At 40.9% G+C, this 288,358-nt stretch overlaps 2 protein-coding genes and 1 long non-coding RNA gene across 10 annotated transcripts in view; 1 reads left to right on the forward strand and 2 right to left on the reverse strand.

Annotated features, from left to right (window-relative positions):
• Window positions 1–14,387: 14,387 nt before the first annotated feature.
• MPPED2 (metallophosphoesterase domain containing 2) lies at window positions 14,388–136,976 on the reverse strand. 5 transcript variants are annotated; one of them, XM_053389810.1, is made up of 8 exons: window positions 136,534–136,976; window positions 128,369–128,612; window positions 95,602–95,783; window positions 68,004–68,229; window positions 22,297–22,412; window positions 20,807–20,920; window positions 15,426–16,411; window positions 14,388–15,020 (listed from the first exon to the last, which is right to left on the reverse strand). In XM_053389810.1, exons 2-7 carry the CDS (start codon window positions 128,494–128,496, stop codon window positions 16,293–16,295), a joined length of 885 nt encoding a protein of 294 aa, XP_053245785.1. In that variant the 5' UTR covers window positions 128,497–128,612; window positions 136,534–136,976; the 3' UTR covers window positions 14,388–15,020; window positions 15,426–16,292. The 5 variants fall into 5 exon arrangements, with proteins under 5 accessions (XP_053245785.1, XP_053245803.1, XP_053245812.1 ...); XM_053389828.1 differs by lacking the exon at window positions 136,534–136,976 and adding an exon at window positions 135,996–136,019; XM_053389837.1 differs by lacking the exon at window positions 136,534–136,976 and adding an exon at window positions 135,898–135,921.
• A 34,539-nt stretch (window positions 136,977–171,515) lies between these two features.
• On the forward strand, window positions 171,516–174,610 carry LOC128402546 (uncharacterized). The gene is made up of 3 exons (XR_008327738.1): window positions 171,516–171,571; window positions 173,613–173,686; window positions 174,358–174,610. It is a non-coding gene; the product is annotated as an uncharacterized LOC128402546 (long non-coding RNA).
• Window positions 174,611–263,841: 89,231 nt separating this feature from the next.
• Window positions 263,842–288,358, reverse strand: part of DCDC1 (doublecortin domain containing 1) — a 262,066-nt gene continuing 237,549 nt past the window's right edge. The window contains exons 31-40 of one of the 4 annotated variants that reach the window (XM_053389861.1): window positions 286,464–286,667; window positions 284,770–284,977; window positions 279,470–279,625; window positions 278,443–278,544; window positions 276,771–276,907; window positions 275,242–275,421; window positions 274,309–274,459; window positions 272,821–272,930; window positions 267,597–267,659; window positions 263,842–266,015 (exon numbers count right to left, since the gene is read on the reverse strand). In XM_053389861.1, the coding sequence (XP_053245836.1) occupies window positions 267,597–267,659; window positions 272,821–272,930; window positions 274,309–274,459; window positions 275,242–275,421; window positions 276,771–276,907; window positions 278,443–278,544; window positions 279,470–279,625; window positions 284,770–284,977; window positions 286,464–286,667 (1,311 nt within the window). In that variant the 3' untranslated portion in view covers window positions 263,842–266,015. Of the gene's footprint in view, window positions 266,016–267,596; window positions 267,660–272,820; window positions 272,931–274,308; window positions 274,460–275,241; window positions 275,422–276,770; window positions 276,908–278,442; window positions 278,545–279,469; window positions 279,626–284,769; window positions 284,978–286,463; window positions 286,668–288,358 lie in introns of those variants that run through there. The other 3 variants (XM_053389869.1, XM_053389854.1, XM_053389878.1) reach the window with 3 other exon arrangements.

Raw genomic sequence — 288,358 nt, forward strand, 5'->3', positions numbered from 1 at the left:
GGCAGTTATGGAACACTTGGGACTTGCCATTTATTGCATTCTTAAAGTGCTTCTGCAGATGTAAAGTAAGCAGAGGAGATGCTATACCATGATTCAATGTTATCCCCTTGATAAAAGAGACTGTCTTTTCTACAGCTATAGGAATGTGGTGCATTCCCTAGTTAAGGCTTGGGGAATGAACTAGATTCTTTAGAAATTGATAGTACATGTCAGGAGCCACCAAAATTCACAAGGGTGGGTGTGAATTCATATCAGGGGGATCAGGGCCAGCTCCTGGTTTCTTGGGGGACTCATCCCTCCCTTTCCTCCTCAAGTTACACTCCTCCTTCCTCTTCGCCCCAGCCCTTTACAGTAAAATAGACATTGACTGTTACGTCAACCGCTTATTGTCAAAGAAAACTAATCTAAACTTTAGAATTTCATTCAGTGATTGCCTTTTTATTTATTTATTTTCTTGAACAATATGGAGGTATAACTTAATTTGCAGTAATATGCAATATTATACCTAGGATTAACTCTCATGGAAGTTAACTTCTGAGTAGACATGTAATTTGTTGGAATTATTCACTTCCACAATGGCAGAAGTAATTTCTCTTATATCTAACCCTTTCACCTGGATTTTAAATTGATACACAACTACTCCCCCCGTTTCCCCCCAGAATTCTGCTCACAAATAAACGAAGGCCAAAGAAAGTTTGAGGATGTCAACTCATAGTAGAAGCATCCTGCACACTCATTTGAACAGTGAAATGTGTGTGTGACAGTGTCATTTATCTACAAAGCACAAGGATGAAATCTCTTCAGAGCTATAAATTATTAAACTGATAATCAGGCATACAGTATACAGGCACTGGATGAGAGATATACGTAACATTTCATGCAGCAAGATTTTCCTTTAAATGATTATTATTATCCTGGGATGCTAGCAGAAAAACAGAACTCTCCAGTGGGCAAAACAGCATAAGGAACTTCACCTTCCTCAATTCCCCTTCATAGAGGAGGAAATAAAATTTTGATAGTTCTCAAGCTAACCAAAACACACCACTTAGCAAGTAACGCTCCACAGTGCAGGTAGAGACATTCCTGGTCTTGGATCATCAAGAAGGGGTAACTTGGATAGGGAGTCTCTTCAAAGAAGCCTCCATCTTGCTGTATTCTGATTACTTTAACCGGAGAGTCCCACAACTTCTGGAAACATTCTTGAGATTGCTGAGGTGTTCTTTCCATCTCAGAAGCAGAGGCTGGGGTGGTTTTGCTGCAGTTCTCAGACTTCTTATTGAGTAAATGACTCGGGTTGTCCAGCCACTTAATACCCCAGCCTGCCAGTTCTGCTCATCTCTTTTGTCTGGCCTTGTCTGGCCCACCTTGGCTCCTCAAACACTAACCAGCTTTGTTTGGGGGGGGGATTTAGTTTGGGAAACCAGGGCAGGGTGAAAGTTGCTTTTGAGAAAATGCGGGACGATCTGATGACAAATCTTCCATATAATATGTCTCTTAGGGCCCTAAGAGACAACCTTTGTATGGTAGAGCAGCCCTTGGCTCGGCTAAAATTGAAGGAGCTTGTTCCAATGAAGCAGGAAGTTTGGAGTTTTAGTTCTGAGCACTTAAAAAAAGAAATTAGCCGCTGCCTGGAAACCATTAGTGATATCTTTCTATCTACATTTCAGTCTGATCCCACTCCCTTTGAAGTTAATAGAAAACTCTTCATTGTCCCACCATTGTCTCCAGTAAGATCAGGGTCATGCCCCCTAGCTCGTAGTTCCCTAACAGCAGTTCCAAAAGCTTTGGAGTCTCATATATATATACATATATATAAAAAACCTCCCCTCTACAATTTCTTAAATTTATCTTGTAAGTGTGCAACTATGTCACAGGAATTCTCGTGTTACAATTCTCTTTGTCTTCGTGCATATCCTACACAGGAAGGAAGAAACTTATTTGACACTGGTAAAGTTGCAAGAAAAAGAAACGCACGTTCTAGGGTTTTTAAGGTGACACAACATCTTACTCTTTCTTGTTGCTACAGACTCCTGTAACTGCCATCTGCATAGAGAAATTATACAAGAGAAACCCTGGACTTCTGAGCACATTCCACATCAAAGCATGGATGGAGTATTTAGAGGGCAAAAGTATGGGCATGGTTTATGAAAATAAACCTGGGTTAAGGCCCAGATATCTCCAAGTAGGGTTGCTCTGTCTGAAACCCTGGAGAGCTGATGGGTGGATCAGTTATCTGATGAGCAGGATGGGAGTACTAAATTGCTCCGTCCGCCACCACTTTTTCCTCCGCAACATCTTCCTGACAGCCACTTTCCTAACAAATTCATCTTGAAACTCTGTCTGGAAGTAGAAGTTGTCAGTAGGTTATTATTTTATTATTAAATTTATATAGCCACCCAGCAATAGATATTTGCTTTGGTAGTGTGCAACGTAACAATGTTACAATACCATTATATAATAAATAAAGCACCGGTATAGACTATAAAAAATGTCTCTATAGAAGAGACCAACAGTACTTCATCTGGACTGAAACTCAGTTTATTTATCCGCATCCAGTCCATTGTTACAACCAAGTCCCTATTCAGGACATCCACAACCTCTGATGAGAAAGGGAGAAAGGGATGCATGTCATCTGCATACCAGGGCCATCTCAGCCAAAATCTCCAGATGACCTCTCCCAACTGTTTAAGTGTAGATATTGTTATGAGTTGGGTGCAGGTGTAGGCTGTATGCCTGGATCCAGCATGGATTCATTTCCTGGAAAAGCCAGGCTAGCTTCCTGGCGATGTAATAGTCCTCCAAGTATGAGCCATTAAGGTAACAAAGGATGTAGCTCTGTGCCAGATAACAAATGCGTGAATCCCCCTCCTTCAACTCATTGGTAGTTAGAAAGACAAAGGCCAGGATTGAGTTATGTGAGCTAGATGACGATAATGATGATTATCAATCATCATCATCCACTTATATGCCTCAAGGAAATATACACAATATAATATACACAATATAATAAAGCAACTTAAAAGCAGAAAATAACAGCAAATGAATTTTTAAAAAGACACAAAGTAGACACCCATGACAGAGACCTATTCATTCAGCTGGGAAAGGTTGTTGGAATCATGAATCCAGCCAAGTGTTCATTTAGACCCTATTTACAGACTTGACTGTTTTCCCACCCACTTGTCCACATTCAGTTGCATTCAGCTGCCCCTGATGGTATTTCATTGTTTGTGTCGGGCAGCTCTCTTCCTTTCAGCCGGCCAACCTTGTATTCATCAGAGGATCTGTTTTGTGTAACCCTCACTTCATACTCAATCTTCAAACACCTTAGAGGAGCAACTAATTTCTCTCGCTGGGTTAAAGCCAAAATTAAGATGAACTCACTTTGCAATGCATGCTTTCCAAGAATCCTTGCAAGTTGGAAGGGTTGAATATGAAAAATAACGCTGATGGAACAGTACAGATCTTTTGTGGCACTCTTCGTATTTGGGACAAGTGTCTAGGGGAAAAATATGGGCGTTCTACAGTCTCTCTCTCCTACTTTGGTTGATATTGGTTTGTATTGATTTGTTTTCCCCGTGTACTTTTCTTCTGTGCCTGCCATTGGTTTAAACGATAAATCTGAAAACTCTCAGCTCTCTGCAGCGGAATAATGTTTATGGGCTTAGAACATGGCTGGGCTGGCATGAAATAAATTTGAAGCAGCGGCTATCACATTATTTATCATTTCTATAGCTCTTCTAACACTATAAAGTGCTCTTCTATTCTTACCTTGCTTGTACTCTCAAGAAACCTGTAAACTAGGTTGGAGTGAAAGATAAGCCCTTTTTAGGTATTAGAATCTCCCGCACAAGTAACGTTGTGTGGGAGAGAGTGGAGATGAGCTCTGCTGCCCAATCCCCATCAATCTCTATGAGTTGGAAGGCTCATGGCCATGGTACCTCAAGGACTGCCTCTCTCCATACGAACCAATGGGGACCCTGCGATAATCATGAGGCCCTTCTTTATGTGCCTCCTCTACAAGAGCTCCAGAGACTGGAACATGAGAACATGGTTCCTCATTTGTGGAAGGCTGTCCTCAGGGAAGCTCGCCTGGTGCCTTCATGACATATCTTTAGGCACCAGGCTTCTCTTCAACCAGGTCTTTGGCTGATTAACATTCTGTGGCCTTTTAAATGTGTTTGTGCTAGTGGGTTATTGGTTTGCTTTTGTTTTATTGTGTATTTTATGTTCTCACTTTGTATTCTTATGCTGTGAACCACCTTGTGATCTTCAGATAAAAGGCAGTATGCAAATTTAAATTATAAAAAATAAAAACTTCTCTAGAAGGGAGACTTTTACATTCAGGGAAGCTCCCCACATGATTTAATAGCAGAAGCAACAACTGCAGGCAGGATGGAGCTAGCATGTTTGTCCTTGCTCTCTGGGGGTAGAAGGGGCTTCTTAAACCAACACAGATGTAGAATGCTGAAATAGGGCTATAGAAACTTGTTCATGGCCACAGTGGTGATTACTGGTTTGAACCTGGTAAACTAAGTTTGAACAGGAAAACTAACTTTACTTTTTATGGACTCCTTTAATGACACACTTGTGCTTGTTTGGCATCGGTTAATTTATTTATGTTGGGATGAGCTGAAGAAACACCCAGCAGCAGGTCATTCTCCACAGATAGTTTGTTTCATTGCTTTGTTTTGATTGCAGCCATTGATGAGATTCCCAGCTCCTTAAGCATGCTGTTGCAATGGGATTAAAATTCCAAGGCTTTGGTTACAATTTGGGGTATTTGTGTGTCTGTGCTATAACATGCATGCATTGTCTCACAGGAATTAACACTGTAGAACCTCCTTTCTACCTAGCATGTACAGAGACATTCTGCCCAGCAACTTCCTGCTTCCCAGATATGGGGCACAGGCAATACTGAGAACATTAGAGCAGTGGTTCACTAGGTTTGCTAGGGTTCCCAGGATACATTCCTTCTGGATTCATTTCCAGAAGGACACTAGTGTCTCTGTTCCTCAGGGCTTGCAAAACTGTGAACAGCCCTCTCAGTAGAAACCTGATAGTCAAGTCAGGCAATGTATAAGAAGCAGATTCCTCCAACATTCTTCAGCTTTGGTTCAAGCCCAGTTTCACTCTGTAAATGACCAATAAGTTTACCAGTCAAGGACCGGTCCAAGTAGTCATTTTTGTACCCCATCCCTCCCAGCTATCTCTTTCTCCCTTCCTCCCATCTGAGGTAGAGGCTGGTCTTTTAGGGCAAATGGGGTGCTGCCCCACCAACTTCAGACAGCACCCACATGAATTACAACCAGTCCAGGTGGTGGTACTGCCTGCCAACTTCGTCCTCCAGAGGGCTGATCCACCCTTGCTGGCAAAACCCTGAATTGTGCTGTTTGGTGGGTTCATACTTGTGCCCTTTCTAGATTTGCCCTGGGACCCTCTCCAGAAAACCCATGTTTCTTTGTCCACTATTGGGTTGTTCTTAGTCCAATTTTGTGCATCTGCCTTGCTTTGACCTTTGTGTGTGCTGGGGCTCAGAGCGGCTGTTCCTAAGACAAGTTGCTAATGATGCTCTAGCTTCCCAGGGCACAGACAGCTGCCCTGTGGGGGCTCAATGGAGTGGCAGGGCCACTGCTGCATCCACAGCCCAGCTGAACGTGCCAACCTGAGCGAAAGGTGGAGGCAGGCAGTTCGCTGTGTCAACCTGGAGCTGGCACAGTGATCTGCCCCCTCTGTCTTTGTGTCACTCTGCAGGTAGAGGCAACGAAGGCTGGCAGGGCTGCACAGTGGGACATCTCCACCCAGTTCAGCACTCCCCATTCCAGTCTGGAGCAAAGGGGGGTTTGGATTGCTCTGCTAGTCAACATTATAAAAAGATACATTTGCAAAATTCCATACCTATTGTTAAATGGAATACCATGCCATTTGCATCTGACAGATCACGTTGCATAAAATTATTAAATTTTCTTTTGGTGACAGCATCGTTCCTCTATAAAACAATCTACCCCCAAACTATAATGTCATATTTATTGTCTTATTTTTGTTGCTCATAGAGTCTATTCAGGAGAATTTACTTGAAGTTATTCAGGCAAAAATAATCTTAGGTAACCTATCCTCAGATAAACATTGAAGCTTAATTCAATAATCAAATGGGTTCAGGGGAGCTTTCCTTCATAATGCCCTTTTCAGCTCTTAATAGAACCACGGTTAGTATTGTGCAGTGCTTAAGATCCTGCACTGGATATTTTAAAGCTGAACACAGCCTGGGTAGCCTTAGGCAAGCAACTACCTCTCAGCACCCATCTGTAATAGGAGGAAACTTAATTTTGTTGATTTATTTAAGAGATTTCTAGGCCACCTTTTTGTAAAAATGATCAGGGCAGCTTGCTGCAGAAATGACAAAACAGCAACACATAAAAGTGCAATTAAAACCAAACAAAGAACAAATTAAGGCAGTAGTAAAGAAAAAATATCAGAAAAACAGATAAAGCCAATGTTAGAACCTGATCACTCTACATTATGGAAAGCCTGGGTGAACAGAAGTGGCTTCACTTGCTGTCAGAATGATATCACATGTATGCTGTAGATGGGCTGCCATGACTGAAAAAATCTTCACCTAAGGACCACCTCATTACAGGTAGTGGAGAGATCTAGAGGAAAGCCTCAGATGATGAATGCAATGTCTGAGCAGATGCAAATGATAGAAGGTGGTCCTTAAAGTATCCAGATTTCAGTCTGTTTTAGAGTTTCAAAGGTTATGAGATGTTGGTTCACTGTGCAGACCAGTTTTAAAGACTGCCGAGATCATTTATGTGAAGCACTTTGAGCGCATTGTCAATGGCCAACTTAAAGTGGGTCATATTATGGGATTCCACCAACATTTCTCCCCCTCCCCATTTCTTTGTAAGAGGAGGAGAACAACAGGGGGAGAAATAAGGAGACACAGGAAAAAAGGCAGGAAATGGACATATACAGTTAGAACATTTAAAGTGGGTTTTGCTCTGAACAAAATGAGCTCTCTTCCTGCACCTGCAAATAGTATAGACAGCATCATTTAACGTTGCTATATTTAAGATGAAAATAACAATAAACCAGACTACCTCAGTGGGGTGATGAGATTATTGTAATTTAAGTTAATGAGGAAGCTAGTGGGGAAGAGGAGCAAGAAGGCAGCTAAGACTGCAAAGCAGGAAAGAAATAGTAGCCATGTTTTTTTAGCAGCAATAGGTGTTACCATTAATGGCTACGTGGAATTAAATTTATAACCAGGATTGAAACCCTCTCATGGAAAAAGCAGAGTTGTGTTGCATGTCCCTTTAAGAGCGACTGTTCTGGCTGCTCAGCAATTCATGCCATTAATACCAAGTACTGTAAGTTTCCAGTATTACTGAACTCTCGGTGACCTTCACAGACAATAATTGCTTTAGCATAGGATGGACAATAACAGCAACAAACTCCCCCAAAATAAGCACAGGCTTAAAATACATTTAACCCTAGAGACCTAAGCATGTAAAGAATACATTGTCTCTCTCCTGTGTTGCTCCATGATTAATAATATAGGCTGGGACAGTTGGGGAGGGGAGAGAGAAAAGGTTGTTTCCCCCCTGAAAAGGATTTTTAGATGTCTCGTGTTCCAGTCTGTCAGCTGGCAAGGAGCCAAGCAACTACTGTGAATAGACTGTCCTGCACAGAGATTCTGTTCTCCATTGTGCTGCTCTCCACTGTGGGCACATCTTAGCAGGAAGTTCTCCTGGGCATCAGAATGAATGGGAGCTGCTCAATTACTCTGTGCTTTTATATCTCCAGCTCATTTCAGTAGGGTTTGTACAGAAAACACTGGAAAGAATAAACCCACTGAAGTAACATTTGGGGCTCTGAGACGATTTATGTGGGGACTATTCTTCTGCCTTCCTCCAGAATGAATCTCCCTAAAGCTATGGGATCAGAACAGGCTCTATGATGAAGCAGAGTGAGGCAGCTGCCTCAGGTGGCAGATGCTGAGGTGTGGGGAGTGGACAGAGCTGTAAGTGCCATGTGACCTACCTTGCACCCCCTAAGCTAACCTGCTGCCCTCAGATGCAGCGGAGGATAATGCCTTTCACCAGTATTGGAGGAAGATTCAACTACCAGTCTGATTAGCTTCTGTAGGTGCCTTGGAGGCGGCTGCCATCTTGTCCTTCACCTCAGGCAGCAAAATGTCTTGAGTTGGCCCTATATGGGATTTACCCAGAGTTCTCTGACCTGGGTTTCCCCCTACCTTGGGAGATACCATTGCTTTCCCTGTAGACATGGTTTATGCTCCAGTAGTATCCATGTTTGATTGCTGAGACAGCTGGTGGAGCCCAAGCACCAGGTCTCCTCATTATAGGATGTTCTTCCCCAGAGGCTTCCTGCATATTTTAAAGCTTACACTATCAACAGTGAAATACACAAAGCCCTTAAATGTTTCCACATCAATACAGCACTTCCGTGATGACTCAGAAACTCTTCCACAAATGCTAAAACACTTGCATAGACACAACTAGGGGATCTAGCGCTTGCCCTCAAAAGCAAAGGGACAAAGATAAAATCCGATACAAAAATCCGACATATCAGACCCTGCGCAGATCTCCAAAATGCTTAATACACACAGCCACAAAACATAACACCCTCTTTCCAAGTCCCTGTGGGCGTTGCAGTGCCTCAAATTATTGGGCCTGTATAATTTGCATTTGAAATAACTTTGCTGGATTTGTTTATTAAAAGTGTTTCATAAAGAAAAGGAATGTAATTTTAAGTAGCCAAAACATTCCAGCTTTCTTAACGCTAGATAAGAAGAGATGCTCTCAAGTGGCTGAGAGGAAACTCACTTTTTCCAATCCAATGAAAGCTACAGTATTTAGAAACTGGGGAATAAATGCTGTAGTTTGGCAGCTTTGTCAGACATAATGTGCTATTATAGAACAGCATTTCCTCCAGCTCCAATCGGAAACAGCTAAAGACGAAGAATTCTAAATATGGATAGTGAAGCCTGCAAGAGAGTATAGCTGTTTTTCATTAAAAACATCTCTAATATCTCTATAAAAAACGCAATCGTTATTAGTTTGAAACTTGTCCTCTTTAAATAAATAAGGTTTTTTTAACCCTAAAGGAATGATCATTCCCATTTCAAAACTTGTGGTTTTGAAAAATGGACACATTCTTGCCTCTATAACAGCCACTTTGTTTGCTCCTTATATCCACATGTATGATCACTGCCAAATTAATTGAGTGAAGGTTTCGTAATGATTAATGGGGATTACAAAGCTATTGGCACTGTTAGCCCTGCGTATAGCAGTCTTGAGATTTTTTCCTAAACTAGCCACCTCCACAAGTAGGAAGAAGTAGTGGAATATTTCTACAAGGCCAGATGTAAGCCATATGGTGATCTACTGTTATAGGCATTAGCAATATGTCTTGGCTGAATCATGTTGGATAAAGTGCCCCTGTGGAAAGGATATCATTGAGTCATTAGTGTATGACCAGAGGTTTCCAGAGTCTAATCCTTTAGAAGGGGATACTGTGCCCATAAATTTCACCCAATTCTGCCAAAAATGTTATAGCCCCTATTTGTTGATTTTCTATTTCTAGTTAATGGAGAGGCACTCGAAGCTTTGGAAAGTAAAGCAAGTCTTCACTTCTTATGCTGAGCAAGGCATGTCTTGTCCGAAGTGAAGTGGCTCCCTACCCGGAAATCAAAGTAGGTTCCAAAGCTTCCCCACCCTTTACTTTTCTGTGCACATCTCTGTTGGAAACCTTTATGTTAATGATGTTTCCCACCAGAGAACTGAATATAGTTGTACCTTGGATCCCAAATGCCTTGGTATTCAGACATTTTGGCTCCCGAACGCCGCAAACCCGGAAGTGAGTGTTCTGGTTTGCAAATGTTCTTTGGAACCCGTATGTCCGAAGGGGCTTCCGCAGCTTCCGATTGGCTGCAGGAGCTTCCTGCTGCCAATCAGACGCCGTGCTTTGGTTTTCGAATGTTTTGGAAGTCAAACGGACTTCTGGAACGGATTCCGTTTGACTTTCAAGCTACGACTGTACCTGTTTCCTTCTCTTTCTTTTCTCCTCTTGGGGCACAATGCTTGGTCTGAGATTGAACAGATTAATTAAACACAGAAAACTGAACATGGACACAGATTACTAGACCTCATTTCCAATAGATTGTACATATCCAAATTATACACATTGTATGGAGTTTTTGTGTTCCTTATAGTTTATGGAACAGGCTTACACCTAACTTTTGCAAGTACACATCTTACTTTATTTATTGTTAATCCAGAAGTAGACAGTGTGGTATACTTTGGGGAGGTACTAGGCTGAATACAGACTTTCAGATGAATGGAAGATAGATATTGGTTGTGACCTCCACAGGAAGGAATGCTTCTCTAGCTTCCCTTGCACATATGTAAATATTCATACCAGCAAAAATGTAATATTGCTGAATGCACACAGCTCCAGTTTTGGTTCTCTGTATATTGTTATGGCTGTTGAGATATATAACTCATTCTCCTGGAAAAGTCTGTTTTCATAGTAATCTAGTTACTAAGCAATCTCTCAGGTGCCACTGTGGTGGGAAAGCACATCCCAGACAGATTGTAATGACTGCTGACATCAGGCCAGCTTTCCCCCTCGTTCCATATAAAAAGCTAGCAAATCCTAAATCATCAGTGAAGCCACGGTGCTTACTTGCCCTCATCATTCAAGCATGTCTTTGCATTGGGGACTAAATCCATCATGACACAGTTTAAGCAAGAAATTTATTACATGGTGTCTAAAAGCCGTTCTGAGTGGGTCTGAAAAATTAAAAGTAGGATTAGGCTTTTAGCACAACGCATGTGCATCCCAAGAAAATACTGCTGAATAAATAACACTGCTTGCTTAAAATTAACAAAAGATACCACTAGGATAGATATTTATATCCGTCCTACACTTTATGTTTCAAGAGCACATAGTCGAAATGGCGCCTTTGTACCATTTGGATGTTAATGTCAGAAAAGAGAAATGCATTTGAGTAATGAAAAGTTGACAGGGTATAATCCCAATTTATCAAAATCCATTTAAATATCCCCCCCATTGTTCTCTATGAGCTCTAGGCAGCATCCTCTGCTTGTAAAATAAATAAATAAATGCCAGGCTATGTTCTGGGAGTTGATATTGGTTTGGCAAAACTGACCTTATTAGCAGATTTGGCTGGGCTGTGTTATTTATATGCAGGACAAATGATGAGCTTTACTTTCTCATAACTGTTTTGAAAATGCTCTGAGAACGCATCCTTTTATTTTCAGCAGACAAATCCTTGTGGATGGTTGCAACATTGTTGTGCCAGATGTAGTCCTTATATCCAAGCATAAAAGATGTGTAGTATATTTGTAACAATTCTACCAACTATGGACAGTGGGGGGGAATCATAGGAGAACCCCAATCCAGCACCATCATATGGCTTCTTCAAAATTCAGTCCCATCTCACTGACCTTTTAGAGGTATGTTTTTAGTGGTTCTTATTTTTAATCTTTCAGCTGCCTTGCATCCTGTAAGGGAAAAGTGAGTTATAATAATAATAACAACAGTGAGCATATGGATGGGGTAGACATTACCTACTTAAGACTTAAGGTTTTTCATAAAGTCCCTCACCAAAGATTCCCAAGTATAGCAGACATACAGGTGAACACTTTAAGAACAGCTAAGGAAAGGACTAAGGATAAAGGCACAGGCATATCTCAAACTCAAATAAAAGACTGGGGGAAAGGACATGTAGGTTGCAATGCACTACATCAGACAGCAGAGCAACCCAAAAAGAAATAGTCCATGACAGCAACCAGTAGTAACCTACCAGCTTTGTTTCTAAGATGTATTCCAGGTACCCATAATTCATGCATTCTCTGATTACAGCTAGCTTGCAAGGAATGTGAGAGAAAGCAATGTAGACAAAACATAACTGCAAGTGAATTCTGCTGTTGACAGAAGAAATGACCAACCTATGGATTGGTCTAAGAGAACAGCTAATGACTCAAGAATTTGTCAAGATTAAATCATAATGAAATCTTTAACAGGTTTCTAATTGTGTAACGGGTGGACTTAACTACAGAGCAGGGATTGCGCCCAGAAAAGTTGTTGTTATGGATGAAGATTCCAAATGCATATTAAGAGAGATTCAAAACAAGTGTCTTGGTGTTAATCGTTGAAAAATGGCTGTATTTTATGAGAGTGCCTGGAAGGATAAATACAAGGGCTATGGCAGAACACACACTTTGCATGAAAAAATACCCCATGTCCAGTGCCTTGCATACCCCATGTCCAGTTCCTCGCATCTCCAGGTAGGGTTGGGAAAGATTCCTGGCAGAAACTGTGGAAAGTCACTACCAGTCAGTGTACAAGGTAAAGGACCCCTGTAGGGTTAAATCCAGTCAAATACTACATTAGATGGACCAGTATAATATAGTTTCTAATGTTTTTAGATACTTATTCCAAGTATCCATGTTTGTCATAATAGATACATAATTGTTCAAAGAGATATGGTACATAGAAATGGATTGTGAAGAGTAATGAATGGTGTTGCGCATCACCTAAACTGATGTCAAGGATGTTATTGTAGTTTCATTGTCCATTGCAATGAAACACTGTAAGACTAATAACGACTTGGTAAGTAGGTTATACCCAGAAAGGATTTGATGTCCCCTATATAGAAGTTTTGTGTCATAGCTGTTATTTACTCAGTGCTTACCTGCATAATATATATTGTAATAAGGAATCTTCCTTTAGCCCTAGTAACTTCAAATTTAATGAAATGAGCTACAAGCAGGAGTTAGTTATTTCATCAACTTGTCTTTTAGACACTGTTTTGGCATAATCCTGGTAGAATTTGCCTGGAGTAGAGCAGATTGATCTGAAAGTCTCTTACTCTAATAAATGCTTGACCTCGAGGTCTGCTGAATTCACTAGACACAGAAAACTGGGGAACCAATTGCCTTGGTGGAACATCCTATTCTGCAGCCCTCATTTGATAAAGGCCTTGACTGCTTTCAACCTTTTCAAGATGACTAGATGAAAGCTGCTGTCTCAGAGTGGAAAGGTTAATCGACTACTGTGTTGTTAATCAATCACTTGAAAAGACTGAGCACTGGTAACTCCTTCCAGCCACAGGTTCTTGCATAGTCATCTGGGACCTTCTCATTCAGCTTAAAGGGAAAACAGGCAAAAATGTAGCTCATTTAAGACCCTGGATGCTGGTTCCTGACCATGGTGAGGTAGTGGTAACTTTATACAGGGCTCTAAAGGTTTGAGAGGTGAAGATAGTAACAAATACCTGTTAAAAGATGTACGTGCTTTGCCAAACTTTATTGGACTAAGATTCATAATCTTTATATTCTTTTTTCATACACTGTGCAGTTTTACTTATAATACACAGTTTTATTTCATTTTATTTAGTTGTTACAAAGTCTCATTTTAATGTTACTGTATTTTTACATGAATCTGATAGTTTTTTGTATGTAAGCTGATTGTGTGTGTGTGTATTCTATAAAGAAATTCCAGATGGTCCAAAATAGAGTAATTTGCAATGGCTTCCCATCTGGGCACTAACGATTATATACTAACCCTTAAAGCCTTAAATGGCTTGGGCCATGTTATTGGAAGATCTCTCAATCTTCACTAAAGGTCCTTCTTCAGGTTTCCCGGCCTAAAAAATATTAGGTGGGTGGCCAATAAGAATAGGGTCCTTTTAGTGATGGTTTCCTCCCCAGTGAGAGTCACTTGGAGCTTATGTTAAGATATTTTCAGCAGAAAATGGTCTTATGCTTACACACCTTCTTGAAACATTTAGACCTTAAAACAAATTATATTTAGCTTGGTTTTATATGCTGTTTTGCAAATTATTTTTAGGCTGCTTGCCCAAGTTTTTTTATCTGGATATTGTGCTGAACAGGAAACACAAGAAGCTCTTTATATGGAGTCAGACTATTGGTCCATCTTGTTCAGTGTTTCTCGTCTACACTGACTGGCAGTGGCTTGCCAAGGTTTCAGGCAGGGAAGATTCCCAGCTGTACCAAGACGCTGGGGATTGAATCTGGGACCTTCTGTATGCCAAGCATGTGCCAAACTTTGTTGAATTATTTCTTTACATGTTCTGTGAACCATCCAGAAGATATTGTTAATGGGCAGACAATATGTGTCACAATAAATAAAAAATAAATGCACTATTCTTAGGTGGAACATGGCCAACTAAGGCTTAAACGTTGTTAAGAAATTCAAATATATTTAGATGGGATACAATTTCATGACATTGGAAGGACAATACATTAAATATAAGGAATTAACAAAGTCCGTAAGCTATCCAGAACAACAACAAGAAAGAGTATCTCAACAGGAAGTATTTAAAAATCTTGCAATTTTATTTGCATATAAAGGCCGCTAGATATATAATATCGCAATAAATTTAAAGAAACAACTGTTTTCCTAAATTCCATTAAGATAACATAAACAGAATAAAGCTCAATAGCATTTACAGTGGTAGAACAGAAATAACTATTTGCAACAATATTTTGTGCTAGCAAGATTGCATTTACACACAGTGCAAAATAAGGGAAAAAGAAATGGAAAGACAATTCAAGAATATTTTAAATATAAAGGACAACAAAGCCTTATTTTAGTTAGGCTTGATTGTATTCATTTGATTCTATACATGCCTGAAACTGCACAAAGATTTTAAACTCAAGCTCTTGAAGGCCTCGAGCGCTTGGAGAGAGAAAAATGTGTCACATCCTTCATAATTTAGATGTGCTGTACAGCATAAATTTGCAGATGCTATACTGGCAACATTAAATGCCTAGCTTAGTTATAATGCACAAAAAATATATATAAAAATCCATATTTAAAAGGAGTCCGCATTTACATGTTTTTACTGCATGGAACACCTGCTCATTGCAGTTTTCATCCCCGTATTTTTAAAGCTAAAATAATTTAAGAAACTCACCCAAACAGTGACAATTTAGATACAGTGGTGCCTCGCAAGACGAAATTAATTCGTTCCGCAAGTTTTTTCTTCTTGCAAGTTTTTCGTCTTGCGAAGCACGGTTTCCCATAGGAATGCATTGAAAATCAATCAATGCGTTCCTATGGAGACCGTCCGGGGACAGAGGGGACCTGTTTTAAAGCAAGGGAAGGGGCAGCAGGGAGAATCGCTTCTCCCCGTTGCCGCCCCTTGGTTCAAAAGGGGTCCGGGGAGAGAGGGGAAGTCGCTGCGCTTCCCCGCTATCCCCGGAGCTTGCAGGGCAAGCTTCGTTTTGCGAAGCAAGCCCATAGGGAAATGCGTCTTGCGAAGCGGCTAAGAAAACGAAAAACTCCTTCGTCTAGTGAGTTTTTCGTCTTCCGAGGCGTTCGTCTTGCGGGGTACCACTGTAATCACATACAAGATGCTGCTATCTTATTGTTCATTAAAGCAGGCAGAGACAAACTAATCCTAGAAGGCTATTTTCCTCTCACTGATTGATAGGCAAGAGTTTACAGTATGCATATATATCAGTGGACAAATAGACTATCATGTGATCTGTTGTGAGCACAGGAGCTCTGATGGGCTAAGTTTCCCAATGGATTCTCCATACTCTTCAATGGAGGAACCTGGAACCATACACTTAAAGTGTAGATCAGCAACCCGTTGAAATGAATGGGAACTCAGTCTCCTGTGCAACAGCTCCTTGACAATGATCTAGCACAGCATTAGGCACACTTCAGCCCATTTATCTCAACAGGCACAAGCACATCTTACTCTGTGTTGGATTGTGGTCTATAATTGCAAAGGAGCATTCACAAAACCCGGGTCACAAAACATAGTGTGATAATAAAAACAAAAGAAGAGGAGAGGGTGGCATTTTATCATTAGAAATGTTTATTTTTTTTAAAAAAGCAAACAATAACAGTTGTGCAAATTTGGGTGTTTGTTTTTTTTAAACACTGCCTTTTAAATTTTTATTTAATATTATTAAAATAAGGTGTCTCACTCATTAAAAGAAAGCTTGGCTGTCCTTTTGAGAACACTAACAATTTACAATGGCAAGTTAATTAAGAAAACATAAAACTTCATTTTACAAATTCACAATGATGTATCAATTTCAAATGGATGCTGCATTTTGCTGCACAACTTCTATCTCTTTTTTTCCTTTTGTACCAACAATTTACAAAAAAAAGCCCCACATCATTTGTAAAGAAACATGTTAAGAGAATGGATGTTTAATTAGAAAAATGGCAGTTTATAGACTTTCCCCCACTCCAGTGGTGCTTCATGATCCTTGCGGGGTTGGAAGGTCAAATATAATTGGTGGGTTGGTTGGTTGAAAGCTGACTGTACATGTTGAGGCATTTATGTATGTTGTGTAACCGTCTGTCATAATGCCGTAACCTGTAGGGAAAATGTGTCACACTTACTGTAATGTAAACAAACAATGCTGACCTAGTACAGTGCCTCAGGCTGGAGAAAAGAAAAAGCTTCTTGAAAGCAGGCCTTTTGAATTGAGCTCAGCTAAGCCTTTCAAACTGTTCTGAGCACTCCAAAGCCAGCACATCATTTCCATTTTTAAAAATGCAATAGGCTTTTGCTTTAATAAGAACCACCTGTTTTTGTTTTTTGTTTCTTCCAAATGGAGCAAAGAAAAAACGGGGGGAAAGCCTGTTTTACAACAGAACTGAACACAAAAGAGGGTGTTAGTTTATTTTCCATAGCTCCTTGGATCTTTTGTAACCTGGAATTTTTCAAGCGTAATAATATGAAAAGTGTATTTTCCACTGAGACCTGTTCCCCTGTTCCTTTCAGACACTCTTTACCGTGAATTCCATTTTGTTGAATGGACCTTATTCTCAAGTAACTGTGCATAAGATTAGATTCTTCCTATTCAGTGACAATGATCCTGCTAAACAATACATTATCCTAAATCTATTATTATTGCTGGTCTTAGGCATTTCTTTTACATCCAATTCAGCAGGAACACATCCCACTAGGGATAGTGAAATTGTACTTTAAAAAAATAAAAACAGGAGGATGTCTTACAGCAGGGGGTCTGCAACCCGCAGGCCACTGGGGTCATTTAAACGGCCCCCCCCGCCGCCCCCGAACTGAGTCGCCCACTCAGCAAGTCCCTGCGTGCTGCGCTAAACCGGCACAGAGCGGGGACTAGCTTCTGCAGCGCCGGAAATTGCGTCTGCACAGACGCCGGAAATCGCGTCTGCGCAGACATGATCCAGCCCAAGGAGTGAACTGGCCCAGGCAAGGTAAACCTTGCTGACCCATGTCTTACAGGAAAGCCCCATGTTGAAATCATGCACCAGGTTATGAGTCATAAAAACTTTGTACAGTGCTACCTCTACTTACGGATGCAATCCGTTCCAGGGTGTTGTTCGCACCCCAAAAAGTCTGTAAGTAGAGCACCGCTTCTGCTCATGACGCAATAGAGTGCTCGTGCTCCTGCTCCTGCTCCTCCGCAAAGCGTGCAGAACACTTCTGTACGTGCGGCAAAACCTGGAAGTATATACTTCTGGGTTTGCCGCATTCGCAACCCGAAAATCCGCAACGTGAACCTAATGCAGCTGGAGGCATGACTGTAATTGTAGTCATCGCCAGATCTGCACGAAGGAAAGACCGGGGACCCATCATTCTCTGAAGATCTGAGTCATGCATGGGCTGTGGGACAGGATGTGCATTGAATGCACACTCCATCTCCTCAAAACGTATGCATGGGCCATCAGAGTTCATGTTCACAATAGATCTTGGAGGGAAACCATACATATAAGCCATTATGCCAGAAATTGAGTAGTTTGGATAGAATGCAATGAGTACTACGCTGGCTTAATGCTGTGTTGTGCTAGCAAATTCGCACTGTGCAATAGGCTGAGTGAGGATGGAACAACTGCCTCCACTGGTACAGCTTTATATGGCACTGGAAAGAGGAGGGAAGCTTGCTGGAATGGAACCGGGGGGGGGGGGGCAAATATCTGCGCTACACATGAGAACAACCATTTCACAATTCTTGTGTGGCCTCTTTTTGGTGTTTTCTTTCACCTGGGCCTGGCTGCTGGGCCCAAGTTGAGGGGGCAGAAGAGCCACATGTGCAGTATCAGTTTGTGGGCATTATCTGCTTCTAGCAAGGAATGTGTGTATAGGAACCTCCTTTTGAATGTATTGTGGGCAAGGGCAGAGTGGAATGAGACGTTTAAAAATTTAAATACTAAAAAATATTAGGCTCAATCTTATTCCCTTTATTGCAATGAGTGGTTTCTTGATGGAGCAACTCATATTAATCAAATTTGTATAATCTAAGTACTCTTGAACACTCATTAAATTTGCTTAATACTTACAGCATGTAGTACCAACCAAGTTGCAGACTTAAAATGGTACAATCCTATGCCTCACAGTGGTGTTTCATAAGGCCCACACTAAGAGGGCTCTGCCCAATACCACTGGAAGTTTGATTACTTTCAATTTGCAGTGCAACTAAAAAAGCTGCAGGCACTTTGCATGTTGCAGTTAAGACTTTTTTGCCTTCTGGTATTCACATAGCACTGATATGCTCGCATTAATATTTACTTTAAAATGGTCAATCATTTCCTAGATGTACAGGAGCACTGCATGGATACTGCTGTGGTTAAGGCTCTGCTAATGGTTTTTTTCATTAATAAGTATATAGTCCAGGCATAAAAACTAATTTGCTTCAAACTCATAGGGGCGGGCGTATAGGCGAAAATAAACAATATCAAGCAAGTGAGCCATCTTCTCTTCTACAAAGTTCTCAAAATTTTTAAGCCTATAGTTAGAGACAGCAGAGAATCCTGGGGAGTGAATTTAATACAAAGCATTTTAATGTGTAACTTTTAGCTCTCCGGTCACAAAGCCTTGCTCTCTTTCCCACAGCACTTTTAGTATTTATCTCACTAGGATGCAACAGCTACCTAGGTTCGTTAAATATTTAAAAACAATGTATTTTAAGCAATCTCTCAGTACTTATGTTCGATTAAGGAAGCTTTCTGCACCTAGAAATTTGCCTGATTTGAAATTAGCATGGGGGCTCAATGTTTTGAAAAGCTCATCTGAAATATCAACAAGCTATTTATTAAAAATCCCGTATGAAATTTAATCCAGAATATTCTCGTTAAAAACTCCTTTTTACTTGAGCTTTTATTTTTCCATCTGCTGTAGTATTTGGGTTATGCTGTTCACATCTTGAATGTTCTATAAGAAACATATGCAAAATGAAGCCACTTGCTGCATATAAAATAATTATAGATGGTCTCTTTTATTTGACTGGCTCTAAATTGTTTAAAGATGTCCTCCACATTGGCAGATCATACAGGATTCTTGGTGGGCAGACAAAAATGAAATAAAATGGATTTCCCCCTTATCTGCTAAGCCTTAGGATGCATCAAAATGGTGTTTTGAGGGCCAGGGGCTGCAAAATTATGAAGACAGTTTTCTTTTGGGATACATTCTACTCTCTGCCAGGAAGATTATACTTTTAGCATTGTGTTTCATCTGCTGTATTTTCTTTGAAAACATTGTTCTATAATCTGTGATTTTTCAAGTGTTGTAAACCACCCTGAGTAAAGAATGCCTTGGCATTGGAGAGGCTGGATAGAAATGTTTATATTTAAAAATTACATAAAAATAAATGGAAGTCCAACAATCCCTTGTTCCTGTGACTTCCAAGTGGCTGAGCAAACAGAGATGGCACCAGGGACAGTGGAGCCACCACTCTGTGCTCTGCATCACCTTAGTGGTGACACTGGTACACACTCAGCTTTTCTAAAGTCAACTCCCCCTCTTCCAGTATTGCAGTAAGCAATGGTCCTGAAGTATCAGAGGTCAGGGTGTTAGGTTCAACCCAAAGTTCCCCCTTTAAAAAAGCATTCCAACAGGTTTGCTTTGACAAAACTTGGTTGATACTGGAAAAGAATTTGTTCAGGTGCTGGTTGACAACAGTATTTGAGCTGAAAAAGAAATAACCCACCAGGTAAACACTCTTCACTGTTTTGGGATTAAACTTTTCAAAGGCCTCTCCCTCCTTGTCACACTTAGTCCCATTTTAAGCAGTAGCCAATCCAGCGCTGGCGAAGGCATTTTGAGACCTGAAGCAGAGCCCAATTGCACTCCTCCTAGGGCCAGCATTATAAGAAGGCTTGACACACCATTCGGTGCCCATCTCCCTCCTGCCACCCAAAGGCTGCTCTGCTGTGTGGTGGGGGCCCTGACTCAACCCCTCCTTTGCAGGGCTCCTAGCACCAGCTATGCATGCTTACCCAGAACTAAATCCACTAGGATTTACCCCCAGGTAAGCTTGTATAAGATCCCAGTGTAAATTAGCAAAGAAATATGAAAAGACTATTCATTCCCCATTTGTGACTGCTGTTACTGATAGCAAACTTTATTCTGGACTATAAGGATCAATATGTGGATATGTGGAGTCTAGATAAATGCATGTCCTTTTACTAGAGAGTTAGAGCACAGCGCTTTTGGGGTCTCTTTCCATTCCATGATTTCAATCACTGCCCACCATTTTGCCCCAGGTTTACTACTTTTTCCTCTCAAAAATATCATTTGTTGATATGATTATAATGGTTTGTATGGCCACCTGGGGAAAAAAACCTCAAATATATAAAAGCCCTGACTGAGCACCAAACAATTTGCTTTATAACTGAGTCAATTTTATGTTTGTGGGTTGTCTGAAAATCTCCTTCTAATGTAGAATAGCACACCATTTAACTCTGGTATTATCTTAGTAAACATCCTCATATTTAGCATATTTCTTACCTTCATGGATTCCACCAAAGACATGGAGTTTGGGCCTTACTCGCCTTTGTACTGTGTTTAACAGTTCCACACAGCCAACTCTTTGAAGCTCCTTTGGAACCCAGTCTCGAAAACCTAAAAGCAAAATGTAATCAATGTTCTTAATTTTCTCTATTCAGGTAAGGTTTCATGCAGACTTTCAGGAAGCCATAACTCACTGAAGGTTTATTGCATTATCTGTAACCCTAACATCTCCATTAAAGCATACAATGGCTTTTAAGAAACTTTTCATTGTCACTTTGTCTCTTTTAGGTTCCAAGGGATTCTTTTTTCTTATTTGATGTCTGCCCCCTCCTTCCCAGTTAACATTTTTCTCCACATAATTTGATTTATTAAACTACAGGTATAGATTCTTCCACATAGCGTGAGGCTCTATGACATTTATTCCCGGCAGCGGTGCATCTTCCTGCTCTCTCCCCTGCTCTTTCCATAATGGTCTTTGCCAAAATGGTCAGGTGATGACTGCTTGTCAGACACTGCAATCCTGCGCACAGTTATACAGAAGTAAGCCCCACTAAGTTCAGTGGGACTTATTCACAAGTGAATTTGTATAAGATTGCAGCTGTAGCTACTTTCTGCATGGGCTGGTCAGTATCAACTTTAGTACCTTATCTATCCCAACTCTTCAAAATACAAACAGCGCAGCGTAAATCTCACAGTATCCCTATGAAAACTAACGTGATCCTGCTCTGTTCTACTCAAGAGTCAGCACATGAAAATGTAACTGTGTGCATAAAGCGTTCCCCAAAACTGAAGAGAAAAGGGTAGTTCCTCCTTGTGTATAGTCCCATGTATATCTTTATTTTGAATATATGGATTGGAAAATGTGCCCATTTGCAAATGTGATTTTCTGCTGAAGAGAACTGGGCAGTCCCAAGACAATAACCTTCCATGACTTCGAGAAGAATGAGGTCTGCCAATACCCATTTATTCCTGAGACCTGGCCATGAAGAAGGCAATACAGGGCAATGCTGAAAAGACTCTCAGCAAGTTAGTATTAATTGACTGCTTTAAAAGAAAAAGCCACTAAGTTCTACAGATAATGCAGAAAATCCATAAAGTCTGACATCAATTATTACAAAAGTCTGCGGTCTGAAATAATGCATTCATAAAGATCAGAAGAGTGGAAAGATCCAAGAGGGGCAAGAGCTATATCTAATATGAATGGAGGTTGCACATTCCTCCTTAGTGTTGCTTAATCAACTTGAAAGGTGTTACACCAGGGACAAATTTGGCTAATGCTATTTCAGCACCACAGGACATTCGTTCAGCTGGTTCATTTCTTATGAACATAGGAAGCTGCCTTAATATCAAGACAAATGGAAAGTATTTAGTGATACTTTGAAGGCATAGTTCTACACCGCAGAACGGAAAGGTGACCAACTTCTCCCCCCCTCTCCTTAATGCCCCTTAGCTCAAGATAGCTGTTTGTTGGCTTTTGTGTCACTTACCAAGAGGAGGTCCATGAGTCATTAATATATCAATACCTTCGGGAATAAGATTCCACTTGTCCAACAGTGATTGACCTCTGGGTAGGTTAAAGCCCCATCCATTAAACCATGGTGTCCTTTGAAGGAAAGAAGATATATTGTGTCAATGTGGAAGAGTAATGTTTTTTGTTTTTTAATTGTGCATAGAGCAGATTATTTGTAGATAGCGCTTCTTCACGATTACCTACAGGCAAAAGGGTTGAGAAACAGACCTGTATTTCAATATAACAGTGTAAGTCCATCGTCACAGTGAACCCACACAACTGGCCACAGTCTCCAAGAGAGAAAAAATGGCATGTTAAAACATCTTTTTCTCACATAGGTTTGAGAAAGAAAAGCTATAATTTGCTACATTAATTATACAAATGATGATTGCAGGATTGATTCTTCGGAATAATTACTTCCTTGTGGGGCACCGGTGGCTGCCAAAGGTTATTCTTCAAAAACTGACGTTTCACTGAGCAAAAATAATGTTCTGAAATGACTTCTCTTAAGGCAGTAAAAGGTTTCACAGTTTAATTTACATTCAAGATTTGAGTTTTGCCATGGTGTAGCCGTGACCTAACAATGGAACATGTGACACAATAAAACAAAACAAACAACAACAACAAAACAGAATCCCCACATGCAACTATGGCTCAGAGAAACTCTAGTGCTAGAGGAGGCAATGTCATTGGTAAATTGTGTTAATCTCACAAACACTTCTGAGTGACAGGAGAGAGGATTTTAAGTCACTGTGAGAACCCATTGAGAATAACTAAAAGAAAAAACTTCCCCCTTTGTCCACCCCATTTATAGTATGCTTGTTAACTTTCCCCTACAATTGGCAGTTGTGCCCATTGTACTTCTGTCAGTTAGCAACTACCATGGTATCAACATTGAGCTTCTTTTTAGTTCTCCAGTCTATTTTGCTCCACATATGCAAGTTCTAACTTGCTAAACAGCATACATAGCCTCACTATTCACCTAATGATGACCACCCCACATGCTACCATAATTAGCTACAGTGGCTTCAAACAGTAGCACTCAACACTACATCTAGACACTGAAGACTGTCATCTGGGCCACCAGTTACTAATCATAAGTTATTTACTCTTCTGCTAAACTCTCCTCACTACCACTACCTTCTTAAGCACCTTGCCCCAAAAGGGAGTGTTTGCCACAGGGTGTTCATGGAAGATCTTACGCAGCTATGAGTGATCACCAAAGAAGTAGTAGTAGTTTAACAGGAAGTTTTACAGTTGTTTAACAGGTCCAGGGAGAGGTTTTTTTAAAAAAGGGGATGTAGCACTACCTTCTTCAAGACAGCATCCTTCCCTACTGATCCTGTCAGATGCTAACATCAACAGAAGGGGCCCTGTTGGTTCAGCTACTCTCATAAACTGGGGGGTGGACAGCCTGGAAGAGGGCATTTCTGTGGCAGCCCCTAAGTTACGGCATTCCATGCCCATAGGGGTGCATCGGGCTTTTGGCAAGTTTTAATTGTTGTAATAGGACGCGGGTGGCGCTGTGGGTTAAACCACAGAACCTAGGACTTGCCGATCAGAAGGTCGGCGGTTTGAATCCCCGTGACGGGGTGAGCTCCCGTTGCTCGGTCCCTGCTCCTGCCAACCTAGCAGTTCGAAAGCATGTCAAAGTGCAAGTAGATAAATAGGTACTGCTCCGGCGGGAAGGTAAACGGCATTTCCGTGCACTGCTCTGGTTCGCCAGAAGCGGCTTAGTCATGCTGGCCACATGACCCGGAAGCTGTACGCCGGCTCCCTCGGCCAATAAAGCGAGATGAGCGCCACAACCCCAGAGTCGGCCACGACTGGACCTAACGGTCAGGGGTCCCTTTACCTAATTGTTGTAAGCTTCCCTGGATCCCTAGAGCTAAGGGCAAGTACTTAATAATAATATAGATGTTTGCTAAAAAGCAGAGTAAAACCAGCAGCAACAACATCACCAAGAATTAGTCCATCCTCAGGGACAAATTTCAGTTTTGAAACCCTATGCATATTCACCTATTTATATGGCTGTAGAAACCTTTTTTATGTAAAGTATAGTCCTGTTTTTTAAAACAACAACAAAGCAAACCACAAATGTAGCATATACAGACCTCTGGGTGAAACAGTCTTTTCCCCTTAATACAATAAACGAATAGCTTGGGAACAAAATTTTCAAAAAATATTCTTTTCATAGCCTACATGTACCTCGAATCCATCTCAAAAGGAAACGCTCTCAAGTAATAGCAGTAATGAAAGCCTTTTTTATTTCTGCTGGCACTCAAAGTAAAATGCACAAACACCCATGATTACTAGGGAGGAAGATCATTCCATTTGCAGTACAAAAATTATAGGACAGGGCATTAAATATGCATTCACAGAATTGTTCAATTACAGGACTGCCCTGTAAATATGGCCTGAGAGTATCTATTTCAGTTTTACATTTGGGTTGTAATAATAGAGAATGTCCTGAACTGAACGAACTGAAAAGAGAACAGGTGACCTTTTTGCAAAATAAAGAAGAGCCTTTCAATAAAACATAAGAGTGCACAAATATTTGCATGCATCTGTGCCCTTTCTCCATTTAATGAAGTGAGTGGAAAGGAGCATGTTCGTAACACAGAAAATTATTGCAAAGGCTGAACCTGTAAACACAAAACCATAGAAAGCAGAAAATACATTAAACAGAAACCTTTATTTTATTTTTTAAACATTTCTTTCTGTAGATATCCAGGAGCCACTTATAATGTTTAAGTTAAGCAATAGCTGCCCATGCTCTTGTTGCTATTTGGTTCTTTTAGAATTTATAAGGACACAGAGACGGGCACCTAATCAGCATTGTGGTTTAGCAACCTATGAAGATTAAAATAAAACTACTTTTTCATTATATTTAGGGTAACAGTCATTAGGGTATTCAGGACTCATAGCTTAGTAACATAGCTCTTGTATTGCATGTATGAAGTCCTTTGTATCCATGGTTTTTAAAATTTGGACCAAAGGCTTTCCACCTCTAGCTTTTTATCCAGATGAGCCAACAGATAACAGGCTAAGATCATCTACCTCGTTCCACAAAACCAATGACAAACTTTTGCATTCATTCACCAGTCACACTTGTTTCCCACCTGTCCTTCAGAGAGCTAAAAGCAGCACACATTGGGGTTCATACTTTACTCACACAACAATCCTGTACAGTAGTCTGGCTAAGATTTGAGGCCAAACTACTTTTTATGTCTACACCAAGATGGAAGAAAGATGTCATCTATCTAAATGTAGGGATCAATCAAACAAACAAACCATGTAACATGCAGCCACATCTCTTATTTTTCTTTAGTTGACAATAGCTACCACCACCCCAGTTGTTATAGGGATGTCATAGCCTTGAAAATCCACCCCCCATGGCTATGAAATCCACTGGTGTCGATGATAAGGTTTTTTTAAACTAAGTCTCATAGATGTGCAACCGGGCTGACATTTTTGTGAGGTCATGGCTCGGATCCTGTGATTCCAACAACAATTTCCCCAAAACCGCAATTAAGAAAAACAAAAGCAGTAGCTACTATTAAACTAAGTGTAATATGTAGTTTTACCCTTAAATTAAGTGTAATATGTATTAAATTAAGTGTAATATGTAGTTTTACCCTTAGTTTTTGTTTTACTTAAAGTGGCGTCTGTACTGTTCATTGCCATACCTAAAAATGGTTAGTAAACCAATAACATATTAATCAAATGGTAGTGCCTAGAATCACCTTCCATATTTGGTGGCAGCTTTAGTGGGATGAAAGAGGATATTTTATAAATGGTGGCAGCAAGTCAGGATAATAAGAGATAGTAATAAGTATACACCTTCCCCATCAACAGATAAGATGAAAGACAAACTCTTCTTCACAGCATCTATGGCTGAAAAGGGAATAATAATAATAATAATAATAATAATACAGTTACATGCCCACAATTGTGATAGGAGATGTATGAATAGGCCATGAAAGTCTGCTTTGTATTATAGATTCCTTCTAGGCCTTAAACAAAGAGAATGACCATTGTTTGTTTTCAAAGGAATATTCGGTTATTTTGATTATGGGGCGGGGGGGGGAGGGGGGAGGGAATAAAAACCCAAGGGAAGCATCCTGGCCTCCTCACCACAGGAGTGTAGAACAGGGAAAACCCATTCTTCAGTGCTGAATTGGAGCAAAGGTAAATGGGGTTTTCCACAGATTCACATTGGCTTCAATTTAGTGCTAAAGAATGGGTTTTCCTGAGAAAGTGATGGGACAAGTGGAAAACCACTTGGACGTGTGCTTTCTAGGCATGGGAGAAGCCCAGATAATTTGGATCCATTAAACTAAAAAAAATTATATAGCTACTGAATTCAATGGGAACTAAATCCTTTTAAATCCAAGACTTTCAACGTAAGCAGGTGATATATTGGGCTGGTTGTTAGTAGTGACTAGAATCTGTCACGCAAGGTTCATTCCCCCTCATATCCTCTCATAAGGGTCATGTGTTGCAGATGTTTTGTTTGCTTGTTTGTTTCCTTTGGTGCAAAGGGATTTTCAGGCTGTTAAGAATTTATATTAGCAAAAGAAAGGTCAAAGAAGGGCACTTTGTACTTGGAACAGAAGGGAACAATGCTCAAGATGGTTTTTCATTTTCACAGAAGTGTGTATGAACTCTTGAACTGGCTACTGAAACAGCTCCTGCCTCTCTCTCTTTCATGCAGCCAATTTACCACTGGAAAGCATTTGTTCCATTGTATTCAAGAATCAACAGTATCTCAAGGTTTAAGGAGGGTGTTTAATTTATATATGGGGAGGAATTCAACATCACACTAAGGCGATTGTTCTGTCAGGTCAAGCATTTCAGCATTAGAAGACAGCAACTTCAGTGTAAGAAGAATCTGCTGGATCAGGCCAATTCCTCATCTAGTCCAACATCCTGTTCTCATAGTGGCCAACCAGATGCCTACAGGAAGCCCACAAGCAAGAGCTGTGGGCAAGAGGACCCCCAAGGTTGTTTCCAGCAACTAGTATTCAGAAGCACTTCCCCCTTCAACTGTGGAGGTAAAGCATAGCCATCTCTAACTTTGGTAACTTTTACCAACTTTAAGAGGATTGGACAAATTGATGGAGGATAATTTGTCCAATCCTTTTAAAGTTGGTGGCCATCAGTGTCTCCTGTGGGCATGAGTTTCTTAGCTTTACTATGTGCTGCATGAAGAAGTACTTTTCTTATATATGTCCTGAATTTTCCAACATTCAGCTTCATTCCATGAATTCTAGTGTTATGAGAGAGGGAGAAACACTTTTCTCTATCCACTCTTCCCTTGCCACACAAAATTTTTATAAACTTCTTGTTAGAATTCCTGCTCCATGATTGCAGCCATGGGATTGTTGTCTATCACATGACGGTATATGTTTGACTCCACAGAGTGGGAAGTGACGGAGACAGGATGTTTGTGTTACTGTGTTCCGTGAAGTGGGACTATTGTCCTTTGTTCTTTTTCTCTTTGCTGTCTGATGCTAGAGAGAGAGGGAGCCATGTTGCAGTGCTCCGTGTGTGTTTATATGTAAATAAAGTAGATTAGCCAAAATGCTGAGTTGCTGAGGTCTGTCACGCATGATGCGCAAACTCTGCGGATCCCTAAGTGTGCCTGTGTCAGTTGGCATCGGTCGCTGTGATGTTCGGGCTGAAGAAAGCTTATGAAGCTCCCGATCGACCAGGAGGGAGGGAACATGCCAGTCGGGCATGTGTCTCTGCCAGGGTCCTACTCGAGTGTAGGCTGAACTCCTGACACTTCTGTCATGTTACTTCTTACCTCTCCTATTCTCTAAACTAAAAAAAGTCCAAACCCTGCAATGGTTCCTCATAGGTGAGTCGCTCCACACGTTTGAATATTTTGATTGCCCTTATCTGAACCTTTTATACCATTGCAATATTCTTTTTGAGATGAGGCGACTTGAATGATTCTCCCCTCCCCCTGCATGCAGTTCTTGGGGGTACTCTCAACCCCGTTTCCCAAGCAAATTCTAGGGGGCATGAGGGATGTGTGGTGAGAGGGGGAAAGCCCCATTGATTGAGTGGAAGTCATTATGTAGGGCTTCTGCTGACAGGACTCATTAGTCCACCGGCACCTGAGTATCATATGAAACTGACTGATATACTGAGATAAGTTCAGATAAACAACAGATGGAATATGATTAAGTTTGTGCTCCAGAGGCAGTACCCTTGCAAGACTGTAGATTCCTCTAAAGCACTTACAAAACCACGGCAAAACTAAGAAAAGCTTCTCATATGGCAAAGATGTAAGGGAAGCAGAAAGCACAAATGACTTGTGCTTCCATTTACTCTATTATTTTCCAAAACAGAATTGCTGCCTCTGGTTGGAAGATGTGCAAGCTTGCATTTCTACGTTTTGTTCCTGTGCAAACATTTCAACAGCTGACTTTTCACACTATAATTTCTTAACACACCTGATCAATACTTGAAATTCCCACAAAACACTAGAGAAAGGAGGTCTGTAATTCAGTATTGTAAAATATAGAGTATCTGCAAGAAAAATCCAAATTCTGCTATTTGGTGATAGTACACAATTAGGCAAGTGTATGCAAAATACCCAACTTTTCCACCTTCAGCCAACAAACAGTATTTCTTAAGAGGTGTTGAAGAAAATGAAACCCTTTCAAGTTTGGTCTTAAGGTAAACTCTATATAATGATTTTAACTTTCAGATACTAGTTGGGAAACAACAAACCCTTCAGCCCTTCTGAGGTACTCCAGACCCTAATTACACTGCAAACTAGTTAATGAGCTATGGGGTGTATTTGAATATTGCAAAATCACAAAAATAATCTCTGTCTTGACTAGGGCAAATGTCAGCTCACTTAAGAGTAAACACAAAGATGCAGTGTGTTTACGTTTTATGTGCTGACAGATTTGAATTTCCACAGATCTTTTTATAACCCTCTCATGTGACACAGTACAAATGCACTCACATTATGTTATATCTTTCAAAACAATGGAAGGCTTCCACAAAATAACTTCCGAAAAGCACTTCTTCCGTTTTGAGAACGGAGAACACCCAGTCAAAACGCAGCAGAGAAGTGAAAGGGGGAAAAGGAATGGTGAGTTGCAGGCAACTGTGGCTTAATAGCAGGGTCCAAGGCAAAGGCACGCCTGTGATGCTGCTGTGAGAGGCACATGAAGCCCTCTCCTTGCATAACTTTCAGTAATTTGTACATGATGCAGGAGTAAACCTGTGTGACAATAGGAAGCATACTGACAATAAAATTAATATATATGCTGAGTAAATGTTGTTATGGGAAGGTAAATGTAGCTTTCTGCAATCTATTTGAAGGAGTCAATTGGTGTTCCAGTCTAGATTATCCACATCTGTGGATTCCACATCTAGATTATCCAAAAGTGTTATGATGTTGTGTCTTATCAAATGTCCCGTGGGTTCTTTTTATTGTTAAAAAAAAATCTTATTTATTTATTCATACCCCGGCTTTTTCCCTGATGGGACTTAAGGCAGTATAGAGAGAAAAACTAATCACTAAAAACACAGAAAAAAACATCATTTAAAAAGAATTGAGCATTGATAAAATTAAAACAATTAGAAGCAGGTATCTGTGTGTACCTGGATGATGAATCATGTGCGTATGGTACCTAGTTCCTGAGCCCTGCTGCACATACTAATCAGCCAATGAGTGTTTAGAAATGTTTTTCTACCCCTCTGACAGTGCACCCCTATGTTTGGGTGGGTACTGAAACCCAACAATAGCTGCTGTGCCCCCTGCCCCACTTCATCTGCTTCTTCTGCCCCTCTGCTGTTCACTGGCATTTTCAAAACTGTTGCAGCATTTTCAAAGAAGAGGGACCAGTGAGCTACAACAGTATGTGTGAGCCCAGCAAGAATATTAGAGCTATCTGCATTGGTCTCGTGAATCAAATTGCATTGCCCACTTGAGGAGACCTGTAGTTGCTTCAGTTAAAGGTAGCATAAATTGCATTAACTCATATTTGCTGCTGCTATTCTAATGATAACCAGAGAAAAGATTGAACGTGCCACTTCCTACTTGCTGTATTTACAGTTGTAAGTATTCAGTTATAATTATTCTCTATCTGCAAAACTGTTCTACCAATTTTGGTAGCAAAAATTGTCAGCAAGGTTTTTAATCTTCTGCTGTAAAAGTGGGTGGGAGGAAAAAGGCCTAGGGGGTGGAGGAGAGAAGCTTTTTACAAAAATGACTTCAAAACAGTATGAAAAATAAGTGCCTTGGGGCAACTCTATTAATGATTAAAATAAATGTACAATTTAAAATTTAAATGTAACTGTCAAAGTATTTTGTTTTAATTATGTCTGTTAGGAATGTGCTTCCCTCTCATTCCAAACTCTAAAAATAGCTACAGCCTTTTGCAAAAGGCTCTAAAGATTCATCTCTGGAATAAGCTGATTACAGTGAATGAAATGGCAACAAAGATGCTATTGTCTCGGTGGTTGGATTTTGATAATTGGAAACTATGGTTTCCCACTATGAGAATCCACTGCAAGCTTTGGGCTTGTGTGGTCCCCCTTCCTTCTCCTTTCACAAGCCAGAAGAAGATAGCAAAAGCTTCCACTTTCTATTTTAAACAAACCACAGTTCCTAGTGGCACCCAGACTTGGTAATGTTGGAAAGTTATAGTCTCAATTTGTACAAATCAATACGGACTTTTAAAACCATGATATGCACAAATGCCATGTTATGATTAATGGCTTCCAAACAGCCCAAATCTACAAGCCGAAGTTCATTTCCAAATTCTGGCTTGATTGAAAGTTTATACACTTGAACACACTTTACAGCGCTATTAGAACCCAACATTTCTATCTTACAATTTTAAAGTTTATGGACAACTGAATCGGAATTTATATTTTACAGAACCTGACTTATGGGACATTTTATTTGCATGTGGGTACAGTATGAAGTCTAGAGGCTCACATTATTGTGGATGTATCCTTTCTAAGATAAAGTACAATACACACAACACAAACACAACATGTGCGCTAGCATTTACAGTTCTCTCTCTCTATATATATATATACAGTGTGTATGTGTGTGTGAAGCAGTGCTTCTCCATCAGCATAGCAGCAAAGAAGTAATTAACAGAAGGGGCTGGGCAATGAAGATGTTTAAGATGAAAAAGAAACAACTGGGAAGAACAGTTCTGGGCTGCAAAAACACTGAGTTAAGGGGAGGGTTTGTATGGTAATTAGAAAAAAAAATCGGTGTAAATGTGGGTCATTCATTTCTTTCAATGCATTCCTATGGAGACCGCCTTCCCCTCTGTCCCCGGACCTGTTTTAAAGCAAGGGGCGGCGGGGAGAAGATTGCTTCTCCCCGTTGCCTGTCCCCGGACCTGTTTTAAAGCAAGGGAAGGGGCAGCGGGGAGAATCGCTTCTCCCCGTTGCCGCCCCTTGGTTCAAGCAAGGGGCGGAGGGGAAAAGATCGCTTCTCCCCGTTGCTGCCCCTTGGTTCAAAAGGGGTCCGGGGACAGAGGGGAAGGCGCGTGCGCCTTCCCCTCTGTCCCCGGAGATTGCGGGGCTGGCAACGGGGAGAAGCGATCTTCTCCCCGCCGCCCCTTGCTTCAAAAGAGGTCCGGGGACAGCGGGGAAGACGCGCCGCGCTTCCCCGCTATCCCCGGAGCTTGCGGGGCAAGCTTCGTTTTGCGAAGCAAGCCCATAGGGAAATGCGTCTTGCGAAGTGGCTAAGAAAACGAAAAACTCCTTCGTCTAGCGAGTTCTTCGTCTTCCGAGGCGTTCGTCTTGCGGGGTACCACTGTACTTACAACCCCACCAAGCACTGCTATGATAGCAACGCTTTCCAATGTTGGTCTAGTGAGGACCTCTGCAAGAGACGACCTTTCCCTCTCCACAGTGGACCTCTGCCTGTCTGCAGAAGTGGAGATCTGCAGTACCCTATGTTCCCCGAGATGCCCCCCAGAGACCACAGAATGGCACCCACCTTCTTTTTTCCTTTTTCACCTCTAATTAACCATTTGTTAATCAAGTTAGAAAAAAATTCCATTTGTAGTTTGTCAACATTAAAATGCTGTGTGTTTATAATTGCTGTAACTATACCTGCATGCTTTCAAATAATAAATACAGTTGTACCTCGGAAGTCGAACAGAATCCATTCTGGAAGTTTGTTCGACTTCTGAAATGTTCGACTTCCAAAGCGCGGCTTCTGATTGGCAGTCAATCGGAAGCCGTGTCGGATGTTCAGCTTCCAAAAGAACGTTTGAAAACTGGAACACTCACTTCCGGTTTTCGATCGTTCGGGAGCCAAAACACTGGACTCCCAAGGCGTTCGGGAGCCAAGGTACGACTGCAAATCAAATTCAAAAAATAGCATCAAAATCAGAAGCAGCTATAATTACTTACGGTACAATACTGGTTCCCCACACCCCACATTTATTCTGCCAAATATCACTAAATAGAACTAAGCATGTTCTGCTTAGTGCTAATAGGTAGTGTTGACTTACATGGCAAATGATTACCAAACTTAATCGATATACAAGCTGTCCACAGTACTGTAATTCACCGCACAATCGCCACATTTTTAATGCCAATTTTTCTTTCCCAAAAAGGGGTGTGTGAACATTATGGAGTGAGCTATGGCAAGGTGGCTGGAAGCAAGCTTCACCAATTATCCTTATTTCAATCCTTGTATGGCATAAAATTTACACATTTGTGTCTTAAAATGGTTACATGGGCTAAAAAATGAAGGTCTGTGGGCTTTCCATAACAAAATTGAGACTGTAATTTTTTACATACATCATCTCTTGAGCTACCGACTCTACCTTTCTGTTATAGAGTGACATTTAACTACAGGGATATTTTAAAACAGTGCCTATAGACGACTGCATGCCCACAGAGTTGCATGCTATATTTTTTTTCAATTTTAAAAAAATGGAAGCCAAAAGGCCATTTTATCTGGTAATGTAAAAAGGAAATACATTTGTATTGTGAGCTCATGACAGTACAAACAAAGCATATTTTTCATGAAAGAGCACAGCCATGCTGGATATTTGTTTTTCTTTAATAGCTATGTTTTGTTTTTAAGTTCTTGAACCATGTTGTAAAGCTTTGTAGTTCAAAACTCGACAGCTGTGGAGTATAGATTTTATACTCTAGGTTCCCGGCCCCAGACAGTCTGATCTGATAAAACTCTTGAAACTTACAGTAGCCCATTATATGGACAAACTATTCATTTTATATTCACCTCCTTGTCATGTCAGTGCAGAGGTCATCTAAAGAGAGGAGCTAATTAATCAAGCTGTCAGAGCCAATGAGGAGGAGCATGTTAATAGGACTTTTATTTCACCCAGGAAAGCAGCAGTGTGACAGGAACCAGGAAATATAGCCTTGGTGTTGCTGTTTATTAGCAATGCTGAAATCAGTAGTAATAGGAGCCAAGCAGCTTATGCTTGACAAAGTGCTGGGTGTCAGGAGCCGGCAGCAACTTGAAATTAGACTGACAAGAAGCAAGAGTCTTATAATATAGATAGCTGATAAATAGAAGTCAAGGTCTAAATATGCATCCAGATCAAAAGCATATTGCAAGCCACAGCTGCTATAAAGGCAAGAAGAGAAAAATAACACAAGGCCACTAAATGTTCCTTCCCAAACACACGTCCAATTTTTCTTCTTCTAGGTTGCAATCATTTATTTATTTTTTTAAATCATCCTTTCCAGGGTTGGAGAACTGGAGCTCAGTTGTGCGGATCCTGACTTCCTGGGTGTATGTGGGTCACCTTTGTGGAGCTCAAAGTTTGGGAATAAAGCACAGGGCATTGCTGCACCTCATAGTACTGGCCGAAGGGGCTAAAGCAGGCTGTGTGGTAGAGAGATAGGAAGCAGCTAGAATACATATTCAAAGGTGGGGGAAAGCAAGACACACAGAGAGAGAGAGAAATGGGGGGGGGCAGAGAGAGAGATCTGGGACTGAGTTATATCTACCTGCCTTGCCCCACGTCTCAGGTCCGGGAGCTTTCAATAGGAAGCTGTTTCTGGAAGGTACTGCAGGAGAAAAGAGACATTCTGACTGCCATCAAAAAGATGGCAAAAGTGTCGCCCCATTTAGTCATGAATGCCCCTGTGTGGCGGTGGCAGGGAATGTATGGTGCTATTACAATTTGTTGGGAAAGAATATGTAAGGAAAACAATAAAAATTCACTTGGGACAATATAACGAAGTGTGATGGTGGGTTCTATTCACTTGACATAGAAAAGTGAATCTGAGGACAGCCAGTGATTTCAAAAGTATGCCTAGAACTTTTATAGCAATCCTGAACCAAAGCTTCTAATTTATCTGCAGTTATCTGCAGTTATTTTGTAACGATTTTTGTCTCTGTACCTCAAATGTTCTGGACGCTAAACAGAACAAATTATTTTTGCTATTAAATGTACAGCTATGATTGCAATGAAGTTAGATGAACGGACGATATATCTAAAACAGCAAATTTATCATGCCCTTGTGACTGTGCATTTTATACTTCAAGCCACAGTAGTTTTTTTTAATTATCACTTTCTAGAGCCTTTTAAAGTTATTTTATTAAGCCATAATTTCCAAATGAGTACAGTGAGGTGCCCTCTATTAACTTCCCTCACAACACTGAATCATGCTGATGAATATTGGTGCTAGAAAAGAGTCTTCCCTTTGGCATGGGTTAAGTTGGGAAGTGTTTCTTATACTGTTGCCATTATTTATATAGTTCCATCAATTATATTGTGCTTTAAAATATTAAGTAAAACAGGGCCCTGCTAAAAAGCTTTACACCTAAAAGTAGGCAAAATAATGTCAGTGAGAAGTATGAGAGAAGCAGAAGAAAAAGAGGGGGAAAGTGATAAGAAATGTCTTATACACATAATTATTAGGCCCTGAAAATAAAATGCAGGATGTGAGCAGGGCTTACAGTAGAAGCATATGCATGTTTAATCAAAATTTTCAATTGGGCTTACTTCTAAATATGTGTGCATGGGATTGCAGCACAAATGTATAATAATAACAAAAGTTCTGAGGGAAAAAATCAAAATTCCGTGCTATGGAGTATCAAATTCTGCGCTCAGAATGCATTAGGTCCACTATGATTTCACAAACAGTTCTGCAGTTACAACACATTAAAGTGTTTCACATGCACTGCAACCACAGGCCACTTTAAATCTGACAAACTTTTGAACTTGGCTCACTCTGTCCTTCCAAGACCCAATAATTTCTCATAGAAATATGCCAAAAGGTAATATTAGAAAGTCATTTTGTGGCTGGAAAATGATTGTCTGACCCATTCGCATGCTTGAAAACTTCCAGCAACTGTTGTAACAAACAGAATATATTAAAAAGAAATGCCCTGAAAAAGAACATTTAAGGTTTGTAAGATTAAATCATAGACTAACATTGGCAGAAGGCCATAAGTAAGCGTCAGTGTATTTATGCTGAATTCAAAGACATTCAATGGAAAGCCTTTAAGAGCACACTTGTTTTGTCATCAAAATGATGGGCATGATAAATGCACTTAGCAGAAAGAAACAAAGGGGCTGAGATATAGCAAAGGCAAGCCAGAGAAGTTGATTAGAGTAATCATAATGAGACGGAACAAGATCGTCAACCAGGATTTGGGCTGTAAAAGAAGAGAGGAAAGGGAATATTTTAGAAATGTTATGAGGGGGGTGGGAATCAAATGGGAGGAAAAGAAAGAGGGATGATCTAAGATAGTTCCAATGGTACATGTCACCTAGTCAAGCAAAAGTAAAAGGAAACAACACATTCCCATTGCAACATTTTAATTGGCATCATCAACAAGCCATCTATTCTTAACAGAAAAAGAAAATTGAACATGCGTGCTGAAATATCAAGACAACTATGAAAGAGATCAGTATACAGAGGCGTTTGTCACCGTTGCAAGAATAAAAGGTTTTAGCAGGCAACCCAGAGAAAAGGTTAAAATAAGGAAAGAAAAACAGGTCTTTGATCAGAAGACATCACGAAAGCTGAGAGAAAGCAGAGGAGGAGCTGAGCAGAAGATATGATTAAACAATTCAACAAGCAGGGGGGCAAACAGTAATGAAGAGACCTCAAATCTCATAAAGAATTGAAAGATGCAAGTGCTCAAGGAAGGCATAAAGATTCAGAAAGATAGGACTATACAAGAAAGGTATGTGAAGAGGGCAAACCTTAGCATATGAAAAGAGGCTTTCAAATGATTGAAATAGCTCTAGGTCAGTGAAGGAGGGTCTGTGGTTTATGGTTGTTACAATGCTTTTTAAAATATTCATTCTTCTGATAACCTGTGAATTGTGCTTACGAATCTTCCATTTAGTAAGTTATCAAGATTTGAATTCAAACACTCTAAAAATGAATTTCATGGCTATTTATCAGTTTGGTCCGGAGGTCTTTCAACAGAAGAGCCATTTTGTATCAAACACCGATAAACACAAATATCCCCCTCTTTGCACTGAGATGTGCAATAGGCATCAATACACTGATGTTGTCAACTGGTTTAAAAACTGACAGGATGCTGCTGGTCTGAGATAATATTCTGTTTTGGAGGTGTGTTATTTTAACGTTTAAAAGGACAGCCAAATCTACAACCCCATGCACACTCAAGATTGCACACAGAGCTCATATGTAGACACAATTCCCCATTCACACAAAAGGTATGTGTGCAATGGAGGCCTTACATCCACAGGGGATTTCTAGGCTGATAATTGCCTTATTTTTAAAATCACGGTAAACTGAAATTGTTAAAATTAAATTTTAAATTATTTTAGCTCAAATTGCTCCTCCTTTTTTGATACCTGAGAAAATCTCTGGTGATTACCATGCAGTAAAGTTAGCCATTGCAGTGGCACCTTGGATCCCAAACGGCTTAGTAGTCAAACAAATCGGCTCCTGAACACTGCTAACCTGGAAGTGTTCCAGTTTGCAAACATTTTTTTGAATCCGAACGTCCAACATGGCTTACGCAGCTTCCAATTGCATGCAGGAAGCTCCTGCAGCCAATCAGAAGCCGTGCCTTGGTTTTCGGTTTAGGGAGTCGAACAGATGGGAGCAGATGGGCACTGTCCCTACTGAGTTTTTGATTCCTTCCAGTTTCTGAGATTCCACAGAAGCAAGGTAACTTGACGTGCAGACATAGTCCTGAATTCAATAACCTCTTTCCATCAAGTACTTTTTTCTGAATGTTTTCTGAAATCCTCCAAAATGCAGGATGTAAATAGCTTACTATGTAGCTTCGTTGGCAAGTGAAACATATAGCAGACCATATGTCTCATTCAACATTCATTTTGCAGTACTGTCTATGTCTGTACCGCTCCCTACAAAAGCACCGCTCCCTACAAAAACACTGCCAGAATTGTTTTTCGGAATTGTTTCATTACCTCTGCAAGAGGTGTTGCTATCTTAATTCAGAAGGGAGCCTACACCTTAACCTAATGGCATTGCTATAGGAACCTTATTTACAGTATGATAAAAGAAATTCTTTCTTTCTTACAGCCCCATTAAATCTAAGCCTCATTTAACTAGCAGGACATTTTTACAATGGGTTTGCTGACATACTGTGATAAATGGCTGTGTAACATCTTTCAACAATAGCTGTGGCCATAGTCCTCACTATAATGTATATAAACACAGCATCTTTTTAAACAATGCACAATCCTCAATAGCAGGAAGTGAAGTAACTCTGCACACAAATACTTTTACTAAGATTTTTTTTGAGTGTGTGGAAAAGAAGAAACGTCCACTGAAAACTATGAGAATTAAAAGTTTCTGAATAGTACAGAGTAGTCTTTGAAACTGTGGCGCAGGGAGAATGATTTCCGGAAACCTGATGCTTTAAAGATAAAAGAGTTGGCAATAGGATGAAAGCTGCCCCCCCCCTTTATTTTACATGTCAGAGAAATGAATGGAATGGCTTATGAATACATGCAGCCTGCTCATTCAGGAGCCACACTGGTGCCTATTTGTCCTGAAATATTGGTGTTAGGTTACTGTGGAAATCTAAATAATCATTAGCTAGCATGAACTTGATCTGCAAGAAAAATGTGGGCAGGAGATGGCTTTGCTGAAGAGGCTTAACAAACCTTCAGAACTCCACTGTGATCAAGGCATTGTAGGGCTTCCTTTGAGTGCTTGAGCTTTTACAACGCTAGGCACCTTTTAAAATTTGTTATACATTACAAACGGCAGTGATATGGAGGGGATGCAGGTCTTGCTAAATGGTAGGCTAAATGGAAGTTTATTCAACAAGCGCAATGGTCTTCCTGCTCATAGCTAGACTCTGATATAATTTTACATAAAATGATATCATAAAGCTGGACATGGTAAAGCTACAGTATTTACACTGGAGACTAGGGTCTGACATTCTGTCTAAATAAAATTTCCCAGTTGTCCCAAACACTTTTTATCTTGTTTCCATGCTAGCAGTTAGAAATGTCACTACATATTGCCACTGTGACAGATGAGGAAAAGCACAAGAAAGCAACCTCTCTTAACTCTGCAGAATGGCAAATGTGGAGAAGCATTTAGTATTATGTTCCACAGAGGTCCAGGACTTGGGGCTCTCTTATTCTCTGAACTCCAGTTCACTCAGTTAAACATGGATTCACACACTGTGCAGGGACATTGCCATTTGATAAACCCTATAAAGCCTGGAAAGTCTGAAACCTCCAAGCAGAATATAACCCACTAAGCGTGATAAACTTCCTGTTTTTATTTCCTGCTAATTTCAATACCATATGCCATGTGTTTCACCACTAACTTGTGATCCTCATATAATTACAGCGGATTATTTCTACCCACTAGGCAGACCTAGCATCAGCACATGACATGTTGAAGCAAGTGCCAGGGCCCACAGGGTGTATCAATGAAGGATCCTGCATAATTTTAAAAAGAAACAACAATTTTTAAGGGGCTAGCACTGAGAGGAAAAGCACAAGGGCGGGCAACCACAAAAGTGACCTTATTTCCCTTCCCTAGGAATGCAAACCTTTATAGGAAAGCATTGGCTTATAACCAGTAATTTAACTGCAGGATATAGTGGATTCAGGTACATGCCCCCCGCCGCCGCCGCCAATATCACATTATGGCTTTTGCAATTATCATACAAAAGCATCTATATAAGTCTATAAAAAATAATGTACTAATAGTGCAATCCTATATATCTACTCACATGTAAGACTCACTGAGTTCAGTGAGACTTACTCAGAGGTAAGTGTGTAAAACACCTGACTACCTAGCTACTTTGGCAAATAGGCTCTATGAAGAAAGAACCAAGCTTTTACCTGATTTACGAAGTTTGTCTGCTTGATCACCTCAAGGCTATTCTAACTTGCCACACACAACTCAACAAGTGGCTTTTTACAAGTCTGCATAGCAGGAACGTGGGGAAACTTGGCTCTCTGGGGGAATGTAGTGTGCAACTGACTTTGTACCTACTACACCAGGCATGGCCAAACTCGGCCCTCCAAATGTTTTGGGACTACAACTCCCATCACAAGGAGAAGGGGACGACAGAGGACGAGATGGTTGGACAGTGTTCTTGAAGCTACTAACATGAGTTTGACCAAACTGCGGGAGGCAGTGGAAGACAGGAGTGCCTGGCGTGCTCTGGTCCATGGGGTCACAAAGAGTTGGACACGACTAAACAACAACAACTATGTGAACTCCCACTCTCTGCTAAAGCCTTTGAATGGCTAGTGTTTACATAGGAGAGAGCTCTTAACCCACTTCCCATGGTTTGCACTAAAGAGCAAGAATCCCATACACTTGTGTTGGAAGTTCAGGGCATAATCAAAAGTTCAGTTACTAAAAAATAAAAATAAAAAGATTTGACTATTTACTTGCACCATCTATACTTACAGTGAAATTCTGAAGATAGTGGAGAACAATTAATTTAAAAGATATTACTATTATAATTATCATACAATTCTGAAGATAGTGGAGAACAATTAATTTAAGAGATATTACTATTATAATTATCATACAAAATATGATTACTGGTTTTTTTAATCTCCCTTAGAATACAAATTCTCCAGAATTTTAAGATTATGACTTCTTTTTTTATACTGAAAATGTGCCACACTTATAAAAAGGAGCTCATGATATTGCTTTTAGGCCACATTTTATGAAGATTTTTTGACAAGCTTCTCATACAATATTTAATATTGCTACTTTCGAGTTCACAAGGTTTAACTTAAAAAGCTCTCAGATGTCAGTGCAAGTCCATGCTATAGCCTGGGTTAACATAAAGGTTGAATGTGGGTCACATGCAATCTTTCTACTGTGCCATCAAAAAGTGCAAGGAGGTGAGATTTTATCATGTAGAGCTAAATCAAAGTTTTTGTGTTTTTAGGAGTCAACAGTAAAAGTCATTTGGACCACTTTTTAGTAAACACCCTCTTTAACTATTTCAAATGGATGTTAGGTGCTTCTGAGCTACAGAAGAAGAAGCTACCTTCTGTTGAGCTGTTGTCTGTTAATAAAAGAGAATGCATGCATTTGAATTTTACAGACTTCTCCATTGTTCTCATTCTATCAATTCAAATTAGTCTAATCAAATAGTTATCACCTTGACCTTTTTATCACTTTCAAGTTGATGGGATTTTCCAGTTCACCTACATTCCTGTCATAGAAAAGCAACATTTAATCTTCAGCTAAAACAGCTTAATACAAAAGTAAGGTATCTTTAAAAAAAAAAAAAATTGTTAACTGGCCAATCACATCAAATTAAATCACATCCCATAAATTCTGAATTACAAAGCCAAATTTTGAATTTTGTTGGGGGGACCCATACTTCCAAGATCCGAGTAAGGTATCAAACAGATTGCAGTTCACCATTACGTGCATATTTTTATTTTTTTATTTCTGTGAGTCCTGGAAGACCTGCTCCTTGCCTTGCAGGCCTTTTCCCACCTGCCCTGGGAAGGTGGGGCCCTGACACCAGCTACAGAAGCTGAGGCTGCTAAACAGACTCTCGGCCAGGGGTATTGTTTAGTGGGGGTTGTTTGGGAGTGGGTATGTTGCAGCTATTGATATTCATTTTTGTATCTTTATTTTAGATCTTATGATTTATGTGGAAATAGTTTAATTTGTATGTGTACTTTTTGACATTTTATTTATTGTTTATGACCACTTTTGATGTTTGCAACATATGTACTTTTTTCATGTGGTAAGTTGCCTTGAGCATGGTTTGAACGATGGAAAAAGTGGAATACGTATTTCATGAAATTTATATACTGCTTGGTTGTTTAAAAACAAACCTCAAAGTGACTTTTAACTACATTAAGTTCGTAACTAGAGGTACCACGGTATTTCAAATGGATGTGTATGATACTTTCTCACAAGATTGTGCTCAAGGCTCCTCACAATGATTGTGTTATGAGTACGGAAGATAAGAAAAGATAAGAAAAAAGGAATGCAAAACAATCCAAACCAATCTACTAATGATTTATAGATTTTAAAAAAGTTCGCAACTGGGAGCATCTACTTCTGGGTTAGCGGAGCTCGTAACCCGAAGCGTTCGCAAGGAGGACAGTACGTAATACAACGTTCCACTGTATACATTACCAGACTATCTCTTGATTTCTATCTTTACATATTCTATTCTGCCTGCTGCATTATAGTAACATTTTTCAGAGAAGGCAGAACCTGCAAGAGAACAGGAAATTCTCTTCTGCTCTGGTATAGCAATAATATGAATATATCTGGAAAGAATTAAAAGACTGTAATTTGGGGGCTTTCCCCCTTTGCTTTCCTCAAGAGAGTCTACTACACCATAGGCTGCTGACTTCAAACCTGTATAACTAAGCTCAGCAAACTCAATGCAGTTTCACTGCTTGCTAAGATCCCAAGCTGGGGAATCACAGTCCTTGAAATATAATTTCCATGAAGTTATGCAAGTTTGAACAGCAGATCTTCTATACTGAATAGTTATTCTGAATATATCCTGAGGGAGTCATAGCATAGTAAAATTAGATTTAGTGCTTGAAGCTAAGGTTTTTCAGTTACCCTCAGGGTTATTGTTTTTAAGAATTGCCATGCTCACTGAAGAACATTGTCCTGGGAATGCAAAGCAGGAAATCAAAAATTGCCATAAATTATTAAACCGGCTCCAACAAAGCAAAAGTTATTCAGATGAAATACTGTCAACTGAAGAGGAACTTTTTTTTTGTAATTACATATTACACCCTGTAACAAGCAGGATAAATAGCATTTATGGCTTCAATCCTATTCCCACTTACCTGGGAGAATCCCCACTGAATTTGACAGGTCTAAGTATAAGACCATGGCGTAAGTTGTACAGAAATGTGTGTATTCATGTAATTAAAAATGAATTCATGTCATTAAAAACAAACAAATAAACGGCTGAAAGAGATACGGTCAAACTGATCAGGCCAAATAAACAAATTGTTCAACTTGCTGCCTCAGGAATTCCACATATGTTGGATGAAGCTCAGCATTGTATTGAAACCAGGGCCATCTTACCCATAGGTGCTAGGGGTGCAGGGCACCAGGCTCTCACGGGCGCTAGGCCAAGAGTCCGGGGCCCAAGAGTTGAGTCCGGGGAAGAGCCCGCCTGCCGGTCAGAGCACCGCAGTGGGCTCTTCTGCTGTGGGTGGCTTTGCGCAGCGAGTTTGGGGGCAAGCGAGTCAGCAAGGTGCTGAGGTGGCCGGCTGGTGCACGCCTGGGAGTAGTGTAGGGCTCTGGAGAGGCCCACATGCTTAAGACAGCCCTGATTGAAACTATAGGGTACCCAGTTTTACAGAGCTCACAACTGAATAAAACTAACTCCTTTTTCATATCTGCTTTTACTTATTTGTCCTAGATTAAAGTTAATGGGCCTGCCCATAAAATGAAAGTCTACAGTGAGGGACTAGGGTGATGTCCTCTGCTTCCAGGAACTCTTCTCATTGTAGGCCTTTTGAGGGTGACCTTTGAGTTTGTTTGGGCTCTAGCTGAGATCTCAGAGGCTAAGAGTGAGGGTGTGTGAGAAAGAAAATGAACTGATATTGATTTTTTTTATATATTAGTATTAATAACTTCCTATTTATGTAATGTTTGAAAATGTAACTATGTATTTTTTGTAGTATTTTGTTTAAGCTGCCTGTTGCAGCTTCAGTTTTTTGAACAACGCTTAGAGATATTTTTAATATATTAAGCAGCATAGAAATTAAGAATAAATCCGTCAATGGTCGGTTGCACAGATTTTCCATTTCCAGTGTAAAATGTGAAATAGATAAGACAATGTTTAGGGTAGCATTCAAAGGGGTATAAACCCAACACATTTTAGATTTCAGCTTCTTCAGCAGAAAGTACTCCTATTCCTAGCTTAGTGTATCATGGCAATCCACTTGCAAAATGGAGTTTCCAAAGCAGCTAATGATGGGAGCAGGCTGTGCAAAAAAGGAGTCAGAAATTCTACACAAGCCCTTTGTATGAGACAATGAGTGAAATAAACCTCAACTGAAAGAAAGGTGAAATGCCAAGATGCCTCCATCTTATTTTTCACACCATTTTCCGCCCTTCACACATACACACTCCAAACAATACACAGTAGATCTTGTGTGGACAGAGCCACTAGGGCACCCTTAAGGAGACATTTCTGGAGAACTGTGGGGACTAACATGGAGGGGAAAGGACAGCAAAGTTAGGTTCTGTCTACCCTCCTCCACGGGGATCTCCAGAATAGAATCCTAGAATTGTTGAGTTAGAAGGGACAGCAAAGGTCATCTAGTCCAACCCCCTGCAATGCAGGAATCTCAGCTAAAGTATCCATGACAGAGGGGCCATCCAACCTCTGCTTAAAAACCTCCAAGGAAGGAGAGTCCACCATCTTCCAAGGGAGCCAGTCCCACTGTCGAACAGTTCTTACTGTCAGAGAGTTCTTCCTGATGTTCAGTCGGAATCTCCTTTCTTTTAACTTGAAGCCATTGGTTTGAATCCTACCCTCCAGGGCAAGAGAAAACAAGCTCGCTCCATCTTTAGGTTGTCTTAAATAATGTGATTGCAAAATGCACAGCTGTACTGACCATAAGCAAATGCATTTAATTTTAAACTACTAAATGAGAATGTTAACATTTATTATGAATTAGCAGTACATTATTTGCTGTCTTCTACGCAGTCTGGCCACTGTATCTCTCACTGATATGTGCCACCTATGCCTTGCACTGCATGCCCTCTTTCTACACCTTGCCATTGCTTGTCTCCATTATCAGTTCAGGAAGAAATTTCAACAAAACTCTTCCTCTGGTCACTGATATCTCTGGGAACCGAATCCATCAAGATATTTCTGACCCCTGTTCATGCTACTTTAACTGTCTGGTGAACAGGAAGGAACTGATAAAAATAGAATTACAATGCCCTTACAGATGAACTAGCAAGAGACTTGATTGTGATTGATGCCTGAATAAACATACAATAGCAGGCCATACATCTCAACAAGGCTTTGATAGAAGTAGAAAAAGAGTGTAGGTTTTCATTGCTTAGACTACTGCGTTCTTTTCTCAATGAAACATTTGGGAAAGAAACAATTCACTACAAAACCCCCACAAGGGTATTCTGGCATGTTTCTTTCATTAAAAGTAAACCAGAGAAACAAATTCTACAAGCTTGCTATTTATATGACTCCGTATGGTAACTGTGAATGCACAAAAATGAATGAGACTATTTTGCTCCAAATAGCTCTGAATTACAAGCCTGAATGGAGGCAAGTTTAGCAATACACTACTGTTGCTGTAGGAAACACTGTTGTTCCCCATATGAAACATGTAAAATGGGTGCACATCTTTAAACAACTGTGCATGTGAAACTGGGAAACCTTTTAGCATGTCTAAAGACATGAAGCACCCATGTTTTTCATATTTATTTCTTAAACTATTCCTACCAGGGCCAATTTTTTTAAATACTTAATTTTAAAAATTGCTTTTCAGAATTTTGTGAATATAGGCCAGTTATCAAGGTGTAAATTTGGCATACTTTTTTTTAACGCTGTGGTAGCCTTCTCTCTATAAGATATTTACTTAACTTTCATCAGCAAAAAGAGCGCATGAAGATTATTAGTCAGAATATGTCAAAATGCTGGGTCAAATTGGGTGGATAATGGGCATGCTTAAATCCCCCTGAAATTGTTGCAGAAAATTTGGTAGCCCAAACTGCTAATGCAGTCTTCACCAACCTGCTGCCCTCCAGATGTTTAGAACAACTTCCACCATCTCCAGCCAATCCAAAGCATCTGGATGGCAGCAGAATAGTGAAACCTCTGCTAAGGCCTCAAAAACAAGAAAGCAAATGAAAATTAGATCAAACTTGGGGGGGGGGACCCTGTCTCAACATACATTCACATGTCAGAAGAAGAACCCTGATGGATCAGGCCAAAGGTCCATCTAGCACAGTATTCTGGTCTCATAGAAGCCAATCAGATGCTTACAGTAAGCCTACAAGATGCCTACAGTAAGCCTACAAACAAGACAAAGTGCGACAGCAGTCTCCCTAATTTTGTTTCACAGCAGTTGGAATTGAGAGGCATATTGGCGATATGATGTTGGTGATAATATACAGTCGTCATGACGAGTAGCTGTTATCATTATTAGCCTTATCCTCAGTGAATTTGTCTCATCCCCTTTTAAAGCTGTCCAAATTGGTAGTCTCATCACTGCATTCTGTGTCTGAGAATTCTACAGTTTAACTATGTGCAGTGTGAAGAAGAACTTCCTTTTAATTTATTCTCTCCTATTTATTTATTCTGCCTCTCTCCTAAATATTTTTTAAAGGTACCTTTTTCTAGGGATGCTTGAAGAATGTAATCTTTGTGAATTCCAGTACTAACTGAGCTGTTCCAAATTTCTCAAAATAACGTGTGGAGCAAAATGTAGCTATCCATCTGATTTCACACTTCTCTGAATGCTGTGGCATTAAAAAAAAAAATCAAAATGTATTTTAAGATGCATATTCTTAGAAAAATGCTTAAAATACGCATCTAAATTCATATTTAATTGCAGATTTCCATGTAAATCTCACAAAAAATCTGTAATTAAAATGAAAACAGGACAGTGTTTCTCATTTGAAAGTTCTAATTTCAGTGAAATAATATTCTACAGTAGTAAGTTTAGTAAGTGTAGTTTGATGTCTACCATGTTCACGAAACCATATATCCAAATTATGTACATCACACACAACTAAAATTAGCCACAAGCTCCAATTTGATGTATTTCAGCATTGCTCTTGGCACTCAATCTGGTGGCCATCATAGATTACGCCAGGTTACAGCCAAACTATAGGAAATAGTTTGTTCGGATGCAAAAAGCAAAACATTTTATTTAAAGCCAAAACATTCCAAGGCAGCTTTATTTAAGTAATCTTGACACAACTGGCTTGACAAAGCAATTTTTCTGTGAAAATGCTTTTAGTATAATATGCAAAGCCATCGACAAAAGGTATTTGTTATGAGAATTCAAGATATAAACATATAGTTATTCTGTCCTAATCCAACACGCATAATTTAAGGATGACCTTGCTTTTTATGTTACAGTGATTATTCTGACAAACACTTGCTCATGTCTGAAAAAATGGCACGCATGGTTAGAAGCAGTATGCACCTGAATACCAGCTGCTGGAAATTACAGAGGTGAGTGCCCTTACACTCAGGGCCTGCTTGTGGGCTTCCTAAGGGCATCTGTTGGCAACTGTGAGAACAGGATGCTGGGCTAGATCGGCAACTGGTCTGATCCAGTGTGTGTGTGTTATTGTTTTGTTTCTTATTATGTGATTTTTTTGTGCTTTTACACTGTCAACTGCCCTGTGAGCCTCAGATGAAGAGTGGTTTTTATTTTTATTTTTAAATATTCTTAAGCCCCTCTTTGCACATGGAGTTTAGTGTGTGAGCCTTTATATTTAGGCCTTGTTACAGTACATACTTGGCAGTCAGCTTGAATTAGTTTCAACAAAAGCTATTTATAATTTGCACTAATATTGGGTCATCATAACTAAATCTTGCCCTCAGGAGTCAGCTTATCTGCATTTAAGTACCTGCTAATAAGTGATGAAATTGAATATACAATTTAGATGGCATTTTCCCACTCGACACATGATTTTTAAAAACTTCAGTGTAGGTGTGCAAGTTTATTTGCAACTCGCTTTGGATAATACCAGTTGTCCTGGGCACACAAAATAGCCTAAGCCCTGTTTTCCCCATCTGTGAGAATACTTTAACAGTTGCAAACACAGACTGTAACCATTGGCCATGCTTGCTGAAAAAGTGGGACCATGGGTGTGGTATGTACAACGTGCATGGCCCATGCTTCTGCACATGAGAGGGTTTCCTTTCTAGGCGTAACACTGAAGTCTGATGCAAATCCATTTGAGTCTTCTCCAGGGCAGGCAAATCATTATCAATTAATGTCATGACTCAACTATTGTTTGAAAGCCCTACATCTCCTCAGTCCGTATATTAGCTGCTTCATTGGGTTGTGCTTTGTCCATGCTGACCTTTCATGTCTTTTGGAACACAGTTAAATAGCAATCTTATACCAACATCCCTCTGTTTGACACAGTCCAGACATAATTCCTGTGAAGAACGCTGTAATAGGATCTGCTGTTCAATAACTCCTATACAACACATAGTCTTGACTTCGTAGCAACTGGGGTGGCTTCTTCAAAGCTTATTTGGGGAGCCTGGAACGCTGAGCCCCCCGGTTGGGGGGGGGGTAGCAGGATGGGGAGAACAAGGCATTACTGTTCAGATTCATAATTCATAATATTATTTCTTTCCATTGCACTACTTAAGGAAAAGTCATATATTTCCTCTGCAGCCCATGTTTTTGTTTAGCTTCTGCTGGTGCACTGTAAATCTGAAGTAACCGCAGTAATTGACATGCCAATGGATAGGAAACAGATGAGGGAGTTACATTCTGAGGTTTTAAAAACTGTATATATGTATGTATATGAAGCAAAATATAAGCTGTACATTGTTAATATATTTCAGCCTACTTAGACTTATTTTATCATTCTACAGCTTAATGAGCAACTGGAATACAGTTTTCCCACATAATGCTCTTATTTAGAATTTGAGCCCCCCCCCCCGGTTAGTCATTTCCTTTTGGGTTGCTTTCCTACAGATTCTTCTTTCTATTCTTTCCTTCAGTTATCAGAGAAATCATCCTTCATGTATTGATTCATTTCGACCTATGTCTGGAAGGCAAAGGGAATCAAATTAACTAATATTTTACTTTTGCATGAGATTAATGCTAATGCTTACAAAGAGGGAAATACATTCCCGTGATTTAATTTTCATTCTCTGGTTGATTCTCAGTGATTTAATTTTGCAGAGGGTTGTCTCTCTGCTTATTGTCTTTTGAGCTCATATTGGGGTATTAGAGATAGAAAACTCCTATTATGCTGTCTTCCAAGTGCCAAATTGTTCTCAGTACTATCATCTTGAGTGCTTGTCCATTCTAATTTTAAATAACTCAAGCAATGAGGCTCTGTAATTTCCTCCTGCAGACTGTTGCTCAGTGTAATCAATGTTACTGACAGAAATTTTACATGATGTACAGCCTAGAATTCCTGGCCTTTAATTGGAGCCAGCCTAGAGCCAGCCTTGACCAGGATATGGCCTCCAAACTGCAGTTTATGATGTTCTCTCTTGAAGAGGGTGATGGCTATCCAAATCCAGCAGCAATATTTTCATGCCTCAGTCAGAGATCCTCAGAGTGATCTGCGGATGCTTATGGAACTTAGCACCATAAATCCAGAGATGCTCAGCCCCCAATTATCGAGTACTGTATTTCACAGTGTAATGGTCACCTCCTCCAGCTACCTCTGCTTGGGTGTGCAGTGGGGCTTCTTGGCCAGGTCCAAGCCAAGGCCAGGACATGCAGAAAGAGCCAATAGAGCCAGTTTAAAACAAGAACCCTGCAGCCAACCTGTCTCCTTGCCTCTCGACTCAAAGCCGGGCCTGGCTTTGCCTTGCTGCCTCCTCTAGCTACCGTACATCCGCTCGAGGCTGGCAATGAGGGCCCAAACTCCCACCCTCAGCCCCACAGGAGCCCCCATGCCCGACCCCTAGCTTGCCTCAGAATTACCCCCAAGACCATTATGCAGGGAATGCTCTGGGACTGATTTTAGGGTCCAAAGAAGCAGAGGTGGTGACCAGTATGTGGTGAAATTTAACGAAATTCTTTCATTGCTTGCAGTAATTTCTTTTCCTACATGATGCTCATACCCATTTGAGGCTCAATATACCCCTTAGTTGTGCCAGAAATGTTGGCATATTGGTAGTGATGCTTTTTCCTCATCTTTTCTCTGCATTGTATAGGGCCATATTAGATATGTAGAAATCTAGAACTGCTTGGCTTCTGGAATATTTTCAGATACTTTTTAGGAAGGTTCACTATCCTACATGTCCATATATTCCATATAGAATAATAGAATTGAAGAATTAGAAGGGACCCCAAGAATCACCCCCTGCAATGCAGGAATCTCAACGAAAGCATATATGACAAATGGTCATTCAACCTCTGCTTTAAAAACCTCCAATGAGGGAGAGTCCAAACCTCCCAAGGGAGTCTCTTCTTGTTCAGTTTGACTGCTCTTGCTGTCAGAAAGTTCTTCCTGATGTTTAGTTGAAATCTTGTCTAATCTATTAAAAAAAAAGGTAAAGGATCCCTGACAGTTAAGTCCAGTCGCAGACGACTCTGGGGTTGCGGTGCTCATCTTGCTTTACGGGCCGAGGGAACCGGCGTTTGTCCGCAGATAGTTTTTCCAGGTCATGTGGCCAGCATGACTAAGCTGCTTCTGGCACAACGCAACACTGAAACCAGAGAAGCGTACAGAAACGCCATTTACCTTCCCGCCGGAGTGGTACCTATTTATCTACTTGCACTTTTTTTTGCATGCTTTCGAACTGCTAGGTGGGCAGGAGCAGGGACCGAGCAACGGGAGCTCACCCCATTGTGGGGATTCGAACCGCCGACCTGCTGACTGGCAAGCCCAAGAGGCTCAGTGGTTTAGACCACAGCGCCACCCGCACCCCCTGTCTAATCTATAGTCTTGTCTAATAAGTATTGGTTGAAGAATACCTCCTGCCAGAGCCAGACTTCAGTGGGTCCCTGCCCATTGCTTCTGAAACAATTACTGAAGTTGGGACCCCTGCCTGATGCTGCTCCTGTCACCACCACCACCCCCTGCCATCATGGCTCCTGTCCAGTACTGGTAATGCTTGCTGTTGATGCCAGTCACTCACTCTCCACCTCACCCTGCATCCTGTTGAGCTGGTAATATATTTGAATGGGAGATAGCGAAACTACTACGTGGACATGCTTTGTGACAAGTGGCAATGTTTAGATTTCCTGAGATGCAATGCTTGGCAATGGAGGAAATGCTTGCCCATTGTAGAACAGAGCTAAGTAGCATCTTAGTCGCCTCCCATCCTTAATTGTGGCCTGTTAGCTAAAGAACCATGGCAAGAGGGGGTGACTGGTGGCAGCATCAGGTAGGGCCCCTGTTGGAAATAGGCCCTTCTGGTGCCCAGCTATACTTAGATGAACAAAGGTCTTGCTCCTGAAACATGCCATTACAACTGCACTTCTTGCTCACTCTGCCAGCACATGTATTGATTTGTATATATCTGATTGTTTAACTTTAGATTATTCAATATTTTATTGCAATATATTTTATTTGGAAACCACACACAGGATGGGCAGTTAATAAATAAATGTCTAAATAAATAAAATGTGGCTGGGTTAAATGCTAAACATTAAGCCAAACTAATCTTCATGGCAGGCAGGGCAGGTCAGTCTGATAGCTCAGCCCTGTTATGGATTCTCTCTCCCTTACTTTCGCTAAACCAATGCCACTTAAAGGATAAGAAGAGCTTATAGAAGTACTGATAACTGAACAGTAGTATCTTAAACAGGAGCTGCTCAAACAATACTATTTCCAAAATGAAATGTAGGCTCAAAATGGAGTACCAGTCCTTGGCCCTAAGCATCTCCTTCCTGATAGATGCATCAGGCTACAGATGCCTTTTTAGGAGATACTAGCTGAGTTTCAGTTAACTCTTTTTTACTATATTTCTCCCCCATATTTTGTTAAATATCCCAATCCTTATAATTCTTAAATATAATTTAAAAAACATTTTTCAATAAATGAATGCCAAGAACAATACAGGATATGAATTACAGGGGAAACAAGAGCACTGACAAGAACAACACACACAAACAGACACCAAGTTTAGAAAAAAATCGAAGGTACAAAGGAAAAAATGCACACACACGGAAGTTGATAGGTATGACAGAGTTACATTGTTGCTTTATATGCTATCTTAATATTGTCTTGTTTCCTGGCTAGAGTGAATTGGGGGGGGGGGGGATTCTATAAAAACAAGAATTCACCACCGCAAAAACCAAAAGTGAGAAATGGCCATGAACTGCACAGAAAATCAGACCAAGTATATTCAATAGTTTAGTTTATTTATTTATTTTACCTTGGGCTGTTCTAATTTTGGGGCTTAATTTTTATAATAAAGTAACTTACTTTACTTTGAAATACCATAGCTCTAAATCTAGAATGACTCTGGCTGCTGACAACTTTTTCATACAGAATTATAAGTTTTTCATTTGATCAGGGGTGACTCTTTCCCCATATTTTTATGCATGCCCTCTCTGTCTCTCCCTCTCCCCGCCCCCCTGCCCCACAGAGGATTGTTGACTAGATCCTTTGGCAGAATTGGTCTGTTTTGCTTTCATACCTCTCAGCTTATCCTGTAAAAGTAATGAATGCTGTATGTAACTCTTTTTCCAGATCACTAAAATAAATCCGGAGGGAATTTAACGATTGTTTACTTAATGATGGCAGCCACAGCAAATGACATTTAGCCATGTATTATTTCATACAGGTCATATGTATGACATTAAACATGACACTGGGGCATGCAGAACCCTGCATCTTGTTAAATAAATAAAACTTGATCCAGTACCAGCTTTCCTGAGAGTACAATGCACACATCCATCCCATTATTTAACTGCATCTCCTGTCTATTCATGTGGCATTTCACCTATCAAGCCAATCTGAGGCAACTATTAGATGGATTTTATTCAAAGTACGACAAAAGAAGCTTCGTTAAAGCAAATACAAAATAAAATCTACTCCACTTCCTTTATTCATTGATTTCATAATATGATCTTAAAACTAACTAGATTGTGTTGTCTATAATCATGCATAACTAGATTGTGTTGTCTATAATCATGCATATGTCAAATGAATCTAAATTCCTCTTTGTGTGTGTCTTCTTTATGGATAATTATGCACTAGTTTTGTTGGAGCATTATTACTTTATTCATTGGTGAATAATTCCTTATTTCTGAATTCCTTTTTTATATATATATAAAATTTTTATTGGCTTTTCAACATATATTATAAGACACTACAAACAACAAACACAAACAAACAAACAAACATAAAAACATGTATAATTTCATAATTTTTTTCATGTACCCAATTTCAACGACTTCCCCATGCCTCCCTTTTCTGAATTCCTTCCCTAGAGAAACTAGGCTGGCTCCCTCCTTGTTGTCCTTCCGCAGGCAGGTGAATATTTTCTTTTTCCAACAGGCTTGGAGCTGACGGCTTTTAATGAAAGGGCCAGAGCTGTGCAGCTTTTAGTGTAATTATTTGTATAATTTAAGTAGTTTAAGCGGCTTAGTCATGCTGGCCACACGACCCGGAAGCTGTACGCCGGTTCCCTGGGCCAGTAAAGCGAGATGAGCAACCCCAGAGTCGTCTGCGACTGGACCTAATGGTCAGGGTCCCTTTATAGTTTTAATTTTATCAATGTTTAATTGTTTCTTAATTATTGCGTTTCTCATATTTATCTGTGAGCTGCTTTGAGTTCTGTCAGGGGAAAAGGTGGGGAATAATAATACTGAACTTACATGTTCTGTGTTGCCAAATTAATAATAGTCAGGATCACCCAATCATCCTGTGTTTGGTTGGGGGGGGGTTTGCATTGAATATCCATATAGGATAAGTATCTCACATCTTATGCAGGGGTTATGTTCCAGGGATGGGCATATCTGCAAAAACCCATATACTCAAACCATCCCTTTGGAACTGCTGTCAAGGTGAGCAATCTTACCTGCTGGAACCATTGCACTGAATAGGTCTTACCCGGCTCCTCAAGCAAGTCAGAAAGGATTGAAGCTCTCTGCCTTGCTTGCCGGGCTTTGGCAGACTCACACACAGGCTCTAGTGAGATCTCATGCAACTGTCTGAGTTCCCACGAGATCTTGTGTGATCCTCCCAGAGTCTGGTAAGCAAGGAAGCTTAAAAGCTATTCCCAAGTAGGAAAAACCCTATACCAAAAGTGCTTTTAAGCTCTTTGGCTTCTGTGCATTTAATTTATGTGATTTCAATCAGCCAGCCTTCAAACGCATGAAGTTGAAAATCACACATGCTAAAAGCATGTCAGTTGTGAGTTACCTGTATTACATTTTTTGTCACAAAGCCTTTTTCACTTTTATATCTCTAGATCACAGGAATCATTAAGGCCACTCCTGTCTAAAGAAACAAAGGCAAGACTATTGCATGCTCTCTCTTGATTCTTCTGCATACATAATTGTCACAATGAATAGGATATATGCATAAAATATTGCTATGTTATCAGTTCTGTTTCTGTGGAGTTAAATTCTTCGGAAGAAGGCTGATCTGCTGGTGTTAATCACTGTAAGCATACTAGCAATATTTTCTAAGAAATAATTTCTACCGCTATGGATGGTATTCAGTGCTAGTCCTACGCAGAGGAGACCCACTGATAATGTATACGACTTACTTTATTCATTTAAAAGAGTCTGCCCTGTGGGCAGGATTCAACTAATGAGTCCTGTCTGCTAAAGCCCACACAAGGACTTCTGCTTGAGCTATGGGGCTTCTCATCCTTCTCTGGCCCACCCTCCTTACACCTCCTGAATTTAGCTTGGGTGAGTCAGGAGAACCTGAAAAAACAACAAACCAGCATGCAGAGGGAGAGGGTGGATCATTCCATCTGGGAAGCCGAAACGCTTGCACTGACAGAGCAATCAGAAAAGCACAACATTGAATCCTCCCTATATTCTTCCATGGCAAATTTTATTTTTCTGAAAATGTGGTGTTTCATAAAATTGCTTTGTAGCAACATAAATAGGTGCACTAACAGTTAAGTTGGGTTCTTTCAAAGTTGTAATTAACTTCTGAAAAGGCTTTATTTTATAATATAACATATGTATAAATTCTCACTGGTTAGTGGATGGAGAAAGGAGAATTCAAACCAAGTTATACATAATTCATGTATGATAAATATTAAATTTCACTAGACTCTGTTATTGGCATTATTTTTTGTTTTGTTTTGCTAATTATGTAGTGCTCTAGTAAGGTACAAAGAAATTATTTCATATATGGTAACTGCTGCCAGGATGTTACCGGCAGGGAAATAGAGATTATCAACAATATAATCAATCTATTAAAGAACAGAGAGATGAAACATGGGACTTTGCCTATGTAGCAGAACTGACTCATTAGCTTAGATTTAAAGAAAAAAGATAGCAAGATAAATGTGTAATAATACACTGAAGCCCTTTTATTGAATACGGAAAGAAAAATGTTTTTTTAATCACATCTAAATAATGGCTTTGCACTGTTTTGAATGCATTCAACTTCAACATTTTCTTTATTATATATACTATTTTGTTTGACTCACTTCAAATGGCTGCCTCCAAGAGAAGAGCTACACCTTTTTCTGGCAAGGAGAGCATCCTGAAGAATTATGTATTCCTATTGTAGGCTTCGCAGTGCGGAACTCCCTTCTGTCTGCAACAGAACACCTCTCAACCACCACCTGACAGCAGGCCAGTTGTCAACACTGTCTGCAACCTGTTATTTATTTTGCATTTATATTTTCATCAGCAAACTTGCAAACCTTCCTACTCACCCCTGACTTTTTATCGTTTACAAACAAGTGAAAAACCACAGGGGCACCACCAGAGGCAAAAACTAGGGCTTGAAGTTACTCCATGCTAAATTAATTTTCATTCCAAAATGATGATCAGTTTATATGTTTTGGGATTGTCAGTCTGTGCTTTGCAAATTTAAAAGGAAGGGAAAACAGTGTGAAATGTCATGACTGTTTGCTATTTGCTTCAGCCATATTTCTGTTCAACTGGCACCTGCTAAAAAAAAATAATGCATTTCCTGATTGCTGCAGGCATTTCCAAGCTCCACTACTCCTTAGTCATCAGTAATGAGCATATGTGATATAAGTGACCACACATGATTTGTGAAAGTGACAAGTGTGACACCAACTGTGTGGGAGTCTTAACAGAAGAATGAGATTAATGGCATAAGTTACTGTAACACAGAAGCACAATTCTGAAACCAGATGCAGTCCTCCTAGGCCAGGGGTCAGCAAACTTTTTCAGCAAGGGGCCAGTCCACTGTCCCTCAGACATTGTCAGGGGCCAGACTATATTTTGAAAAGAAGAAGAAGAACGAATTCCTATCCCCCACAAATAACCCAGAGATGCATTTTAAATAAAAGCACACATTCTACTCATGTAAAAACACACTGATTCCCGGACAGTCCGTGGGCCAGATTTAGAAGGTGATTGGGCCAGATCCGGCCCCCAGGCCTTAGTTTGCCTAACCTTGTCCAAGCTCTTCATTTCAGTTATTAAAACTGCAATCCTATAAGCACTTACCTGCAGTAAGTGCCACTGAACTTAAAAGTACTTACTTCTGAGTAGACACATGTACAGGCTTTCACTGTAAAACTGTTCTTCCTGATAACAAGGTTCACCAGGATGAAAAGCCAACTGTTTTTGTTTTGCCAAATATGACTATGGTATAAGACTGGGTGGGAGTCTTATGTTAGGCATCAATAAACTGGAAATGGCAATGAACAGGTAATACAAAGAATAGCTAAAGGCAGCTGGGGAGGGAGTATGATGGGAACGAAAGGCTACCATCTCTGAACAACAAACAAGGGAGACAGGAGCTTCCGTGTCTTAACTGGTAGCTATTGTGTAATGGGTCCTTTTCCCGTTGGTGGCTTCTCAGAGAAGGCAGACAGTATCCACTTTATCAATGGCTATTTTTGGTTGCAGGACATTTGGGTTAGATAAAAATTTGAGGAGAATGGAATTCAGGGAAGCACGATAATTAAAAGCTTGGTAATCGCAACAGAAACGTCAATACAGATTACCAGAAGGGTAGCAATTTAGTCCACTGCAGCAGCAAGAGAGAGAGAGAGAGAGAGAGAGAGAGAGAGAGAGAGAGAGAGAGAGAGATTTGTGGCATTTTATGATTTGTGGCAAATTTATTATAGCAGAAGCTTTTGTGGGCTAAACTTCATCAAATGCATACTGGTATATTATACACATGGGTCGGGAGGTGGGGGAGTTCTAAACAGTGAAATGAGAGAGAAATGAAACGCAGAAAAGTACTAACAGTGATAATGAAGTAATGGATTGCTGCCAGTTTCTTGTATTTTACAGGGAGGAGGTACACACAAAGAAAATAAGAGCGATCCCTCAAAGCAGGTCTGACTCACACCTTGAGAAACAGAACGTTATTCTCATTAAGAAGGGATGCTTGAATTTGGCATGAAATATAATTAACTTCCTAATCACAGTTGGCTTTATTTTGCTCATTCCAAATGGAGAGCGTTCAGTACATAAAATGAGCTAATGCGGTGATTACTGACGAATGCAGCAGGCCTTGCAACTCTGCAAGCACCGGCATTTTAAATGTATGTATTAGGATGCCAACCTCAAAATCAGTATGAAAATCAGGGCTGGTTTCATTTGTCTTTTGTTTTAGACAGTGGTGCAGCTACAGTCTTGTGCTTTTCTCTATAAAAGTGACAAATCAAAATACACTTGCCAAGTGTCAAATCCTAAAACCCAAAAAAAGTTTGGGACTTTTAAGTAAAAAATACAAAGCAAATACTTTTTGTATTTTCATGCTTTTTACAACCAGAAGCATTGCCAAAAACCAGAATACACCTGTACCAATAGATCCCAAACTCTACCAGTCCCCAACCATGGAACACTTGAAAAATGTTAAGGATCCTGGCGAACGTGATTTTTTCCTGTCTGTGGTATAATGTGCTGACCTCGGTGCTGTATTATTTTTAAGTGCATTTTCAAAATGTATCTTTATTTCTTATATATTGCTTTTATGGTATCACAATATAAATTCCATAGTATTCAAATCTGGGTACAGTAAAATACAATAAAAGTAATAAAAAGGCAATAAAAGGCAGAGTGAGTATTTAATGCAATGGATGTCTTCCATCTCCAACAACAAATCCACAGACACACCATAAACTGCCTGAATGTAGCTCATAGGACCAGTGGTGTGTCTAAAAATATTTGCTTGCAATAAAATAATGCAGTATTCCGTCCTCCCCTGCCCAGTATATGTTGGTTATGCATAACACACACACAATTTCTTCCCCAATAATTGGTACTAGGAATGGATTTTGCTTGTGGATACATTCCCATGCATCATAGTAATAACTTTGCAGGACAGAGCCAAAAGAAAGACGCAGACGCAACACTTTTGAAATTAAACCATCCACAGTTTTAGTTTGGACTTTACAGGACTTTAAAAGATAGATAAAGGTAAAGGGACCCCTGACCATTAGGTCCAGTCGTGGACGACTCTGGGGTTGCGGCGCTCATCTTGCTTTACTGGCTGAGGGAGCCGGCGTACAGCTTCTGGGTCATGTGGCCAGCATGACTAAGCCGCTTCTGGCGAACCAGAGCAGCGCACGGAAACGCCATTTACCTTCCCACCGGAGCGGTACCCATTTACCTACTTGCACTTCGTGCTTTCGTACTGCTAGGTTGGCAGGAGCAGGGACAGAGCAACGGGAGCTCACCCCGTCACGGGGATTTGAACTGCCGACCTTCTGATCGGCAAGTCCTAGGCTCTGTGGTTTAACCCACAGCGCCACCCACGTCCCTATAAAAGGTAGGTAGCTGCAGTTTATAGGATAAAGAGCAGTAACAGTTAAATAGCCAACACATTCCACCCAAATAGCTGTCTAAATACAGTGGAACCTCAGTAGTCGAACGTTTCGGCTTTCGAACACTGAAAACCTAGAAGTGAATGCTTCCGTTTCTGAACGTGCCTTGGAAGTCGAATGGCTTCTGAGGTGCATTTCTCCATTTTTTCAATGGATTTTGCCGACCAGCAATTGCGCCTCGGTTGTTGAACGGTCTTCCGGAACAGATTATGTTCAACAAGCGAGGTTCCACTGTATATTAAAACCACGACAAAAAATGTGATTTTTAGAGAGAACATAGATCATACACCTACCAGTCTATCCTCAACCACCTGTTTTGCAGGGACATGCATACTGACACTAGTGCACAGCAATGCACAGCAGCCCACATCTATTCAGCAGGTACATGCAGAATAAAAGAAATAGGGCCATACCCCACCAAAAAGGGAAGAAGAGGGATAAACAATTCAAAACCAGAGAAAACCAAGTTTATTGGGGTTTCTGTTGTAAGAATCCAACCTTTTCTTCAGATATATTTTTCTTATATAAGTCAATATTTATGCTAGTACTGTTCGCAACAATTTTAAAAATATTGTCTCAAGTCATCTTGTGATGGCCATCTCAAGCAGATATTCCAATGCTTTTATTTTTTCTCTCTCTGCTGGTAGAGCCCCAACCAAACACATAGTTCTCTAACAAAAAAAGTCAGCACACAGAGTACCATACTTACTGACAATCACCTCAATGTGGCAGTTTGCACCAGGCATACAATGCTGCTATTTGCACGGGCTTCAACACACACACCATTATTGCCAATACAAGAAGAAAATGCAGACACGCATTTCTTTGCACACATGGATCTCTCTTTGAACCTTCAACTGAAATGGAGCAATGCATGTGCTCAGGAAGTCCATGTGTACACTAGAGAGCACAAATAACTCTGGATCAAGGTGAATTACCTTTTTTTAAAAGACATCTTTATAATTTCTATTTTCTTTTCATTTTCAAATAAACAGAAGGACTGTTGAATTTCAAGTCAACTGATCTCAGCAAGATTTAAAAGGAGTCAGTGACATTCCCAGAGAGGAAAAAAACGTCAACAAACCCTAGTAATTTTAGACCTGAGGGAATAACATTCTTCAATTTTATAATGAGACGGCTGAAGGACAAATGCCAAGAAAAATGAAATAAGAGCCTGTGCCTTTAAAACATAACTATGTTATGTTATGTAGTGTATGTGTATTTGTTTAACACTGAGACACAAGACCTTATTCTTCCCAATATTTTCCCCCCTAAACTGCTGATTTCTACTAAAGAATGCCAGAGTTCCTGACAGAGTTGCACAGAACCAACATTATTTTCTTCCCCCAGTACTAACTGGCATGTAAAACTTTATTGCTGAACATGGTGGTTTCTGTTCCTTTTTTAAAAGGCCTCAGTTAATTACCAAATAAGACTATGAAAATAAAAGAAATGAGACCCATTCTCTCCATCACTGTATCTGAAGCCTATCATGTGAGTTGCCAATTGGTTTTTCTAATTCTACCAACTCAATATCTGCTGTTAATTTGCTTGCTATTTCAAGAACATGAAGACTGTCAGCAAAATCCATGATGCATTACACAACTTATAATTGGAAAAAAAATCTGATGGTTTACTGACAGTGTAAAGGGAAAGTATAAAAAGCAATGGAAAGCAGTAACAACTTCATGGCTATTTGTACTAAAATATAATTGTAAATGCAGTAGAAAAAAACAGAACCTCCATCTCAGCTCCTAGGGCAAGAAACAGTATGCAGAATTATGACAAATGACTGAATGAAATCAACTATTTTAGACCACGTTACAAAGCAGGGATGGAGAACTTGTAGCCCTTCAGTTGTTTCTGATATATGGGTAAGATATGTGCGTTAGAGGGAGAGAGCACATGCACAAAGTGTGAGTGATTTAATGGATTGTTACAAGATCAGCATACTTCCACTAGATAGATAGATAGATAGATAGATAGATAGATAGATATAGATAGATAACGGTAAAGGACCGCTGACAGTTAAGTCCAGTCGTGAACGACTCTGGGGTTGAGGCGCTCATCTTGCTTTACTGGCTGAGGGAGCTGCCATTTGTCCGTAGACAGTTTTTCCGAAACCAGAGCAGCGCACAGAAACACCATTTACCTTCCCGTGGAGCGGTACCTATTAATCAACTTGCACTTTGACGTGCTTTTGAACTGCTAGGTTCACAGGAGCTGAGACTGAGCAACGGGCGTTCACCCCGTCCCAGGGATTCGAACTGCCAACCTTCTGATCGGCAAGCCCAAGGTTCAGTGGTTTAGACCGCAGTGCCACCCACATCCCTAGATAGATAGATAGATAGATAGATAGATAGATAGATATAGATAGATGATATAAAACCCTCATAGCAAAGAGTGCTTGCATTATCAAGAGCCATAGAACAGTAAAATGTACACCAGAGGGATCCAACAAGGCCCCAAGGTACCATGTTTGGTGTGCCAAAGCAGCGCATTGCATGTACTTTATGTGAAGAGTCTTGAATCCGCCCCAAGCTGCACCTGAAGACAGCACAAAAGCTTCTGCTGGTTCAAAATGTGGATTTTGTTCAGAGCCAAAAGGTAAGATTGTATTTCACTAATCACTACTGAGCTACAATGGATACTATTGACTCAGCTACACTGGTTACCAATTTCTTTCCACGCTCAAGTCAACATGTCCTGGGACCAGACTATATCTCAAGAATTTCCCCTCCGCATACAAGAAGGCTGTTTTCCTTCTGGGGGCCCTCAGGTCATTCAGCTAGGGCCTTTTCAGATGAGATGCCTAAGATTTTGAATAATCTCCCATGAGGTTTTCCTGCATTGCAGCTTGCTTTTAGGTGGCGCTGATCTGAAACATTTGTCTGACCACATTTCAGTCACTGGGGTAGGGTATGCAATATAAAGTACCCCTGAAGAAGGTGGGAGAATTTCATTTGGGGGGGGTCCAGTTTTAAAAACTAAGAATTTGATGACACCGCAGTTTCCTTCATGCATTACATGCTTGAGGGAAGACCACACATTGAATATGGACATTGGAAGAAGAGTCATGCACGTTAAATTTTGGTGTGCTAAATCTCTTGTATCCTATTGCTGATACTTGTTTTATTCTTTGATTCTTTTCTGCTGGGTTTGGATTGAGTGTTGAATTGACTGTGATTTGTTGTGTTTATATGCCAATGAAGTAGTATTTCACTTTGGGGAGATTAAATACTCTTATAGTTCCTTCTGCCCACCCTTGCCTGTCTTTGAGACGTGTCCAGCACAGTTAGTGAGCCCTTCTGCCACATTAGGCAGCCCAACTAAACACTGACAGAGGTTCTAGTATCACTTCTCACTACAAAACCCCTTAGCACTTCACAGTGGAGATGAGCAGCTTAAAATCACATGTAGTCTATCATAAAGCGATGTTTATGTCTGGGCCAAGTTTACACTAATAATGTATGTGCATTTATGGACATAATCACATTAAATTATCACCTCTTGATTCTATAACTGTATTCTTTCTGGTGCCAGGGGGAAAAAAATATTAATTTGCCCAGTCATTTTAAATTATGGTACTTTCAAAGGGACCCTGAGGGTCATCTAGTCCAAACTATGTTGGCTTGTGTTGCAATATTCTGTAATTTAATAAGTTTCTGTGTACCACTCTGAAATCCATTTTTGGATGAAGGGTGGTTTATAAATTTTAAAAATAAAAAATTAAACATAATTTAAAGAGGGCAGGGAAAAATCAGGCCATGTATCAATTCTATAGAGATTCTTACTTTTTGTCAGGGGCTATATTTTCATTTTCAGAAATGAAACTCTGCATCTAATGGCTTTAAATACTACCAGGCCCATCAGACAAAGCTCAATTTTTCTACACACTAGAGACTATAAATATGCACTGCTGCTCACTCCAATTGCAAATGCACATGAATGCTCCTGTGTTTTGTAAGTTATTTTCCACATACACATTCTATTAAATTGTAAGTTAGGAGGCACTACTTGAATTCTCTTAGGTCTGTAAAAAGCTTTCAGATGTACCGTGAGAAATCACCTGTAATGAATACAGACTGATATTTCTTTGCTATAGCTGCACTGAGTTGGCAATTTACATTTTCTAAATATATGGGTTATATTCAGTTTTCCCAATTTGATGGCAATTACTCTTTAGAAACCTCTTGACAGGCTAAAAACTCTAAGAGCTGCAGCTGTTATTCGTGGTTTGATCCCTCTCATGAAATGAAAACCACTAACTATACCAGTGAGTGAGGACCCCTCCCCCAAATTCCAAATGAACTTGTCAGCATGTCTCATTTTAGGGCCCAATAATCTTTTCAGCCACTGCAGCTGCACCACCTCCTCCTCAATAAGATTCAAGATATCCATAAATAGGTGCAACATAGGTGCACATAAAAAATAAAACTTTAGAAAAAAGATCTGTCATAAACTCTCACACTCAGCATCAGGTTTTGTCTGATCCAGTATGAAATCTGTGCATGTGTATAATATCGTAAGTCTGTTCAATAAGAAACTTTCCTGCAGAATGCCATACATATGCACATCCATCCATATACAATTTTATTTATTTTTAATACTTCTAAGCTTCCTTTCATCCTGGTGATTTCCACAATCAAGCAAGACGCTTAACCAGTATTTCTCAACATGTTAAACCCATGCCCCCTTTTAGCTAACATAAAAATGCCTCTTTCAAACCTAGCTCCCCTAATTATTTCATTTGAATTTCTAAATGTATTTTAATTGTGTGACTTAATTTTTTATTTACATTGCACACATTTTTGGACACGCACAAGATCTTCAGATGCTTGAGAAACACTGCTGTTAACAATAATACTGGCAAGTCACAACTTACAAAACTAAAAAGTTAGACAGGCAATAAAGCCAGTTTAAAATGCTTGGGCAAATAAAAATATTTTGACCTGGCACCAAAAAGACTGGCCTGTCAGCACCAGTCAAACGTCCAGGGGAGGATATCACCAACTGATGGTACTCAAGAGAAGGGCCTCATCCGAAAATCCTAATACATGAGCACACTGTTATGGGAGGAGCCATTCTTCATTTTATTTGGTTCCAAGTCATTTAGGTCTTTAAAGGTAAACACTAGTACCCTGATTGTAGAAGGGGTTTAACTGAGCTGAGAGGATGCCCTAGAGAACAGGCTGGATTAAACTTCTTCTGGGTACACAAGTTGTTCATAAAAACAGGTGAATCATGGCCTTTAAGTTTGGTACAATTTCTTCTTTTTTAAAAAAATAATAATAATTCATGGTCAAGAATTTAATTCTGACAAACAAAGTTGGGGATCAGTAGTTAGCAATAAGCAGTTGCCTCGTTTCTATTTTTTCTTTTCTTTTTTTGCTGTTTTATTTTAATGGATTTTGTATTGTTTAATATGTTGGTGTTCGGTGAAATACTTTTTAATATAAAATTAATACATAAAATGTTAAGCCATGTAACCATGTGGTGAGACTATTTTCAGTGGGGGGGGGGTGCATCTGGGAAGAGATAAAGCTCTCCTTCCTTCCCCACCTTGTGATCCTGTTTCCATCTGAACAATACGTATACTCCCACCCAGCTGTTTCAGAGCTAAAAACTGACATCAAGATGTGTTACATGCCTCCAAACGGAAGGTGAATTGTTAGTTGGAGGGGAGTTCAAAGACATTACATTTTCAGTGTGTCAAGGCAGACAATGAATCCCAGGGTTTTCAACATCTTGGTGAATCGCCAAACATCACAATTTGGTGATAAACCGTGATGTTTGGCTGATGATAAACGGTGATGTTGTAAAAAGCTGCATTGGCCCCAGCTAGCGAGGTGCTGGGTGAAACTGCCACAGCTTTCACGATGGGAGCTACGGCTCTTTCAGCTCGGTGCCTTGCGGGCTGTAACCAATACAGCTGGCCCCAGCCTGCTGCTCAGCTGGTGGGCGGAAAGGCTCCTCCCCCCCAGCTGAGTGAGCCCCAAGTTCCCTGCCACTTGCACGCAACCAGCAAGAACCTTGGGGTTCCTTGGCCAGGCTGCCTCCACCTTCGCTGGCATGGGGAGCAGGCGAACTGCCTTGCCTGCTTGCCCCCCACTCTTCAAAGATAGACCAGGCGGCAGCAGCCAAGCACACTGAGCCTGTCAGGTTCCGTGCGATAAGACTGCCTTAGCCTGTGCAGGTGTGCTGCCTCTTTCGTCCGTGGGTCTTTCACCCCAGGAGAAGATGTGGCCCACCCTTCCGGGCAAAGTCCACAAGACACGGGGTGCAAAGCCACCCTATCCGCGCCTTGAGAAGAGGGGCTGCTGGCAAGCGCTGGGCCTGCCAGCAGCGTCAAAGAGCCCCTACACCACCTGGCTGCCTTCCATCAGGAGGGTGGGCTCCATCTTTCTGGGATGAAAGGCACAGCACACCCTCTTAGACAAAGTTAGCCAGGCGGTAGACAAGCAAGGCTGCAGCCCCGATCGTGCTCCTACTCTCATGTAAGCGGGGTCAGGGTCGGGCTCTCTTAGCAGGGGAGGGGGAGCACTTTAATGGAGCCCCCATCCCGCCACTGGCTCCTGCGAGCCGATGGCAGGTCTGGGGCTCCGTAAAACTGCTTTGCTGAGGGAAGGGCAGCAGCACGCTCCTCAGCCAAGCCATTTTAAGCAGCAAGGGGGGAACAAGCTGTATTGGCTTGTTTCTCCTTCTGACAGGGCAGAGTGCAATGGCAGTTTCACCAGAGGTATATCACTGGTGAAACTGCTGCTCCCAGCTGGTTTGTTTCTTCCTCAGTGCGCTGGGTGCTGGAGGCAGAGGGACTCAAGAGATTTGACGGTTTCACCAGCGATATATCGCTAAGTGAAGCTGTCATCACGGTCTCTTCCCCGCCATACTGTTCCTGGGCAATAGATTGATATACCACCCAGTGCTATTCTGCATCTCATGTTATTGTTTCCCTTTTCGGCTTGAGCCATAGAGAGATGGTTTGGATGTTAAATCTGGATTTCATTTTTGCCCTTGTTGTTTAGTCGTGTCCGACTCTTCGTGACCCCATGGACCAGAGCACGCCAGGCACTCATTTTTGCCCTAGAACTGACCTAAAAGAATTGAAAGCTGCCGTGAGAGTCTCAGCGTGAAGCATTTCCCAAACATGCTCACCAGTCTCCTTAACCTATAGGACTTGATGAATTAAAAATCACTTCTCAATTTCCCTACCACCAGTTGCTCTGAACATAAATTTACTGCAATTCATAATAGTTTTACACAAATTTCCTGGAAGTTCAACCCAAATTAAGAGCATGGAAGGGAAACCGTCATCCTGTGAGAGAAAACAGAGTCCACAGAGAAAATAGTAAGGCTCAACTGGTGTTACTAAATATATGTATCTGCTTCCTTTTACTGTTTGTGTACACATGAAATTGTGTCCCCACTTCTGGTCTAGCTCCATCTACTACCGTAATGCAGTGATGAGCAACTTTCCAGCAAGTCAATACAGCCCCAAAATCACAAAACGGTTGCTTTCTGCAGTGCAATCCCTGCCATTTAGAGGTTCTGCTCTAGGTAATCCAAATATGAATGGGTAGAATCCATTATGAGACAGAGTTAAGAGTTCAACTGCTTCTGCTGAAAGAAGGTGGTCATTCTGAGGCCATTTTCAATGCTCACAGTCTCTGGTTAGGAAACATATTTCGCAATTTTCTGTCACTTAAGATTTTATAACTTTAAGATGTTACTTTCATGCATGCAGAATATAAAAGCTTCCGAATACAGGTTTTTAAAAAGTAGGTTCCAAGTCTCAGAAAGCAGTAAGCATTCTGTTTACAAATTATTTTCTTTTATAAAGGAGAAACGTAATATTCAAACAGGTTGCCATCAAATTTTTCACTTTGTTCACTGCTCCAAACAGGAATTATGTAAGGGAATGTGAAACTCCATACTTGCATTTTAAAACAAATCCCACCTAAATTTAGGTAGGTGCTCTCTCTCTCTCTCTCTCTCTCTCTCTCTCTCTCTCTCTCTCTCTCCATACACACACACACACACACACACACACACACACACACACACAGTGGTATCTCGGTTTAAGAACAGCCCTGTTTACAAACTATTTGGTTTATGAACTCCACAAAACTGGAAGTAGTGTCCCGGTTTGCAAACTTTACCTCGGTCTAAAAACGGAATCTGAACGGTGGAAGGGCACTGGCAGCGGGATGCCTCATTAGGGAAAGCACGCCTCAGTTTAAGAATGGTTTCGGTTTAAGAATGGGCTTCCGGAAAGGATTAAGTTCATAAACCGAGGTACCACTGTACGTTAGTAGTTGGCAACTAGTACACCCGTGGGTTGTATGGCCAGTGGATGACTTTTTTCTGGTCCATCACTAGATGATGGCCTCCTCATAGCCAGTTACAATGAAAGGTTCAGACAATCCATATGAGTGATGGGAGGAAGAAATATAAGAACTGTAGAAAACGAGCAAAGGCAACTTGTTTTATTCAAATGCTCCACACATAAGTACGTGAGAATACTAAGTTGATGAGTATACTTTCTGCAAGGAAGAGATGACATAGGGAATTGGCTCAGACACAGTACTTGGCCATGGAAACATGCTAATAGCAAGAAAAACAGTATATGGTATAAGTCATATCTGAGCCGCTGACAAATGCTAGTCTGGGTTTCTTGGTATACAATGGTGCCATTACCCACAGACAGCCCCACTCTGTCCTCTGCAGAGATCTGCACTGCGTCTTATGGCACCCCAACTTCCTACTCTCTGCTCTGCCCAAGGAAGAAAGCATTTGATTTCAGTTCACATTCAGTTAAATGAGGAAGACCTCAGTTATAATCAGCAGAGACATAGATGGTGGAACAAAGAACTCAAAAACACGCAGTATCTAATCAGCAAATTACCCACAAAAGTGTTGGGAGAACAAGCAGGCATACAATAGCCTTCAATATCAGTCTCTTTCAGAAAGCATCACACTAAACCAGGTGGCCTTGGGGTAGTTTTACAGAAACAATTTGCAGTGTTGGTATAAACAACAGTGCTCCTTTTCTAACATCATTTACTCAGTGTCAAACAAACGCAGTCTTTACTATAGTCACTAAAACAAGACTGTCCCAGTTTTTATAGTTGCTCATGTTTTGTCTGATTTTATTTTAGTTTTATATCCCACCATTAGCATGCTGGCCTTAAGCTGATTTACAATATTCAACCATTTTCTCCATAATACCAGTGTATTACTCTCTCCTCCAAATCTTGGACTATCAATCTAAAGATATATAAAACAAGAATTTTAGGATCCAAAGTCTGAAAATTGTCAGCTAAAAATACTAAAACCAAAACACAAAAATTTTGGTAACTTTCCCGTATCAAATACAAATTATTCTAGCATTTATCATGTAAATCTGGGGTTCTAATAATTTATAAAAAAACAAGAAAGCAAGCCAACAAGCAAATATTGAGAAGATCATAGGAACAACTATTGAAAACCATTTTCAACACTTTTACAGCAGAATCAACAGAATTTGTCAGTGTAGGAATTTTTGCATATTGCTGAACTAATCACATACACAAGCAAAGAAAGTTTAAACTGAGACTTACCAAGGAGCACCATATATTCGGAATCCTTTGACTGTTACTTCAGAGTCTTGCAAGTAAATACTGTTTGTCAGAAGTGACTGAACATTGTCAAAGTCCTCTGGTTTCAATTTGGACACAGAGGGAAAGCGGTAGTAATCCTGTTTAACAAGGTCTGCCATGAATTCTTTATCAAATGTCAGTTCATGATTCCCAGCAATCACTATTTTATATTCATATGGCAAATTTCCTGAAACAACAAAAAAGCATTTAATAAGCATACCTGTGCCCAGGTTTTGTATTTTTTTTTATGCGCAATTAAAGACACAATGGATATATTTGCATTCCTGTGAGAAACAAAAGCTATTACGGCTATTCTGTGCAATCATATATTATCACTTATGTAAAATATACCAAGAAAACGCATATGTATGTGTGTATAGATGCATGTATTCAAAGTCTAAGAAAATGATCCTCTAGATAACTTGATGTGCCTAATTTACTTAGGCTGCAATGCTATGCATAATTCTCTGGGAGTAGCCACTATTCATAGGACTGACTTCTGAGAAGACATGCATAAAATTCTTCATAGGATTAAGGAGTGGTAAAAGAGGGAATATCTTCCACTCTGTTGCATGTTTTCCCACTAGAGACTGTGGCCATGGCCATACAGAATGGCAAACAGGATGATGAATTAACATGGCCAGTGGGTGGATTGGTGTGTGTTCTATTCTTTTCACTCACTAGGGATCTAGTTGTATGTCCATTTCCACAAGACTGAAAGAAATATAAACATATTTCAGTCACATCTCTCTTGTGAACTTTATTAGAAACTATGAAACACATTTTACCTATATTATTATTTCTGTTTAAAGGGTCCTCCAACCCTCTTTGACCTGCTTTTCTGGAGAAGCCGTGGCCTCAGGGAGAAGAGGAATTGGCAGTGTTTGTCTCCTTGCCCCCTTCCTCCAGCACCAGAACAACTCTGGAACCAACCCACTGTATTTTCCTCATAATTCTTGATGGACGAACTTCATTCTGCCTATAATAATTCATGGGACTTAGCATGTTCTAAATGCTTAAGTGCTTTCATAATACTGCATGGGCCTGGAAGGAAGAGCTGACTTGACACTCTAGTTTCACAATTTCTTTTTCTGGTAAAGGAAACAGAAAATAAGTGTTTCTTCTTTATTAAAGAAGAAACAGTCAAACAACCAATATACTTCTTTCCAAAGCCAGCTCTTGTAAAAACTGGAGTGGGGGCTGGGGTTGAAGGAAGGCTTTGTTCATTGAGCCTCACTCCTTTTTCATGCCTCTAGCGCTAGTTGCAAGAACAAAGTGCAGGCAATCAAATTACAGAATATATGGATCACATTCATATCAACACCTCCTGAAACTGAAAGAGGTCAGAATAGGGTAAGTTCATTCTCTGATTCATTTACAAAATAAGCTGGTATGCAACCTTGTTGGCACTAATGTGCTTTTACAAGGCTGACTTTGTATTGACAAGGGGTTGCATTCACCAGGTAAAAAACTATTTTAACTACCTCTGCACACTGCATTTAAAACTGGTTTCTTAAGGTACAGTGTTGTTCTTGCACATTTTTAGTGACAATCAGTTTAGAGATCAATTAAAGATAGAGCTAACGGAAAGTAAATCGACTGTGGGTACAATACTAAGGAAGACATTTATCATATAAAATGTGAATATACATAGCTTTTGTTTTGATATATTTAAAAGCAAATTGTACTGAAAAATGAATGACATATAGAATCTGATAAAGAAAAGACCCACTAGAAAGCAGGATGATACACCCATGAGTTGCAAGACTCAGTCACAAAGTATGGCACTCCGGCAATGTTGCATCCTTTAGAATGATGACCCTGCGCTCTGCAGTTTCACCTCTGAACTTATGCATCTGTCTAAATGCCTGGCTCTTCCAGGAGTTTCCAATAAACTCTTAGGCAGAGAGAAACAAACCTGAGTGCCCCCTGAGCATAGGTAGAAGGTATTGGGGCCCTCTGCCACCTCCTAAGATTTGTTGTTAGAATCAAATAATTGTAGAGTTGGAAGGGACCCCAAGGGTCATCTAGTCCAACCCTCTACAATGCAGGAAACTCAACACAGAATCAAGTTTCGAGTTGATTTGAAACTAGCTGCACTGCTCCAACTTGTGCTTATACAGTGGTACCTCTGGATACGAACGGGATCCATTCCGGAGCCCCGTTCGCATCCTGAAGCGAATGCAACCCACGTCTGCTTGTGCACGGGTTTTTATATTATTTCATTTTATTGGGAAAGATGATCTCTAAACCTTGAGCTATTTCACCTTGTATGTGCCCCCCCATGCACATGGCAATAAGATTTATCTTAATATATTTGGAAGAAATGTTTTTTAACCTGCTTTTATAACCACTATGGCAACATAGTGGACATGTTATGAGGATCATTTCCCAGGGCAGTGTTTCCCAAAATTCATCCCACTCACATGGACCACTTGAGCATTACTGAGTGACTTTATCTAACACTTGATGATTGTTCTGTCTGCTGTAGCATAAGGTCCTGTGATAAATGCTGTATTCAAATTGTGTATTTGCACCATGGACCACATGAATGAAGCTCGTAGACCACTGGTGTTTAGGGACCTTTGCCCTAGAGTGATTTCCGGAAAGGTCACAGAGCACACCTAGTGCTGTTACATTCCCTGAGAATATGAGGCTTTTCAAAAGTTCACTCAAGCTTTTGAGCAAGTAGTTGACAACAAGTAAAAAAAGATATAAACAGTCCAGGCTCAAACTAAATCAGACAGCAATCATGGATAGAGTCCATACTTAAAAATGTATAACCCACCCCACCCCAATTATTTCTGTGAATATCTTTGAGACACCAAAAAAGGTGTTTTGTTATGTTTGTCAGGGACATGTTTTTGTTTTCAGTTATCGGGCACTCAATGTAATATTAAGCATTTTTTACAAAGTAACAAAAAATACATATATAATATTTTTGAGGATAGGGTTTTCTGAATAGCAAGTTCACCCCCCCTCCCAGTTCTTAGCTAAAGCATAATAGACTGCTCAGCCTGCTGTAATGCCAATGTTCAAACTATTGCTCAACAGAGTACCTCACTCAGATACCTGACTAAGCTGATTCATACATATGACAATATTGTCAAATTTCCTACTGGTGAACATCCTTGGCTCACGCTTTTGCATTTTCATAGAAGGAACCACTTCCTCCTTGGAAAAGCAGATAGTGAAAGGTATTAAAATGCAGGAAATTCAGCCACTATCATTGTCTGTAAACTAGGGCTAAGATTTCCAATAACCAAACAAAAATTAATTATTATTTGCAGGTGGAATAAAAAAGCAACAGAAGTGATTATGTTAATACAGGTAACTTTAAAAAAAAGAAGCAGCAGAAAAGCCTCTAGAAAAAAGATGAGCTCACAGGTTTCCATGAACCAATTGCCACAGATTCATTTCCATGAAAGAGTCAACCCTCCCTTTGTGCACATTGATATTACTCTCAACAACAGCTCCATATGTGCATTAGAGCAACTGCTAGGAATGGAACATTTAATCTCTTTAACCAAAGTACTATGACTTGTTCCTGCTGCTTTCTTCTCAAGATCTGTAGCTCTTAATATATTTTACGATGAACGCAGTCAACGATTCTAACATGTAACAAGATCCACCTCTCAAACTACCTTGCCAAATCAACAACTATATTAGCCAAACTGTCCAAATATAATTATCACCTTTCTTTCATAATCCGACAGAAGAATCTTTAGCAGCACAACAGGGATGAGATGCTAACTTTCTACACAGAGAGAGTGGTGCCAGACGACAAGCATTCCTCAAAACTAATAAGCAAATATTTGTGGGGGGGGGGAATCTCATAAGCACTACATTTTAATCACAAATTTTACCTTTCACAAAATAAAAATCCTTCAAAAGTGATATGTGAATTAGGCAGAGGCTGAAAGAACATTCAAGAAGCATATGGAAAATCCATCAAGGCAGACAGAAGAGCGAACAGCCAAACTGTTTTGGTTTTATGCAAGGAAAACACCAGGCTACAGCACAGGGAAAAGCAAAGGCCGAGACCTACCGAGTCCTGCGATAAATCTAAGGCTCACACATAAAAGCTCTCCTTTGTTGAAAATGTTGTTAGACACAACAAAACACAAATGTTACGTAAGAGCAAGCTCTGCCTCTGACCTTTCACTCTGTAACCGTCAGGCTTCATTAATTTTCACAAGGCCTGACAGCTCTAGCGTTAATACTCACGCTTGCTGATCGAGCCACACAGCAGGTTCAGACTGCTACCTTCTCCTCTGAAACTCATGCATTAGGGTTCCTTCCATGCTGGCAATGGAAAACCAAGTCTAAGAAACATTAAACACAAAAAACTACGTTACAATAATGCCAGGGTTGAGCCATAAACCCATCAAGCAGGGAGAGTAACGGGAGCCCCACCTAGTCTAAATCTCTGAGTGGGCAAGAGCACATATGGATCTCCATTAGAGTCCACAATACTGGGATACATTAAATAAGTGTATTCCCAAACCAACAAGAGTTGAAATCTATTGGTGATCCTCTGCTGGCAAAAGGCATCCTTTGGTGGAAAGGGGTGGGGGACACTTTTTCTGATTCCCTCTCGCTTGCACCCTCTTCCCCCTCATAACCTGCTCAGACACACTCCAGAACAATTGAGGGGGTGGGATATGGAGAGCTGCAGGATGCAAAGGAATAGCTGGAAATTATCTACCTCCCTGATGGATCCTTCTGTTACCACAGGGATGCCACCCTTCGCCATTCCCCAATTAGTGGCTTAAAACAGTATACAGTGGTACCTCGGTTTTTGAACGTAATCCGTTTCGGAAGACCGTTTGACCATTCGAAAACCGAGGTGCAAAGAGCAGTCTACAGAAAACTGAAAAAAAATAGCATGTACACGCAGCAGAAGCCATTTGACTTCCAAGGCGAGTTCAAAAATGGAAGCATTTACTTCCAGGTTTTCGGTGTTCGAAAACAGAAACATTAGGCTTCCGAGACGTTCGAAAACCGAAGTACCACTGTACATGCCTGTCTAATGGCAGGTTCCTTAGAAAACTTAGTATCCCCGACTGGAATAGGTGACTTTAAAGGGGGCTATTTATGTGGGGGCCAATTAAAAATTTCCACAGCAGTTAATGAAAATACTTGCTTCTACAAATTTATGTCTCAACCATAACATTATTCTAATGTAACTGTTTGTGATTGGTACCCTTTTTTAAATAAACTTCATTAAGCAAAAGGAGGGAGGGGGAAAGAAATGTTCCGTATAAGTTAAACATTATTTTGTTCCAACAATTATTTGGTTTCTGTTTATATCATGGTTCTTTAATAATATATAGCAGTTGCTAAGGCTGCAATCTTAAACACACTTGCTAAAGAGTAAGCCTTGGTGAATATAGTAGGATTTACTTCTGAGTAGACATGGATATGATTGCACTGTAGAATGGTTAATATGACTCTTCAATATATTCCAGCAACAAGTTCCCACTAGAATTTACCAACGAGGGCTCATTATTTCTTTGTCTTAAAATTATGGCCCAATTAAGCACTTATATCCCATTTTGGGGCTAGGACGGGGGCAGATCAGTGTACAGTTCAAAGCACTGTAGCCTTAGATACTTTCTGGAAACAAAAATAGTACTCCAGCAAGTATTTAGGATTGTATTGTCAGTCATTTTGTTTTTATTTAGATTTTGAATTTTATAATGTAAAACAAACAGAAAATACCGAAAAAAGCAATATCTCTTACATTACACTGCAGAATTTCATAAATCTAAATAAATGTGAAGATACAAAAAGGTCTTATCAGTGTATAGATTATCAAAACCATATATTATGATAGACTAGAGGGACAGGGTGGCTGCGTTCCAGTTTGTTCACGTAAAATAATAACACTAAAGCAGACAGCAAAACGAATTGTCTTAGTGTTTTTTCCTCTGGCTACCATTAATTTGTGTGATCTTTTTCCCAAATAAGCCAACTGCCACAGTTTACTATACCAATAGTCAAGTTTGCTTAAATAAAAAGTTTTGCTTCTTATGATGGCTTGAGCTGCCATAAGAAAGGGAGTGTTTAGTTCTTTATTTTTAACGTTTGTCTTTATTTTAAAAGAGATACAAAAACACTCCACACTGTGGAGAGGGTGAAGTAAGTTGGGTGGTAATAAGGGCAATTTCAGGAAAACCTTAAAGGAATATCATATTGTAGTCTCCAAAGTCACTTGTTTTTTGCTATCATTATCCATTATGATAAGAATTGTCTCTCAGCTGGCATGCATCATAATGTAAACAAAGGTTTGGAACCACCAGCCCCCAAGTTACAAGGGTTGGTATAGCAAAGCCCTTCTTAAACATGGATACTTAGATCAAAAGACACATGCATTTGTTTTTTCTGCTGAAAACTTTACTGTACTGCCTGAATTTCCACTGGTTATGTCTGGAACACAAACCTAAGATGTGGCAACGCCATCATTTTAATACCTGTTAATTTGTCCACTGTAGACAAATTAAGCTTGTAATTACTTATCATCTTACATACATTGCCATAGGTGGACTACATATAACCTACTTAAAATGCTCATTGCTTGAATGCCCAGGCATCTGAATTTATGTGATTTCAAAATGTGTGATAATGTTGAAAATTCTGCTTGGATTTTAGGGGCAGCACTGAAAAAACAGTCATCAATGTTTTGTATTGTTTAGCACCTCATATCTGAAAACATCAAAACAATCATGACTGAGATATGTGTATTTTTAAAATGTTTACTACAGCAAGATAAATACATCACAGATACATTCCTAGCCCAGCCTTTACACAAGAGTGGATTTTGACGTATCTCATACTATACAAAAGTTTGTATCTGTTAGAAGTATGCAACATGAGTTAAACTGCTTGTATTCACTTTTGTAACTGTGGAAAACATTAAAGATTCTCAGATAAAAATATAGCTGATTTTTAAAAAGAAGACACACAACTCAGGTGCTAACTACACTGTATCTCTATTGTACTTTTTGTAAATCATTTTACTGTAACTTTCATACATCTTCATTGTTGGACAATAAATTGAATTCTGAATCTACTGCAATGATAAAATTACATGAAATTGAACTATCCTGAAATAGCCCAATAGTCTGCAAGCAGATGGCAGAAAAAATGTAATATGGAGAATAAATGTAGGTTGAGTTTTGGCACTCATTCCTTATTTGCACAAGAATAATTTAGAATTAGCTGCACAGAACCTAGTCAGAAAGCTATAGGACTTCAGCACTGTTTGCTTCTTCTGTAACCAGTATATTCAAGATCATTTTCTATTTATGATCAGACACTATAAAGACTGATTTATTATGGCAAAAGCTTTCATGGATTATAGTTCACATAATCAGATACACAAAATGTTATTCTCATTGGAGACAGACAGGCAGGCAGACATAAAGGTGACAAACACATAGTGGGCACAAATGTCAATGAAATGCAAAAGGTACATTCTGTGACAATATATAATAAGCACAATCACCATTCACATTAGCAGTAGCCGGTGATAAAAATCTTTCTAGCTTAACTATGCTACCTAGCAACTACAAATGGGAAATAAAACTGTACATATTTAGGCCTCAACAGGAACCAAGTGGTTGAAAAATTCTAGGTCAGCATTTTTACACTGGAATCTCCCTTTGAAGTACTTTTGATGAAGAATAGTGACTTTCAGGTCAACAGCAGTATGTCCTGGGAGACTCTCATTGGTTTCTGGTTGTTGCCTTTATTAATGTTAGCTTTGTGTTCATTTATACTTTGACAATGCATCTAATCTGATTGCCCTATGTAGACAGCAGAAGGACATTGCTGGCAGGTAGCGGCTTATATTAGTTGGAGAATGATCCAGGGAATGAACCCCAGATGGTTTGGCATCATTAAGTCCTGTAATAGTGCTGTCTGAGCGCCAAACGACATACATGCTGCTATTTGTATCAGGAAGAAGCTTCAATTGGGACCAATGCAAACTTCCCTTCCATTACAAGTAATTGCTCTGGAGGTGTAAAACCTACAGGAACAGCAGCAGCGGCAAACACTTCCTCCTTGTTCACAGCAGTCCCGATCATGATTCAGGACCCAAACATCTGCTTTTTCATGTCTTTAAAAGTTAAATATGATGTTGAACCACATATTTAATGCCATGTGTAATTTGGTCGTACTGTATGTGTGTATTATGGCAGAGTTGGCAGCTATATTTGTTGATAATTGAAACTCACTCTATGGTGCAACTGTGTGTGTGTGTGTGTGTCCTCTAAGTTCCACTGCCCACAAAAGCTTCTGCATTCACTTCATTGGGGTGGGAGTGGGGGGCAGAAAAATATGAGTGTACCCAGCCACAGCTTCCACATGGGTAAAAAGGAAAGACTAAATGTCCATAATCTTAATATATACACCATAGCACTCATGACTTGGATTCAAGCTTTGTTTTGTTTTGAACAGAGCCTATCCGTTTTTCTTTTGGAATTTTGTAAATTATAACATACTAGGGATCACAAATCGTACTCCAAGTCTCTTACTTTAAGTCTCTTACTGTGATTTTAAATGGTTTTACTATGACTGCACCGTATATACCATGAAAATAATTTTACCCTTCATACTGCCAGTGGGCCTAAACAGAAATGGGTGTCTTGAATTTGATTAAAGGCAAATTGAAAAAGAACATTTTTGGCTAATATTACATTAGGCTAAAATATAGAAATGAATCCTCATACTATCTAAATCTAATAAGAAAATGCCATCTCAATTTCAAAACTTTCAAAGCCTTTTCTAGAAGTGCATCACAGATCAATTTACATGGTACCTTTGCTGCTAAGCAAAACCAAATCACAGGTTTCAATTGGCTTAACTTATATTGGAAAGTGAGAGAGTAAATGCTTGAAAATGCAATTACTGCAAACAAACTCCATTTTCTCCTCTCAGAAGGGAATTTCGGTGGACATTTTATTGCCATCAAATAATATTTCTAAAGGCATCAATACACAAATCTATTTCTTTGTAGAATCTTCATTCACTAGCTAACCTAATCTCCAGATTTTGAACAAATTCTTCAGAAGTGGATATTACCTTGTACAAAGACATAAGAGTCAATTTTAATCATTTGTACTGAACCAAAACAAAGAACCTAAAGCAAACATCCCTGGAAATGCTTCTAACATCATCTGCCTCTATTTCTGCAATTTACAATTGTAATTAAGGGGTTCCTTTTTCTTAATAAAAAGGAAGTAGAATACTTGTACAAAGAGGAAAGAAGGTCATCTTGTGAAATACTTTTCTGCCTGTAATTAAACTAATTATCAACTTCATGTTGGTGCTGGAGGATGATCCTGGGTTTTTTCATTTATAAATACTTTTTTCTTTTCAAACACCATGAGAATGCTGCTATTTAGAATTTTAAAACAGTAGGGCTTAGAAAGAAACACATGAAAGGACTCCGACTGCATATCTTGCTCAAGCAAAATTTGAAAACAATTAGACTTTTGGAGTGGATCAATTGAAAAACAGATGGCATGATCCAGCCAACGGTAAGCACTTCTATGTCCTACTGCTGTTGGTGAGAGCCAAGAATGTGCTTAACTCTTCCACCGAAATCTATGAGAGTTTCAAGTGATTAGCTTGTGCTGGATAAAGGCCAGAAACAGCTCAAACACAATCCTGGCTGTTTTCATAAAAGAAAGACTGGACCAACACTTATAAAGATTTATTGAGCTATTTCAGGAAATTGGATAACAGACTTCCAACCTTTGCCAAAATATTTAAAATAAAAATGAATTGGAAGACACTACCAAATAAATCAACTGATATTTTTCTTCATTTCATTCTGTTTTGATGATTTATAAAACCGGAGAAATACATAATAATAAAACAGTGTTGAAATTGCCTTGTAAGGTAAAACACTTTTGAAAAACAAAATCACAAGCTTTGATGGCGAAACAGACTAATAAACCCTTCCCTCAAAAACTCAAAAGTTTACTGAACACAGGTGAAATAGTAATGTCTTCTCACTTAAATGTACACCGTTTGGTAAAACAAACTTCTGAAGAGCTACTGCTTGTCTTTATTTGTGTATTGACGATACACATTTATTAAATGTCATTTACTAATTACATTTGCATTGTCTTTGAAACATTTCACCCTGTGCATACTTAAACTATGAAATTCACTGCCTCAAGAGCCATAGCCTCTGCTCATTTAAAAAAGGGATTGAACAAACTTGTGGATGCCAAGAAGATCAATGGATACTGCTCATGACAGCTATATGCTACTCATCATTGTAAGAGACAGCAGGCCTATGAAGAACAGTTGCTGTGGAGCCTTCATGTTCTGTTTGAGGGGTTCCCAGAGGCATCTAGCTGACCTCTGCATGCAACACGACACTGGACTAGATATGCCTTAAGTCTGATCCAAGAGGGCTCTTTATTCTCATGCTTATTATGTTATAGTTATTTGTTCGTTTATGAAGCTCCTTACAAAAAGCCTGAAAGCTCAGATAACTACATCACTATCAGCGAGTCAGTATGAATTAGACAGCACTGCCCTGCTTAATATAATTCAAAAGAAAACCTTGGGGCTTTTTCCTAGCACATGTTTCCCAAAAGGTAGTTAAATGAATAGCTCAACTGCCACTTGAACAAGGGTGAATTAAGAGCACAAGGTGCTTGAATCCTAATGATAACAATTCACCATTACTGATAATTATATATTGAAATATATTGATGTTTTTAAGAACAGCCTAATTTCAACATTCTAGTTAGCCTGCCATAACACAAATCAATCTGTAATTTCTTAAATTGCTCACATGTGACAGAAGAATTGCTTCAAAAGTGTTTTATTACTCCAGTGTTAGATATAATGTTATCCAGAATTTTGGCTTATTGTTCCTAAGAATTTAGGAATGTTCAACAAAATCACAAGGCGCTATTCTTCCTAGGTTGTTCTATGTCTGGTTGCAGTCTGGGAGTGTGTGCGGATTTCTAAAACTTGTCCTGTGTTTAAAAGCAACACTTTCAACATGTATAAAATTAACACAGCAGGCAGATGCACACACTAAAACCAATCAACTCAGTGATGATCAACTTCTTCTACAGCCTAATGTGGACATAGTGTTTCAAATTGTTCTTTGGCTTCCCTAGTTTCAAATGCAGTCTTAAATCTGCATCAGCACTGATCACAGTTAGATTGCGCTCCAAACCAGAGGTTGAAATCCGGGTTTGATGGCTAAGAAGAGTGCAATACAGATTCAGTGGGTTCTAGGAGTTGGTTCTACAGTGGTACCTCGGGTTAAGTACTTAATTCGTTCCAGAGGTACTATTTCTGGGTTAGCGGAGTCTGTAACCTGAAGCGTATGTAACCTGAGGTACCACTGTATCAGCTTCTGGCTCTTATGAATGATCCTCCTGGAATCCTCAGCATCCAGCAGTAGCAAGGGGAGTGAGGAAGACCCTCACCAGTGCTGCTGCTGCCACCACTACTCCAGCTTTTAATATATAGGTATGAAAGAAAGGGATGGGTGGTAGTGTGTATTGGCACTCACTGAGTCAAAGGTTGCTTGTGATGAATGCCAAGAGGGCATGGAAAATTCTAGGAATATTTTGGAAAGTAATTTTGGGGCTAGAGGGCAGACAATAATTTGGAGCCAAATTCTCCAGACTCCCTGAGTACAATTATAAGCCAGAAAATTGAAGCAAGAGGCATAGAAAAATAGTGCACAACTTTGTGGAAGCAGTTATAATAATAGTGGTGCATTAGAAAATACTTCCCCATATATACATATACGTGTGTGTGTGTGTGTGTGTGTGTGTACACACACACACACACACATACATAGTGATATATATATGTATATATATCACTATCTATGATGGTGATATAAAACTTGTTTTAATTCTTGTAAGGGACAGTTTCCCTATCAGTACCCATGAAATAATATGATACCAAAGACCAATGTTTTAGGAGAGATTGTAGCTCACCTAAGATACTCCCCAGAAAGTATATATACAAGTAATGATGCGAAAATGCCACCACTGCTATTCTTTACCCCTGAAAACATTTGATCATTCACACGTGGCTCTGTTAAGAGTTGCTAAAGCACAAGATTAGAAAAGTAGATTCCCTTCTTCTAATATTGGCCATGCCAGGACTTTTATCCTGAGTAATTATATAATTTTTAGTAAATTATAAAATGAAATTATAAGTTGCTTTTGTAGAGGCAAAAGTTGCTGTATTGTGTCAGAAGATTCTTGTATGAAGAGCCTTTGTGTTTTTGTTTGTGCATTCAAATCTTTTGTGAAATATATACTTTGGCAACTATAGCAAGTCAAGAGCAGACAGCCTTCTTCACAGTTAGCCAACAATGTATTCCTTGATTTCCTATCACCTCAAGTTCTAGGATTCTGTTCAAACAAACACACTCAAGTTACAGGGTGTTGTTTGAAAATCTCAAGCACCATGACATAAAAAGACAAGTACACTTCACCAGAACTAGTAATTAGCAGTGAAAGTTAACATAATTCTCACTTCAGTCACTTAAGAAGCTTTAACAATTTGCATCTTATTTACATTCCCCACCAGTAAGGTTTTACCACCTTCATCTCAAAGTCTGGCATGACTGTTTTTACAGCTGCACTTACGGATGCACTTGTTTATTAATAGCCCTATGCTTCCAATACAGCTGTAATGGTTTGTCTTCTCTAGTCAGTCAGATTCTGGAAATCATTTAAACATATCTAGGTGAAGAAGACATTTGTCAAAGTAAGGACTCCCCAGACGTACGTTCCTGTTTCTAGATGTTCTATACTCTTCACAGCTGTTCTCCACTCTTAGGCAAGAAGTTTGAGAAGGAAGGAAACAATACTCTACTGCTGATAGATCCCCCTTCCAAAAAACCACAATACACAGTACTAATGCTTCCAAATAATTACTTTGCATTCATTTATACAAAGGGTGAAAAATTCCTTTATTCGAAATGTAATTCCAACAAACTTATCCACCAGTACCAGATAGTCTATATAGAGCACGGGTGTCAAACACAAGGCCCGCGGGCCGAATCCGGCCTGCCAGACCTCGTCATGTGGCCCGTGTAGCTGCCGTTCTCGCTGCTGTTCTCGCCCGTCCAGTGCACCATCGCCTGGTTGTGCGCTGCGTCGCCTTTCAGCACGAAGGAGGTGGTGAGCAGAGAGGCTGCCTCTGGAGGTCCCCCGCCGGCGCGACCCCGCCGGCCGCCCGCCTCGTCCCGCGGGCTGCCGCGTCTCTGGTGGTCACTCCGGTCCGGCGGGCGCGCCGCCCAGGAGGCGCCCAGCGCGAGCAGCAGCAGCAAGCGGAGCGGAGCTGCCCGGCCGGATGCTCCTCCGCGGGCCCTGCAGCCGCTGCTGGCGCCATGCTCGGCCTCTGCTGCGCCTGCGCCACCGGGCAGGGATGCGAGTCTGGCAGGCGAGGCGCGGAGGCGGAGGACGGGAGGGAGCGAGCCGAGATGGAGGCGGGAGCGTAGCGCGGACGCACGGCGTGGGAAACAACGTGCCAGCAGGGCTTCCACACCCAGGCGAAGCGCAGCGCTGCCCTCTGCCGGCGGGCCCCACCGAGCCCCGGAGCCCGGCCGGCCGCCTTCCCCGACGGCTGCTGGCAGCAGGGCTGCAGCAGGCACGCCGGAGCAAGTGGACGGGAGCCCAGCGCCTGGGCAAGTGAACGTGGATCCACAGGGGCTGCTCGGCCCGTCGTGGAAATGTGCTTCCTCCACCAGCGCCAGATTTGGGGCCGTGCGGGCGCCTCACCCGCCCTGAGCCAAGGGAGCACAAAATAATGATAACGATGCCTATTTATTCTATTGGGGGGGCACCAAATTTTGTCCTCACTCAGGGTGGGTGCCATATTACCAAAGTCCGCCCCTGCCCCCCCCTCAATGGGATTTGAAATCCAGGGATTTGAAATCCAATAAATTCCTAGGAGTGCCCCTGTCCGTACTGAGTAAGCCCCTCAGCCCCTAAAAGCAGACGATACCAACTTGTCAACATTGTGATAGTGATGTTGTGATACGGTAGCGATATATTGCAGTGTTGAAAAGCAGAGGGAGGAACAAGCAGCATTGGCCCCCGTCAGAAACTGGGGTGCAACCGGCACATCTTTCCCCCCCACCAGCGCCTGGCACAGGGAGGAGGCAGCAACAGGCGGAGAAGGAAGAGAAGGCGCAGACAAGCCCCAGCCACAAGACGCAGTCCGGTAAAGGTGTCCTCAGACTGGGCCTGCACAATGTTATGATACATCACCACAGGGGCAGACTTTAGTAATCTTTCATATCGGGTGTCAGCCTGAATAAAATTTTGAGGGGGGCAGGTAGGCCCCACCTCACATCACCATCATCACCATCATCATCATTTATTACTGGTCAAAGACCAGCTCAAACCTCACATAATTTATCACATGCCACACACACCCCATTTAAATGTCAAAGCCCATCAACTTCGGGGGTCTCAGCCTGCTCAAATATTTTAGGCCGATACAACTGGCCCTTTGAGGGTGACCAAACTGCTGATGCGGCCCCCGATGAATTTGAGTTTGACACCCCTGATATAGAGAATGAAAAGTATTTAACGTATCCCCCAAGAGAAAAGAGCAATGGATCTTTCTTATACAAATCTGATTGTACAGTAAAAAAAAAACTACCGGTATTCTGAAACACCATCCATTTAGAAGTATTAATCAGGGTATGCCCATGGTTTCTAATGGCTCTGATCTCATCTGAAGCTGCTGTTTACATTGGAAAGAGATGCCCATTCACACCAATGAGGATTTCCTGTCAACTACAAAGAGCACCCTCAGATGAGAGGTTGTTTTCAGGACCACAGCAGGGAAGAATCATAGAACTGTAGAGTTGGAAGGTACACTTGGGTCATCTAGTCCAACCCCTGCGATGCAGGAATCTTGCCCACAGCCGTCCCTGGGTGACTTGAATCACAAACTTTCTGGTTATCAAGTTAAGCCATCCAAGTTGGTGGCCATCATTGCCTATTATTATTATTATTATTATTATTATTATTATTATTATTATTATGCCCCACCCACATTCCATAGTTTAACTACATGCTGTGTGAAGAAGTGCTTTTTTTGCCCACATTGTGGATAATTCTCATTTTGCACACACACCCTTTCAACTTGAAACATTCAACTTAAACTTCCAACTTCAGCCTTTTTAAATTGAATGGTTGCTATATTTCGGTTTTGCAATTTTACTCAGTGGTCCAGCCAGGTATTTGTAAACCTCAAACCTGTCTGCAGCATGTACTAGTGGGGCAGCTAGATTAGTTTCTTTCAGCAAACACAACAAAGAGGTTTGTGGTACTTTAAAAATGAACAGATTAATAAGCTCAACAACTTTGGCTCCCTAAAAAAAGCCAGTTCTTTTATACTGTGAGTAGATCACAGTCTCTTGGGAGTTGGACGTTCTTGATATATGCTTTTGTGGACCAGAGTCAAGTGTGTATCTTGCAAGAAGGGTACATATACACAAGGGTGTAAGAGGGGAAATGAGGTAAAATGGCAATGAAATGCAAATACTACTGTTGGTAAGAATTCAATTAAAGCATAAATATACGCTAAATTAGCAGTCACTGCCAATAACATCAGTTAAATTAATGATCATCTATAGTGGGACAGTCATAGTCTCTATTCATCCCTAAACAAATTAGAATCAAGCCTCTTGATGAAAGGTGTGAATTTATCAGTTTACAGACTGTACTCTCTGTATTTCACTGTCATTCAGCAACACTCCTTTTTTTTTTGCTCTATACTCATTTACATATATGCATACACAATGCCTACTAAGGACGCTTTATGCATCTAAAAAGTTTATGTCATCATAAAAACCTCTTAAGTCCTTAAGATTCCAATTTGTTGTTTCAGTCTTCTCCATGAAATGCAGCTGGTATTGTTTCACAGCATTTTACTTTGTTCTGTTATTGAACCAACCCCCTTCTCTCTCTGTACCTGACCTTACAGATATTTTCTGTGCTTCATCAATGCAGCGTACACTTTGCAAAATTTGCTTAAAATCCATTCTTTCCACAATCTCCAACAATTTTCTAAAACAAGCCTCTAGTCAACACAAGATTTATCTGCATCACTTTTCTGAATCCTTTAGGGGAAAGCAAGCACACTCGATGTAATAAACCAAAGCAAAAAATGCCAGGGCTTAGATGCTGGCTACTGGCCCAGGGAAACAAGAGGCTTAATTAGCAAATCAAACTGAACCCTAATACCCAGTAGGAAGCATGGCTCAGAAAACTACCTATTTTTCTTGTAAAGACAGTAATTCTACGAAACTTGATTAACCCCCTGGTATGGGTAATTACAATAAGGTGAGGGTTTGCCACCCTTGTATTAACATAAGTTGCTGCATGTTGGTTTTCAGTGACACAGTAATTCCTCTAATACTGTGAATAAATGCTAACGTGAGAGTTTTAAGACTCAAGCCCTGTTAGCAGCAAATAGTCTTAGAAAACCTTCACTCAGTGGTTGCTTGACCAGAGAAAATTCATTTCCTACCACATAGGGCAAGCCTGGGAGACATTCAGTTGAGCAAGCATTTTCTTAACTCATTCTAGCATAATGCTTACATTCACCAACAATTATGGCTAAGTCAAAGAAAAAGAAATAGCACAACGACAATGACAGAGCCCTAAATATCGTCTGCCATGCAGCCTGGGCCTTACAGTCATATACGGCATAAAGCAAAAAGGCTCCGTAATAGAGGGGGCACCGCCGACCAATTTTAAATTGAATTACACAGCCTGCTAATCTTTATGATGAGATAAAATTTCTTTGAACACCAGACATTATGCTAAAATCTGCAGTGCTTTCTCCACCCGCCCAAACATTTCTGTTTCAGGCTGCTCCTCCATAGCACTGTGCAGGAAAACAATGCCCGAACAAATGCAAAGGATTCTGTTTTGCTTTTATTATATACATGTATTCAGTGCAGAAAGAGAAGCATATATACAAACAAATGTTGTATTTCTCTGCCTAGATATTAGAAACTGTACATAAATAATTCAACAACACATGGGAAATAAATGAAAAGAAATGAAGATTCCGCCCCCCTGCATTATTGACATTTATCTTTAACAGGTAAAAACAAAATAGAAATATTCAAGAAATTCTGAGTAAACTCATGACTCTTCACCACACTCATCTAATTTTGCTTTTTTTATTTTTAAATTGTCTGCCTGCCTGCCTCTCTCTGTGTCTGTGTGTTTACTTTTTTGATACATTGAAACCTGTTGATGTAACTTCAAGTTCCAAGAAATTCAGATGATGAGAAAGATCATGTTCATAATACAGTGGTACCTCTGGATGCGAACGGGATCCATTCCGGAGCCCCGTTCACATCCTGAAGCGAACGCAACCCATGTCTGCGGGTCGCTGCTTCCACGTGTGACGTCATTTTGCACGTCTGCACATGCGCGAGCAGCGAAACCCGGATGTAACGGAACACGTTACGCAGAGTGTAACCTGAAAACACTCGACCTCAAGCATATTTAACCCGAGGTATGACTGTATGTGATGTTTTTACCCAATGGGCCCTCTTCCTTTTGTTTCAGTAGTAGTTATCACTAACTATCTGCAGCAGTTATTTTATCATTTGGGGAAGATCTAGACAGGAAATAATCTAAAGTTGTTACTTCGAAACAAATGCAAACACAGACCTGGGGCTGAGGGTGTGGGAAGATTAGTTAACTGTCCTTAACTCAACTAACATTTGCTCAAATAATTGCCCTACCTATGTTAATGGAATCACTGAAAAGCCTGCTGAATATAGAAGCAACAAGAAACCTCCCATGCTTCTAAAACAAAGTTACATTAATTCATGCTGTGATTATGTATTGGGCATACTTGGTAGCCAACAAATATTCACAATATTCACAATAAAACACATTAAAATGTAATGTTTTAAAAATATGGGGGGGGAATTATTTCTATTTCTATATGTATCATAATACCTGCCTCAATTTATTGCACAGTAAGCATAATCAAAAGATACTGCCATATTTTTCTGTGTATAAGACAATTTTGTTTTTTAAAAAAGTAAAAAATTGGGGGTCATCTTATACAGTCGTACTTTGGTTCTCAAACGAAATCTGCTCCGGAAGTCTGTTCAACTTCTGAAAATGATTGAAAACCAAGGCACAGCTTCGGATTAGCTGCAGGAGCTTCCTGCACTCCATCGAAAGCCCCGCCAGACATTTGGCTTCCAAAGAACATTCACAAACTGGACCATTTACTTCCGGGTTTGTGGCATTCAGGAGCCAAAACGTTAAAAGTTACAAGGCATTTGAGAAACAAGGTACGACTGTACGCGGATGGTGAATACACAGGGGTTCAGGCTCTGGCAGTCTGGGCTTCGGTTTGGGTTCTGGCCTGGGTGGTCCAGGTTCAGCTTTGGGCTCTTGAAATATGGCAACCCTAACTATTTTAAAATATTAATTTCTTAATTTTGGGTTCACAAAAACAGGGGGCGCCTTATATGCGGAAAATTATGGTATGTTCCAATTATTCATTCGTTTGTTTAAAGTGTTTCTTGACACCCACCCACACCTACTATCAGAAGATTCCAGGGTGGTGTACCTTTATTAAAGGAGTTTATGAGAGAAGTATCTACAGAAGGTTTTGAGACGCAGAAAGGTTGGTATCTGAGCACCAAGAATCAAGCTTTCAGATTAAGTACTTCAGAAGCTCTTGTTCAAAGTGATACGCCCCTGTCCATTAATGAAATTAGAGTCCTAAAAAGAAATCGCTTTCTAAAGATATAGTTAAACGTACCAATTCCCCAGACTATTTAAATTAGCATTTTTATACAATCACAGCTATTGGGGGCATGCGAAATTAATAACAAGAACTAAGGGTTGAGTGCCACAAAATGACGCTTTACAGTAAATCTTCATTCTGGACATAAGAAAATGAAGCAATACAGAGTAAAGCAAGTTCCAGATGGCAGGCATCAAAATGAGAGAGTAAATCAAACTAAGATTTGATTCATACTGTGAATATTTCACCCAAGAATTCTTCAAAGTGCCCTTTACTTCAAGAAAGCTTATAGCCTTAAAAAAAAAAGTAAAAAAACAGAGGATAACTATATGCTGCTAATTTTGAAGGCTGTGCCTTATTTCAAAGGATTTTCATTCATTATATATTAGGAAACCCCAGAGAATTCCAGATACCCCACATTTCAGGTGGGGGCAGCTTTCTAATATCCTGCATTTTTTCAAGGCTAGACCTAAGCAAAACATACATGCCAGTACTTTTGAGTATAAGACAAACTTGTGGACTTTCTGCCCCTAAATAAATGCAAGTTTAAAATATTAAAATAAGTAAAGAATATACAATTGGGGATAAAAATGAATTAAAATTAAATGCATGTGAAGGCTGATTTCAAATCATATTTTTAAAATGAAAGAAATTACTATCAGTTCAGTTTTTCTATACTTACTCAGGCAATATATACCATGAGAAAAGCAGAGCAGGGCCATAAACCCAAATTAATATGCTGTATTGAGGGGAGCAATAACGTGGGGGGGGGAAGCAAAAATGTCGTAGAGGAATAGAAGTAGATTTCTAACTACTTAAAAACCCATGTGCCCCAAGGGCAATGTGTACAAGAAAGCAGAATAGTGTGTGAGAGTGGATCAGGAACTACGTGCGCCAACAGGGAATAGGCACTACATATTTGGCCAGGGCCGAATTGCCAGATTGAATATCTGGAACCATATGCATGGTTCCCTTTCCTAGACTGGAAACAAAGTGTACAGTTGCAAACAGGGACAGCAGCTGTGCTCTTGGATAGCACCAGTGCTTTTTTTCTGGGGGGACGCAGGGGTACACATACCCCTAAACATTTTGTGAATCTAATGAGAGAAGAAACTAATTTTTTTTATTACAAAATATATAGTTTCTTCTCTAGCACAGTGGATCATCAGTTCCATTGCCACCCCCGATGGCGGCCTCATTTTCTGTCAAGGTGTTTCCTGAGTCTCAGACGGAAGCAAGCGTTTAATGTGTGAAGCAGTGTGGAATGTGTAGTGTTTTACTGATGCAAGTTTGGCCTCACTGAGAGGCAGTATTTCAATGTGAGTAGGAAAATTACTATTTTTCATCATCACGAGGTAATGCATGTTCTTTGTACTTTTGCCCATTTACTGTATTTGTTTTTCCTGATTTGAACTATAAAATGGTGGTTTTCTTGAGTCAAAACGAGAGTACCCCTAAACATTTTTAAAGAAAAAAAGCACTGGGTAGCACTGATCCCTTATGGGGTGGGTGTAGAAGGCCAAATACACCTCATTCTTCCATGCCGAACAAGTGATCTGTGCTTTCAGCATTAATCATCTAGTTCAAGTCTTCGTGCCTTTATTATGCATTGTTTTATTGCACACATTGCTTTACTCTAATGTAGTAAATTACCTCGAGTAAATATTTTAAAGCAGGCCACTCTGCTACAGCATCAGACTCCTGAATCTGTTTGTCAGATTTCCATGTGAGCTAACAGACACAAATTGGGATTAAAACTGGTCGTCTGCTCATATCCCTGCCCACAGTGAACTGCCACCTTATCTCTGCCCTCCAAGTGTTATCATCTCCTCTGCATTAGTCAAAAGGTTAAACCAAACACTTCTATTTTCTCTAATCCCAAGTCACATATCACCATGACTCACAAGCTTTAACACACAGAGGCACTGCTTTGCCTGAGAGAAGCACTAGCTATATCAATGTCTAAAAATACAAACCAAAAAAGGCAGAAAAACAGTACAGTAGCTGACCAAAACTTCAGCAATATCTTCATTAGAGTCTTATTTCTGTCAATAACACATGAACTATCTGATTAAAATATTTATTCAGACCAGATTCCATCAGTACATTTGCACTGAAACCAATGAGGGAAACCAAAGTTTAGCTAAGAAGATAGAAGCTCAAAACAAAAATTTAATGTAATTATATCTCCTCTCCCAGACAGAAAAAAACTGTAATGATATTATAGTGAAAATATACAAGTGAGGAAGAATATTATTCACAATTTACTCAAGAGATTCAAATCAGCATTAAACAACCAAATTGGATAAATACTGCAGTAAGACCATTGACATCTGCAAGAATTCACCATGTTGGAAAATGCTGCAGAGATGTAAATCTCTTTGATGTTTCCACAGCAGCTATTTGCATCAGGTTTTTTGCATCAAGAGACAGGCTTAAAGTTTAAAATTTAAACTGACAATCAGCTTGACTCCTCATCAGTATTTGCAGCTCAACTTGAAACTTTCTTCAGACTTAGAATCATAGAATCATAGAGTTGGAAGAGACCACAAGGGCCATCGAGTCCAACCCCCTGCCAAGCAGGAAACACCATCAGAGCACTCCTGACATATGGTTGTCAAGCCTCTGCTTAAAGACCTCCAAAGAAGGAGACTCCACCACACTCCTTGGCAGCAAATTCCACTGTCAAACAGCTCTTACTGTCAGGAAGTTCTTCCTAATGTTTAGGTGGAATCTTCTTTCTTGTAGTTTGGATCCATTGCTCCGTGTCCGCTTCTCTGGAGCAGCAGAAAACAACCTTTCTCCCTCCTCTATGTGACATCCTTTTATATATTTGAACATGGCTATCATATCACCCCTTAACCTCCTCTTCTCCAGGCTAAACATGCCCAGCTCCCTTAGCCGTTCCTCATAAGGCATCGTTTCCAGGCCTTTGATGCCTTATGACTTGCCCTGCTTTGTTTTGTTTTGTTTTTTGGCTCCGTTTTGCATGACAAAGGTGAGCACCACATAATTTAGCTATTCACACACATTTCTAGCTGGGCTTCCACTTTCACTTTGCATGCTCATTCTGCACTGGAGTGGAGAAGAACATGAGCTTTATCTGAAATGTCTTTCAATAAACATCCAATGTGGCAGTCATAACTTAGAACTGTACAAGCAATGCAAACATTTGCCAGGAGCAGGCATATTTTTAGGGGTGGTAACAAGGCAGTGTGCAATCCAAGAGGTATAGTCCAGACTCCCTTATGATGTTGCTGACATTCCCGGTGCAACTTTTGCATCACACAGCTCAAACGTACTACAGCTAAGTGCAGCTTCTCAGGGTGGCAAAATATTTTTTGGACAGTCCTGAAGAAAATGTGTTAACAAGAGGAAACCACAGCAGCAATACGAGATACGACAAAGCTAATAAAACTCTGCTTTATTCAATAGCAACATAAATGATCCTCTTTCTGTTGGGAGTTCTATATGATAACATGATTTCAGAATTTGATAACAAAAAGATAACCACATAGGAAGCCAACTTAACTGAAAGTAGCAAAGGTCCTCTATAACATTGGTGAAGGATTACAATGCTAGGACCATTTAGTTACAACATATTTATATACTTCACCCTACACAGTACAGGTAACTTGTATGGCTGGGTGAGTGAGGAAGGAAGGAAGGAAGGGAGAGCAGTGGAAACCCATTCTCCATCTATTTATTTCCCACACACACACACTTCTGTACAAAGCTGCAATCATGGGCTAACCCAGCTTTGGAGTGGTAGCACAAGGGCTCTAGCAACATCCCAGAGCCCTCACACCGCCTTCCCAGCCAGGTAGGCTGACCTCCATCTTGCAGGGGTTCCTGGCTTTACTGCTTTTGTGTATATGTGTGGTCTCCTGAAACCAAACCCTTGCATAAGATGTGAGTTAACCTGTATCATGAGACTGATTTTAATAACCATATTTATTGTGATAAATATTACATCCTGCTTCACAGCCCTACATTTTTCGGCTACTTCCAAGCACACAGTATGTGAAGAAATATTTTGTATTATGCCACAAGTGCTATAATTACATACTTTCCAATGCAAACTGATACAAGCCTAATCAGAAGCAAGTCCCATATGTTCAATGGGGTTTACTCCAGGGAAAGGGACTCTTTAAGGTATGCTTGCTCTATATACAGCTACACAGTAAAGGTAGAAATGTGAATTGTATTATACATCTGAGAATGTATGTGGACAAAACATACACTAGCCATCACATAATAATTTTAATTCTTCCCTTAGCCCATAATGCTGTGTTTACTGCAAGGTCAGTTAAGTTACTATAAGGGATTTTTAATGAAAACAATTATAAATTTAAAGTAACTGTGTTTAAAGCATTTAACAGTCACTAGGGTCAAGTGATTACAGCAGTTACAAGACCCCTGGGATATGTTCACACCAAAACAAAGTGAATAAATTACCTCAGCAGGCGTGTGTAATCACTAAGTGACCACAAAGGTCATGCAGTGTACAAGCTAAGACGACTTTCATGCAAAACCAATAATGAAAATTTATCAGTCAAGGAGAAGGAGAAGAAACTTAAGGGCTGCAATTCTACACACACTCACCTAGGCGTATGCCCCCCCCCCCTTGAACCCAAAGGGACTTACTTCTGAGTAGACATGTATAGGAAGGATTGTGTGAAGGAAGAATCAAAGTTAGCTGATGGTCTAATGAAAAGCAGAGATGAGAGGTAGAATGACAGGCTTGGATAACAGTATATAGGGATAGTAAAGGAATACATGAGGAGGAGGAAGGTGAAGGAATAAACTTTGATTAGTTACATTGAAGATCAGATTCTAAACTGTTCACTCAGCTAGACTCTTAAGTAGGCTTTTCTACTTAATTGAGTATAAATTGGTTTCCGGACTCAATTTAATATGCTGGTTATGACCTTTAGATTTCATGCTCCTTTCCATACAGAGGATGGTTTGTTACCAAGATAGAGCATTTTTGGCAGTTCTTGGGAAGGTTTGTTCAGCTCATCTCCTGCTCATTCTTTTTGTATCAAGCCAAGTTTATTCTTGTTCTGAAAGCCCTTGCGGCCCTCCAATTCTTGCTTATTGTCTGAAGAGGCTGGTTTTTGCAGTTGTTCTCAATAGTTATCCTTTCTGGGCCTTCTACTGCTAAATATTATTCATGCTTTTATTTATTTGTTGGATGCTTTCTGATTGTTGGGTTTACTTCTTTTAGTGTTGTTTTGTAGATTTTAACTGCTTCATAGACCTTTTAAATCAGGGCTCAGCAAACTTTTTGATTCAAAAGACCATATGCAACTGACTAGGTGGTTGGGGACCATATACCAGCGGGCATGGCTGGAGCTGGCTTTGCCATATAAATATTACTAATACACTACTAGTTGTAGTAGTAGTAATAGTAGTCATCTGTTCCAAAGCATTTAGATGACGGACAATTTAAAATGAATAAAAACCGTCAATATAGCAAATAACACCATAATATTTTTCAGAAGTGAACAACAACAAAGCAAAGCAGAGTACAAGCAGAAGACCCAATCAGATTAAATATTCCCAATAAATTATGTTAAAATGCTGTCTGATAAAATATGTTAATACTGTCAAAAATGCAAACATCTCTTGGGAGAAATGGAACGTCTTTACCAGCTGTTGAAAAGATTGTAGCGTGGGTGCCAGGTGAATCTCTTTGGGGAGAGCATCCCCAGGTATAGGGCCACTAACAAAAAGGCCACCTCTCTTATGGCCACCCTCTGAATTTAAGTAGGAGGAGGCATCTAAACTCTGGTAATCAGCATTCAGATAGAGGACCTAGCTGGGCTACCAGACTAAAATGGCATCCATATGTACCCTTCAGTGACAGCAACTGATTGAACACTACCCCTATTCTGCGACCCTCCAGAAAGAGCACTACACACTTCAACTTTTTGGCTCTCATCCACCCATTTCTGAAGTCAGACTCTTGCAAAGCACACTGGCTACCACACCTGACTGAAATGAGCTTCTTTTAGGATTGAAATTGTTGAGGGTTTTTTTTTTTTTTACGATTTTACCCCAGGAAATAAACTGCCACAGGGGCCAGATTAAACTGACCGACGGGCCGGATTAGGCCCCCAAAATGGACTTTGGACATAGAGGTTAATGTTGAGTCCTGAAGTACCCTATTCTGTAGGTTCTACAAGGCCAAGCAAAAAACCTCCAGCACAACTTTCTAGGATTAACCATCCAGGTTAGGAGCAAAACGACGATTGCAAAACAGGAAGATCTACCTCTTGCCCGGACAAACATCCCAAACATATACCATGACCTATGGTATTGAAAGCCTCTGGGAGATCAAGAAAAGCAAGCAGAGTTACAATCCCAACACAAATTATCCCTCACAAGGGCAAACAAGTTACTTATGGTATCAAAATTAGGCCCAATGCCTGATTTACATGGATAAAAGTTAAATCAACAAGAGAACCTGGATCTGATCAGTGGCCAAGTATTCTAGAACTTCATCTGGGAAGGAAACATTTGCCATTGGTCTGCAGTTATTGAAATCTTCTGGCCCAAGGAAAAGTTTTTTCAGGTGCATCAAACTACCATCACATTCAGGCAAGTTCAGTACCACTTCCTCTTGTATTGGTGAATTTATAAACTGCTTGGCCCAAAAAGGTTTCATTCCCAGATGGATTTTATAAGCACAAAGAGCAAGGATCAAACACGCATGTGGTCAAAAAAGCCTAAACAACAACAGCCTGAAACAGCACCAGCTGAAAATCATCCATCAATACTGGACTGGACAGTGCTCTGGACAACTCCATCAACTGACCTGCCAACAATGTGAATGCTAACTCTAGACTACTGCAAACAATTTATTTAAATAATTAAATAGGAAGGCAATCCGGATACATAACATATAGCTGTCATGTGAATTAATTAGGCAAAGTATATTCCATGATACACTGAGCATGCTTTGGCCTTTCAGGTATACTGAGATAGAACAGGGCTAGAGAATATGTGACCCTTCAGTTGTTGCTGTTGTACTCTAACTCCCTTCAGCCCCAGTAAACATGTCCAATGGTCAGGGATTATAGGAGTTGCATCTGGAAAGTAAGAGGTTCCCTAGAGTGGCAGAGAAGCTGACCACAGCTCTGCTCTGTGGGTCCTGGAGATTATGGGAAGATTAGTCAACTTTTGAGTCTGCAACCTTGAAGAGGAGCAATTATGAAGAGCCTCTGTTTTGTGACTGTATTTTGTTTGATTTTTGTAAACTACTCTACAAGCAAATTTTGATGAAGCAGAGTATAAAAACGATAGAAGCAAATATTTCAAAGTAATTTCCCAAACCAAATTCAATTTAGACCGTTCTCTACACTATATCAGAAGGAAGCTTTATCCTTATGAAGCAATGCTGCAACTCAAAACAGCATGCATAATATTAATGAAGAGAGGGTTGTCCTTAAATTATTATAGCCATGAACCATTTCAAATACCAGACCAACGCTGTTAGTATTCAGTCCCAGTACCAAGAATTGTAGAATGGGAAGGGACACCAAGGGACATTTAGTCCAACCCCCTCCAATGCCTTCAAAGGCTAAAGAAATGGAGAAACAATGTCCAAAGTAAGACAAAGGGTTTACAAATCAAATTGGAATGCGGAATAAACTGGAAGATGGTCAATAATAGACAGAGAGAGGTATAAAGGGTAAAGAAAAGCCAAAATGTGGAAGAACTATTTCTTTTCTTTTCTTGTTAATCCCCACCCCAACAAAAAAAATCCTTTTATGAACAAAAATTTCACTTTTCTCATCTCCCCAGGGGCTTTCCAAGGGAATCCAGTGGGATTTAATGATGCCATTAGGGGCCTTTAGCGACACGGTCACTAGACACAAGCCATAAGAGGGCAGTGTCAAAGCCATGTTTTAAAAGGCTTTTTCTATAATGATGCAGTTTCATTTAGACAAGTAAAACTTTTTTAGAAGGCTAGTTCATTCTTAAGGGTCAACTTGCCATTTTAGTCTTCTTACTACCCTCCTCTCCCTTTTCTAGCTAATCTCCCCAAGTTACCTAGGCACATGCAATTGGCCTCAAGATTTCTCACATGACAGAGATACCCAATACCTCGATTTAGAGCTATCATTGCTGTCTTTCATTTTACTTGTTAAACCATTATGTCAACTTATTAGAGGCTCACTAAGATCAGTGGGCTGTTAGGATATACTTAGCAAAATTCAGCTAGGCAACAGGTGCCTTGCTCCTTGGAGACTTTAATGCATATGAGAAGCCATCAGTCATAAGGAGGTTAATATGCTTGCACCCCTTTATCTGAAACATATGTCCATCTCACAGCACTATGCTGCTATAGAGACCCTTTCGAGGCACATTTTCTACCGCATAAAGTAGGAACAGTAGTTATATTTTTGCTAATCATTCGTCTTTTGCACAGGGACAGAAACTCAGTTAACCACCAGAACAGGAACAGCAGGGTGGTTACAGCTGCCCCTCCAACTATTCAGCTTTTGTCATCGTGTGATACCAAATGACTGAGCATCAAGTACTGAAAATATAATAACAAACATATAAATCCATGCTCAATTAACAGAAACATATTTTGACTAGAAAGAGAACATAACACAATGGCAAGGCTAGGGGTAAATGTTCTTCAAAGCTTTAACACAATTAGGAGGCTGTAAGTGACATTTGGATCGCAAAGGTTAATTGGGGTCACCAAAATGCAGTAATTCCTTACCTAACCAGTCATTAAACTTCTTAACCTCAGAAGGCAGCCCCAACTCAGTGAAATCGCCCGTATGAAGCAAGATGTCCCCATAAGGCATCTGGATTCCATCTGTTCTGGAGTGTGTGTCTGAGATGCAGACAAACCGCGTGTGGCCTGCTGGTTTCGGGGTGTCATATGGAATAGGATCGACCCTAAAGCAAACATAAAGAGATTCCATCAGAATTAATATTTGCTACACATGTTGAACACATTGGGCACAATTCATTCAAAATATAGGTGCGGCTTATATGTGTGCAGAATTTCCACAGGTTACAGAACCCTGCTTTTAAACTAGTAAGCACATGCACAAGCCCTTGTTGTAGATGGCACAATGGAATGTTATATGGAATGGGATATCCGCATATTCTTCACATATGCCCATCCAACTCTCTCAACCCAATCCATGATCCTAGAAGATATAACTGGATGGCAATATAGGGAAGCATGTTCATAATATCAATTTCCCATCATGCTGTCTGTGTCCATGACTGGCACACAGATAGACAAGAAGGGAGGAAACAGGCTTATGGAAATCCTCTGCATGAATTTTCTGCACCAACTGTTCAGGGAGATTGTTCCAATTATTTCATAATGTAAATGTTAGTCTACAGCATAGACACTGTACCATACCCAGCATCGTACAACTTTTCTCTTGTTAAACAGTACCATATTAGAGTGAAATCCTATGCAAGTATGCCCAGAAGTCCCATTAATTCAATAGAACTTACTCCCAGGAAGGCATTTAAAGGATTGTAGCCTTAATCATTTAGTTATGAAGTGCTTTACAGTGTTTACCAGATAGCAAGCGAATTGTTTATCATATACAGCATTTTGAGTTCAAAAGATATACATAAAACTTACCAGCCTTGAAAGTATTTTTTAAAAAATCCAGAATGAAATGTGGATCATCATAATTTAATTCAGAGGGCCATATTTATGAAAACAACTGACAATGCATTATCAAGCAATTAGAAGCACGAGCCATTCACTCATACATGCAATGGGAAAACCTATTTCATCATATAAGGCTTATTAATCCAGCAAAACTGTTATTCACCAGGAAGAGCAATCCTAATGAGGGGTTGGGGAGGTGCAGAGCAGTGAACACTCTTGCTGGCTAGCACAGAAGTCAGGGGCTTCACCCTCCCCCATGGTCAGCTCAAGACTGGCATGGCTGAAGGACCCAAGGATTGTAGGATTTTGGATCCAGCAGATCTAAAACCTCTGTTGCCCCACTGTGAAATGTCAGGTTTTGGGGGCTTTCCACTGACTATTGCCCAACAGGATTGGTCCTCTCAAATGGAAAGGACACTTTGCTGCATCCCAGTTCTCCCCACCACTCAGCTATTGATACCAAGGGATAGGGTTGCAGGCTTAATCCAACACAAATAGTTGACAAATAGGTAAGTTATTGCCCTGTTGCCAGAATGCAAGGAATAACCATTAATTCTTAAGTAACATCTAAATTTTGTTTTGATTTGTGCCTCTTTCTCCTTTTAGATGGCAAAGGTATTATCTATAATCACAGATTTTGCTTACTCTTACATATATTGTTAAGCAGAAAGCCAAAATAATGGGTTGACTGAATAATTATATGGCCTATATAAACGTTTAGCAAATCTGAACAGTAACATACAATTAAATGGATTTCCCCCCACAACGTTCATAAATTAATAAGGCATTTATCACAGACAAAAATTCACTTACTGAGAATATTCTGGCAACCTAGGTGTAACTGTGATTATGAACGTAGCATATGTTTATCTAGTGCCTTCTTTCCTCTGTAATAACAGTGGGTAATTTTTTCCCTTTTAATTTTCTAGAAAAAACACCAGAAAGTAAACATCTGGTGCTTTATGGCTACAATCTTATCAACCTCATGTCACTTCAGTAGAAAATGAACTTCTGCTTTCAGTGCTATATAGAGTACCTTGTTCAGGTCTGTGTCTCTGTGTTAGGTTTGAATAAATCAGACCTGTGACACTCCCTTTTGCTCCCCCCCCCTATATTTCCCTAGCTTCCTCCAGCTCATTCCCAAACACATTTGCTATTTTCAAATTTCTTTTTCCCTATAAGAATGGCTGGGTAATGGGACAGATGGGGAGAGAGAGACAGAATACGTTAGAGGCAGAAGCTGAGTGAATAATGAACAGACACAGACCCTGCAATCATAATCTGAGGCGCTTTTTGTGTGCCTCCTCCCTGAGAGGTCCGCAGGATGGCAAAAAGAGAACAGGTGTATCCATTTGTGGAGGTTGTCCCAAGGGAGGCTTGCCTGGCCCCTTCATTGGGTATTTTTAGGTGCTAGGCGAAAATGTTTCTCTACAACCAGCCCTTGGGCGGATTAACATTAAATGGCCTTTTAAATGTGTTTGTGAGTGGGGGTTACTGGTTTATGTTTCTTTTATTGTGCATTTTGGGTTCTCATTTGGTAATCTCGCCTTGTGATTCCCTATACAGTGGTACCTCAGGTTAAGTACTTAATTCGTTCCAGAGGTCCGTACTAAACCTGAAACTGTTCTTAACCTGAAGCACCACTTTAGCTAATGGGGCCTCCCTCTGCCATACGGCCACACAATTTCTGTTCTCATCCTGAAGCAAAGTTCTTAACCTGAAGCACTATTTCTGGGTTAGCAGAGTCTGTAACCTGAAGTGTATGTAACCTGAAGCGTATGTAACCCAAGGTAAAAGGTAAAGGTACCCCTGCCCGTACGGGCCAGTCTTGACAGACTCTAGGGTTGTGCGCCCATCTCACTCAAGAGGCCGGGCGCCAGCGCTGTCCGGAGACACTTCCGGGTCACGTGGCCAGCGTGACAAGCTGCATCTGGCGAGCCAGCGCAGCACACGGAACGCCGTTCACGGTCCCTATTTATCTACTTGCACCTGGGGGTGCTTTCGAACTGCTAGGTTGGCAGGCGCTGGGACCGAGCAGCGGGAGCGCACCCCGCCGCGGGGATTCGAACCGCGACCTTTCGATCGGCAAGCCCTAGGCACTGAGGCTTTTACCCACAGCGCCACCCGCGTCCCTAACCCAAGGTACCACTGTACATTTAAGGGTCTGTAGCTTTTTCCTGCTAAAAATGTATGTGTAAAATATGTGATAGGTTTGCACATTTTTGACCCTGGCCCCGATTCAGACTGACCACACACAGAGAAGCTTTTCCTGGTATACAAATAAAAGGAAAGGAAAATATTCACCTGGTTAATGTCCCCTGCCATTACACTGAAAAGAGAGGGGACACTTTAATGAAGAGTTTATATTAAAGATGAATGCCAACCTAAACTAAGAATTCCAGTGATGTTGATATTAACTAGAACCTGCCAAAACTTTGATCAGGGAATAGGTTACAGGAATTGACAGGTTAACTGACTTCCCCAGTGTATCAGCAGCATAGCTTGAAAGAAAATCCAATAGCAATGACTCTGCTATATAACTAGTAATCCCTTAATGCAGATCAAAGATGTGTTCTGATATATCCAACCCGTTTACAGGATTCTTCAAGCTACTAAACTTGAAGTCAAAGCCAAGTTCTTCAAACTCTATAAAATAGAAGAACAAGCCCACCCATGGTGTAATTCTATCAATTTGAATTAAGTATCTGAATGTTACAGCAAGAAGATCTTCTTCCAAGAGGAGTAATGCTGACAAGCTCTTAACCCTAACCTTTTTGGCAAGGACCACAGTAATAACAGTGTCTTAATGAGAGAAATAAAATGGCATTGGTTCAGACCTTAGGATAATGAATTGAACTTCATATACTATGTTATAGGATGGCACTTGTGGATGGCACAGTTCTCAAGAGTTCCAAATGAACTGATGATAGGAAAGAGGGAAAGCAGAAAGGATTCATAATCTTGATGAGGTACTAAGGTCTTGCTCAGGTCATTATTTAAACTGAGGCAGCTAAGAATAACTCAGAATAGCATCTGCACACTTCATGCAGGAGGACCTGAAGCTGGTACAGATATAATCTCCATTGTGCAGACAGTGCTGAAAACACTATCCCTGTGGTAAGCAGAAATTGTATATCAATTCTAACATTTCCTTGTCTTTGGTCATTCAATCATTCATGTGTGGCTTCCAGTATATGTGAAAAATTCAGGAGATATTCATAAATGACATAAATATGTTACAACATGAGCCAGAAGAAATGGACTTGAATCAAAGTGGAATGTCTTCTTGATGGTCCTGGGTGATATTTTTTCTTCTTCTGACAGAAGTTCTATGTATAGGACTAGCATATAGCGTAAGAGTCAGAAATTTGATAAGTGCAACTTTCCCCTACCTAAAAGAGTCTGTGATAGGAACCTGCTGAATATCTACCTGACATGCAATTGATGGCACAGTGTCTGTCAGGAAAATGCTGGCAATCCCAGGCTTATTGCCAGACTTGTGAAGCTATAACAAGGGCACAATATACAAGGACTGTGTAGTAATGTGTATCTTAAATAGTTGTGTATAAATTATTAATAATATCAAGTATCTCTTCACAGTGACAAGGCAACAATGTGTGAAGATGATGATTGTTATTTATCATTAACAGGTAACCTTTAATCACAGATACTTGTATCCTGTGATTTTACTGTAGAAACGTGTAATTTGATGTTAGGTCAGATGTTTGGTTTCACCATTCCTTTAAAATAAAACAAAGTTTGTATTACTTAAGAATGCAAAAGATAGGTTTGGAAATGTATGTTAAATCAAAGAATGTGATCCAGTTTACCGTATTTTTTGCACCATAACACTCACTTTTTTCCTCCTAGAAAGTAAGGGGAAATGTCTGTGCGTGTTATGGAGTGAATGCCTACGGATGGCGGGGGATCTGCTGCAGTCGTGAGAGGATCCATGGTTCCCCTTCCTTCCCTCCTCCGTGGCTTGCTTTGAAAAAGCAAAGCAAAGCAGGAGAAGAGCCACTGAGTGGGGAGGAGAGAGGGACAGAGACGCTGCTTGCTTTAAAGGAGTGTAAGCGGCTCCTGTCCGGTTGGCTCCTTTAAAGCAAGCAGGGTCTCTGTCCCTCTCTCCTCCCCACTCAGCTGGCTAAATAGCAGCAAAGTTTTTCAGCGAGCTGGGGAGGAGGGAGAGAAGCAGAGCCCACTTGCTTTAAAGGAGCAAAGCGGGAGAGGAAAGGAGCCTTCTCCTCTTATACCCCTCTTCTGCATTATTAACAGCATCCTTCTCCACCCACCCCACGCATGTTCCTTGTCCCTTGAGTGCTTTTCCTTCCCTCCCCACTTAAAATGTGGTTACAAAGCACGGATCCACATGGATCCTCAGGATTTTTGCACTGGGTCACCCCAAATTCACAATCAGATCACATAGCATGTCCATGGCTACAGCTTGCACCCAAAAATATCATGCACCCACTGTTGCCTGGGGCCGCAGTGGTGCAAAAATGTGGTTACAAAGCATGGATTCACATGGATCCTCAGGATTTTTGCATTGGGCTACCCTAAACTCACTGTCAGATCACATGTCTGTGGCCACAGCATGAACCACAAAAATCATACATCCACTGTTTCGTTTAGAATATTTTTTTTCTTGTTTTCCTCCTCTAAAAACTATGTGCGTGTTATGGTCAGGTGCGTGTTATAGAGCGAAAAATACGGTATATAAAATAGCAATGCTAATTCAACACTGGGCATAATTTAAAACATAAGCTACTAACTTCTAATGGTCAGAGCTTTAAATAGTTTTTCCCCCTACACATAAATCAAAGTTGCACAAAATAGGTAAATAATGTGCAGCCTAGGACTTGCCAATCAGAAGGTCGGCGGTTCGAATCCCCGTGACGGGGTGAGCTCCCGAGCTTAGTCCCTGCTCCTGCCAACCTAGCAGTTCAAAAGCACATCAAAGTGCAAGTAGATAAATAGGTACCGCTCCAGCGGGAAGGTAAACGGCGTTTCCGTGCGCTGCTCTGGTTCGCCAGAAGTGGCTTAGTCATGCTGGCCACATGACCTGGAAGCTGTACACTGGCTGCCTCAGCCAGTAAAGCAAGATGGGCGCCACAACCCCAGAGTCAGTCACAACTGGACCTAATGGTCAGGGGTCCCTTTACCTTTACTAACTTCTTAGTGAGACAGTGATTTACATGAGCCTATGGGCTCCCTACTGCCTATGTAGAAGCCCTTGGATCTCAAGCTCAAGTCACTGATTCCAGTCCAATACTATGTTCAGTTACTGGATCACAAGGGCTCCAGTGACATCATCTTGCAAGCACTGAATCAAAGTTCAAATTTTGGAAGTCATACATTCAGGGCTAAGAATCAAGTACATATAAGTCATGCTTATTTCAAGTTTGCATTGTATCAAAGAGTTTCTCCAGTCATGAAGTCTATGCATCAAGGTTGGCCAAGCAGATGCCTATGAGAAGTCCACAAGTGACAGCTCTACTTGTGGCGCCCAGCAACTGACGTTCAAAGGCATGGATACAGAACGCAGCCATCATGGCTAGTAGCCTTATAAAGCCTTTTCCTCCAAGCATTTGTGTAATCCTCTTGTAAAGGCATTGGTAGCCATGCTATACCTACCTTATGGAAATGATTTCCATAGTTTAACAGTGCTGTGTGAAAAATGCACTGCTAAAATGAGCTCCTGCTCTCCACAGAATAACTCTGAAATTGAAGCTAATTTTTACTTCCCCAAATATTTGGTCAGAAGGACGATAACTTTATTACATACTTGTAGCATAAGAAAGCTGCTGTGCTCCCTTTTCATCTAGAAGCAAAATATACAGTGCAAAAGAGAGCTTCTGTAGTGTCTTTGCAGAGGTTTCATTTTCTAACCTAAAGGCGTCCCCCTCTCCAGGGATAAGATGCAATTCAATCTTCATTCCATCACAAAAGGTACCAGTCATGCCGGCTGCTCTGCTATATGATTAAGCTTTCCTTCCACAAAAGACAGAACCGCAGCCAAAACACCAGTTGAAACTGGAGTGGGTTTTTGCCCAGCAAATTACAATTGCCTCCATCTTTACTTGGCGAACAATTCCAAGAGATGTGCAAACAGTTTTGGATATTGGATAAATTTCCCCAATAGCCACATGGTATAAGCAACTTTTTGTGAAATGTTTGTGATACAGTTGGGTCAAATAGTTGTAAGAGAAGTCAAAAATCCCACTGAGCATGCATAAGTCTTTGGGCATGTCTAAATAGCTTTTTTTGGATCCTGACTACAGCTCTTTATCAAACTATATTTTGATTGGCTTTAGGCAAAAACACTTACCGTATTTTTCACTCTATAAGACGCACCAGACCACAAGACGCACCTAGTTTTTGGAGGAGGAAAACAAGAAAAAAAATATTCTGAATCTCAGAAGCCAGAACATCAAGAGGGATCGCCGCACAGTGAAAGCAGCAATCCCTCTTGCTGTCCTGGCTTCTGGGATAGCTGCGCAGCCTGCATTCACTCCATAAGACGCACACACATTTCCCCTTGCTTTTTAGGAGGGGAAAAGTGAGTCTTATAGAGCAAAAAATACGGTAATATACTGTATTCACTTTTAAGCAACAGGCTTAAGGGATAAGGAATCCTAATGAATAGCAGAGCAGCACCTATTATGTAAACTAGTAAATATGTAACTATGATGTAACATTATGCAAGAGCTGGTACTTGAATGTGATTGGTTTCTGCTATTCTTTCCCTTTACTGCTTTGCATGATATATTCTATTCTTTCCCATTACTCCTTTGCATTGCATCTATTATTTTGACCTTCTAGAATGCCTTGGCAGAAATGTATATAAATGTAAAAGGAAGATGTAAAACATCTGCGGCAAGGAGAAAATGTTTTTTGTTGACTGGATCAATGACCAAATTTTAAGTCAGGAAAAGAAAAATGATAAGGATTATGAGATATTCTTTCCTTGTGAGCTTCAGGATCACATACTCTCCCCAAAGAACTTTAGGGGGGCAGAAACATTTCTGTTAATCTAAACAAATTTCTTAACTAGTTTCACATTAGTTTGAATTATGTATTCATTTGCATAATAAGAAAGATCTGATGATGGAGTCAGTGAACCCACAATCCAACAGTGGGTTCTGGGTATAAAGTGTTAGCATAGTTAATTTTCCAAAGAGTCCACATCTGAACTAATACCAATACAGTATCTGCATAGCAAGAACAGTTAAATCTGTTTATCTGCTAAAATGTGACTGTAAGCAATTTTGTGCATGATATTTTTTAAACAACTAACAGTCTTCTTTTATTAAAAAAATAATAATCAACAAAATAATCAACAAAAATATTAATTCCAAATAATTTAATAGACAACATTGTCAACAGAGAAACAGCCTGGCATTCTCAAAACAAAATTTTTTTTTTCCTTCCAGTAGCACCTTAAAGACCAACTAAGTTAGTTCTTGGTATGAGCTTTCGTGTGCATGCACACTTCAGCCTGGCATTCTGTTTGAGAAAGCCCTTCATTCCAAACTTCAGAAATAAGGTTCTGAAATACCCTTACTCTGCTTTTAGGATATGTTTATAACCCTTTCTTCAGTTGCGGTTCTCAAATAGCTTGGCCTTGAGCACTGATTATTGTTGCTAACCATTCCTTTCAGAACTAACAATTCCACAGAAATTGTTTCCCCTTAGCATAAAACAAAAATATAATTGCCCATGAACATTGCTATGCCTTTGTTATGACTCATTCAAAGTGTTTAGTTTAAACAAAACAAATAAGAAGTCAACAGCATTGTAAGAAGGGACCTTGATGAAAATGGGCCTTCTTTATATTAATATATAATGCTTCTATAATTTAATAAGCAGAGGTTTTGCGGACAACCACACAGAAAGTTATCTATGTACACTGTGTCTATCCTTCCATCTTCAAAAATTAATGAATTAAGACTTTCTCAGAGGGAATACCTGAGACATTCCCATTTATCATCAGTTTTACTGACTTATGTGGTCAACAATTATTCTTCCTGTGTTAAATCATTTATTTTTCAGTGAGTTACAAAAATGAATTATAGTCAAGATAAAAAATTGCCTCAAGGTTAGTTTTAGAAACTCAATTTAAAAATTGTTTTACCTTCAATTTTATACCAGTAAAAGACACACAGAGCGAAACATGGCCATAAAGTTAGCAATTATAACACAAGTCAGTTGGGAGTGAAACATACTGAAATGCTTCATTGTACACATCCACAAATCAAAGTTAAAGCCTTACTACTTATTGAGCAGAAGCTGCCACTAATGAGAAAATAAGATTAGCAAACATTTCATATGCAACAGCACATGAGATTTTTGAATATATGAAAACTGCTTTCTAAATTTGTCTCCACTTTCGGTAGTTGAGTTGCAAGACTGATGGTGCCACGCACTAGAGAATGCCAGTTTCTATGCCTAATAAAGTGAGTATGTATCTGCTTATTCTCAAGTGTAAAAGAAAATTGTCAACATATAAGAAGCTCAAGGCTGAGAAAGAAACAAGCTGCACAACATAACATTTTATGATGCAGAATTAGATTCAGGAAATGTAAATTCACTTATGTGATTTACTTATGAGCAATGCAAATGCAATCTTGCTGATTGCACTTTAAGACAAAAGACTCCATCTACTTATTTAGAAATGATTATGGAGCCATGGTAAAAACATGACTTGCCGTGGCTATTGGAGAACTTGTGGAACAATGTTGGATCCAATGGAGAAGTCCATTAGTATAGGAAAGGGAAAGTTACTTTTGACTATTCTCCCTTCCCACTGAAACTTCCTGCATGCCCCCTCACATTTGTTCCAGAGGGCTGAGGGACACTCCAGAGTAGAGCAGAAGGTGTTGTGTGGGATGCAGCAGGAAAGGCAGATCGTTAATGTAAGAGAAAGCAAAGCTATTTTTGCCAAAGGAAGGAGAATTCAATCCTGAGTGGAAATGATGAAGGGAAAGGTAGTATGCATCCCTGATAATTGCTCTCAACTTGTGAACCCTGGCTTGTAAGAGGCTGTTTTGACCAAGGCTGGATTTATCAATCAACCAGCTAACAAGGTCCTGGCTTAAGGTCCATGATTTTCATATAAAGCAATGGCTTTGACGATCATCAGTGTAAAGGTTTCTGTGGTCTGCTGGGAAGCACAGTAGTTTCCAAGCGATCCACACAAAAAAGTATGACAACTGCTGGTAACAGTTGGTGGTAACAGTTAATTAGGAAGATGGTGAAGACCTCCCTGTTTCAACAGGTGTAGAGTACTGGATGATTTGTTCTGCTTGTTAAGTTGGTGTTGGATCGCATATATGTGTGTGTGTTTACGCTGGCAAATTCTGTATTTTGATCATTGCTCAATGGTAGTGTATTCCAAATTATGAAAATGTATCTTACTTTGATTGGAAAACATGCCATACAGGCTCACAACTATGCCAAGAAACAGACACCTCTCTCCAATCAAAAAGATTGTGCCCATACGAATGCTGATGGAAACTGGTACCGTATTTTTCCGTCTATAAGACGCCCCCATGTATAAGATGCCCCCTATTTTTGGGGACTCGCATTTAAGAAAATGGGGGGAGATCTATCCGTGTATAAGACGCCCCCAAATTTTGGACATTATTTTTTAGGGGGGAAACCTAGTCTTATACATGGAAAAATACGGTATGTATGAGCTCTTCCACTCATTTCTATGGAATAAACCAAGTCATAAAACCCTTCAAAAGAAATGTGCTGTCTTCATTGAAATGAATAGGGCATAGCTTGTTGGCAACAGACCTTCATGCGTGCACTTGAGTTCCTATACAAAAATTATTTGGGGTGTATGAGCTTGTTTCCAACCACTAGCAAAAACAATTATTTTACATGTATTTTCCCTTCAATTTATTGTTTTCCTTCTATTTTGCTATATATCATACTTACCAAAATAAATAAAGTGGAACATTGGGGATGGGGGGGGGGGACACCTCAGGGCTATGTCTTATACCCAGATGCAAGTCCTTAAGTTGTGCAGATTGCTACAGGATTTCTAAGCATATAAGCTTAAGAATTTATTGCTGTCTTTTTGTTCATTCTTATTTTATCTATTTTAGTGGCATGATTATTGATTATTCGCCAGGCTCTTTATAAAATCACTAGCCATCAAGCCACAGAGTAGAAACAATATGAGGTGATTTTATAAACTATCACACACTTGGAATGGTCAGAATGAGGATTTTTCTGAATAACCATCGACCAGAATATTTCACACTACTTGGTCAGCAAATATGAATAACAAATGCAACTGGAGAAATCAGAGTTGGTTCAAATGCTCCATTTACAGAACAAAGAGCTAAATTGGCAATGAATAATTCAGCCAACTCCAGAAATCTTTTGAAATTCCTTTCACGCTGAAATATTCAAGAACGTAGTAGCTACAGACATGGGTATGCTAGAAAATTCGGAGCAATATTAAATTTTGAGGGTCTTTAATGGCATGTACACATTTAAAATTTCCTTTAAATGTCCACTAAAGTTGTGGTAAAGGGAACTGTATGTAACAATAATGTAATAAGTATTACACTTGAAGTTTCTGATTACTGCTGCTACCATCTAATATAAAGCTAAGACATTATAGCTGACTGCAAACTCTCCAGTTACTGGAAGGCCCTAATCGCCAAGGTAGATTTCTAAAGTAAAGTGATTAATCTTTGTGATTATTTGTACTGCAAGAAATAATGTGAAGTTCCTAGATCTGTGCATCATGGGCTCATTGAAGCACATACAACTTCAATTGACGCTAGCACTAAACATAAAATGCCCTCTCCAACTGGCTAACTAAAGGATACCGCCGACTACTGCAAACTATTCTGCCCCACAATCACTCATGCAGAGTGTGGTGACAGGAGACATATAAACATGATCCAGTGCATTACTTTCCCCTTGACCTTTGATAAATAAACTATGACCAAGACATAGCAAGGGTTGTAGACTTTCTGTCTTGTTATTCCTCTGTCTGCTGAGCATGACCATTTGAAGTATCAAGCCAAAGAAATTAAAAGAAGGTAAAGCCTGGATATGCTCACACCAGGGCAACTGTTTGGTAAAAATCTAACACCATAGGAATTTAACATGATACCACTGGACATTTTATCTCTCCCACTCTATCTATCATCTATCTATCTATCTATCTATCTATCTATCTATCATCAATCATCTATCTATCTATCTATCTATCTATCTATCTATAATCTAAAAGGCAGTTGTACACAGAGCAAACACTATACAGTGGTACCTCGGGATGCGAACGGGATCCGTTCCGGAGCCCCGTTCGCACCCAGAAGCAAACACAACTAGCGACGGCACGTCTGCGCATGCACGCGTCGCTTTTTGCCGCTTCTGCACATGTCATTTTGAGCGTCTGCGCATGCGTGAGCGGCGAAACCCGGAAGTAACACGCTCCGTTACTTCCGGGTTGCCGCGGAGCGCAACTCAAACGCACTCAACATGAAGCATATTCAACCTGAGGTATGACTGTAATTGCCACAGGAATATTAGCTGTGACAGTGTTTTTGTTGCTGTGTACTGGAGCACAAAGATTAAGGTGATATAAATCATAAGCATGTGTATACTCTAAACAGCTAAACCACGGACTTTTGGTAAAAGGTGCAATTCTTTTTGCTTCTGATACAGTAAATTAAAACTTTTGAAATAAAAAGAGCTGGTTTTACCTTCTCTCATACTTCTCACTATGTTATCGGTGTGTCAGAGGGTGAAATGTAATTGAATGTAAAGGGTGCTGTACTTTGCAAACTTCCCTTTCTTATTCTACCACTCCATGTTGCAGCTCCATGTCGTGCTTTTTGTTCTCCCAGCAAACCACCTAGCCGTTTTTCATTCTTGAGTTTAAAAACAGCTTGAAAAGCACACGCTCACATCAAGAATGAAAGGTGGAGTTGTGCAGTGTTAGCTTTGCAGCCTCCGTTCAGCAGAATCACTTCACAATTGCTTGATTTGTTTCCCCAGGGACAGTGTGACATGAATGCCACATGAACTGCCAAACCTGGCAAAGGAACATTTCAATCAGCTGCTACAGTGGAGAATCAGACCTCCAGTGTCCATTGGCCAGATGTTATTTCATGCCCTGTTAGCAACCCTACAGCATGACTATCACTGCTACTTTTTATCTCTTGGCCATTTCAAACATCATCAGCCATGGTCAAATAAAATGAAGGGCTTCAAAAATAAAGTGAATCTTTCTTCCTATGTCAGTCTTTTGCTAAATGAGGTTTGGCTAATGTAATGACACAAAGGATGCCAATGAATTAGAAAGGTAGCAACGATCAAGGAGAAAATATTTATCTGCATACAGTCCTAAAGACATTTCAAGATTTAAAAAATCAGCATTGCAAACTATTCTGTCGGTCATCTATCAATCCACTGCTCCATCGAAGAAGACTACATACTTGCAACGTCCATGATAAATGGTTCCACTTTTGGAAACACATCCTTTTATAAAACTAATTACATAGGTTGCAATCCTATACAGACGTACTGAGTAGGTCTTACTTTTGAGTAGACATTAGACTGTTCTGTTAATAACATAATGAACAGAATGTAAGTCAAATTGAATAACTGGAATAGATTCAACACTAGTCAAATCTATAATAAGTTGTACTCAACAACTTTTTCATATATATTTATGTTCCATATATATCTGCAAGTACATTAAAATTATTATTTTAACACTTTTTTATCCAGGAAATTTTTTACCTAATCATGTGACAATTATTAACAATAATCAACAAAACTGCTCCAGAAAAGAATACTACAAATCATAATATTCGGCAAGAAAATATGACCAAATAAATTCACCAGGAATTTATACCAGTCCAAAATAGATTGCAATAAAGGTGTACACAAGACATAAATTTGGAAGAGGGAGAATCACATAAGTCATGGACTCTAAATATATGCTTGAAATTATGTTGTACAAAACAAAGTAAAGACAAATAGCAACTTTGCTCAGTAGACTATGGGTAGGTGTAAAATATGCACATAGAATTACCATAGAAAGGACAGAAATGCAAAAAAACCCGAAAGGACAGAGCCTGTCTACTGTGTGTACTAGTACACGCATTAACAAACAAAAGAACTGGAGAAGCACTGTGAAAAAGAATAATAACGAAAGGCTTTCTGAACAATAAAGCAAAAATAATAGTAGTATTCTGAAACGAATGTCATGAAACGCCACCACTAATGTGAATCTGTTTGGCTTGAAACTGTAAAAAGGGGGGGGGGGGGAAGATGCACGAGAAGAACTGCGTAACAACTGAAAAATATCATTAGGATTTAAAAGAAGGTGAAAAATAAGTATATTTGGCTAAAATACCTAAAATATTGTTTTTATAACAAGTTACACAAAAGAAAGAGAATAAAAATTATAGACCCAGCTCATATGTTGTACATTGTATATACCCTCCCCCCAATTTAAACAGTAATTTGATGTTTTTTACAATGGCAGAAAGGTAGAATTTTCTCACTTCAGAAACTTCCATCTTTTAATTAATAAATTTGCTTGGGGTTTCTTCTGGCTATTGTTTTATATGTTGCTTTAAATAGAAGGCGTTTCCCATATTTTTCTTACCCATTCTGATATAGGAAGAGGTTGGTTTTTTTTCGAGTTGCACCTGAGGCATGACCATGCACATATCAAGAGGAATGTGACTGGTTGTATATCCAGCTTTTAATAATAATAATAGTAATAATCTATAATATTTTTATTTCAACATATATTTGACCAAAAATAATCTACAAAGTCTGTTTTGGCTGCTCTCCAACTTCTTGCATTGGTTTTATAAATTTTGTTTTCCCATAGGGTGTTATATGAATTTTAATTTTCCCCTTAAGGTTGACTCTTATTAATAATAGTATTGTATTGAACAACCAAGTTGTTCCATTTCTTTAATGAAGTTAATCTGTTAACAGATCTTTCTCACACTTATTTTCGAATGTTGGGGATAGCTGGTCGAAGCATTTGCTATATCCTTTTTTTGATCTGAGTTTTTCAGAAGTTTGCCAAAGGGGCTTACTTAACTGAAAATATGGAAATAGTGGTGGCCAGATAGAGTCCAACTTTAATATTACTCGTTCAGATTTGATTATGTGCCCATTAATTAACCAATTTGAAAAGTACCACGTTTTTCAGGGACCATGCTGAACAAGCAATCCTGAAGATTCATTTGTTAACAAATGCAGTAGGAGAGACGCCCGTGGCTCATTTTTTATTATATTTACACCAACACCAAACTTTCAAAACAGACATAGCGATTGACAAGTAAAGGGAGTCAGGGCTGCATGTTCTTGGTGTGTACCATAGCAGATCCCATAAGTATTCATTACACTTCTTATTTATTACACAGTTCTTGCTCTGCTGTAATTGCCCTGCCTTGTTAACACGGTTTTTGGTAGGATCACCATTTTAATTGCAAAATATTTTTCCAAGTCACGATAATGGGCATGATTTCCATTTTGCTAAATCTCTTTCTACTTTCATCATCATTTTTTAAAAACAAACAAACACCAAAATAAATAAATCTATTTCAAATTTTTAAAATGCATGGGGGAAATCTTATTGAAAAAGACTAAGGCTGCAATCCTATGCCTCCTACAAGAGAGAAAGGCACACTGAACTCAACAGGACTTATGGCTGGGTAGATACGTATAGGATTGTGTATACATTGGTTTTACAATGGTACCTTGGGTTACATACGCTTCAGGTTACAGACTCTGCTAACCCAGAAATATTACCTCAGGTTAAGAACTTTGTTTCAGGATGAGAACAGAAATCATGCAGCGGCAGCAGGAGGCCCCATTAGCTAAAGTGGTGCTTCAGGTTAAGAACAGTTTCAGGTTAAGAACAGACCTCCAGAACAAATTAAGTTCTTAACCCGAGGTACCACTGTACTATGTTTTCGTACATATGAAACAGAAAGGATGAAATAGAAGTACTCCTTTTGCACAGAAGGCTTTTGGTCTAGCAGAAGATGCAATGAGTACAAAGAGTGAGAGGTGATGTTTTCTTATTCTCTCCTCCCCTTGAAGACCTCTTACATTATTACATAGGATTCCCCAATCTTCTGGAGCAGATTTTGGGTGCAAGGGGCAAATTGAGAAAGCCACTGCCCCACTTTTGGTGGCAGGAATATCCCCTGATCTCACAACCAGCGGCAGAGTTGGCAGTAGCAAAACTGGGCTCCAAGGCAACAAACTTACTCTCTCATGCATATGTATAGCAAAAAGAACTTTAAATATATTTTTATTTTTCAAGTTTTGCAATAGGAAAAAAAAGATCATTCCAGACTGATACGTGTTAATTCAAAGCATTTTTAATTCTAACATATCCTGAGCGTTATTACAGTTCCACGAATAGTGGAATGACAGCCGTCTGAAGATTAGCTGTGCATTGATAAGTTTCCAGCCTGCTATTTTATTAATTTCATAAATAAACAGTAAGAAATTCAATGAGGTGTCAAGGGAAGCATTTCTAGATTCAGTCTGAATGCAGTCCTGGCAAAGTAGCAATCTTCAAAATGGAATGTGAAAGCAGGTCAAACTGTCAATAAAGTCGAGTGGCCTGTATGAGTTATTGCTTTTTAATAATGTAGCTACTGAAGAGCCGTCCTACTCTTATATAAACCTGGCTTCAATGTTAACAGCAAGAGCAATAGGAAATAAATAATAAGTCAAATAATATATTATACCAAAATAACACCAATAAAATGCTAAGCTGCAAGGCTTAGCATAAAAATGAAAAACACTAATGGAACATAGTGCAGTTTGCTCATACTATGAGCAGTCTAGAATCATGCATAATGTAACAGTGCAACTGCTAACAGCCGCCTCACACAAGATAATTTACACTTGTTTTTATGGACATGCGGAACTGATCTTTGAAGTTGTCCCTAATGAGATTCTGCTTGGCCCTAACAGCATCCTGAGAGAGCATGCCGGGTTTTCTCCCCTGCATCCGGTGCATATTTAAAGTGGAATATAGGCTCATTTAAACTGCCCATGTGGATTCATTCCTTTCCCCTCCCCATAATGAAGGGGTAAGTTTCACACTAGGGGAAACACCAGCATCTCCTACCTCCCAAGTGTTTAAATAGCCTCTGCTACTTTTGCAAATGACCAATAGTACCTGGAAATGGAACAACTCTTCTGTCTATGTTTAACCCACCTGAACCCTTAGCTGCGTCCCGTAATGTCTTGCAGTGTTGGGGTGCAGTAGTTTCAGGCCAGAAAGCTCACACTGTGTCTTAAACATTTGATGCTGGCATCTTCTCAGGACTGGAAAATACCTTGGTATGGAAAATACCTTGTACAGTGGTACCTCGGGTTACATACACTTCAGGTTACATATGCTTCAGGTTACAGACTCCACTAACCCAGAAATAGTACCTCAGGTTAAGAACTTTGCTTCAGGATGAGAACAGATATCGTGCTCCGGCGGTGCGGTGGTAGCAGGAGGCCCCGTTAGCTAATGTGGTGCTTCAGGTTAAGAACAGTTTCAGGTTAAGAATGGACCTCCGAAACAAATTAAGTACTTAACCCGAGGTACCACTGTACATCTCAGGGTGGTAAGAAATGTGGGGAACAGAAAGCACGAGTCACTTGTACTTTCTAATGCCTGGGCATTGCATATTGCACAAGTTGTGCAAACGTAGTAAATGTGTGCAGGCACACATATGTCAGTATGTAGGATAGTCTCTACATATTTGGTTTCCCTGTATAGAAAGGTATTATATTGTAAAATCATAGATATTCCCCCAAATAAGTAAAAATACAAGTATATTTAATTTACTGTTTATCCCCAAACTATAGAGAGGATATGCCATACAGTGGTACCTCGGTTTAAGAACAGTCCTGTTTAAGAACGATTCGATTTACAAACTCTGCACAACCAGAAGTAGTGTCCCAGTTTGTGAACTTTACCTCAGTCGAAGAATGAAATCCGAACGGTGGAAGGGCACCGATGGTGGGAGGCCTCATTAGGGAAAGTGCGCCTCAGTTTAAGAACAATTTCAGTTTAAGAATGGACTTCCGGAACGGACTAAGTTTGTAAATATGTTAATAATCCAAACTATTGCAAGAGATAAATTGATCTTAGGGAGGAGGGAACCTGAGAAATCTGTAGAACATCTCTGTTAGGCAACCCATATTCTACAAATGATCTTAATGATCTCTACATATCCTCATGCCAACATAAACCTATGCAAAAACACTCCTAGTTATCTGGCTATCCAGTGACACTGATGGAACATTTAAATATACTCAATTATTGATGTACTGGAAATGACTCTTAGTTCAGCAGTTTAGATAATATTTCCATTCTCTTTTGCTCTCCGTAGTAGCAAAGCCTGGATCATGGGACTACTTTGTAGTTATGAGACCTCTTATTAATTTTGGTCTCATAGTTAGCAATCCATACCAAAATGACTATATTACAGTTGCTTGTTGCCCTGCATAGACTATAGATCTGTATGACTAGGATAAACCTGAAGGTTTTTAGTTTAGCTTGCTGCACTTTTGTGCTCAAAAACAAAAGACAACCTGATTATTTTGATTTGACTGAACATGTAACAGGCAGAGAGGTAAGAACAACTTGATCAGGGACTAAGATATTTTCCTTATTATAGACACAGACATCAGATATCCAGCGTTTGAAATTAGCCAGGCGCATTTTGCACCTAGCTATTGGCCACTTGTGACCCAGTGAAGACGCCCGAGCACCTGGCATCTTCACCATCTGGCGGTGCATGCCTAAGGATCCTTGGATCTTGCTGTTTTCACACACTAACAACACATCCTTTAGAATTCTATCCATGATATTTTATCTGCACAATCAGAATGCATTTGAGGAACCAAAAAGTTGCATTGAAAAATATGACTTTGGTGCCATCTGGTCCTCAAATGGCAACTGGGCATTCCGTTTTGGCAGTTTAAGGAGCCATGTGGCACAGAGTTTATATATCTGAGTTTCTAATATTTCAGATAACCTATTTGAATCAATAGCACATACTTAAATAGTTCCCCCCATGAGCATGCAAACAAGGTTCATCTCTCAGGTGCCTCCAATGAAAGTTTTGTTAACATTTTAACAAATATATTCCTGTGAATATACTCCTAAATACTCCATTTGTAATTTTGGCACTTTATGCTACATTGGCAGACAGGGTCCAAGACAACAACGCCCATTTACACCACAAAGAACTCATAACCCACCTGCTTTCAGCAGCCAGAAACACCATAACCAGACACTGGAGAGACCTGTCAGGAGTAAGCATGGACCAATGGTACCAAATAGTATGGGAAACAGCCCTACTGGAAAAATTAACTAATAAACTGAAACTGACACGGGGACAAACAGAAGAAGACACCTTCACCCCGGTATGGCTCCCCTTTATCACATACACAGCCCAACAAGACAATGACAATAATCCACCAACAGCATACAAATCAATATGGCTAACCTGATCCAAAACACACACACACCTCACTCACACACGAAAACAAAGATCACCACAGCCAATCACAAACAAACAATCACACCCTAGGTCAACCCCAAACTCTCTCACCACCAAAGGAACACAAGTGAACAACACAAACAACGCTGACACCAAACTCTACATACACTAAGCATAATAGAAACACCGCCACCCGACCCCACCCCCATCCATCTTCCCTCCCTCCACCCCCTTTCTTTTTCCTCTTTTTTTTTCTTCTCCCCCTAATGCCTCAACAAATGAAACGGATTTGTAAAAATGTTACATGGGGGGGGGGGAAATACGAGGCATTACACTTCTGTAAAACAAGAAAATCCTAAATAAAATATTTAAAAAAACCCAAAAACATTGGCAGACAGGGAAATATTCCAAGAGAAAATTCATTTCCAACCCCAAAGGGTTGATAGAACAGTGGTCTGATGTGATGTAAGGTAGCTGCTTATGTTCCGTGATAGAACTAAGCCTGCTTAGTTTCACAAGAACGTAAGAGCTACTGGATCAGGCCAGTGGTCCATCTGGTCCAGTATCCTGTTCTCAAAGTGGCCAACCAGATGAGCTTCTATAGCAGGCTTCCTCAACCTCGGCCCTCCAGATGTTTTGAGACTACAATTCCCATCATCCCTGACCACTGGTCCTGCTAGCTGGGGATCATGGGGGTTGTAGGCCAAAAACATCTGGAGGGCCGAGGTTGAAGAAGCCTGTTTTACAGTGTTGCAGATTCATGTGCCTTCTGCACACATTCTGCCTTCAACACACCTTTTAATCAGTACCATAACTTACACGTGTAATCAACATTCTGAGACTGCCTTTTGTGTGCCTTTATGGCCTATTACTTGAGAGCTGGGGGAGAGATTAACAGCTAAAAAGGACTTTTGTTAGTGACATAATAAACATGCATAATCTTGGTCCGTCTCTGATACCAGAACTCCAATAATAGCAAGCGATATTCATTTTCTCAACTGTACTGCAAGATTGCTTTCCAATGCATATGCAGACAGACAAGTGCAACTGTAGATGCACGATATGTGCAGAGAGTTATATTCTGTGCCTGTTTTCTTGCAAGTTGCTTTCTGGTTCTTTCAAATCAATTGTTCATCTTTCATCTTCTATTCATTTTGTTTCTAGCCTAATGCTCCCGTTGGCACTGTTCACCTGCAATTTTATTACATTTCTTTAGTGTTTTATTAGACAGGAGGTGTGGCTGCCTCTGTTGCCCTCCACATAGCACCAAATGAAACAGCGTTATATCTTTCTAATGTGACACAGGGTAAAACCATCTTCCAAGGTGAGGTTAGTTACATTTGCAGGAAAACATGATTTTTTGCCTCTGCCTACACTGCATACTGGATGGTGAAATTTTATTGACTTCAAAGGCTTTGAGATCAAACTCTTAAATTCTGTCCTTGACAAAATAAACATCTCATAAAATACAGGGAGCTAAAGTCATTTAAAACTGGGGGGAAATTGTCTAACCTCCTTAAAGAAATAAATTGGCTCAAGGCAATAGGTTGGGTACATACAATGCATACTTATCATTAAAGAAGGCCAGTGTGCTTGTATCTCGTTACAAGTGAATTCTGCATACAAACTGAGGTGCATTTCTCTATTCTTCAACATGCCTAAATTGTAAAGGATCTTTTTACAAAATCCTCTTGCCATTAATGGGATCTAGCAAATTAAAAGGCAGCAAATGTTCAGAAGAGTTAATTTTCTTAAAACCAATGAAAGCAGAAGTTGTTTTTCCCTTTTGCCTAGAGAAAAAAATGAATGCTCTACTTATGAACACGCATCAAAACAGTCCCCTTTTCCCAAGGCACAGAATTTATAGTAACAGATAATTAACAACAAATTGTGAAAACTCTATGAGTTAAAGGTCTTACAGTTTTGTTGCCAAGCTGATGTATCAAATTCAGAGATAAACAAAGCGTATGCTTTTTCGCCATTAACACAGTGGCCGTGTCAAGATGGAGCAATGCAAAGTAGTCTGGCAAAACACAATCAAAGGTCACAGTGCAAAAAAATAATGCCCCTAGAGGATTATTATCTCCCTTTTAATTCTCATAGGATGTCTAAAAACTTGTATTGCTGTATTTGATCCGCACTGCCTCATTATAATGATAGCATCCCTAGTAGACAAAATAGTCTAGAAACTTTGCACAAACAAGTAAAACAATCTCCGAAGGATCCGAAAGCTTGGGTTGGCAATCTGATCTCTCATTAATTCCCTGGAAGTGCTTGTGCTAAGAAGTGTTCTGGGATTCCCCCCCCCCACCTCAGTCAATCACAGCGATGTATTTGAAATACAAATTGCTACGCAGTGTTTACAAAACGAGACACGGCTCTTTCTCGAGACGAAAACTCAAGACAAAACGAATGCGTATTTACAGAGAGATGGCCTTTAAAAAGTTTGTTTAGTTTCAAGAGCTTTAGAAGTACCAAGCGTGGTAGGGCAGAGCCCCCTTTCCTATGCTGCTGCTTACCTAGACAGGGCTGGTGGCAGGGCAGTGCCAAGGCTGGGGCTGCACAGTCGTACTGGCAGGACTGCTGCTGCCAATGCAGTGTTCCTGCTAGGGTATCTTCGTGGCTTCAACCTCACTTCACCACTGCCCACCCATAGCCCCATCCAAGCAACCAGCAGCGGGGTTTGGAAGGCGGCTTCCACCACCCCACATACGACCAGAGCTGTAGCTAGGTGATCTTGCACCCCTGACGGAACCGTCCAGATTGCGCCCCCTGGCCATTGACAAATTAGCTCTTCTTTCCACCTCTTATCCACCCATTCAATTCACCCTCTATTAAAAACCATTTCTTATGAGGCAATATTCAGTATTTTTATTTATAGGCATATTTATAGACATATTTTTAGCCGATTTAGCCAAGGGGGGGGGCTTGCCTGTGCCCCTGGCGGGCGCCTACCTCACCACCCCCTAGCTATAACTACTGCACATAACTACTGAAAAGCTGGTGCCAGTTTGAAGGCTCAGTCACAATGTCCGTGCCAATTCTGAACCCATAAGGAAACAGAGGGTTAACAAAAACCTTTCTCCTTTCCAGCGGTCTAGAATTGTAGAAACAAGGGAGAGAATGCCAGGGCACAATACATGACTTGGAGTCAGTTTTCAGCTGAAGAGCAGCTTAAACACAGTAAGCTTGGCCTTGTATTCTCTGTATTATAGACTGAAAGCTGATATACAGTAATAATGCTATTACTTCTCCACAAACTTGATATAGTGGTTAACATTTCAGAGTGATGTGCTGACCCTGCTGCTCCCAGTCACTGCGTTCAATTCTTTGCATCACACACACAGCAAATGTGGTAAATACTTTAGCAAGGCCTTCTGTTACAAATACTGCACATAATGTGCTTCCGACACCTTATGCACAAACACTCTCCTCAGCCTTCCCCACACTACTGCCCAACAGGAGGGAAAGCTGTCTACAGTGTGCTGAATGAATATATGTTATCAGTTCAATGTGCTTGCTGATAGAATAGTGATGCTCTGCTTTGAGGGAACTGTCTATTTGTTTCAAAATGCACAAACAATACTCAAAAGAAATCAGTCAACATCTTTGCAGCTCTAGTTTCAAGGAATGCCTGGGTAAAGAATGATAAATGCAAAACAGGGACAAAATTAAGTCTTACAAGATAGGATTGTATGGACAGATTAAAATGGAACAATAATGTTTTTGCTGGAAAATGATATAGCAATACATCCAAAATTGTAGGTCATTCCCATCAACTGTGAAGGCCGCTCCTGACCTCATGGGACACATCAGGATTTTTTTCAGCTGTGTTCAGGGTTAACACCTAAAAAATTGATGCTTGCTAGAAACTTAAAACATAAACCAATTCCTGAATCCTAATAACTCCAACTGGTTTTCACTTGCATACTTGCTAAACTCCATTTTCCACCCTATTTATATCGATTTTATCCTGCTAAATACCCTTCATGCTCTAGCCAATGGAGCTATCCAGGTTTGCCCATTTCTCTTAATGCGCCTATAGCTCTATCAAAGGACTGTAGAACTGAGGAGCATCTACTCCAACCCCCTGCAACGCAGGAATATGCAGGCATCCCATAAGGGAACTGAACCTGAAACCTTGGCGTTATAGTTCCACGCTCTAACCAACTGAGTTATCTTGGCCAGGTGATTCTATTGTCCATATCAATTCCTATTTTTCTGTTTCTATGTTGCATGTTTCAAATACTTATGTACATAGGCCCTCAATCCAGAAACAACCATTAATGAGCCTACCAGCAGGCCAATGCAGCAAACTGTTTTCTTGAGCCCCTGACCCTAGGATGCCCAGTTTTATATTTGGAGATTTTCCTTTCACGCCTTGCCATACCAAGCGGACAGTACATCATAATAAAATAAAAATAATAATATTAATTTACATCCCGCTCTTATACTAAAAGTACTCAGAGTAGCATACAGTGTAATAAAAAATAAACTTAATATAATAGAAAGCACAAATGCAACAACCAATTTATAGCATCAGTTCCAATCACACTGTGACCAGCTTAGAAGAGTGACACAGCTTTCACCTCCACAGACTTGCTGCTTATTCTGACCAAAGCAGAAGATGGAGGAGGAGGAAAAATTGCTATGCTGCCTCCAGGCTGGTGCAGAGAAGAGGCCCTATTGCAAACGTGATCAAAGCAGGGACAGCTGAGAATCTGTTTCCGACCTTTCCCAGATCCAAAACACTGTTTTCCAGTAGCTTCTGCCCATTTGGGCAGGTTTCTTAGCGTACCCTTTGCCAGCAGGGCTTCCTCACTGGTGACAGAGAAGATCCAGGAAGGGCTGGCTAGCAGGACACCTCTGCAGCACAGGGGGACAGGGGGCTGAATTGCCCTGCGTATAGTAATTGAGAAGATCCTTGAGGAACCTCAAAGTAGAGGAGTCTTCTTTTTAGATGCAGCAACACAACGTGTTTGTTTCAGAAATTAATGTCCTAATAACAGATGACAGCAGTCCAGATCACAACCCTAGCTGTGCTTTGCTCAGCAAAAAAATAATGGAACAGTTACCAGAAATGGTTCCTCTATCAATTGAAGTACACGTAAACAAGAACTATTTCCAAAATTCCAGATGTCTTGGTCCTTAACCCTTCTACACCATGCCCTGCAAAGAACTGACAGAACTATTATGGCCATTTTACAAGCCCCTTGGAAATGTCATACAAAAGGAGCTTGTCCCACACTCTTCAAAATAACTGTTTTGATGGTCACATTATACTGAGAGGTTGCATTATGAAGAAACTGGAGCTGGAAACTTTGAGTCTCTGTGCTCTGTTTTAAACAATCAGCACATCTCAGTTTTATTCAGTTCTTGCTATTCCTTTTCCAAAGGAGGTAAAAAAAAATACATGCTAGCTCTTTTTTATTCCATAAGGGCTTTTCTTGTCATACTTATGCATCTTTGTTTTATTAGTTTCTTTATCTCTCTATCCCTTTCTCCCTTGAGAACTATTATATATTTCAAAAGGGCTTGAAAAACTAATAAGGTCATTGTATTGGTTTATGATTATGTTTAGTTGCTTCAGATGACACCTTGTAAATGAGGCCTTGTCTACCTCACAGGAAAATGAAAGGTTACTAGGTCAGGCTAAGTGTCCTACTTTGCAGAGGATGGTTCTTTATTTAAAGGGAACCTCTTTCTCTAGAAGTCCTCTGCCTGATTCAAGTCTAGTTTAAAGATAAAGGACCTTAAGAACATAGAGCAGGAACTTTGAAGTTGGCTGTCCACAGCACCTGGACAGCAGAATAAGCATACAGGCCATCTGGTCACATGTACCCACATTGTGGGATGGGTTGACATCATGTGGCTTTCCCAGTCCCACCCCTGATCTCATGTTCAGGATGGATTTCTGAGTCAGGGAAGCCTTCACATAAACACCTGCTGAATAATAGCTTCCTCTTACAAAGGAGAGATTGTTACTACTCACAGACGACCTCTCAACCTAAAGCAAGTCCTCATCATCAGTAACAATGGAATAATGACCAGGCTTCCTCAACCTCGGCCCTCCAGATGTTTTTGGCCTACAACTCCCATGATCCCTAGCTAGCAGGACCGGTGGTCAGGAATGATGGGAATTGTAGTCTCAAAACATCTGGAGGGCCGAGGTTGAGGAAGCCTGCTCTAGACAAATTAACCTCTGCAACAAATCCCAGCCCTAGCTCTATCCTTGTATTAACTCAAGTTACACTATCCATCATCTATCTATCTATCATCTATCTATCTATCTATCTATTTATTTTCTATACCACTTTATATTTTTATTAAAAAACCTCAAAGCGGTGTACAGCATATTAAATCAATAAAACAATAGCCGAGAGATGTTCCTCTGGCCTCATGAGGAGCCTCTTTGGTAGGTCTGGGTGAGTGTGGGCCCTGGCCCCTAGGCCAGCTGGAAAGGGCCTTGCGGAGAGCGGCCTCCAGACCTCACAGCTGGGCGATGTTCCTTTGGCCTCATGACTATCACAGGACATTGCAACAACAGCCATACTATCAAAGGTTCGTCTACCTGCACATCTTCTAATGCGAAACATTTCATCATGCACCTGCACAGCTCCAACCTCACTGCTCCCGCACCCCGTAAGCAACAGTGCTGCCAGTGTGGGAGGGTGACTGTGGCACAGCTCACCATGCCAGCTACTCTTGGATAGCTCACTACAGAAGGCAATGGGCCTTCTTTTCTAGTAAGGTATGATTTACAAGTCAATGAAATCCAAGAGACACTCTATTCCACTGGCACTGTTTCAATTTAATACTTTAAAGCTGCAATCCTGTACTCATTCATTTGGAAGCAGGCACCATTTAACTCAGCAAGACTTACTTTTTTGCAGGTATGTCACTTTCATAGATTCATAGAAGAGTTGGAAGGGACCACAAGGATCATCTAGTCCAACCCCCTGCAATGAAGGAATATTTCACCCAAAGTGGGGCTCAAACCCCACTGACCCTGAGATTAAGAGTCTCACATTCTATTGACTGAGCTATTCTTTAAAGCATGTGTAGGACTGCACTGTAAAACTACTGCCTTCAAAAACCAGGAGAGAAATTTATTCAAACTAATCCTCCCCCCACAAAAAAAAATCTTCCAAGAGAAACTTAATTTCTGCAATCAAGTTGTTTCAAAAAGGATTTGGAAAAGAGGTATCAAATGTAACTATATTTTCACAAGTTGCTGAATGGCTGCTTCACAGCTGGCTCAGCCACGCTCTGTTTATTTTAATCTCCATAAATGCTGGTAGACTGAGAATCTGAACCGCAAATATGATCGTCATTGTCAAAATTACAGACTAAACTGACCTATTCATCAAAAATGTTGACAGTTCTCATACAGACCTGCTCTCCAGTGTTATATTAAATAAAACCACAGGTTCAATAACTTTTTCCAGGTCTTCCTTAAAAAATCAGAGTTTTGTTTCTTTTGGCACAAAGCTGGAAACTGGACAGAAAAGCTAGATTTGTGAGGATGAAGTAATTTACTGCTATAAAATAAAAAGCGCAAAAATAGATAGTGGATAGAAATGTATATGCGTATTCACAAACGTACACAAAGTAGAACACATACAACTATCTGAAGACTTCTTGTTATCTCCATGAACTTTATGTAAACATGGATTATTCTTATTCACTGAACAAAATAAGGAAGGAATTGTGCTGCATATATCATTCTCACTTTACCAATCTTTCTCTTGCACTTCACAGAGATTAACACAGAGATTTGAATCCTTTCACAGGAAGATATCACTCACGAAAGGAGGTCTTCTGTGGGTTCAATTCTTCTTCTGTGAATAGCAATGCTTTCTATGAATGGAGCAATGGGTTAGGATTCAAGTCATATTTCTCAGAAGCCTAATTTCTCTCAGTAAATAATCTTAATTGGGACTGAAATATAAAAATCATTAGCTCTAACAAGTATTAAACTGGAGTGTAGCTTATGTAATCATCCTAACAGCTTCTTTGCCTTTAAGCCACGGAAAATAAACTGGCCTTGTTCCTGTATACTGTTCAAGATGCACTCACAAATTGTGAATAACCTTAATGAAGTTTCAGACAGGCTGTCCATATGGAACAGATTCCAGAAACAGACTGGAACATTAACATTATAATATTGAATCCCTCAATAATGTCATCAACATTTTAATGAAACCCGTTCTCATCTCAGCAGCCTCTGTGCAAAGATCTATGAGAAAGATTCCCATGAATGATAAGGGTGTTTGTGCACAGTTTTTTTTCTGAAATACATCAGTTTTGCTATTCAACTGAAGGGAGGATAGACCATTTAAGAAGACATGAGTTTTCACAGCTCATGGTTTATAAACCAGACTTCTTGATATTTCACTAAAATTAAATCTCTAAAAAGTAGTTCCTTTTGATGAAAAAGATGTTGATTTAAAAATAAAATTACCAAAAAAAAATCCTGCACAAATGAATATTAGATGAATAAAAAAAGAAAACCAGATATAATCAGAAATGCTATTTTGGCTAGCTTTATCTGATGGATTAGGATTTTTAAAAAAAGAAAAAAAGTTATCCAAAACATTTTTCCAAAGCCATGTAACTGCTAGCATTACAGCCAATATTAGAAAGTGCAATTCTTTGCTATAAACAATTAATGATGGGATGTTCAGACATAGGATGCAGAAAGCCATTCAGATACATCATTTAGAACTATGATTTCCCTAGAATGAGATAGGATCCACCTGTGGGCTGAGGACTTTGTGAATGAGCTGACAGGCTTCTAGTAGTGTTCAAGTGTCAGGGTGACGCAGTATAGGAGGTATAGGAGGTTAATGTGAATTCACCAGATCAGGAATTAGACTTATGGGCCTTGAACAGAGACCAAGTTCCATTAGTTCTTCAGCAAAATACAGCAGTGACTCTCAATCTGAACACACTTACATGCTGGCTGCAACAGCTAATGTGAGACAGGATGGAATAAGGTGACCTCAGAGAAGTAAAAACCCAGCGTTAGATGAAACATATTTATTTCTTTCTAAAGGCACCCCTATGCATCTTTTTCCAGTGTTGTAGAACTACTCTACCTCATGGGACAATCTTCTTTCAGCAGAAAATATAGAATTAGTTGAAAACTGAACTGGCTGCAAAGCCAAGTAATCAAATGGGACATTTGACCATGAAGCAAGAGGCATCACGCTTTTAATTCACCACATGCTGTAAGTTATTTTGGACAAGGGGAACTGGGGACAAACTAAACACAATGCTAAACACAATAATGTGTGCTTGACATTCATTTACTAAACAGGAGTTGCATAATAATAATAAATAAACTTTTATTTCTATCCCATCCTCCCCAGCTGAAGTCAGGCTCAGGGCGGCTAACATCAGTGTGTATATATATATAGAGAGAGAGAGAGAGAGGGGTACAGCATGGGGGGACCGATCCAGATTGGGGCTACAGTATGGGGAATTATCCCCCGCACACAGTCCCAATCAAGTACATGTATGAAGGCACCCCACTGCTGCTATTTCCCCCAGGAGAAGACTATTATTAGCATCAATTGTAGCTTCCTTCCTTGAGAAAATACCAGCCATAAGTGGCTATCCATATTGGGACCATGGCACAGACAAAAGGTTAAATCCTTCCCCTGCTCCCATTCCGGCCCTGCAATGGATGCTGTTCCGTCAACAAAAACAAGCACACAAGAGCCAATCACATAGTACAGTTTGGTCCTGTGTCTCACAGATTTCAAAATTCAATTATGATTGGGCTGCAGCCGATTTCCTGACTTTCAGTTTGTATTTCAATATACAAGTAGGAGGGTTGTCCAAGGGAAAACAATGTATAATAAGGTGCAAGCTTTCACTGCACAGAACTTTTTGTGTCTGCCATGAGATTAGAGCCGTCTGAAGCAAGGCAACTTAAAACTTACAGTTCTTATGAGCTCACTCACTGTGGACTCTGTACTTACGGAAATAAGCATTGTTAATGAAAGCCTGAGCTCATTTACCCCCCCCCCCAAAAAAGGCAAATTCTGAAAAAACGAGAGAACAATTTGTGCAAAATAAGCACTTCAATTTGCAAAATAAGAGTTTCATTCCGTTGATACAGGAGCAGTCATTTTTAGGCTACCAAGGAATGCCTTGATACTGAAGAACCAAACCCAAAATGTATGTAATGTGGACGAATTTTTATCAACTCTGAACTGTGCTATCTCCCAACTTCACTATAGTCAGGGAACTAAGAAAACATTTTGCAATGTGGTGCTGGACATAGACATAAAAGCTACACATTACTTGCAAACTCATCTAATAAAGCTCTGGCAGTCTTATAAAACAACAACCAGAAACAGCTTTGGAGTGGAATTATTTTGCACAGAAAACAGGGGGAAATGGATGCTTAACTCTTTCACCACCATCTTTTTTTTAACAACTGAATTCCTCACTCAACTCAACACAGTATCTCCCTCTTGGCGTTCCAGTTACACATTTACCTTGCAAAATATGTAATTTATCTTTGTGTGCTTAGCTTTGCAAAGCATTTAACCAGAACTCCACGGAGGAAGCGAGTGCTGTTTAGAAGAGTTAGGAGAGCTGCAGCAGAAAAATATCTAACATGCTTTGAGTTCCAGAAAAACTCAGCCAACACCAACTGACATGGCTATAGTACATACATCTTCAGGAAAGTAAAAAGCATCACTGTACCAAATAGTCAGTGCACACCTCGGGATTGAAGTAGCTGGAAGTTGAAATACGTAAATGGGCAAGACACTGGATCAGAACACAAGGCTAGTGATCCTTCTGCCAACCATAAGAACCAAAGCATCTGGTTTTGAACCTTTAATGGAAATTGCCTGTATGTTGTGCATTCATTAGTCACTTTTCCTAGAACAGACCCACAGAAATCATAGGACAAACCTGGTGTATTATGTGTCAACTTCATAATACTGTATATGGATTACTTATACTAACTTGAAACAATGATCTGTAGTCTAAAATAAATTGCTCAAAATGCTGCATCAAGATAATTTCCAAAACCAGGTGATATATATATTTGGTTAGAGGAAAGGTGATTTCATTCCTTTTTTTTTAATTTTTTTATTTTTTGTAGTTAAACAGTAGAATCCTAGACACTCAAACTAGACTGAGCTTCAGCCTTTCAGGATTATAAATTTTCTTTAGAAAATTTCCCAATTCACAGCATTGATCAGGACAGCTTAACTATATATAGAACAAGTGGTGTAGCTGGGTCTTAGAAAGGAATGCAATACTGTAATCAATCAGCAGTGTGAATCTGCATTTCACATAACACCCTGTATCAGAAGGAATTATTAACAATCTCTTAAAGTAAAATATCTTTGTTACAACAGCTAAAGCTTTCCAGTTTCAGAAATGATGGCCTAAAACAGCTGCATGTTCCCAAAATCACAAATACAAAGTCATTGTAAAATATGTTGAATAGCTGTATTGTCCATTTCTGCACAGCAAATGCACCTACGATCAGATACAACAATCAGCTAAAAGCGGTTTTCAAAACAACGCTCTGGAATTTTTTCCTGGTTATTTCATCATTGCACAAGCCTATTCAATCATGCAGAAGGGAAACCATGAAGAGGGGGGTTGGCTTCTTTTTTAAAAAGTGTATTCTCTAACCCTCCCATCAAACACATATACCCCACATCAAACGGCTTTTAAAATTTACACGGCTTTTAGAGTTTATTGCAATACAACATGAAAAGATTGTCTTCTTTTGGGGGTGAAAGGGGGAACAAGAGCCCTGCCAGGTTACAACTCTAACTACATGTTTATCTGGTGCATAATCAAGGCTGCTTTTTAAACGTGATTAATATATTTGCATTGGCATTTAACTTTTGTCCTTTTCTCTATGGTTGAAAAAAAAGCTAACTTTCCATTCTCATTAACAAAGAGTTCTGCATAGCTCAAAGGCTGGCACACCTCACTCAGGGCAACAGGAATTGATGGAATTAAAAAACAAAACAAAAAAACTTTGCCCCCTTATCAGTTATTGAAGAAGCATCTAATCTCTTCGAAGTATCTCTCTTCCAACGCTTTCGAATTCTCACTATGCAATGAATAAAAGACCTGACTCACCTTTGGTCAACATGAGGTCAAGAGGTGCCTCTTTTCTTTTATAATTTAACTTGTCCTTCAAACCATTAGGGAAAAAGGAGATTATGTAAAAATTGCTCCTTTTAAAGATCGGACATCACTAGACAATAGGAAGGAAATCTGGAGTTTTAAGTCTTCACTTAGGTCTTAAAACATGTGAGTGTACACATGCACACACGCAAACTGTGCCTACACAAGTCCTTCTGTTGTCAGTGTGATCTCACAAGCCACAATACCAAAACATAGCAGTCTGAGCAGGGAACCTTTTGCTCTGCCTTTGTTGGTTTAAGCTCAGGCTATAAACATTATTTTAATGCAGTATTTGTATTTCTTGGGACTAATAGTTCAGCAGTCTTGAAATCCTTTGTCTTCCTTGTTGTAAGAGGAATGCAGCATGCGGCACACTTCCCCTTACAACAAGGAGGACAAAGGATTCAGTGATCAGGAGACAATTAGTCCCAATTAGGCCTATTTCGCAGCTGAGTGCAAAGGGTGGGGGAAGGGCGTTCACATTTTCAAGAAATATGTCCCTCTGGCAAGTTCCAGTGAAATCAATAAAGCTACAAGTCTGTTACTAGGCCTGCAGCTCACATACAAAACTGCTGAGTTTTACCAAGCCTCTGACATCTGGAGCTCTTTGAACACTATTCTGTCCAATAAACCATGCAACAAATTTTGGATTTTTTGTTGTTTTCACCTAGTTCATAACAGGGATTGCCATAACTCTAATAATTCCACACCCACCATCAATCCACATGAACTTCCAGTTCACAATTTATACATCCTACAGGCTAACATTTCAACTCTCCCCTTTTTGTTTTTTGAAAACGTTATCACAATAAATGTTAGAAGACTAGCAACAAGTAAAAAGAAGCCCAAATTCTTATTTTTCTACTCTCGTGATTACAAAGTCATCACAACTCTGATATGTTGACCTGATTTTCACTACCAGGAATTAGAAAACTGTAAAATAGGTGCAAAATATATGTCAACTTTGATTGGCTTCCAGAAAGTATGCATAATTGCAAGCAAATTATGGAACTCAATTACAGCAAAATATATGGTTGTTTCACACCTTGATATAACAGCAAGGTGGCACTTAATTCTGGACAAGTTTTCCACCTGTAACTTCCACTACATGAAGTTCAAAAATCAATCATAGTACTTACATGTGTACATGGGGAGGCTGGAACCTGCTCTGGTTAATGTTGTAGTGTGTGAACGCCTGGGTTGGATTTGAGCTGTATTCATCCACAGAAATGGTAACTTTGCCTTGTGAAGGAATTCCATGAGCCATCCTTTCTCTTTATAGACATGAGCAACTTACAACTTTCCAGAACAAAAGATGGGAGTGGGCATTGTGTTTCAGCCAACGACAGAAGCCAAATATCTCCTCATGAGCTCTGCAGACTTCTGGAAAAACAGAACAGTACAGAGATATTGATCAATTTGTAATGAGGGTTTTGAGTTCAGCCTAGCCTGTGATGGTTTCCTATGGAAATATGTATTGATTCATTCCTAATAACACTAGCGTGTAAACTCATTATCTGAGTGTAGATCTTAATGTACCTGAAATGACACAATCCACATACAAAAGGGAGGTATCAGCCTGTCCGGGGAAACCCCTTGGTTGGCAGAAGTAAAGAAAAATCTTAAAGATAAAACCCTAAAGGTGGGAGACCTCCAAATACACCCCCTTAAGGAATACTGGCTGACTGCTGGGAAGTGGGTATGGAAAGCCGCTGGTGAAGGACAATATAATGGAGTATCTTGGGAAAGGGTATGGCTAGCTGCTGGAACCCTGGAACAGTAGCAGTCCACAGGGCAACATATTGTTTCAGGTTCAACTTGTTATACCCACATGGTATGCTGTCATCATGCTTAAAGTACTTTATGACCGCATTTCTATGACGTTTGGAGGACAACACAGGCACCAAGTCTCCCTCTCCAACAAAGAAGACAGAGTTCTGACACCAGATATGGAGATTCAACGTCAATGCCACTGCAGAAGCATCTACAGCCCTGGCCCAATCAATGTTGGCGCTCCAGCTTCAGTAGGAACATGGTAAGGGGTGAGCTGGGGAGGTTCAAGGATGTGCCAGGGAAGGTCTGGGAAATGGCTTAGATCCAAAGTGATTCCACTTCCCTGACATGCACCCAGAGATTTGGAGACTAACTCAAGAACCTGCAAAACAGACAGAGATGTGCAAGAGTTCTCCAACCACACTTCTGCTGTGGGCAGTTAAACCACCCTCAAATTACACTTGCACACAGTAATCTTAGTAATTTTAGAAGGCTCAGAGGAATTTTACTTTAAATTAAAAATATCAAACTCTTCATAAATGCAAACAAATGTAATTGCAACTGTAAACGTTTCTGATATTTTTCTAAACTCACAAACTTGAACATCTTTGGTCCAACATTCTCTCCTTCCTACCCCTCCTCCCCTCTCACCCTTCCTCCAAACATGCATACGGTTTTTTTGTTGGTTCTCCTAACCCACCATAAAAGACAGGTCATCTAACATTTCCATGAAACAAAACAAAAAGATTCACCAATTCATTTATAAGTACTGTATTTCTTAAATTTAAAAATGATATTGTAGCAGCATTGCAACATATCCATGTCCCAAATTTTACAAGGTCAATGCTCAAGCAACAGGGGATATTTTACTCTCAGTAGGACATGATGGAGCTGGTACAGGCGGTGCTTTTTTCCTGGGGGGACACATATCCCTAAACATTTTGTGAATTTAAGTTTGGCCTCATTGAGGGGCAGTATTTCAATATGAGTAGGAAAATGAGAGTACCCGTGAACATTTTTTTAGAAAGAAAAAGACACTGGGTAAAGGTATAGAAAAGGACAACCAAAACGATCAAGTTGTTCAAGCAGTTTCTTGACAAGAAAAGGTTAAAGAGAATAAGAGTTTTCTTGTTTAGGAAAAAGAAACACTATTGATGTTCACAGGAAAGGAGTTTATAATGTTATGAACAACATAAAAGTAGTTAAGAGGTGTATTACAATACTAGAATCAAGCTCATCCAGAAATATTCACTGGTCCTGGGGTTAAGGCTAGCCAAAATTATGCATTCTAAATGCAGTGAATAACTAATGCATGATAGCTGAGGGTGTATTGTTATTGTTTGTTATTATAGTGTACGTTTTTGGGTTTTTATATTGTAAGCTGCCCTGTGATCTTCAGATGAAGGGCTGTATAGAAGTAAATAAATAAACAAAACATGTATATTCAGAGGCAGTATAGCTCTAAACACAGAGGCAAAAAAACCCAAGGTATAGTGATGGTTATGAGTATCCATAAGCATCTAGCAACCCATTCATGGTTACAAAATACTGGAGAAGATGGACCTGGAGATGGTCCATCCATCAAGCCAATCCATATGGCCTAAACTAAAGAACAGGAGCTACAGAAGTAAGATTGCTTTCAATAATAATAATAATAATAATTTATTTGTACCCCACCCATCTGGCTGGGCTTCCCCAGCCACTCTGGGCGGCTTCCAAAAAAAAAATTTTTTTTAAATACTCTAATACATCAAACATTAAAAGCTTCCCTGAACAGGGCTGCCTTCAGATGTCTTCTAAAAGTCTGGTAGTTGGTGTTCTCTTTGACATCTGGTGGGATGTCTTTCTACTATTTCTGTATACCCTATCATTCCTAAATTTCCTTTCATTATTTAAGCCAAAGAAATGTATGAAAAAGCAGAAATGGACAGTTCTTTATGTTCAAAATCAATTATAATTTATTACTGTGAGTTATACACTTCCATTATTTAACACAACCTACATGTTTCTAGCCATTTGCTTCATTCCTTCTGGAATATCATTATTCTGGTCAAAAAATTAGTAAATGTCTGCTAGCCCTTTTGAATGTTTCAGCCATAAAGGGGCAACTCAAGTAGGAAAGAGCTGTGGATATGCCCCTTGAATGTATTCGTCGTCACACAGATCCTTTGAGCTTTCCCATGTTCTAGTGTAACTTTTGCATTGGGGCCTTTTCTCCTTGTGAAGGGTAACTAAGAGCTCTGGAAGATCAGGATTCTTTTTTACACTGGAAGTTCCACCAACAGAAAAGTCTCCCCCACACACACTTGAAGAATTTATACTAGAACAAAGGGAAGCAGACAGGATGCATACAATGGTAAAGGGCTAAAGGAATAACCCTACAACCCTTTTCTGCTTGTGTTGCCTATTCACTGTTGTGGCACCAGAAGAAGAGTTGTGAAGGACTTCTAATCCTTCCATTATGTCAAACTGCTTTCTGCATTTGAAATCTCTCAAAATAATTCTGATTAAGTCTTCATCCAAAAAACCCCTGCTATTCTAATGAACTCTGTGAGCATCTTCATTAAGTCACCAATTTCCCTGGTTAGGTTGATGGACTTCCTTCCACTCCCTATCATTGACACAAATGTTTAACTCCTGTCCTGCCATTAGAAAAAAGTAGTTACGCAACCTTCAAGTATGTGCTCATGATAAACTGAAGGCGAACAGACTGAGCACAAACTTGAAAAGCAAAACTTGTAATTCCCACTCTTTAACATTTTAATACCAAAAAGATCTGAAATGGTTGAAGATAGGTTCCCCCCCCCCCCAGATTTTGGTCATGATCCACCTTCTAGGGTATGTTTAAATCCAAACAGATAAATCGTTGTGCATTCTTAGGAATACAAAAAAAGGTAACCCTTACATTCATATACTTGCTGTTCCTATAAATTAGGTGCTTCCTAAAATTGATACATAAGTATAGAAAACCAGTCTTTGTATTTACAATCAGTTATGCTACATAGCTGATTGCTACATAGCGGTGTTCCATTGTTTCTAAATAAAAATAGGACTTGCTAGATGTAAAATCAAATATCTGGAGCCTCTACATTGCACCAGTATTAAGATATGAACTGTAAACCTGGTTCAGCACAAAATTCCACATAATGCCTTCCAAATAGCAGATGGCCTGCCATAGGAGATTTATTTTATTATTTTACAACCTCAGGCCTACATAGGCTTCCATATGTTAAGCAGGTTACGGAACCACACAACTTCCTTTTTCAAGAATCAGGGTATTTCTTCATTTTGCATATCGGAAAAAGCAAGCAGGGAGAGAGCTAAGACCCCATCAAGTGGATCTTCACCAAAATCTTTAGTATATTTCGCAGAGGGTATTCTTGGTCTTTGTCTCAAATTATTCGCTGGTTATATATATGTATATATAGGCATGGAGGACAAATCGCTACAATTTGCTACATCAAATCTTTGCCCAGTTTGCAGTGTAAGATAACTGCCTACCAATTGTAATGAAGGAGCTTCCATACCAACTTTGCAGCTGTTTCCTTAATTTCCCCCACAATTATATTTTACTGTTATTTTGCATAACAGTAAAACACAACACCTGCTTCCAATTGCAATTCTGTTGTGAAGACTGTAATTCTCTTTTGAGATACTAACTATGAAGACAGTGTGCAGTGTCGAACTGCATAATTGCACTGCACTGAAAAGTAAATACAAATGAAAACATCTTCCTGTTAGAGAAATGACTGTCATTAAAAAGAATGTTAACCCTGAGAGCTTAGGGATTGGGGGAAAAGAACACATTTTGTATTGTTAGAGTTTTAGTCATTAGTTTTAGGTAGCAGTATTGAAATGGCATGGCCAACCACTCCCTCCCCGCAAAAGCAGATTCTGTTGAGTATAACTAATAAACACAATATCATTATTTTTCTGTTTTTCCCCGAAAAGATAAGCAACTATATTTTAATTAATTTAGTGCAGCCAAAAGGCAGTATTTTATATTCTTTAGCCCACAAAACTCAAGGGGAAAGAAATCAAACTTGCTGAGGAGAATAGTGTATACAGCCCAACCCATGATGTGTTGTACAATATTCAAAACTTTAGCTATGAGAAAAACAGTGAGCTAACTCAAAGTCAAAGCAGAATATTGGTAGGCAAACAGAAATCCTCATTCAGTTTCTCTAAGTTTTTTTTAATTAAATATTTCTTTATTTAAATTTTCAAGTATGTATACAAAGAAAACACACACAAGCCAATATAAAAGTAAGCAAAATATTACATTTCTAATTCTGGGGGTCTTCTTGTATTAAAACGTGGCAAATTTACACCATTGGCTTTTAAAATGTCAATCAGTGACTATCAAACTAGTAAATAAAGGTCACATATTATGTCTGAGCAGGCTGATCTTAGTTTCATTTCCCTTTCATTCTATTCCAGTGCAAAACAGCTTTCATATTAGAAGTGTCTGATTGTGATCTGCTTTAATGAGGAGCTCTTTGAAGAAAATGTAAGGCAGGACCCAAGTACTTCAAAACTTTCGCTAACAAATTTATTAGCCTCCCTGTGAGGACTATAGTTCTTCCCTCCCATTGACACCAGTCATTAAGAAGATGGTGCATCCATGGTGGAATAATAAGGGGGGGGGTCTACACTGTTAAGCAACTTACTGCTAATTTTAATGCTAGAATTATGCCAACAGAAGAACTAGCAAAGTGCCATCTTATATTATGCAATCCTGAAAAACTCAGGGGGCAGCCTGTGAATAATGTAAGCACTGGTTGTGCAGTTGGTATGCTTCCACAATGGATAAATGTCACAAAGGCATTGAATCTGCTGATTTGATTTGAAGTCCATAAAAGACACAAAAGCAGGGCATTTATATGCACTGTATATAATCATTTTTGTCTCAGAATATATATAAAAAATGGCAAGTATTTCTGGCATTACCAGGCTACCAGTTTTTATAACATTGTTATAAACATGCACATTAAATGAAAGAAAATTAATAATCACACTCACAATTTGCACAGATGTAAAGAGAACAAATACTATTTGGGGAAGAGACAACCCACTATTTTACTCCATCATTTGGAATATTAATTCCCATTGACTTTAGACTGGCTTTAGTTGAAGCAAGTATGGAAATTCCTTAAGAATTAGAAATAAGGGGGAAGAGTTAAATAAGATACTGATGCTAACACTTCCTTCAAGATTTATATTCAACCTTTGTTATTCTCGCTTTGATTAAACTACACTCAATGTGCAATCATTTACTCAGAAGTAAGTTCCACTGTTTTCAATGGAGCTTACTCCCTGGTAAGTGTTCTTAGCATTGCAGCCCAAGTAACAATTCAAGAATTTAAATCCATAAAGTCTTCAAGAAGTTACTCATGTAGGTGTCTTGTTTAATACTTTCCTATAGCTTCTTCTAGCATAAGTTTATCCAACCACTGCAAAACAAGATCCCCATTTATACTCAACATTCCAGCAAACAGTGCATATATTTTTAATTTAACTATAACTCATTATCCATTCTGCTCCTATCTCCAGGTAGGCTTTTTCCTTTTCTTTTCCTTTCTGAAGAGGGGTGCATAAAAGTTATATATCAAATGAATGTTGGAAAGATAAAATCTTATCCCCAACACATGACTAATAAATGAAACCAAACCTGTTTTCCATTCATAAAAAAACCTGATGCCACACATACAGAAAGATGGAGAAAGAGAGGAAAGAATCCTTGTGGACCCTTTCTTCTTACAGATGAAATCCTTAGAACAAACTCCATCCCTCGGTTGAAATGATCCATTTCCCAAGCCACCTTCAGTTCAAAGGTGCACATCAGCAAACAGGAACAATAAAAAACAACAACAACCAGGTACCAGTTTGCACACACTACCTCCTCGTGGCAGTCAGTCCGTGCCCATCTAAGCGGTGCTGGGCACACTTTCTCCCCCCTTCTCTCTGGGCAACTCTCCCGGAGAGGCGGCAGCACTCCTCTGAATCCACGCTGCGTGTTGGGTCTGCTTCCTCTCTGCCTCTCTCATTCCCCCTTTCCCCAGTGCTCGGAATGATTGATCACAATCAGCGGCCAATAGCTCTGACACCGCACCATCCTGGCTCTCCCCCCCTTTTCCCAACGTCACTCATCCCAACCGATCTCACCCCCTTGCCACTCAAGCTGGCATTATAACCTAGCTCAAATGCATTCAAACTCCACATTTTTACAACTGCTTCATTGTTGTAGTCTCTCCGCCCCACTTCTAGATCCCTTTTCTCTCCTTTTTTTTAATGTGCATGGGTAAAGTTTTCATTCTCTTTTCTCTACAATAGCTGTAACATCCCCACCCCCCACACAACATACACCGCTTCTTCTCGTTCACATTTCGCACTCAAACTACAATACCTAGCAGGAGGTGGGTTGCTTTGGGCGGGGGGGGGGAGGAGAGGGGAAACTACAAAATCATGCAGCAAGCCGGGTGGGGCGGTAAATTTACAACTCGTGGGTGATTTCATATTTCTCTTCTTTCCAGCCTCCCCCCCCCTTTTTCACCCCACCCCAATAAAATGTCGAAAGGTTTCCAAGTGCCCTTAGGCCTCGGGGGTCATTGATTTCCAAGCCTGTTGTGAAGCGAGAAGGGGGAGAGAAACGTAGCTGCCTTGCATGTGAAAGAGACATGGGGAAACTCCAGCTCTTGAATAGTAAAGAAACCCATTTGCAATCGTTACTTTTCCCCCCCTCTCCTTTTCTTTTGCTTTGGGCAGGGGTGGGTGGGTGAGAAAATGCAGAGAATAAGGCAAAGGGGGGGTGACAAACACGTTTCTGACCCCCCCCGTCCCCACACCTTCCTCCTCCCCGCCAGCCCCACGTTTCAGTTTTCCACGCTAACTGTACTTTGCATTTCACTCCCTCGACCTGCCGCCTCGCCTCGCTCTCTCCCTCGCGCAGCACAATGCTCCCTTTGGCCTACCCTCCCCCGGTCGTGCTCTTACATTATAACCCCGATCACCCGAGACTCTCTAGTAAACAGCCAGCGAATTAATCTCCGCTGCCAAATCTATTCCCCAGCCGGCGCCGCGCCCCCCCCACTCCATAAGACAAGAAATTAACGCAAAAGCGGGGGGGGGGCAGGAGAAGGAGGAGGAGAAAGGTGGGGAGCACCAGAAGCACCGGGGTTGGGGGGGCGGAGAGAGAAAGAGGAGGGAGAGAAACAGACACCCGCGCAGAAATTAGCCTTCCTTCTGAAACAACAATTTATAATAAAATCACAATCATAACAATCCAGCTCTCTGCCCGCGATCGCTTTGGCGAGTGGCAAATCAGCAGCCCGTTTGAATCTGATTATTGTTTGCCCTCTCTGATCCCCTTGTACTTGTACATGACAAGGCACCTCTAACCCATGGCTTTGTGTTTTGTTATTAGGAATTTTCTCCCTCTCGCTCCCCCTTTCTCTCTCTCTCTTGGTCCTTCTTCTTCTTCCTCCATCTGATCCCTCTCTCCCCTTCTCTCTGCTCGGGGCGGATGATTTACCTTCTCTCCCTCTCTTTTTATTTTTCCTGGATGTTGATGTGTGTTCCTAGGGATGCCTTCAGTGCTGGGGAAGGAGCCGATCCATGAGGAGGAGGGGAGGAGGCGGCGGATGGTGCCGCGGAGCTGTGTTGCGAGAGGGCGAAAGAGCGAGGAAAGGCTTTGCCAAAGGTTGACGGCTGGTGCAAGGCAGGGCAGACACCTTCGACCCCCGAGGGTCCCCGGAGTGGAAAGGAGAGAGGCGGACGCAGGCAGAAGGAAGGAAGGAAGGAAGGAAGGAGGGAAGGGAAAGGAAGGAAGGAAGGAAGAAAAGGGAGAAGGAGAGCAGCCGCGATCTGGGCTGGAGAGCGAGAAAGAGAAAGAGGGAGAGAGGGAGAAATGAAGGAGGAAGAGAGCGGAGGAGTGCAGTGAGTAAGGACTGCCACTGGGGTCAGGGAGCAGAGCACCAGGAAACAGGGCGGCCAAGGCGCTCGCCTCTCTCTCTCTCTCTCTCTCTCACACACACACAGCCACACACGCATAGGCTGCCAGCTCCTCCTTGCTGCTGCTGCTTACTTCACTCTCTTCTCTCTCTCTCCCCCCCACCCCGCAACCTCAAGCCAAAAAGGAAGGCTAAGGAGGGAGAGCATCCCCTGCCAAATCGCAGCAAATCTCCTGCCCTCCCCTGAAAGATTAAATTGAAGAGGAATGCAGGGTCACGGGAGACCTAAGGCACTGCATGCTGGAGTGCCCTGCAAATCCTGAGTACTGTATTCCTCAATTTCTTCAAGCGTTGTGTCATCATCATGGTCATTAGTAGAGGGGGTTGTTTTCCTCTTTTTTAAGAAAGAAACGAGGCAACCCCCCCCAAAAAAATGGTTTCACGATTTAGGGGTAAAAAATTAAAATTAGGTGACGGGGAAATTAACATACACCAAGCCTAAATAAATGTATGTAAGAGATTGTGGGAGTTCCATCTCACTGACACCATCAATGCATCTATATGAAGACAAGTCCCTTTGACTCTGTATGCCTGGGGTGTACAAATTCAAGGAGGTGTGCACCCCCATTTGTTTTATAATAATAATAAAACAAATGAGAGCTGTAGCACTTTCACAAAATCCAAACAGTTGAATGAAATGGAATAGAAAGGTTATTACTAGGATTAACTACAAAGCATCAGGAACCTTTTGAGTGTGCGGAAGGGGGGGCAGAACCACCTGTAATAACTATTGTATCTCCCTCTTTTTTAAAAATTGCCTCATTCCTGAAGCAGGAGAAAATTTCCAATGTTTTTTTCTGCAGAACAATTTGCAGTACGATCCTGCTGAGCGTATCAGTCAGAAGTAAGTCCTATGTTCAAAGGGGCTTACTTCCAGTTAGCATTGCAACCTAAATCTAATGTGTTGGGGAGCGAGGGACAGAAGCAGTCAAATCTGGAAAAGAATGAGGAATATCGAATCATAGAATTGTACAGTTGGAAGAGACTTCTATGGTCATCTAGTCCAACCCTCTGCAACGCAGTGCAGGTCACAATAAGCGAGCAGGGCAAACCAGCCCAAAACGATTTAAAAGCAATGAAGAGAAAATAACATTTAAACTTATTGAACTATGTTAATTGGGTGAGACATAGTATCACGCCTCCTACCCCAATACAACCAGAACACTTTGTGCTAACTTTGTATTTCATACAAATTTCCAGGGGGGTGCATATGTTTCGGATTGTGAGGATATAATGAGAGAAAGCCTCTGAGAAGCAATGGGGAGGGGAACACTCTCACGCATGCAATACTAAATCATATTGTAATATAACGTTCAAACTAGGCCAGCTAATTATTTTTTTTGAAAGAGTCGAACACGGTTTGAACACATTCAATTTTTCCTGTTGCTAACCTGATTTTTCAGGTTTTTGTTGGTTTCAAAACCTATTTGCACAGATGTGATAGTGGTACTAAAAAAGGTGAGTGTGTACTCAGTGATCTAAATGTCTCTAGAGCTACTTTCTATACTCTAAAATCTATTACCTTTCTCTAACTATAATGTGACATCAAAAAGTATTACTCTCTCTCAAAAACTCCCCCCAATAGTTATTTTAAATTTCATACATTTGTTCCTCATATATTTTGCAATAATTTAAAAAGGAGGAAACATTTCCCTGCTAAGAACTATGCACAATACTCATGACAAGTAAAGGGAGATTTAAGGTAAGAAAATTTAACTTAACAAATTTAACTTAACAAAATTTATGGATGGTTAAGGGAAAGTGCCAGGTAGTCCGCTAAATTAATAAGATATCCACAAACAATTTCATCTGTAAGCAAAACCAAGCTTTGTTGAAATAGTTAGCAGAAATGTCCTGCAGAAAAAGCACTGTAAAATAAAAATTAAAAAATCTCCTCATTGTGGTTGTTTTAATATAAAAAGCTTTGCATCCAGCTCTTCTTGTACAAGTGGGGTGAGCCTCTGCTCTCCTTTAGAGTCCCATGGGCCCTCAAAATCGGCTCTAGGGGTTTGGGGGACTGCCCTATAGTTTTAGTTGTAATTGTGAGCCCTCTCGACCCATTAGGCTGAAAGTATGGAAGCAATCATCTAGATTTCTTAATCCAGCAGGATGTATGTACACACCCAAACACCACCAGCAGTATACACACAAACACACAAAATAAATTGTAACAATGCAATCATATTGTTACGGAAAAATCTAGGTGCAAGACTGCTCAGTCACCCAGCCACCAACCAGAGCAAATAGCTGTAGACCAAAGTTTATTGCGCAACAGGTTCAAAGAGGAATTTTGAACCCCGAGGATGGGGTGACAAGGACTTTTAAAAGTTTCTATCTTATGCCAGCATACAGTTCATTAAGCATCATCACTACGTCTTTGCTACATCATTGCTACATCAGAAAAGGGGAGGGTTATACATGATTAACATAGGAGGAATGTGTTGGGCCAACAGGCCTATACAGGATATGTATTGGGAAGTACATTCTAAGCACCTACTACAAAGGGACAATAGAACTTTGGTTTGCATAGTCTGCCACCTGGGCAAGTCTGGAGGAGTGCCTTTGCCCAGCGATTGACACCTATGAGTACCTTTCTGTGAGTATGTGACCTCCCGCTTGAGGGATTATGGCGGGGACCAAGTGGTTTCCAAGTCCTTGGCCGTGGAATGAAGGAAAGTGGCAAAGGAGTTGATTTTATATGATTTTTAAAGCCCTGAGCTGTCAAGTCAAAAGAATACATTTATGCATATTTGTAACATTTAACAACTTTAAAGATGTGCCCCCCCCCGTAATTTCCGTAACAATATACAAGGGTACTGAGAAGTCCCGCTGAGTAGTAATTGCCAGGTAACTGGTATAAGAAACGTACTCTGGATCTATCCCATAGAACAGAACGTGCACAGTACAATCCTATGTAATCTAACACTCCCCAAGTACACATGCAAAGAATGGCACTGTAAGACTCTTAATTTAAAAGTCACCTGTCAGATTGAAAAGGTAAGTATAATATATTCATGGATCTGTTGACATTCAAATAACAACCAGAAGCTCAAATCAGGTTCAAGCTAGACACTGCAGATAAGGGACTATTCTTGTATAAAAGGCTCCCCCTCTCTGTAAGGAAGATAGCCAAAGGAACAGCAGGGAGGAGGCTGGTGAGACACAAGATAATGAGTCAGGATATTTTACTGAATTATATCTTGCTTAAGAAATGTATTGTTTGAAATTTTGTAGCTATATTATGTATGGTTTTATTATATATGTATTTTATGCCCATCTTCTCCCCTTCATTATGTTCTCCCTTTCATTGTAAAAAATAATAATGGGCCAGATCACAATATGCATAGTAGCACAATATTTATAACAGCATAATTTCAACAGCGTAATATTGTCATTCAATTTAAAAAAATGACACAAATATGCACATTAGCATCTAAATCCAGTTCAACCAACCCTTCATCGCACATTACTTCATTATGTATTAATAATTACTATTAATGACTACTATATCAATTATTATTAGATTTGTTAAATGTGCTAGTGTTGAATTTGTTGCAGATTCGTATTTTATTATTTTACCTAGCAGCTTACTATTGCTACAACTACTACTACTACTATTATTATTATTAATAATAAATATTACATTTATACTTCACCATTCTTCCAAGGAACTCAAGATGGCATGCAGGATTCAAAACCAGTCTGTGAAGTAGCCTAAACTGAGAGACAGTGATTGGACCAATGCCACCCAGTGAGCTTTATAGCTGAGCAGAGATTTAAACCTTGGTTTCCCAGGTCCAGTTTCAACTCTCTAACCCATGGGTAGGCAAACTAAGACCCAGGAGCCGGCCCAATCACCTTCTCAATCTGGGCTGCAGACGGTCCGGGAATCAGTGTGTGTTTACATGAGGAGAATGTGTGCTTTTATTTAAAATGCATCTCTGAGTTATTCCTGGGCATAGGAATTTGTTCATCCCCCCCCCACAAAATATAGTCTGGCCCCCCCACAGGGTCTGAGGGACAGTGGACTGGCCCCCTGCTGAAAACGTTTGCTGAGGCCTGCTCTAACCATTACACCACATTTAAAATAATAAAAAATCAATATAACGAACAATATTCTTAAAAACTGATTTTACTTGACAGTTTGGATTATGTAAACTGGGGGGAAATTATTTTCTCTTGGCAGTGACAAAAATTTCTATGTTCTGAGATGCAAACCTGCTGCACCTATCGAAGAAGCAGGAGACCTTATTGGAATTGGAATGTTCTGAACTCTCTCCATCTAGGCTCAGGTTGTCTATACGTGTGTAAATAAACCATATATCATAAAGACACCACAGTCTCCACTATGCCTCATTTCCAAAGGGAACACAAACTCTGGGTAAACGCCTGGATCCCTGGAATCTTGCACTGCGCATGGAGATTGGGTGGGGTGTAACAATATTTTCTTAGGAAGCAGAAGGCAACTACAGTCAATCTAATAGCCAAAATTGATTATCTGTTCCCTCCTGAGCTGACCAGAAGTTTCAGGTGTAGAAACACTATATCCAGGTCCTGGTTTTTGCCCATTTTATACTTTCCCCAGATATAGTCTGTATCAGAGGGAAGGGGGGGGGGAAACTTGGTCAACTCTATAAATGAACTGGACACACAAAAGATAAGGTCAAGAAGGAAAAGGGCTCAGAGAAGCCTTGAGAGCGAGAGAGCACTACTTGTGCACCTAGAAGTGCTTTCAATTAAGAAAATAATCAAGGACAGAAATGGTAGCTATTAGAACCCGGGGGGGGGGGGAGAGAAACCACATTTATTGCAGTTTCACATTCTGAAATACCACCCTCTATATCTTCTTTTGAAATATCAGCTGCTGCATCAGATGGGCGTTAGTCCATGAAAGCATATGCCACAATAAATGTGTTCAATTTAAGGTGCTACAAGACTTTTCTTTCCTTTTTTGATAAATGTAGGGTGTGGTTTTCTAATGTGTGTAACCCTACCGCCCTCAGATGTGGGGGAAATGGTGTATAAACTACTTCATACTCAAGGAACTTCCAGATTTAAGGAAAGAATCCAAAAGCCATTGCTCTTCCTCATATAGGAGTTAAACTCCTTTTAGGATGTGACATTTGCTCCCTAGCCAGAGAGAGATGCTGATGCTGATGGAACAGTAAGAAGGAACAGTAAACAGCAGCCAGAAGAAAGTCTCCCCAGATATCCTTTGGGCCTTTTCTATTCACTGGGTCAGAGCTCTTTCACAGGATATTGGTCAGCTGCCGCTTTGCTCCTATTAAATTAAATTAGGTAGCTGATTGGAACATCCCCATTTGGCCTCCCATAAAGCAACACAAAAGTTGCTTTATAAAGCAGTGAGGAGACAGCATTTGGGATTTTCAAACATTTACCTCAGTACTCAGCACATTTAATTAAGCAGCCATCTCTATTAGTTCTACCACTTCAAGATAATTTTCTGCGGTATAATGTGAAAAAACTGCCAGTCAAATCAAACTAATCGATAGATTTTCATTAAATAGTCTAAATAAATATTTAAGCCATAAAACTGAAAAGCTTGACATCTGAATTCCATGCATGAATATACTCCCTATTCAATTGCAGTCATGTATTTACACACACACACACACACACACACACACACACACACACACACAAAAATATTAATATACCTCGGAGTTGGTGCTCAGTGTCCAGCATCGCTACAATACACGTCCTATAAAATAGGACCAATTATTCATTTATCCATATTTAGATGGAAACAATGACATATGGTTTTTAGGTAGAAACTCCAAAATACAGAGTTGGGCAATACCTTGATTAGGACCAACCAAAATGTCACAAAGTAATGGCAAGATCTGAGTTCTTCAGAATCAGGCAGGATGTTGCACAAAGCACAGCTGAGCTTTTCATGCAAGTACTGTATTCAGAAATTATTATTTTCTTTTAACCAAAGTGTCCCTTTCATTTTTAAGTTATGTCAATAGAAAAGCATTTTCTGCTTCCACATGTGGTTACAACTATTCTAAATTTGTATCCATCAGCAAAATCCTTTTTGTGACAGTTAAATGCTGTTAGACCCAATACACCTTACCAGCATTTAATTATTTGTAACAGGATAACACTGTTGGTGTTACCATTTCTACAGTGTTCCCTGATGAATTTGAAGGGACACATTTTCTATTATTCCTGCTGCTTTTCCCTTCCCTTGGAAACATCTAAACATATCCCCTTCCCACAAGAATCCAATTTCCCTATCCAAAAGGGAGCGGCACAGCTTGAACACAGGTTAATTTCAGTCTTTCCCACCTGTCCACGTTGCTCTTTAAATCACCCCCACCCCACTGTTTTATAGGTATTTGACTTCTGACCCAGTTTTCACATGGTTTTGACACCATCACATCTAGTTTGGGCCAAAAAGAAACAGGCTGTACCAATATTTTGTACCTTTAGTGCTTTTACAACCGGTCACAGACAATGCAAATTGCCTTTGTTTATGGAAGTAAACTTTAATCACTGCTACCACTGGTAACGTCAGCTGATCTTGTAAAACTTTAATGTTTGAACAGTGCAGTAACTCCTGCCAAATCGAGGTAATATAGGAATATTAGGCAACATGATGTAACGACCGGCAAGGGAAGACTTGCCTTGATCAAGGGCTGAGTGAAGTCTAGCTGCTCAGCCCTACAACGTTCCCTCAGAGATCCTCAGTGGAAGCTGTTGCCTGGCAACTGCCATCTGCCAGCAAGGGAAGACTTGCCTCCATCATGGGCTGCGAGACTTCTAGCTGCTTGGCTCCACTTCTTTGCCTCAGGAGGTCCTGAATGGGAGCTGTTGCCTGCCAACTGCCGGCAAAGGAAGACTTAGGCTGTGTGCGCACTATATCTTTAAAGCACATTCAAAGCACATCCCCTCCCCCTCACAGTAGTTAAAAGTTGCTGGGAAGAGTAACTTTGTGGGGGGGTAAACTACAATGCCCAGAATTCTTTGAGGGAAAGAATGTGCTTTAAAGATACTGTGCGTATATAATACAGCCTTAGCTCCACCATAGGCTGACTGAGGTCCTCACCTCAGAGATCCCCAGTGGGCTTGCTGCCCAAAGGTACAAAGGAAAACAAAAGATAATGTCAAATATGTCCTACGTCTGAACAAATCTGGCCCAACGTTGTTTCTGATCATATGTGCAAATCTTTTTGAATGCGATTGTATTCTGCAGATTCTTTACAAGCCTTTTTGAAAACCTCCTAAGGCTATAAAGAGGGGTATAATTCTTTCATACCCTCCAACATGTTGAGTCCCCAAACCAGGACACCTGTCTTCCCAACAGTGCTCCTGCGCAAGTCATGTGACCTACACAAGATCATAGAGCCCAAAATACATGGGTTTTTTTTCAGGGCTGTGTTCTAAGGGTAGCAAAACACACATGTTTTGGGGTGCTGCACAAGATCACAGCCCCAAAAATGCTTTTTGGGGGAGAGTGAGATCTCAGCACAAAATCGCACCAGATCACAACAACTCGAATGGCCACCAAGCTTTCGTGGGGGGGAGAATGGGATGTCCCTGTTTTTCTGAGACACTTGCAGGGTATGTTGTATTTTCAACTTTTCAATACTCATCTCAGCAGCATGAAGGTATTTCTCAGGTGAGTACTTGTAGGGCTTGTCTGATACAGAGCAGCAAATGGCACCCGCCCCAATTCCTCTAGTCAAGGTACATCGTACCAAAGACTAGTCAATTTACTTTGGTACTTTGCTTCAAGTCCCAATGAGAATACAACAGTAATAAATCTGAACATGCACTGCTTTTTCATGACTCAGAATCAGTTGACTAAGGCAGCCACCTCACTTGGTCTTTGGTAGGGTAGCGCCGAATGCAAAGAATGCTATAATGTTAGTGACCTTCCATGCTATTCTCCATCTCTAGTACCTGCACTTTCTCAATATTACTAGCTAAAATGCATTTCTGTGTATGTGCAAAGTAAGAGAAATCTTCATTGAAACAACGAGGCAAATTTGTTCAGTCTGAATCTCCGTATTGCATTTATTCCGTGTGTAAAGTCCCTGGCCTTGTCAGTGAGACTTTCACATGGAAAACATGTCCAGGTTTACATCTGGCAGAAAAGTAATGTCGTAGTAGCCCAGAAGATTATTTTAAGGCATATTCTCGTGGTGAAGGGAGGGAATTTACCCTTGCAGTCAACAATTGTCAACTTAATCGGTCCCTCTGGACTAGACTTGGAAACTGATGTGACTGGGATTTGCAAAAGGCAGGCAGATCACAGTTCAGCTATAATTCATCCGACTCTCTACAATCTTAATTGAAAATGTCAGCCTGAGGCTCATATCCAAAACAGTTGCATGGAAATGAGGTCCAATTCTAATATTAATTTCTAATAGGAAGAAGTTATCAAGAGGTGACTTTCTGCTCTTTTGAGCAGTGAGCATTGCTTGCGCTATTTGTATATTTCCGTTCATGTCTGTGGTTACCAGTGGATCCTCAGACACCCCTGTGGCACTCACCATGGGCCCCTATTCCTCCCTATTTTATTTTATTGTTTTTTCCCTTTTTGTTGTTTACAGAAAAGTTGCCTTTTGGTGGTGGTGGAGTGCCTGTTTTCTGTCTATGTTTTACATGCTTTGGAGGCCTGTAGGCATGTTACCTGCTGTTTGGATAGAGAGGTCTGAACATCACCAGCTTTTATGTGAATTGGGTATTTTGTGGTACCCACAACAGTTAGATTTCCAGATGTACCCCCACCCAGGCCGAAGAAAAGTTGGGGAGCTCTGGTTTATTGTCTTCAAAAAGCAAATTTCAATTTTCCCTAGCACCCAGCAGTAATAGGAAATGTCACATCAAAAATAAACCTCAGGATTGGGCGTGCATTCTGTGTTACCAAAGCCTGTGAAACGAAGAGCCTAACATGTTGAGTAGAAGTAAGTTGCACTGAAATCAGTGGGAAGTTGAACCCAGTGGCCAAATCATCTTTTTCTGCACTTGTTAAAGCAGTTCTTTAAACACCCATTTTAAAACTTGGAGGGGGAGGTAGAAACTAATTCAGTAGGGGAAAATGAGTGTGACAGAAAAAACACAACTGCAAGAAAGCACACATTACAATGCGCTAGTTCTTGGGCAGGCATTAGTCTCTCTTAAAGCATAGTCTAAATCTTTAGATTTTCATTCCATGTTAGTATGTCTTGAATTGTTTATATTACTACTGTATGCTCAAAGTTTTGTTTCTGACGCATAGTTAGACCCACTGAACACAAAAGAAATTTCATGTGATTAAGAATTTACATCAAGTTTAGGAAAATACCTGAATTTGACAGGTTAAAATAATTAATAATATAAACTGACTAATGATAAAGTGCAAACTAAGAGGACAATGTAACATTTATGCACACTGAAGTTCCATTTCAGTTTCAGTAAAAGAGTTAAGCACACACATAATACTCTCTCTCTGGAATTAGAGGGACATTGGTCACATACTCTCTCTCTGGAATTAGAGGGACATTGGTCGGAGACATAAGGGTCTCTGATATTTTACTTTTGCTGGCTAATGATTTGATTCTCTTTTGTCCTTTGGATGATTTTTTAGTGAACAATAAAGTATGTTTATAAAGTATAAATTAGTTTTCCAAAACTAATCTGTATGTCAATATTTAAATCAAGCTGTTTACATCAGAGCAATACTTACATTGATTTATTAAAAGGGTATTCTTATAATTACCTTTTTCATATTGGATTACTTCACACTTTCTTTTGGTTCTGTACTTAGGCATGTGTTTAGCCTGAATTCTAGGTGCAGACCTCACAAAAAAATGAAATAGTTTGGTAGAAGTGAAACGATCTTTTGATGGTTTCCCACAATGAGCTGATGATTTAATTTTAAGCAAGGCTATACCACTGGCAAAGGATTGCATGTGGCACTTGGGATAAGGAAGTAGACCCGCATATTTCTAGGCTGATTTCAGATAGAGACTTGTTAGGTACTGTGGGACAGTGAGAGAGCTATGCTGGTACCCAGGTACTAAGCCATGGGTAGGCAAACTAAGACCCAGGAGCCGGAGCCAGCCCAATTGCCTTCTAAATCCAGCCCGCAGACGGTCCAGGAATCAGTGTGTTTTTACATGAGTAGAATGTGTCCTTTTATTTAAAATGCATTGCTGGGTTATTTGTGCGGCCTGCCTGGTGTTTTTACATGGGTAGAATGTGTGCTTTTATTTAAAATACATCTCTGGTTTATTTGTGGGGCATAGGAATTCGTTCATTATTTCCCCCCCAAAATACAGTCCGCCCCACCCCCGAGGGACAGTGGATCGGCCCCTGCTGAAAAAGTTTGCTGACCCCTGTTAACTAAGCTCTCCCTCAGAGACACTTATTGTGTGCCTGCCTGTGAAGTCAATCAAGCTGACAGACACAAGAGACAGGTCCTTTTTTGTGGTAGCTCCTAGAACCTCACACTCTCTTCTCTCAGAGATGTGCATGGCCTCAGAATTTTAGATGAGTTTTAAAAATAAATCTTTTGGAAACTGCCTTTTCCTAAAGGCTTTTGCTACAGAGTTTAGATACAAAACAAGCTTCTGTTTACTTGTTGTATTATTCGTTGTAAAGGATAATGTGAAGGGAGTGGGTGGCGCTGTGGTCTAAACCACTGAGCCTCTTGGGCTTGCTGCTCTGAAAGTCGGCAGTTCAAAGCCCCATGACGGGGTGAGCTCCTGTTTCTCTGTCCCAGCTCCTGCCAGCCTAGCAGTTCGAAAGCACGCCAGTTCAAGTAGATAAATAGGTACCGCTGTGAAGAGAAGATAAACGGCATTTCCATGTGCTCTGGTTTCTGTCACAGTGTTACATTGCACCAGAAGCGGTTTAGTCATGCTGGCCACATGACCCGGAAAGCTGTCTGTGGACAAACGCCGGCTCCCTTGGCCCAAAAAGCGAGATGAGTGCCGCACCCCATAGTTGCCTCTGACTGGACTTAAACGTCCAAGGGTCCTTTACCTTTTACCTTATTATTCTTTGTAACCGTTTCAATTGGTCTTTCCAACCATTGTTAATGCTGCTGCCTTTATTGCTTTTGGTTAGTTTGGAACATTGTATTTATTGCGTTTTTAAGCAATCAAGAAAGGGAAGGTTTCAAGACCTTTCCACATGTTCCCTCTGAGCACCAAACCAGACTTGATAAATGTGTGTGTTTTTAACATGCTGTTTTCTTTTTTTTAAAAAAAATGCAAACTGCATCAGCTGGAGGAGGTTATAATTAACAGGATCAGAGCAGGCAGGTACCAGGTGGATTTAACCCTTTTCTCCCATACAGCAGTCCTGAGAAAAATCCCTTTTCTGAAGCTGGCATTTATTTAGTGAAGAAATTCCTCAATTGTGCCCACAAGTCCCTTTTCAATTACAAAAATATCCCACCTGAATTTAATCAATGGGTGGTGTGAAGGTAAGGCAGAATAGCTGTTTGTCATGTATATTAACCTTTAAGGTACTGTTGTACCTATCTATCAGCCTACTTGTGGACAAATCTTACAAAAATGGGAAAATATATTTATCCTTTTATATCGTTTAAGCTCTGGATAGTGTCCCTTTCTATCCTTTGACTTGACACAAAAATGAATGTTTTGTAGCAGCTACCATACCTTGGAAGTCCTCAGCTAAATGCAATTCTGAGGTTTTAAGTGTGTTGTTTCAGACAGCTCCGTTCTACTTGAAAACCGTTCTCCTCTAGTTATTGTCTAGCCTTTGAATTCAGAGTTGGCAAACTGGTCGCTTTATGTCTTTGAGGCATATGGAAATTGATGATGAAAGTGTCTAGTGTAACTCGAAATATAATTTGATGAAAACTGAAGCAGTGAACTGTGAGAAACTGCTAAATCAGTGTCATCAAACAGTGCTTGAAAAAATAATGAAACAGAAATACTACCAGTACATTTGAAGAATGCCAGGCAAAGACTGTGAAATAACATGGCAAATGCAAAAATTAGGGGAATATATAACATCTATTTTTAAACAAATTCCAGTCACTCTTCTGCAAAGAAAGCACAACATAAAATTCCATTCCATGTGACATCACGACTTGAGTAAATTATTGAGACCCAAAGCCTGACACCAGTTATCTACAAGGAACTCCATATTTGGCCCTGGCACTGCCTAATGAGAAGACATTGTAAGTACTTGTTCACATTCTGGCAATGCATCTAGTCTTTCAGGGAAAATAAAGAAATCAAAACAAACCATGCACTACAGCTTAAGAATAACAATGCATACAACAGTGAAACTCCAGCAATTAAAAGATGCCACCTTTCTAGGAGTTAGCAGATCATGAAGCAATTGTGGTAACTTTTTATGCTGAGATAGAGACCGCAGTAAGCTGCCTGGGAGACTGCATTGTTTTTGTTTCTGGATGGTATCAAGAATGACTGTAACTATCCACAAAACTAAAAGCAAGGAATTATCGCCATTTTGTTGTTGTATACTTGTTTACATTAGTAAAAATCACAAAAGTTACTTTATTTTAAAGAAAATGTTAAGGATTCTGCTCTGCTGTATCAGTCAGCAACATGCCTCAAGAAAGTATTATAAGCCTGTGTTTTCTAAGATATGCCACAAAATGTTTTCCAGTAGAGAGACACAGACAGCTGGAAGAATTTGAGCTCTGGTTTTTATGTCAGTGCTACACCTAATGCAAAGAGAATGCTAGGTACAGCGGTACCTCTGGTTACGAACTTAATTCGTTCTGGAGGTCCGTTCTTAACCTGAAACTGTTCTTAACCTGAGGTACCACTTTAGCTAATGGGGCCTCCCGCTGCTGCTGCGCGATTTCTGTTCTCATCCTGAGGTAAAGTTCTTAATCTGAGGTACTACTTCCAGGTTGGTGGTGTTTGTAACCCAAGGTGTTTGTAACCTGATATACCACTATATGTTATTTCATTGCTGTTTGTTTCATAATGCAGTAAATAAAAAGAAAGCTCTTTCGCACTTAAGAAAGTAGCCCTATTATATAAACAACAGAAAAAAGCCTTAGCACTGGTTGAATTACTAAATTACCACCTTTTGTATAAGTAAAACCCACACAATTATAAGTAACATATAAGTAACAATCCCCGTTTTTCCATTTTCTTTGCTGTCCTACTCTATTCTTTTCGTTTTTGGTCAAGGAGGGCAGGATGAGATCCAGCCACGCCTGAAGCACTGGGATGGGCTCATTCATTCCTGTCATTTCCGGCTCAAAGTGGACAACCATCGAGTGTACTATATGGCCGGCTGCCAAGGAGCAGGAAATGGCAGGAAACAGCCCATCTTTGCAGACTGCAGGAGAAGGTAGTGCTGAGAGGCAGCAGCGAGAGGTAAGGAAGGGAAGATAAGCAGGAAGGGAAGCTACTAAATGGCAAGGTAAGTGGGAAAAGAAACTAGTGGGCGGCAGGCCAGCAGTAAATTAACTGCAGAATGGTAGAAGCAAATTCAGTGGGCTGCAGAGGATAAGGGGACGGGCTCCATGTGGCCTGCAAGCCACAGGTTGGCCGCTTGCTAAGTAAACCATTAAACAACCCTGGTAAGCAGGTTTTTACTGTGTTTTGAATAAAGCAATTTTAGAGAACATGTTTTTCATCCAACAGCACAGTTATTTCCGTAGCAGTGTTTTGGCAAATCCTTTTTTTTTTAAGGAACAGAAACACAAAAGGACAAAACCAATGGCATAAAAAGAAATTGGGTGAAGAAGCAATGGAAATCCCTGCACCACACTTAAGCTGATTCATGAACTAGTTCCTCTTCCCTAGGGAATTATGAGAATAGTACTTTATGGCCTGCTGGTTCAGGCCAAAGGCCCATCTAGTCCAACATCCTGTTCTCACAGCAGCCAACCAAGCTCACAAGCAGAACATGAGCACAACAGCACTCTTGCCATTCATGCTCCTTAGCAACTGATATTCAGAGGCATTGCAACCCCTTACACTGGAGGTAGTGCACCGTGCCTAGTAGCCACTGGTAGCCTTGTCCTCCATGAATTTGTCTAACCCCCTTTTAAAGCCATCCAAGTTGGTGACAATTACTTCATCCCATGGTAGCAAATTTCATAGTTTTAACATTTATTTATTTAAGGCATTTATATACTGTTTAATTAATATTTCTACACACACACCCCCGGGCAATTAGGTGTCATCAGCAAACTTGGCCATCTCACTGCTCACCCTTAACCCTAGACATTATGACCAGGTTTAAAAGCACTAATCCTTGGGGGACCCCACCTTACATCTGTCTTGTTGTCCCATGACTTTATCAAAAGCTTTTTTTGAAAGTCCAAGAGCAATCTCTCCTGGATCACCCCTTCCCATATGCTTTTTGAAACTCTAAAAATCAGGACTTACCTTTGAGGAAACTGTGCTGGTTTTCCTTTAGCAAAACTTGTTCTTCTTCTATTAATTCTGTCTTTAATAATGCTTTCCACCAGTTTTCCTGGACCAGATATTATGCTAACCAGCTTCTAATTTCCCAGTTTTTTTCTGATTATCAGCACCCTCACCAAACAAAGCCTCATCATGCAAAGTATGGTTGTTACAAAATTAATATATGTAGCATATAGATATTTCCAGAGACTGTGAACAAAGGTTCAGATTGAAAACTGAGCCACATGTAAATTAAGAAATGTTTGGATTCATACTGCCAATATGCAAGCTATATAATGTTCAGGTGTGTCACTGGTGGATAATTTTATCTAAATGTTTCAGGTGGTGTCTCCAAGTATATCCATGTGAGTAAGGTTGTTTAACAAATATCAGAGCTATGGATCACTTTAAAGCCACAGTATCTATTCTTAAGAGTGCTATAGCATTTCTGCAATGCTTTAAACAATCTGAACAATCTGCATTCTACAATATTTCTCTTATGTTCTATATACAAAATCTGTGGATGACTTCCATAGTTATGGGCAGTACTGACTTCTACAGATTTTAATTAGTTTTTGGTTTTTAATTAGTGTTATTTAAAAAAAAATACAGCAGCAGCACCTTGTTGCCCCTCTGGGGAGAGGATGGAACTGTATAAAAAGTTATGACAGTTGGTGTTCATGCTCAGCGTGGATCAGATAGACCATTCAGAGGTATATTTTTTGTGCTGTGTAAGTGCCAGCTAGATTTCTTCAGTGCCTTGTGGCCTCTTTTGACACTAAGCAAGGTTATTTAGACACAACTAGAACAAAGAAAGAAAGGAGAAAAATGAACCCAATGCGAATCAGGATTCTAATAAATACTTTTCCTTGATAGCCTAAGCAATACCAAATTCTTTATTTCAAAATAATATATTGAAAAATATAATAAATCCATAAAGATGATGAATTATTTTTGTATTCATAAAGCAGCACAGAAACTAGGAAATGCACAAGGAAAGGTTCTAAATAAAAATGCAGATAACACAGACAGGAGAACTTGTGGACCCCAACTCCCATCAGCCCCAGCCAGCATGGTCAATGGTCAGGGATATTGGGAGTCATAGTCCAACAACATCTAGAGGGCCAACACTTTCCCATCCCCTTTTATTCCAGAATCCTATCTGTGGCAAGATGGGAGGGGGAAGGGGGAGATCCAGCTGAATAAAAATTCAAAGATTTGAAATTGCTGAAGGTCAAAAATATGCTATGGCAGGTAAGTGCCAAAGGGAGTCTCGTCCAGTAACCTGTTTTGGTTGTCACTTATTCATGGATGTATGGGAATAATTTCTATTGAAACATTAAGCAATGGAAAGTTCTGTTCTGTATTATTATCTTCCTGCCACTCCTTCCAAAGTCATGAAGAGACTGCTGCTATTATAAATTTGGACCTGGGGGAATGTTTGGGCATCCCTTTATTTAACATTCATAGATACCTACAACGTCCTGGGTCTTGGTAACACACTTTAAACAAATATGTAAGACTACAGAGTTGGAAGATAACTAATGGATGAGCTAACCCAATATTATTCATTCACTCTGTGTGGCTCCCAACAGAATATCAAAACACAACAAAACATTAAAAACTTTCCTAAGCAGGGCTGCCTTCAAATATCTTCTAAAAGTCAGGTAGTTGTTTATTTCCTTGACATCTGATGGGATATGGTTGTGTGTGTGTGTGTAGATATATAGCTATATCTGCAGATAGCACTGCAGGGGATCACAAAATATGGCATTTTGCCTAGTTTATCAGAATAATCATGTGAGACTAAAACACTTATTTGTAGAATAAAGATCGGGGGAGGGGAGCTGCTATAGCCAGTATAGCCCAAACAGATGTGTCTTAAATCATTAGAACCTAAATGAGATATAATGATGGGTTGCTAGATCTTTTGTGTTAAGGTTGGGAAGATATCAACCATAGGTTTTCTAAGCACACAAGGCTCTTTTGCAGCTGTAGCTTGAATATCACTGATTGCACTGGAAAGGGCATACAGTACTATTATGCAGGGGGAGGATTTGATCTACTATCTGCATCTCACAAGAATTTCATAAATACTACCATTAAAGGAGATTTTGCTAAGATAACTGTAGAACAAAAAAAGCGGGCACATTTTTGCATTTTCTTGCAATGAGTTCAGTAGACCAATGGCACAACATACAAACTGTTCTGTATCAATAGAATTTTGATCTTTTTGTCTTTGTTTTACCAGGTTTTAGAAAGAGATGCACAACTCAATTGCAATGAAAGCTACCCATGCTGAAATCTTTATTTACCCTATGACTTCAGTTGTTGGAATTTGATTGTTTCGTTTCAATAAAAACACATTCGTTTTAGAATTAAAAGCGTGCTATGATATCATTAAAATTGATGCATTTACCCAGCCGCAATCCAACTCCACTTACCTGGGAGTAAGCCCCATTGAATTCAGTGGGACTTCCTTTTGAGTCGACATGGTTAGGATTGAACAAAATAGGGATGTGAAGAGAGAAACATAGGAAGCTGTCTTATATTGAGTCAGCAGCTCTCCAGCTTTCCAGACAGGGGTTTCTCCAAAACAAACCTGAACATGGGACCTTCAGCATGCAAAAATATGCTCTGTCTAAAAACTATATGAAGAAACAGCACAACAGTATTCTTGCAGTGGCCTGGATTCATTGACCTGGGCAAGTGTTGGTTCTTTTAATATTTAAAAAATCTCAAATGCTGAAAAAAAATCATTTCCAAAGCTTCTGCTAAGCTATAATCAGTCAGTATTGGGGCAGATTGATAGTCGGGCTCATATTATTAACTCCTTTCCTCTGCCCACTCCTTCTAAAATCAAAGAAATTTCAGCTTTTGGATGTATCTGCAGTTCAATGCCAAAAGCCAACTGGAGTCCTGCTATGCAATCAGCAATCATACAATTCGTTAAGCCAAGAAGAGCATGCGGCTGCTGAAAAAGCAAAGCTGCCATGGGTTCAAGAGAACCTGGGATAGCTCAGTCAGTGGAGCCTGAGCCTCTTAATCTCAGGGTCATAAGTTCGAGTCCCACATTGGACAAAAGATTCCTGCATTGCAGGGGTTGGACTAAATGATTCTCATGGTCCCAACTCTACAATTCTACAATTCTAAGAGAGTTTTGTACAGGCTCTGTAGAACAGAAGCCAGGGTTGTAATCTTTAGATGGCTTTATTATCCTCTCCCAATTCATGTATTTGTGTACAGAGGACAGACAATCATGTCACCTAGACACAATCATGTTTTATTAATTAGGCGAGCCTTCATTTTTAATAACCCATTTCTCCATATTCATTATGCTATTATCATGTGGTATTTATTTAACACAATGGTGTGACAAGTGCTACCTTCTAAATATTCCCTGGTGGTTGTTTTTAATGAATATTAGACCATTTTACATTTGGTTCTACCTGGCAGAGGTCATTACAAAGTTTTTTTTTCCTTTTCTTTTTTGAAGTAAAACCCTGAAAGCAATAGATGTAGTTTGCCCAGTAGATTAATACTGAGCTGTGAACTTTTATCCTCTGCAGCAAGATTTCCATCCAACTGACACAGAAGTGACATGCAGCAACACTTACAACCAGGGGGATCCAATTTAGACAGAGTTCAAATGGTTTCAAGCCACTCGTAGGTCACAGAGGTAAAGTATGCATAAGAGAGCTGGCTTTAATCAGTAGGCTTTCAGTAATGTCATACCAGAAATGATGGACCACATTGAAAATGAGCGGGATGTCAGATGGGAGAATTAAACCCCTGACTATAGTTAAATACCCCGAGTCCTAACAGCATTTACATAGAGATTTCCACATGTGCACAGATAAGATTTTATTCTGCAGGACAAAGGAGCTGGGAACAGAATCAAAACCAAAGCAGGTAGATTCCTTATTGAAACTGCCTGAATTTATTTCTGTTAATACTAGTTGTGCTGTACCTATGTGAATAAATCTTGCAAATGGGGAGATTACACAGCCACATAGTCCCGTGCTCTTTTAACCATCTATGGCAGTTTTTGTTTCCATTTTGGTCAGCCCACGATAAATTTTGAGGAAGTATTCAGGTACTCCACCTGCTCATGTGACCTTCAGTTACTTAAGTTGCTAATGCTTACCTGAATGGGGAAGGGAAGGGTGACACAGTGAGGAGGCTGGTGGCATTCAAACAAGCCAGCAGGAGCACCAGATTGATTCTGCTGGTGTGTTTGCACTGCACTGACCTTGCACCACCTCCCCACCACCGAAAGTGGCAGCAGTGCAACCGACCTGAGGTCAGGTGAGCAGCAGCAGCCTATCATGCTGTCCCCTATTGGTTCCATTATGGGCCCAGCTTACAAGTGAGCATGCTACTGAAAATGTTTCAGAAATTAGGAATTGCATCCTTGATATCGATCTGTACATTACTCTTGATAAACGGATACCATTAAAAAGGGGAATCCCTGTCGCAAATTACTCACCCAGTTATAATGCGAAGCAACTCTGTTACCAATTAGCACAGCCATTTTAAGTTTGCCTCAGAACGTTGATTCTTGGAAGCCCCATTTTATCTAGGAAAGGGAACAAAGCTGAGGCCTAGGGAGCGAGTACAAGATCATCCTTTAACATGTACAACAGGAGTGGCTCTCACATTAAGCAGAGAAACATGAAAACTCTGGAATATGCAGGCGTTTTCCTCTAGACCTAGAGCATGATGTAATAAAGCCATTTAAGGCATGCCCATCAACTGATCATCCTAGAGACCTGGTGGAGGAAAGCCTGAGGCACTACAACTGGTAAATATTAGCATGCATTAGCATCTATTAAGGTTTGGAACTTCCATCTAAAATATGCATGTGAAACCCCTCTCACACTCCAAACACTTTGCACTCGTTACCCATGGTGAGAAAACTTACCGGTAGATCCTATGACTGCTCTGGCTGCTCTTCTTCCCCTTTGATCTAGGACAACTTCTCTCTGACATTCGGGAACCTATATTTTTCTATATTTTGATTTATTATGGTTTTAAAGTATGGTATTTATTTATTTTTGTAAGTCGCTTTGGCTTGCATTGGCAAAAAAGTGAATAGTAAGCTTTATAAATAAAATTAATTTTATTTTATTGGGTCGAATTCAATGTAGCGCTAAGTCAGGGTCTTGCCAGCACAAGGTTTATTGCTAATGCAATAGAATTCCCCCTCCCCCTCCCCCCACCTCTTAAATCTGTTTTACGTGTTTCCCAAAACCTCTGGAGTAAATCTGGGGAGCACACATAGGGTGTGTAGGTCCTGTGGTGCTAGCAGTAATCCTTACACTGATGGGACAAGTTAGTCAAATACCTCTCATTATGTTTAATTTTATCGTTAGTTATGTTGGTGGGAGTAGCAGAGCATAGCTCTGAAATCAGTCTATAATCCAGCACAGTTCTTCTGAAGTAAAACTTGCTGAACCCAGTGAATATACATGCATAGGAGTGAACACATACAGAAGCAGGCTGGCAGGCTGCTGGAAGCTCATTTACTTGGAAGCAAGTCTTATTGAAACAATTGGAACTTACTTGCAAAAAATATACCTTAGGATGTGGGTGCCAGATACGCTTGCCCAAGCAGTACTTAAAAACCCCATCTGAAGTGTGCACACACATGAAAGCTTATACCCAGAGCTAACTTAGTTGGCCTCTAAGGTGCTACTTGACCATTTTTTAATTTTTTAAAAATTTTTATTAAAACCCCCAGTTACTTTACTTCCCCTCCTGGTTTGGCCATCACTTTCAATTTGCCTGATCAGTCCCCAACACATAACAGTTTAAAGGTATATTGTGATATGTCACCTAAACCTTGCTTTGCTCCAAATAAACCTACATTGTTTTGCTCAACCTCAGTGACCATGGAAACAATTGATCTCTTTGAATTGAAGGTGGACTTTATCACAAGTGGGGGGAAATTGTGTCCGCTTTCTATTCTCAAGAGCAGAATGCCCCAAAAGCTTGCTGTTCTCTCCAAGTCCCCATCTCTGTTCCCTGCATTAGCTTCATTAAACATATCAGTTGTCAATTGCTAATAAGCATTCTATAAAGAGAGGATCGGTTAAAACATAAACAGACACCTAGCAGCTTTCCATCTGCTTCTTATGACTTCCAGAAATTAGAAATAACCTGAACTTTAAGGGAGGTGGAGAATATTCCATAGGTCTCAAAAGGGACAGAATATAAAATCTAAGCCATAAATGCTAAAGTTGGATCCCACACCTAATAGCATCTTGTAGATAGTTCAGAAGTGCACCACAAAGTACAGGACCCAACAAGGTGGGCTAGACCAGATGACCTGATGTGATTTGCCAGGAAGTGAATGAGGCAGTGTGCAAAAGGGGAAGACGAGAAACACACATGGCCGGTAGTCAATCCTGCACAAGGAAAATTCTTCTGTGATCCTAAATGTGATGATTCATGAGATTATCTATTAGGGCAAGGCAATGGTCATCCGCTGAATTTCCTCAAATGGAAGTTTTATTGAGGCAGATGTCTTCCTCAACATGTTGGCTCAAGATGAGGTATCCTGTAAGGCCTCAATTAAAAATTAACATTAAAAAACACCACGTTTAAGAAGTGGAGGAGCACTTCCATCATATTATTCAGAAACTATTCAACAACTTTCCCACATTACTCACCTGATAACTGTTGCATGGCTTGCTATTGCAAGGTACTGGAAGACTCAAACACACTCTTTGAGATCTGGATCTCACAGCTCTGGGACTTAATGCTACTGGCCAAACTGACAACCATAGCCAAGAGAACAAATAAGAAAACCCCTACCTTTCAAACAACAATGTAGTAAGCTACATTGCTTCTTTCATGGAACTCTTCTTCAAGCTAGATGTGAAGTTAAAAGGTGGAGGGATTGAAGGAAGAAAATAATATTATGCTGAATTAGACCACAGTTGAGGCCCCACCTGCAATATGTGGCAGTTTTAAGATGCTATACTTTAATTTGTGGCCTAGGAAAAACATGTCTCAGGTTGTATGAAAGTGTACTGCAAGAAGGAAGCAATGAGCACTCTTCTTTGGAGAGTCATACAAGTGGTACCCAGTTTTGATTCTACTCAGTCAAAACCTGTGGCTTTATGCCAGGACTAGGAAAATACCCCAGATTAATGTCAGAAAAACTGGGTCATTTTTGTCCCTGAAATTTTCTTGAGCACTATAGTCCAGAGAGGGAAACAGGCAGAGCTGTACATGATTCCTAATGAAAGAATTTAAGAACCTTTTGCTCCTATTGGAAAAACGGAAACAACTGGGTATTATTCACAGTAGATGTTTTGAATATAACAGATCTAACTTCGTCATATGGTATTCATTTACTGCAGTGGGCCTACTCTCAGTAAAACTTAGCTGACTACCTCCCAGTAACCGGTAAACAAAAGGGACAGTCTCCGTCGTTTGATCATGTATGTGGGAGAGGTTTTGTTCTGCCATGCTCCAGCAAGGTACAATAAGAGAATCATAGACTTGTAGAGTCAGAAGTGACCCTCGGTGTCATCTAGTCCAACCCTGGCAATGCAGGACTCTCAGCTAAAGCATCCATGACAGATGGCCATCCAATATCTGCACCCGTAGGGGGCAGACCCATCAGCCTGGAACTTGAGTTATAATCCAGTGTGGCAATACTTTTGCAGCAGCAAGGGTAGGATAGGATCAGTCTGCAGGATTCTTTCTAATCCAGTTATGCCTAGAGGCTTTTCCTTCATTTCCCCCCACTGTGCTTGATATGCAGATGGTTAATTTTGTGTGTGCATTTTTATTGCTCTCCCTGGCATTCAGTGGTATTAGCTTCCCAGTCCCTGTCCAACTTATTTCAGTAATTAATCTGCTGCACAAAATCTGCGGCTTACAAATCAAATACCTTGCAGTTGTGGTTCCAACTTTTTTTCCAGTTGAGTCAAACTGGACTAACTCGTGATTGCTTTATGCAGGGTTACGTCCAACAACCAAATTATCAGTTAGTTACCATCCAGCATCAAATTGAACACAGCAGTGTCCCTTTTAGGCTGAATGACACCGTGGTAAAAATATTTAGTTTCTGGCACATCCATTCATATCTCAATCATACTATTGTTAGGCAGCATTATACAGATAAATGTTTGATATTGAAACCTGACCTTTAGCAAATTCCCAGCAGCATCACATTATTGATCCATATTCAATGTATGAAATTTCAAATTTTGATATCCTTCTTGGCCACGCTATCTATTTCCCAAAACGATGATTCTGTCTTCCTAAATAATTCCTGCTTTTCACTAGTAAATGTAATATGTGGAAGTCATGAATAAAACCATTGTACCAGAACCAAGACAGTTTTTGCTGAAAGGGGTTTGAAGAAAGGAAATGGAATGGAACCGTTAAACAGAATCATTTCTTAACAAAATGTGTACATCACTTGTCGTTGCAATTGTTGAGACTTTTAAATATAAAATGCACATTAAAATCATCAGTAATAGACAAAAGTTAAAATCAGCATGGATGCTGCAAGCAGATTGGCAGTTCCAAATGGCTCTGTATCTACCAAAAAAAAAAAAAAAAGAAGAAGTGGCGGATCTTATCATAGTTTGGCTCTTAAATAACTGATTTCCCCCAAAGAATCCTAAGAATAGTAGTTTGGCAGAGGTGTTGAGATTTCTCTATTATGCTTTCCTGTTGCCATCCTGCCTTGCAGATCTACAATTCCCAGGAGCCCATGGGACACAGGGAGAAAACCTTTTTCAGTCTGATGGCCACATTCCCTTATGGGGGACCTTCCAGGAGCTGCATGCTAGTGCTGAGCAGAGCAAAAGACAAAACAATGGATGTGTGACTCTTAGCTTTCTGCAGTAGGCTGCATTCCAGCCAGACAAAAACCAGAGGTTTGTGCATGCACATCTTTTCCTCCAGCCAAGCAAAACACATCATCACAGTTTTATCTACTTACCACTTAACTGCATGCATCTCTTAAGTGGTGTTTTAAATTGTTTTTACCTGCTGGCCCTAGGTGCTGTTTGTTTCATTCTTTTCAAGGATTCCAGCTAGGGAGAAGCATTGGAAGAAGAGCTGGATCAGGACTGGGTAGGGATGGGGCCTGGGGAGCAGGGCGTGGCCTGGAGCCAGGGCCGTCTTACCCATAGGCGCTAGGGGTGCGGGGTGCTGGGCTCTCAGGGGCACCAGGCTGAGAGTCCGGGGCCTGAGAGTTGAGTCCGGGGAACAGCCCGCCCATCGGTCATAGCACGCGGCGGGCTCTTCTGCTGCGAGCGTCTCTGCACAGCGAGTTCGGGGGCAACCAAGCCAGCGAGATGCTGAAGTAGCTGGCCAGCTCCGCCCTCCTTAGTGCCAGGGACTGAGCAACCTGGGGAGGGGGCTCTGGGCAGATCTTTGCACCCTGGCACCACATCTGCTTAAGACAGCCCTGGCTGGAGCAAGTCCCAAGGCTTGGCTAGAAATTTCTGCCTGAGGTCCCCCACCCCTGCAGTAGGGGCTTACGTGCGTGGGACTTATGTACTGAAGTATCGTGCATGCCGGTGAAATCACGTATAATTGAAACACATTGAAAAAGCCAGCAAACACCCCATTCTGTGCCCGCCCCATCCCCTTTCCACCCTTTTAGTGGCATTTCAATGATGTCTCTACAACATTTCCGGGTCCCTTCCTGGCTCGGTGTGATGTGCATATACACGATTGCGCACATATTGAACATGCATAAATGGGGGGCTGCCTGTACGGAGTGAATTGTAGTGTGTAATGCTAAAGCATCTGCCTCTCAAGCCATTTTCCCAGAGCAAGGAGATGCCACCAAGACGGGGGCAATTATGTGCATTGGCCAGTGGTGCCAAAACAACAACAACAATGCTATAACATCCATTTACTTCTATACTAAATGATTGCTTAGACTGTCACTTGCCTCATGTATAAAAACAATCAAACCTGAAATAAAAGCTTAAACACAAAGGTTGCATTCCTTTGTATATTATGTGCATGTGTGCATGTGAATGTGCATAAATTCTTTTTAAATTGGGTTTCCTTACTCTTGCATCCTTTTCTTAAAAAAATACTGAGATCTTCCCATTTCTTCAAATGCTGTGTTTTCTCTGGTAAGCCAGGCAATTAATATTAGGAGCAAAGCTGTGATGGGAAGAGGAGGGAAGAGGTGCATTTTTTCTCTCAGTGCAATCAAATGTTATTAATTACTATACTGGGTGAAAAAAATACAGTGATTTATACATTACAGAAGATGAATGTTTTAAATTTTAGAATTCTTGGTTATTTCTGCCTATAAACGCTGACAATGTGAAGATGAACCAGAAACCGTTTGGAGTTCAGCTTTGGTGAATTTCCTTCAACTGAACCAGTTCATTCCCATAATTAGGTTCCACGGATTTCAATGGAAGATATTCAAGCATCTGCTTATCCCTTTTGCTGAAATCACTAGCTCTCAAAAATGTTTAATGTTGGTCCCTTCCAATTTAAGTGCTGCATTTAATTACTCAAGCAGCCAATTGTATGTACCCATGCATAACTGGCCCTAGATTTGCACTTGCAGTCTAAGTCATCCATATCTGGTGGCTTGTGGTCTGGTGTAACAGTTTTTTCTTAAATGTATGGCCAGATTAATCTCTTAAACAGTGCAATGTACCTTGTATATTTCATACTGATGGCCTACTATAAAGAGTGCTTCTATTTATGCCATCCATAGTTTTGCTTATTACAGTTATGTCCTGCCGAAGAGTTCACGGTGGCTTACATATAATGAAACTGATTTAGCGTCTACAGGATGTTAAGGTAAAGTCAGTGCATTATAAAAATTGGTAAAAATAGTTTTGAGCGCATATTTTCAGCATTCCAATACATTTTATTTATTTTGGGGATAGGCACTATGTATTAAAACCACTTCCATCACCCTTATTTAAACTACTTATTTTGATCACAGTCATCTCCAAGTCTTAGACAAGGGTCAGCAAAGTTTTTCAGCAGGGGGCTGGTCCACTGTCGCTCAGACCTTGTGGGGGGCAGGACTATATTATTTTTTGGGGGGGATGAACGAATTCCTATGCCCCACAAATAACCCAGAGATGCATTTTAAATAAAAGAACACATTCTACTCATGTAAAAACATCAGGCAAGCCCCACAAATAACCTAGAGATGCATTTTAAATAAAAGGACACATTCTACACATGTAAAAACACGCTGATTCCCGGACAGTCCACAGGCCGGATTTAGAAAGCGATTGGGCCAGATCTGGCCCCCGGGCCTTAGTTTCCCTATCCATGCCTTAGTCACTGTATAGAACATAAAAGTTACACGACTCATGCTTAAAAGACATAATATATACAAAAGAATGATTAGTGGGGATGGGAATGGCTTTTGAAAGACCAAACACAAGTCATTATTAGAAAGGTTTGTTGTTATTACCTAGTAAGGCCACAGAAAAGATGAAATTCTGCACTATTGCAAGAAAACAAAAACAAAAAGTCAGCACTGAGATCTTTTGTGTTACAATGCAGGACCTACTGGCGTTGTATAATGGTTATGTGAAGTGAAGTCTGGAAAATCCAGAGGAATTCAATTGCTTTCACTGATGAGATCAGTATTTATTTGGTATTTCTGGTGGTATTGCAATTCTTAAATAATTAACCTACAGCCAATATGTATGGAATTGCCTTAGTAAGCTCACTGTCCATGACTGCTCACAGTTTAATTAGTGGAATAAATAATTTACACCCCAAAAGTGTGCACAAGATGGCACCAATAAACCTGATAGCACTTGTTCATTATTTGAAGAAAATTGGATGAAGCACACAATTCCCAGAGTACAAGCCACCCTGTGGAGTAAGAGGTGTGTTAGTGCTATTGTATCCTGTAGAGAACTGATGAGAATCCCAGAGTTGTGGTGTTTATGTATCTCCATCCTGTTTCATCCTTTGAGCTGGAGTTGTGTTTTTGATCTTAGACAGGAATCACACATTTGAAAAGAAGGGATGCTCCTTTAATACAGGGTTGGGGGACCTCCAGCCTCGTTTTCTCATTTTGGACAGCCCTATTAAAGTTTTATATAACTGTCCTAAATCAGAAAATAAGCTAGGCAATACAAAAGAGAACTCTGCAATAGTATGAAACATCATGCCCAGAGCCCTGTTCTGCACCTTGGCCAAGATTAGAGAAGTAACAGAATACATTAATATTTATTTATTTATTTCATAAAATTTATATACCATTTGATTGCTTTTTTTAAAAAAAACAAAACCTCAAAGCAGTTTACAAAAAAAGCCAAAGAGTAAAATTATCAGTAAAAATGGTTAGAACAGTTTTTTTAAAGATTCAAAAAATATTTAATATAGCATTACTTCTTCAAAGCATTACTGTATCAATTCTTTGGCTGAAAAGATTGTGCAGTTGAAAGAGATTTATGAGGTGTTTGGGGCACACCTAATTTGGAAATGCATGGCCATGTGGCATGCCCTATGTAAAATACTATTAAAAACACGTTAAAATTCACCAAATTATTGGTCTGTGCATTTGTTGTCACCTAGCCTTTGAGTGAAAATGTATTTACCTTAGATTGAATTGTTAACTTGGTTTGTTGAGAATTATGTCAATTATACAGATGTGTACCCACATGTACACACACACCCCTCAAGGGCAGGAGGAATTAAAGACTGAATTATATAGAATTTAGGAGTTTCCTGTACCGTGTCTTCTATGAAATTGTTGTTAAAACCTGCCAAATAACTGAATGCTACCACCATCCTATCATTCAGCCACAAGATTCCAAATGCTAATTTCACAAGAGAACAAACAACAACAACAACAAAACACCCTTAAACTTTTAGAGTCATAAGCACACTGGTGTCATTTGAACATGTAGGCATCAGATGAGCAACTGGTTGTTCTCTCTCAGAAGAAAGCTTTATCTAAATAAAGCATGGGGACATTTTATCATTCCATAATGGAAAAGACCTGTCATTCCTTGAATATCATCATATGGTCGGTGGCCAGCAGATAATGGACTGCTAAGAGTCAAGGTGACTGGCTTTGAATGCACACAAAACTAAAAATTATAGACCTGTCATTCTGTGGGCAGGCCGCAATTAGCGGTCTATGCAACTTAGAATTTCCATTTTGCCAGCTGAATAATCAATTGGCTGCAGTTTTCTCCATTTAGTGACATTTTAAACTCTCTCTCTCTTACAAAAAAACCCCCTGCTCAGAAGGATTTTCAAATAAATATGCAGTGCACTCAAGCAGCTGGAACAATTTCCCAAACAACCCACTCCCTAGAATGTATACAAACAAAGACATCCCCCAAAATTTTGTAAGCATTTCCCTTATATTAGTCCATCCTGGCTGCTCCCACACTTGCAATGCTTAGTAAGGATTGTGTGTGAAAAGAAAAATAAGCTATACAGTGGAACCTCAGCTGTTGTATGTTTCGGCTCCCGAACGCCGAAAACCCAGAAGTAACTGGTCCGGTTTTCGAACGATTTTTGGAAGCTGAACATGCTACATTGCTTCCGTTTTTAGTTTCCCTATTGTATTGAGACTTCCGTTTTCAGTTTTCGAATATTTCGGAAGTCGAGCTGTCTAACAGAACGGATTACATCCGAAAACCGAAGTTCCACTGTACAGTGGTACCTCTGGTTATGTACTTAATTCGTTCCGGAGATCCGTTCTTAACCTGAAACTGTTCTTAACCTGAAGCACCACTTTAGCTAATGGGGCCTCCCGCTGCTTCCACATCGCCGCCGCACAATTTCTGTTCTTATCCTGAAGCAAAGTTCTTAACCCGAGGTAATAATTCTGGGTTAGTGGAGTCTGTAACCTGAAGCGTATGTAACCTGAAGCGTATGTAACCCGAGGTACCACTGTACCTAATTCTGAGGCAGAAAGTCAGTTTAACTCTATTCATGAGGCATCCCCAAATTTACTTGGGTGAATTTTCATATGGGTATACAGTACTGAAAAATCACTGGTGGAGCAATCTGGGGTGGCACAGAGGTGAGAGAAGTTAAAATCAAAGGCAAAGGAACTGCTAAATCCAAAACCTTGCTGGGTTTATGCTGGCAGCATGAAAGGTAGAAGGGCAATGTGTTGTTGCTGTTTTTGTATTTTGAGCAAATCTACAGATTTTCTACCCTGCAGTGGATAGGGGACCATAGCACATAAATATATGCAAAGTGCTTGAAGTTGAAACCATGGCCCCCGGTATATGCTTAATTGCATGAAGGAGTGGTACTCAGCCCCTAAGGAAGGCGGTGGTGTGGTGGCCAGTGTGAAAAAGCTAGCCCTGAACCCAACTGGTTAAAAAACCTTAGTGTTTCTCAAACCTTTTCCCTCTGGGCCATACTTTCAGAATAAAAATTTGCTCACATCACACCGTTTTTTAATTAATAAGAAATACATTAGAAAACACAACTAGGATTGTCCAGGAGTATCACCTGATGCTCATGCTCTCATTTTGAAAATATATCTATAATGTTAATAATAATGATAATAATAATGATAATGATAATAGTAGTAGTAGTAGTATAATAGTTTATTATTTATATAAAATATAAAATTATTATTTATCGGGCTGGGTTTCCCCAGCCCTAGCCACTCTGGGCAGCTATCCATAGTATGCAAATTTTTATTTTTTATTTTGATACTATACTTTACTAAGCTGAAATGTTTAAAAGTTTCTTTGAGGGCCCTTGAATTGTCCCACCACACTTGCCATCCTCTCCTGTCACTCCTGCCACATCCTTTGCAAACCACTCCTCCACCTTAATCACTGAGGTCTTCTGATGGGCACTTTGGTGGTTACCCCATGGCCCTAAGGTTTGGTTGGCCTTTAGTATGAACTGAGCCTGAACTGAGGCTTTAATGTGGCAAGTCCTGTCCTGTCCAACTCCTTGGCAACAGTAGACTGGTAGGAGTCATCCCTGCTTTCTCTTAGACATATTTTTAAAATTGTACTGCAGACCAGCCTTTGGAATTTGATTTATTTTTTTACCAACCAGTGGTCAGGAATGCATCATAATGAAATTGGCTATGTACATTGTCCATAATAAATATTTTTGGAAGGTTCTTTGCCCCTCCGCCCCTCTCCCCACTCCAAATATGGTTCATATCAGCTCTGAGCCTTTCTTATTGCCCTGAACCTCATTGCCAAAACTGGTGGTTTTTCTGTGATTCCTACCTAAAACAATAAATCTCGCTTAAACTTTGGCTCTACTATAGCTTAAGGTTTGAAAACCTTACTGAACCTGAGCCAAGGCTCAGAGCACAACATGAAACTCAGTCAATTTCACATAATTTGGGGTTGCAGTGAAGAAGAAGAAGAAAGTCTCCCATAGTTCAGCAAAAAGCAATTTTGTTCTGTATTTAAGAGTACTTGGATCCTACAGCTACTACACACTAGCAATTTTTTATCCTAACAGAATTTCTATTTGGTGAGAAAGGGTGGTGCTGTTCCAAAAGCCATGGCAGTGAAAGAAAGGTGTTCATGTGCACTGTGGAGCCTGACCCTTCACTGACTCCTGTTTGTATGTTTCCCAACACTTATTACTAGCACACCCTCATAATCCTCTAATGAGGCATTTTGGTAGCTATGGAAAGGGATACAGCTGAAGATCAGGACCATGGGATGAGGAAACTCTGCAGGAGTACTTTGGCAATCTGGAAATAAAAAAAATCTCTCTCTCTCTCTTCCCTTTCCCTGCCCTCCTTTTAAATAGTCACTCCAGAGATTGCAAAACACTTCAACCCATTAAAAGAGGAAGTTGCAAGAGGGAGCCAACACTTTGAGTATAAGGAATCTTTTATTAAAGACGTTGTGTCAGACAGAGTGGGTCAACTCCATTTTAGGATCATTTTCACCCAGCCCTATGACAGAAATGGATTTATCCCACTATACGATTGTGAAATGTAATTTCATGATCTGCAATATGCTTTCATATTCTGCTGTACAACTTTCAGTCTTTCCCTCTAATAATAGTAGCACTGTTTGATATAATTTAAAATGGACTACAGTTTTTCTCTATTTAGAAAACTTCTCTACTTCCTATAGTGCTCAGCTATTTTAGGTAAAAACAACAACCAGACCTTCTTTCTTTTTCTTTACACATCTTGGTGGAGTATTTGGCCAACAATGTAATTCTTAAAATAGTTATGCAAGACAAGATACCATTGCTGGCATCTAAGCCCCTGAAAGCTACAGATCACAGCGTGTCCACACATTCATGAAATTGCTAGCACTGCACACAAAAGGTCATATTTATTCTCCTGGCTTGCTTATATGTACAAAGAGATTTGTGCACACAACTGTAGGTTGCAGCCCTCATTCTGCACATGTCACACTTTCCATCCCACTTACCACACTGTAGAGCGAAGGGGGTCCAAAAGTACTGGAATCTATTTCCTCCTTCCTCTGTAACTGTCTGCACTCAGATACCACTTGCTGTTTGAAGACTTTGTTATTAATCCTTAATTCAAAAGGCAATCAGGCCTTTGCTGTGGGGAGTTCCTTGGTGTGGAACACAGATGTCTATTAGTTCCACATACAGGCCAACCTACATAATTCAGACCATAATCTTCCAAACCACACGCAGAGAGCAGGTGCAATCCAGACTAGTAATTACATCAGTAAACCAAGTCACAGCCTACAGCAGAAGGGACAGGGGACATATATAGCCAATCGAACCTGAGCAAAGCTTTCCTCCTAACTTCAAGTGTGGTAATCAATCAGTGTGCAAGTACTGCAATCCTCCTGTGCGGGCTTACTTGGGAGTAGATTCTACTGAGTTCAACATAGGAATAAGATGCACAACCTATTCACCAATATCCCAAGAGAAATTTCATTGTGTGCACGTTCTCATCACTCCTAAACATCCTTTTCCTGGTCGTGGCAGTAGTATTATAGATTACAAGGGGAAAGCATGCAGGTACCATTGTATTCTGCCTTGGTCAGACCACACCTAGAGTACTGTGCCCAATTCTGGGCACCACAGTTTAAGAAGGATATTGACAAGCTGGAATGTGTACAGAGGAGGGAAACCAAGATGATCAAGGGTCTGGAAACCAAGCCTTATTAGGAACAGTTGAGGGAACTTGGTATGTTTAGCCTGGTAAAGAGGAGACTGAGAGGAGGTATGACAGCCATCTTCAAATATCGAAAGGGCTGTCACATGGAAGCTGGAGCAAGCTTGTTTTCTCCTGTTCTGAAGGGTAGAACAAAATCCAATGGATTCAAATTACAAAAAAGGAGATTCTGACGAAACATCAGGAAAAACTTTTTGATGGTAAGAGCTGTTCAGCAGTGGATCAGACTTCCTTGGAAGGTGGTGGAGTCTCCATTCTTGGCCATCTGTCATGGATGCTTTAGTTTAAATTGCTGCATTGCAGGGGGTTAGACTAGATGACCCTCAGGGTCCCTTCCAACTCTATGATTCTAAATTCTTCCCTCAAGACTTTGCTAGTTTACAAAAGGATAAATTGTTAGTGGTGGCAGCGTGTCGCCACTATGCTTGAAACAAATAGGTATGGTTAATTTTAGGATGCTCACACACAAAAATGGGAATTCTGGAAGACTGTGTAACCCAGCAGCAGCACTTCATATCCACATGCATCCCATCCTTGCACTTGGTTCATCCCGTGTTGAGAACACAGGCTAAGTAATATGTTCGGAATTCAGTGCTTCTGAACACAGGCAGCTCGTAAATGCCATTGGCAAACCTAGAACACATGCAGGTATGTGTCAGTGTAAAAAAGCTGACTCATAAGAAGAAGAAACAGCATGTGAATGGATTTTCAGGAAACTGCAAATGAGTTTTAATTAATGATTGTTTTGGCACAGAATACAGTCCGGCTAGTTTGTTTGGTGTAGAATTGGTGGCTGTGGAATTCTGAATTAAAATTTATGCACAGGTGAATCACATGAAATAAATGAAAGCCTATAATTCAAGCATATTTAAGAAGAAAATTCTTGATCAAGTAGGCCAATTGCCTGAAATACTGAAAATGTGTTTTAAAAATTGTGAGAGAATAGTTTTTTCTGGGCATGCAAAGTTTGGATTTATAGTTACAGTGACAAAGCATTTAAATTACCAATTCTGAATGATGGTGTTATACTAATAAGTACTAAAAGGCATTTATAAAAAATTTGGACAGCTGCTGGCAATTTAGAGAATCACCTCACAGGACTTCAAATGATGCAGCTACCATGGGTTCACACCCATCTTCAAAGCAGAGAAGTATGTTAAATATGACATTTGGATAAAGCAGCAGTGGGGAACCTTGGGACCAGGAGTCCTCAGTGCCTCATCAGCTCTACCTCATACCCCCCTCGAGCATTTTGGGCTGGCAGAAATGTGTCCTTGACTCTGATCACACTTCTTGCTTAGTTGAATGTAGTGGGGTGTGTGAGTGTGTATATTGGATGCCAGTTTCTGGTCCCAATTCAAGGTGCTCACAGTAGTATTTATAGCCCCAAATGATTTAGACCTCAAATATCAGAGAGAACGTCTCCTTCCCTACAGACCCTTCTGGGGGTTAATGACAGCAGATGGGGCCTTCTTGGCAGTTCTGCTGCCCTCTGATGTTTAGGTGGTGGTGGCCCAGGTGAGGGCCCCCAAGTTGTGGAATTCCTTCCTCACGCAGGTGTGCTTGGCATCTTCACTATACAGCTTTTGGTGAATGCTCCTTACCCTAGCCTTTGACACCTGAGATTTGTGTTTCCAGGACCCACCCTATTCCAGAAACAGTAATCTGTTTGAACTGTTCTTAATTCTGAATCTCCATTTGTTGTAACCCGCCCTGATCAAGCTTTTGGTCCATAATTTTATGTACAGATTTAGTGATGTGATGACTGAAGTTTACCAGTACTCCCAACACCAGTAAAACCACAATCTCTACATGGGACCACACTTTCCTCTTGACACATTCATCAGGCAAAGGAAGAGAGGATTCACTTTCCGTAGCCACTCACTTTCACTAAATATGGACACATCATAGATTTAACACATTTTAAAAGCACATGACTTCACCAAATAACCCTTGGAACTGTAATTTACTCCTCAGAGAGCTACAATTCCCGGCACCTTTAACAAACTACAGTTCCTAGGATTCTTGGAGGTCCCCGGGTTGGTAAAAGGAGCTCTAGTCCATAGAGTGCCTGGTGGAGGTAATGACATGCAATGCGTGTTGAGAACAGTAACTCAACATGAGCAAGGATTTTGCCCACCACTAAAATAAAACAGATGTTCCTGCAAGCACAACACCGGCTAAGCCGAGTTTAGAGCAAGTGTCATAGAACACAAATAAGACTCAGCAGGTATAAACCATCAGCCTTTGCTATATCGCTCCTGTAGCTGCACCCTCAGCTATATTTAAACCAGTGTTCAGGGCACTTTTGGGCAAATGTTCCGCGAGTAGTATTAGGAAAGCATTCATATTTAATTATTTCCTCAATAAATGAACAAAACACTTCTAAAAGAATGTAGAATTCTTGGCTTAAAAGCCTCCGCAACTGTAGACCTTACATTAAAATAACCATAGTTAATACACTCTTGGCACATGTCACGTTAGTATTAAAAATGCAGGCCCTTCAAGTGCCTATCAAGTATGATTTTTTTTTTCATAGTTCCCTCATAAAACGGTGATGGTTTAAAATGCAGAAATTCACTCAAGGCATTTTACAGGAAGAGATGCTGGGAATATGATTCTCTTATATCAGGCGCATGGATCTTTTTATTTTAGCTATGCTCCAGGTACATTAATTCTCTGATATGTTTCCATTGTGTGTGTGTGTGTGTGATCATTCCAGGTTTGCATTAGATTTGCCATCATTTTTGTTCCTGTGCATCGCCACACTTGAAATGCAACCTCGAGCCACGCATGCTGACAGACTCCATTAGCATTAATGCTGTTCTCTTATCTTGTGTGCGCTCTCTCTCTCTTTCTCTCCTGCCCCCCCTCGCCCCCTTTCTTGTCTGATGGTTCACTGACACAGTTGACAAGGCTGACACCGCCAATCAGCTTCTACTCAGCAAGGTCACTGTTCAGACTTGACTCGTGATTGGCTGCTGTGCTTCAGTGTGTTATTACTGTCTGATTTGATCGGAGGCAGGGGGTGGTCTCCAATCAAACAGAGAAAAGGTCCTGGAGAAGGTAATTAAATCCTGTCAGAGGCAATTATCGGTTCCAGGGCCGTGACTCTGGCACTGAATGCAGATGATCTGAAGCTCTATTCTTGTAGAAATTCAAGAGGGCTTCTGGCACAGATCAGTTAGACATAAAGGAAACAGCAGGCTTTTTGCAAACAATGCAGGTCTGCATTTTAACCTTTTTACACAGCCTTTCTCCCTCTCTTCTCCTGCCTTCTTATTCTTAGGGTCTGGCTACCTCTGAATACATTTTCTCTCTCTCTCTCCCCTCACATTCTAATTAAATTATTGACAGGGCTTCCTTTCCAAAATACACATAAGGACAAATTACAGGGGACAATGGCTTTCTCAAAATAGCGGCCAAGGAAAAGGCTCTCCACCAAGTCAAAATGAGTTGTGATTTTGGATCCTGTGCCTGAAGAAGCAACATGTGGAAGCTTGAGAGGAGTCAAATGAGGGGGCTCACTCTGACTATACACAAGCTGCAATCCTCTGCACAGTTACCTGGGAGTAAGCTCCACTGAAATCACAGGGAAGAAGGGGACTTTTCTCCATGTTAATATAACTAGGAACAGGCTGTAAATTTACTTACACGTTCTATTAGTGTGCCATAAAGAGCAGTGATTTTATCTTCAGACTGCCCAGACATCTTTTTGAAAGCTGGCGAATACAGCAAAGGCCACCTTATTTAAATCACCAAGGATCTGTTCGAAACACAAGTTGCCTTATTTGTTTTAGAAAAAGGATAAATGCTGAAGCTCAAAAACATCCTACGTTTGGGATAAAAAGGGGTGTGTGTGTTAAGATTTCTTCATAAAGTTTTCTTTTCCTTTAATAAATGTGCGCTTATTTTTATTTTTCCTGGAGATAGCACAGCTATTGCAGTGCTTTTAACTTTCTTCTCTAACTGGCTTGGCATTGTAGTCACAGTCCAGAGAGTTAAGTGTGTAGAAGTGAATGGGTTGGATTTATATTTGGCTGTGCTTTAGACTAGAGCCATTGAAATCAATGGGACTTAAGCCAGTCATCTAATTTAAGTCCCACTCTAAGCCTGACTAAATCTGATTCCAACCCAGCAGGTATAAGTACAGTGGTACTCTAGTACTGAACATAAGAGCCCAGCTGAATCAAACGAAATATTCATATATTGTTTGCTTCTTGTTTGCCTCAGCAGCAGTTGGCTGCCTTTGGGAAGCTCACAAGCAGGGCATGAAGGCAATAGCTCTCTCTGCAACCCAGCAAATGGTATTCATTGTCGTGCTGCCTCTGAGCGCGGAGGTTTTATATAACCCTCATGACTAGTTGCTGCTGATAGACCTGTCCTCCATGAATTTCTCTAATTCCCTAGCTAGTGATCAACCCTCTATCTCATGGAACCAAATGCAATAGATTTATTATGTCTTGTGTGAAAAAGTACTTCCTTTTGTTTGTCTTGAAGTCCTAAGGCAGCTCATATAGCAAAAATGCAATGGCTGGGAGCAATGGGTTCTGTCAAGCACCTCCTCTAAGTCCTGACACTGTGCCTTGGTTTGGCCCGGCCTGAGCTCCAGCCTCGCAACCTGACACTTCCGCTTTTCTATAACTAAACTGCAGGCATATAACACTCCTTGCAAGAATTATAACACTGGTTGTGCTAACTTTTATTCATGCATATGACCTCCATGGAGAAGGGAAATCAAAGCATTTTTTCTCTGTGCATTAATTTATTATCTGTGTATAATTCTGTGAACATTTCCGCCAGTGAAATATGACGAAGCTTAAAATCAAAGTTAACGAAAATGTCAAATGCTATTGAGTACTATTTGCATGGTTTTAATCAATATCCACAAACCTCCTTTGCCTTTCATGTAAGAACGAAGGATGCAAACAAATGAAATAGTTGTTTCTATCAAACGTCAAGGGCTATCTTTGATTCCCCCACTCTCTTTTCACATAAATTTCAGGAACCCACTATCCAATCTTGCGTTGTTTTCCCCTCTTCCCATACATGTCACACATCAAATTCATTTTGACAGCTAAACAATGTTTCCTTTATTTCATTATAGTTTTCTTATCTGGAGTCAAAGCTTCATGACAATTTCAAAGAAAGGAAAATAAAGAACGATCTTCTGGCAGATAGGTACCTTATTTTTAAGAGATCTCGTGCAGATATGTTGGTAAACACTCCAGCTGTGTTTGATTTGCTTTGAAGGCAATATCCAATTCTGATTGTTTTGCTAGCAAGTTCTGCTGCAAGTTTTGTGTTTATATCTCCCAGTCACCCATTTTGTATAACAACCACCACCACCACCCTAGAAGTAAAAAACCATATTGGTTATTTGGATCTTTCTCTTCATTCTTAGGTAGTTTTGGGTTACAATAAACAGCTTAACTAATTATCACACAACAACAGGTATAAACATGAGGCTGCCTTATATTCTAGCCATGTACGCATGTAGCTACACACTCTTTACACCGGTTGGACCCTCTTTTAGCCCAAACCTGCATTTGGGGACCCATTGCTTCCGCCGTCTTCTTTTTTTACCATGTAACTATAGTGGCAATATCCTGCCAACCTAGTAGTTCGAAAGCACATCAAAGTGCAAGTAGATAAATAGGTACCGCTCCAGCGGGAAAGTAAATGGCGTTTCCGTGCGCTGCTCTGGTTCGCCAGAAACGGCTTAGTCATGCTGGCCACATGACCCGGAAGCTGTACGCCGGCTCCCTCAGCCAGTAAAGTGAGATGAGGGCCGCAACCCCAGAGTCGGCCACGACTGGACCTAATGGTCAGGGGTCCCTTTACCTTTATAGTGGCAATGCTCCTGTCATGATCCATCTTATGTCAGACTGCAACCCAATATTGAGTCCCGTACCACCTGTTGAATATTATTGCTCTACACCAACTGGCAGCATCTCTCTCCAACACGTGACTCCACCACTACATTGCAGCAGTAATATGGTACAAACACATTAAGGTACAAAGCCTGGAGTAACGGAATGGGTTGTTTGGTGCCGAGGCTTGAGATCACCCTCTTCCGTGCCTCTCCAGGAATACTCACTAGTCTCTTTGGTAAGCATGCTCAGATTTCCTTTAAGAAAGTTATCACTTTATTCTTCCACAGGATTTCCATGGACTGAGCAATTTAGGTGTATCAGAAAACTACAGGGAGGAATTTAATATAGCGCTACGTGGCATATGCACATGTGGAATGAGGATCGCTTGTGCAAGGGACACCTCTCCTCTCCATGTTCGGCGGGGGGGTTCTCTCAACCCTTCAGAGCAGATTTAGGGGGCACAACAGGTGCTGAGTGAGGGGGGGGGGGAAGTCCCATTGTACGACTGGACCCTGTTCCACACACACAACTTAGCTGAATCCTGCCCATAATTTCTTTTCTCACTACAGTGGTACCTCGGGTTACATACGCTTCAGGTTACAGACTCCGCTAACCCAGAAATAGAACCTCGGGTTAAGAACTTTGCTTCAGGATGAGAACAGAAAGAGGCCCCATTTGCTAAAGTGGTGCTTCAGGTTAAGAACAGTTTCAGGTTAAGAACGGACCTCCAGAACGAATTAAGTTCTTAACCCGAGGTACCACTGTACATGAATGAGCTGTGGTATGACTTGACTTGTGCACTCAAATCCTCTTTTGTTGTTTTTTCTTGATTTTAAATAAACTGCAGATCCCTGTGGCGTCCAGATTTGGGAAGCTGTGGTTTGTCTAAACAAAGATTCATGTGAACAAGCCAGGATCAAAATGCCATTTCAGATCCTGGCATGTAAACTATTGATTCCCCACATCTGAATATTTCAAGGAACAGTGGCTTTTTTTTCAGAATTGGAAGCAGATGCTTAAAAACTCTGCACACTCCTGCAAAAAGAGGAAGGAACAGCCTGTGTGGCCAAGGCTCACTGTGGGTCATTCAAATAGTGGGACACCATGGTTTTCTGCTACATCTGAACCAACTATCTGCTAGTTAGCCAGTACTTTCAATGCATGGAGCTTGCAAAGCTATTACTTTTCCCCACCTCCAGCCATAAATATTTGGTGGTGGAAACTACGGGTAGTGGAGGGAGACATCGTAAATCAACATGAAACAGCATAAGCCTACTTAAACCTAAATTCTAGAAGTCCAGCATGTTTAAATTAATAACTTTAATAAAATAAAACATTACTTTTTTAAAAAATATATGCGCTAGGAGTCCAAGTGCTTGTTAATCATCCTAGAGAGCTTTGGCTTCCATTGGCCAGAACGCTGCCAGGTGGGAACTGGTTTACTTTTAAATGAGCAATCTGGCAAAATATTCCCTGCATGTTTTTCTTCTTTTAAATTTTGAGAAAGGGACTAGAAACTTACTTTAATAAAAATAAAAGCTAAACATCCAGAAAAAGAGGTTTGACGTACTGCTGAAGGTGGCAGGTCCCTGAAGCCCTGCACGTTCCACCTGGTTACTGACCTGCTCTAATATTATTGTTGCTATAAAAGCATTGATACCTTGTCTGCTCAGGGAACATATGGTTATTATTTTTCTACCAGATACAGTCAAGATTCTGCTGGTGCTGCAGCAGCAGCAGTAGCAGCAGACATTCCTGAAATACACTGTGTTGTACTGGACCAAGGTTGCTTGCATTGCTATGCAGGAGCCTCGCTGTTAAGTTCCTTTTATCTCTCCTTCAAAAAAGTGTTGCTTTGGTCTGGCTGTCAGGGCTACCGCAGGCATTTTTCAGCATAGTGACAGGTTTTCTGAGGTTACTAGCTGACCCCACTATTCTTCAGCAGCGCTATCTTGCTGTTGGTAGTGGTTCTTCTAACCCGAGTTTGATTGAGGAAGAGGTAACAACACCTGCAGAGCCTGTGAGAGAGGGTCACAGATGGAAACTGTTTCTATTGACTTTCTTCTCTGCAAAAACTTCTCTTTATCGACTGTGAGTTGCATTTTTTGAGAATGAGCTGAAATTCACATGAGCAGCCAGTGTTAGCTTCAAGGCTATCACACACTATCCTCTTCCAAGAGCTGCTTTGCTTTGCTGAAGAAAGAAAGAAAGAAAGAAAGAAAGAAAGAAAGAAAGAAAGAAAGACAAACTTGTTCCACTGGGTTAGGAAATTATTTTCATTTCTTGTATGGCAGTTATTCTACTTGGCAGTATCAACATCACTGCAGTTATTTCACTAATATTTCATGTATTAATAAATACATGTTAAACTTAGTGTCATTATGTTCCTTTCATTGGTAGTGGTTATTGTTGTGATAATATGGTGATGATGATTTCAATTTATATCCTGCCCTTCCTCTCAAAGGAGCCCAGGGCACAAAGGCCACACTGGCTTGTTGCAATCCTTTGGGTGCGGGGAGAGTTCATCATAAAAGTGGATGGAGCCAAAGTGAAGAAGCAGGCAGGTATTTTTACAGTATTGAAAATGACTTGATTAACCTGCACTAATTTAAAACAGCGCTAATAATGAAATTATTTTTTATTAGTGTAGATACTATTTTTAATTCACTGAACTAATTGACACAGGCTGCATTTACAATAACCTGGCTGTACAACAGAAATGTAGTTCTTCTCCATCTAGAATTGTTCATGCTCATTGTCAGCATACTGCTTTCAGTCCAGATTGATTATTGATTCCACAAAAGTGGATGTGGTTACTTGATATATGTTTCGAAGCCCCTTCCTTGATTCGGTTATCCATGCTTTTTCCTCCATGCACATGGCCCAGCTGAATGAATAAAGGAGTACTGTATAATAGAATCATAGTTGGAAGAGACCATGAGGGTGATCTAGCCCAACCCCCTGCAATGCAGATATTTATTTATTTTTATTTATTTATTTTTGCCCAATGTGGTGCTTAAACCCATGACCTTGAAATCCAGAGTCCCATGCTCTACTGACTGAGCTATCCGTGACTGCCATTTTCATATACACCTACCTACAATGTCATTAGCTGGACCATAAAGAAGGCTGATCGCCGAAGAATTGATGCTTTTGAATTATGAACCAGTTTATCAATTAATGATTTTCAGGGGCAAAAGAAAAAGGGAAAAAGAGCAATAGATCCAGATGGTGTGTGTGCGCACTGAAAAAACAAGTACTTTTCTCCATTGATTCTAAAATAAAATGTCATGTGGGTCTGAAGCCTTATTTGAAGAAGCACTAATAATGACTTATTTGATTGGCATGCACTCATTTTAAAAAGCATTGCATTGGGGTCTTTTGCTGCATTTGTAGTTACATACTATTATGAATTGGGGTAGGTGCAGGCTCTCCATAATTCCTGGGTTTAGTAAAAATTAAAATTAATCAAGGTTTGATTAAACTTTGCCAAACACCAAAGCCTCCTGGATTTAGTTATGCTAAGGAGCCAAGCCACCTTGCAGGTGCGGTGATGGCCCATCACAAAAACCATCAGAGGGCAAGACTGCTAGGCAAGGGGCTGTGGGGTCCTTTCTTTTCTGGGTATGAGTGGGCAGAGGCAGAGGCCAGGTTTAGGGTTGCAACTTTGAATGGCATAGGCTGAAGGAAGGTCCTTGGAGTCAGTTAGCAATGAAAAGATGGAAGAACAGAACTCCATGTGAACTAGAGAATATAGGCTGGAACAAAAAGACACAGAGGGTGCCTTTTTGCTGTCCTTTGAATCCAATGCTGCCCTTATAGGGGAAGGCAGATCCTCATGGGATATGAACGCTCTGCAATCCCTCCATCTAGGTGCAGGTTGTATATACAGGCGTACCTCGGAAGTCGAATGGAATCCGTTCTGGAAGCTCATTTGACTTCCGAAAACATCTGCAAATCAAGGCATAGCTTGCAATTGGCTGCAGGAGCTTCCTGCACTCAAGCGGAAGCCGCGGAAGCTGCGTCGGAAGTTTGGCTTCCGAAAAACATTTGCAAACTGGAACCCTTACTTCCAGGTTTGCAGTGTTCGGGAGCCAAAACTTTTGAGTCGCAAGGCATTCGAGAACCAAGGTACAGTGGTACCTCGGGTTACATACGCTTCAGGTTACAGACTCCGCTAACCCAGAAATAGTGCTTCAGGTTAAGAACTTTGCTTCAGGATGAGAACAGAAATCTTGCTCCGGTGGTGCAGCGGCAGCAGGAGGCCCCATTAGCTAAAGTGGTGCTTCAGGTTAAGAACAGTTTCAGGTTAAGTACGGACCTCCGGAACGAATTAAATAGTTAACCCGAGGTACCACTGTACATGTAAATAAAACCCTACACAGCGGTACCTCCAGTTACGGATCGAATCCATTCCGGAGGCCTGACCATATCCCGAAAAGTCCGTAACCGGAGGTGCCCTTCTGCGCATGCACGTGGCAAGATTGAGCACTTCTGCGCATGTGTGCGTGGCGAAACCTGGAAGTATACACTTCTGGGTTTGCTGCGTTCGCAACCCAAAGTTTACGCACCCAGAGGGATATGTAAGCAGAGGTATGACTGTGTCATAAAGACACAACAGTCTCTGCTGTACCTCATTGTCTCAAAAGGGAACCCAGACCCTGGTAAGCATGCCTGCAATGCCTGGAATCTTGCACATTGGAGTGTCGTGTAACAATACACTAATTCCAAAAAGCACTGCACTGGGTTCTTTGCTGCATTGAGATAACTAGAGATACGCCCCCCCCCATCACACATGATATGCCAGTGCTGTCACTCTCTCACACACAGACAATCCTACACAGGCAGACAGAAAGACAATCACACACACATATACAAGAAAATCAGTCCCTCCCCCTTCTTATGCTTCATTTCATCTACCCCACTTTGCCTTAGTGCCACAGCACTCCAGCAAGGAGGGGATAATGTGAACTGGATTCCCAGCATTGTGCTGGGATGGGCAGAAAGGTTCTTTCAGCCTCACAATGGGGATGATCATTGCTCTCCCTACCTGCTCATCAGACGACCCATTTAATGAGCAGAGAGTGAGGGTTATTTGTACTTCCATGTGGAACTGGTCTGGGTGAGAATGTATCAATCTCTCCACCCAGCTCAATGCCCTGGAGAGGATGACAAATCCAGTTCCCTTGAGAAATCCAATTTTCACTTAAAGAAAAACCTACTAGTTCTTGTGCTTTTAGGATTTAATAATTTTGAGTATGTAGTGGAAAATGTTTCTAGGAGAATCTTGCGCTGCTGAGCAAACTTCATCAACTCCCATCTGCCTTCAAGCTTCAACGTAATTAGAACCAAAATGTTTGCAGAACCAAAGTTTGCATTCAAATTTATGTATGCCAATGGCTTGAGCCAACCTCTAAATCAGAATCAGAAGTTCAGACCCAGGATTTCTTTGACAACTGGGAAGAGTGGGTGGGGGAGCAAAGCGAGCTCTGGGTTTACATTTACTGTAACAGGGGAAAAGAGAGCCAGATGTGACTGTCATCAAAGCCCTGAAAGATTATTATTAGTTCTATTTTATGGAGCATCCTTCCACCAAAGAGATCATAGCCCCAGACTCATAACAACCCTATCATGCAGACCAGGCTTTAAGTTAGTGAATTGCCCAGCATCACCTAGTTAAATTTGTGGCTGAGAGCCAAATTGCACATTAAACAGAAAATCCTTGATCAGATCTCCTGCCATCTTTGTATTCTCCTAAAAGCAGCTGTGAGGGGGAGCAATTTGGATGAGGGCCATGGTACTGGGGGAAGGGGGCTTAACTCTACTGCATGCTCATTTCCCAGGGCAAAACATGCATGCAGTCACAAAACTGGTGTTAACTGTTAAAGTGATAACTGCACTGGTCGCTGTTTTGCTATCAGCCCAAGTTCAAGGTACTTTGTGTTAATCCCACAAGGCCCTAAGAAATTTAGGCCCGAGGTACCTTAGTGACCATCTGATTCCTTATGCTCCAAGGATGCAGGTGGCGCTGCAGTCTAAACCACTGAGCTTCTTGGGTTTGCTGATCAGAAGGTCGGCAGTTCAAATGCCCTTGAGAGGGTGAGCTCCCGTTGTTCTGTCCCAGCTCCTGCCAATCTAGCAGTTTGAAAGCACACCAGTGCAAGTAAATAAATAGGTACCACTGCGGCGGGAAGGTCAACAGTGTTTCCATGTGCTCTGGTTTCCGTCATGGTGTTCCGTTGTGCCAGAAGTGGTTTGGTCATGCTGGCCACATGACCCGGAAAGCTGTCTGTGGACAAACACCATCTCCCTCAGCCTGAAAGTGAGATGAGCACCACAACCCCATTGTCGCCTTTGACTGGACTTAACCACCCAGAGTTCCTTTACCTTTACCTTACCTTATGCTCCACTTCAATGGCTAAGATCCTCTGATGAGACACTTCTAGCGGTTCCCCAAGCCTCTGAGATTTGGTTTTCGCCAGGGACCAAGTCTTTAATGTGGCAGACCCCATCCTGTCAAACTCCCTACCAGTAAATAGTTGGCAGGACCCATTCTTTTCTCCCTTCCAATGCCTTTTGAAAAACTTTTTGTGTAGACAGGCCTTTTCCACATGGTTTCCCCGCCTTTCAACCTGTCAGTATTTGTTTGTATTTACAGAGGTTTTTAATGATGCTTTAAGGCTATTTTTGTGGCTCTTTTGTTGATTTTTAACCTTATATGTTATACTCCACCTTGCTATAGTTTAATGAAAATGTTGAGTATACATTTGTAAAAATAAAGAAAAGAAACTACAGGTAAAAAATGCGTACCTGTATATGGCTCTATGTGCCTAATTCATGAGGGCCATTTGCACGTGGCACAAGAGAAAGGGCTAAACCCTTCATTCACAAGAGCCATGGCCCCAATCCAATTTGTGGCCTGTGTGCTGGTTTTAGGAAAACAAAACCACATATCTCCTACATTTTGTTTTGGCCTAAGCAGAAATGTTTACTTAAGTTTCCCACATCCAAACATAAAACTCTACCCGCAGCACCACAGTGACTCTCCAAACATGAGACTGGTCTGTGAGGGCATGACATAAAACCTATTAACTACCCTAAAACCCATTTTTTCTCTCACTATGTTTCCCTCTCTTTTATTTGTCTGTCAAGAGTTCAGAGAAATTGAAATAGAAGTGGAGATTGAGATACCCAGTTCTTTCAGATTATTGCATGTTTGCCCCCTGAAAGCTTGGGTAACCTGGAATGTGCCAGCTAGGTTTCTTGATAGTCTAAATGTCACAGTTACCCACATAGTGACTTCCCCTCTTCCTCTCTTTTATAAAGAACTGTAGGCTTATCCAAGTATCCAGTGGCCTGAGCATGTCATCGGAGTGTGAAAACAACATACGATTATAGTCCTGCTTAAAAAGAATTATACCAGTTTATGGTTATCAGGCATGGATATTTTATGACACTGTGGCATTAGATGCAGGGTAGCCAATGCGTATAGTACATGTCTCACCATTCCTGACCAAGCCCATGCTGACTGGAGCTGATGGAAGTTGTAATCCACAACATCTGCAGGGTGCCTTGTTGGCTAGCCCCTCTCAACTATCATAATCAGTTTGAACAAACTCACAGGGAAATGGAAGCTAAGCAGCAAACTACAGCACGACATGAGTATTCAAACAAGCAGGCTTAACCTGTACCTTAACTTGTGCCTCACCCCAAATGCAGAGGAAATCCATCACGAAAAAGTGGATAGTGATTTGAATAAAGTTTGCATATGCAAATTTATATGCATAGATGCAGATTTAGAACAATTCGCTATACTATTTACATGTCCTACTTTTTTCATTTTTTCTGAAAACAACTTCTTCTTCATCTTCATATTCTTATTTGGTGATCACTCATAGCCGAGTAAGATTGTCTTCCATGAACACAGTCTTAACGGTGAGTCCATAAGTGCCTGTGGAGGCCAATTCTGGATCCACATGTCCTTCCACAGTGGGGACATTGGTTTCCAGGTGGGAGTTGATCATGGTGAGGTTTTGCCAAACGTGCCTTCCTCTTAGCACATTTCTCCCTTTCATCCTGATTTCGAGCGTCTTCAAAATCCATGAAAACAACAGCAACAACAACAACAACAAATGTTTCAGGGTTGGGAGCAGGAAAAACCAGTTTCCCCCTGAATTTTTCCAATTTTATTCTGGGTTTTCACATATCTTCACTATGCATAGCTGTAATGGTTATAGGGGTTGCTCGTGCGTAAGTTGCCGCCACTCTTGACGAGGTTGCCTGGTTAAACCTTTTCCTGGCTGGACAGCCCTTCACTTCATGGCTGTTTCAGTCACTAGCAGAATCCGTCAGTGGGCGTTTCTTGAACCTCTTCCAGCATAAAAGTTCTTTGACGCCAAGTCTCCGCCTACTCTCCCTGCGCGGAAGTCTTCTGTGCAGGGTGGGTGTGGGCAGCAGAGGACCCGTGCTCTCCCCGCTGGTCTCCGGCGAGGAGTCCTGGAGCACCCTCTCTGATGCCCCCATCTGCCCCCCTTTCTCCCTGGTGTCACGCTGATTTCCTTCCCCAGCCGATGAGTCCCCTCTCTCCCTGCTGGGCCCTTCTCCGGCATCGCTTGGGAGCCTTGCCTCCACTCCTGGCTCCGATGTCAGTTCCCTGACAATAGCATTTCATTCATACTGATACCTAACTATAATGTAGTGTGTGTGTGTGTGTGTGTGTGTGTGTGTGTGTGAGAGAGAGAGAGAGAGAGAGAGAAGTAATCAATTAACACAGCTTGCTGCATTGTTGGACTATCCTTGGGGATGTGGCTATATGCCAAAGTGAGAGCCTGCACATCAAAATTCAAGTAGTATCAATTGATAATGAAGACGGACACTATATACACCTTCTGCTGTTTATTTCATAGATTTAATGCTTGGACACTGAGGGCCAGTTTATATAATTGTGACCCCATAAGTAATCTGTGGGATTGCTCATACTTGTGGACAGAGTACATGCAAGGAGAGTGACATTTAAAGTAATCTTATCATGTGGGCAGCCCATGCTCTATGCATCATCCGCTCACCCGTACAGCTATTATGTGCCCAGAGGGCTTTGTGTCCAGTAAGGTTCTCTTAACTACTGGTCTCTCCCTCTATCTACTACCACAGACAGCCAGGAAGACATTTCTTTTTGTACATTTCTGGATTTTCTTCACTTGAGAGACATGCATCTGCATGCATAGTTCAGGGATCATAAGCAATTTTTTTTGTTGTTTTTTTGTGTAAATATTTTTTATTCATTTTCCAATACAAAATTATACAATCAAAACATCTTATTTATCACCAATTTCTCCTTTTTGACTTCCCTCAGCTTGTCTGATAATCCTCCGTTTTAATTCATAGGGAAATGTTTTGAATGCAGAATGTTCCAGGTTCAATCCCAGGGGTCTCCAGGTAGGGCTGGGGAAACCTTCTGTAAGACACCCCGGGAATTTGCTGCCAGTCAGAAGAGAAAACATTGAGGCAGAAGGGCCAGTGGTTTGGCCAAGGGCAGATTCCTCTGCTCCTATGATTTGGAGTTATGAGTTACAAAACAGTGGTATAGGAACCACATACACTTTGTCTGCAGTGCATTGGTAACCCCATCTAGCCTTTTTACAAACTATATCTTGATATGGTATTCAGCTAAGTTTTACTTAGGTAAGTGCACTGAAAAGAATAAAAATGACTGAGGTTCATTAATTTCAGCGGGTTTACTCTGAACAAAACTTAAAGGGAAAGATAAAGGTACCCCTGACCGTTAGGTCCAGTCGCGGACGACTCTGGGGTTGCACACTTATTTCGCTTTACTGGCCAAGGGAGCTGGCATACAGCTTCCGGGTCATGTGGCCAACATGACTAAGCAGCTTCTGGCAAACCAGAGCAATGCATGGAAACGCCGTTTACCTTCTCGCCGGAGTGGTACCTATTTATCTGCTTGCACTTTGACGTGCTTTCGAACTGCTAGGTGGGCAGGAGCAGGGACCGAACAATGAGAGCTCACCCCGACGCGGGGATTCGAACCGCCAACTTTCCAATCGGCAAGCCCTAGGCTCTATGGTTTAGACCACAGTGCCACCTGCGTCTACTCTGAACAAAACTTAGCTGAATACTCATCACAATGTCTTAGCATTTGCTAATGCTGCCTGTGACAGGCATTTTCAAGGCAGCATAGACTGATGGAGGTGCATGTTTTGGGGGTGGTTTTTTTTTGAAGTTGCTGGTTTGCAGATGTACATGCCCCCACCAAATGACTGACCTTCCAGCCTGGCTGATGACCAGGAAACAAAGGACGTCCACCTATTTTCTGCATGCAGAGCCACTCCCACCACCACCACCCACGGTGAAGGTGGGGCAGAAAGGTTGCCAAAGGTGACAACTGCATCAGAGGGCCAAACACCACAAAAATTGAGTGTGGCGTGACCATAAAGTGACTGCCCAGCCCTGCACACACAGATCAGTAGATGAGAAAACTCCCCTCCACCCACAACTTCTATCTGCCTTTCTGAAGCGACAATTTGCTGTGCGCTATTTTAAAGGGTGCTGAATTAAATGGGCTGAATTAAACGTCTTACCTTTCCCCCCAAACACTTCCCCCCCACATTTTCCAAAGGTCAGCTACAGCAGTCACCTCCCCTTCTGTATTCACTGCTTGCCTCTATCATTCCATCTCTCCCGTACCTCATTATCTGCCTCTCTCTTATCTTTCTGTCTGGGTCTCTCCCTTCCTTCCTGTTAGAGAATAGAAAAATAAAAGGGTACTCGATTAGCAATGCAGTTTGTGCCAGAACTCCCTTGTCTCGCCCTCCAGGGACTTCCTATCTAGCCATTAACAACAACAAAAGTGGTGAATACCAGCAAGTGTATGTAAACAACAGAGAAGCACTCACTTTGCCCCTTTGAAATGGGGCAGCACTCTAGCGGAGAGGGAACACTTTTTCCCTCTCCATTGTGGTGCTGAGGTCGCCCTGGTTGCAGCCTGATGAAGCCCAGGGCAGCCGAGCAGAACAGGGTGCTCACTGTAAGGAAAGATCCTGGGACAATGAAAGTAAGATGGCAGGATGCCTGGCTACTAGCACTCGTCCTCTGGCTTCCCTCCTCTAGTGATCATCAACAGTGCTCAGGGATTATCAGAAGTGAAGTTCTGCTTCGAATAGTGCCTGAGAACCAGTGGTGGCTGCTGAATGTTCTAGTAGCAGAAGCTGGAGGAAGAGTGTTGATCACGGACATTGCACAATGTGTCTTTCCCCACCACAGCTGCAGAGGCCACCAACAAAATATGTGAGTTGTGGAAAGGGTCAAATGAAAATGCTTGGGAGGATAGACCTGGCCCACAAGCCAGGAGTCTGCTATTCCATTCCTAAAATATGCCAGCATTATTATCCTCCATATCACAGATGTGGGAGAGCAGGGAACTGAGGCTGAAAGAGAGTGGCTTGCCTAAGGCTACCTACCCAGTTGACCACAATGGGGAGATTCAAACTGGGACTTCTTTGATTTTCAACTCAGTCTCTTGGCTCCTATGCTACAGCAACTCCTGCAAAAACCAGGAGTCATGTAGTGGGGCCAGATTAAGACCTTTAGAGGCTCTAAGCCAGGGGTATCCAAACTTTTTCCAAAGAGGGCCAGATTTGATGAAGTGAACATGCATGAGGGCTGACCAAAGGACTATTTCCTAAGTTGAGATATTAGTTTGTTCCCCAATTTGATTAGAGTTCAATGCTTCCATTTGCTGAGAACTCTTAAGCTGAATCCAGTTTAAGGTAGGGATGGGTGAGTAGAGAGTGGCTAGGAGCTGAACACATTTGATAGGGTGGCACATTAAAACCCACAATGCTCCATAGCTACTGGACAATGGAAGCTTGCAACCTTATTCTATTGAGGTCTCTCAGCATGCTTGAAGTAAGACATTTGTTTAAGTTCCTTGCTGGATCAAGGCTTTACTTCTCATTCTCTGAAATATCAAATGACTTCAAGTGGCTTTCACTTCTGTTTTCTTCCTGAGCTATCGTGTGATATTGCCCAGGGCTGTTAAGTAGTTTATGTATGTCACTCCTGAAGAGGCTGAAGACTACTGATGGGGAAGCAATTTTATGTATAGTTTATCTTCCCAGTTAATCCAAGTAGACACTGCACACTTTGGGCCCTACATGAATAAAATACAATAAGCCACGGTGGAAAAGTGCAATGGCACTACAGTGAACATTGGTATAAAAACACCCCACAGTTGGCTTTATAATGGAGAGACTACTGGAATGAATGGAGAGAGAGGGAGGGAGGGAGCTTATAAAACATGTTGACAGACTTTGGGTGCTTTTAGATGGGAGTTTATTTGGAATGGGGCTGTAAGTTTTTTTACAGCACCCACCAAACATCCCCCATTTATTTCCTTACTTCATTTATTTAGACCATTTCTATACCACTTAATATATGAAACTATCTATAAGCGATGTACAGAAAACTAAAACAACAAATGTTACAAAAATGCACAGTGTTACATATTCAAACATTACACCACCACTGGTGACCTCATGCTTGAGGTGGTAGATTATTTTGTCTACCTGGGCTCCACCATAACCAGCAAATTCTACATTGATGCTCAGCTGCACAACCGTATTGGCAAGATAACTACAGCAATGGCCTGCCTCACCAAAAGGGTTAGGGAGAATGTGATGCTAATGAGCAATACCAAGTTGAAGATCTACCAGGCTTGCTGCTACCATAGCTCACCTGCCATGAGCTATGCCTCAATGTCTTCCACATGCGCTGCGTCAGGAAGATTTTGGGCATTACATGGCAGGACAGACTCTCAAAAAAAGAAAAGAAAAGAAAAGATGTGCTTTCCCAAGCCCACATTCTCAGGATATTTTCACTTATGTTTATTTCCACCAACTGGCACATGCTGAAGGCAGGTCCAATTTTCAGTAAGCAAGTTCAGCGAAGCTGTGGGCAGTATTCTACTAAATAAATATTTGATCAGAATGACTTCCAATGGTGCAACAAGACTATCTCCCCTCTCCTCCCCCCACACCTGCTCCCTACCACCCACAAAACAGCTCTGGAGGGTTGGGGAAAACCCCATAACAGATTTAGGGGGTGAGTTGGGAAGTCAGATTTCGACAAGCAGAAGCCATTCCATTCACACAAAGTGCCACTTAGCACTATGTTGAATGCAACCTTGTGATCGCAAGATCTCCATACAATGCATAGAGGGGATTACCTCAGACAAAGTATTATCAGCACACTGGGAATATAAAAAATAATAATAGGATGGAGGACTTGTGTAAGAACTCTGCTACTCAAGACCTGTGTAGTAAACTTTCTTAAAAAGGAGCACCACCAAATGAAAATGGATGGTCATCGCTGGTAGCATTTGTTATACGCATATATCCTAGTTGTTTCTAGTCATTTTATGTACTAGAATCTTAATTTATATATTTATATTTAAGGACAGTTGACTCTCTCCTTTCATTTTAGATACTGAAAATAAGAAGGTATTGGTTCTTGTACAGCTACCAATGCCAGAATATTCAGTGTACTAGGAGAAAGGCATGCTATTGAAAAATATGAACATATTCATGTGGCATATTTTGCAGTGAACCTACTCTCAAATAGAAGCATATAAAATTTGACTCATTTGTGAAAATGAAAGGTATACATACAAACCTATTTATTATAAATAGTATAGTAACGCTCTCAGATACAGACAATATAAAAGTTGCAGAGAGAAAAGGATGTGGCTTTCTGATTTGAAAATAAAATTGAAGTTGACATCTGCAAAGGAATTACAAATTAACCAAAGGGTAGCTAAGCTATGCTTTGGAAAAGGGTAAAAAAGTTATCTGAAAAGCAAAGTAAAATTTGTTATGTATTGTTGAACTTTTTCCCCAACTCCAACACAAATCGGTAAAAAGATTTAGTTTCTCTCCAAGCATTTCCAGCTGAACTGATCCAAGCACCTAAACCAATTGTAGAGGTAGCCCTGTAAATGCAAACAAGTTCAGTATTGATCTACTGTAGAAAAGAGTTGAGCCTGAACACTACTGTGCCACAAAAAGAGGAAGTAAGCTCCATTAGAAGCTTGCTTTTCTATTATATAGTTCTTCTAGGGGTAGTGAGTTCAACGACAAAGCTCCTTGAATAGAGGCTGTACACACAGTAAAGCTTTGGATTACATAGAAAAAAAGAGGATTGCATAGAAAGAAAAGGATAACTCTGGGGGTGCGGTCCCATGGTCCCTTGTGCACACGGAAGGGCTTTTGATTGAGTGGATGCCCCCACTAATGTTAGAGTAGGGCAAGGGATTTGTGCCCATTCACCTTCCTTCCTGTGGTTCACTTGGCTCCAGAGTGTTGACAGACCCTCCCGAGTGAGGTAGGAGGGGACAGGAGGGAGAATTCACAAATACTACCTCCCCCCTCCTCTTCCACTAAAAGAAGTGTCCACTAGAAGGCCTTCTGTAGACACAAGGGCACTAATTGGATTCAATCCTAGACCATCCCGCTTCCAAGTGAAGCAGAGTATTCACTCACTGGTCAAAGCACTCAGCTTTACTTAGAAAGATTCAATATAAGCCTGTCATCCTGCTCAAGTTGGAGGGACCTTAGCAAGTTGCTATCACTTAGCAGCAGCTCTCCAACTGCAAAAGAGGAATAATTGTACCCTCCTGTACAAAGAGATTGTGAGAGCACAAATGAAAAAGCATCTGATTGAGAAGTATGGCCGCACAGTGCACCAGTCTTAGTCTACCCATCAGGCCCTCTCTCTGCTCTGCTTCAAAAAGCAATTTAAAGGTTTGGGATTGCAGGGGGAGAGCAGGATCATAAAAAAATACTCCCCCTGCTTCTTCCAGAATTCTGCGTGGGGGAAATTAGGATACAAGCTAAAGGTAAAGGTACCCCTGCCCGTACGGGCCAGTCTTGCCAGACTCTAGGGTTGTGCGCCCATCTCACTCTATAGGCCGGGGGGCCAGCGCTGTCCGAAGACACTTCCGGGTCACGTGGCCAGCGTGACAAGCTGCATCTGGCGAGCCAGCACAGCACACGGAACGCCGTTTACCTTCCCGCTAGTAAGCCGTCCCTATTTATCTACTTGCACCCGGGGGTGCTTTCGAACTGCTAGGTTGGCAGGCGCTGGGACCGAGCAACGGGAGCGCACCCCGCCACGGGGATTCGAACTGCCGACCTTTCGATCGGCAAGTCCTAGGCGCTGAGGCTTTAACCCACAGCGCCACCCGCGTCCCTAGGATACAAGCTATTATGTGCAAAAAAAAGAGAAAAGCGTAATTAATAACGAATGGATTTTAAATATGTCAGACTTAGTTTCCCTGCCCCCTCAAATCTTTTTGCAAATCAAATTTGCAGTGCAATCCTATACATAGCTGCTCAAAAATAAGTCCCATTGAGTTCAATAGGAGTCACTCCCAAGTAAAATAAATACAGAATTGCCATCTCAGCATCTCTGGAGCAGGGAAAGCTAAAAAGACAATCCCTGCCACAGTTCTCAAAGAAGGAAGTGCTTATGTTTGGGAAATGCATGAAGATTAGTCCTGGGACACCATGGGAGGAAAGTAAATGTTGTGGGGACGAGACTCTGGTGCAGGCCTTCTCCGCAGCTTTATTTGTTGAATTCGTTTTCACTGGCAACAGCCTGTTTCATCTGTGGAAGATGCAGCTGTTGAAGGAGGCGCTTGCCTATAAAAGCCCGCACAAATCTTGGTCATGCCACAGAGCATTTTCTGTTTCCTTGTTCTGTTTCCCTGTATTTCATATGTCCTAGCTTAAGATCTACATCAGATGAAGCATCTAAGGAGTTCCCACTTTCAGATACTTGTGAGATAAGATTAAAAGTAAAACACTTTGAATCTAAAGTTCAGGAAGTCCAGTATAATTGCACCTTTTACATCCTGCATTGCACTCCAGCAGCTGAATTCCATAGCTCCCAAGAGCCAACTTATAGAGATGCTGTGCTGTTTGATTTGGCACTGCTCAAGGACCTTGGCAGATGATCAAATAAGGGGCACAGAAGAGCAAGAACAGCCTTAAGAAACTGTCTGGGCTGCTGCTGCTGCTATGACTTTTGTGGAGCGAAAAAATATCACAAAATAGCTGTGCCTATTAACCAGTCATGCATTTCTCTGGCTTAACTTTTTTATCTCTCTGCAAAATAAATGTGCAGCCTGCTCCTCTGCCTATTTACTTAGAAATAAGGCCCTCTGGGTCCAGTGGGGTTTACTCCCAAATAAGTGTGCGCAGGATTAAAGCCTAAACAGGTTTGTTCTGTGGACCTCCTTATTCGTTTTACTAGCGTCAAACTCTGGAATGCCAGGAGATTTGGTTCATGGTCCTGCTAAACACCAAAAACAGTTGCAGTTTACAACCCTACTTCTGTATTTAAGTAAATGTTTACCTTAAGATAAAATGTACCTTTTTTCATTTCTTTTCCGTATGAACCGTTTGCCTTAAATCTCAGGTCTTGAAAGCATTCCATACAATCTGGCCTAGATATCATTTTACCTAGTTTAGAACTCGGGGGAAGAATGCAACATGAATTAGATGGAATCTTTTTATTTTAGTTTAGTTTTATGTGCTCATAAATATTCAGAAACAAAATACTATGTATGGTCCAGAGGGTCTCATTGCTTGACAAACTTTTTAGTATTAACAGGACCTCATAGGGCACTTAATCGTACACGATATATAAAGCTATGTCGGAAAAACTCCAAGCATGTTCTCTTTGTCAGCAGTGGATTAGATACTCCAAGAGTAAGGAGAAGATAGATCCCAGAAGCACACAGGACTCAGTTCTCAGGGACAATTCAAAGGTTAGCCAGACCACTTTCTTGACCTTCTTTCAGCCAAGTTAGGTGGTGCAGGAATGCAGGGCCACAGTTCAGTGATGGGGCTTATGATTTGCTTATAGAAGGCCTCTAGTATGAGGCATAAATCATACAATTAGCAATTGTATAACTGGCTTTTCAGAAAAATATTGCAGGTGCGGTTGGGCTGACCCAGGCTGGGATCCTGGTGTGGATGCTAAGTGAGGTTTAATCCTAGGTACCCTGCTGCAGTCCCAGTCCAGATTGCACACACACACACACACACACCCTCACTATGCCTATTTGTGTATGGCCGGGGGGAGGAACACTCCCATTTGCTCCCATGGGTGCCTTATCCTTATGCAAATTGCAGCTATGTAGGGGTGGGTAGACCAGGAGCACAATGGGGGCCAAAGGGTGAATGCCCCCTGTCAGGTTCCAGATCAGGGATGCTGAACTAGCAATTTATATTTAGGAAGCCAAAACGGCCAATCACATGTTTTGCTTCATACATTGTTTCAGAAAGTATGAATTAGGTTTGCATTAAAATGTGAACCATGATGGACCAATGGCACTATTGGAGAGCCAGTGTGGTGTAGTGGTTAAGAGCGGTAGTCTCGTAATCTGGGGATCCAGGTTCGCGTCTCCGCTCCTCCACATGCAGCTGCTGGGTGACCTTGGGCCAGTCACACTTCTCTGAAGTCTCTCAGCCCCACTCACCTCACAGAGTGTTTGTTGTGGGGGAGGAAGGGAAAGGAGAATGTTAGCCGCTTTGAGACTCCTTAAAGGGAGTGAAAGGTGGGATATCAAATCCAAACTCTTCTTCTTCTTCTTCATAAGTGCATGTGCTCATTTGAGTGTGGACATATAAACAAAGAGAACTTGCCAGCTGCCATCGCCTTTCAAGTAAAAGCTGTGGGCTGCCTCTTGTTATTACCCAGGCAAGCTGGAGGAACAACTATTGCAATCATATTGCCTCCAGCTAACTCAGAAATGATCTTAGAACCCACTCACCTGAATCACAGTAGTCAGCTATGCATACATGCATTTGTGGGCATCTATACACACACACATTACTGAGAATTGTGCTTAACCTGGATTGGCTAGAACCTTTTGTGAATTGTAACAACCACCACTGGTCAGTGATTCCGATCATTGCAAAATTGCTGAAATTTGGAAAATTGTCCCAAGATTCACATACTGAACAATCAAAGCCAACTGGTGGGCCACATGCGAAGCAGGGATTTGAAAGTGTGGATCAATCCCATGTCTGACCCAGACTAATCCAGGATAAACCTAAACACTTTTAAGTATTTTTATTTTTATACTGCTTAACTGCGGTGAGAAGCAAGAATGGACTTCCCCCATTCTTTCATTTGCTTTCATTGTGGGGAGAAGGGATATTATAAAATCCTCAAAATACCAGGAATGTAATTAGCTCCTTTTAATCCTTTAATGCTTCTTGGGAGAAAAGCAATGACAAACCTAGACAGCATCTTAAAAAGCAGAGACATCACCTTGCCGACAAGGGTCCGTATCACTACTGGTTTTCCCAGTAGTGATGTATGGAAGTGAGAGCTGGACCATAAAGAAGGCTGATCGCCAAAAAATTGATGCTTTTGAATTATGGAGTTGGAGGAGACTCTTGAGAGTCCCATGGACTGCAAAAAGATCAAACCTATCCATTCTGAAGGAAATCAGCCCTGAGTGCTCACTGGAAGGACAGATCGTGAAGCTGAGGCTCCAATACTTTGGCCACCTCATGAGAAGAGAAGACTCCCTGGAAAAGACCCTGATGTTGGGAAAGATTGAGGGCACAAGGAGAAGGGGACAACAGAGGACGAGATTGTTGGACAGTGTTCTCGAAGCTACAAGCATGAGTCTGACCAAACTGCGGGAGGCAGTGGAAGACAGAAGTGCCTGGTGTGCTCTGGTCCATGGGGTCATGAAGAGTCGGATACGACTAAAAGACTAAACAACAACAATCCTAGCCTTCTTGGGTGCATGTAATAGAAAAAATAGCCCCGCCACCTTCTGCCTACGGTATCTGCCAACTCCACTGTTGTTCCAGCTCCCCAGTCCCTTTAGATACAACTATAATCTGCCAAATATAGGAATTAGTCTGACTTTGAAACCATCCCACCCTAGCAGGAGTTTATTCTCAATGGGGCAAATAGAAATGAGATAGAGAAATAAAGGTTCAAATCTTGCCAAAGTCCATGGGGACTTTATTGTTCCGGTTACGCAGATGCCAGAAAAGACCTAGCCTATCAAGCTGTCTAAGAATACCCTTATAACAGTAGGACATTCCTAAAGTTTGAATAGCTTATCAGCATCCTTGATAGGAAAGACACTTGGGTGGAATCTACGCACATATAAAAAACGCTGTGCAAATGTTTTTTAAAAAACGTTTTGAAAAATATATTGAATTTGCCATAGCTCACCATCGCTATCTAGTGTCACATTTGTATATTGCACTTTACAACACACTCAGAACGTTTTATTTGCAACTGTGTAGCTGAGTACTTAGAAAGTGGCAATCCACAAGGAGTTACAAATGCCAACCCTCGTTGGAAATGAGCTGGCTTAATTGTGGCTTTGTTTGCAAGCATCCGTGTTGCTGTCACATGTCTTCAGAACTGATCCTCCAAGGCAGCTATAGCCACAGTAATATTTTTGGTTTAAAGACAAATTTCTGGCTAAAATCTTCTCCACATGTTAGGCTGTTTGGACGGTAAACTACCTACCCCTTGTATTATATGCCTACTTCACAGTTTTGTTAGTTTCTTTGTCCACTGTGCTTAGGGAACATAAATCCAAAGCTTATTAGTTCATTCCTCCCCCTCAAACTTGGCTGAAGAGAGGAATCCTGGGTAATAGAGCTCAGAAACTGCCAGAGCAACTAAGGAATGGCTACTGGTAGTGACCAGTTACAATTCTCCTTTTTTTTTTGGCAGGGGGAGGGACTCATACAAAAAGAGGGCATGCCAATAATTAAAATCCCCTGCTCCTGGATCAATATGCTTAGTTCTCACAGATATGCAGTAAGGATAAATGAGATACAAACTATAAAGCATTTTGCTTGCAGAAGAGTTATACTGAGTGTGAATCTCCGCAAACATTACTCTAATTGTGGAGGATAAGAACTCTAAGCACCTGAATATCTATAAGCTATAAGGGGTGGTATGAATCCACAAGGATTTCTGAGCTGCCTGGAGGCTTTTCCCAAAGATTTGGCTCCATCCTCTCCATACACTCCTGGGTTTTTGGAAATTTGAAATGACCTATTAGTTTTGACTGGCCTTCCCTGAATAACCTGGTGGTGTTTCCTGAATTGAGGTTGGAATACTGTGTTATGGAAGATTGACCGTTTTGAAGATTGACTTTGTGGTGGCGAGGGGTGTTGTTTGTTCTTTGGTAATGCTGATTTCTTATACTTGCATTTTTATTATCGTAAGCTGCTTGGTACAGGATGTGCCTGGAGAAGAGGCACAGACTTAGTTAAAGTTAAGGTGTAAACTGAAGCTCACTCTTCCCAGGTTTGTTGTGCAACAGAGGCAAATGAGTTTTTCAGAGTCGAGACTGCAGACACCTGGTTTACATTAGTACCGTGCAGATGTAGTTCTCCTTTGGGTCAGTTCACATGCAGCTTTTGGCTGCTTTCTTAATCGATTATTCTGACTTATAATTCACTTGCTTAAGGATTTCTGCAAGCAATGAAACTCCAGAATGTACCTTTCCATTTGTAGGTATAGTTCTAGTACTCAAGCTCCTGGGATATGCTCTGCATTAATCAGATGAATAAATCATGCCTATGTATTAAGAAAACATCCCAAAGTTGCCCAAAGCTCCCTGTTGAAAGTGTGATAGTGATCATCCAGGCATGTAAGTGTAAAGCAGTGAGAGTTTTCTTGGGGGGGGGGGAATGAGGACATGCATACCCTCCAACATTTCTCCAATAAAAATGGGACGTCCCATTCCATAACGATAATTTTACTATTTAGACTCCACACATCTCACTGGGTTGCCCCAGGCACTCTGGGCAGCTTCCAACTTATATAAAAACATAATAAAGCACTAAACATTTTAAAAAACCCTTCCCTATACAGGATTGCCTTCAGACAGCTCAGGGGTCAGATAGCTCCATACCCTCCAGTGTGCCAGTGTGGTGTAGTGGTTAAGAGCGGTGGACTCGTAATCTGGTGAACCGGGTTCGCGTCTCCACTCCTTCAGAAGCAGCTGCTGGGTGACCATGGGCTAGTCACACTTCTTGGAAGTCTCTCAGCCTCACTCACCTCACAGAGTGTTTGTTGTGGGGGAGGAAGGGAAAGGAGAATGTTAGCCGCTTTGAGACTCCTTCAAGTAGTGATAAAGCGGGATATCAAATCCAAACTCTTCTTCTTCTCCTCCTCCAACATTTCTCTAATGAAAATAAGAACATCCTAAGGAAAAGTGGAACTGTGCTGTCGAAAACCTTTTACCACCCCAAGCAGCTGCACTACTTGATCTGAGAGGCGTGATATCTTGTAGTGTTGCAGAAGATGATGCATCACACCCCTTAGCTCAAATGCACCTTCATTGGCACCCCTAAAAGTATTTTCTCCTCCTATCAACAGCTTCGGTTGCTTTTGTAGTCATCCTGGCCTGATACTACTGTATATTAGCATTAGAATGCATGCTGATTTAGAAGGGTTGAGTGTATCCAATAAAAACAAATCAAATTCGCATAGCATTTAAAAAAAAATACTGCAGATTTCATTGTTCAGAGGTAAGCTCTATGACATTTAAGACACTGGCATCTCCCACATACTTCTTTCTGAGGCAGGAGGATCACAGGCAGAATGTAGGCTCAGTCCTGATCTTTTAAAGAAATTGCTTCTTAATGGAATTGACTTTCTTATGCATTAATGACTGCTGTTCCTCCTGAAATATAACACGGGTGACAGAGTATTCCTTGTCATTTTTTGCTGCAATATGCAATATCGATTCTAATCTAATGCTGGATCTTTGATCTAGCTAAGTGCAGTGTGAATCCACAGATCTTGACCTGTAGCTCAAACATTTGCTCTTCCTTTTTTAAAAGTATATTATACGCACAAGCTCATTGGCATTCAAGGGGATTCCCTAAATAGCAACAATTATTACAGATAGTTCACCCAGGTTTTGTACTGGGTTCAAGAAGAGCACTCCAGAGAGAAGGACTAGGGACTGGTTCATCTGTTCTGGTTCTGCGATTTGAGACACTAAACTTCTTCTGAGATCTTAGCAACACAAATGCAAGAGTAAGATGGTACAATATCGAGCCATGATGCTTCCCATTGCAGATGGGGGAACCCATGTATGAATGCTCCTGCATTCATATATTTTGCTCACAAAAGTCAATGAGAAGGTTATAGGGTTGCCATATTTCAAGAAGAAAAAATGCAGACACCCCCAAAGTAGTTGAGCTTTATTAACAAAAACATCAGTGATTTCTTGGTTTACTTGCTGAAGATCCAGGACAAACAGCCACCTTGCAGAAATCCATCCCACCCACCCCACACCCCCGGAAGTATGGCAGCTCAAGAAGAACGCATATCCTTGGCCATAACAGATTCTATGCGCTGGATGTGGTTTTCAAACAAACAAACGAAGGAGAATCAGAATCAGAAGAATCTTTATTTGCATCAACCACCAGCCATAGCAATAAAATAAAATACAATGTACTGAAGATAGAGATGAAAACTATACAAAATACATTCTGGAGGTTTACATCAATAATCAAATAATAGATCTTACTCTAATTGCCCCTGCTAATTTATTTATTTTTTTCTGTTTTTGCTGTCACCTGGTTATCTTGATCTGATAGAAGAAAGGACACAGTAGCAATCGTTGAGCAACCTGTTATATAACCTCACTCCTCCAATCTTTATAAAGAGTGCAAGCTAGAAGCACATGAGCTACTGATTCAATACTGCCATCTCCATTTCTGCTGTTTTCCCAGCAGAAATTTTGAAATCAACACTCAACTACAGCTGAAGGCAGTATATTTAAACCTGTGTAAGTGAAAGTGCTTCTGTTTTTTGGAATTCTGTATTTTGTTAAATTTTGCAAATAGGGTAGTAACATATCAAAATGACTAGGTGGATACCATCATACCATGGACAAAATGTCCTTCTTGTGGTCAAATTATTCTGCCGCTCAATATCATATAGGCGCTGTCTACTTAAATTGTTTGCTTTACTGAAGCCCAGTGTTAATAACTGCCGTGGTGATAAACCAGAAAAGTAAAAGTTTTTGGTTGACTATTTTAGTCCAAGCGCTCTCATGACAGTCTTGTGATACTAAGGGTAGTAGACCGGTGGGATTTAAATTTAGCCGAAGCCAATCATTAAATGTCCTACACCAAATCTGTAATTCAGGTACCCCTGCCCGTACGGGCCAGTCTTGACAGACTCTAGGGTTGTGCGCCCATCTCACTTAAGAGGCCAGGGGCCAGCGCTGTCCGAAGACACTTCCGGGTCACGTGGCCAGCGTGACAAAGCTGCATCTGGCGAGCCAGCGCAGCACACGGAAACGCCGTTTACCTTCCCGCCAGTAAGCGGTCCCTATTTATCTACTTGCACCTGGGGGTGCTTTCGAACTGCTAGGTTGGCAGGCGCTGGGACCGAGCAACGGGAGCGCACCCCGCCGCGGGGATTCGAACCGCCGACCTTTCGATCGGCAATTATCCTCCAAGAACAATGACTACAGGATTTGGAACACAGGATGGAACAGGAAAAAATTGCCTTAGAAACTTAGACTGAACCGCTTCTGTAGATTCAAGGTGAGTGCCTGTTCAAACCTGAGCCCCATATAATAACTGTGCTTTTAACATTTCAAGTGCTGATGGTGTGTGATTGGAAACAAAGGAGAACATTTGAATGATTGATTCCAGCAGTCTAAAGTTGCACCATTCAAAGTGAAACTGTACAGCAAATGCCACACAATGTGAATCTGCTATGTTTTTAGCATGGCTCCTCTTTGGGACACAGCCTCACTGCCATCCAAGCTCACAACGATATTTTCTAGTCTTTAGGTTTGGGGACAGAATTACTTCAGCCAAACTTGTGTTCTAAGGGCACTTCCAGATGCAGCTCCCCATCATTACTGTTGTGCCTTCAGCTGGAAGCGAAATGGCAATGACAACTCTGCTTCCAGACTTCTAACAGTTGGTCTTCAAGTGGACAGTTTCCCTTTCCCCAGCCCCAAAAGTTGAAGAGGGTGATTTTCATTGGGATCATCGTGTGTAGAGAAATGGTTAAATATTCTCTTTCCCCTCATTGCACTCCAGATTGTGCTTGTACTTCCCGCACATTTAAGGCAGGGGAGAAAAAAGTGGTATAAAGGCAACTGTTCGGAAACGGAAAGGTGAAAGTGATAGAGATGATTCCTAGAGAGGAGAGAGAAACCATAGTGAAAGAAATTGCTAGTAGCTAGAGCAAGCTAATTGGTCAGGACAACTGTGTAATAGACTATCTACACCTGGGGAGGCAATGGAAGACAGGAGTGCCTGGTGTGCTCTAGTCCATGGGGTCATGAAGAGTCGGACACGACTAAATGACTAAACAGAAATACCTGGGGAAATTGCAGATCCATTCCATTGAGTTAAGGGGGCAGGGATCAAATTTTCTGAGTTCTAGGTAGGGGAGGAAGGAAACAAATCAAGGAAAACATGGTCTCCATGGTATTCATGAGTATTTGTTGTATTTTGGAGATACTCCAAAAAAGTGATTGAATAAGTGTGGCAATTACAGTGGTACCTCAGGTTAAGTACGTAATTTGTTCCCGAGGTCCGTTCTTAACCTGAAACTGTTCTTAACCTGAAGCACCACTTTAGCTAATGGGGCCTCCGCTGCTGCTGCACCGCCGGAACACAATTTCTGTTCTCATCCTGAAGCAAAGTTCTTAACCTGAGGTACTATTTTTGGGTTAGCGGAGTCTGTAACCTGAAGCGTATGTAACCTGATGCGTATGTAACCCGAGATACCACTGTACACAATTAATACCCAGTCTGGAAGCAAGTTAGGAATTAGAATATTCTGTTCTAGATCACACATTACATATTTAGTCTTCAAAAACTGACTGTATCAAGCAGCTACAGAATCACACCTCATTTTGATCAGGTGTGCAATCTTCCCAGCAAGAGTTCAGGAGACAACTTCTACAAATTTGCAGAAGCTAGCTGTGAACAAGACAGATTGTCCAGCATTTGTGATATCATAAAGCCACCTCCCTCTCCTGAACAAAAATTTAATCAGATAAAAGATCAAGGTGTTTAAACTAGGCAGATAGCTTGCCTGAAGCATAAGTGGGGAGACAGGAAGAGGAAACCAGCATTAGATTTGAAAGGAAATAAAGACATGTGTTGTTTGAGGAGTGAAGGATTGGGGGCGGTGAAGGGAAAGTCAAGTTTGCTCTGCATGGGGGGGGGGGGAGCACCATCTCGTTTGTATGCACCATTAATTTGTTTATGGCTGTATATAAATGTAGTTCACACGCCTAGCAAAATGACTGCATGAGAGACTGTACACTCAGCGTTTTAGACCTAATGCAGTGTGCAAACATATATGTGCCTTTGTTAACAAAATGTGGTCTCCCTGTAGCCCTTGTGGATACAGGAAATATTAATTTAAATGTATTTCACCATCTTCATGACAGTGACTAGGATAAAATGCAGAGGAGAGCAAAACCCAACAGTTGTAGCAACTCATAAATATTTATTTATTATAATTTTAATATAGTTAGTTGAATGCACACCCCATTTGGGATGTCTAGCAAACTCATGTGAATGTTTGCTTTTACTAAAAATGTTCAGCCCATTGTCCTAATAGCACAGAAGCATGTTCCAAACTCTCTCTCTCTCTCTCTCTCTCTCTCTCTCTCTCTCTCTCTCTCTCTCTCTGAAACTACAGCATTTTTGTTTCCCCCCAGATCTTATCTCATCTTTTAGGCCTGCATTAAAGTTGGGGTTTTACTTCAACTCACTTTCACATTGCCCAAAGGAATACTCAGTCACATACTTCTGGTGCTGGATGTTGGTGGGTTAAGTGAGTCCTGCTTCCTCAGTGACCCCCTCCCCTATCCCTAGTTACTGCCCCTCACTAAGCTACCCTCCGAAGCAGCATTCACAGGAGTCTTCATTTATGGTTTATTATGGTAGCCAGCCATTATGTGATTGTCTCAAATCACTTCTCCTCACCCTCACAGAGATGATAAGACTTCCTTCCCTGAGTCCTCTGGTGAGAGTTGGAGACTTGGAGGGTTCCTTCTTCTTTTAATCACATCACATCATTTGTTGGGGAAGGCAGAAGCAACAAGAGGGTCCCCACTGCTTCTTTCTTGCTGCTTCCGCAAAAGTATTGTAGTAAATGAAATATCCCTCCCCAGTCCCAAGTTCCCTGCAATTTACTGAGACCTTGGGGGGAGGGATCTTTTTGCTGATCATCAGGGGGAAGGGGCTGTCACCAGAGGGGAGGACGGGTGATTGCCATGGCAACAATTGTGGAGCCCTGCATCGCAGCCAATGTAAAAACTTAGAATCAGGATGCCAAGGCTGTGCTTTTAAGTAGCTCTGTAGATTGCAGTGCAAAAACAGACAAGTTTTGTCTGCTCAGCTTCTCTCTGCAATGGAGATGAATAACTGTATGGATGCTTGCTGTCTAGTGAGCAAAAAGAGGAAAAATTACACCCTCTCCTTGGTTCTTTGCATTAGGCCTAAGCAGAATATCTCCTTTATCCCAAGCAAGGGTGTTATGTTTCTTTTCTTAAGATGCCATCTGTGTTGAAAAGATGGCTACTTCTGCATGTCTTCAGTTGTGCAGAATACAAATATGGGTGAAGACTGATAGTGGAAGCGGTTTCAACTCACATTGGCTGTGTTCAGAAGCATTTGTTTTTCAGGACACAGAACATGTGTTCAAACCACCACAATTGGAATGTATTGTCTGGTTACCTTCAGCATAAGTGGTAGACTGCCTCAGTCACATTGTGCTTAAAGTGAAACTCAGGTTGACTGCACAAGGATTCAGAGGGTATCAAACATATCTTCAAAATGAAGTACTTTAGTACAAACTACGTACAAAGCCAGCAGCAGCCCTGATCCAGCCACAGTTATTCCATACATGGTGGACCTGGTGATGTGGGGGATGTAACAGGTTTTTGCATAGCGAAAATCCCTGCATACAGCAATTGGTTGTGTACCAATCCTGTCTTTGAAACGCTACCACTGCCATCAAAGTTGTTGAGCGGTTCAGTGCGTGTTTGTGTCTGAGTGGATGTGGCAGCAGCAACGATAATTTATCAGATGTGATAAGAGCTGGGGAAAGTGGACACTCAAACCCACCCATTGACCTTTGTTCCTCAACAGGGGCTCAGCCCAGTGAAAGGATTCACTCAGAAGCCCTGGCAACACCCTAGGACCACAGTAATGGAATGCAATCCCTCTCGATATTAGGTCAGTCCCACCTCACATGTTATTTACAACCTTTAGATGGCGGAATGTAAATGAGAGTAGCTAATTGGGGCGCGCTAAATTATTATAGATTATCCTGGTGGCTATGAATATTATAATTGTTTATTGTTGCTGACTACATGTGTTGGTTTTTGTTTTTTTAAAATCTAAAATGGAATTGTATTTTTAAAAATCTTCTAAACTGCTGCAATCCAGCCTGTCACCTGACCAGTGTTGTGAGATGCTTCTGTTCCCCCATCCGTCAACATTTGTAATCAATACAAGTGTCTTGTTTATATTTCAGCCATTATCCTTCAGGGGGGGGCAGGCTGGGCAGGAGGATGCACCATTTTGTACTTGAGTTAGGAAATGTTCCCCTGGCTTTATCTTGATGCTGATGGGAAATAAAAGTAAGTAAGGACGCAAGATGAGAGCCTTGGTTTATGTCTTGCTACACCGAGAGTTTGAAATCCGCACACCCTGTCCATTTAAAGGGCATGACGAACTGACCGGCTTATTAATAAGCAACTCACAGAGAGGCAAGTGCATAGCCAATCTTTTTAAGCTGCTGATACAAAATGTGCATCTAGTAGCAGTGTCATTCACTTGGGAAACCCTTCCTCCATCTATTATTAAGAGGATGGAAGCAATCTTGCTGATGTCTGTGTGTATGTTCACAGCTGTCTGGAAATTGGAGGGCATGCAAACCGCAGAAGAAACATCATCTCAACTAGCTGTGGGTTGAAGAGCAGCGAGTCACTATTTATCCCTGTCAGCTACAGGCCCTATTAACTATTTTTAATGAATTACCACTGCTTTTACTTTTGCCATCAGCCGTGACCTTCACCATTTAGAAACACACGGTCTCTCGTAAACGATAGTCCACAACAGAGAAACCTGAGAAGGATTCTATCACGGCTCAAACTACAATATCTATCACTAAAACAAACTGCTCATTCTAGCTGAAGAGACACTCTTATATATCATGGAACCAGCCTTCCATATTTTGAAATTTACTACCCTGCGTTGGCTGGCTTCTCCCCCGCCCCTTCTCTCTCTCTCTCTCTCTCTCTCTCTCTCTCTCTCTCTCTCTCTTAAGGAGGCCAAGCAACCTTGTTCACTTAATACTTTTGATAAACTTCTACTGACAAGGAGCTTGATTAATGATGGTTAAAAGAATTGAATCAAGAGTCGGAAAGACAGGGCCAAAAAAATCAGACTGCTGGGCTGATGGAAACGAGCGTCTCTACAGAAATATATGATGGACCCTCCTTTTTGCCATGCCAAGTAATTACTTGCACAGGCCTGTTGTAATAATTCCTATTACAGCCAAAACGGAAAAGTCAGTAACTCACAGCCCTGGGACAAGGTGAAGGCAAGGCCAGAGTAGCACAGATCAATATTTCATTTACTCACTGAGGTTAGCTTCTATCCCTGTATCAAATTCTCTTACAGAAAGCCATGAAAGAAATGAGGTTTGCTGGAAAACACCCAATACCGGACCCTCATTTCCTTGGGGGTGCTCATAGACTAAGCAGAGCAACAAAACCTTTCAGCAGAACAATATGCACTCAAGGTCACTCATTACTCGCTCCTGTTGGAAAATAAAGTGCCATTAGCCTGATATGAGTAATGTACATCAATCAGCTTCAGACCAGCAAAAGTATGTTTTCAGCTTGCTCTTGCTGCTGAAAATGAATGAGCCGTGTTAACACTTTCTGAGCAGTTTGACAACTGTGAAATATTTTTACCCCTGGCATTATCATTCCTTTCAAAGTGGTTTCATTATCATCTCATCATTTTACAATCAAAACAGAACATTTGCAGCTTTTTGATTTGCTTCCCCCTATTCCCTCTACCTTCAATATATGTTAAAAGCAATCCACTATTATTGTTTCTGTGCCCCCATTATTGGTCTAAAATAGCTAGGTAGATACTTTAGCATTGAATCTACATTGTGATGCTCCCTTGCACAGCTTCTGATGAGCGAAGCAAGGCGAAAACTTGTACGTAGAAGCCAAATATATAATTATTTATTGAAATATAGATAAATACCTTTTAATTTTACTGATTTACAATAGAGACAGTTTTGGTCAATGACAACAAAACTTTACCCACACAATAGCTATGTTTTTAAAAGGCAAACCATAGGTCTTGCTATTATATAAACAGCATCTGGTAACCTCTTTAATGGTCATAAAATTCATTAGAGAACAGCAGAAAACTGCGCAAGTTAAGAGTTTTTATAGCAACTCTAGTAGTCCCTGTCATAGCTGTCAACTTTTCCCTTTTTTTGCAAGGAATCCTATTTGGAATAAGGGAATTTCCCTTAAAAAAAGGGAAATGTTGACAGCTATGGTCCCTGTTCATTCAATACAATATTTTTGTGTGTGTTGAAGCAGTGTGCAGAAACAATGCAAAATTTAGAACGAACTTTTTTTTTTACTGAGAAGCAGATAATGAGCCACAATTCCTGCTGATACAATCATCCCAATCTGTTTTTCTAGCAGCAGAGATGGAAGGTGCTGCAGCAGTCTAGGGTCTCTCTACACATAAGGTCCTAAGATGAGCCCTGCTGGATCAGGCCCTAGGCCCATCTAATTCAACACCCTGTTCTCACAGGGAAGCCCAGAAGCAGCACTCTTATCTTCCTGTTATTCCCTGGAACTGGAATTCAGAGGCCCACCCTTACACTATATTGAGGAAATGCAGGGTTCGGCTTGATACAGCAATCCAGTCTAATCTATGGCTGCCACTTTCCAATTCAAAAAGGGCTCAGTTGCGAAGCTGTGGTGTGGCTTCTTACAACACTCATGCAGAGAAACCATACCTGAATAATGGTTCCCTGCCACACCTTTATCTAACCCTGATCTGATAAAGCACACACCCTCCCTCCTGCAGCCGTTATCACAAAGAAGGGAGGGTGTTTGTATATGAATGTCTTTTCAGTCTCATCAAAAGAGGACATTTGGGTTTGATGACAAAGCATTTGGTAAGCTAGCAAGTTTTCGCAATGGGTTTTAGGCAAGCCTCTCTAATGGTGTGTAGTCTATGCTGCCCACTGCTTCACTTTCAGTGGAATGCATATCTAGAGGTTTCACCCAACAGCCTTTTTCAGTCAAAGCAATGTTGTGCAGATAGACCAGAGATCACTTGAATATGCACTCACTGATACTTATCTGATATACTCTACGGACCTTGAAAGTGCAAGGGAGCCTTTCCATGTGCAGTTACTTTATAGGATCCTGGCAGGAAGTTGCCCTCAAATATATGTTATCTGTGCACCCTCTGAATACTATTCTTCTCTGTTTCAGCTCCAGGTTGAAGAGAAACAAGCTGGGCAGGGCTCCCCACCATATATCTTTTTTCTTAAGTAGAAATTTCCTGCATATCTTAAATAATATTATGTGAACACTTTAATTACTGATACAGAAATTTAATTAAGTGTGTGGCCCCGGGTTCTGTGTTGCAGTACTCTTGTGGCCCACTTGGTCTGAGAGGTTGGGCCACCCTGCCATACAGAATCCTGGAAGGGAGTGGTTCTGACTCAGTGGTTACATAGATGCTAAGTTACATCTTGGTATATTGTTGCCTCTGTTTACCTCTAGTGTCTAGTCTCTAGTGTCCACCAGACCAAGCACTGCCCATTGGCCATGTATTGTGGCTCATATAGTGATTGAGAATGCTCTAGTTGCCAAAGTCCTAAGCATGTGGGAAATCCAGACAGTTTATTGAATCTCGCTTGAACTACCATACACAGCTAGTTGGCTTTGTTTAAGCTTGGTGGGTCTAAAGTTGCTGAGGAGAAAACCTATTCTATTGAATATACCAGTCTGACCTTTTACAGCAGCTTCTTCTAAGAAAATTAGAAAAGTTATTAATATATAGATACACAGATAGAAATTATTGATGTGTGTAACACTTTACATTGTTACTACAAGACAAAAACTGTTTGAGAATACAGTGGTACCTCGGTTTTCAAGCGTCTCGGAACCCAAATGCCGAAAACTCGGAAGTAATTGCTTCCATTTTCAAACGCACCTCGGAAGTAGAACGGCTTCTGAGGCACGTTTTTCATTTTTTCCCACTGACTTTGCAGCCAGCCCACTGATCCTCGGTTTTTGAACATTTCAGAAGTTGAACTTTCTTCCGAAACAGATTATGTTTGAAAACCATGGTTCCGCTGTACTGAGATTTTTTCTACTAAGAATATCAAATATTTTCTATATAAGTCAAATGCTATCTCAGATTAATGCTTTTATAAACATGATGGAAACATCTAAGTTTAATATTAATAAACACAACTCAATTCCTTTGCTTTTATGACTTTGATAACTCTATTGTGAGGAAAGTGTGAAGCCACACATGACTACTCTGACGAACATCCTATTGAATTTAGCAGACCTTAGTAAGTGGGCACAGGATTGCACAGCCCATGCTTGTATCTCAATCCTACTATAAAAAGATCAGTTAGCCATATGCAGTCATCCACAGAAAGACATTCTGCAGTGGTTACAAATTGACTTTTTATGGAGAAAATAAGACTATTCCTAACCTATGGCACTGATATTATATTTTGTTAATATTTTATGAAATAAAAGTCCTCCCATTAGAGGTGGCAAATGGCTTTATAATTATAGCACTTTGCAGAGCAGAATGACTTTCCCATTTCATGGAAAAAGGACAAAATGTAATTTCATTATCAGCCAGCCAGTGTCGTTCCATATTTCTAAAGGCCCCAGAGATTGCTATTCACAGTCCTTGCCCCACTCCTTTTACCAAATATTAGTACAATTATTTTAAAAGTAAATTATTACACCTCTTTTAGCTGTACACATAGTTAATTAAATAGCTTTATTTACAAATTTCATTTTGAAAAGAAAATTTAGCATTTCCGAGCAGCATATTTACAAACCTTAGTAGTGGATGCGTGTAACAGAGCCCCAACGCATGCATTAAACATGCACGCACGCACTGGCAGAGGAATGGGGGGAGCGCACTGCTCCCGGCACCATCGGGGAGGGGGGTACCATCATGGCTGCCCCCCCAGTCTCACCCCGTGGACCCCCTCACCGTGCCGGGCACCATGCCCCCAGTGCACACGCCCCCATGGCGGTGTGCCAGGCCCCCGCAGGTGACGAGCCATGGGCCCGGGAAACATGCCACGCCCCCGGGAGACGTGCCAGCCCCGTGCCCACCTGCTCTCCGCCCCCGGTGCTCGCGCATGCAGCTTCGCCGCTGCACACATGCAGGGGGCAAAAATGTAGAAGTGACAGTGGGGCAAGGGGGTAGTTAACCATTTCCATACAATTATTCCATTTCAAAATCTCACCCCACTGCCACTGCATCCTTCCATGGTGTTCCAAATATGTGTCTGCAAGGCCAAATACGTTTCAGAGCTTCTGGGGCTGGGCAGAAGTGGCATGGGGTGGAGATGGGCTACTGGCTTGATCCAGCAGGCTTTTCTTATGTTTGCTGCTGAACCTAGGGGGAAGGATGGGGCAGCTGTGACCCTCCAGATTCTGTTGGATTCCCAACTCCCATCAGTCCCAGCCAGCATGGTCAGGGATGATGGGAGTTGCATCAATTTTGTCGGACTGGTCATGTTGTGCAGATGCCTGGTGATCGTCTTCCAAAGCAACTACTCTATTCCAAACTTAAACATGGAAAGCGTAATGCTGGTGGTCAATAAAAGAGGTTTAAAGACCCTCTCAAGGCAAATCTTTAAAAATGTAATATAAACACCTACAACTAGGAAACATTGGCCTGCAAGCGCTCCAATTGGAGAACAGCCTTTACCAAAGCTGTCACGGGTTTTGAAGTCGCTTGAACTCAGGACGAAAAGGAGAAACGTGCTAAGAGAAGGCACATTTGGCAAACCGTCACCATGATCAACTTCTGCCCAGAAACCTATGTCCCCACTGTGGAAGGACGTGTGGATCCAGAATTGGCCTCCACAGTCACTTACAGACTCGCTGTTCAAACCATGTTTAGGGAAGACAACCTTACTCGGCTATGAGTGATCGCCAAAGAAGAAGATCCCAACAGCATCTGCATGACCACAACTTCCCCGTCCCTGTTCAAGGACCTCCTGCCAGTGGTGGGTGGAAGGCAAGGCAACATTTGTGGGGAGAGCAACCACTTTCAATATTTTCTTTCTTCGGTAGCCTGCACTACAGCAATGCAGTGTCATTTCCTCCCACCCATATCTCCCCATCCTCTATCCAGACAATCAAGAGGTATTAACACAGATCAAGGATGCATTCCAAATATGTAAAAGCATTTGTGGAGGATGTAGAGCAGCCTGATGCGGGAGGGAGGGATGTCCTGGGGAGATTCCTGAGAACCAGATAAAGAGCCCACCCAAGTATTACAACAATAAAACAACAAAAGAAGATGATAAAAGAGAATAGGAGATAGAGCATGGATTTCTTTTCTTAATCTTTTGATGAAACATCAACTTCTTTCAGAACAAATAAAGTCTTTACCAACTAACAGAATGCAACAAGAGAGAAGGTAGCTGGGCATCATTGTGTTTCACAGTTTGTTTATGGCAACTGAGAAGGCAGCCTTCACTTTCACCCCAGTGAGAAAGAGCTTCTCCCATACATTGGGCACAGAGAAAGGCCTCTCCCCAAGATCTGAGGCAGGCTGGTATGGGAGAAGGCAGCCCTTTAGGTATCCTGCCCCCAAGCCATTTAGTGCTTTAAAGATCATAACCAAATCATAACTGAAGCAAGATCACATCCACACCAAACATTTAAAGCACATTTGTTGTTATTTGTTTAGTTGTGTCCAACTCTTCGTGACTCCATGGAGCAGAGCACGCCAGGCACTCCTGTCTTCCACTGCCTCCCACAGTTTGGTCAAACTCATGTTTGTAGCTCCGAGAACACTGTCCAACCATCTCGTCCTCTGTCGTCCCCTTCTCCTTGTGCCCTCCATCTTTCCCAACATCAGGGTCTTTTCCAGGGAGTCTTCTCTTCTCATGAGGGGCCAAAGTATTGGAGCCTTAGTGCATAGTTTCCCCCAAAGAATTCTGAGGGCTGTGGTTTACCCTCCAGAGAGTTACAATACTTGGCACCGCGAATAAACTACAGTTCCCAGGATTCTCCAGGGGAAGCTCTATGTTTTCAATGTATGGTGTGAATGTGACCCATCTGATGCACTGACATTGGGATTGTGTGACTTGTGGCACACTTACTTTGGCATGTGCTGCTCTTTCGTCTGCTGCTTGTATCATCAGCAGATTGGCATGAAGTGGGGACATTAGCAAGCAGTCCTTTCACTCAACCTCCTGCAACTTTTTGTTGGTGCCCCTGGCTCTAATTTGTAGGATGAGACAGTGTCATGCTTTGGACAAATTTGAATTGCTCAGAAAGAGCAATCTACACCTTTGATAAAAGTATACACGGCGGGAAAGAAGACTCTTTTGAAAGTAAAGCAAACGCCTTTAGAGAGCTGGAAATCAGTTAAAGTTGAGAGAGGTCCTGCATGTTAAGGGGTTACATCCTTTATAACTCTAGTTCACACTGTCATGGGGTATGTGTTGATTAAACCAACCAATGTGTATTGGTGACTTTGCCAAAATATGGCAGAAATATACCAGCCTTTCGTGTTGCCTCCTCCTGTCTGAATCAAAATCTCACTTTCTGAAACTTCACCCATGCATAAAAATTGCAATTGCATGGCAGAGATGAGAAGCCACACTGGCAAAACAGCTGCGAGGATAAGAAAGTATCAGATAACAGTGAGCTTAAGGCAGAACAGAATCCTTTATTTTAGCATCCTACTTTACTACCTCCCTTGAAGCTACAGGCTGCAAGTCTTGAGCTGCTTATCTTGCTCTGAGTTACCGGTAAGTTGTCTGAGGACTGTGTCCCAGGAATTATTTATTCATTTGACAATAAATGAATTGCCCTTTTCCATAATCCATCTTCCTCTGCCTCACCCAGCTGCATTTTGTATAGGCACAGGGGCATTGTGTTTGTTGGTTTGTTTTTCAATTTTTTTATTGGTTTTCACATTTATCACAGAAAAAAGAAACAAAAAAAGAGGAAAACATTACAATACATAAAAACAAAGAAAAAGACATAAAAAAGAATTATTACTTCCAAACCCTAATTTCATTACATTGATAACTGACTTCCTCAAATCCCCTCTAACTGAATTTCATTATATCACCTGTTTAGCAGTTCTCCAAATTCATAGTTCTAATAGTATTAACTTCTTTCATTTACTAACCTTTTCTCCTTTATTAATATTCTAATCCTTAATAATTATGAACAACATATTCTTGTTCTACCCCTAAGCCTATTTATTACTTCCAAGAAATTTCTCTTTATCTTATATTACAATATTTAGCTAAATATTCTTTAAATTTCTTCCAGTCCTCTTGTGTCTCCTCTTCTTTCTGGCTGTGGATTCTTCCAGTCAGGTCAGCCGGCTCCAAAATGTCCATCATCTTCATCTGCCATTCTTCTTTTGTTGGTATCTCTTGTGATTTCCAGTTTTTGGCTAATAAAAGTCTTGCTGCTGTAGTGACATACAAAAACAGTCTAACATCTTTTTTGGGCAATTCCAATCCTATTATTCCAAGTAGAAAGGCTTCTGGTTTTTTAATAAATGTATTTTTCAACATTTTTTTCAGCTCATTGTATATCTTTTCCCATAAGTCTTTCATCTTAGGACACGTCCACCACCTATGATAGAAAGTACCTTCTTTTTCTTTGCATTTCCAACATAGATTATCATTTGTATGATAAATGTTTGCTTATTTCACCGGGGTTAAGTACCATCAATACATCATTTTCATAATATTTTCTTTTAATACAGTACCTGCAGTAAACTTAACCCCTTTCTTCCACAGCTTTTACCAATCTTCCAACATTATATTGTGTCCAACATCTCTTGCCCAATCAATCATCACAGATTTAACTTGTTCATCCTTTGTATGCCATTCTAACAACAAATTATACATTTTAGAGATATTTTTAACATTAGCGTCTAACAATTCTGTTTCCAATTTGGATTTTTCTGTTGCAAAACCATTTTTCTTATCAAGTTTATACAATTCATTAATCTGATAGTATTGTAACCATCCATCCAATTTGTCTTTGAGGCCCCCGGGCATTGTTAAGGGAGTGGTCCAGGGGGGCTCAGCCCTGGGTATTTGCATCAGATCCCAGATCTCCTGGCCCTTTCCCTCCCCCACTTTTAAACCTTACTTACCACGTAGCTGCCTGTGCTGCAAAGCTCAGTGCTGGTGAGATTCCCCAGCTACCTACCATCTTCATTTGCCCAGAGGCATTCATACATATATATTAGAATGTGTAAATTTTGTGCAAATTTGTGTCCAAGGGCCCTGGGCCCTGAAACCTTTCATTACCTAGAGTTGCCCCCACTTTGCATTCTGCATATTTATGTGTTAGCTGATATGCACGTGTCTGCTGCTTCAGTTACAGACCTATGCAACACTCTTCTAATATTATTATTCTTCATCATTAATTTACTAATCACTTTCTCCACCCAATTGTCTCAAGGTGATGTACAATAAAAGCAGCAAAGATCTTTTTAAGAAGCCGATAGATGCATTGTGTGGGTTGTTCTGCAGGGGGATAGAAATGGCAAGGCTATATTAGTTTATTTCCTTTCTGTCATGCCCTTCTTGGAACTAAGGCTGGTGAACATGCAGTTCCCATGCAGTTTCCCATCTGGATACTGACCAGACTCCAGCCTGCTTAACTTCAGCCATGATATAGAAGTGGGCTTTGTACCATTATGATCCAGAGGCATGTTTTCCCCTGAGCACATTACAATCTCCTCACATCAACAGCCTCCCCTGCCACAGTCCTCTTATCTACTTCAGTGAGTTTTTCAATGAGAAACTCCTGTCTCCAACCAACAGCATGCTTTTTTACCTCACTAGCCTTAGTCCAGAGTTTCTTGAGTCAAGTAGTACAGCTGCTCCTGAATTTGCCAACTCCCTCCCACACCAGTATGTAATGTCACCCATGAGAGCAGATGCTGTTGATCATCTTTAGATGGGCAGGAGGAGGAGGAGGAGAGGCAATGGACAAAAAGGTAACAAACATCAATTTGGAAGCACATTGCTTTGGAAGAATGGACTGAGTTTCTTCACATGACCATCGTTCACTGAAGCAAATGGATCCGCTCCTGTGGTCGGAGGAACAGACTTCTCCAGATAATGAGCAATTACTTACATATTGTTCAAGTTGTTATGCTGAAGTTTACAGCAAAAGTTAGACCTCAGACAAGTTAGACCACACTCATAAAATCTATTTTTTAGGAGATAAGAAACTTCAAAATCTCTCCAGCCTATATTACTTTCAGGCTAAAGTTCTCCCTTAATTAAATGTCCTGAAATTGCTACCACAATTTGATGATACCTACTCACTTTTCAATTTCCCAAGCAGTGAAATCTTTGCTGATCTGTGCTGCAAGGATACGGAGATACGGGTTACAACGGGTGGGGGGACCCTCTAGAAGGTAAATTAGAATTAACAGTGGAAAACAGCTTATTTATGTGACAAGAAGTAGGATCATTGCAAGAACAGAAAGGCAAAATATCAATTATCTTGGCCTGCTGCTCCCAGTCTGGCCGCTTAATTAATTCCATTTAAATTATCATTACTCATAAGTGACTCTTCCTTTTGACTATTAATCTTCAGTTACATTTTTAAACATAGATATAACTGCATTACTTTCCACTTTTCTCCATTTCATAATGTGATGCAGGGGATTGTTTGCCTTTCTTGTGTTGTTGGGATAGAAAATAAAAAAATTGTCCAGTAGCAGCTTAGAGACCAACTAAGTTTGTTCTGGGTATAAGCTTTCGTGAGCGTGCACAAACCATTCCTTGCCTGGTGCAAGCACATTGAACACACAGTAGCTTGTTTGTTCCCGCTTTCTACTTATGACACCCCCCACAATGCAGGTGAAGCTGTCTACTAAAAGGATTTATGGCACCTGTGCAATTTGCAACTCGTGTGAGATAACAACTGCTGCTGGATAAACAGACAAGTGGCAAAGTGCCTAATCCTACTGCTACCATCTGACCCACAAGTCTTGCCCTGGTGACACTACCATCACCATTCTGTATCTGCTGAATGTAATCCGAAGTAGTAATTTATGGGTAAAAGCTCTTTGACTCAGCCAGAGCCTCCTTTGAAAATTTCACTGCAGGATCCCTTACACAAGCTGCTTTTCGTCTAGCAAAGAGCTTGCCTCTTCAGCAGTGGGAGCTGCCACAGAAAAATAAAATAAAATCCAAGAAAACCCTGGTCGCAGCCGGAACTCAGTTCTGGCACCTCTCAGATGGGTGCCATTGCCATTTTAACAGAATGAGGGAGATGAGTTCTGACACCTCTTTTTCTTGGAAAATAGCACTGTGTGGTACCATTATTTGTGTAAAAATTGTATACAGAAATATATGTTGTAACCACAGGCGGTGCCAGGGGGGATGGCAAGCGCCCACCCCCAAAACAAGGACCCCTCACTCCCATTTCTGAACTCCTATCATTAACACCTGCTGTTATTTTTTTTTCTTGCCCACTTAGAAATTTGCTTTTTACCTTCTGTGGCCATCTCCCCTCCCCCCACCAATTCTTCCGGTGCTACCACTGATTGCAGCCATTTAAAATTTCTCCAGGTAATCCTTACTCAAATATTTTTTTTAATGGAAAGTTCCTAGGTTGGAGTCACAATAAGGTATGTGAAAAAGCTTGTAGCTTCTTCAGCCTGTTTCGGAACATCAATTTTAAATGTTGAATTAAGTCTCTTCAATGTTGGAGGGGATTGTGTGTATGTGTGTGTGTGTGAGGGTGTTTTATGCCATTGTATCCTACATCTTAAAAGGCTGCTTGTGCATTCATTCCGCACAAGGCTAATATGTTTTCAGGAAGTAAAGTACATGGCCAAGGTCACAAACTTGCTCTTTATAAGCACTTACCAATAGCTTGTCTTGAACAATACATTTGTCAGGAAAACAAGCAAAGCTCTCATGCCTAGCCAGCAATGCCACCTGCATGTGGCTGGGGTTTTTTAACCCTTGCAAGTCAGGGACTTCTGTCTCCTCACCCATGTTTAAGCTGTGAATATAGGCTGCATTTTTAAACACACCTATTTGACAGTACATAAAATGGAACTTACTAAATCCAGATGTTTAGGATGGGGTGCTGGTGGTTACTCTCTCTTCTTTCTATATCAGGAGTGTTTCTGTACCCAAATGGTCACTTTACGAGTCATCTACATGCAAACTGCACACAAAGGATATAATTCTACAATCAAGCTAAGGACAATTGTGCTCCAGCTGTGCCTGTCAAAGTTGTTTGCTGTGTATTAATCAAGCAACAATTCAAAGGAAGAATTTTGTTTGTTTGTTTAAAGGAAGCCCGTTTTTTAAATGTTCAGCACTGGTGTACCAAATGGGTTGCTTATGTTTCCAGATAGCAAGTAATATTTGCATTTTAACCCGCTAAACACAAAGTAGTTTTGTATTCTTTTGCAACATGAATGTTGTTGTTTTGTCTTCCTTTGTCTTATCCAATGCTGCTCATATGATGGTGTCAGCCAGTTAGAACTTGCCTGTTGACCAGTGGTTAGGATATTTGAACCCTGCCAGATTAAAAGCCTCTCCGAGTTTTATCTCAAAATCAGATCCAGCATCACTAAGGCAAACAACCATGCTCAGACAATGGACTGGGGTGTGTGGTACCTTGACTGGAAGCTGGACAACTCTTCACTGCCAGTTAGGCAGAAATGAAGAAAGATGTGCACTCTGTCACTGGAGAGAAAAGGGAGGAAAGCCTCCAGATAACCTTTAACTGCAAAAGTAGGAAACAAAAGCCACAACAAAATGGTTCGTGTTATTCAACAATCGTAGCATGAATGCTGCCCTGCTGGAGTGGCATAGTAAGAGAGTACTCGGCCTCTAAACATGTGTGGTGAACCTTCAGATGTTGCTAAGCTACACGTCCCATCATCCCTGTTCATTGGCCATCCTTGCTAGGGCTGATGGGAGTTGTAGTTTAGCAACATCTGGAGGACCAAAGGGTTCCTACTCCTGCTTTGAGGGTCTCTCTCTCTCTCTCTCTCTCTCTCTCTCTCTCTCTCTCTCTGTGTGTGTGTGTGTGTGTGATGCATTTTAACAATTGGGGTGGCAGTCTGCATTTCTAGTGATGTTACACTGTCCTCACATAATCTCACAGCACTTGCCGTTATTTACTCAATTTGTTTGTATTTTATTTTTAAAAACCACATATTCAACACCTTTCTGCAAATAGCAGTCACAATAAAAATGCAAAACCTCGTAAAATACAAACCTCACAAAATGCAAACAATACAAGTTCAAAGGAGCAGCAGGGTAACAGAGCACACTAATGGACAAAAGACAGTATAAGTAAGTCAGACATCAGAAAGCCAACTCCACAAAGCAAATGCAATTGTCTCCCAACCAAAAAAATGCAGCAAATTTAAACTAGCTGACAGGTTAATCACCAACAGTCAGGAGATACAGGACAGTAGTTTTCAAACCGTGTGCTGTGGCGCCCTGGGGCACTTGGAATGATGGTCAAGCTTTCAATGGGAGCTGCAGAAAGAATATAGTTGCGTCAAGGGAGCCGTGGACTCAGAAAGGCTGAAAACCTCTGGCCTAGACAATGAAAGGCACTGGATCAATCTCATTTGGAAGGGAGATCCACAACTGGGGATCCACAGAAAAAGCCCCATCTCATGTCCTGACCTTCCTAAGAAGATAATGGAGTAAGACAATGACCAGGACTTGACTAAAGCCCTTTATGCCTCCAGGCTGAGACGGTGCCTCCCAGGTGCCACCCCTTCAGTGGCGTAGCGTGGGGGGTGCAGGGGGGGCCGGCCGCACCGGGCGCAACATCTGGGGGTTAGGGTTAGGGGGCGCAAATCCACGGGTTAGGGGGCGCAAATTACTTGACTTGCCCCGGGTGCTGACAACCCACGCTACGCCACTGCACCCCTTCCTAGGTAGTGGCAGCCCTTAAATTAGCAGCAAGCCCTCTGAACCTGGCACCTAACACTCCTCTCTTCTCACTTCAGTCCTGTTATCTGTATAGAGAGGTCACATGGGTATGTGCATCCATGCTGGTGGAGAGGGTTGGCTCCCTAGTGGGTGCAAGCTCTGAGGGAACAGACTCTGAAGGTCTTCATTCTGAGATCCCTGGATCAAGAACCTGGCTGAAGCCTTGTCCTGATGCTGGATTCTTGGTCTAGTTTCCAGTACATCTGCTTCTGGTTTGACAGATCGCTCTGGGCCCTCCTAATCTAAGTCAGAACCCAGAACTCAGCAGAAGTTCCCAGGCTCAGTGCTTGGTAAGATTGGGGAAGTCTCCAGTGTGAAATCCTGGACAGCTGCAGCCAGTCAGAGAAGACATTGCTGACTTGCATGCAACAGTGACCTGACGTGGTATAAGGCAGCTTCTATGTTCTGCTTCCAGTCCTGCTCATATCCCTCTTCATGCATTACGCACTAACATGCTTGCCTTCCCTTGTAGCCATGGAGGTGTGATATCTGGAGACATTTGATTCAGAATTGTAATGAACCACAGGGAAGTTGCACTGTACTGTACTCTTAATTACTTGAATTACTAGTGGGAAAAGGAGGGGGAGAGAAAGAAATGGAAGAGATGAGAAGCTAATAGATAAAAAAAGGTAAAGGTAAAGGACTCCTGGATGGTTAAGTCCAGTCAAAGGCAACTATGGGGTTGCGACGCTCCTTTCCCTTTCAGGCTGAGGGAGCTGGCGTTTGTCCGCAGACAGTTTTCTGGGTCATTTGGCCAGCATGACCAAACCGCTTCTGGCACAATGGAACACCATGATGGAAGCCAGAGTGCATGGAAGCGCTTGGAACAGATGATACTGAGTTTCACCGCAACCTGAGGCTTGTGGGGGGCAGGATTGTAGACGAATGTCTCAGAGCAATTGAGTGGAAATTTTTGGTTGGTTGGTACACATTGGAACCCTAGATAGCAAGATGAACATTCCAGAAAATCTATACGTTGCAGGGGTTCGGAGGTTGGCAAGCCTTTGTAGGTTACCTGTGATTTCTGCACAGGGCAATTTCCAAGTTCCATTCCTTAGATCCCCTCCTGGAGAAGACAACGAACACAGAAAGGAGGTATAGAAGGCCCATGGAAATGAGCTATCTGGGGTTGAAGCTAATGTGCCCTTGTTGAGCTCCCATGAAGCTTAAACTGCCTGAATCAATTTGAGGCATCCTAGGTGAGCAGAGGACTCATGGACAGGGAACTAGCTTGGAACAGTCGGGTGGAGGAGACGATCCATGAAGAATGTGTCATGCTGGGAACAAACACTCAAAGGCTTTGTTCTCCAAGGGGAGAGGTTGCATGAGCCAAAATGGGTAGATAGGATCCTGCAGATGCTGAAAGGAGTTAGCTTAAGGCCAGACCTTAAGGCAGAGGTTCTTAAACTTTCTTCTCTGGGCCACACTTTCAGAATAAAAATTTGCTTGCACCACACCAAGTTTTTTAATCGATAAGGAATACATTGGAAAACACAACTATGATTGTCGTCAGTGTCACTTGATGCTCTTGCTCTCATTTTGAAAATATACCATATTCTGCAAATAAAAAATACTATACTGTTCTGTACTACACTGAAATGTTTAAACGTATGTTTGATTGTCCTGGGATCTTCCCACCACACTTGCCACCCTCTCCTGCCACACCAGTGTGGCATGCCACCCCCTTTGAGAACCACTGCCTTAAGGAATATGGTAAAGGCCTAGAGAGGCATGGTTTGCCACCACAGGATAGCGAGGGCAGTCTTAGGAAGCAAAATATCAGGGGGCTGGTGAAGTTCCATATGCAAATGGAGATAGAGGGTCCTACCCTGAAGGAATTGTAGTGACTATTAATTAAGTTTGTGGTGGACATGGTGCTTAGTGATGAGACTTGGGCATTCCCATCCCCTTGGAGCTCTTGTTCCTACTGGGCACGCAGATCAAGGAAAGCTAGTTCACGCCTCTGTTGTGCTTGCGAAAACAAACACACATGCCCATTGCACAGTCACCTGTAGGGCAAAGATGAAGGAGCCAAGGAATTAGGAGCCTGCTCAAGGTACCAGCTAGACTGGACACTTGGGTAGCCATTCCTCATGGGCCTCTTCACTTTAAGAAAGGGACAACAATAACAATTTCCCAGCAACAAAAAGTATGGCTCAAGTTTCTAATATGTTAGTGAGGGAGGTGGGAACAGTTTGACCCATCATAGCAACTGCGGGGGGTGGGATTGTGTGAATTAAAGCAATGACCTGCAAAGTCCTGCAGTGGTCTGCCTTTTAGGGTTGCCATGTCTCCTCTTTTTCCAGGACACATTCTCTTTTTCAGGGGTAAAAATTCTTTCTGGGTGGATTTTTAAAATTTGTCAAAATGCCTCTGGCTATGCTTTCTGGATGAGACATAGACATAACTGGTGGTTGAAGACTTGCTTTCCTCTTCTCTTCTCCTGCCCCCCTCAGCAATATATCATAGCTTCTAGAGCCTACATATAGTAGAGTTATTTAGTGTTCTCTTTTTTGCTCTTCAAAATATGGCAACCCTGCCTTTTATAGATGGCCCATTTGGCAACAATGGGTGGAACACAGTTCATTGCGAGGGATAAACACAGCTCCATTTTGTATCAATGATACATGCACAGGGGAACTCCCTGATCAATTGTGCCTGTTGTATGGAAACTTTTGTAAAGCTGATAACAAAAAAACAAAAACAAAACAAAGGATTTGAGCTGTGTCCAAATATGATGGGAATAAACTGCACCACTAACGTTCACTTCAGCTCTACCGAAAAATGAAGATACGCAGTGGCAGACAATATAATTAGAAATCCTCTAGACCAAAGTAATATTTTCCTTGGAAGTAAATATTATCAAAGGAAGAAAAATAGGACTTGCATATATTTGGTGGTGGCTGCCAGCAAAAAGGTTTTGAGTGTTGCTGGAGAAAGCAATAATTGTGCATAACTAAACGTGCTATGGCCACATAAAAGGAATAAGAAAGCATTTTTAAAAGCATATGAATCCTAAATTTCCCTATGAAGTGAATTCAAAATACAAATAGAATATATAGTGCTTTGCTTGCACTGTAATTTGTCAACTTGAGAAAATTGGCATGTCTTTTCTGCTGATTTATTGGTTAATCCCAGCAATTCATTGTGGAAAAGGCCAACAATGAATTACAATGTAGCAGGGGGAGAAATTAAGCTCTGCATTTTAAAAGTGCTTAAGTACATGGCCCTTTGGAACAACTTCTAAAGTAATTGCAATGCACACCTAGTTGCTGCACCTTTGGTGCATGCAAAACATTACCTACAAAACAACTTGTCACCGGATTCCACGAGCCTCAAATGCAGGAGCTCAGAAACACCCAGCTCTGTAGGAGTAAGACGCGCGCACATAACAAGCTTCTGGGTGTCGCTCTGTCCTTGACATCCTTTGCCATGCACTGGACGCAAGCAAAATTCAGAAGCATGATCTACAAATGGAAGCACATTCCCCCAGGTAGAGTGACAGCCCACAGAATTGCCACAAAGCCATATGCTGCACGTGGTTAATCACACCTCATCTGGGATCATACTAAATGCTGCTTAGCAACGCCGAAAGCTGAATCGCACGTGTGGGCTGGGCATGCCCAAAAGAGACTTGTGAGGGACTGACGGAACTTAGCGCATACACTGCATGCAGAAGTTCCTAGGCTCAATCCCAGAAGGAACTCAGGGGGCAGAGCTGGAAAGAACTCTTCCTAAGATCAAGGGAGGAAATTCATGTTGCACTTTTCTGAGCATTCTGTTAGCGCAAGCATTGCAGCCTGCCAAATGAAACAATCTGACCTCTCCTCCCACTGAATGCTGTTCCAGGGGTTCTTCTGAACCCTCCTCCCCCGAAAGCCAATTTTGGGGGCAGGGGGAAAGTTCTTGCACAGGGCTTCGACTGATGGAACTCATCAGTTGAATCCTGCCCATAGAAAGGTCTGTAGGTTGGCTGCAAAGTACAGGTGGAGGCAGTCTTTAAAATAGGCCTTGAAAGTTAGTGGTTACAAAAATAAATAAACAAAACTCAGTGGGAAGCAGCACTGTGGTGGTAACTTAATTTTATTTTTTTTAAAAAAAACATTGTCTTGCAGTGATGCAACAGAGTACAATCCTATCAACACTTATTTGGGAATATGAACTCAGTGGGTGTTGCTTCTGATTAGGTATGGGTAGGATTGTACGGTTAGTGTATTGTCAAGCTTGCCTAAAATAACTGGGGATTTGAGTTCAGTTTTATTTCAGAAAGTCATATGCCCATTTTTGGCAAGTCTACAGTCCAGTAGAAAACACAAGCCTCAAGTTGCTAAAAGGCGAGTTTTGCTCAGACACTTTTAATGAGATGACTGATTAATTAATTGGTTGTGAAATGTTCTGCCTTTTTGCTCTGCGATGGTCAAACGAGACAAGTCGTTGAGCAACCACACAGTGATTCTCAGCCTTGGCTTGGTACAAAGTGGTTTCAGGACTGATTAATAACAAATAGGAAACAATAATCTCTAAATTAGCTGCCACTACATGTGCTTCACAGTGTATGATTTTGATCTGTACACTCTATATCCTGCTACCTTTTCAAGCTTAATTGCTTAAAGAATGGATCAGATTAATAATTACTGTTCTGTAGCTGAGGGCCACTTTAATGCTAAGTGCAGTTCATTTGTTCGGTTTCTCAGGAGTGGTGGAAAAAAAATTACCAAATGTATGGGGATTTTAAAATCATAATTAGCTTCAAGGTTGGGGTCCTAGGTTATGTTTGCTTAGCACTGGCTGGTGTTCAAAAAAGTTTTCTTCCACCTTCTTGTGAAATATGTTTCATTTTAACTCGACTGCCCGTTGTCTTCTACATCGGCTACAACAGTTGGGTTGCAAACATTTTTTTAAAAAGCTGCATAGTTCAGTAAGTCTATAAAAAGCATGCCAGAGTCACATGCTGCGGTGGCTGTTTTGTGATGTCCTAAAGGCTATTCAGATGCTTTCGCCGTTCCGTCATAAGGCCCAATGTGCTTTGATCAGGCCTGCAAAACATTCCATGCGAGGATTTGCAGACCAGCCCTTTTGGTATCATAACTTCATGAAGGGAAAACAGCCAGTTGTGATATATCTGTTCCACAAAGCAAAAGAAGCCCCACATATCAATTTAGAAAACAAAATCCTGAATAATAGGCTTTTCACATTTATCGGTACCTGTTTCCGTCTGTATTAGAGCCTTGGTAGGGGCTACAAAGAGAGCCGCTTTTATCTTTGATCTATATTTAAATGTATATCTATAGCTTTGATCTATATTTAAATGTATATCTGTATCTCCCTTATCCTATTTCGTCCATATCTGTCTCTGTGTTTGTCTGTGTGTATGTGGGCATGGTGACCCAAACAAAGAGAGTGCAAAGGGAGAGACAATGTCTAATGATACAGGTCACCTTCATACAGAGAAAAGGTCAGGGCTCTCAGTCATTTCAAGGCCAGACATTTTAGCTAGGGTTACACTAGAAAGTTTTGAATCTGTCTGAGGGAGGGAGGGCTGTCCCCCATCCTTCTGCCATGCTCCTCATATTTCTTTTTTCCTTTGCATTCAGCTTTCAGGTCAGTCAATGGGAAGTTTTATACTGCATTGATTTAAATTTACAATTGTTTTCAAAGGAGCAATAAATGAGTAGTAATAATGGTTCCATTTTTAAAATAGATACAGATTTAATTATCTGGAAGCATTTCTCATTTAATACATTATCGTCATGTGACTTCTTCTCCAGGTTTCAATTCCCTTTGAAATAACTTACTTTTGTTCCCAAAGAGTGACATTTTCTCATCATTCTTCCTGTCAAAGTAACATCCCAACACTAATCCTATGGGAACCAAAGACTCAGGACACTTCAATAGTAGTTCCATTTGAGAAATCACTGACCCGGTTTAGATGTCACCCTAAACCATGGTTTTGTGTCAGGGTAGCCAATTTGGTGCTGTTCAGATGTTGTTGGGCCACAACTTCCATCAGCCCAAGTCCTGGAATGATGGGGGCTGTAGCCCTGGAGGACTCCACATTGGCTGCACCTACCGTATTTTTTGCACCATAACACTCACTTTTTTCCTCCTAGAAAGTAAGGAGAAATGTCTGTGCGTGTTATGGAGCGAATGCCTACGGATGGCGGGGGGAATCTGCTGTAGTCGTGAGCAGAGGATCCATGGTTCCCCTTCCTTCCCTCCTCCGTGGCTCACTTTGAAACAGTAAAGCGGGAGAAGAGCCGCTGAGTGGGGGGGGGGAGAGAGGGACAGAGAGCCTGCTTGCTTTAAAGGAGCAAAGCGGGAGAGGAGAGGAGCCTTCTCCTCTTATACCCCTCTTCTGCATTATTAACAGCATCCTTCTCCACCCACCCCATGAGTGTTCCTTGTCCTTTGAGTGCTTTTCCTTCCCTCCCCACTTAAAACGTGGTTACGAAGCACGGATCCACATGGATCCTCAGGATTTTTGCATTGGGCTACCCCAAACTCACCGTCAGATCACATGTCTGTGGCCACAGCATGAACCACAAAAATCATACATCCACTGTTTCGTTTAGAATATTTTTTTTTCTTGTTTTCCTCCTCTAAAAACTATGTGCGTGTTATGGTCGGGTGCGTGTTATAGAGCGAAAAATACGGTACTTTTATGTTAGTGATGTATGGAAGTGAAAGCTGGACCATAAAGAAGGCTGATCACCGAAGAATTGATGCTTTTGAATTATGGTGCTGGAGGAGACTATTGAGAGTCTCATGGACTGCAAGAAGATCAAACCTATCCATTCTTAAGGAAATCAGCCCTGAGTGCTCACTGGAAGGACAGATTGTGAAGCTGAGGCTCCAATACTATGGCCACCTCATGAGAAGAGAAGACTCCCTGGAAAAGACCCTGATGTTGGGAAAGATGGAGGGCGCAAGGAGAAGGGGACGACAGAGGACGAGATGGTTGGATAGTATTCTCGAAGCTACCAGCATGAGTTTGACTAAACTGCGGGAGGCAGTGGAAGACAGAAGTGCCTGGCGTGCTCTGGTCATGGGGTCACGAAGAGTCGGACACGACTAAATGACTAAACAACAACAACAACAACAACACTTTTATGTCACAGGAATGGACCTGTGTGGGATGCTTCCTCACTGCACCCCTCCATGTCTGTGAGAAGATCTAAAGCTTTCATTTTTTCCCTTTAGACCTAACCATAGTTTCCCATGACGTCTAAACTCAGGAGAGTGAATAGTTCTAATCAGAAATCCTCTTTGGGTGTTCTAATCCCACACACAATACCACAGTGTGGGGGAGAATGGCAATGAGCATGCTAAACGCTGCCCTCTCTGTCACCGTCCCCTTTGCCTTCCATGAGTTAGAGGGTGAACCTCTGAAGTAGAGAAACCTTCTGTACCTGTGGAGAACGTGTGTGATTTAAAACCTTCCTAGATCAGGTTTCAAAACAGGACAGGGAGCTTCTGTGAAAACAGGAGGCTCCCTGCTTCAGAGGTTGACTCTCTGACACATGACTCTCTATCACATGGAGGGGGATGGGGACGGGTGGCAATGTGAGGAGGAAATTCTAATGCTTGAAGAAAGCTAAAGTTACTTAACAAACCAGGATAGCATGCTATGGTTTGATCCCGGTTTATGTTTAGACCAAGCCACATCATCAGGATCTACGGCTAATTCTGAAGTGGAAGTGGAAGCAGAATCTCATCATTGTAGTCATAATGCTAAACCAGATGATGTTGGATTCCAACTCCCATTAGCTCCACTCAGCATGGACAGTGCTCCAGAATCATTGAAGCTCTGGTTTAGGGCAGGGGCAGACAGGCTTCAGGCCTGTCAGATCTACTGTATTTTTCTGTCAATAAGTCGAGAGTTTTTTTACCCAGTTTTTAAAGTCTAAAAATGTGGGTCGTCTTATCCACGGAATATAGCAATTAAATATATAAACATAGAACCTGCTCTAGCAGTCGCAGCTCCTGGCAGTGGTGAGCCACGGGGCCTCCGTAGTCTGCTTGCCTCCTCCCACTCTGCCCGCCCTACAGCGGGGAGGGAGGCTGTAGGCAGTCCGTTCATGCCATGCAGTGTCTTCACACGGCTCCATTTGTGTGCATGTGGCGCAATGTTACACAGGAGGAGCACAGTGATTGAAGTAATATCCCCCCTTTGCACCTTTAACATCAGCAAAACATTGCGCCTTGTGCTCCTCCTGTGTAACGTTGCGCCGCCCGCATACAAATGGAGCCGCGCGAAGATGCTATGCAGAAAAAACAGATCATATTTGCAGCCTCCCCCACGCAGCTTCTGCCTAGTGGGAGGAGGCAAGCAGACTGAGAATGCCCCGCGGGAAAGGCGCTGCCTCCCAATTGGCTGCGGCGACCAAAGATATCTCTCCCCTCCGCACCTTTCCCATTGCAAGGAGATAAACAGCTTTATATTCAATTGACTATGGTTTATGCTTTTCTATAGATTAAGGCAAGGGAAGCCAACATGGTGCTTTCCAGATGTTTTGCAGCTCCCATTATTTCTGACCATTGGCTAGGGCTGATGGGAGTTGTTGTTGTTGTTTAGTCGTTTAGTCGTGTCCGACTCTTCGTGACCCCATGGACCAGAGCATGCCAGGCTCTGGGAGTTGTAGTCCACAACACTTCGGAAGGCAAAGGGTCATGTTGGACCCAGAAAATAAGCCAGCATTGTAAACCACAATTTGAAGTCGGCTTCTTTCTCCAAATTATAGTTAAGATGAATCTGTTTGTCCTATTTCAGACATAACAAGCTGATTCAGATGATCATATCTCAGCTCAGTGAACTGACAAGTCTTTTGCCTGTGAATTCAGCTGCTTCATGCAAACTGTGATTAAAACAAGAAGTCTCTAACTATTTCATCTGAACTTAAAAACCTGGTGGTTACCAGCTTCAGAACAACCAGGAATATTAAACCAACCATGGTGTAAGATCCTGACATCCTGGTTTAATCACAGCGCCCACTGGAGCTGGAACAAAGCAGCTCAAAGAAGGGCAGAATGCTCATACCTTGGCTTGTTAAGCAAAGGTATGATCATCCAAAGCAGGCAAATGGGTCAAATGGAAGCAAAACTTCCAGATCTTATGGCTGCACCAGAGGAGCAGAGAGCTTGAACATTCAGTGGTTGTTCATGTAATGCTAAACCATAATTTAGTATTATGTCTGAAGAAGGCCAGTGTTAATGTGTTCCAATCCAGTGCTGGACTGAGTCATTCTAGCCATCCTGAGAAGGGTTGCTTTATACATTATGGTCCAAATGTAACAAAAGTTAGTAATAACTATGACTTATTGAAAGCAACCAGAACTGATTTCATCACGACTAAGAAGTTCCAGTGTTTGCAATGGTCATGACTAATTTTAGCACGATGGTGGTAATCATTTCTGGAGTACCACTAACATTATGACTGATGCTTCATGTCTTAAACCTCCAGTTGAATCATTCCCTGCCAGTTTTTCAACAAGCAGTATCAATATTGCAAGAGAGGCAAAAAAGGATAAAACTGCAAAAATTCACTAGAGTACACCAAAAGGATAGTACTACAAAGCACACAAAAAAATCCAGCTGTTGCAGGAGATTGTTTTTATTCAAGAAGTATAGATCTCAATCCCAACATGTTTTCAGCCATAAGCTCTGCATTAAGGGACAGTAAAAACTATGACAAATTCTATAAAATACTAGCTGCAAAAGGTGCTATCAGCTTCTACAGTGATTCCAGACACACCACTGTAGAAGTCATTATCTCCTTTTGGAGCTAAGTAATGACAGGATTTTTGTTTTATTTTTAAATATGCGTCTCGGTTCAGTTTACTGCTCAAGACCCATTGAGATTATGATCCATGCTAATCAGATCAATCAGTTAGGCTGCACTCCCTTACTATGAAGAAAGCCCCAATGAACTCAATTGTAATTACTTTGAAGTGATAGGTTGAATCTGTCAATTTTTGTTTCAATCTGTTTTTTTATTTTTAAAATCTTAAGTTTGGTTTTCCACATTTCCACATCAGTGTGCATTTATTTATTTTTTTAAATAAAGTGTCCATGAAAATTTATCAGTGTTTTAGTGCAGATCGCCCCCAACTTGCAGTATACATATTTTTATAAAACAAATTCCTATAATACAATGCATTTTTGTATGCTATTTTTAATAACATCTGTATTTTTATGCACACTTACCCCAGCACATGCATTTTTGTTACTTGGCTGGAGAACTACATCACAAAATTGTGCATTTCAAAGTATGACTATGTTTTAGTTTGTGTGCTGTTTTTGAAAGTGCAAATTGGGTAGGTTCACTTTTAAATGCAAATGAAACTTACTTTCTCCCCACCCCCACTTCTGTGTAGATATGCATAGGATTGCATTGTTAGTCTTTTGCATCTGATAGATTTCTGCCTGGTGAGTCTCCCCAAAGCAGATGGTAAAAGAGAGGCAAGATAAAACATTGATCCCATCACTTCTGTGCTGTAGTAGGAAATACTTTTTCAGTTGCAGCAGTTTATTTAAGATATTCTACTTGGGGCATTAGGCTACATCACTGCCACCTAGTGGAAAAATCACAGGCAACAAATTCAAGACAAACTCTGCTATGACATTGGAATCTACAAAGGAGAAAGTGGAATTCTCTGTGAAATGTGAGCCACGCTGGACTGACCAAATGGCATGCTTAACGATTTATGGGTGCACACACAAGCACCACATGAATCAAGACTTGTATGTGATGCATGCAATAAATATGACACGACTGAATGCAAATGTCAGATGAGAAATGTCATGTAGGACTGCAATGTCTGTGCCTGTTTTGTGTTTCCAGGACAAATGTTTTTAGGAAGGACACACACTTCTGAATTTTCGCTAACAAATAACATAGCACTGAAGTGGCTGCTTGAACAGGAGTTATTACTGCGGAGCTCCAACCTCGCCCTTCATGGCCTCTCCCACTTTGTCTAGGGCAACTGCCAACCCTTATCAACCCAGTAACACAAATATAACCTATTTTAGGGAGGCGAAAGATGTATTTTCTTTGACTGTCAGATTTGCATACATTTTTCACCTCCCGCCCACCCTTTCCTTTTTTAAAAAACCAAGAAGACTAAGAAGAGCAAGGCTAAGAGGAGGGCATTTTTATCCTTTCACACTCACCCCTCGTTCCAGCCATATTTTCTAGCACAACAAAGGAGATTGATTGAAAGAAGCTTTCTGTTGTCCATGTATCACTTGCTGCCAGCTAGAACTGGACATGCATTCAAGTGGATGGGCAAGCATTTCTATCCCGCCTTTCCTCCGGGGAGCTCAAGGTCGGCTCCTGTACGAGTATCCCTAGCTGTGTACGTACGCAAACAGGGGCTACATGTCAACCATAGGCAGCAGCCAGTGCTATACATGCAAAGCCCTGTGAAAGAAGCTGAAAGCATACCATTAGAAGTCTGGACTGGACTTGTAAGACTATAAGGAGAGAATTCTGCTGGAACAGGTCATAGGCCCACCCAGTGCAGCAGCCTCTTCTTACAGCTGCCCAGGGGAAGGATCTGACTGCAACAGCATTCTCCCGACTCGTGATTTCCAGCAACCGGCATTCAGAGGCATGCGTCCTCCAACAATGAAGGGACTCCATGGAGTCAGTGTCATCCGCAAATAGTTGATCCGCTTGATTCCAGGTTCTGACTGCTCTGTACATGTACATGTTGGATCAGGACCAGAGTGTGCCTGCTATTGTTTCCATAGAAATGAATCAATCTTTTGTTGGTATTCATTTCTCAACTGCTCGTACGGGTTTATTGCCCACATTTTCATTAATTTCCAGTAATCACATTTCTCCCCTCAAAGTATTTGTTTTGTTATTTTTAATACCACAAATTCAAAAGTCATTCTTTTTTCTACCCATTAATAGCTCCTTTCAGAAGGAGGTCATAAAATAGACCCAATAAAAAAATCATTGGGCACAGGATAATTTGTGTATGTGTGTGTTCTGACAGCAGATTCTGGACATTCAGTAACTGTAATTGATTTTAAAGCTATTTCAGAATTACAAACTCCGGATATTAATCTAGGCTCAAGAAGAGCTACAAGAGTGAGTGGGGGTGAGGGGGAAGAAAGGGGGTTGTCTTATTTTGTTACTGGATCAGGTGAGTGGGCTGAACAATTGGCTAACTTGCCCCAAAGAAGTCCATTGTTTGCCGGACTATTTCAAGGTTTTGGAATTTACTTCCTTGGGAGTCACATTATACAGCGACCCCGCATGCTTGGAAGGAAGTGGTTCTCTGAATCCGAGTGACACAAGTGTGGAGAAAAAGGCTGGTGAAATGGCAAATTATCAGGGAACACTGTCAGTCAGAATGGCATCCCATGTCAAATTCCTTCTTTCGCCATCCACAGCAGGGTTAGCTGTTGTGGACCGCAACTCCCACCTGCTCCAGTCAGCATGGCCAGTGGCCATGGATGATGAGAATTGCAGTCCACAAAATCTGGAGGGCACTACACCTGCCACCTACTGTTCTATAACATGTTATAGTTCAGTTACCTTGTGCCCTGATGCTTACCATTTCCACAATCCCATTCCATTTCACTGGCCACTGACACAGGGAAGAAATGCCTACCATTTCAGAACATAAGACAAATGATGTGTTTTTTGGGTGGTGGAGGAATATGGCCCCGTGATTTGACAGCAACCCTGTGTTTCTGACAGAGTGTATTTTCAGCCCATACAACATTGCTAGAGAACCCTACTTGACACTCTGCTTTTCCCTTGTTTTGTGTCAGGGTCTCATTTGTGCCTGTTCAAATGCAGATGTTATCAATGACTAGTCTGCATTAGACTCCGGTGCCCCTTCCTGCCCCAAGCTGCTTTGGTTAAAACTGACGTTTCAAGATTACATCCAGATTTTTAAGCTCTTAAGTCTGTCAAGTGCATTATGATTCCTTGTAAATAAACATGCTCTTGGTGTTTTTCATAGGCTTGTTCCCAAAAACCGCTTTGAATTTCTTTGATCTTGGCCTCATATTCCATTATTCATTTCTCTATTAAATATCCAAATAGTGCCACTTCCCTGGACAGAAGATCAGGGTCATTTTTCATGTACACCCAGCCAGTCTCCTTTCTTTTTAGTGCTGCTGCTGCATCAGCATTAATGAAGGTTTGTGCTAGCAAAGAGTTAAAAGCTTTTCTTGTGTTCTTACTGGGTTGTAAAAGGAACTGCTGGAGCTGATCAATGACCACTGTTAAGACCTGGAAACCAATTATAAACTTGAAATTTGTGATGAACAAAGCTCCGAAACGCTGGGATGAAAACTACTGAATTAGTTCAGTTCATTAAAATCATTAATAGTCATGAAATGAAAACCACCAGAGTCCAAAAAGGCTTAATGCCCTATCCATATTAATTAGATGGGAGCAAATCTGAAGTGAAAAGCAGCACATGCTTTGTAGAATTAGCAATTGCTCTCTACAGACTACACAGATCTCTATTAAAATTCAGTTTAATTAAAATTGATCACGTTAAGAAACTGATGTGGTTAATTAACTGAATTTCTAGACTTCTTTTCATACATTTCACAGATGCATTGTATGGCGCTTTCCTGGGTGACAGCTTGCATTGCACAGTGAAAATCCTGATTTCACAGGTTAACTCTACATGTTCCACAGGGTCTGAATCCACTGGGAGTGACTCTGGAAGCAAAAAGGCCTCTGGACTTGCAAGAATCCATTGCTATAAACCTCAGTCAGAAATCACAATTGACAGTTTACCTTTTAGAGAAATGCAGGGGTAAGTGGACGCAGCTATCTAAGATTCCTTTCTGATAGCAACCTGAGCTAACAAAATATGCTAGAGATGTTGAGATGTTGGTGGGTTTATGCCCATGTACACTTGCCAAGAATCCCACCCCTAACAAGTAAAGAACAGATGTGGGAATACAGAAATGCAGATTGCTGGAAGAATCCACTGCTCCAAGACAGTTATTCCGGTGATCAGAATGCATGGATATTTTAAGACTTATATAAGACCCCAGTTTTTAATTTATTTTGCTCACTACAGACCATGGAGCAGATTTAGTTTCTACAAAGTTGTGCATGTGTTGTGTCATAGCCTATGGACCACCAAAAACTAATAAAAACTAGTTCAGACAATATTCCACATGGATACAGTGACCACATTCTGGAGCAGCCATATCCATGCAAAGTGACCAGATTCACACAGAATATTCTACAAACATTCAGTTCTGCTGCTTTCACTAAGAACCTCCTGGCACACATTAAGACCATCACATAGTGGCTGCTTTCAGTAAAGGCCTAGCTTTAATCCAGCTATGCTGGATTAGACCAAAGGTGCATCTAACATACCCCTCAACTGTCCTGGGAAAACCGTGACATTCCATTTTGGATGCTGTGATCTCACACCACAATCTCTCTCCCCGCCCCCAGCATTTTTAGGGGGCCAAGATCTCACACAGGTCACACAGCTCAGCCAGGAGGGCAACCCAGAAGACGCACATCCTGATATTTGGTCTGAACGTGCTCGATGGTATGATCTAGTTCAGCATCCTGTTTCCACAGTGGCCAATCTGATACCTATGTGAAGCCAACATGCATCTAAAGACTTGACACCATGACTACTGGTTCTGTATCAGGGATGTGGGGATCATTAGGAAAGTGTGCTGTGGTCTGCAAGCCTTAACCTAGCTCTGAGAAAAGGAGGGAACTGCAGCCAGATCAATAAGGAAGTTGGCCCAGACAAAGTACCATTGGATAAGTCCCTCTTGTGTCAGTGGGGCTCCCCTAGGTTACCTGACATCAGTACCAAACACCAAAGTCAGGGAGCCATCATTTTAATTTCCCACAGTGCCCCATATGAAATGTCACTCTTGGGCTTTGTGGTAAATTAAAATGGCAGCTTTTAGACCAAGACATTTTTACAAAGCTGGGCATCAGCAGTAGGCCTCAGTGGGGCCCTGGTAACTGTCTGGGGATGCCAGGCACTAAAGATAGAGTGATTCTTATAAAACTTGCCAGGACAGGGTTACTCATTAGTCATTATTTATTACATACAGTATATAGCAATATCCACTTTTTATTATTGCTGGTACTGTAACAAAAGTTATATATTGCTTCTCATAAGAATTGTTGAAATAAAAAAATCATCACATGAAAGTAATTTAAGAAGATTAAGATCTCTTCTCCCCAAGGTTTATTAGCACATTCAGGAGCACACATAGCCAGAGCAATAGTGATTTCATTGGGCATCATTTTAGATCCCTGTTCTTTCAAACACTCGCTGCCACCCTCTGCTCAACATTTTGCAAAGTGACATCTGACTAGAATACAAGACACACACCTGACTCCTAATTCCCCAGCGGCCAAACCTGTTAAACTTTTGGCCTGTGTCAGTAAGATGACTGCAGTTCAAGTAATGCAAAATACACACGTTCAATCACTTCCCTGCTCCCTAAAGGCACATGGCTTCTTATCATGGAGAAGCAGGAGTTCCACACTGATGCACTGGAGAGCTAAGTGTCTTTAGAGCCTCATCAGGAAATTGAATATTCACAGCAACTTACTGCATGGAAGCAGAGCGTGAGTGACAATCACAGAAACTCCCATGATAGTGTGTATTGGTACCTGCTGCTTTGTTTTCTTAACTAAGGCCAGTATGGGGGGACATTGCATTAAGCTGGGCGCCTTATTCTCATGTCCTCTCCACTCTGGGCTTAATTGCCTTACAAGGTCTCTCTGCCTTAGATGGTAAGGTGTATGTCTTCGCTGACTTCAAAACACATCACACCAGCTGCCCTGCTGTGCTTGGAGACCTCCTCCTGGCCACTGAAGGTCTGAATGTCCTGGCCTGAGGGCACCACTGGCTGTGATGCTATAGCTTCTTCTGAGTTGCCTTCAAGGGCAGCTTCACACAAAATGAATGGACATAAGGTTCCTAGCACTGACAACGAAGACACTTCTCAGTGTTCAATTCCTTTTAGTGATGGGAAGTGACACTAGGAGAAAAAGAAATATGGTCACTGAAAGATTTTTATCCCCTCCCCTTCCATGTTAAAACAGATGGAGGAAGCTTACCAGAAGTCAGGAACTAACAGTCAAACGGAGGCCAAAAACACTCTCATTAAAACCGTAAGACAATAAATTATATCCTCTCGTATTTATCCTTTAAAATTCTTAATCAAATCCATTTCCAGTTCTAATTTTACTATTTTTCTTTTCCCTGCTTTTGACCTTCAGTAAAATGTTTCCACTGATCAGGGGTAATAAAATGATGAATTATTATATGAAATTAGGCAAAAGATAGAAGAGATTTGTTGAGTAAATGGTGCCTGAGCAATGGGAGAAAATGTCTGTAATTAAATACAGACAATGGCCCTGATCCGGTGAGATGTAACCCATATGTGGAAATATGTTTTCACCTGCTGGTTGTTTCCTCTGTGATTCAAGAGACTACACACAGCGGAGGAATGCTACACACCTGGTTTCTTGACCAGCCTTCTCTATGCAGCACTGAATGGCTCATCTCCTAGAACCGGTCCCCTCTTTTCATTTGGGGAAGGGTAGGAAAGTCTTCCACTCATCATCTCTTCTGGTGCATGAGAGAGAAGGGGCAGAGAAGAGCTTTCAAAACTATAGAGCAGATAGAGCATACCTGGCATAGTAATATATATTCCTTGTGTTATAAGAACACTGATAGAAAATACATACTGAGCATTTATTCACAGATAATTTCCCTGCCTATATATTAAGATCACTGGTGTTATGATCATTACCTGAATATTCAACAGTGTGCCTACCAGTAGAGGCTAGGGCAGCCTTATTGGCATCTGTCTGTCTTGAGAGACAATGGAGTACACCTCTGGGGGTGAAGTCAAACCACAGCATTAGTTGCACCAAAGTGACCTCCCCTGGGGTGCAAGTCTGGGCAGGGCGTATGGAGGCCCTGGGCTGCCCAGATGGCAAGACACAGATATGGTCCAAAAGAAAGCAGAGCAATAGGTTTGGCACCAGCTTGGCTGCAGGAGTTGCTAGAAGGAGGAGTACAAGGTGCCATCCAACTGTCTTAGGGACTCCATTATGGATTTGTGTAGGGTTTACTCCTTAGCTTTCTCTTCTCCTGAATATATCCCTCAGAGCAGCAGAGGTTTAGGATCAGAGTATTCCTTCTCCTACATGGGCTACCTTCCCAGCTTGATGAGCCCGATCTGCACCTTACTTCCCTCAATGCGAATTTAACCCCCCTACTCGACTTAGTTTAAAGGTGTCATCATCAGGGTTGCAAACATTCTTCCCAGTCCTCATGAATCCATCTCTTGCCAAAAGTCCTTCATCACTGAAGCATAGACTATAATCATGAATCAAACCCTTTCCCTATGATACCATTTGTATAATCAGCCACTCACTTCCAGTATTTCTCTCTTTTTGGCCCATGATTTTCAGCAGGAAGAAATGTCAAAACCACCAGCTGATCCCCAAGGTTCTTCCTCTTCTATCCAGAGCCTCACTTGCAATATAATCAAAACTGTGTCAAGAAGAAGTGCAATGGCTCAACAGTAGCGGAGCATATACTTTCCACACGGAAGCTCCCAGGTGTCTCCAGGTAGGCTTGGAAAAGACTCCTGCCTGAAACACCATCTTTCCCAATTTTCTGGAGACCAAGTTCAAATGCCAAATTTAAGCTTTAATTTGGGCCTGAGCTATTTGAAGGAACCCCTGCCAGTGGGTCTGTGGCAAATTCCAAGGCTGCAAGCCTTTCAGAAGGATGTACATTTTCTGACTGGCTTAGTCATGATTGATGTTTCACAGCTTGGATTTGTAGTTAGTCGACTATTTTAGCTGTTGGGGTTTGTTTTTTATGCTTGGTGATGGTTATATTATTGGTTTTATTGATACTATGCAGTTTTGTATTGTTGTAGGCTGTGTGGGAGGGGCCTCACCCAATGTTTAAAAGAAACATAGACTGAGGGAAAGCTCAGCTGGTAGAGCATGAGACTCTTAATCTCAGGGTTGAGGGTTTGAGCCCCATGTTGTGCAAAAGATTCCTTCATTGCAGGAGGCTAGACTAGATAACCACTGTGGTCCCTTCCAACTCTACATTTCTATGATTCTATGAGTTTAAATAAATGAATAAGCTATTCTAGAAGATGTTGTGACAGGCTGGCTAGACGCACTCAGAGAAACAGTTTCACATTGCATCATTTTATTGGTGATCCCCCTTATACAAAAATAATATTTAAGTGCCTTCAAATATTTCTTAACACTACTCCTATCTATTGTCATGAACCACAACCATCTATAAAGCCTGCAGAACTGCAATTATTTGTTTCATTATCTTTCTTTTCTTTTCTTGAAGAGAAGCTATTGATTTTTCTACATCAGACTCTTACCCAGAGACCATTAAGAGATAAAATTTTATTTCTTAATTTTTTTCTTCCATCCTTTTAAGGGCTGTGCTTGCATACTCTAACAATGGAGTCACTGAAGGTGACATCACATATTTTCAAGTTTGGAATACAATTGATTGATCATTGTCACCCACGATCATTCTAAGGGTTAAATTTCCTATGGTCACTGCCTCAACACGATGTCCCGGTGGGAATTTCACTGAGCAGGATTTTGCCTTGGAGATGGATGATCAGCAAAAAGATATTGATCTAGAGTCACTTCAATCACTTATTTTTTTCTCTTTTATTTCTCTGAAGTATCTCTAGTAATTTGATCAAGTGTCAACCAAAACCAACCATGAAATTACTTAGAAAATTGTAATTCTGTCTCTCACTTTCTTTAAAACAAAGGAGGAGAGAGAGAAAGAAGATTCAGAACAAGCGCCCCATGGCAACAGACACTATGAAATATATCTATTATTACCACACTTCTGTTTCTTCTTTCATGGTTGTGCAAGTGTTTGTATAGAGCTGGGTTACCAGTTAGGCTGAACAGTCTCCAGCCAAATTAGGGATCCAATATGGTTGAATCATTTGTAATCTCTCTTGCACAGAAAATGTTACTAGCTTAAAGGTAAAGTGACCCCTGACCATTAGGTAAAGTCGTGACCGACTCTGGGGTTGCGGCGCTCATCTCGCTTTATTGGCCGAGGGAGCCGGCGTACAGCTTCTGGGTCATGTGGCCAGCATGACTAAGCTGCTTCTGGCAAACCAGAGCAGCACACGGAAACGCCGTTTACCTTCCTGCTGGAGCGGTACCTATTTATCTACTTGCACTTTGACGTGCTTTTGAACTGCTATGTTGGCAGGAGCAGGGACCCAGCAACGGGAGCTCACCCCATCACGGGATTCAAACCGCTGACCTTCTGATCGGCAAGTCCTAGGCTCTGTGGTTTAACCCACAGCACCACCCGCGTCCCTGTTACTAGCTTAAATGAGAGTAAAACAGCCATGCCCCCACTTCTTTCTTCTTCTTCTTTTTTAAAAAGTGTGCCTATATGTGTACTAGTAGTTGAAGTATATCTAGTGATTCAGGATAGTTTGTACACCCAGAACTTAGCATATGATCTGGCACTATGGTGCAAAAGCCTTGGGCTGGATTCAGCTAAATAGCTGAGCTAACAGGAGCCAGTGCAACGAGTCCCACTAGTTCAATGGAGCCTCCTTCTGATGCACCAGCTCCCCCAACAGCTGTAGGGGGTTGGGAGAACCTCTGGAATGGTGCATGGTGGGAGGACAAGGGCGACTGTTCCATCAGGAAGCTGAAATGCATGTGCTGATGGAGCAGTCTCCTTAACACTACTTTGAATTCCACCCATTGGCTGCATAGGCACATAATGAGAAATCAGACATTCTGGCTTCCTGAGGTTTATCACAAACAAGCAGCATGTTTGTGTATGCTGCCCAGTTGCTCCTGCTTCACTCCTCCCCTGGCGCATGTGGAATAAACAAACCAGGAAACCGTAGCGTCTTGCTGTATTTGAACAAGATCAAGCCATAATCAGCAAGCCAAGAAACCATTCCTTCAGGATGGCTAATGATTATGGCTTGCGAAGGAGCAACAAACCATAATTTGTGGCTGGGATATAAGGGGAAAACAAGGCTTCCTGGATTGCTTTCCCCAAACTCATGCCAGGGGAAGAGCAAAGAGGGAGTGATCAGGCACCAGGCTCCAGCAGGCTGGTGCTTCCTGTTAAGCCACAAGAAGACAGAAAGTCGTGCTTTGTTATGTGTGAATATTGTTTGATGTAGACACATTCTAATAATTGTAATTTCATTTGGGATGCAATCCTAAGTACAGTTAGAGCCACATGCCTAGGATTACATTGTTAGAGATGCAACAAAACAATCATTTCAGTTCCCAAGAACTGAACACACACAAGTCACAAAATATGCCAAGATTAAAAAGGTAAAGGGACCCCTGACCATTAGGTCCAGCTGTGACCGACTCTGGGGTTGCGGCGCTCATCTCATTTTATTGGCTGAGGGAGCCAGTGTACAGCTTCCGGGTCATGTGGCCAGCATGACTAAGCTGCTTCTGGCGAACCAGAGCAGCGCACGGAAACACCGTTTACCTTCCCGCCGGAGCAGTGCCTATTTATCTACTTGCACTTTGAGGTGCTTTTGAACTGCTAGGTTGGCAGGAGCAGGGACCGAGCAATGGGAGCTCACCCCGTTGCGGGGATTCAAACCACCGACCTTCTGATCGGCAAGTCCTAGGCTCTGCTTAAAACCCAAATCTCTATGCCCACTGCTACAAAAATACAGTATTTAATGAACACACATTTCTCCCCTCTCTCATGATACTGGAATTTGACGTCTACCAATGACATGGATTGGCAATATATCCAGATAGACAATAATGAAGCACATTATGGAATTTGCTGCTCCAAAATAAAGTGGTGACTTCTAAAAGAACAACCCTGGCTTGCTCCCAGGAAAGTGGATATAGAATTGCAGCCTAAATGGAACCAGAAAATGCACGGCAATAAGATATGACAGTCATGGGCTCATATGTCTTTAGAAAGGATCAAACAAATCCATGGAGGTTAACTTTGATAACTAAATAGGACCTCTAGATTCAGAGGCAGTATACCTCACTAGGGGGCAAACAATGGGGGAAGGCTGTGTAGCCTTTATACTCTGCTTGTGGGCTTCTGCAAATCATTTTACTAACCACAAGGATGCTGTATTAGCTTGACCTTTGGTCTGACCTAGCAAGATCTTCTTATGTCTCTCTATAGATTCATACGATGCGGGAGGGGGTATATGACTTGATTTTTAGCCAGAGGCTTAAATGTGAGTGATCTTTTGTTCATTAACTAAGAACGAATTTTTCCATGCATTTACCCAAAGTCATTTATTTATTTTTTGGAAGAAATAAAAATTAAATAATAGAAAATGAGAGGTAAACAGCACAACCAAGATAAAAACATAACAATGAGGACTCCAGCAAGAAAACATCGATGCTATCTTGACTTGCAGTGCATTGAGCTGGCTCATAGTAACAGCCAGAGTTGCCTGGTTCCTGACATGAAATGGACTTTCATCAGTTGTATGCTCTTTGTATTGGTGTATGTGGAACAAAGTAAGAGGGTTCGGACAGCATCCAGGAAGAGAAACATTTCAAGGTACAGTGGTACCTTGGTTTACAAACTTAATCCATTCTGGAAGTCTTTTCTTGAACCAAAGCGTTCTTAAACCAAGGCATGCTTTCCCATAGCAGCGGGGGACTCCATTTACAAATGGAACACACTCAACAGGAAGCGGAACATGTTCTGCTTCCAAGGCAAAGTTCACAAACCGAAACACCTGCTTCCGGGTTTGCAGCGTTCTTAATCCAAGTTGTTCATAAACTAAGCTGTTCTTAAACCAAGGTACCACTGTATAATTAATACACTTGAAACACTCTGAAGGCAACAGACTTGGGAAAATACGTATCTACGCTTTGGAGGGGCTTAGGGTGTCAAGCAGATTTGTAGCTCCAGAAGTTCAGCATGTGGTTTTGTCCATTAGTCTGACACTGAGCTGAAGAAAAATCTTGCTAAAGCCCAGTGACAATTGTCTCAGTCACTACTGTTGTAGCCTGCATGAGTCTGGTCTCTATGATACATAATCCATTTGGGTACATGGGTGAGCCAGCTTCAAAACCCATGGTCTCAATTTTTTATTGCAGGCCATAGGACAAATGAACTGGAACATTTCAGTTCCCACTTTTTTCCCATACTGAAAAAAGTAGATGGAAATAAATTTCAGCTGAGAAATAGCTGCTTAAATTGCTTAAGCAGAAACACAACTTTTGAAGCAAAAATATGTGAGATGGATTCTGAAATCAGCTTGTGGAAGCATCCATAAAGAGACAAACTTTTTGAAAAATGTACCAGGCATGGATCCAATAAAACAATATTCAAACAAAAAGCATGTTATTCCAAAGAGCACATTTTTATTTAATTAAAGGTAAAATAGAACGATCCCTAATAGGTCAATAACAATGACTTATGACTTCCTTTATGTGACACATTCAGAATAAATGGTAATTTACCATTAAAAGAGACATTTCTTTTTTCTGCAGAAGAAATTGATGTTTAAGCAAAGGTTTTCCATTTCCTTCTCCAGGATTTGTGTTCAGGTATTGAGTCTCAGGATATTACAGGCTTCAATCCCCTTCAGCAAATACAGGAAGGGTTTAACCATAACAACCTATGACATCATTCCAGCTGTACTCTGATGGGTTTAAGATCATTTCATTGGTGCCTTTTGAGAAAGAAGAAAAAAGATGTTCTGCTTTCCCAAACTTAGGTTGGCTAAGAGGATTTGGTTGCTTTCATGGTTTAATCATGAACACTTTAAACACAACGCACACAAACCAGCAGCGATATTCTGGCTTTTACAACAAGCTGTGCGATGCAGCCACTCCTTTCTAGTGGATATGCTTTCCTTGGGACCTTGACTCACTCTGAAACTAAGCAAACTTGTCACTCCACCTGATAATGGACTCATGTGTAATACATAAGAATGTAACCATACAGGACTAGACTAAGAGTTAACTGAGGTTGCATTCTCATGGCAGTTTATTCCGTTTTCACAGTGTTTCCCTAACTGTTGACGTCTGCATTATATTTGAGTTTTCACTCAACATAAAAGCCTTTTTCCAGAACAACAGTGGAACATAATGTAAATTTAGTGCTCATTCCCATGTTGCTTGCTTTCGTATTTGTATTTGCAGATAATACTGAAAGAAGTAAGGGACGCGGGTGGTGCTGTGGGTAAAACCTCAGTGCCTAGGTGAAGGGAAGTTCTCTTTCTGCACATAAGTTCTTTTACTGCACATAACTGTGGCATTATGGGAAGTCTCGCTTCTTGCTTCTTTTCTCTAGCATTCTGGGAAGTCTCGCTTATAATCTTTTCTCTGTTTCTGCACACACTGTACCAACCTGTTCCAAATACCAAAGACATTCTTTCCTTCCTCAGTTCATCTTAAGTTCATGATGACCTGTTCTCAATGCATAGCTGACCACATCTACAGAACTTGATTATTATATTCTTTCATGTTATGATCAATCATTAGTAATTGTTTTATGCTATATCAATCTTTAGTTATAATTAATTAGGAGGTTTCATGGTTGTCTAGTCCCAACCTCGTTTCCCAGCCTTTAATCTATCGATGATTAATGTTCACATGTAATTCCCACCCCTCACATGTAATTCCCGCCTTGTACTTATGTTAACCAATCAGCAACAAGTTTCTTTGTGTTTGTATCAACCAATCAGCCACAAGCACACCTGTGGCAATGCTTGTTAATACTCAATAAAAGTGAGACGCCGGGGGCTTGCCCAGTCAGACGCCTCATGTGACACCTACCTCTCGTCTGCCGTGTTTTTCATTCCTACATCTGGTGAGCCCGACGTGATTGCCAGATCCCTTACGCAGCCAGCCCTCATACTTCACTCGACTGGAAAAGTCTTAGCGCGCTATTTCGTGAGTATGGGAGGGGAATTGACTAAGCTTCAGAAGGTACATGCTAATGAATTACTGCAGCTGGTTCCTACACCTAGGACTTGCCGATCGCATGGTCAGCGGTTCGAATCCCCGCAGCAGGGTGCGCTCCCGTTGCTCGGTCCCAGCGCCTGCCAACCTAGCAGTTCGAAAGCACCCCCGGGTGCAAGTAGATAAATAGGGACCGCTTACCACTGGGAAGGTAAACGGCGTTTCCGTGTGCTGCGCTGGCTCGCCAGATGCAGCTTGTCACGCTGGCCACATGACCCGGAAGTGTCTGCGGACAGCGCTGGCTCCCGGCCTATAGAGTGAGATGAGCGCACAACCCTAGAGTCTGGCAAGACTGGCCCAAACGGGAAGGGTACCTTTACCTTACTGAAAGAAGTGCTGTATTTCACTATTTTTGTTCCGGAATAAACTGACATGTGATTGCAGCTTATGTCCAGCCTTCTGTCTTCATCAGTGGCAATCCAGAGGATTTCTGGGAAACTCACAAGCAGAGCAAGGTTGTTTCACGTGCTCCATGAAAAGTTAATGCAAAATATATGCCAAATATATTAAGTAATCTCAGTTTTTTCTTGACTGTTATGCCATGAACATTTCTTTACAATTCCTCTGAGATTCAAAGATTTTGTCTTGGTGATTTAGTTTTACAAAAGGGTTATTATGAGATACAAAATTCTAGTTTACCAACTAGATTGGGACATAATACACCAAAGTCTCTTCTAACTTTCTAGAATCTTGATTATTCAGAACCAGTTGCCTGTTGGAGTAGATGGCTCTTCCTCACGCCTTCAAGCTGAAACTGAACAGCCATCCATTGGGAATCCTCCAGCTCTGGACTTCTTATATCACACAGGGGGTTGGGCTTGATGGCTTGCAAGGCTCCCCCCAATGCTACAAAGAGTAAATCAAGGGACTTTTGCTAAGCTTTGGTTTGGAGAGCTTCCTGAACTTGGGCATAGAAACTGAAGGCTCAAGAGCTTCCGAGCACTGTGTGTGTGTGTGTGTTAGCTCAGGGATTGTAAATTCCCCTGAGCTTTAAAAATAAGGCTTTGGCTGATTTTGTACAGCTTTGTCTGAGTGCCCAGGACTTCAACTAAAAGTAGACGAACACTTTCAATTGTTGTGGCAATAGCTCAAACTGTTCAATGAAAACATAACTTTCTTTCATTGAACATGCAATTTTTGACTTTGAAAATGGAAACTTATGCAAGTTCAGCTCAGGTCTACCAAATGGAGAAGATGCTCACCAAACCAAGGTCGCTTGAATGATTCATCTGCCCATATAGACAGCAATGGAGAGTTTCACTGAGAGAAAGATGTTGATGTTAAATACCATTTTGTGCCTGCACCTATAAAGTAGCCTGGTCGGCTTAGATGCTCACCAGGCAGGTATAGGATTTCAATTTACATTATGAGCTGGAGAAGGGCTTCTGGGAGATTCGTAATGTGATTCGTAATACAGCCAAGCATTATGAGGTGGACCGATTCGTATTCCAAATCAGGTAATTACAAACTTCATTGACATTCCTAATTCTTTGCACAGAGATTCCGTGCACATAGATAAAAGGTATCTTTGCCAAATCCCTAGCAATTAGCAAAGAAGATAGTCACTTCAGCCTTGTAATGTAATTATTAACTAATTATATCACACCGTTGCTCCCTCCCTTCATTACCAAAATGCGCAGGAACTAAGATAACTGCACAGTTTGAAAACAGATTGGATTTAACATGCCAGCTTTCATTTCATTTGAATAAACCTCAGAGAATGGAAGGGTAAAGTTTATTGAATTTGATTTAGCAGCAATATGGTCCAGATGGCAGCTAACAGTTTGAAGATGCTGTTGAAATACTGTAAGCCAGAGGCAGGCAGGTACTCGATAAAGCTGACCATAAATAATTAACCACTTTGGCTTTTAACTAAAGATAAGAGACAGAGATTTTCTTTTAAAAAATGAAGAAATCTGGCAACTGAAATATCTGATCCTATCAGTGCTAAGCATGTTATAATTACTAATTACATATAAGATTAGAGAGCTTCAATGGAGAGTTTGCAGTAGCTAGAGTTACTTACTGGAATGAAAGGAGCTAATGATAATGTTAAACCAAAGGAAACCACATCAAAGTTGGGGGAAAAAACATTTGGCCATAGCTCAAGTAATTGATACCAAATTCATCCTGTGTGAGAGGGTAATCCAGTCATTGAGATTGGATTGTGTTTGGGGCAGTGAAGCCTCTGACACTGGTTGGTTTAACTGGTGCTGTAGCATGGAATGTTCAGTTTCTTAGGGAATTAGACAGTCCAATTTCTGTGGGGAAAGTTGTCAGTTTGGCTGGGATGAAAACTGTATGCAGTGGCAGACTGAAGTCTAGGAAGAGACCCTAGGATTTAAGGAAGCTGAGATATAGAGATCCCAAAGGCGATTTAGGCAATGGACTGGGTATGAGAAACACAAGGGAAGGATAGGGAAAGAATGATGCATGAAAAGGGCAACTGAGTCACAAGGGAGCAATTGTTCAGTGCATGGTTTTACTGTATTGTAAATCACCTTGGGATGCCTCATGGGAAGTGATCCATAAATGAAATAAATAAATAATAAGAGAGGACCTCAGAAGAAATAGTAGAAACTTTACAGTGTTCATTGTCACAGTGTTCACAGTGTTCCTATGTTAGTAGGAGGTGGAGGGGGGTGGGAGAGGGAGTGGAACCATGATACAGAGTAGCTACATGTGGTGCAATGAAGTAGGACTGAAAATAGGAATTTGGTGAACCAACAGGTGTTGAAAGAACTATAGATCTGATGAAAGGAAGTGGCAAGGAGACACTAGGATTGGAGCTTTGAATTCTTGGTAGGAATGAGGCAGACAGACAAGCTGGCAGCTTTAGGCCTAAACTAGTTTTAATTGAACTTGTTGCCTGGCCCTGATGCTACAGATCCATGTGTTAGTACGGTCATCTGCAAAAAAGAAGCCTTCATGTGGACTTCCATGCAACTGGGATGTGCTATCAGGAATAGTGGAAGCCTTTGTCAAGGCTTTGTCAAAGCTCACTGTATGCTTTTATTCACAGACGGACATCTAGAAATAGGGCCAGGCACCATGTCTGACACCAGGACTGTGAATCCACTTCCTAGTACTCCAGTGATGCCCCCAAGGTAACACCTAGCCTATCCTGGATTTCTGAGTGAAGTCTATCCCAGCTCTGCAAACTGATTGCCTGTAATTTGTGAAGGTATTAAATAACTCAGGAGGCAACTAACCATTTAAAAATGCTAGCCTTGCCCCAAAATTGCAGCCTTATTTCAAGTTAGCTCCTACTTTTCCACAACACCCAGCACAATTTATCCTGCATCCCACTGTCCTAACACTGTGCATTTTTCCACCTTGACAGTGGTGACCAATGACATGGAGCAGGGACGGGGTTATGGCCAAGCAGAGAAACTCATGGAGCATTGTAACATTCCTTTAGGAGTGGTAGGAAATCACTACAAGAGGGTCAAATGGTATTGATGCATATATCTACTGATGGTGCCTGTCCTCGGTGTGCTGCATTTTGTGCCATATTTCTCAAAGAACTTGACAAAGCAGATGTCCCAGGCATGAGCACTACTGTCTTCCCGAGGGGCCATTTCTATTTTAGCTGCTACATCTGTACGTCGTGTGGCGTCAGAAGGAAGAAGTTCCACTCATCGAATGAATTCAGAGAACGCAAGGAGAGAATCAAGGAGAAGTTGTCCTACGGTGAAATTCCTGAGCAAAGCCAATTGAAACTGGCAACTGAGCATCTTTCTAGCTGTGCCTCCTCAAGAGACTATAATAGTGGCCTGAGACCATAGGTACATAACTCAAATAATTTGGACAGCCATTTTCTATATTCAATAGTTGGACGGAAGAAACATATTTTTGTTGCAGTGTTTCCCCTGCCCGCCCCATTCTCTCTTAGCTGCCTTTTCCTTTCTGCCCTTTGTAGCACATGCACCCTTCTTTCTCTGAATCCTTCTCAGTCTACCTTCCCTCCTTTCCCCTCTCCCTAATAGCCTGTAATTTACATTGAAAGAAGCTTGCCACCATTTCAATGCTTTGATGCTTGTTACAAAAACTGCACTTCACATTTTCTTTGGTCCTCCATTTCTTGGTATTCCAGTTTCTCATATTCCCTTTCTCATAAGATTGCCTTATTCAATGTTGATGCTAGCAGCTCCTCCACTTGGTTATGTCTGCTCAGTCAATATAACCCCAATTGTCAAGTCCTTGGCATTTGCTTCCTAAACATTGTTGGGTGAGCTATATTGCCCAACATATCCACATCTGTATGATAACATGATGCCCTGGGAAACAATGACGTAGAGTGTGGTGATACATAAGGGCAGAATGTTAGATATTTTGAAAACTTAAAAAAAAATCCCAAATGGAAAAGAGTGCTTAAAAGAAAACCATTGGCATTTCCATTAAGAAGATAAAAATGAATCAAATTGTTGATGCTACTTTCACTTAATTATTCTTAAATCACCCTGTGGAATCACATGTGCTGTGCTTTATATACAAATGAGATGCAATATTCTGAAATTTCGTGTTTCAGAGGTACGGCAAAATAGATAGTTGTTTCTTCAAACAATTTACAAATTCTACGTTTGGGAGAACAAAATGTCATATTGAAAATGTCAGAGGGCTTAAGACATTTTGTAGACACGTCTGCTGTCAAATTAAAAGATGTGTCATCCATACACCCCTGCACTCCTGGCATCATCTGTTTTACAAGTTTCCTGGGAATTGTGTGAATATGCTACTGAATTCTAAGACAACCTCTGGCCAGCTCTGCCACAAATATGCACACTAGTCTCTGCTTCATAGCTGCTGAAACTGAGCATGGCTGACATCCTGCCCATAGCTATGTGGCTGTTGCAATCAATGGGATGTAAGTAGCTTATCTGGTTCAGAATGGCAGCCTCTGTGTTTCTTCTGTGGGCATTTCTCTTGGCAATGGCAGCTTTATATCGTCGTTACAAAGATAGACTTTCTTTTTTTAATATTTGGAAATAAAACAAAAATTGCTTATTGGAGGTATTCAGAGAATGCACATGCATGTAGATTTGGTTCTGGGCCCAGCTGCATTTGTCTCTACTTTACATGTACTTTGAGCAATTCCTTTACCCTGATAAATATAATTATTATTTTGCAAATGTGTAGAATTCTGTAAGGTCAACCTTGCTAGAATATGTAAATTAAAACAAATCAATTTTATCCAGTAGTGGGAAGAAAAGCCAATTTGAAGAACTGGAAAGTGGTGAAGATGTTCATGAAAACATACAATGGTAAATATCTGAAGGAAAAACCAAGCTCAGTTCACAAGTAATGCTAGCAGCGGGACAGAATAATTTGCAGTCACACGCTGAAATATTGTAATGCTTTTTGCCCATTTCCCTTCCAAGCATCCATCTTCCTCCACAGAAGCTGAGTGATATACAGGCTTTTGCACATCTTTATCATCTTCTACAGGGGCAGAACACTAAATGCACTCACAGTGCCGGCTACTGTTACAGGAACTCCTGAACTCCATCAATCAGTCCCATGTGATGCTCAGGCCACCTGCATCAACTCCATCGCTCTAGCCACTTGACCATAGTGGCTGTCTTTACTAGAGTGCCCAAATCAAATGATGCAAGCATACTCTTTTAAAGCAAAGGATACAAGCAAATTCTAGCAACTGCAGAGCAGTTGCACTGCTTCAAACATTGCAAGAGCAAGACGGCCACCAGTTCCCCTCATCTTTCATACAGAGCGCTTCCAGATGGAGCCAATCGTTCTCTGATGGTTGCTTTCTCATTTCCCACTGTCCTTAGAATTGCAACGGAACCGAGTGTTGACATCAGCCTTTCCCAATGTGATGCCCATTAGATGTAGCTGGACTATAACTCCCATCCTCTCTGGCCACTGGCTATGCTTGCTGGGACTGATGAGTGGCAGGCCAGCAACACCAGGAGGGCGCAAGGCTGAAGAAAACTGAGCTACACCTACGGGGCATAGGTAATTTTCCCACACGAATTCTGCTGTTTTCTGTCCCTACAGTGCGCATTAAACAGATGGGTGGCAATGCTTGGCTTCTCTCGTTCCCACAGTCCCTTCGTGGTTGCTTTATAACTTCCTGAAGTTGTCCCTGGAGCAAGGCACATCAGAGAAGCCTTTCGGAAGCACCTCCCCACTCTTCTAAACCTTGCTGAAGCTGCTCTTCATGTATGTGGGGGGAGGTTTCTTATTTTTCTGGTAAGTTTCGCCATTTCTGCATATTCCATAAGTTTTTGTATTCATTCTTCCTTTGCTGGGACTTCTACTTCTTTCCATTTTGGGGCAAGTAACATTTTTGCTGCTGTAGTAGCATACATGAATAAGTTTCTATATAGTTTAGGTAGTTCTGACCCTATAATTCCCAAAAGAAAAGCTTCTGTTGTTTTTTTTACAAATGTAATTTTAAACATCCTTTTCAATTCATTATACATCATTTCCCAGTAAGCTTTAACCTTACTACAAGACCACCACATATGATAAAAACATATGATAAAAACAACCTTCTTTCTCTTTACAACACTTATTTGATTTAGATTTATACATTTTTGCCAATTTACTCGGTGTTAGATACCATCGATATATCATTTTCATATAATTTTCTCTTAGACTACAACATGCTGTAAATTTTATATCCATATTCCACAATCGTTCCCATGCTTCCGTGTCTATATTATGAGCAATATCTATTGCCCAATGTATCATTGAGGATTTTACTTGCTCATCCTTTGATTCTATAATTTAAGTGAGTTAAAAATATGAAACTGCTCATGCTCAAGTTATTTATTGATTAATTTAAAAGGAAATTGGGGCTGACAAACTCTTTTGTTGTTGTCAGTGTTTTATTGCTATTTGTTCTAACATATCAGGAGTGTAGAACCCTTTTGTAAAGCCTTGGGTGACAGTGGAGGGTGTTTGTGGTAGGGAGCAGAAATGTTAATTGTGTGCTTCATGACTGAAGTAATGAGCATGGCTGTCTAAAACCCCTGCCTGCTCTGTAACACCATTAAGTCTGGGGTCTAAAATTACATATTCAGATCACTGCAAATCTTGTAATCAATAAACTATTTCATAGGGAAACAGCCCTGCCCCTGAAAGTTATGATCTAAATTGTCTATGTCAGATGATAAGCTGTGCTGCTGCCTTCGCAGCTTTGGCGAGCTCCATTCCAATAGCAATTATCTCATGTTCGTATTTGCATAACAGAAATAATAAGAAAAATGGTGCTGAATCAAGAAGCTTCGAGAAACAGAAAGTGAATAAATGCAAAACTGGGCAGGAAACATTCCTGATGCCGGTTACTAGAACAAATCTAACATTTCTAGCAAAATGCAAAGTATCTAGCTGCGGAATAATGATGTAATGGACCATTTCCTAAACTGTCTTGCAATTATAGTACTGTGACAGGAAACAGCCACACAGATGTTTCATTTTGTGATCTTGCACGGTGCCCTCAAAATCATGTCTTTGGGTGCTGTCCCTGAAAAAGTATCTTTTCCAGGTTCGTGATCTTGCACGGGTCGTGTGACTTGTGCAGGAGTGCGGACCTGGAAGATGGTACCCTGGTTTTCCCCCCACGATGGGGTGAGCTCCCGTTGCTCAGTCCCTGCTCCTGCCAACTTAGCAGTTCGAAAGCATTCCAGTGCAAGTAGATAAATAGGTACCTCTGGGGCAGGAAGATAAACGGTGTTTCCATGCACTCTGGTTTCCGTCACGGTGTTCCATTGTGCCAGAAGCAGTTTAGTCATGCTGGCCACATGACCCGGAAAGCTGTCTGTGGACAAACACCAGCTCCCTCAGCCTGAAGGTGAGATGAGTGCCGCAGCCATCCAGAGGGTCCTTTACCTTGCTCTGGTTTGGGGCCATGGCACATTGGAGGGTATGCTTTGGTCATTGGTGACAGTGGCCTCAGACATGGGTGGAAGCAGGCCTGTGAGGTAACAGGCCTGTGAGGCAACAAACAATAAAGCTATGCCTGTTGCCTGTGAGGCAACAGGCCTGTGAGGCAACAAACAATAAAGCTATGCTTGCAGCAGATCAGATGTGAATCAAAGCCTTCTTTGACTTCTCAGGTGTGGGCCCATGGAAGATATGGAAATGTGCCCCTTTTGATGGGCCCCTCCCTCTGGGTACAACACACCCACGCACCCAAGCCAATTTATTAGGATAACTTCTATCATAGCATAGCATAATAGAACCAGTGATGCAAGCACAACTGACAATATACACAGGAAGAGGAGAACGGTATCCACCCCATTCATAGCCACAGAAGCGCTATCAGACGACCGTTTTATTTATTGTAACAAACTGGCCCCACGGAGGCACGCACTAATGAAACGATGTTTTTACAAAGTGGTCCAAAGGCTGAAAGTCTGGGAAAAGAATGGCAAAGGATACATGTGGAAAGCCACAAAAAAAGATCAGAATCCACCTACCGTCAAACATAAGGTCAGTAAAAAATCCTCATTAAAGATACCTCACTGCATTGGCCTGATTGAAATTTTTCAAACACTGTATTATTATAGTGGAGGTAAGGGCTGCGATTGCCCTGCCACAACCTCCTCCTCCTTTTCCCTTTTCCCCTCCTTTTTTTTTTTTTTTTTTGAGAACCTTTGGTACAGAAGGCATATTTGAAACAGGGAAGAAATCTGAGAAATTGCTCCCAGGGCAGGGAAAGGCTGCTTAATCAACTGTTCCTCCAATCTATAGCAAAGAAACCCGCTCTCTGATGCCAAAGAGGTGTTAATGATACAGATTATAAAAAGGAACTGTTGAAGTACATCTTCCAAGCATCCCCATAAAAGCCTGACTGGCAACAGATCAAGAAAACAGGTTGCAGCTACAGGGCCACATCTATATCAGCAAAAGATCTGGCAGGTTTAAAATATATAAACCAGAACTGAAGTCTGTAGTTCAGAATCACAATTATTCAGTCCTGCTGGAAGCTCAGCAGTTGAGCCATTTGTTGTAGGATTTGAGTTTCTCCCGGTTATTTGTTTTTAGGCAATATCCAATGTGGCCTGTCTTCTAACATACATCTTTTTTTTTTAAGTGTTTATTGAAGCGCGCGCACACACACACACACACACACACACACACACGTGCAGAGAGAGAGAGAGAGAGAGAGAGAGAGAGAGAGAGAGAGAGATTGGATGGTATCTAACACATCCCGTCAGTACAAGGAATTCTTCTTTCACAGTGGGGCTTTATCCCCTCCCTCTTCTCCCCCAAGAGGTGGAGCTAGCTGCTCTGGCCCCCAGAATGGTGCACATGCTGTCCACCCGGGGGTGGGGCTAGCCACCCGCAGGGGCGGGGCTAGTGTCCCAGGGGGCGCCACCTGAAGCAATTGGCGAGCATTCCAGGGGGGCGGGGCGGCAATGTCACCTTCCCTCAGGGATGACACCTGGGATGGACCGCACCCTCCGCACTTGATTGCAACCCCACCCCGCCCCCAGAAAACCTCTAAGTGGGTTACAAAAATACAAAATACTAAAATTATCACTATAAAACGGTTAAAACATGTATCTAAAAACATTCAAAAGGTGATTGAAAACAGGAAATGTGCATGTCTTGATTTATATTTGTGTGCCCCCATTTCCTTTTCTCATTGTTTATTATTTGCTTTGTATATGGTATTGCTACTGCACTTTTGGGTTGTTAATAACCTAATAAAGGTTAAAAAGAAAAAGATGATTAAAATCAAGAGTAGCTAAAAATGAATGAAACACATATAGATTCTATATGTCTGGGTAGGCTTGGCTAAACTATTTTATAATCTAGTTGGCTAAAGTATTTATAGTCTATTTAGGTATTTCTATTATCAGAAGTGCCCTGAGAATGAGGTGGAAGAATAGAAGCCTGCTTTGCAGAGGAAGAAATAATTTGAGACACTGAAGGGCAGAACTTGGCATAACACCAGGTTTTGCAGTCACACAAATAGCACAATGATGGGCTGAAGGATGCAGTGTGGACTGCAACTCTGTTTGCGCAGACTGCAACAAGGTGAGGGACATGGGAAACTGCCAGCCTAGACCTAACCGGCACCAGAGAGAAACAGCTCGTCTGGTTCATATCTAGGTCCTGACAAGAGAAAGATATGATGCTTTGTACTGGTTCTTTCACAATAGAGGATAAGAAATAAAATGCCAAAGATGTCATAGTTTGACAATCCTGTTTTGCCCATAACACTAGCAGTTTAGTTTTCCCATTATAATTACTTCTGTGGAAACATCTAAATTTCAACAATAGAAGGTAATTGAATAAAATGCCACCAGTCAAGATAAGGCTGAAGGAAGACACATTTGTATTTCAACAGAATTCACTTCGCTTTCAAAGACATTTGTATTTTGGTGGGCAAGATCAGAAAGATGGAGGCACCGCCTAATCTTTTGCCGTAGTTTATGTAGGCAGAACACATCTCCATCTCTATAAATTGCATGCTGAAGTACAAAGATACGGCTCACGTGTAAGGTCACCCACAACATTTTTCTTGAGAGACCAAAGTACATCAATAATATTTCTCTTAAATCTTCTTCTTCTTCTTTAACAACTACAGTTCCTGTAATTCTAAAAGCCACACCGCGGTTACGGAAATTTAAGGCCGCCACAAACACAATTTAAAGCCACTGAGCTCCAGGTTTAAAAGCTGAAGCCTCATTACCTTGAATGAGGTAGGAATAGGGAACACGTATTAAAATGACGGACAGAATGTGAACAGAATACAGCATCTACTGAAACTATCTAATCTATGTAAAGTTATTATCCAAGCAAAAAAGAACTCCATAAGGGGAACACTGTACTTTAGGCTACCACTTTGTCCAAACACAAAACACAATTCAGTTCAACATTTTAAGTCCCATTAATTCTGATGGGACAGTTTTAGGGACATACTAAATTCCACAGGTAAAGCCAATGGGATTTAAAACTGCTGAGCTTTGATGGATCATTTCCATATATACCTATCACTTTCCTACTATATGAGAATTTAGCAGTGCTCTGAATTGTTTTGCATCCTTTCCCTAGAACCAAAGTGCTGGCTTTATCCACCAAAGTCAGTTTGTGTTTTCCTGATAAGATGAAGACTGAATCCTTTTTCTTGTTGTTTCTGCTTCCTGCAAAAATTCAGATCATTTCTTTCCTGACAAATCTTCTCTGGACGCTGCTAGACTGTCACTATTTTCAGGTGTGATGTAATCACATACTGACAAGTTCAGGCTACACATTTATAGCTGATTGGGAGGTCTTGCACAACAAGCCCAGTTCTCCCAAATATCAGACTTTTTGCAAGAAGGAAAGTGAAGGGAAAATGCACTGCAAAGTGTGGGATGTAACATCTTGCTTTGAGGCAACATCACCTAAATCCTCCCTGCAAACAAGTCAGAAAGAGTGCTCATTAAATAGCCAATGTTGTCTATTCTCCCTTCAAAAAAGTCAGGATCAATGCTCAATAAACTGCTGTCATGCTTTCCATAATGTACTAGGTGGGCTGGAAAATTCCCAGCACTGATGTATGAAACAATAGTGCAAATGAAGAGCAGAGCTGCTCCGTTGCACAGTCCCTGCTTACTGTCACCCCTTCTACAGAAATAACTCCCTTTGATTTAATAATGTTGGCATTTATATGCATAATAGATTATCTGTCTCCAAGCCAACTCAATCATGTTTAGCAAGGTATTGAAAGACTGCAGCATATGCTCACAGTTCGATGTATTCCCCTTATCTCCCACCATCACTTTATTACAGGCCACAGGTGAAGCTTTCCCTATAATTCTATTTCTATACCAGAAAAGCTTAACCTGTTGAAATTCTGCTTGCCATATAGCCTTTAAAGTCACAAGAACCCTGCTCTCCCCCACGCCAACCCTAAACCAAAGCCTAGGCTTTGCTCCTGTATTCACTCACCTGAGAGCAAGTTAAATGCTAAACACAAAGAGACTTATTTCATAGCAGACATATTGTGTCTTAATAAGTGCCTTGGCTTTAGCTCCTGCGCAGCAGGAGACATGCCTAAGCCATTTTGCAAAGTTGTCACATTTTGCATTTGCCATTTGAGAGGAGGGTGATTCTTTAACATCCACCTGTACTGACAGTGCAGTAGAATTTGCAGAAAATAACTCCAAATAACATGAAGATAAGAAGGCAAGCAGCTTTTTGCTAAACAGGCCGGTAACATCGAAACAGCACAAAAGCCCCAAACAAATGATGGTGATAGTAATAAATATATGAGAAAATAAATTGGAAATTTGGTGAAGATTGTTGTACTGTATCCGCCATAGTGTGACACTTCTTGTTTGTATGATGCTTGAATTTTGTTTTCTTACATTATTTTTCAAAGAAATCAAAAATCAAAAAAGAAATACTTGTTACTGTATTGTTTTAAAAGAACAGGAATCTGTCTTATGCAGAGTTGGATCACAGGTCCGTCTAGCTCCATACACAGACTTACAGCAAGTTTTCAAGGTGTCTAAAACGCTTCAATCCAACAATGAAATAAAACACTGTGAGTGCTACTGGTGACTAAACCATAGCCTGCAAAATTCCACAGATGGAGTGATGGCTGGGCGCAAGGGACCAGGAAGGAAGTCACACATGAACCACAAGAAGTTCAGTCAATGGGTGAGACACATTGCAGTGTCTGTAGTAGCCGAAACAACAGGATACTAAAGTTGCCACTGAGGCAAAGAAGCAAGAGTCTTCAGGTGAAAGGGGCTCTGGTTTTGAGGGAGCTCCTGCAGACGGGAGGATGATACCCCAGCCAGCCTTAATGATGAGCCTCCAATGTTTCCATATGTAGCTTACAGCACATGGTCTGATGATATCTGCTTCTGGACTGGAGATCTGGCTGATGGCGGTATCCTGTTGTCCACGCTTTGTAGCAAATGTGTTCTCAAGAGTCAGCCTGCATGGCCTGCTCAGAGATTGGTAAACATACAGTCTCCCTAGAAACCATGAACTGTAAACACCTCAGCTGTTAGTGGCAATGGAAGAGCTCCAAGCCAGGAATGTTGAAAAGGCTGTTCGTTCCTTGCCAGAACAAAACAAAAAGGCGGCATTGTTAATCCATCTCTGAGCTGGATTATCTTTTCTAAATCAGCCGCTAGCCCTTTGAGTGTCAAACGGACCATTTAGGGGTGTGGGGAAAACAGCTGGTTTTTACTGGGCAAGAGCATAGGAGGCCACTAAGTAAAACCTTATTTGGCTGTTATTTAGAATGTCCCCGTGCCAGTGGATGAAATTCATTTCCTTGTTCATACAAATCTAGCCTCACCCAGGTAGAGCAGCTGTGTTACATTTGACAAGGACAGAATCTTCAGAGAGAAAGAGGAGGGGAATTGTTGGATGGAGGCAGCGTTTATCCCCACCTCCATTCAATATTAAATCTCTCGGCAGGAGTGTGGGACAGATATAAGTGGGTCATACAGCATCGCGGAGAAAATAAATGTCATTTCAAATGTGGTGACTCTGTGCAAGAGCTGCACCTTGGTTTCAAATCAAAGGCGTCTTGCTGAAGCTCAGCAACACATAAACACACATTTCAGTTTATCTCCACATTGACTTAAAAATGAATAAAATCCCAAATGGAAAGGGGGTAGACTTTTTAGTTCCTCAAGAGTTTGCAAATTGCTATGAAGGGAAAGGCGGGGGAAAGCTTTCTGAAGTAAAGGTAGTGACCTATTTCACTTACGTGAAGCAACCGGAATTAAATTTATTTCAGCTTTAAAACACAGCAGCCATTTGAACAATTTAACACAGGCTCCCCCCCCCCCCCGCTATTAACAGAGGCCCTTAATAAGTAACATTTACAGGTTTGTGTCAGCTTTCACCGTCTTTGCAATGTGCACCCCAGTGTAGATTTGAACTGTAGCAACCTCTCGAAGAATATATGGGCCCTGCCCTTTGTCTGGCATATATCAGTAGAATACCCTGAAATCATTACTTACGTGGATTTATGATAGTATGATCAGGGGCATTTATTTTCATAAATAACTTCCTTTTTATATCATCGCTACATTCCTGCATGTAAAAGAAATATAAAAGAATGCAGACACCTTTCCCATGGGCCCTTTCCCCCCACACTTTCCTGTGGGCCTGTCACAGACTGGAGGTAGAGGAAAGGTGGCAGGAACCAGCTGGGGAACCCCCACAGGAAGAAGGCTCAGAAGCTGGGGATTGGTGGTGGGACAATGATGAGTGATCGCAGGGAGAAGAGGGAGCGAACTGGGAGGAGATAACAGGGTTCAGTGAGTGGGGAAAGCCTGTAGCAGAGAGAAGTCCAGAATCACAGGCAGAAGCTGAAGCAGGAGAGGAGGGAGGCCAAGAGGCAGAGATGAGTCCAGCTGGTGAAGAGTCATGGGTGTATCCCCCTCCTGCTGCAACAAACTCCCCTCCCCACTGGTCTCCCAGAACCAGGAGAGGCATGAAGAGTGCAGAGAAGTTAGCTTCACACAGACACAGTCTCAGATTGCTTAGGAAAAACCCTAGGGAGGAGGGGACTTAGGCAGCTGTGGGGAGGCGGGGACCTTCAGTCTCAGCAAGTGCTTCATGGAAGCAAGACCTGCCTGTGCAGATCATGGTTTTGCTAATGAAGAGTTAACTCCAACTTGCTTGGTGCGATTTACTCCTGGCTTACTCCTGTAAGAGCCCTTCCTTTCTTCCCTTTCTCTTTGGCTACTTCATGCTCCGTTCCCCTTCTTGTCTATGCCCAGGCCTTTTGTGAACTTTATTCTAGCCAAATCCCTCTTATCAGCCACACTAATTGTAAATGTTCTGTTGCTAAAAACTCAGCCCAAAGTGTCAAAATATTTGGGACTATTTCACAATATCGTAATAGCTTAATCAATGCCCCCCTCCCTCTCCGTGTGTGTGTGTGTGTGTGAGAGAGAGAGAGAGAGAGAGAGAGAGAGAGAGAACAACTGGTAACTTTATCCTCTCTGTAAGAGTTCATGATAAACAAATGTATTTGAAAGAAACTAGTGTGCCTATTGCTTGATTGCAGGCACTATGTTTCAACTGACTTTGAAGGTAGATAGATAAAGAACTAGAGAGACCTATTGAATTTATGGCTGAGTGTAAACCATTCACTGTAATGTTTCCTAAAAAGTTTCACTCATTTTGTCCAAGATTTGAACTGTGTGGCCCTGCAATCACATCTCTTTATCCCATAATTATCTAGTCAATACTTACATCCTTTTTTATCTTGTATTGTCAACATAAATTGAAGTTCCTGCGGTGGCTTAAACACTAACATAACAAACTAAAACAGCAGCAATCAAAAAATAAAGACTACTCTAAGTGAAAAATGCTTTAAAAGTTCTTTAAAATCCTGAAATCTTATTGCATGGTACCTAAATGATAGTACTGAGGGCACCTGAGGGTTGAGCTGGCTCAGGATGTCTTGGCTGGTGCAGAAATCAGCATCCATGGGCATAGCCAGAGGGGGCAGCTGCCCCCCTAAATCAATAAAAATCAATAAAAATACATAGCTAACTGAGGCTCTGCCCCCTAAGAAAAGTCCTGCCCCCCTCCCAACAAAAATCCTGGCTATGCCCATGTCTGCATGCCCCACAACATCTCTCCAAGCTGCCATGTGGCAGGGCTGTGGTGGTGGTCCCACCGCTCCATAAATCCACACCAAGCTCATGGGGGGCAATTCAGGATTGCACCCTTATTCTCTTTAAAATCTGATGATAATAGAACAACGTATTATGCTACGGAAGGAAGTTGACAACTGATGGTATATAAGAACTGCCACATATGGTTTGATATTGTCTTCAGTTTATTGAAAGTGGGAGTCCTGGGATTTGGAAAGGTGTACCATATTTTTTCTTTCTGAGTCCCCCCCCCCCCCATCTGCAAACTTCTAACAAGGTTTCAAATTTGGATTTATTTATTTCTAAAAGATAAATGCTGGAAATAGAAAGGGCAATCCTATATCCACACATACTGCAGTAAGACTTAGAGCAAATCCTTATTTTCCTGGAAAGGATGTTTTTCCACCCCATTCTGGATTCCTTCATTTCATTTAGTAGCTTTGAAAAAATGGGTGTGTGCTTACGTGGCGAAAAATACCTTTATAATATTATTAGTATTTACCTAGGCATTGGGATTTAGGTGAGATAAGGCACCACCTAGTGGTGAGAGTTGCATTTGAAACAACTTAATATTTTAAGTTGTATTCTGCATTTCCAGATGCGAAGTTGCAAGACAGAAAAGCCCAAGGTTACCAAAAATATGTGAGAGGCCGGCAACTTCAGCAACGTTCAGCTGTTAGGTTTAGACGCTCACAAATTTTATCTAACCTTTTTATTAAGGGTTTGCACACACAACCACAAGATTCATTTTGGATCCCACTTTGAAGCTGGTGACTGCAGAGCGCAATCCTGCAGCCAGGGAACAAACTGGCGAAGCAGCACTTGGCAGGATTGAACCCCGCTCATCAGATGTCATCATCCAATGATGTCAGTTGATGGCAGGTGTGGTTTGTGAAACATGATCTTGCAGGTTAAGCTGGGCTCTTTGGAGGAGTCCCTACCCCTGGCATAGACAACGCTGAGATCGATGGAGTAGATCTGACTCAATATAAGGCAGCTTCCTATCTTCCTATGAACCTGGGACTTTCCACATGTAAACATATGGTCTGTCACTGAACTGTAGCACCTCCATCTTTTGATCCTGCTCTGCAAAGTAGAAATGCTCCACTTTAGAAATTTATTTCTAGAAATAACCAGTTGCAGAATGCCAGGAATAAAAACAAATTTGTTCCCACTTGAGTGACTGGGCTAATACATCCCCTGCACTTTCATCATAATCTAAACTAATGAGATCAAATGCCATTTTAATGAAAACATGGCATCTCTAGTTTATTGATTTATTTCTACTTAAATCACACTTGATAGCACAAACAGGAAACTTGCCCCTCCAGCCAAAGCACTTTTGTATTCAGGACAATAACTACAGTGGTACTTCGGGTTACAGACGCTTCAGGTTACAGACTCCACTAACCCAGAAATAGTACCTCGGGTTAAGAACTTTGCTTCAAGATGAGAACAGAAATCATGCGGCGCAGTGGCGTAGCGTAGGGGGTGCAGGGGGGGCCGGCCGCACCGGGCGCAACATCTGGGGGGGGCGCTCGCACTCGCAGCTCTCTGCCCCTACCTGGCTCACTCACTCTCTCTCGGTTAGGGGGCGCAAATTACTTGCTTTGCCCCGGGTGCTGACAACCCACGCTAAGCCACTGGTGCGGCGGCAGCGGGAGGCCCCATTAGCTAAAGTGGTACCTCAGGTTAAGAACAGCTTCAGGTTAAGAATGGACCTCCAGAATGAATTAAGTTCTTAACCCGAGGTACCACTGTATTAATATCTCTCTTCATCCCCCTCCCTCAACCAGAAAGCCTTCAGAACCTTCCAACCAAGCAGAGGCATTGTATTATTGATGCAGCAGGCTTCAAAAAGAGAATGTGGTCAGATGGAAGCCTTCTCAAATTCATGAAAATATGAGATGATTGATATAAAAAGCATTCTTTGTCACCATATAACTCTATCCGTATAGTTTTGCTACGAGCCCTCATTTAAGAATGTAAGAGCTGACTCAGAGCAGGTCAAATTCTCTGTCCATCAAGCTGAGTTTTTGGCTCCCATCTCCTGCTGTCTGATCCCTTTTAACTTAGATTCCAAAGAATGGAACATGGGACCTTCTGTTTTTTTTTTTTATAAATTTTTTTTATTGCTTTTTTCCAGAATCTAAATCCATCATCAATAACACAACAAAAGCGGTTTTACAGAAAGAAAAAGAAATTAAACAAGAAAAAATTCATTTTTCGAAGTCTTTTTTTTTTTTTTCATCATCCACTGGACTTCCCCATCTCCTCCATCCCTGCATTCTTTATAATAAATATAAACAGCAAATTAATACCTTGTTTCCTGTGTTTTTGTATTTTCATCTAATTATTCACTCTGAAATTAAAACTTTTCTCAATCATTAACTTTGTTTCTATCAACTCCGAATTTCAATACTGAAGCATATTTACCTCAAACCTTAGCAAATTTTTAACATTCATATATCTTATAATGTTTTTGTAAATAGTCCTTAAATTTTTTCCAATCCTCTTCCGCAGCCTCTTCTCCCAGGTCTCGGATTCTGCCAGTCATTTCGGCTAGTTGCATATAGTCCATCAGTTGTGTGTGCCATTCTTCCAGTGTGGGTAGCTCCTGTGCCTTCCAGTATTTAGCTATGAGAATTCTTGCTGCAGTCGTTGCATATAGAAAGAAGGTTCTGTCTTTCTTAGGTATCCTCTGGCCCACAATGCCCAAGAGGAAGGCCTCTGGTTTCTTCTGAAAGGTATACTTAAATACCTTTTTCAACTCGTTATAAATCATTTCCCAGAAGGCCTTCACCCTCGGGCATGTCCACCAGAGGTGGTAAAAAGTTCCTTCAGCCTCCTTACATTTCCAACATTTATTATCAGACAAATGGTATATCTTTGCAAGTTTGACTGGGGTCATGTACCACCTGTACATCATTTTCATAATATTTTCCTTTAAGGCACTACATGCCGTAAATTTCATACCGGTGGTCCATAACCTTTCCCAGTCCTCAAACATAATGTTGTATCCAATATCTTGTGCCCATTTTATCATGGCTGATTTGACTGTCTCATCTTGAGTATTCCATTTAAGCAGCAAGTTGTACATTCTTGAAAGCACTTTCGTCTTAGGTTCAAGTAATTCTAGTTCTAATTTTGATTTTTCCACCTGGAAACCAATTTTTTTATCTTTTTTAAAGATCTCTAAAATTTGGGCATAGTGAAACCAGTCTCGCACCTTCCCTTTCAATTTTTCAAAGCTCTGCAACCTCCAAGTGTCACCCACTCTTTCTATTATTTCACAGTATTTTGCCCAGCCACCCCCCATATTAAGTATTTTTGTGGCTTTAGCCTCCATCGGTGATAACCACCTCGGAGTCTTGTTTTCAAATAAGTCCTTGTATTTAGTCCAGACAGAAAACAGAGATTTCCTTACAATATGGTTTTTAAACAACTTATGAGACTTTACCTTGTCGTACCACAAATATGCATGCCACCCAAAAGCATTGTTGAACCCTTCCAGATCTAGGACATCAGTGTTTTCTAGCAAAAACCAATCTTTCAGCCAGCAGAGGGATGCAGCTTCATAATACAACCTTAAGTCCGGCAGGGCAAAACCCCCTCTTTCCTTTGCATCTGTTAATATTTTAAATTTTATTCGGGGCTTTTTGCCCTGCCAGACAAACTTCATAATGTCCCTCTGCCACTTTCCAAAACATTCCACTCTGTCCACGATCTGTAGGGTCTGGAACAGAAACAGCATTTTTGGCAATACATTCATCTTTACTGCTACAATTCTTCCCAACAAGGAAAGTTTCAATCTTGACCAGATTTCTAGATCCTTTTTAATTTCAGACCAACATTTTTCATAATTATCTTTAAACAGATTCAAATTTTTCCCAGTCAAGTTGACCCCCAGGTATTTCACTTTATTAACAACGTTTAGTTCTGTTTCCTTCTGAAACCCATCTATTTCTAAAGGTGTCAAGTTTTTTGCCAAAACCTTAGTTTTTTGTTTGTTTAACTTGAATCCCGCCACCCGACCAAACTCAGAAATTAATTCCAATACTCTTTTTGTGCTGGACACCGGCTCCTGTAATGTCAAAACCAAGTCATCTGCAAAGGCCTTCAGTTTATATTGTTTTCCTCCGACCTGTATTCCTTCCACCTGCTGATCCTTCCTGATCAAATTTAGCAAAACCTCAAGGACAGAAATAAATAGCAAGGGTGATAGGGGGCACCCCTGTCGTGTTCCTTTTTCAATTTTAAACTCTTCTGTCACCACATTGTTTACTATCAATTTAGCCTTTTGTTCTGAATATATTGCATCTATGCCATTTTGGAACGCCCTTCCCACTCCCATCCCTTCCAAATTCTTCTTCATAAATTTCCAAGATATATTGTCAAAGGCCTTCTCCGCGTCTATAAATATCAAAACTGCTTTTGTATTCAAATTTGTCTGTAGAAGTTCCAGAACGTCAACAATGTTCCTAGTATTATCTGACAAATGCCTGCCAGGGAGAAAGCCTGCTTGGTCTTTATGAATAACTCCATTTAAGACTTTTTTCAATCTATTTGCCAAAATGTCAGCAAAAATCTTGTAATCCACGTTTAGGAGTGAGATGGGACGGTAGTTCTTAAGTTGAGTCTTTTCAGATTCCAATTTTGGTATCAAAGTGATGAATGCCTCTTTCCACGATTCTGGTGCCCCCTTCCCTTCCATAATTTGATTACATACCTCCATCAATGGCTGAGTCAGGTATTCCTTCAATATCTTATAGTATTTGGAGGTAAGTCCATCTGGGCCCGGGGATTTGCCTAGTTGCATGTTCTGAATGGCATTTTCGATTTCCTGTTGGGTTATTTTATAATTCAGGTCAGTTTGTTTGTCTTGTGTTAGTTTTTGTAGGCCATAGCTTTTTAAAAATTTATTTATTTCAGTCTCCACTTGGGGTCCTTGGGAAAACAATTTTTTAAAATATCTCTGGAAACACTTTCTAATTTCCTCTGGTTTCTGAATACATTCTCCTTCAACCTCTAGATTGGTAACAAAGTTCAGTTTTTGTCTCTTTTTCAGCTGCCATGATAGCAGCTTCCCACATTTATTTGCCGATTCAAATGATCTTTGTTTCATCTGTTTGATTTTCCATTCAACTTCTTGATTTATCAGTTTTGCATATTGTGCTTGATGGAATTTTATTTCTCTCAAAACTTCTTTTGATTTTGGATTTAGTCTCAACTTTTTCTCTCCGTCTTTTATCCTTTCCAAGATCTTGTCCTTTTTACCGTTCCAGAGTTTTTTCTTAATAGAATTCTGCTGTATCAGAAACCCTCTCATAACAGCTTTGCTTGCGTCCCAGATTGTTTTTTTTTCCACCGAAGTGTTCAAATTTAGTTCAAAGTAGTCTTTCATCGTCTTTTGGGCCTTCTTCACTATCTCCTGGTCTCTAAACAATGCATCATTCATTCTCCATCTGAAGGATCCAGCTGGTGTAAGTCTCAAGTCCATTTTCAAGGGGTTATGGTCGGAGCAAGTTTTAGGGCAGATCTCTACTTTTTTGGTCTTGGGTGCCAGTCCTCTAGATATCCAGATTTGGTCGATTCTTGTCCAGGATAGGTGGGCCTCAGAAAAGAATGTTCCCTCTCTACCTAGGGGGTTCTTTGTCCTCCAGATATCAATCAAGTCCATATTGTCTGTGAGTTCAAAAAAAGTCTTTGGTAATCTGCCATCTTTAGTCACATTTTGATTTTGTGACTTATCCATGTGTGTGGAGACAACCCCATTCATATCTCCCATCAGAATGATGTTATTATAGTCCATATGGTCCAGCATTGTCTCATGCAGCTTCCCATAAAATTCAGATTTCCCCTCATTTGGTGCATAAATTCCAATTATCAAAAATTTTTCTCCTTGTGATTGTATTTCGATCGCCAAAATTCTTCCTTGTTCATCTTTGAACACAAATTTTGGTGCTAGGCTCTCCTTTGCATATATCACGACTCCCCTTTTCTTTTCTTTAGCTGATGAAATAAATTCTTGGCCTAGTCGCTTGTTTATTAGCACTCTTCTGTGGAGCCTAGTCACATGGGTTTCCTGGAGACAAATGACGTCTAGTTGTTCTTTCCTCAAAATGTGAAAAATCCTTTTCCTTTTTTCAGGGGAATTTGCCCCATGAATATTCCAACTAAAAAGCTGCAGAGACATCCTGGATCAGCTTGTTAGCCGATGGGGTTGTCTCCCTTCTCGTCTATGTCTGGAGGTGGATCTTTTGTACCAGGCGTGGGGGGTGGCCAGGTACCTGCTGTCCCTTTTCGAAGGTCCTCCCCGTGATCGTTTAGGAATTTTTCTTGCTCTTCTGCTGTTCTGATTCTCACCTTCTTCCCTTTCAAATTAAAAGATAATCCTTGGGGGAATTCCCACCTGTAAGGGATTGTGTTGTTTCTTAATAATCTTGCCAGATCCTTGTATGTAGTTCTTAAGTCCAACAATTGTTTTGGTATGTCTCTGAAGATTTCTGCTGTCTTTCCCTGTATCACCAATGGATTTTTAAAATGTAGGCCAAGTATGTTGTCTTTTTCTTGCTTGTATCTCAATATGATCAAGCAATCCCTTGGTTTATCTTTCTTGGCCACTCTTCCCAATCTAAAAGCGGTGACGATTTTGAAGTCTTTCTCTTCTGCCAAACCCCAGAACTTGGATATTTCTGCAGTCAAAAAGCCAGCCAAATCTTCCTTTTCTAGTTCTGGAATATTTCTAATCCTAAGATTACTTTCCCGGTTTTTCAGCTCCGCCATAGACAGATAGGCCTGTTGTTCAGTGACCTGTCTACTCAGTGGTCTTACTTCCCCTCTTAATTCCTCAATCCTTTTTTTGTTTTGGTCTGCTTTCGTGTTTGCGTCCTCAGCTAATTTTCGGTTCTCTGATATAGTCTTTTCAAAATTTCCTATCGCCTGTGTGTTTTGAGCAACTTGGTCTGTCAACTTATTAATCGTTGCTGTAACCTGGTCAAATTTAGCCGCTTGTTCATCAGCTTTCTTATTTAATGCTGCCAGTTGATCCAATATTTCTTTAGAAATAGGGTCTAATCCTCCTGCAGCCATATCCTCCAAAACTGGCTGTTTAAATTGTCCTTCTTGCAGACCTGTCACAATTGGAACAGATGATCTACGTGGCTGCACAGGCAAAGTTGATTGCAATAGTTCAGTTTGTTTTGCTTTCTTGGCAGCCCTTGTTTTTCCTGCCACACTCATTCCACAACTGTCTAGGTTTCAAGGTCAAATTGTAAATCCCATGGGAAAAGCAATCATCCAGGCAAAAAGATTTCCAAAACAACCAGCAGTTCTCAGAGGTTTATATTTCCACAATCCAGCAGGGGGAGCTCCCCAAAAGTTTCCACCATTTAATTCCCAAATATGGTAAAATCCAAAATAAGGGGGGGAAACCCTCTAAATTCACTTTAAACTGCAGATGATAAAGGTTCTTTGCGAAGGTGTGAACAACAGTTCCTTTTTTGTAACTGCAAAGTAGCCCAATGTAACTTTATGTCTCTATACACAGTTGCCACAATCTGATGTTACTTTGTATCCAGGCAGCCCGTGAGCTGGGGCTTATAACTTTATAATCCACAAAATATAGAGAGGTATAGCACAGTCTCACAATCAAATCCAAACTTGCAGGGTAAGTTCCAACTTCTTTTAAACTCCTTTCAACGCTTCCGCTTTAAAAAAACTTTGCTCAGTACTTTAAACAGGGACGGAAGACTGACTTCCTTTTTAGCGTCTCCCGCTTTCAGCCGAAATTCACCAATTTGATGTCCAAATAAAGCCTCAAATTTCTTACTCACGAGTTTGTTGTTTCCAATCAAATGTTCAAAGAAGAAAGGTCAGCGCTCATCAGCAGCAGCCGCGCGGCTTCGCTTCCGCGGAAAGAGCGATGGATTCACAGCACCGCTACCCCCTCCACGTTCCGGAGCCCCTTACGGGGTCCCTTCTGCGTATCCGCGGTCGCTCCTGGTGCCCGCCGAATCCCACGGCCACGGGCTCACTCTACCCGTGGTTTTCCTAAACGGGTCGTCGCTGTGCCGCAGCGCACGACCCTTTTCCGCGGAGCCCCTCTTCAACAACTGAAGAGGACCGCCATTGCTGTTTCGCGCCGCCTCCGGAAGTCCGAACATGGGACCTTCTGTATTCAAAGTATGTGTTCTAACAAACACATATTTTTGTAAGATTGTATTGGGCTGCTTTTTTTCTATTCCAGGAACAGAAATTCAGTTGCACAGCTGCCTAAAATGAATTCCTCCATTTATTTCAAAGGCAGAGCCAAATCCTTTGCTTGCACAGATTGCTGCTGTCTATTGCATTTAATGGGGTCCTTTTTGTTCCCTATAATCATATGGATCATTGAATGCATGTAGTTTCGGTCAAAACTTTTTATTATGAAGGACACTGAATCCAGAGATAGCTCTAAAAATAACTTTAATCTTTTATAGGTTTTTTATGACAAACTGTAATTGGAATATTATAAATTGTTTCAAAAGATTCAGACAGAAATATAGATCTCCAAAATACATAACAATAGTTTGTAATTTAAATGATAACTTATAATTACATAAGTACTTAAGAGGCACTAAAAGTTATTTTAAATAGCCATAACCTTCAAATTGCTGATTTATTTTGAGAGGTGACACTAATACATGTAGCTTGGAAACCACTGAGAACACAACATCAAATTCTGGTGATTTCATGTGGAAAAAGATATACGTCTCCTTTTTGCTCAGCATTTCCAGTACATTCAAAACTGCTGCACATACTAACTGATTTCCCAAAACCAGTATATTGTGCAGAGGTCAGAGGAAAGTCAACTCAATGAAATATTGTCATTGTACATTTTACATAAACCAGTGTGGGCATGTTGTTGAAACGACCACAAAAATCTATTCAACTTATATCTTCGATTAATTAAAATCTGCAGATAAGGTTTCAGTTCTCTGGTAATATTCACCGATAGCCAAAGAATTTCTTCTTTTATGGGAAAAAGGAGAAGGGAAAAAAGGAAATCCGTTAGTTAATTACAGGAGGGGGAAGATAAACACTAATTTGTCAGAACAGGTGCATTAAGTTTGATAATGTTTAAAAAATTTATAGAAGCAGTTTCTTCAAGGTCCTATGTGAGTTATGAAGCCTAATTTTCTTTTTATAGCTCTGTGATAAAATTTTATCCACGTTATAAAAAGGGTCTTTACTAAAAATGACCGGAAATCTGAACTACCTGGCCATGCAATAAAAACACATTCCACTGTTGCAAAGTGTCAGGCAAGCCAGGTTTAGCTGGAAATTGATCGATAAGTCTTCCTTTTACACTTGAGTGCATTCACTTTTTCTTCATTGGATAATAGTTTTTTTAATGGGTTTTCCATTAATATTGGTCTTTACTGTTAGCAAGAAAAGGCAGACATTAAAAAGAGACAGGAACAGCAAAGAAAAAGTTTAGTGATCTTTAATGATTTGGTGCAAAATACCAGGAAGTGTTATGATGTTCCCTTAAAAAAAAACAGGTGTCATGTTAAATGCTGTTGGCTGTTCCAGCAGAGCAAAAGGGATGTAAAACACAGTTGAGATAGACTGCTTGGGAGAGATTCCGCCTTTATTCTGGGAAAATCCATAGATGTAAGAGAGTCTATGGTCAACAACATTAAAAGAAAATATAGCTATTTCTTGTGGGGTTCCTACATCCGTATTTCTCAAAGCAATTTGCTAACCAGCAAAAAGCTTAATTCTGGAACTCACTGTCCACCTTTAATATTTCAGGTTCCTCCTTTTTGACATTGAACATTGTCCGTAGCTACAAGAAATAAAACTTTACAAAAGGATAAAAGTGGATAGCTCTTTTTACACGCAAACTGTAAAATTGGAGCGACACTTAATTGTGGTCAGGTTACGTTCCAAGTATATGGCCTGGAACAGCTTGCAAGCTGAACTTCCCCAACCCACAACTCCCCAGCACACATTCCACTGAATGGTTATATGAGGTGCTTACAGTTCTTTTGAGGCAGTGCTGTAAAAGCAGGAGTGAAGCTAGGACTTTATGGATGAGAATGTTATTGGTTTCACTGCTTAACTAAGGGAGATATTACCAGTTAGCGAAAGCTCAGTGCATTTACAGACGTACGTAAAATTGTGAGTCAGAAATAGGTGGAGATTGTTCAACTACTATGGTATATTTTTTGGACTGGTGGTCAGAGAACTCAGTGCGAATACATAGATTACCACCCACTTTACTACACTCAAGTAGGGTTGGTTGCTGAATTCTTGATAAAAATAGAATGCATGGGCAGAAGATGAGGATAGTGGAGGGAGAAAGTAGTTCTGTGGTGGGTCCATCTGGGTGCAGAACTGAACAGAGGGCACCTGTGTAGGGGGGGCAACCATGCTATCCTGACCAGACTGGGAATGTAGGCTTCTAGTCTCTGGAATTTATCATCATTGGACAGATTCCAGAGTCGACTGTAAAATGTGATCCTGAATAAAGACTAAGAGGAAAGGAGCTATTGTTCATCTACTGCAGCCCCTGGCATTCATTAAACAGAAACATCTGCATAAGCTGTGATCTGCCTGGCATGGAATAGTCTCTGGCTGTCACTCTCCAAAGGTCACTGAGGGGACAGAAAAATACATGATGTATCTGAAACCATTAACATTTGTTAACTAATCTGGATACCAACCTAATACATTTTAGCAACACTAAAATACATTAGCAGCAAAGGCTTGCAGAGCTAAACCAAGGACTCAGCTACGTTAATCAAAAAGCAATGCTTTGAATGCGTTATAAACATGCAACGCCAGATGGCACCAGAGAGCAAACAACTTTTCTATGCGATTTTTATAGGGTTTTTTCCCCTTTTAATTTAATTTCTGAATTATTTATAGCGTCGTCCCCCCATATTTTTTTGCCCATATTTTTTAAAAAATGGTGGTGGGTGGTATTCCTAGTAGCATTGCTGCAATGCAAGTTCCATGCATTCTGTGAAAGATTGAACCCTTGTGTAATAACACACACACACACCACTGGTCACAAACGAGCAGAATTAAGTGCATTATAGACCATGGTTTTAAACATGCTTGACTCTATGCCAGACTGTGCCAAGATATGTTAAATGTTTGTCCCGACCCCACCCCAATGCAGCTCTCCTGGAAAATGTGTGGGGTTAGGAATGGTCACTTCTCTAAAGGAAGATACATTCTTACAGCGGCGTAGCGTGGGTTGTCAGCACCTGGGGCAAGGCAAGTAATTTGCGCCCCCTAACCCGGGGCAAGGCAAGTAATTTGCGCCCCCTAACCCGTGGATTTGCGCCCCCTAACCCTACAAATCTATGCCTATGAATGATGGTCCCTCTCTCTCTCTCATATTCCATTTGATTCCCATTTCCGCCGATCGATCCCCGAAGCTCTCACCCAGCGAAATTCGTGCGTAATTACGCTTCGCCATCCCTAATCCTGCCGCTTCCACCAGGAAATCATGACGGTGCGTTTCTCCTCTCCAAACTTTCCCCGGCCCTTTGCTGGCCGGCGCAGCCCTTTTGGCTACGAGCTCCCCTCCTTCTCTGCCCGCTTCCGACCCCACCTCCCCGTCCAGCCTCCCTACCTCCTGAAAAAAGGTGCCGGCGCCGAGCAGGACACCCCCGCGGCCATCGGAGAGAGGCGGGGCCGAGGGAGGCGAGCCAATGGGCGAGGCGGGGGTAGGTGGCCACGGGGGCGGGCGCTGCCGCAGTCCTCGGTGGGGCAAGGTAGGAGCAGGCGGAGGCTGGCCGGCCGCTCTGACAATAGGGGCGGGCCGAGGGCACGACGCGGCTGGGCCCTCTGGACTCGCGCCCCCCCCAGATGTTGCGCCCGGTGCGGCCGGCACCCCTGGCACCCCCCACGCTACGCCACTGCATTCTTAACTGGGGAGCAGCAACATCACTTCCTACCAATGCAATTCAAACTGGCTGCATTGGAAGTGACTACAGAAATGGCAAAATAAGGAATGATTTTAAAACTGGTGCTGTTTAGGAAATACAGAGGTCCAAACCTATAGGATAATACAAGTAATATCAATTGAATAGCAAGTTAAAACATTCTAAGAACATTTACTTGTGATTTAGCGACATTTATTGAAAGGGATGGAATGCCTCATGAGTCTGAGTTGGCACTGGCTAAAATAACTAGATTTTTTTTTAACGTCAGTGACTACTTACCTAGTCGCTGGAATGCTGATCAGTTCTGCATGTAAGAGCCAGAAGACTGCCATTTGCGTTGACCTGTATATATTTTTAAAAGTCACTATTAATATTGCTGCAGTTTTTTTTAAAAAAGAAATTCACAGGAATCATGATGTTGCCAAGACTTCAGTCATACTGTCTAAAACTATTCTGCTACATATTCTGCAGTAATTTTTTATTTAAAATATTTCCTCCCAGGGTCATTTTTGCACACTGAGCTTTTTCAAGGGAACATAAGACATTAAATTCTCCAGTGTGCTTAGCCTTACTTGCACTTCTTCTGCCCTGCATGTTTTGAATGCTTGAATGCATTCACAGCATGACTTAATACAGCGCTTCCACATACAGAGAGACAAAGTACAGCAGCTTCTGATCCACCAAGCTAACCAGCTTCATATGACGGATCTCCAGTAACTCAAGGGACAGGGGCAACCTTTTTAAAGTTGAGGCTTTTTTTAAAATTGAGAGCCATGTTCCATTGAGGAAAAGTAGTTTGGGACACATACTACCAGTGCTTGAAGCCAAAATCAAAAGTGGACAATCCCAGAGCTAACCCCAAGCCACCTTCCTATTTTTTTTCATTTTGTCTTTGATTCTCTCTCACTCTCACACATATCCATTTATTCCCCCAGAATAAACCCAGCCAGATGGGCAGGGTATTAATATATTATTATTATTATTATTATTATTATTATTATTATTATTATTATTATTATTCCCCCATCAACAGCCTATCCAGAGATTACCCAAAATAAATAGCCTCCTCTTCAGTGCAGCTACAGGGCCTGCAATCACCCTCCCTCTGCCATTAAAATAATCAAGAACATTTCTTGATTCCGCTTGCTGATGCTCTTCATTAATCTCTTACTGTCTGCAGCTTGCTGTACCTTGTAATATAGACTCAGAGACGTGAAAAAGGGAGGAGTGGCATAGTCTCTGGGGTTGCAGAGAATGGAAAGAAAGAAGCAGCAGGAGGAGAGAGGGTGTTGGGTCCCCTCTCACATTCTTACATGCTCCAGCACGCTGAATGCAATGGAAGTGGCAATGGATGAGGCCTACTTTCTACCATGCAGGGGTGTAGGGACTAGTACAGAGACACAGGAATGTGAAGGAGGCCAGCAGATCTGATACCAACTTGGTACATGTGACCTCAGCATGGTGAAGGTGATGGAAGAACAAGGCTCTCCAGACCAGGAATATGGGGCTCAATTGGCTATAGTTGCATGCACCTGTTTCCTTTTTGTCTGTTTAATCAGTAAATGTGTATATACCTTTTACACATGATGTAAATAATGTGATTACCCCTTGAGAACAGCATTTTTCTTTCATAAATAGCCAGTGTGTGATGTGAATGCTTGGAGAGCTTTAACCTTTTGCCTTCCAGTCCCAATCAAGATTGGGTTCTCCACAACAGCTATTTGCATGGGGTGGGGAACTCTCATGCAAATAGCAGCCACGGGACCCCTGATTGTGATTGAGACCACATGAGGAACCCAGGGTTGCAGTCTCCCTAACTCCATGCCACGGTTCCATTTTGTATAGGGCCCCTGCATTGCACTCAGAGGCCAACCATGTTATTAACGTCATCAGTTGTTTGGCCCACAATTGACAAAGTTGTTAACCAAGGCAAAGTTATTTTTCAATGATGCTGAAGGAACAAAATAGATCCACAATTTTTAGTTGGAATTTTAAAACCAGAAGTGAGGTGAGACTCTACTACTTCAACACAATCAATTTCTAACAAGACAATGATAGCAGTGATGTAGACAAAGGAGAAGAAAGGAAGGAAAGAAGGAAAACAGTCAGAGTCAATTGTTTTTGTTTTGTTTTTAAAACAACGTGCAAGAAAACTCTCTATTAAGTCAACATTTTAATTACGGATTTTAAAAAACTGTTTAAGGAAAAACCTTCCTATGAGATGTGCAGACTGGCAAATTCTCCAGAGGACACTCTGTACATAGTATGGTCATTGGTCTGTCACTCCTGATTTTCATTTGCATCACCTTAATGTTTCCATAGCAGCAGAAATTACATTTCTCAGAGAAAGCTGCCAGGATCAGAGATGTTTGGTGGCACTTCAGCTTAATAGTAAAAAGGAGTCCTGCTGATATTAAAGGGGTGTGTGGAATGAAATAATTGATTCAAATCAATAAGGTACAATGACCGGAAATTACTAACTTTATTAAAAATTGGGGAGGCTAGAAGACATTTGACATAATCAGGTATTTAGATAACTGAGTGGTATTCAATTCTTATCAAGCAGCCCTATGATCCATAGAATCTATTTTAGATAATATTTTTAAAAGATGCATTGGTAAGAGCAAGTACTAAATTTACTTGACAGGACTGACCTATTTAGTGACTAGGTTACATTTCAAGACGCAGGAGTGATTTTAGTCCCTGTGTGAATGGGAAAATACACTGTGTGAATAATTTAATTTAGGGGATCAACACAACAACAGAGCCATGAAAATGTTTTGAACTCCAAAATACTCTCTGAATTGGACAGATCTGTTAGGGATGGGTGATGGCACAAATCTGATACAGTGGTGCCTCGCAAGACGAAATTAATTCGTTCCGCAAGTTTTTTCTTCTTGCGAGTTTTTCGTCTTGCAAAGCACGGTTTCCCATAGGAATGCATTGAAAATCAATCAATGCGTTCCTATGGAAACCGCCTTCAGACCAGGTCCGGGGACAGTCTGTCCCCCGACCTCTTCTGAAGGCTGGGGGGGGGGGACAAGGGCTTTTCTTCCCACCGCCAGCCTTCAGAAGGCTGTTCTGAAGGCTGGCGGTGGGAAGAAAAGCCCTTCTCCCCACCTCCCACCCCGCAAGCTCCGGGGACAGGAGGGCTTTCCTCCCGACTGCCAGCATTTTAAAAGCCCCCAGGACAGCGGAGACTTCTCCGCTGTCCCGGGGGCTTTTAAAATGCTGGCGGGCGGCAGCGAAGCTTTTGCTGCCGCCCGCCAGCAGTTTCAGATCGCCCCAGGGCAGCGGAGAAGTCTCCGCTGTCCGGGGGCTTTTAAAATGCTGGCGGGCGGCAGCGCAGCGTTCGCTGCCGCCCGCCAGCATTTTCAGATGGCCCCGGGACAGCGGAGAAGTCTCCGCTGTCCTGGGGGCTTTTAAAATGCTGGCGGGCGGCAGCGCAGCGTTCGCTGCCGCCCCCCAGCATTTTCAGATGGCCCCGGGACAGCGGAGAAGTCTCCGCTGTCCGGGGGCTTTTAAAATGCTGGCGGGCGGCAGCACAGCATTTGCTGCCGCCCCCCAGCATTTTCAGATGGCCCCGGGACAGCGGAGAAGTCTCCGCTGTCCCGGGAAGGCAGGCGGGGGGAGCAAAGACTTTTGCACCCCGCCGGCCTTCAGAAGACATCCAGGACCTCTTCTGAAGGCCGGCGGTGGGCCAAAGTCTTTGCTCCCCCCCGCCTGCCTTCAAAAGCCGTCGGGATAGCGGAGAAACGCGCTGCGCTTCTCCGCTATCCCGGGAAGGCAGGCGGGGGGGGAGCAAAGACTTTTGCCCCCCGCCGGCCTTCAGAAGAGGTCCAGGACCTCTTCTGAAGGCCGGCGGAGATTTCCCTATGGGCTTTCTTCTTGCGAAGCAAGCCCATAGGGAAATTCGTTTTGCGAAGCACCTCCAAAACGGAAAACTCTTTCGTCTTGCGAGTTTTTCGTTTTGCGAGGCGTTCGTCTTGCGAGGCACCACTGTATAGTGGTGATATAAATACCTCAATAGACATCTCACATGTGTTAAGACCATGTTTCACCTGAAAGTTTCCAAGGTTAGCAAGCTGTAGATATCAACACATATCAGAGCAGTCAAAAGATTGGCCCCATGTATGGTTTCACCAACTCACCACTTTTTAAAAAAGAAATATGGCTGTGTGAATCAGTCATCTTTCTTGTGTGTTACCATAGCACACATTTTTCCATGAACAGGATATTGCAAATAATCCATGCAAAATTCTAATAGCTGAATTGTCCCTTAGTCCCATATTTAATTTATGAAAATAATATATTATTCAGCTTATAGAAAAATAAAGTTAGACATATTTTCCAATGAAGAGGGACTGGCTTGCTCAAGTTATTTTGCAGCTAGTCATCATTTTTATTTATTATTTTATTTAGTCAGTTTATATATGGCTTACTATACGTAAAGTATCCTAGTTTACAGGATGAAGTTTCTGCACAATGAACACAGTTATGAGAGTAGATTGTAGACCTTTTCGGTAAGTGCTGTTTGTGAGGAATGATGTAAAGAAAGCTTCCCCCCCCCTTCCAATTATCCACATGGAACTAACTGTGAACTTCTTATGGGTAAAATTCTTTTTGCTAAAGGCAACAAATATTAACCAACAATGTCAGGGACAAAGAATTTTGTTCAAAGATTCTCTATTTGTATAATCACTTGTCTTTAAAAATTTACCTAGTAAGTCAGTGAAATAAACTCCCCCTCTAGTGGCTTTGACAGTCCTGCAACAATTAACTTCAGACATTTGTTCTCCCTTGATTCTTTTTCTTTGAGTGAAGATACAGTTTCTGTCCAATTATTTTAAAATATTTAAAACTGCTCCAGAAATGGAGTTCCTAGCTATGATTTACTCCCAATGAGATCTCCTTCGCAACAGAAGTGACATAAGGGAAATCCTTAATCAGTTTCAGCAAAAAAGCCTTCTGTGCCATCTGTTAATAACTGTGTTGCATTTATGGCTGTGGCGAGACCACACTTGGAAGACCGCATAGAATTCTGGTTTCCTCCGCCTCAAAAAGGGGACTGTGGAGCTGGAAAAGTTAGGGGAAAAGGGCAAGCAAAATGATCAAGCAACTCCCCTATGTGTGAAAATCAAAACATTAGGAGCTCTTTTGTTTAGAGAAAAGACGAGTGAGGCATGACATGATAGAGGTGTGGAGAAAGTGGACAGAGAGATTTTTTTCCATTTCTGGTGAAACTAGAACAAAGAGAAATCCAATTAAGCTGAAAGTGGGAAGATTCAGGACAGACTGAAGGAATGACTTTTTCAAACAGCGCATACTTAACCATGGAATTCACTCTAACAGGAGGCAATCATGGCCACTGACTCAGTTGGCTTTAAAAAGGAATAAAATAAATTCATGGAGGATAAGGCTATCAATGACTACTAGTAATACAACATAATTTACAGTCAATTATATAGTATGCAGTACTATTATTTAAATTTTATGATACAACCTTCCCGGTAACTTTTTCTGATGGTAAGACAATAATGTTGGTAGATTCTGGACCGTGCTGTTTCCGAATTCTGGCATAAAGAGCTCTAACTTCCAATTCATGTTTCATGGCTGAAACAACAGTTTTAAAATTCAGTTTTGAAAATTATTTGTCTACCAATCTCTTACAACATGCAAATGTATAATTTAAGTTGTTACTGTCATACGTTTCAAGTCTTATATTCGTTCATGGACAAGTTATAAGAATAGTTGGATATGGAAATAGGGTTGGGTGATTCTAGTTTGGAATTAATCAATGGATGTAGATTATTTCTGGACTGGGACTGTTAGGAATGACATGAAGTCTAGGACGTCGATGTAGATACAAATGGAATCTCCTGGAAATGTCAATGTTCACCTTATCTGCATGGATTCCCCCCTCCCCTAATTTTGCCAGTTAGCCACTGAGCTACATTTGATATGTGCTAGTGATATACAAAGCCCTACAAAGCTTGGGATCAGGATACTAAAAAAGTCTTTCCCCTCATATACCCAACTGATCAGTGCACTCTTTGAAAGGGGGCGTCCTGCAGATGCCATCTTCCACATGATGTTGGAATCAGATCTTTACTGTGTAGTGGCACCTATACTTCACTACATATCAGTAAGGCACCTATTATCTTTTCAGTGCCTCTTGAAGACTTTCCTCTTCCAGCAAGTTTTCTAAATGGAGGTTTTAATCCTGGACATATCTGTATTGGATTGAAATTATTTTCACATATGTAATCATTTTAACTGTTTTAACTATGTTTATATATGTAACATATATATATATATATATATATATATATATATATATATATATACACATACACACACTTTTACTGTTTTGTGAAATAACTTTTAGATGCTTCATAGGAAGCGATTCATAAATGAAATAATTATGTGCATGACTGCATAAAAATATTGTGTATTAAAATTATGCTGCAGATATATCACATGGGGCTTTACTCTTTTATGACCAATCCTCTCTGCCACTGCTTTTTGCTATGGTGAGGACTTGTGGTGGGGCACCAAAATTATCTGATGTTGTGCTGAGTATATATAGGGGTGGCATGGGATTAGGATTTCCCCTTTTCCCCAAGACCCACATACCCCATCACTAAAAAAAATAATAGTGACTGTTATCAGACCTGAATCATTGGTCGTGTCTCTTCTGTGTTAAGTGAAGGGGAAATGGACAGTGGCAAGTGTTCTAGAGTCATCAGTGGAGTACAAAAGGGCTTCAACTCAAAATAACCCCCAAGTTAAACGGATTCATTATATATAAGTATATCTATATCTATATCTATCTGATCAGGTGCATATCAAACATGGCCAGGAAGAGTTTTGCTAATCACATCTGGCCATGGCTTCCATCCAGACTTCCAGACTTCTTGATCAGCCCACCCACCTCTTAGAAACATAAGACATATCTCTTATCTACAAAAATATGCTTCGGAAAATGTACCTTTTCTGCTCATAAAGGGATGGCCTGTGCAAACACAAACAATCATGTCTCTTTCTATTTCATCCCATGCCCGCAGCTGCTCACCATCAGGTGTGTATAATGTCTTTGCAGGTTGTGGCATTTTTAGCTGAGTTGTACAACTGTCAAGTAGCTGAAACATAAAAACTGCATTAGTATTCAATGGTCCATGTTGCTTTGCAAGTTCAGCTTGCAGGTTAGAAAATACTGGCTTCCAATTCATTAGTGAGAACAGAGGTGCATACCAAGTAAGTCTAATTTCAAGGCAAGTGTTATGCATATACAATGTGTTGGACATGGTCTTGAATTCCTATTATTATTCCTAATATTATTTTTATTATTGTTGTTACTATTGACAAAGCGCGAAATTCAACGCCATGCTAAGATGATCATTCCATCACCACAAAGGTTTATGCTTGCCAGGAAAATCTCCCCTCTCTTCCCTTTGTCTCTGTTCTGGGGATACTCCCAACCCTCCTGAGAAGATTTGGGGAGGGCATGGGGGCTGGCATGGGAAGGAGAGCAGGAGGTCCTGTTGTTCTAGCTGGAATTGTTGCAATGCCTTCCACTAGCACAACAACTTAATAGAATAGGACCCAAGCATTCTTTTGTCTGAGAGTCAAAAACTGGATTGAGACCTCACAATTTGCATGGGGTGGAATAAAACAAAATGGGAGATGTATTAGAAAGTACTGAATATGTCCAAGCTGCTGCGTATTTTGGGGGGAAATAGCCAATGTGCAGATTTCATGGCTCAACATATTTGTATCTTATTTGGTTGAAGATTTTTGGCTCTAATAAATTCGTGACCTTAAACTCCATCCACGTCTCACATTTTCATTCCTGGGTTTGTGGGCACTAAATACAATGGTCTTTAGAAGCACTATTTTGAATGAGAGATTTCTTCTGCTTTACCTCTGCAATTGTTTGCCCCCAGGCATAAGCTCCTTGCTCAGGTGTAAATCCATTCACATAAGCCCACACTCTTTTAGTTGCTGGCTGCTTGTAGAGCTCTCTGTGACTTTTCACCAGTAGTTTAGGAGAAAATGAAGAAGTTCTTTTGAACTGTAATGCTTGAAGCTCTGAAAGGTACATCTAATAGGAAACACAAGTCATGAAGTCATGAAGTTCATGTGTGATAATATCTTTAAAATAGCACTATTACTGAAGATTTTGCTGACTACTGATGCCAATCATTTGTTGTAACATTTGCACTGGCTGTTAATACTGCTGTTTTCATATATTCATTCACCATATTAAACCATAGTTATTAACTATGATTTAACACAAAACATAGTTTGTGTTCTTTCTGCTGGATGTGCTCTGGATGTGCTCTGCTGGAGCAACAACCAATAAGCCTTGGCTTGTCATATCATCCAAGACTGGCCTTGTGGTTTGTTTCTCCCAAACAGTGAGTGGTAAGGCAAGAAGAAGCCTTGGCTACTGCTTGTGATTTGCTTGGTGAGAATCAAATCACATGCCTAGGTTTGGATGACACAATAAGGCAAAGCTTGTGGTCCACTGCTGTTGATATGGTGCAACTAGGAGTGAAAGGAGTGAAGTGCGGGCTTTTGACTGGGGACTCATTAATGTTAAACCGAGTAAACCATTAACTATGGTTTAGCATGATATGTGAACCAGGCCTTGTTGTTATTGTATTTCAATGGCTTTTATTAGGTACTGCTCCAGTAGGAAGGTCAACGGAGTTTCCGTGCGCTGCTCTGGTTCGCCAGAAGCGGCTTAGTCATGCTGGCCACATGACCCGGAAGCTGTCTGTGGACAAACGGCGGCTCCCTCGGCTAGTAAAACAGATGAGCACCACAACCAGAGTTGTCTGCAACTGGACCTTAAGATGTTTTCATAGAAGCTGGTATTTAAATATTTTAATAAATTAATAATGATTAAATAAGCTATTCCTTATATGTTTTAAGTACATACTATGCCTTATTAAGTACATTCAACTTACATTTATAGTTTTGTACTTTAGAATACTTCAAAGAAATGTTTTACATTGCTCTGTTCAACATAGTGATTATGTGTTGAAGTCAGAAGCCACTCTACTGTCTGAAGAACAGCATATCCCTTTGGGAATGAATGTTGAACTCGCTCAAGTAACTTGCTGGTAAAACTGCAGTCTCATAGCAGTGGCAGGTAAATTTCACTCCTCTCAGGAATCATTTGGATATTTGTGGGAAGTTAAAAATGGTAGCCAAAATATTTGGCAAAGAAGCCAATTTCTCTGCCTAGAGCAATTCTGCTCTTATTTCTTCATTTCTTTCCATGTAAAAGTATGAACATTTCCACTCTCACATTGCTCCTAAACACAGGAGCTGTAGTTTGAATGAATAGTTGGTTCAAATAGTCACTACATAATTTTTATGTTGATAGAATGTGACAGCCATAGTAGTCAGTCAAACTACCCAGCAGAAAGTGCATTTCCATACCTCTGTATGCTGTATGGTTTCCATGAGCCTCATCTCTTCTTGAGTTTCCTCAGTCCAGCCTCCTTCTACAACCACAGGCTGGAGGGGGCTCTTAGTGGGCACCAAACTGGCTGCTTTAGATTTTGCTATGCGTCGTCCTAAAACAAGGATGGCCCAAAGAGTTATTTTTTAAATAAATAAATCAGAGTGTTTTATTTGAATGGCTCTAAGTCTTCTGGTGACTATTTGGTGCTCCAGCAAGTTTTTTCTGACAGTGATGAGATGCAGCAGGGAAGGGGGGTGACAGAAAAGCTCTAGAGGAAATAATCCTTGGTGTACATAGAGTATCTTCATAATCTATTGTTATATATCTCACCGACCCACACACTTTCATGCTAAATTGCCATTTAAGATCTATGGATTACAGGTTTTCTAACCAGATTCTAGGGTAGAGAACTACAGTTACTGAGTGAAGCTTAATTAAACCCAATGATATAATTATCACATAGTGATAACTACATATATTTTAGCTTCCCTCTAAAAACAGATTGGAGGGGGGGTCAAAGCAACAACATCAGATGATCATTCAGGCCTTAAATTATTGTCCTCATAAATAAGTGCACAGGGGGGCTAAGATTAGCTAGAGCAAATTGTAGAGGCATAATGTAAAATATGATGTTCCATGTCAACAATATGGAGAAGACTATGTATTTGAGATAACATTTGTTGGGTTGAAATAAACGACAGACGAATGACGAGTGTCATATGGGAGGCATCTACCAAGCATGTCTCGGGGAGTCCCTTTTATTGAATATTACAGCATTGCCACATATGTGCTTGTTGCTGATTGGTTAACACAAATACAATACAAGGGTTGCATATAGGCATCAATCATCAATAGATTAAAGGCTGGGAAAGGGAAAACAGAACTGGACAGGCATGAAAACCTCCTTGTTAAACTATTACTAGTGATTAATAACCTCCTTATTAACATAACTATTACATTCCATAAATGTGTTTAACCAGGCATTAAGAACAGGTCAGGGTACGATGTTTTCATGAACTCAATGTGAACTCAATGTGAACTGAACATTCTAGTCATGTGCAGAAGCAAAACTTCCCATCAAACATTTCCTCCCAACTCAATGTATTCTTCAGCAGAGATGAGGCAGAAGCATTGCATCCATATGTTCAGAAACAGTTTATAAAGTAACAAGATTTATCAAGTGAAAATCCGAATGAAATATGTATGGATGATCCCTTCTAAAAACTCCACTTCAAATGTGCTCACAAACGTGTGATTTTAGTCATGGTGTAGGTACCTGATTTTACTTCTTGCAAATCATACTATACTGTGTCTGTGTTAATTCCATGACCACCAAAAGCCTTGATTTGGGACCTGCAGGCCATGCCCAGACAGCACAGTACCCATGATGGAAAGACTAGTGTGGGCATAGGAAATCCTACACTATGTTATCCTTTCAGGGAATGTTAGTTTAATCTTCAAACTGAAAAGAACAATAATACATACTGTGCATATATAGCCCAGAGTGAACCACCTGAGAAAGAAGCGCTTTGTGGATGAACCCCATGTGGGATAATATAAAGCTAAACGTGCTTATTTGTTATGTTGTGGGAAGAGAACATGATAACAGTGAATTCTGCCATTGACCCTGAATTCTGAGATACTGACCTTGTAGTTGTCTCATTTTGTGCTTCATTGCATCTAGGTCTGCCAGAATTTTATCTTTCTCTGACCATTTTTGTCGTCCTTCCCTCTCTGCATTTTGCAAAGCTGTAATAAAGCAAGATACACATTATTTTGACTACAGTTTGTTTCATAGTGATTTTGTACCTGCAGGTCTGTAAAGATTAACAGTTAGCATAATTGGATCTGTTTCAGCAAATAGTTTTTTTAAAGAACCAGATACTGTTAGTAAGTTAAATAGATCCAATTATAAACATGTAATTAAAATGTAAGCTTCTTCATAAGGAACTCTCTCTGAAAATACTGTAAAGCTTAAGAAAGTCTCTGTAGAAAATGATTTGCAACAGTAGTATTTTTGTCCATGATAATAGCCTGTTTATTATACGATATACAATATCTTTATTGTCATTGTCCCATGCGGAACAATGAAATTGAAAAACTACATAAAACTACATAAAAACTACATAAAACATTCAAAACCCCCTAAAAACTCTGAACCCCATTTTAAAATACACTATACTATAAAGACCCCTTATGCTGCGTTTAGAACCAGAATTGCATTTGCGTAGAAACTGTTTCTCAGGCGGCTAGTCCTGGCCTTTATAACCCTATACCTTCTTCCAGAAGGCAGAAGCTGAAAGAGATCATTTCCGGGGTGCGTACTATCCTGTGCTATCTCTGCCGCTTTCTTATGGCACCTGGCAGCATATTATTTCTCATTTTACAGTTATGATTTTTTGGATCCCAACTGTGAAACTAGTTCTGTGTACCCAAGAGGACTTCTTGAACAGAATGTACACAGCCTGCATTGCAAACCACTTTGAACCAGTTTCAAAGACAGCTTGTATTAAGGGGTGGTCGGGCATTCAATGGAAAGGAACCAGAAATCAAGCATAGTCAAGAAAAGTAGCTCTCTGGATCCTAGCCAATGTATTGATATATCAGCATAACAATTTCCCCAGTTTAGGTGCTGCCGTAACAATAAAAAAAATCATTTTCTTCCATGACTTACTATTCAAAGGCAAGAAAGGTTCTCCAGTGGAAACCCAGACCTCAACTGGATTTCTAAGAATGATGGTGAGCAAAAAATCATCAACCAAGGTCAAACTATCTGGAGTCATCACTGATGGTATAGACTTGGAGTTCATTTTCTCCTCGGACTCCTTATCTTTGGAGAGAGAGAAAGAGAGTTATAGGACTGCAGTTTTGGTGTCATTTTGTCATCTTTTAAAAAATTCATATCACACCATATCTTGCTTTTATTTCCCTTTTCATATATTGGGTATTTAAGGTTTGTGTTCATAGGTGAACAGTGGGTGTCCTAACATCAGTAAGCTCTTGCCACCGAAGTGGAGAGCCTCAATCATAGTGTTGGTGATATACAATAAGAACAAAGTAAGCTGCCCTACACAGTCAGACCATTGGTCCATTTAGCTCATTATGGTCTTTGCACTGATTGACTGGTAGTGGTTTCCAGAGTTTCAGACAGGAGTCTTTTCCTAGCTATTCCTGGCGATAACACTGAATTAAAGTGTGTGCTCTATCACTATGTTATGGCAAGACTACGAAAAAACTGCATAGGAAAGATGCCCACTTGTATTAATTACAATACAAGCCTACTTGTATTGGGCACCCACTCTTAGATAATTATGAATTTTAGATCTTTGAATATACAGTAGACCCACAACTTACACTTGATTTAGTCATGCAATTGCAGCTTTGTGTGGGTGGTGGGAAACTAAATAAATGGAGAACAATTGGAAGGGACCACTTGAGATCTCATAAGATCTTGTAAAAACCAGGCAAGTCAACTCTAGGGGGCCGAGGTGTCTTCAGTCCCCTCAACAGTTGCTGGGAAAGGGCCAGACGCCCACAGTTTTGAGGTGGGTGGCACATGTGTGTGATGTCATGCACATTGTGCATCGCAGCTCCAGTAGCCGGCTCCTCCAGAGCGCTCGGTCTCCTCCAGGCAATGTTGTGCATTTGACATCACACACATGCAACCTGTGGGTGTCACACGCATGCTGTGTGCCAGGTCCCTTCAATCTTGGGGGCAACCTGGTGCCTCTGGTAAAATCCCTACGAGAGCTTGCACAACCTTCCCAAAGCCCGGCAAGTTAGGGATGGCCACACCTTACACACTTTTTCCCTTTGTGTGTGGAACCCCCGGAATGTAACCCTGATGTAAGGTTTGGGCCACCTGTACACAGCTATCTTCAATATAAATATGCAGTGACATCTAACATTCTGTGTGTACTTCTGTTCATGCAATGGGTTTCCTCTTCCTCTCCTATCCCCCAAATCCCATCCAACCTCAAATCTCCTCCAGAGCCAAATTGTACAGGAACAGCTTTACTTAGAAAAGATGGCAACAGACTGAAGAATAGACAAATAGAAGAGGATGCCTTCATTCCAGTATGGCTCCCCTTTATCACATACACAGCCCAGCAAGACAACAACAAAAACCCACTGACAGCATAGGAATCAATATGGCTTACTCGACCCAATGAGCCCTCCCCACTCCCTCACAAATGCAAACAAACCTCACTGCAGCCAGCCACAAACAACCACACCCTGGGCCCCCTTAACCCCTATCACTACCAAGGAAATGTAACAGGCAGATAGAAAGGGAACCTATCCAGTTGACGCTGACACAAACCCCCCACACCTACACTATAAAAAAGAAAATAAGTCCCTCCCCTGTTTTCCTTTTTCTTCTCCAACCTTATACTGTACTCAACACTAATGCCTCACAACAAATGTAACTGATCTGTAGAAAAGACTTTACAACCTGGAAAAAGAGACAATGCATGTACATTTTTAAACCAAGAAAATATTTAATAAAAATTAATTTTTTTAAAAAAATCTGCTCCAGAGGGTTGGGGAATTTACCGCAGCAGATTTGGATATTCTCAGAGAGCTACAAAATGGAAGAAAGAAAGGAGAAGTCCTATTGCATGAATAAAAGTCTGTTGCTCAATCAGGCAGGGATCATTGGATGTCACCATTACAGTTTAACTTTCTGTACCACAGTGGACAAGATGGGCTATGCTTAAGAGTTTCAACAGAAAACAAAAGGAAATTTGTTTATACCAGTGGAATCCACACACATAGAACAAACGTTCTGAAAATGCTTTTTAAAAAGCATTTAAAAAAATACATTGAATTTTCCATAAGGCTCACCATCGCCATCTAGTGTCACATTGCATATTGCACTTAAAACCCCACTTAAAACGTTTTATTTGCAGCTGTATTTATTTGCAGTCCATAGTTACTAAAGAGGATCCCATGAATTTACTCTTTTATTTACTCTTCCTTTAAAGGGGAAAAGAAAATCTAAAGAAACAAATCTTTCCTTTATACATTGCATGCTTGGAAAGTTGTAATTTCTTTTATTTCACTGATAGAAATGTGTCTCCAGCCTACTTTGCAATGGACCATGGAAATGGACCTTTAGTTCTCACATTTAACCAATATTTCTCACAACTTATTCAGAAAACATCTTATTTCAGAATGTTTCTTCTGTTGTTGTTTCTTTCCTTAGCTTTGCTCTCCCACGCTCCTAAATGTGATAGTGAGCTTCCATCTATCACACAAAGCGAATACTTTATCAAATACAAAATAATAAAGTTTATTTACGCAACAGATATCAGCTATATTTACTAAATTTCAAAGAAGTATTGGCCTTTTCTTTTGCTGAGAAGAAGAAATGATGGGTAATTGCCAATCTTCAGTGTGCTGAACTGATTTTTAAGTATGTTTTTCGAACCTTTTGCTTTAAATTTTTGAGTGGATGAGATAAAAATCTGTAAACTTCGTAAGTTGAAAGATGCCTAATATAAAGCAGCAGCAAACTTATAATGAGAAGACTCTAGTGGGCTTGTGTACTGCTTAGGAAATCAATAGGAAGGAAAATAAAGGGGACTAAAGCAGATAAGATGAGCCCTTTTTCTGAGTATATTTGATAAAGATTAGGAAATAATACATAGGAAAGAAATACTTAAAAGAAAAATATAGACATGTAAAAAGAGCCCTAAAAGTAAACTAGACCTATATTAAAAACATAACAAGATGATAAAAGGGAAACGTGCCCCATGCTTCATTTTTAGATAATGATCAAAGGTATACCTTTTTGAAAATATACACAACTCTTTCCAATATAAATATAGAATTGAATTCTTGAAAGCTAGATCAATACTGCATAGACAAGAATGGCTATGCTTAACAAGAGACAGAAATTATATAGAAAGTTGTTTTCAGTGGTACTAAAAAATAAAGCAGGAATTTAAACTTAACAAATACATGTTTCTTTGCACACTGTATGGTTGCAGACTCATAATTTCTTTTGCTTCATTGAGAAAAAGGAATTCCCACATACTTTGCATATATTCACTGAAATACCGTATTTTTCGCACTATAAGACACACCAGACCACAAGACACACCTAGATTTTGGAGGAGGAAAACAAGAAAAAAAAATATTCTGACTCAGAAGCCAGAACAGCAAGAGGGATCACTGTGAAGTGAAAGCAGCAATCCCTCTTGCTGTTCTGGCTTCTGGGATAGCTGCGCAGCCTGCATTCGCTCCATAAGACACACACACATTTCCCCTTACTTTTTAGGAGGGAAAAAGTGAGTCTTATAGAGCAAAAAATACGGTAAATTCCAGATGGGTTGCTGCAAAAACAACAGAAGAAGATCGTGGCACCTTACAGATAATTCTAACATATGTTTTTTGTGAACCCATTGGGAGAACATTTCAGTCCCCCAAGTGCTCAGATCTGGATATGAAATTCACCATTCTTTCAGGAGAATCCAGCACTAAACTGCTGAACTGGAATTTATCATCAAGTTTGATTATATTTCTTTTGGACTTAATAGGGCTGAGTTTTATTGCTTATCAGTGCTGTTGTGAATGGTTACTGTACTCATATGCGGTTGAGCTTTGCATGGAAGTATCACAACCTGTATTTCTTGTGCTACATAGTCTTTTAGGCTCTCTAACTAAAGTAACTCAGTGTGACTTGCACGTGAAATTACAGGGGAAAGTGGTCTCAAAATATAATTTGAGCAAGGTGGAAATGGTAGCACTCTTAGGATGGTGAGCCCTTCACTGATCTTAGTGCCTGGGCAAATGTTCAAGCTTGCCACTGTCTGGAGTGAACCCTGGAGTGAGTATGCCTGCAGACTACTGAATTTTAACTTCCACCAGCTTCCTGTTTCCAGTGCAGCAGGAATGGAGTCTCCCCACCACCATGGGAGAGAGACAGACAGAGATAATCAAATAATGATCGGGGAATTTCATTATCTGCTTTCGTCTTCGGCTGTAAGAGGGACCAGACCTTAACCCACAGTTTGTCTGGAGGTCTGGCACTCGCTTCCCCATGGAATGTGAGGGCAGGCAAAGGCACTGGGTGCACAGAGCACTACGGCTGCCACGACCCCCCCCCCATCCCATTCCTGGAAGCACAGGTTATCCTGTTCATTGGATTGTAACTGAAGTAAACTACAGGCGCATGCCAGAGATGATGAGATAAGAAACTGCAAAAACAACCCAGCTACAAGGATGTAAAAGGTTTGGACTAGGAGCATATTTCATTTCATTATCTATTACACCAACACAAATAGAAATCACAAGATTGTAGGTCCTATATAAGGGTTTGTTATATCTGAATGGGATGGAAATTATTAAAATTTTGGAATGCAGAAAAAAGGTAGAAGAATGAACTCATCAACTCTAGCATGTGAGGGGGCCAGTTGAAATAAATTGTATAATTTGACATCTGAATAATTGGCATTAATAATTGTATTAATTGGATAAAATTGGTATTGTTAGAATGAGGCTGCTATTGAAACGATATTGGAAAATTAATAAAAATATATTTTAAAAAAGAATAATATATAAAAAGATATATAATATATAACTTCCATCTGAACATAAGCTAAATGTATATGCTTTCACAATTTATGTGTATGTAAAGTAATATTTGGCCCATTTAAAGATTCATGATAAGATGTATTGTACAAATAACTATGGTAATTAGAAGCTGCAGAAGCGTTCTAAAATAAAACAAAAATTTAAACATTTGTTCAAATACAGTGTACCAACATTAATCTTTTCTCCATGAGACGCCATTATTCTTTGTGAAAATAGAAAACAAAGTGAGAGACTTCCAAGATATTTCTTGGCAGCATACCAGCAAACAGGCTCCCTATAGCTTTACTACAAAAAAGTTAGCTCTGTGAAGTGAAATAATTTACATACTAGTTAAAGAGAAATTTAATTGGGAACTTGCTGAGGGTGGTATTTTACCTTTCACAAGCAACACAGATGCGTTTTCGTTAAAGCCAGGAACAAAAGTTGCTCCTTCACCTCGTTTTTCAGACTCCTGCTTTCTGAAATAATCATTTACAGCGCTGAAGACTAAATCCTTCAGTGTAAGAATTAAGATCCCTTCACTTGTGTACAGTCTACTTGCTGTCCTGTTAAGTTCAAGTCGTCTTGTGCATAAAGAAAGCAGCTACAGAAGGGGAAAAGTTAATGACATATAATTAAGCTTACTAAGTCCAAATATTTAATAAAAATGCTTAAATTGCCATTCTCAGAGTTTTCTTTCTGTTATTTATTCCTCCAAGCAGCATATAGGCTCTCTCCCCTCCCTTTTCTCCTCACAGCTACCCTGAGATGTAGCTTAGGCTAGCAGAAGTTTACTCCGAGAGCTTCTTGGCAGAGTGGATATTTGAATGTGGGTCACCTCAGTCCTAGTCTAAACTCGGCCCTCCAGATGTTTTGGGACTACAATTCCCATCATCCCTAGCTAACAGGACCAGTGGTCAGGGATGATGGGAGTTGTAGTCCCAAAAACATTTGGAGGGCCGAGTTTGGGGGTGCCTGTTCTAATCATTTCATGCCATTAGAGATATTATAAGTGCAATATTTCTGCATCTTTGTGTGCCCTCACATTTTATGCAACGAGGACCAAACTACACGCGGAACTAAATGCATCACTTTTAAGTTGTGTCAGTAGTGGTTGGCAAAGTGGCGCAGGCAGAGTGGTGTTGCTCACCTGCCTCCCCAATGCTGGGTGGCACTGCTGGTTCCTGAGAAGGAAACAGGTGAGGCACAGAGAGCTCAGTGTAGTCGTGTGGGTATGATGGCAGGAGCATCATATTGGTTCTATTGCTGCTCCCACACGGCTCTAAGCTCTCTGTGCATCCCTCTCTCAGGAACCAGCAACAGATTGCAAAGCATGAGAAACACGAGAAAGGGGGTGCCAACAAAAACTGCCCCACAGCTGCTATTTGCATTAGATGGAAAGCTGCTAATGGTGCCAATGGGAGCTTTCTTCCCAATGCAAACAACAATGTCAGGGGGAGTTTTGTTGGAATCACAGCAGGAAAAACGGGTTAGTTGCTCCATCTCACCCCTTTTAGTTCCAGTCCCGGGGGTTCATTCTCCCTTCATCCCTCGCCGCTGTTATTTGCAACAGTAAAAACACTCATGAAACTTAAAGTGGTGCCTCTCTAAGGTCATGTTTAATTTGTCCTTGAATGCACAAGATAATTGGTTCGGTTGTAGATATCAGCAATATGGAAACCTTTTGTTAAAGTCAATACCAGATAAACTTTTTTCCAAACATGCATTAGCATTTAACATGAGATAATGACACGAGGACAATTTAATGGTTTATGTTTATACTCTGTTGTCAAAACATTAAATGAGCCTCTTTACATATACTAGAGAACATGTCAGGGCCGACACAAAACTTTTTGTTGCCTGGTAAAATAAATAAAAATTGTCTTTCCTTCCCTCGTGGAAGAAATAATAAAAATAGTTGATCAAAACAGCAGTGCCAGGCGAGGATGTGTTCACCATTCTCCACCACACACACACCCTATCTAACCCCTCTCCCCAGCTGTTGGTATGAGATTCTTGCCCATGATCTGGTACCTACTGCTTGTCCAGGTCAATTCTGTTAGGATGATCTCTAGATGATTGCTACTCACCATAGGGAATGTATTAGCAACAATTAGCTGCCCATTTCTGTAACCAGCTCCATTTCTGTATGCAATTATTTTCACTGCTCTTTGGTTTACAGCTGCAGACATCTTTTCTGAGATTATTTGCAATGATGTTTCTGTCCTCAAAGATGCTAGAAATTCTTCTAAATAATGTAAGGTGGATTCAGCTTCAGACGTGGACAAATCAGTCTTTAGGATAAACGGAAGAAGATGCAATCATGACTTCTGTTAAAGTGAATTTTTAAATGGTAACTCATTGATTCAAGTGCTGTTCCTTCTGAGAAAATGGATGATGTGACTACAGTGGTACCTCGCAAGACGAATGCCTCGGAAGACGAAAAACTCGCAAGACGAAAGAGTTTTTCGTTTTTTGAGTTGCTTCGCAAGACGATTTTCCCTATGGGCTTGCTTCGCAAGACGAAAACATCTTGCGAGTTTGTTTCCTTTTTTAAAAAAAACGCTTGAAGAGGTGCAGTTGCGACTGACCGTGCTCCGCAAGACGAAAAACATCGCAAGACGAAAAGACTCGCGGAACGAATTAATTTCGTCTTGCGAGGCACCACTGTATTATTTGCATATGTCACTATGAGTTGCACAGAGCTGTGAACTACGCAGGACACCAAACACAGGACACCCTCACACTTCTGTGATGCCTTTATATGAAACTGAATGTGAACTGGATTTGGCTTTTGGTGAACAGACACTCCTGAACAAATGCTTTCACTAACCTCCCCACATATTTAAGGTTACACCTTCGTTCAGTGCTTTTTTTTCTTAAAAAAAGGTTCAGGGGTACTCTCATTTTCCTACTCATATTGAAATACTGCCCCTCAAGGAGGCCAAACTTAGATTCACAAAATGTTTAGGCGTATGCTCACCCCTGCATCCCCCCAGAAAAAAGCACTGCCCTCATTACATATTACATCTCAAAAGAAAATTACTCCTAGACTACTAACCAGGATTTTAAGCCCTTCTTTCTCAAATGTTCAGACAGTAAAAAAAATTGCTTGCTATTTTGCCACTTACATCTAGATGAATACCCCCCCAAACGTAATTTTTTATATAGTTTTCTTATTGTGGTAAGGCCTGAAAAGCTTCTTGTTGTGTGTTATGTTCTCATCTCTGCTGTTCTGGCAATCAGTATATGTGCCCCCAAGGGTCAAATTGTCAACCATATTCCATGTTGTTGACTTTTAATAGGCTTATAAGCTTCTGGGGAAAGGTCCTTTTCATTGGATACAGTGCAGTACTTAGTGGGAATCTTGCAAATGACAGAATTGCTCAGAGAATCTGACTATAAATATACCTTACAATTTAAAGCATTTTATAGACAAATCTTTACATAGATGAAGTGGCATAGTTTTTTTAAGAGAGCCAGAAAAATCATTTAAGAATGTGCTTATGTTAATTAATAAATTTAGCAGGGCATCTGGTCATAAGATTAACAAAATCTTACATTATGGATAGTATCCTTGGTGTGTGTTTGAATATAGCAGTAAAGATAAAAAGTGGGGAGATAATTATATAAAAATTGGGGAGATCATTATAAAATAATTATATGGCATTGGCTAGTATTGTTGCATTTAACAGATCATAATTATAACTATATTTGTTTTATATCCCGCCTTTTTGTTTGACAGGGACTCAAGGTGGCTCACAGCTAAAAACAGGAAAAAAATCATTTAAAAAACAATTAAACATTAATAGAATACATATATGACCTGTGTTAATCAATACAGACCATTACAATAAAAGGAACACAGCACCAGCCCTTTCCTTAAAAATAGTTCCCCAAAGCCTGCTGAAACAATAAAAATATAAAAATATAATAATAATAATAATAATAGTAATAATAGTAATAATAGTAATAATAGTAATAA

Source organism: Podarcis raffonei, chromosome 1, assembly GCF_027172205.1.
Source record: "Podarcis raffonei isolate rPodRaf1 chromosome 1, rPodRaf1.pri, whole genome shotgun sequence".
Classification (NCBI taxonomy): domain Eukaryota; kingdom Metazoa; phylum Chordata; class Lepidosauria; order Squamata; family Lacertidae; genus Podarcis; species Podarcis raffonei.

Coding starts and splice junctions, on each gene's coding strand:
- MPPED2 (XM_053389810.1), bottom strand. CDS start 128,496: ATGGCTCATGGAATTCCTTCACAAGGCAAAGTTACCATTTCTGTGGAT. Junction 95,784..128,368: donor CAGCCTCCCCATGTACACAT/GTAAGTACTATG, acceptor TGTTTGCTTTAG/GGTCGATCCTATTCCATATG. Junction 16,412..20,806: donor CTTTGGTGGAATCCATGAAG/GTAAGAAATATG, acceptor TTTTCCCTACAG/GTTACGGCATTATGACAGAC.